We start from the raw sequence: 247208 nt of genomic DNA, 5'->3' as shown, positions 1-247208 counted from the left end.
TGTAGGTCTTCATAGAACCGTTCAACTTCAGCTCCTTCAGCATTACTGGTTGACCCTTTATTTTGAAATTTCCAACAAAATATATGTTTTCCCCAAAGTTAGAGATTTTCTATTAGGCTCTGGATTGGTGATGTGATTGGTGCTTATTAAGGTGCAACACTTAGATGAACATAGCTGTTACTACTAACCTCTGTGAATAGCTCTGTGTGTTTAAGGTTAACAGTGCTGTAGGTAGACTGTGCTTTTATAAAAAATCTGGTTTTGAAAACATAGATTTACGTGGTAACCCAATTTGGAGTTCCAGAAAGGATCCTTTGCTTTATAAAGGCCTTTTATATCCCCTTCCTAACATATTTATAAGATTCTATTTACAAATAATGTTCAGGGCGTATCAGATATGTAAAGCTAGATGTGGTATCTTAGCTGCATTATGGTAACTTTTATCTGAAATACCAAAAGGGCTTTCACAAATACTTGAAAAGAAATTACTTTTAATTTTCATACTAGAGTGAAATATGTGAAAACTCTGAGCATCTGCTCTCAATCCACTTTGTGACTGGGATAACTTGATCTTAAGAGATTCCGCCAGTTTTCTAAGCTTGCATAGCAACTCAGGAGCAGGACTAAAGGATGAACATGAGCCGGTATGACTTTAGCCTGGTGTGGTCTCCACTGGAATCTGCTGAGAAACAGGTCTCTGAATTTTTTGAACATAGAAATTTCTAAGTTACAACTTGACATTACAAAACCAAGGCAGATTTCCAAAGTGACTTTCAAATCAAGCCTTCATTTTCAGGGGTTACTCTCCATAGCTCATTTTAGAATCATGGCTTTTCCCATTAGCAAATTACTATTGTTTCGTTATTTCCTTTCGCAAATGTTAATTCATTGCAGTTGTTGAAATTGGATGGGTGACAGTGGGTGGGAGGAGGAATCTCTAGATGGTTATATTTTAAGCTGACTAGAGACCTAAAATTCAGAAGCTGAGAAATGGTTTCTGAAAGAGCCTTTTTGCTAATCTCTTAACAGCAACTCCTGACTCTTTGTATTTTAGTTTATCGTCAAAGCACTTCCAACAAATCATTGCTTCAGTTAGTCAACATGACCTCACAGCTTTTACAGCTAAGACTTGAGAGTAGCTAAGGGAGGTCCAACTGGTAGTGTCTACCACAAGGCCTTTGCTCCTGATCCAGGACTCTCTTCCACACACACATGTCACCAGGATGGCATGAGTGACAGCTCTACTCCTTTATGCGGCACTTTTACTAAAAAGCCATCTCTCAGGTCACAAAGTTAGAGATGACTGGGAACTTAGAAAACATCTAATCTGCCCCCTTTATTGTATAAGTGTTAGTTGCTCAATCGTGTCCAACGCTTGGCGACCCGGGGACTGTAGTCAGCCAGGCTCCTCTGTCCATGGGATTCTCCAAACAAGAATACTGGAGTGGGTTACCCTGCCCTCCTACAGGGGGTCTTCCCGACCCAAAGATTGGACCCAGGTCTCCCACAGTGCAGGCAGATTCTTTACCATCTAAGCCTTCAGGGAAGCCCACTTCTATGTATACAGGAGGGGAAAAGAACCCCAAAGAACCCAGACCATTAGTCTCAGAAAGCTATATTGCTTGTGCTTGAGTTAGAGAAAAGATAAACTTATCAAAATGTTCCTTCTTTGCTGCTCAAAGTAATTAAGACATAGATAATGGAGAGCAGTTTTAGAGGCCTCCTCTTCCTTCATTCAGCCGTGAGATGGGCAGGGCCAACCAACCTAGGGAAGGGCAGAGAATAAATTAAGAGGGAGCAAATTTTAACCAAAAAAGCAGTCTAACCTGATGGAAACATAGACTTCATTCTCACTTGAGAAGAAAAAATGTTCAGTGGGAATAATCATTTTCAGAATCATGGCCTAAACAAGCAGGATTATTTATCTAAATTAAAGATAATCACTTATTCAGAAACAGTTTTCTCAGGGTTTTCAGAACATCAAGTGTCAAAAACCAGCTTGCAAAGCCACGTTCAGGCTAGGAACTGAGGCCTCCACTGAAGTCCTCCTATGAAAGGGACAGGATCATTCTGTAAATGTGGGGAAATGTGTGTGACAAGAAACTCTGTTGAAGCTAGGCAAAATGGAAAAAACACTGTCAGAAATAACCACGATGTAAAAGGAAGGGCTAAAAATAAGTCATACTCAACACATCCATTCATCTTTTAAGAAGCATTCAAAAGCGACTTACTGTCTGACGCCTAATCTCTCTAGAGAGGAGTGTCACTATCTGGGTCACGGGGAGTCTGCACCCAGAGCTTTGCCTTCCCCACACCCTGTCTGCCTTCTCCCTGGTGTTCACGGGCCCAAGGCTACTGGTCCAGCTTCCTAGCTGCCCATCAGTTTAGCTTTGCCTTGACCCCAGCCTCTCCCAGCAGTAATAACACAGGCCTTAGTGAGCAACGAGGGGCTGTATCACACAGTGGTGTTGTGTGAAGACGAGTTGTTTGAGGACAGGGGTCATGCTCAAGGTGCTTTGCATTGAGGTATCTGGGTGAAAAGGTCCAGAGAGAACACATTTGGGCTCACTCATGACTCACGCTTGGCCCCGGGAAACATTCAGACCTGGGAGTATCCCTACCTTTAAAGTCTTTCTCAGTGCATAAAGGATTGGGCCCATCCCTAGCTTTATTATCATATTTAATTAATTAATGACCTTGCGTGTGCGTGACCTAAATACCAAGTGTACCATGTAGAGATGCACCCTCCTCCATGCAAGGGAGCCAAGATCAACACACAATGTGCAATCAGACCTCCCAGGAAGGTCTCTGTCCTCCCAGATCTCTGTCCTCAAAGCGGGGTAATTTACTAGAAGGTCTATTTGGAGTATGAGAAGTCTGGGAGAAAAGCCTAATGGTAGTGTTTAGGCAAGGTTAGAGTTGAATGTGTTGAGACTAGCCAACATGAGTATCTAGTCCAATTAGCTGGCCTCTCATCATTTTCATTTTCTGAGAAGGGGACAGGGAATTCCTTGCTGCTCACCTACCTCAGGACCTTCAAGCCACCTAGGTGGACTACTAGGAATCTGATTTGTACTAGGGTCCCCAGGTACCTGGTTGAGAAGTCCTACCCATGAGCAAATAGGGTAGACAAATACTGCCTCAAATTCTCAGAAGATGAACTCACCCTTTGGTACACAGAGGTGAACATTCGACTTAGCTGGGAAATGCTTCTTTTAAGCACGAGCATGGACACTTCTACTTTGATATGTGTAGCCTGCTACCTGGGGCACTTTATCCCTGGTATTTAAAGTGGAAAGAACAGGTCAAAGTTTGGAAGGCTCAAGAGAGGAGATTGAATGAATGATTGTAGATCTCTGCAGATACCTAACTCTTCCAATGCTGTGAGCAGTAGGGGAGCATCATTGAGAGAGCAGCTGAGAACACTGCCTGCCGCCCTGCTGGCCAGAACAAGCCACAAAGGCCTCAGCAAGGAGGGTAGGTGGATGGACGGTTGGAGTACCTGTAACGAACTAGACAAGGATATGAGGCCCAAATTACCGAGATGCACGCAAATGTCACAAAAGGAAGAAGCAAGAGCCTGTTCAGACTCAAATGTATGCAAGAATTCAATTTCTCAGACCTGGTGGAAGCAGGAATTCCCTGAGGCATTTGAAGGAAGAGGGTGGAGCTGAGGGATGCGAATGCTCCTGCCCTAATTCTGAGACCTGAAGTTGGGTGTCCTGAGGGTTTGGCACCGGTGCACCCACGTCTGCCCACAGCAGAGGGGAGAGGAGGTGGGGGGGGGGGGAAGGGGGGGCCTCAATGCCAGCTCCACATTAGAATCACCTGGAAGCTTTCTAAATAATGGCCAGGCTCCACATGGAGTGATTCTGATGTAGCTGGTCTGGAGTCCTTGTGCACAAGGTAACTAACAGGCAGCCATTAGCTAAAGGACTTGAAAGGCTAAACATCCATCAGGGATGATCCATAATCACAGAAGCAGCCTCAGTGAAGGTGAGTCTGGAAAAAGAAATCATGGCTAGTCTATTGGCACCCAAAACTTTCCAAGTTAGAGTCACTTACAGCTAATTACCAACTGCTCCCAAGATTGACCTCATACCTTTCTTAAGATGTAATGTCCATGACCCTTTGATGCTCACCCCTCCCTACCAGCTAACTCTTTTCACCTACTCATTTTTTCATGTCTTAGACACATCCCTGGCGTTTGAAACAGCAGGGCCTTATGGTCCTTGCCCCTCCACCATGACCTCTGCCTACCTTTTGTCAATGGAAAACTTTAGTCAAAGAATAAGTTTAATCAGAGAAGCAAGAACTGGGGAAACAAAGGAAGGCTGTCAAAGAAGACTAAACAATAATACTGTAGTCATGAAGCATAGTCAAGGACCTTTAGTTCTTTCTCAGGAGCTAGAGGTAATATTCAGAGCCATGTCCTTATAGATACTAAACTACCAGGTGGAAAGTTAATTACACGATGACCAGACCGTACCCAGGACGTGAGCTGCCACAGTTCCAAGAACTGGCCTCAGAGAAATGGGAACAAATGGACTCTGGAACTGAAGATCGGTGGTGGCGTAGTCACGAAGTCACGTCCAACTCTTGCGACCCCATGGACTATAGCCTGCCAGGCTCCTCCGTCCATGGATTCTCCAGGCTAGAATACCGGAGTGGGTTGCCATTTCCTTCTCCAGGGGATCTTCCTGACCCAGGAAATGAACCCAGGTCTCCTGCATTGCAGGCAGATTTTTTACTGACTGAGCTATGAGGGAAGCCCTGGAACTGAAGATTAACTGTATCTAAAACAACAAAGATGACGCTGGTCAGACCACCGATGACCAATTTGAAGATGACTGTTACAGATGACTGTGCTGTTTCTGCATGTAGTTCTCCATCCCACCCCCACCCCCCCCCCCCCCACCCCCTGCCCACCCAACACACACTTTTGTATATAAAAGCCCTTTCCCTCACTGGTTGTCAGTGCAGGGGAATCGGCCTTTGGACAGGTGTCTGCCACCCCTCTTCTTGTAGTTACTGGCATCTGAAATAAAGCAAACTTTCCTTTCCACCAACTTGGCCTGTTTATTGGCTTTTCAATGGTGAGCAGCTGGACCCCACAAACATAGGTTTTGATAACATATTCACCTCTAACATAAAGTGGCGGAGAAGGCAATGGCACCCCTCTCCAGTCCTCTTGCCTGGAAAATCCCATGGACGGAGGAGCCTGGTGGGCTGCAGTCCATGAGGTCGCTAAGAGTGGGACACGACTGCGACTTCACTTTCACTTTTCCTTTCATGCATTGGAGAAGGAAATGGCAACCCACTCCAGTGTACTTGCCTGGAGAATCCCAGGGACGGGGGAGCCTGGTGGGCTACTGTCTATGGGGGTCACACACAGTCGGACATGACTGAAGCGACTTAGCAGCAGCAGCAAGATAAAGTGGAGCCCTCTCTACTGATTGCTATGCATGTGCGCATGCTCAGTGGTTTCCCTCGTGTCCGACTCTGCGATCCCAGGGACTGTAACCTGCCTGGTTCCTCTGTCCGTGGGATTCTCCAGGCAAGAATACTGGAGTGGGTTGCCATTTCCTTCTCCAATGCATGAAAGGAAAAGTGAAAGTGAAGTCGCAGTCGTGTCCCACTCTTAGCGACCTCATGGACTGCAGCCCACCAGGCTCCTCCGTCCATGGGATTTTCCAGGCAAGAGGACTGGAGAGGGGTGCCATTGCCTTCTCTGCCACTTTATGTTAGAGGTGAAGATCCTTCTCCAGAGGATCTTCCCAACCCATGAATCGGGCCTGCATCTCCTGAGGCTCCTGTGTTGGCAGGCAGATTCTTTACCACTAGTGCCACCTGGGAAGCCCACTGATTGCTGTAGAACTAAACTCCCTTATGATACTTTGCTCACTTATAATTATTTAATTAGTTATTATTATGAGTCCCCACTATACTGTAAACTCCATGGAAATGGGTAATATCTCATTTTCATTCTCAGCTGTTTTCTTAGTATCTGGCACATATGGGACACAGAAGAGACATATATTACTTAACCAGATCAAACTGATACAAAAGGACCTTGCCAATACAGTATTCCCTGTGGATGCCTCTGAAAAAGCCTGATCTTGACCAAGTTTATGCATAGGAGTTGGAGGGTTATCTTCCACCAGCTGATCATGTCCAGTGAAATCAACCTAGCCCACAAGGAAGAAGTAATTCATTTAAACTGAGTTATTGAGCAACAGACCTAAGACATAGGCAGGGAGGATTAGAGATGTTTATTTTCATCTGGTGCAAAGATCTTGACCTAGAGGTCCTTGCCTTACCAGGACCAGCCTGTAGAGCCACCTCAACTCTCAGCTTCCTTCAACACTGTGCTTTACCTGTATCTTGGAACTCGCAGGCACTCTCTGCTGGAGAACTTCACAAAGTATTTACTCTCTTCAAACCTCCAGCTTTCAGCTCGTCCTCCACAGATGAAATTCTCCTCCTACTTTACATGAAAAAGAAAAACGAGCAATAGGGAACAGCTCAACTTACTGCCACTAAACCAGGCACCTCATTCCATCCACACTGATGGTCTCTGCCCCTCCCATTATGTGCTGTGGACAGGGTTAATCCCCCGTCTGGGCACAGGATCCTCAAGGACCTCACTGAATAGACCACTCCCCAGCCCCCATCTTCAGGTTCTTCCTTCATTGTGTCTCTCCCTCCACACTCAATATCATAAAAGCAATGCAAAGCAAAGTTGACTTGAACCCTACTTCCCCCTGCAGCTACCCCCTCTCTCTTTGCTGTGTCACACCAGCCAAACTTCCTGAAAGATGGCGATGCTCATTGTCTTCATTTCCCTGTTACCCGCCCCCCACTCCTCATCACATTCGCATCTGTCTGCTGAGCCCACAGTGAATCCACTGAACCCACCAATGAGGAATAAGCCGCTCAACCTCCTGTGACGCCCCAGTCCCCTCCCCACCCAACTTCTCAGCGTCGTTCAGCACCTGGACTACTCCCTCTGTTCTGAATTGTTTCCTCAGTTCATTTTATGGATGAGGTCATGGATACTCAGAGAAGTTATGTCACTTACCCCACGTCACATGGTACGTTGGTGGCACCTCTAGGACTCAGCCCTAATCCCCTTGACTCTAAGTTCGGTTCCCCCTCCTGCCGTGATACAGCCCCTCCCAGGGTTAAGGTCATCAGGGTGATGGTGAAAATGGGAAATAGACACCAGGCAAAAAAGGGGTAAAGCTGTTTAGAGCAAAGGGTGGGGAATAAGAGAGAAGGAAAGGAAAGAAAAAAGGAGGAAAAAGGAGGCAAAGAATTTGGGTGGGAGAAACCAAAAAGAGAGAGTTCATGCCAAAGATAAATGATATACTGTAAAAGAGCACATCCTACCTAAAGAAGAATTTCTTCTAAAGAAGCTGAGATGCTGTTTGTCACTAATATTCCAATAATATTAACTAAGGTCCTAAAAATTAAAAGTGATCATTGTAGTCATATATTTCTGTTCCTACTTTAAAATGTGGACCTATGATAATTGGAAGTAAGGATAATATGTTGAATTCTCAGAAGCATATGCATGTTTGGTATTGAGAAAGCTATTTTGATAAACAGAGTGTTCCTATGTGTGCTGAATAAAACGATGCACTGATTCTACTAAAATTAAATGGATACCGCTCATTTCACGGATCCAGGGTTTACTTTCTATTGTATTGTATTGTATCCAGCATTTGTGTTGTCATCCCTAGTCAGGGATGTTTCCTCCGGAAAATCACCCCTGCCAAGAACCATTTTCCATGAAGCTCAGCCTTTTTCCTCTCTGTAACTATGATACTCTGGTCTTGCTCCTAAACAACAGGATAGCCACAGGCAGACTCTGGGCTACACCCACATTCAAGAAATATTTAATGAAAGGCTTTCTATTTTCCTGGAGAGACTGTTGCAGGTCACTAATGGCAAAATCAATAGGAAAAAAATTACTCTAATTTGGAAATTTTGGTTTCTCCAACCAGTGATACAGAGAAGACAGGAAATAATCTGCTCAGTTCAAACAGCAATGGTGATTTGCAACCAGGCTAGAAATGTTAAAGAGTTGCCTAGAAGTTAGGGGGACCCTGGAGCTGGTTCCAGACTCAGAAAATTCTGGACCTTTGAGATGAATTGGGAAAAAAAAACAATAAACAAGAGGCTTCATGTCAACTCGTGTACCAGAAAGAGAATATGTGCTGTAGCTAGACTTCCAGAAAAAAAGAGGCCCAGCTGTAGCAAAATTCCCTCTCACCGTCTACAGAGCCCTTGCTCTTGGTAGCAGAGAGGAGTCTGACCTGGTACCTACTGCATGGGGACATATTTTTAATTTATTCTAATTTTAAATTCACCATCTGTCATCTTTTAATAGGTTATGACATGGTAACCAACAACCCTAAAATCTCAGTGGCTTCCCAAACAAGGGGTTTTTGTTTCATTTTGTTTGGTTTTTCTCCTTGCTCACATTATGTATCAGCTGCAAGTTAGCTCCCTGGATTTTCTTTATTCTGGAATTCAGGCTAAAAGGGCAGCCTCTTTCTGTAATATGCTGCCCTCTTGGAGGCAGGAAAGGTGAACAAGCTGGCTAAAGGAAAGACCAATGCCTCCTGGAGCTTTCTTTGGGGACTGGCACCTTTTGCCTCCACTCATGTTCCCTGGCCAAGCTGCTGCCCACGGGGGAGGGCAGGGCTCTCCTCCATGGGGGTTCCAAGTCATGGACAGGGCAGGCAGAGTGTAGGGAGGGAGGTGAACACTCTAGAAGGACACAACCTACTACACACTCGCAGACTCAGCTGATTGTCTGGGTCCTGGAAACAATATTGCATTACTCAAAAATTAGAATAGAGTTCATGGCCCTCTGGGTTCTAGTTCCCCTGCCAAGGATCGAAACTGTGGCCCCTGCATTGGGAGCATGGAGTCTTAATCACTGAACCACCAGGAAAGTCCCTGAATTCATGCCTTTTAACATGTTCTGACCAGTAGTTTTCAAGCTGAGGGCATCACTATTAAGTTATTATTTTAAAACTAGAAATGAGTTAAGGTCAAGCTTGACAGAAGTGTGGAAGAGTGGTTTTTCCCCATCCATCTTTTCCCCATCACTTACAATGTCTGATGTGGTTCCAACATTTTCCAAAATTGGACAAGATGGAAAAATAGGAAAATATCGATAGGATGTTTTCTGTGGGGCTGAGGCTTGGCTACTTTATGTGGAAAACATGGGGGATTTTGAGTGGAAACTGTAAAAGAAAAATCCAATTTTGAATGATTTCTGAGCCAACTTTCCCTACACATATGTTTAGATAAAGCAAAGAGGAAAAGCAAGCCTGAAGATCAGCTGCTTTTTGAAAATTGAGTTTACATTTTTTTTTTTTTTTTAATGAAGATCAGCTTCAGACATCAGTGATTCTGAAATGCAAATCCAACTCCAGGCAAAAGATTTTCAGTAGACAATTTGCCTAGATGATTTCCCTCTGGCATCTTCAGGCATTCAGCGTGTTTACTCTGCCCTCTGCCAGCAGAGAGCCCCCTACAGCACGGTCTGGACCCAAAATCTACAAAATCATCAAAAATGTAGGAAGCATGTAGTCAGGGCTGGGAACTGTGCCAGCTGGAGAACTCTTGATGGTTTCACACAGCCTCTCCCTACGGAGTCAGCGATGCCAGAGTGGGCACAAACAAGTAAATGGGAAGTTGTTCTAGAGTGCTAACTGCAGCAAGGTGGAGCACACAGACAGCTTGTCAGTGCAATGGAGGGGAGCAGAATTCACTCGTGCAAAGTAGGAAAAGAGGGCCTGAGAGAAGGATGTGTAAGGTGAGAAATGATAGGTGATAGGGCTTCCAGCTGCAGATCTTGAGGAGATGGGGTGAAATGGTGAAGGGCCAATGTGCCTCCCCACCCACCTACCATCAATGCTAAGGTTTTGAGCAGCATTTTGGGATCTTAGTTAACTATCTAGCTATTGAACCGGGGTCCCCAGGAGTGAAAGTGCAAGGTCCTAACCACTGGACTGCTGGGGAAGTCCTTGTGCTGAGCTTATGGGTGGTCGTGCCCTGTTACAGTCTTAAAAAGAAATCTCAACTCCAGTTTCAGTGTTTTCAAAAAATCCTTATAAACTTTCATAATTCAGTTTGAAAAATAATTTAACCAAAAAGTTTTTCAAAAAGGTAGTAAGATACCCATGCACCTGCCTACCTAGAACTAACAAATATTAATATTATGTCACATTTTATCTGTGTCACATTTAACTTTATTATCATAAAGTTAAAGTCTTCTATAAATCTTTCCCTCAACACAATTTCTCCTTATTCCTCTCTTCACAGTTAACTGCTGTCATGAATTTTGTGATCACAGTCCTTGTTTTTATGTTTTCTAAATACAGATTAATAAACAACACATTATTTTATGAGTGTGTAAATTTTATGTAAATGATTGACTGGACTATAAATAATCTTCTGCAACTTGAAGATTTCTCAACATTGTGTTTTCAAGGTCACTTTTACATGAATGAAGTCCATCATGTAAATATACCAAAGTTATTTTGGCTATACCACTGCTATGAACATGTAGGTTGGCCTCAATTTTTGGCTCTTACTAGAAGGACTGCAATAAAAGCCTTTGTATGAGGTTTATTTATCTATTTGTTTATGTTTACACATTTCACTAAGGTACTTACCTGAAAATGCAGTTGCTTGGCCATTGAAAACATGTTTTAAATTTTGCTAGAAATGAATATCTCTTATAATAAACTATCAGTTTGTAGCTATTTCCTTTTTGAAGCCTTGGTGAGGATATTTCTTTTCTCCTGATCCTCGGTGATTGTTTGAAAGCCCCATGTTAATTTTATTTAATTTGCAAATTCTATTCAATCTGCAAATTCTCAAATGAAGAAAGAACTCTGCAGATACACTCTGTTAAATAATTGGTTGTGTCCCTTCTCACCTCTGGTCCCTCTGGTTTTTTTGAATTCATTTCTCATATCTGCAGATCAATCACTCTCTCCTCTCCACATTCCATGTGGAAGACTTCACTTCTTTTCTTCATGGAAGAAATAGAAATAATCAGAGGAAAACGACCTGGTAAACCATCTCCAGATTTGCTGATGTCCCATGTTTGTATATCCTACCTGCCTTTACCCCAGTGACACATGGAAAATGTCCCCGTTCCTCTTCAGGCTGGCACCTCCACTTGGAACCTAGCTTCCAGCTCTTGTCTTCAGGTCCATTATTTCTCAAATTCTTCCCTTATGTTTTATAATAAGATTCAGCATACATTTCCTGTAAAGAGCCAGATAGTAAGCATTTTAGGCTTTATGGGCCTAATGTTTTTCCAAAGAAACTTTATTTATAAAGGTAGGCAGACATCTGATCAGGCTGGTAACAATAGCTTATCCATTCCTGTCATTAATAAATTCTCCAGAATAACTGGAGTTTACCCCCCAGCAGTTGATGGTGGTGCTATGATATCACCCATGTTAATAAATGCTCTTTGTACTATGAAACATCCTAATTACTCTACTGAGTTAAAATGCAACGAGAATCTGTGTTGTAAAAAGGAAAGTGCATTTTTAATTTTGTTGATCTCAAGCAAGCTTTCCCCTAACCTTCCCACTGGCTTCCTACCTCAATTTCAAGTCCTCAGGAGGACTTCCTCCTCAGGCCTTCCTACACTCCCATCTCTACCTTCTTATTCAGATGTAACTTTCTTCATAGCACTTGCTGTTGAGTTACAACATTTGTTTTTTATTTATTTTATTTCCCACTTTGCAAGTAAGCTCCTTGAAAGCAATTATTTACCCAGTGCCGAGACTAGTGTCTGGCATATAGTAGGTACTCAGTAAACACTGGCTGAATGAATGAATGATTTCACCCTTGAAGGATTTTATGCATAGCTCCAAGACCAGTTCCTCACACCCCACACATTTTCATCCAGTGTGGCTCAACTGGACTGTGGCAAGATGCTCTGACACTCAGAACTTCCAAAATAGGTGAAAATGTACCTCTCCCAGCATGCAATGCTCTTATTGCCTTCACACATCCATATCCTGCCATCAGCATCATCAGTCCACCCCAACCCATCTCTTTCCACCACCTGCGTGGTACAGAGACGCTTCCCCGTATCTCTGCGTGATTCAGCTTTTACCTGCTGGGCCAGGGACAACAGGGAGGGTGGTTGAAGGTTGTTCAGATTTGCTCTCTTTCTAGAGATGAAGAATTAGAAGACCACAGAATGTGTTTCTCAATCCAATTCCACCATCCTTGTAGTTCATGGAAATTCCTTCTAGATTCTGGCAATAGCTTGATTATTAGTACTAGCTCTAGCCAGTGTAAAAAGTTCATATCCATTTCTGGGTTTTATGAGATTTAGTGGAAAGTTGGGAGAGAAGTGCAGTGGGGGCAGGGGGTTGTCTTCAAACCACATTCTGTTGTCAAATGGAACTTCCTCTCTCCCATTATTTCAAAATGTGTAACCCCGGTCAATGAATACTTTTTTGCCTTCCTCCTCAGGCCTCTTATATCTGGAAACTAGAACACAAAGGTAATGAGTAATTAGGCAGAGTTTATAATTTTCATTATAGTGTTTATTTAGTCATTTCTTGAAAGCTACTTTTGGAAGTGTCAGGTTTACACTAAAAGAAAGTTAAATCTGAAGCTCACTTTTTTATGATTCTAGATATGAATGGAACACATTTGGTGAGAATGTGAAATGACAGGCAGCCCTTTCTATAGAGACAGGCTGTGTTTCTGCCTGCTTGTCCCTCCTCACCCTTACCCCCAGCTATGAATATAGCAGCTCTGCCCTGTAAATACATATGACAATTAGAGATGCGGCTCTTCCAGGCTTCAAAACGTGGCTCTCCAGCCATGAGTGCCTTTCTGCAGCTGGGCGTCCAGCTGAGGGAGGGGGCAGCTCATTGGAGGGGAACAAGTTCTCCTGTTGTAATGGGTTTGGAATGTAGACGTGGGATCTGTCAAAGGAACTTCTGTGTTCTCCATGCTGACAGCTTATGCTCACTCCATGACACGTGCGCTGCAGAAGCATGACCTGAAACTGATGTGTCTTGGCAGAAACAAGCTGGGAGCTTTCATCCTCTTGCTATCTGCCTTTCTCTTTCCTCCCCAATGGTATTGAACTGTTGAAGGGGTGGAGGGGGCATGTAACTGTCAGAAGAGGGTTCCCAGCTTCACCATCAAGCCAGTTTTGTAGCCACTAATTCCAGGAGAAGGCGATTCCCTGATTCTTGGAAGATGATGTTATCTGCATGTGGGAATTTACTGAACATCATAAAAACTCCGGGATGAAATACCTGCAAAATAGGAACTGAAACAATGAGAAAACAAAAGGAACTTTGTAAACACAAGGAAATGTGACCATTTAGATAACAAGTAATACAAAAAAGGAAACAATGACCTGGTTATCCAGTTCAATATACACACTCAATTTTGATGTTGGAAGATAAAGAATCTATTATGATCAGATTTGATTGTCTATCCAATGAAAGTCTACTCTTTTCTGTATACCTCTAACATTTGTTTTGCGGAGTGAGGAGAAATGAAGTTTAGCTTTTGAAAATCCTACCCAAGTCATCCAGCAGTATAGTCATCAATTCTCTCAACAAATATTTAAAGAATACTTACTCTTTGTTAGGTCCTGGGAATGCAATGGTATAGAGGTAAAAGATGATTCCCAAAGGGTCTCTTCTTTATCAAAGGCAGAGACTGATAAAAAACAAGTATGGAAATAAAATATCTGATAAGTTATAAAGTATAAATACATAAGTATATGAAGGAATCCAGTGAAGGACTGAGAAAGGATATGAATGAAGAGAAAGAACATCTTAAGTGGGCATGGACTTTTAAGGTGAGATTCAAAGGATGAGACAGTCCTATGAGAGTAGTCAGGTGAGGTAGAGGAAAGAGCATCCAGGTAAAGGAAAGAGTAGCTTCAAAGGCTCTGTCCTGGAAAGAGCATGATTTGTTCAAGGAATGAAAGAAAAGCAGTGTGGCAGAGTTAGCAAGGCTGAGAGAGGTAAAAAGGGAGTTGAACAGACACCCAAGGGCAGAGTCTCTTTTATATAAAGTTAGCTATTAAACCCTCTCTGCTCACACACATTTTGCATTCATGTTGCTATAGCACATATATGATTCTGCTCTTTGATTACAGTAATTATTCAAAATTCAACTGTGAAGTCCTTGGGGGCAAGACCTTGACTGATTCTGACATGACCATTTCTATGAATCCTACATCATCCAGCAGCTAGTACCTAGCAAATTTGTAAAGCAGGAGAAAATAACAGTGGCTCACGAGGTTGTTGTGAGGATTAAATGAGATAATACATTTAAATAATGATGGTATAACTAGCCTTTATTATACTTTGTTCTACAATTGAATTAATTGGCTTAAAGTCACACAAATAGTAATGGGTACAACACAAGAGATGCAGGTTTGATCCCTGGGTCAGGAAGATCCCCCAGAGAAGGAAATGGCAACCTACTTCAGTATTTTTGTTTGGAAAAGCCCATGGACAGAGGAGCCTGGTGGGCTACAGTCCATGGGGCTGCCAAGATTTGGACATGATTTAGTGACTAAACAACAACAACATATCCAGGACTCAAACCAAGCCCCAAAGCTTAACCATCACATTAATCTGTCTCAGTTAACCGCTTCACCCCTAGGAAGCACTCACAAATTTGTGACTATTATCATCACTTTAACAAAAGGGTGTTGGATCAAAACTGAACAAATGACTTGGCAAAAACTATAGATTATATGTAAAAGCCTTTGTGTTTAGGGATAATTCCATTCATCATTCTATTAGCTTGCTATTTAATCTGCTGTTTTATTTTTCTGTGTGAGTGGGCTGTGACTATATGATTAAAAATCACCAGATCAGGAAAATGAATTTACTGTCTTCAGTAGACGGAAAACCACATCAGATTAACTGCAAGACTAATTCAGCTATGCACAAATTAGATGTTAAGATAGATGAAAAGAATCCAATTTGACCAAGAAAATGATTTTGAGACTGCATAGATCAAACTAAGTTTTTTCCTTTGTGTGAGTGATTCAGTTCAATTCAAACCTTCAAATATACAGTGCAAGGCACTGCAGGGACAACAAAGAAAATAAGCACCATCCCTTGTTGCCAAGGAGTTCATCATCAAGTTTGACGATCTTGAGGGTTGGGGTGGAGGGAGTAAGATGTTACACAAATAACCCTAACATGAGGGAGGCTAAGATTTGTTTCATGAGGTTTCAGTGAATCCTGAGATTCTCAGAAATAGATTGTTTCTCCAATGAGGAAATTACTGAGAGGAGAGTTGTTGAAAGACTGGTGATGGGCAAGTGGGATACTGGTTCTCAAAATGAAGAGGATGAAGCATTTTCCTCCCTACACTTTCTTGGAAATATGATTCTAAGTAAGATTCTAGGATTACTTATTAACAGGATGGTAGAGAGAGCTTATAGGCGTCCCTTGTGGCTCAGTGGTAAAGATACGCCTGCAGTGGAGGAGATGAGGGTTCACTCCCTGGATTGGGAAGATCCTCTGGAAAAGAAACGGCAACCCATTCCAGTATTCTTGCCTGAAGAATCCCATGGACAGAGGAGCCTGGAGGCCTACAAGTCCATGGGGTTGCAAAGAGGTGGACATGACTTAACAACAAGAGAGAACTTATACACAGGAGGAATCTGGTGATTAACAGATATCATTGAAGAGGTAATGCCAAATGAATCTTTTTTTTTTTTCTGATTCTCATGGTTATTAAATTGACACAAGTGAAAAATGTGATACATATAGAGCAGCCAAGTTGCAAGATAGGTCTGGGGACAAAACAGAAGAAAAATGAGGTACATTTAAATAGATGAATTGAACACTTGTATTCAAAAGATGCTAATTAACAGATAGATGTTACTCTGAAGGACACTCTTTAGTGTCTTTTCATAAGTCTCTAACTTTAACATTGTTGTATTCATATTTAATTAAAAAAACTTGGATAAAGATATAGAAGACACATTCATTAATCTGCATGTGACCTGGAGCTGGGAAGAATGGCAAACAAACATTGACAAAATCAGGATCGAAAAAGATCTTCATTAGGTTGAAATGCGGAGAAGGCAGTGGCACCCCACTCCAGTACTCTTGCCTGGAAAATCCCATGGACGGAGGAGCCTGGTAGGCTGCAGTCCATGGGGTCGCTAGGAGTCGGACACGACTGAGTGACTTCACTTTCCCTGTTCACTTTCATGCACTTTCATGCATTGGAGAAGGAAATGGCAACTCACTCCAGTGTTCTTGCTTGGAGAATCCCAGGGACGGAGGAGCCTGGTGGGCTGCTGTCTATGGGGTCACACAGAGTCGGACACGACTGAAGCGACTCAGCAGCAGCAGCAGTGTTGTTTAAAACTGGAAGCAGTGTTTCCTGTTGCCAGATGCTCAAGTACAGGCTCATCCCTCTTTGGGGCCTTGGGCAGGGGTTCAAGCATGTGACAAGTAGCTTCAGGGGCCTCCCTTCCTTCTGTTACAGGATTCACACTTGCTCTACACGGGAAACTTGCCGTTTTCCCCCGATGGCTGACTCCCACTTGGCCATCTCTCCCGGCCCCATTCCTATTCGACTTTAAACAAACATGATCTCCACCATCATAAACACTAGACCTAAGGCAAATTTCTGTGCCTGAAGCATAGATTCTGAAACAAGAGCTCACAAGTAAACAGGATTTTCAAATCACGAGAAATTTTGACTTAGTAATAACTGCCTTTTGTAGCAAGTAGGAGATGTTTGAGATCATCCGTCTCAGAAAGATCTCTACACACTTTAACATACCCTTGATCATCAAAATTCCTTGTGCAATGTGTGATTGCAAAACAGCTAAAGGCTTGCTGGAAACCATCAGTAGATGGCATTTAAAGAGAAGTCGAATTTTCTTCTCACATTTGACGTGGAGCTCAATTCTTCTTAGCCATAAGGCTGCATTTGCCTTCTCTGCTAAATAGCCATTTTTGCTCATCACAGAATCTGAAGCAAGATTACTTTGTGTACGACATGTAATGTAGTTATCTGAGACTTTAATACATTTTCTTTAAAGTACTATTTTTACAGATTGTTCCCGTCATTCTTATGGTCTCAAATTGTTGAGTTTAAAAGTACAGAAAGATTGTAGGAAGACCTTTTGTCATTTAAATTTTCTTCAAAAGCTGCTTACATGAATACTTCACAAGGGTATTCTGTTCTATGTGCTGGGCAGGTGGGAATACTTGCTTGGCTGTTAGGGAAAAAATATAACATTTTTCCTCATGTTACTCTGCCACTGATAGAGCAAGGACAGTACAAAAAATTACCTGTCTCCCTTCCATTCACGCTCTTTGCAGTGAAAGAAAATCCTTTTCTCCTGTGTGTCCCATACTATGAACACTAATAGTTGCATGCTGTGTGCATTTTGCCCATTACTCTACACCCCCACTGCCTGCCTGGTGCTTGGCACTTAGTAGGTCTTGAGTAACATTGATTTATGTTGAGGGAATCCTAAGAGATCAGGTTCTACCCAGAGGATCTTCTCTGACTAATTGAGAAGCTATTTTCATTATTAGTTGCTGTTTTTTAATCGTTGAGTTGTGTCTGACACTTTTGTGACCCCGTGGATTGTAGGCCAACAGCTCTTTCGGTCGACGGAATTTCCCAGGCAAGAAAATGAGGTAGGGTCCCTTTCCCTCTTCCAAGGGATCTTCCCTGCCCAGGGACTGAACCCACGTCTTCTGCATTGGCAGGCGGATTCTTTGCCACTGAGCCACCGGGGAAGCCCATTTTCATTATTAGATTTGTATGAAAACTAGACTCCTCATGAGACTTGAAAGCAAAAAAAGGAATATTTATCCTCTTACATAGGTGGAGTCAGAGAGGCCTGACTTGGAATAAACCTAATAAATAGCATCCCACATGAAGTGCCTTTGTTGGCCATTACTTTGAATCATCTTGGGACTGCTAGATGGGAATCCGAAGCTGCACATGTAGAAAGAGCCTAATAAGACGGATAACAGGGAAGCAGAAAATCTGATTAGACAGACAACCCCGTCTAATCAGAAAATAACCACATAGGCAGAACACAAACATGCTGCTCTCAGCTGTTTGCTGTCGGAAGCCGCTTCCCCTGGAGCTTTTTTTTTTAAAATCTTAATCTCCATCCATTCTCTTTCTCTCCCATTTTCTTTCTCGCTCAGTATCCTGGTTTTAGGTTTCTAAGAGAGTTGGCCTGCGATCGCTGTGATTCTGTTACAAGATGCAAACGCAGTCCTGGCTGCGTGCAGGGCTGAACAAGACATCTGTGTAAATATGTTGGGATTTGTCATCTCATCCTACCCCCCAGCCTACAGCCTTTGATAGGATTAGCTGAAAGACTAGTGCCCAGGTAACTCTGCACTGGCTAAAGCCCGTGCGAGCCCTCGGCGGGTTAATCAGACCATTATAATCAGGCCTGAGAGCTGTGCTCTTCGGAGTGCAACGTGGGGGAGCATTCTCTTTGTGCGAAGTGGGTAGTATAACCAGGGGTGAACGCCACGTCTTTCATCACTGGGTCATTTTCTGAAATAAACCACGTGCAACATGATCCAGAAAAGCTGGGAAACAAGCTGAGCTATGCGTTAGACCATGGCTAGGAATGGGGGGCTTCCCAGGTGGCGCTAGTGGTAAAGAATCCGCCTGCCCATGCAGGAGACTCGAGGGACGCAAGTTCCATCCCTGGGTTGGGAGGATCCCTGGAGGAGGAAATAGCACCCCACTCCAGTATCCTTGCCTGGAAATTCCATGAGTAGAGGAGTCTAGCATGCTACAGTCCATGGGACTGCAAAGAGTCAGACACGACTGAGCGGCTGAGCACTCAGTTCGGAATGAGGAAGTGTTTGCTGTCTAGCAGGTGCAGGGAGCCTCTAGTTGAGGCAAGAGGGGATAGGTTCGCCAGCGCAGGTGGCCCTTCAACCCAGCTCCTTGCTGAGTGCCTCCTGCACTGCCATGGACAGAAGGGCACTGGATTTCTTGGCAGTTGAGTGAACTTGGGTCACAAATAACGTCTCAATGCCTTGTGAGGCATCTCTATAAATGCCCATCAAGTAGGAGAACTGGCACCATTATCTAGATAAATCATAGCCCCAAATATCCGATTGACTGAGAGTCAGCTAAGAGAGATCAAGGGCCTAGTTATCGGAGCAATTGTGTCTTCCCTCAGGATGTATAAAAGTGCCGGCTTGAGGGCCCGTGTTCCAAGCTGCCCATCCAGGTCTGACCTTCTGTGCTACTTAGAGAGCTGACTGTGGCTGCCAGGAGAATGCTGTGATAGAGGGAATGATGACTTTTACAGCTACCATGTACGTACTGACTTCACTCCCTGGGAGAGGATTTGTTGTGACTTTGGCCTCTTGATTGAAATCTTGTTTGCAGGACACATTCTGCTTTATTGGATCTGAAGCTTACACCATTTCAAGGATTTTCCTTAAGAAAAAGAATATAAAATTGGATACAGGAGTTTCTAATAAAGTTAAATACTCCTACTCTGCAGTTTCATTCATAAGGATATACCCAAGAGAAGGTTAGCGTATGTCCATAAAAAGATAGTAAAAAGAATATTCGTAACAGCTTTACTCATGATAGACCCAAACTGGAAACAATCCAAACGCCCATTAACAGCTGAATGCATAAACAGAAGAGATCTAGCCGTACAATGGAATACTACCCAGCAGTAAAAGAATTAGAAATAACTACTGGTACGTGTACCGACATGAATGAATTTGCATACATTCTGCTAAGCAAAAGAAGCCAGACAAGTGATTCCATTTGCAAGCATACCTTGTTTTATCCACTTTGCTTTATTGTGCTTTGCAAATAGTGCATTTTTCACACATTGAAGGTTTGTGGTAACCCCCGGGGTCAAACAAGTCTTTTGGTGCCATTTTTCTAACAGCCTTTGCTCATTTTGTGTCTCTGTGACACTTTAAAAATTCTTGCGATATTTCAAACTTTTTAATTGTTTTATCTGTTATGGTGACAGTAATCTTTGATGTTACTCCTGCTGCTGCTGCTAAGTCACGTCAGTCGTGTCCTACTCTGTGCGACCCCATAGACAGCAGCCCACCAGGCTCCCCCGTCCCTGGGATTCTCCAGGCAAGAACACTGGAGTGGGTTGCCATTTCCTTCTCCAGTGCATGAAAGTGAAAAGTGAAAGTGAAGTTGCCCAGTCCTGTCCGACTCTTCGCGACCCCATGGACTGTAGCCTACCAGGCTCCTCATGGACTGCAGCCTACCAGGCTCCTCCGTCCATGGGATTTCCCAGGAAAAAGTACTGGAGTGGGTTGCCATTGCCTTCTCCAGATGTTACTCCTACTACTTGCAAAAGGCTCAGATGATGGGTAATATTTTTTAGCAATAAAGTATTTTAAAGTAAGGAATGTATACGGTTTTTTTCAGGCATGATGCTGTTGCACATTAAATAGACTGTAGCATAAGTTCAGTGTACTTTTGTGTGTAGTGGGAAAGCAAAAAATTCATGTAACATTTTATTACAATGTTTGCTTTATCACAGTGGTCTGGAACTGAACCCTCAATATCTTCAAAGTCTTTGGATATACGATGTTCTAGAAGAGGTAAAAAATAATTCATACGATGTGCTAGAAGAGGTTGAAAAATAATTCATGGTACTCTGTATTAGAATGGCTATATTATTTAGAATGCTAGAACTCCGGTGGAAGGGTAAAATGGAATAGTCACATTGTAAAATATTTTGACAATTTCTAGTAAAGTTAAACACACACTTCCCACACAACCCAGCAATCCCACTCCTTATTTACCCAAGGGATATGAAACCTCTGCTCACACAAAATTCTCACATGAATGTTTGTTGTTGTTGTTTAGTCGCTAAGTCATGTCTGACTCTTTTTTGACCCCATGGATTGCAGGTCTCCAGGCTCCTCTGTTGGAGAAGGCAATGGCACCCCACTCCAGTACTCTTGCCTGGAAAATCCCATGGACAGAGGAGCCTGGTAGGTTGCAGTCCATGGGGTCGCTGAGGGTCGGACACGACTGACTTAACTTTCACTTTTCATTTTCATGCATTGGAGAAGGAAATGGCAACCCACTCCAGTGTTCTTGCCTGGAGAATCTCAGGGACGGCGGAGCCTGGCGGGCTGCCGTCTATAGGGTCACACAGAGTCGGACACGACTGAAGCGACTTAGCAGCAGCAGCAACAGCAGCAGGCCCCTCTGTGCATGGGATTTCCCAGGCAAGAATACTGGTGTGGATTGCTATTTCCTTCTCCAGGGGATTTTCCTGACTCAGGGATCGAACTCATGTCTCCTGGTTTAGGCAGAAAGACTCTTTACTACTGAGCCACCTGGGAAGCCATATGAACGTTTACGGTGGTTTTATTCATTGTAGCCCCAAACTGCAAACAACCCAAATGTCCCTCACTGGGGAATGGATATACCATGGGACGTGATTCAGCAATAAAAAAAGGAGTGCATTGCCGATACTTGCAACAAGGTGCGTGAAGTTTACATGCTGTATCTTAATGAAAGAAACCACATCCAAAAACAGATTTCTGTGCTCTGTTTCCATTTATGAGATTCTAGAGAAAACAGATTAGTGGCTACAGGAGGCTGAGGATTCAGGGTGAGCTGGTTACAAAGACTAAAGGGAAAGTTTTTGGAGAGAAAAAATGTTCTATGTCTTGGACATTGTGATGGTGTTACATGACTGTTCATTTATCAAAACTCACAGAATTGCAGCCTTGACTTTCTGGGTGTTTATCCTTTAGCAGAAGCTGTATACATCATAGAAACTATGACAGAAACAGCCTTGTGAGGGGGAAAAAATTAATGAATTAGATACATGGAAATATCCACAGGAGATTTAGCCACTAGCATTCACATCAAACTCTTTGCTGTATCTTTCACTCTCTGACTCTGAAGGCTGGCAACAGTAAATAGCTGTATCCTTTCTTTCCAAGAATTCTCCTCATGACTTGGCAGTCTGGACATCTGTTTACTAGATTAGGAAAATCATCCCTGTTGGCTGAGAGAGACTTGACTCTAAGGGAGAGAATTCCTCTTACATGTCAGCTTAGACTAAGTTGAGGGAAGAAGCAGACCAAATATGCAATGGCTCACTACAGTGGAAGTCAGCTAGTGCACAGACAGATGGCTCTTCTGAACAAGAAGGGGTGCTGTAAAAGAAGCTGAGGTGTGTTCCCCCAGTAAAGGGGGAAAATGGATTTTGGTGGCCAGTTAGCAGTCTCCTTTCTCACACAAACCATCCGAAAAAAAAAAAAAAAAAAAAAAAGAAAATTGTTACCTTCAGCTGCTTTGCTTATCAAGGATTTGGCTTACATCTGGGTGGCTATTTACATCTCTACTATTTTTTTAATCAATGGTTTTGATAAAAATAGAAAGGATACAGGCAAAGAAGGTGAAAATGTAAACAGAATGTTCAGTAGTGAGAAATGTTTTATGTAAGGGCTTCAGTGAGGCTGGTGAATTATTTGTGGGCTTAATGATGACATAGCTCTCTTTGTTCTCTACAATCATAATTCATTGATGGGGCTGAAAATTATTGGTCCAGGCTAAATTTTTATTTGATATGATACTTACTAGGTGAGTAAAGAACTAAAAGGTTTAGCAGCTTTTTGAGTTGATCTGAACTTAGATGGCAGAATAGGATGAAATCTTCAGACAGTAAGATGCTAATCAGTGAGATCTTTCTAGGCTTTGCGCAAGATTTGTAAAATGTGAAATGCATTTCAATTTGAGTGGACGTCCTTGGTGGCTCAGACGGTGAAGAATCTGCCTGCAATGCAGGAGACCTCGGTTCAATCCCTGGCTTGGGAAGATTGCTGGGAGAAGGGAATGCAAACCACTCCAGTATTCTTGCCTGGAAAATTGCATGGACAGAGGAACCCGGAGGGCTACAGTCCATGGGGATGCAAAGAGTTGGACAAGCCGGAGAGACTAACGAACACTTTCAGTTTGAGTAAGGGGAAGGTCGTGGCACTGGGGGAAAAGTATCCGAAGGCGTGTTACAGATAGACCTAAACACACAGGCATTAATTTGGAACAGTTCCAACAACAAACAGTGAGACTATTAAGTAAACAGGTATAGTTGCAATGAAAGACCAAGAAAATATAGGCCCTTGTTAGCATGAGCAGTGGAAATGAAACATACAGAATTACCACATCTTTGCATCAAAATATAGAAGTCTATACCAGTGGAAGGTGCTGGCTGCCAACCAGTGAGAAAGACTGTGCTACTGGGGATGTACAGGTAAGAACCAGTAGATAAGCAGGAGAAAAATCATCTAGAATATGTATGTGAAGGTAAACTACAACGAAAGAAAGTAGGACTTTTTAGTCATTATGAGAAAGTGCTTAATAAATACTTATTAAATAAATGCATACATGAATCAATTCTTATAAGGTATGGAACACAGATCTATTAACCAAATACTGGAAGCAGGGATTAAAGAGATTAATTTAGCACACTCACACACAAAAAGAAGTACTTAACATAATAGTAAACCTCTTTCCTTAAGCAGTGGAACATGAAAAAATTAGTGGAAATGTAATAAATAAATCCATGGATAATATAGCACTAATTCCCCAGTGGCTCAGTGGTGAAGAATCTGCCTGCAATGCAGGAGACGTGGGTTCGATCCCTGGGTGGGGAAGATCCTGTGGAGGAGGAAATGGAAACCCACTCCAGTGTTCTTGCCTGGAAAATCCCATGGACAGAGGAGCCGGGAGGGCTACAGTCCATGGGGTCCCAAAAAAGTCAGACAGGATTTAGCAACTAAACAAACAAAGAAAATGGTTAAGGGAAGCAATGGGGTGTTGGAGGGTTATCTTTTGAGACCGCTGCTAAAATGTAATTAAGCTGGGGAAACTTCCCCAAAGTGTGCCTTTCTGCAAATTGTCCTTTGAGGTCACCATCAGAAAAAGATGATAAGACAAGTGGCCCCTGTGCCCACTCTGCTTGTTCCTTTATAAAAGCAAGTACTTAAAGTAAATCTGGACTTGAAAACCAGCGACTGCTTCTCTCAGCATTCCTGGCTTGGGCTACCAGCTCGGAGAAGCAAGGGAGAGTCCTGTAATTGATGACCTCGGAGCTAAAAAGACATCTATGATAACGAAGGGGTGGGGCCAGTCAGGAAATGTCTGTGTGCCCATCTGTGTCACAAGAGAGTCCCAGGAATAATGGTGATGGAAATTCCCCCGCCTGGGGGGGTGGAGGTGGGGTGGCGATTGATTAATGTTCAGAAGATTGAGAGTAAGTGCCCTAGCTATTTTTGGCTGCTGTGTCTTTCTGGAGGAGAGAGCTGAGTGGGGAAGGAAGGAAGGAGGTGGATAAAAGGGAAACAGAAGGCACCAGGAACCCTCCCCCACCCCCAAATCACACCAAGCTTTTGTGCCAGAGAGCTGGTCCCTCGGGACAACGTGTGACTGTTTCTTCAAGCAGAAAAATGCACATGAGCCTCGCAGGAGCCCACACACCCGATGCCAAAGGTTCACAGCCAGGGGAGGTCTGCGTGGCATCCTGGAAGGGCCAGGGCAGGACTGGGAGGATAAAGGAATCAGCCTGCCTCTGTACAGCTCTGGCGACATCCTTTCAAATCCAGTTTCCGTTCGGATATCTCCTCTTTGATCTCTTAGTTGAAAAGTCTGGTCCCCACAATGCACGAATCCCCAGTGTTGGGAGATGCATTCAAATTCCTCTTTACGGCACCTTGTCTCAGGACAAAGGTGTCAACAGTGACCGCCAGCAGGCCGACCCCTGGGTCTTCCTGGCATGAGCAAAGCTGTATCACTTGAACAGAAGCATCACTTGGATGCTATGTCATGTGGATAAATGTGCTTTTCCTCTCCCCCACTCTGGGGCTTATTTCTGCTTGTTCTCTGCCTTTCTCTTTGTGCACCTGTGTGTCTTTTCCTCTCCCACCCCTCTGTCTGCCCTCTCTCTATTGCTCGTTCACGCAGGATATTATTCAGTCTACAAAATGTAGCAACACATTTATTACCCCTGGGTAACTCCACAGACAATCAAGAAAATGCATTTCAGCATGATGAAGTGTCATGAACAATGAATGTATAGCAAAATAAATTACTCTATAAATGAAGAAAAGCATCTCACTAATGCAGAGTCCAAGAATATTTGAAGGTAACAATTTGCTTCAATTAGCAATGATTAAAAAAAAATCAACAAATCAAAACCTGATATTTATAAAGGGTTTCAGACTTCTGGAGGACCATTATTTAGCAAGTGGGTTTGTTGAGACGGAGGCGGGCCATCATCACTGAAATCCTGCTCATCCTTCATGTCCGGGTTAACCCCAGACCTGGGCTGATGCTCTTGAGTTCTCATTATCCAGGTGCATAGCTTTATCTTGCACTTAGCACACCGTTTGGGGATTGCTATTTCATGCACATGCCCCTCTGGCATCTATAGCCTGGTACCTGGTACAAGGTCCCTAAGGTGGTGAATGATTAAAACATGTTTGAGAAATGAATAAATGAATAATTGATACTGACTCCAAAATCTTGACAGATCTTTGCAAGATGGCAGGGTGTAAAACAGTGTGTGGCTTTGTGCCTCCCTGTGATCTGATCGATGCTGGCCGGGCTAAGGGACCTGCAGGATAAACTACCCATCACGGATTGCCTTTAGACAAGTCAACCTCACACAGGGTGGGTCTCAGAACCAAACTTTTACTGTGAGTTCATGATACCATCCTTGTAGCATTGGGTCACCTTCAAGTCTTTGCCTCTCCTTGAGGCCCTCTCTGCTTCCCATGGGGCGCCAGTGGTAAAGAACCCACCTGCCAATGCAGGAGATTCAGGTTCAATCTCTGGGTCGGGAAGATCCCCTGGAGTAGGAAATGGCAACCCACTCCAGTATTCTTGCCTGGGAAATCCCATGGACAGAGGAGCCTGGGAGGTTACAGTCCATGGGGTGGCTAAGAGTCAGACCTGACTGAACACACCCGTATGCATGAGGCCTCTCTGCCCTATTTACAGCTGTACCTGCCCCAACCTACACCAGGATCCTTATACACCTCACCCTGCTCTCCACTTTCTTCTGTAGCTCGTATCTCCTTCTAATATATTAGGTAACTTATTTATTCATTTTGTTTGCTGTTTATTGTTGGTCTTTCCCATTAGAATGTAAAGCCCCACCATGTGCCTGGCACACAGTAGGCATGTAATAAATATGTGTTGAATGAATGAATGAACACTACTGTGTGGCGCTGGCTGAGATATAAACTGGAGCCTAGAGCAATGGTTTTGTATGTACGCCCTTTGGAAACTACAGTTCCACTGAGATGTTTCTGGCTGAGGGAAACTGAAAGGAAGGCTAAGAGGGTAGGGTTTAGGGGATCTGTCCTTCATGCAACCACTTTACTCTTTTACATAGTGAAGTTTTATTAAATATTTCTTTTGAGAAAGGAGTTTTATTGCTTTTAAGAAACCATGTTTGATTTCACTCTTTACCTCCCAAGGGGAAGCAGAGAGCTAAGACTTTTCATCTGCTTGCTCTGGGCTAAGTCAGCTACTAGCTCAAGCTGCCATCTCCTTTTCCCCAGGCAACTAGACTGTGCTGCACCCATCAGCGAGAAGGCAATGGCACCCCACTCCAGCACTCTTGCCTGGAAAATCCCATGGACGGAGGAGCTTGGAAGGCTGTAGTCCATGGGGTCCCTGAGGGTCGGACATGACTGAGCAACTTCACTTTCACTTTTCACTTTCATGCATTGGAGAAGGAAATGGCAACCCACTCCAGTGTTCTTGCCTGGAGAATCCCAGGGACGGGGGAGCCTGGTGAGCTGCCGTCTATGGGGTCACACAGAGTCAGACACGACTAAAGTGACTTAGCAGCAGCAGCAGCAGCACCCATCAGAGCTCCAGTACTGGCAAGACAGAAGTTAGTTCTCTGGGGAGCCCCCTTGGAAAAGCGGGGGTGTTAGATGCATGTGCCAACACCTTCCTTCCCATAGATGAAGCTAGGAGTAATATAAACACACAATGAAATACTATTCAGCCTTTTTTTTTTTTAAAGGAAATTCTGCAATATGTGACAACATGGACAAACCCTGAGGACATTATGCTAAATGAAATAAGCCAGTCAGAAATGACAAATACTGCGGGATTCCACTTATATAATTTTGCTAAAATAGTCAGACTCAGAATCAGAGTCTGAGGCATGGTGGCTTCCGGGTGACTTGGTGAGGGAGAAGCGGGGAGTTACTGGTCAACAGGTGTATGTTTAGTTACGCTAGAAAAGAGAATTCTGGAGGTTAGCTTTATAACATTGTACCTATGGTTAGCAATACTGGATTACACACTTAAACATGTGTTCAGAGAGTAGATCTCATGTTAAGAGTTCTGAACACAATAAATTCTTTTTTGAAAAAGGAACCATGTTTGAAACACTGATTTATAGCAAAATATATCTTTCTCAACCCAGAATACTCACTGGAAGGACTGATGCTAAAGCTCCCGTACTTTGGCCCACTGATGCGAAGAGCCAACTCATTAGAAAAGACCCTGATGCTAGGAAGGATTGAAGGCAGGAGGCGAATGGGATGATAGAGGATGAGATGGTTGGATGGCATCACTGACTCAATTGAGATGAGCTTGAGCAAGCTTCGGAAGATGGTGAAGGACAGGGAAGCCTGGTGCTGTCCATGGGGTTGCAGAGTTGGACACGACTGAGCAGTTGAACAAATATCTCTTTCTGTATTTAAACAAAAATATACCCTGGAAGATCTTTATTATCTATACCCCCAATTCTATGCAAGTAAAATAAGTTCTTAGTTACTGCTTATTAAGGTCTACCACAGGGTTTCTAAGCTTTTTCTACTCAAAATGTGTGGGTTCCTAGACAAGCAGCAGTGGAGTTTTCACGGGAGCTTATGAGAAATTCAGAACCTCAGTGTTTTCAAAGAGGATTTATCAAGTTTTGGCTTTTCAGAAGCTTTGGTAGAATACATATTTCTACTTAGACAGGGAGGAAGCCAAAGAGAAAGTTAACAAATTTAAGGCCTTGTTATAAGCCTTTGACTGTGTGGATCACAATAAACTGTGGAAAATTCCGAGAGAGATGGGAACACCAGACCGCCTGACCTGCCTCTTGAGAAATCTGTATGCAGGTCAGGAAGCAACAGTTAGAACTGGACATGGAACAACAGATTGGTTCCAAATAGGAAAAGGAGTACGTCAAGGCTATATATTGTCACCCTGCTTATTTAACTTATATGCAGAGTACATCATGAGAAACGCTGGACTGGAAGAAACACAAGCTGGAATCAAGATTGCCGGGAGAAATATCAATAACCTCAGATATGAAGATGACACCACCCTTATGGCAGAAAGTGAAGAGGAACTAAAAGCCTCTTGATGAAAGTTAAAGTGGAGAGTGAAAAAGTTGGCTTAAAGCTCAGAAAACGAAGATCATGGCATCTGGTCCCATCACTTCATGGGAAATAGATCGGGAAACAGTGGAAACAGTGACAGACTTTTATTTTTTTTTGGGCTCCAAAATCACTGCAGATGGTGACTGCAGCCATGAAATTAAAAGACGCTTACTCCTTGGAAGAAAAGTTATGACCAACCTAGACAATATGTTCAAAAGCAGAGACATTACTTTGCTGACTAAGGTCCATCTAGTCAAGGCTATGGTTTTTCCTGTGGTCATGTATGGATGTGAGAGTTGGACTGTGAAGAAGGATGAGTGCCGAAGAATTGATGCTTTTGAACTGTGGTGTTGGAGAAGACTCTTGAGAGTCCCTTGGACTGCAAGGAGATGCAACCAGTCCATTCTGAAGGAGATCAGCCCTGGGATTTCTTTGGAAGGAATGATGCTAAAGCTGAAACTCTAGTACTTTGGCCACCTCATGCGAAGATTTGACTCATTGGAAAAGACTCTGATGCTGGGAGGGATTGGGGGCAGGAGGAGAAGGGGACAACAGAGGATGAGATGGCTGGATGGCATCATGGACTCAATGGACGTGGTTCTAAATGAACTCCAGGAGCTGGTGATGGACAGGGAGGCCTGGAGTGCTGCAATTCATGGGGTCGCAAAGAGTCGGACACGAGTGAGCAACTGAACTGAACTATCTTAGCTACAAGTTCTTTGCTTATCACTTCTGTATCTCAACAATATTATATGGCATTAACACAAATAATAATATAATAATAATCATGATAACACTGGTAATTTTTCTTTTTAGTGTATGGGTTTAAAAATTGACTCTGCTGTGGAAGACATGCGACCCCTTTCATGTCACCATTTGTTATTGAACTTAGCGAACTTTTATATACATGCCGTGACTATCTGAATGATTTCTAAATTTCTACATTATGTTTCCTTTTTTAATTGTGCAGCACTAAAAATAGAATCAGTTATAGCTACATCATTAATAAATAATCAATAAAGCTGTCCTTTGTAAAAGAAAAGAAAAAAGAAAGAACAAAATGCAGAACCTCAGGGTACAGTCCAGACCTACCGAGTATCTGCCTTTTAACAAGATCCCCAGGTGGTTCTAAGCCAACCCTAAGGACTGTGTTTCCAAGGCTGCAACTTCTTACTCTTCTTCGATGACATGAGTGTAATGCGCAGCTAGGCTTTTCTTGTGCTGTCTCTCTTCAGGTAGAATTAGTAACACATTGGGCTGCTAACAAAGTTGGGGAGACAGAACAGGTAGGGGGGGAAGGCAGGGCATGTGGAGACCCTGCACTTGAGACAGTTAGACTTGAACAGCTGACTGCATGTCCAAGACTGGCTTGTTTGTCTAAAGAACAGAGAGAGAGTGCAAGTAATTGAAATGTACCATATTCCCTGAACTTCATTTCAGCCAATACTTTCAACCTCTTCCTGTAATAAATCTTCTACCACTGCTGCTAGCAAAGAGGTGAAATGAACGGAATTATGTTTCCGCTCCTTTCTCTGCTCCCTTGCCAAGCAGGATTACTAACACGGGATGACAGATCTTGAAAATAGTCACCAACAACAGAGGGAGAGAAGTAAAAGAGGGAAAGAAGCAGAGGGCCTATGTCATCCAAAAATACGGTAACCAGATTATAGCCCCTGAAAAAGTAAGGTCTGACCGCAGATTAACTTGAAAAGCACACACAACCTAGAAGTCAAACTTTGTTAATCATACTAATTGGAAAAACAAGCTTAGTGAGATAGCTTAGATTTTATCCACTGTATACTTTTAAGCTGAATGCAGCCAAACAGAAATATACTTTACTAATTCTTGAGCAATTGCAAGAGATTTTGCAAAGACCTTTCAGCTCCATTTTATCTTCCCTGTAATTTAGGGCTGTGGTTCTTGATGAACGATTTGTCATCTTCCTATACGATTTTGATCTTAGCATTTAGCAGCCCTGTAGGAAGGGCACTTAAGGTGGTTTAGCTCTGAAACTACCCATTAAGAAATGAATAAAAAGTCAACAACATTATCCACATCATTAGCTTATGTAATAAAAAGTGATTAAATACAGCCAGCTTTCAAATGCATGTAAAATAGATCTAGTTGAAAGTATAAATTTTTATAATGTTTATGTTCTGCTTAGATTGAATTACCTTAAATAACAGAAAATAGCCATCCTACTTCACTGATAACCATCAGTACTGAAGTCATTATTGGATTATGAAAATTTTACAAAAATGATTGGACAGTGCTGTAATTTACATCATCAGTTCTGCTGTACTGCTCATTGGATAACCACCTACCCGCTCCTGCTCCAAAACTGACCAGTTACATCTTCAGCAAACAGGAGCTAGAACATGAGCTTATAGGGTGCTGGAGATGGGACTGGGATGTGTGAAAGAGGGAAGGATACACTTATTATTTGAGAAATAGATACATTTTTGTATTGCTAAAGATTTGGTAACTCACAAGTGAGTGTTTTCCTGATTTGATTTCAGGGACTATGAAAAATGATGGGGAACTCCCCCATTTGTTTCCACACTCCTGGGCGTCTCTGGGTGGAGGTTCTGGAGAGGGAGGACCCAGGGGAATATGGGTTTGAAAACTGCACCTCGCAACACCTCCACATGGTTGCATCACGTCTGATTACTGAAGCCACTTGGAAGGCCACCAAGTCTCAGTTCCCTAATCACCAGGAACTCCTTTGAACAGTCATAAGCCACATTCAGCAACAGTCAGCATCAGTCACACCTCCTCATTCAAAGGTTGTGTCCAGATTTGGGTTTTGTAATGTCATCTATTTGTGACATATTTCACTATGGATTTATATCAAATTTTCACAACCAACATTTTTTAGTCTTTACCCTTACTGATCTCTCAGCAACACCTAAACCATCTATCCTTGCTGATTACCCCTTTCTCTTTGAAACACTCTTTCCTCGGTGTTCACGATAGAGGATTATCCTGGTGTTCCTTCTTTTCCACCCAGTCCTTCTCCCTCTCCTTCTCTTACGGTGGCTCAATGGACTCAATATGAGCACTAAATGTTGGTGTTCTTCAAGTTCATTGTGGTCATTAGTCTATAGGTTCAGACTGATTCTGTTGGCTTCTCATTCTCTTTCTAGTCAATCTCATCCACTCCCTGACTTCAGTGACTGTCTACATGATAATGACCCCCAGGTTATTATCTTCAGCTCAGAGCTAGCTATTAGGCAGCAGTCTTGCTCATACAACTTTCTTCTCAATAGCTCTGGCTGGATTTTGACAAACACCATTAATTCCCTCACAATGGGTTTCTTTTCTGTTCCATTCAAAGGCACCACCATCCAATAAAAGGAAGCCAGAAAACAAGGCATATTCCTTGGTATCTGCCTCTCCCTCACCAGCCACATTCAATCCTCAGCAACCATCCATTTTCAGTCATCACCCACTTATCATTTCATCTCTGAACTCTCTCTCAAGTCTCCACCTATATGATCACTATCCAAGTTATCACTAGTCCAAGTTTTCATCTTCCACCAGTGTTATTTTGATTGAACCCTCTCCAAATCATTCCTCACACTACAGCTAGAGTGATCTTTAAAAATAAAAATCTAATCCTGACTTTTCCTGTTTATGAGTTTCATATTGTTCTTTACCTTAAGGACCATGCATTCTTAACCTTGCCTGCTGCTGCTGCTGCTAAGTCGCTTCAGTCGTGTCTGACTCTGTGCGACCCCAGAGATGGCAGCCCACCAGGCTCCCCCGTCCCTGGGATTCTCCAGGCAAGAACACTGGAGTGGGTTGCCATTTCCTTCTCCAATGCATGAAAGTGAAAAGTGAAAGTGAAGTCGCTCAGTCGTGTCCGACTCTTCATGACCCTATGGACTGCAGCCCACCAGGCTCCTCTGTCCCTGGAATTTTCTAGGCAAGAGTACTAGAGTGTGGTACCATCGCCTTCTCTGTCTAATACATGTCGGTAATGCGTTAATACAATTGTATGCTGTAGCAATTTATTATGTTCAAACAAATACGTCTTCTGAGATCAGGAGGATGAAAGCAAGTGCTTCAGAAAGTGTCTGAATTATCTTGCCTTCTTTTTAATAAATGAAGATTTCAGGCAGTCCCCGAAGTAACTGCTGCCAGTTCATACATGCCGTGTTGATTTCTTTTGTTGAGATATTTCTTTACCAGAATAAGTTTAAAGTTTTTTTCTTTTATTAAATTTTTTTTTTTTGGTTGGGAGGGAGGTGTATTCTTTTCCTATTGTTGTTGTAACGAACTACTACAAACCTGGTGGCTCAAAACAATACAAGTTTATTACAGTTCTGGAGGATAGAATGGATGTCACCATTTAGGGTGCTGATTTCTAAGGAGGTTCTGTGGGGTGCTGAAGTTCCCTTGCTAAGAGGCTCCGTACAGGGTTACGAGGGAATAGAAAAGATTTCAACACTCTCCCACTGCTGATCCAAGGCTAAATATAAGGATTATATTTGACCTCTTTATGCTCCTATGTAAATATGCAAATAGAAGTTTGCAGGGCTAAACCTACTACCACCTGGAGGCCAAAGAAAGCAATAGGAAGATATTGAGTAAGACAAAATCGGGTGCAGTTTAGAAAAATCATTCTGAATCCAGACTACAGTTTTAGTCTCTGAGTTGGCTTAGTTGACGTCAACAGGCACCACATGTCTAGTCTCTCCTAAGGCTGTGAAATGGATTTCCCTTTAATCGCCTTCTCAGTAGTTACGCATTAGTTTCTGATGAGAGGACGCTGTGGCAATTTAACAGGCCAAGGTGAAGCACAAGTCAATATACTCGAAAACTGCAGAGGTCACAGGGGTGGTCCCACAGAGTTTCCAGGGACCTCCCCAGGAGTTCCCATTTCCTGGTCCTCTTCTGTGATCAGACCTATTGCTTCTTGGGCTTCTGCAAACTCCAGCTTTTCTGCTTCAAGTTGAAGTGGTGACTTTTTCTCCAATCCTTCACCTACCTGTCCTTGCAGATCAGCCTTCACTTTCTTGCTTCTCCCTCCTTCAAGTAAGTTGAAAATTCTCATGTTAAGTCCTTTAGGCCTGTAATTGCTGTAGTGTCCTTTAGCCTGACAGACCCAGACTGATACATGATTATTCTTGTGTATCAAACAGTCCATGGCATGGGGAAGATAATTTTAGAAATTCTGTTTATATTTGTTGTAATCTTTCCACATCATGCCATTGTGTGATACCCACAACGGTGAAAGAATAAGTAGACATCTTTTAAATAGATCAATGTGCATGTATTGAGGTGTGTGTTTAACTTTTTCATTCACAGTGGTGTGAAATCTTAAGTTGGAGAATATTGGTAAAATGGCCTTGAAGTCAAGTGAAAGTAGCTCAGTCGTGTCCGACTCTGTGACCCCCATGGGCTACACAGTTCATGGAATTCTCGAGGCCAGAATACTGGAATGGATAGCCTTTCCCTTCTCCAGGGCATCTTCCCACCCCAGGGATCTAACACAGGTCTCTCGCATTGCAGGTGGATTCTTTACCAACTGAGCTACGAGGGAAGACCAAATGGCCTTGGGAGAGAAACAAAACTGCAGGCAGAAGGTTCAATCAGGAAGCTGCTGCAGAATTTATGAGGCTCTTAAGTGAGGTGGTGGCAGGGCAGTCCTGGATGTAAGTGGTATTTAGGGTGTAAAAGAAATAGGAAGCGGTCACTAGCAGATTACCTTTGAGGAGGAAAGAGAAAGACGCTTCAAAGATGACTCCTAGCTTTGCAGCTTAGGGCTTCCCTGGTGGCTCAGTAGTAAAGAAACTGCCTGCAGAGCAGAAGACAAGGGTTTGATTCCTGGGTTGGGAAGATTCCCTGGAGAAGGAAGTGGCAACCCATCCAGTATTCTTGCCTGGGAAATCTCAAGGACAGAGGAGTCTGGCGGGCTACATTCCATGGGGTCACAAAGAGTCGGACACAACTCTTTGAGAGACACAACTGAGGCCACAACTCTGAGCGACTAAAGAACAACAGCAACAACAGGGTTTGCAGCTTAGGCGCTTCCTTTCACAGAGCAAGAGCTGTGGGTTTGTTGGTTTATTTGCTTTTCCTCCCACTCTGCTCAACAATTGAGAAACACAATCCTACTGAAACTGAGTAGGATTCCCCTCAGGAATGTGAAGAATGGTATAATAATAGGAAAACTGTCCCAAAGCATATTGTACAGAAGCTCTAAGTAAAAACACGATTGTGGTCAATTCAGCTAATTGTCCACCCCAAATTTTGAGTTTCCCATTCCACTGTACAGTGCTGTTACTAGGAAATGGTGCCCAGATGGGGCCACGTGACTAATTCTTGCCAAGGGAAAGTGGGTGATGGGGATGTGTGCCACCTCTGGGCCAAAGATGTTTAGGAAGCTGGCAGGCTCCCTCTCTACTCTTCCCCTTCGATCAGCAGAATTTAGACAACATCAAGGCCCTCTGACTTAGTGTTATATGACTGAGAAATAAGACTTCCACTGTGTTAGATTCCAAAATACATATTAGCTCAATTTGTCATAGCTGTTTATAATGTTGTTTTTTTAGTTGCTAAGTTGCATTTGACTCTTTTGCAACCTCATGGATGGTAGCCCTCTGTCCATGGGATTTCCCCAGCAAGAATACTGGAGTGGGTTTGCCATTTTCTTCTCCAGGAGGTCTTTCTGACCCAGGGATCAAACCCAGGTTTCCTGCTTGGCAAGTGAATTCTTTACCACTGATCCACCAGGGAAACCCCTATAGCAGTTTAGTCTACTTTAAATGCTCTAAGTATTATCATAGGAGCCCAAAGCATGAAAGTCAGTAAGTAATAATTGCTGATACAAACCTTAAAAAAAAAAAAACAGATTAGTTACAGGATTTCTTAATGTGGGGTCCATGTATAGAATAAATTTAGTTAGAAAAATAATATTTTTATTTTCAGTAACATTCAACTGAAATTTAGCATTTCTTTTCATTATGAATATAAGTAACAAATTAAGCATTATTAGAAGCTCTCTTGTCACAGATACAAAACACAGATCTTTTCCTATCACATTATAGTTGCTGCAAATATCTCATATTACTATTTATAGTCATCACTAACTCAAAATTACAGTATCTATTAGACCTGCTGCTAAATCTTATAATTTAAAGCATTAATAAAAGCACATGTATTCTATCACAAGTTAAAAAACATTTTTATAAGTGTATTTCAAAATAACAGCTTTTTAATTTGAAGCTTTTAAAAATCGTATTTTAAAAAGTGACCCATAACATGAAAAAAGGTTAAGAATCCCTGAAACATATGTCCTTAATTTAGCAATGAGTATCTAATTTAGAACAATAGAGTTTCTGCTTCCAAACTTTATATTTCTAATCTGAATACTAGCTATCATAAAAAATATAGATAGAATTGTAACAGTTAAGAAAAAATATGGTAGTAATTTATGCATCAGAATATTAATTAAATATTTTAATAAAATAATGTCAGGACAAAACAAACCTGTGCATGTTTGCATATGTGTGGGCATATGCATATGTGGGTCAGGAAGGTCCCCTGGAGGAGGACATGGCAACCCACTCCAGTATTTTTGCCTGGAGAATCCCACTGACAAAGGAGCTTGGCAAGCTACAGTCCATAGGATCACAAAGAGCTGGACACGACTGAAGCGGCTGAGCACACACATGCAAGTAGAGGTCTATAATCTTTTTTATTGAGGACAACCATGGTCATTTATACTTATTAAGACTACTTTTAGAATATTGTTTTCTAATTAATCCCTGTGATCATTTTATAAATAGAAAAATTCTTGTTAAAAATTCTTTATAAATAGAAAAATTTACAATGTTCTTCACTAAACCTTACAAGCAGGTGCTTATATTGAATAATATATGAATTATATATGAGTAAAGATATTCTACTTTATTCATGAGTCATTACAGGGATTGCAATATTAAGAGTTTTAATTTCATCTAAGTTTTATTAGTCCGTCTAAAAATAGTGCTCTTTTTCTAAAACCAGAACTCAAAAGCTTCTTGAACTTTCAGTTTCCAAAGGCAGTGGAACATACTCTGAACCACCTGCCATATAATCTTGTACCATCAAGTCTTTCCATTCATGACTTCTAAGTACCTCAAAATAATCACTTTTAAAAATCACTTTAAATGATATTTAAATCACTTTTGCATAATCAAGAGAACTTCCTTCCAGTAAAGTATTCAATGGCTATTTCCAAAACTGAGAAGCTTGACCATTATTTTCACAAGATAATCCAGTGTGAAAAATTGGGGCTTTCATATAAACAAGTCCTGAGGTTGAGATCCTAGTCCATTACTTAAAAGTTTTGTGACTCTAAATATTTCTTTTTTTTTTCTGAGTTTCAATTTCTTCCTCATGAATTGGAGACACCATCACTTACCCCGTACTGTTTTTGTGACTATTAAATAAGACACTTATCTAAATTTCAACAGATTAATGTCTGTGTAAAAAAAAAAGTTAATTCTAATGCCTTACTGACTTATAAATAGAATTATCACACAGGTTGAACTTTATAATGACTTAGAAAAATATCTGCATAGGAAACTTTTTGTGCCAGGGTAGAACTTTTTAAAACTTGGCTCTGCAAACACACAGCATCCATCATTATAAATATTGACAGTTTAAACATCTCTATTTTTTTTCTCACAGTGAATATATGTATGTATGTAAATTTTCGAGACAATTCTGTTGGATCTGGTGTGTGTGTCTATGTTGGCTTCTGAGGTAACTGCTCATCTAACTAAAGGGAAATGATTTAAAATGCCAATAAAAAGTTTCTGACAGATTTCCCTGGGCATGTAATGACTGATTAAATCTAAAGCAGTGAATTCTATGATTACCTAAGTTAACACACTATCTGTGTATTAACAGCTTGTGGGAGTAGTCCTTTTATTCGTTTTGGATGTTATGAATTGTTGGTGATGGTTTTATTTTTCCTTCTGCAAAGTTGTGGTTAGATTAAGTACTAAAGTGTTCTGCCAAGCACACCTCCCTTTGAAGTGGTTTTATACTTCTAGGGAAATTCATTTGGGGAGTAATTTTAATTGTTTAGATATTCACAAAATTTGCAGACAGCGATTAGATAATAATAGCAGCTAAAATTTGCTGACCTTTTCCTTAGGGAATGGTAACAAATGACTTAAAGACATCATTTCTCCTAAACCACACAATCTTCTCATTAGATAGATGTTATCAGAAAGTAACTTGCCCAAGGTTGGAAAACTTCTAAGTGGCAGAACTAAGATCCAAATCCTAACTAGGGGTCTTCCAAAGCCTATTACTTAATAGCAGTGATTCTATAAAGCTCTTTGATTTCCTAATAAGTGTCTGGATATCTGAACTCAATGATATTTCATGGCATGTTGTAATGCTGAGAATTTCAGAAGCCCAAACCGGGTTAGAACTTTTAAAATGAACATGAAAATATTATAAGCCACTTGATTTCCTAGTGAAAGTGTTTGTTGCTCAGTCATGTCCAACTCTTTGCGACCTCATGTACTGTACCTCCAGGCTGCTCTGTCCATGGAATTCTCCAGGCAAGAATACTGGAGTGAGGTGCCTTTCCCTTCTCCAGGGGATCTTCCCAACCCAGGGATTGAACCCGGTTCTCCTGCATCGCAGGCAGATTCTTTACCGTCTGAACCACCTAACTCTGGGTGATTTCCTAGAAACAGATAGAAATGAAAATGACACATGATCAGATATCAAATTGCCATCAAATATCAAACATGAGAAAATAAAAGACAAGTAGAATATTGCTTCTGAAAGCTCTGGTGAGGAAGTCTGTCAGCATTATTCCCAATGAGGCTGAGCATCTTTGTCTTGATCCCACATCCAGCCACATCCCCTCCCCTGGACTATGGAAAGTCAGTGGGTTAAATTCTAATCTCAAATTCAGTAATAGAGTGTTTTCAATATTCAAGTTAGTTGAGTGAAGGACACACAGCATTTAATTCTGTATCTTCAATACTGACTGTTCTCTGAATGCTAGATTCCCACCTCCAAGTACTTGCTAGATACTCCCATTTGGATGTTCACCACCATTTCGGCTTACTGTACCTAAATTTGAGGACCAGTTATAACCCACAAACTAGCACTTATTCATGAGACCTTCAGGACAGGCATTAGACTGTGGGGCCTGATTGCTTATGTTCCAGACCTGACTGTCACTCATTATCCGTGTGTCTAAATATATCATCTAAGCTCTCTTTCCACTGCTTCAAGTTTCCCATCTGTGCAGTGGAAATAATATTTATTTCATGGGGTTGTTAAGAAGATTAAATGAATTATTATGTGTAAAGCACTTAGACAAGTGCTGGGCACATAGTAAGCACCATGGAAACGTTCGTGGTTATTACTACTCTTATTCTCCATCTTCCAGGCTGAAAACTACTGTCTTTATTTGGGTTGCTACGTGTGGGAACAAGGTGAGAGAAAGGTCAAGGGAGCAGTTAGCCTCCAACTGCTTTTGGTCCTTCTTTTGAAATATTTATCCCATTTTCAAAAGCTGCCATCTTTATTCAGGTTTTCCCGATCCCAATAGTAGTCTTCCTGTTGGAGTTACGTCTCTCCTACAATTCATTCCCTATCCCACCAGATCTGTGTTGATTTAACAGAATTATTCTCCTACTCAAAAAGCTCTGTGTTTAATGCTACAGTATATAATGTAAATTCCTTACTCTGGGACAGAAAATCCTTTTAATCCAGCCCCAAACTATTTTTTTAACCTCATCTCTCTGCCTTGCACGTCAAAGAAACTATAGGCAAACCAGTCCACTCAGTGCTTTGTGCTCTTCTTCACACAACATTTGCGGGGCCTGAATGTCCTCTTCTCACTCTTCAAATCCTACCTGCACTCTTGGGTCAGCTCAAATTTTGTCTTCTCCGAAGACTCTAGACGTGCCATAAGTGCTATGAATTGGAGCAGACATAAAGGGCATCAGAATAAAAAGCCAAAGTTTACTAATCCAGAGTGCACATGTATAGGGGAGGATGATTAAGTAAAAAGCAAAGAAAAGGTATGGTTTTTTTTTTTTAATATTCAGTGAATTACAAAATTTTAAAACTACTCAATTATTTTCATATTTATATAGTGACACAAATAATGACTGAAGTAACTAGCAAAGGGCTTGCTTGCTGTAACCTAAGTATTTTAATAAATGCATCTCATGTATAATTGACTACTTCAAATCACTGTTCAAGATTAAATTAACAGCCCTCTCTATCTCCCTTGCCCATACCACTATAACATGAGTTACTCTCCTAAGAAATCTGACATGCTCAAAAAAAAAAAGAAAAGTCAGTGGAAAAAACAGGAGTTTCAGATTTATAACACTGCTGAATAAGGAATTTCAACAATAACGTTTACTTGCTTATAGCCATAGATGTATGGTTATAAAATATAGACATTACCGAGCAAATATAGTATTTTATTTTATCAAAGGTATTGGTCTTTCCCTCTAGCATCAATGATAGACAGAGCTTCTTACCATTCCTAGCATCTCTGATATGATAAATTAAGCGGAACTGCCCAAATAAACAGAGAAGGCAATGGCAACCCACTCCGGTACTCTTGCCTGGAGAATCCTGGGGGCAGGGGAGCCTGGTGGGCTGCCGTCCATGGGGTTGCTAAGAGTCGGACACGACTGAGAGACTTTACTTTCACTTTTCACTTTCCTGCATTGGAGAAGGAAATGGCAACCCACTCCAGTGTTCTTGCCTGGAGAATCCCGGGGGCAGGGGAGCCTGGTGGGCTGCCATCTATGGGGTCGCACAGAGTCGGACACGACTGAAGTGACTTAACAGCAGCAGCCCAAATAAAGCAGGAATACTGTGAGCAACTTTCAGTTTACTCCTTGAGAATGGGGCCGGTTCCTAATTAAGATTACAAATAGATAATCATGTAATGCAAGTTGATGTCATAAAATTGTTATACTTGAATATTCTTTTGTTCATAGAAAATAAAAGAGTAATTTCAAAACTACCTAGCCGAATTATCAGAAACTGCCAGTTACAGAAGTAGTTCCAAAGACCGAAGACTCAAGAAATCTGGATCTTAATGTGACGTTTGGCAAATCATGTAAGACTCTAAGGATCTGAGTTTTCTCATCTAAAACATAAAGGGCAGGATAGATGGTTTCAATATATTCCAAACACATCAATATTTCTATGCCTTTTTCTTTTCTTCCCTGTACAGCTGTAAACTATTTACGTAAGGTTCTATTACTCACTTTCCATGACCGTAATGTTCAATGAACGTGTCTATTCCCACATACCTCACTTTTCAAAGAACTAGAATAGAAATTTTGAATTTTCTTTTATGATTCCAAAGACATTTTGGATTTTGATAGTGTGTTCCAAATTCTGCATAACATAAAAATTCAATAGGCTCATTTTTTCATACTTTTTTCTGTATTTTACAGTATATTTTTAATAATTCTAAAACTGTAATATATTACTATATTTCCAAAGCCTAATAGTTTACTCTTATTAATTTTGGGCTTTCACAGTATTTCAGAGACAATGTCTCTTTTATTAAGAGACAGGAGACATCAAATAATTGTTTAACAAATGGAAATTAATATGAAATCTGAGACCATATCAGAACTTTTGGCTAAACTCAGCATTCCTGACTACCGCAGGATTTCTTGGTTTGCCTTGCTGGTGAGTGTAAATCGACCGCCTCACACCAAGTCTCATTGGTGCCCCTTCCTTAATGTAACAGTAGCTAGGTGCCCTTCCTAGCTTTCTTTTCTGATTCTAGCCACTATGTGCATTGTGACACACTGATGCTTTTATAGGAACACATAACTTAAAAAGGAAAAAAAATGATGTTTATAACTGTTTGACAATTTGACTAACTGCACTGGAGACTCAATTTCTGTTTTAAAGATAATATAATTAGCTTCACAGACCAAACAATGGCATGTGGATAACAGTGCTAGGAAAATAAAAAAGGCCAAGAAAAGAAGTCATTAACAACACACAGGAATCTTTCATTCTAAACAAAATAGTTTAAATTTCAAACTGGCAGAATTGGTAAGATATTCTTTACAATATCAGAAATCCCAAGTGCTTTGCAAAACTAGAAGTCGCAAATTTGAGGAATTCTCGGTAATCAGATGGTGACACCTAGTGTCCAAATTGTATCACTGCAAGCTTATCATTTTAAATGTCTATCAGCAGAGGGTTGAATAATGGTGAAGTCTCAGGGACAAAATCAGGGTTCTTACCCAAGTGAGATATTCACATTGTGGATCCATTTTAATGTAACATTTTAAATTAGATAAGCATACCTCACATATATAGCTATTTTGCTCTTAGAAGTTGTTTTGTCCACAAGGTGCTTGTATGTGCAGGTAAGCATCTATGTAAAAGGACACTCATTATTACATTAGCTCACCCTGCGCTATGAAACGCAAGAGTACAGTGGAAAGGCCAACAGCTAAAGGCAACCCTGGACATCCAATAGCTTCTTCTGCTGGTTGGAAGCACACCATCAAGGACCAACAATAGAAATCTACTATCAGAAATGACTGTAATGAAATTGATTTTTTACATCTAACATGAAATGTGTTAACTTCAGTGCTTTTCCAATTATCCTTCATAATAATCCTAATATCAGCAAAGTGGCTATATTCTACAGAGTCTTTGTCAATGAAAACAAATTTTAATTGTAAAATGGAAAACAGGATTAGTCTGAGAAGCAGGGCAGGAGTTCTGAGTGTATCTTGTCTTTTTACTTTATTGCCACATTCTAATTTGCTTGCCAGAACCTGTGTCAACTGCTATAAACAAAACTTCCTATAGTTTCAATTTTAATACTATTTGTATCACCATTGTAGATTCTTTGACCAACTTTCAGTTTTTTTCCAATATGCTAAAACAATTTTTTGCCGCTTGGAGACATAATTGTCTTGAGTCAGTGTAGAGTTTTGGGCTTATTTGCATGAAAGTATTAATACACTGTGTGTTGATCTACATTTGATTCTAAGGGAATTATGTGAGTGAAAGTTGCTCAGTCATATCTGACTCTTTGAGACCCCCTTGAGACTATCTCAAGGCCAGAATACTGGAGTGGGTAGCCTTTCCCTTCTCCAGGGGATCTTCCCAACCCAGGGATCAAACCCAGGTCTCCAACCCAGGTCTCCCACCTTGCAGGCAGATTCTTTACCAGCTGAGTGACAAGGGAATTATAAATGGAGAATAAATCTAAGAGCCAAGTGCTCATCCATTTGAGATTAATTGCTTCTTCCAGGTCACTAATTCGTACTCCAGCGTCCCCGTTGAGTTAATTTACCTCCCGTGAGTGACCCCTTGACTCTGCAAAGGTATTTTAATGCACCCAGGCTTAATACAGGATAAATCGCTATTACTATAACAGAGTTACACTGCAATAAATATGGTTTCCCCTTCTCTTTCCCAGCTTGTTTACTCAGTGCCAGAACTAAGTCTTTCTTTTGACCCTACTGGTGATTTAATTCAATTTGAACTGCTCCAAACCCAGTAATTTACAATTAAGATTGTGTGACATTACAGACGGAATTTGTATTATTTAAAATGACTTTAACTAAGGGTAAACGGAGTCACATGCTCAAATTAAAGTGGATCTCAAGCCTTCTATTATTAAATAGGACTGTGGAGAATAAAATTCTTCCACAAAATATTGCTGATTCCAGTATTAAGGATCTAAGTTAGTCACAATTTTAAAATGAATAGGAGAAATAAGCAGTCAGTGAACAGCACCATGAACATTCAAAGGTGAAAACCTGAAACTGAAAAATGATGACGTCTTGGAGGTTTAACCCTGCAAGTGCTGATTTTCCAGGGTGCTCAAAGCTTGTAATCTTTTTCTCTAAGAGTATGTATGTTTAAAAAGTTTAGTTTGTAATTCTATTAAAATTCCTCTACAGTCTCACCATTAAAAATACGTAGTGTTTGACAGCAGTGTTGTCATTCACGTAGAATAATATAGAGGTCTCAGGTAAATTCGATTTTCAAAAAAAAAAAAAGCAAGTAACTTTTTAGTGTAAGTAAGTACCATGCAATATTTGGGAGGTAGGCAGTATATATTCATTAAGTACACTGCCCCTGTTGCACAGAAATTGCAAAATAGATTGAATTAATATGAAACTAATTGGAAGCTCTCTCTGTCCAAGGTTTTTCAGTGAAAATGGACACAAAGTTCCAATTTGATTCCATGAAATCTGAATTACTGTTCTGAACCATTATTAAATCGGTCAGCGTTTGTTTTACATTATCTATTACTGAACATCTGTGTTCAGTAATGCGCTGTGCTGAAACATTCTTCCAGTAACAAAACTCAACCTTTGGTAGGAACTTTTTCATGAAGTTTGTAATAAGCATGACTTTTTACTATTCAAAAACTATTGAAAATTCAATTTACAGCAGAATGGCCTAGATTGTAAGGACAAAACAGTGTTTAAAAAGCTCAGTGCCTATTTTTGTATCATTAAATTGCTGTTTACTTAAAATACAGGAATATTGTTCCTTTAGACTAGAATGGGCAAGAAGTTGTAACTTAATCTTACACAAAACAAAGTTAAAGCGATTAGAGCCTCTTTTTATATAGGACAATAAGATCAAAGCAGAATATAGAATCTCGACCTTATCTGTATGTTTTCATTTTAAGAAACCAAATTTAATGACTATGGCATTTCATGTAAATACACTACAGTAAAATTTTAAGTATGACAAAAATGAAACATTTCATGAAATAATCAAATACGATGAAACAACTGTTAGATCAATTAATAATTAGAGAGAGATAATCTACAAGGTTGACGGAATGTTAGGAACTCTAAAAGAGAATGATTAACTATCCAAGGATTAAGACATTCTTGGAAAATTCTTTAGGCTTTTGGCAAAATTGACCATATTATAAAAAGTATAAAATGTCTAATATAAAGGTGTAAGAAAAGTGAAATGCTTGAAAATTTGGTTCTTCATTCAATCTAGAGATTATAGTTGAAATTATACCTAAATATTTAAAAAGAAAAGCCATACATTTGTTTCAGAGTTTCGCTGAGTTAACTATAAATTGTAATTCCTTCTTTAAAAGTAGATTCAATTTTCAGGGTCTTTTTATGGTATCAGTTATCTTTGAAACAGGTTTTACTAGTATCTTATGAGTGGATTTGGTAGTATTTTTAAAAAACTTTTGAAGTAAAATATGCATACAAAAAAGTGCACTTATCTGTTATGAATTTGTACAATGAAACCACCCATGGAATCTGTACTCAAATTTAAAAAAAAAAGAAAAAAAGAACATCGCCAATACCCCAGAAGTCTCCTTTTCCTTCCTTTCAGTCACTACGCTTCCCCTTACAAGGGAGGGCATCACTCTGACTTCTGGCAGTAGTGTTGCTTTTATACTTCATATTAGTGGAATTATACAGTACACACTGTTTGGTGTCTGGCTTCTTTCATCCTTATTAGTGTCATCACTTTGTTGCAAGTAGTCATAAACCATTCATTTCCTTATTATATAGCATCTCACTTTGTAAGTACACCACAATAGATACATTCCTTTCAGTGCTCCTGGGCATTTGAGCAGTGTCCTACTTCTGGTCATTATATATGGCGCTGGTATAGACTTTTGTGAGTGTCTTTTCGTGAACAGATGCATGCATTTCTGTTGCGTCTATACCTCAGAGAGGAATTGCTAGGTCCCAGGTAAGCTAAGTTAAGCTTTAGAACCAAAAAGTTTTCTGAAGTGTTTATATTACATTTTCCATCAATAATAAGTTGCAATTACACTACATCTTTGCGACTTGGTATCTTAACTTTAGCCATTCTGACGACCTGCAGTGATGTGATGTTGTGGATTTAATTTGCATTTCTGAGGATTAATGAAGGAGAGCACCTTTTCATGTTTATTAGTCACTTGGATTGCTTTCTTTGTAGATGTTTGTCTTTTTTTCTGTTGGTTTTTTTGATGATTTTACATGTTCTTTATATATATTTTGAAAACAAGTCTCTTGTTGGGTATATATTTGGATTGATGAAGATATATATGAGACATACATATATATATGATATATATATCTGATTGATATACATATATATATATATACACACACACAACTTTAATTCTGTTGATTGCCTTAAGGTGATGTCTTTTGATGAACTGAAAAGTTCTTAATCCTAATACAATGTTTTCTTCCCTTGTATGGTCAGTGCTGTGTCACTTAAAAAAAAAAAATCCTTACCTACTGCAAAGTGACAAAGATCTCTTTTCCCCTAAAACTTTGTCTAATCATTCACATTTAGATTTGCAACTCATTTGGAAGTGATTTTTCTATAGTGTACAGTGAAAGCAAAACATACACTTTCCCTATAGAATACCCAATCGACCCAGCAATATGTACTGAAAAGATCATTCTTTTCTTGCTGTACTGCAGTGTCACCTTTATCATAAATCAGGTAACCACTAACATGCAGGTCGATTTCCTGGACTTTCTTTCCTCTTCATTGGTTTGTCCATCCTTGGGTCAGTATCACTGTCTTAATTACTGTAGATTTATAGTAGCAACATTAAGTGATTATAGCTTCCAATAATATGATCAGAAGGCAAATGCTCAAAGACTGAATTTGAATCTTCTGAATAACTAAATTACGACTCTCATATATCCTAGTGACACACACAAAAAAATGGAGGGAAAAAAATACTTATAAAACAGTTTAAAATATTCTGGGTAGTAAGAATGAGATGAGAATGAAGATCATGACTGCATTTTTAGTGTGGTGTTTACTAGGGAACTGGATGCCAACTTTTCAAGTACGGGAAGAAGGCAACAAAAAATATAAAAGAACTGTGTACAAGTAGTAAATCCAAAATGGCATGATATAAATCAAGTGCTCAACAAAGGAAGGGAAAGGAAAGACAGGTTGGAGCAGTTAGCAAAGCCTTAGTAGAGAAAGAATCCTTGAATTTGAACCCAATCAGCTCACTCTTAATGCAGAACATTAGAGACTTCATTTTTTGTTTCCTTTATCTCCTTAATGCGTTAAATCCATGATCATATCCTGCTGTTATTTCTTTAAATGCTTCTTTAATCTCATTGTTTTCAACAGACTTATGGTTTGAATCTTGACTGTACTTCTGAATCATTTGGGAAACTTTTAAAAAATGATGATGCTCAAGCCTCTCCACACTAACAGAACAATCTGTGAGTGTGGGGGTCAAATCATCAGTGTGTTTAAACGCACTCCCACCTGATTCAAATGTACAGCTGAAGTTGAGGACTGCTGAGTTAGAAGGTATATTCAATCAGTGGTTCTCAACTGTGGATAGGATACTGTCATATAAAATAAAGAACACGTTGGTTAAATTTTTTTCAGATAAATATTTGGCTCCTTAGGGGAAACTTGGCCACTTTTAGAGATATTTCTGTCATGACCAGGGGTTGCTGCTGGCATCTAGAGGATGGAGGCCAAGGATGCTGCTGAACATCCTATAACACACATGAACATCTCCTAGAGCAAACAATTATCTGGTTCAAAATGTCAACAGTGCTGAAGCAGATAAATTCTGCTTTGGAACAACAAGAGAACCAGTCCTAAGAGGAGGAAATAGAGCCTGGAACTAAAAGCAGAACTTTGTTCAAACATAAGGACTATATTGATGGTACAAGTGACAGAAGCCCAAGAAATGAGTTTTAAACCTGAAGTTAGAGAACTACTGTGTGAAGTGTAAGATCTGTAATTGAATTTTTGATACATTTCAATAAATTTTCAAAGAAATTCAGAGCATGCAGAGTTCAAGGGGTGAACTTAGAAGTTTATCTATGAAATGTGGCAGCAGTATTAGTTAACGTGAAGTCAAATTCTGCAACTCTTTGATAATTTTAATCGCTTAATAAACTTCTTGATCGTGAGTATGAGACGTGTTTCTATATGTATGCATGTAAGCCGCAGCCAAATTCCAGCACTGGGTCTTCACTCTGGCTTGTGTAATCTGATGCATATTCCTGTTTTTCATTCTATTATAAAAGGACAGAGGTGGGTCAGGTGATCGGAAAGACCCCTTTCAGCATTTATCTTCTATAAATTCTTGTCAAAATGCAAATTTCACAACAAAAACATATTTCCAGTGACAGGTCTAAAATCAATTTCGATGGCTCAGTCTTACTTTAAAAGGTAGCAAACTTCTGTTTAAGACAATAAATTTTACCAATTCTTCCTTTACAGGGCCCTAATCAAACAAATGTGATGAAACTGATACCTGCAGTATTTTCTTATCGCAGTACATAGAAGTTAAACTACTTTCTACTAGGATTAGTAAGAATCCCTTGGATTATATATCCCAAACCTAAATCTGCTTAAAACATTTCAAGGAAAATAAAAATTTTAACTGGCAGTTACTGCTTCTTAAAAGTTTTCTTTTTACAAATCCTGTTACAAATCAAGATGAGAAAAGGAGCCCCACCACTCTTTACCCTACCCAATATAATCCAGTACACAGCCATAGCCATTGATAGGAAGTATGCTTTTCAACCAGTAGACAGCATTTCAAAACTGTTAAAGCAGAGGGTGCAAGGTCAGAAATGCCTGAATAAGCAACATGCACACTGAAATGAGTGGTGAAAGGCAGTGGACCAAATAATTCTTTTTGTGGGAGATGTCCTTTGCATTGTATTTAGTAACATCTATGGCCTGTACTTACTGGATGCCTATAGCACTCACCCACTGCAAGCTGTAACAATCAAGAACTATCTCACCATTGCCAAATTTCCCCTGGGGGCAAAACTGTTGCAATTCGCTGAGAAGACAAATGCTATGCAACCAGGCAACCTATAATTATGCACAGTAAGGAGGAATCTCACATTGCTGAGTGAAGGAAGCCAGAGTGAACATGGTATATATGACTTCATATATATAGTAATAAGCATCAAAACAGAAAACCAACTTATACTGTAGGAAATCAGGATAGTGGTTGCTTGTATGAGGGATAAGTAAGGGGAGGAAGTGCCTGAAAGGCAACAGGATGAGCCTCTGAGGTGCCAAAATGTTCTGTATTGATTTAGGTCCTCCTTACATAGATGAAAATTTATTGAGCATTTATACTTCAAAGTTTTTTTTTCTTTCAAAACACTATGGGAGTCACTACTTTATCTTCTTCATAACGAATGAGAACATTGTAGGTCTTACTCTGTGAATCGTAAGCAATACTCATTCTCAGGCTACATGTTAATTAAGCAAAGAATTTTAAATGAAGTTATAAACTAAAGTTGGTCATCTTCATGTGTTCATTTAAAACACAGGCATTTAATTAAAAAAAAAAACAGAAAAATCCATTTCAAATAATTCATTTTGCAGAAGTTACTGGTTCTCCTGAGATTTATCTCTATTCCTATTGACAAAAGACAAATCCAAGATAATTCTGAGTTTAAAATGTTGTAAAAACAAGTTCTGTCCCCCATGAGGCATTTCTGTAAACTACTGCATTTTCTATCTGTTAAAATTAGAGAAATAGACCTAGCAGCTGAGCCATAGTTTTGTCTGAGAACAAAACACTTATCTGTCTCACCAAGGAGTTAAGAGTTACTTTTTACTATTAGGTAAAGTTGAGATTCAAATTCTTTTATATGTAAACATGTAGCATTATTCTTATTCTTCTTTTTCTGCATATACATTTCAAAGTAATACTCAGACTGGTACCAGGACACTTAACAATAAAGAAAAAAAAAATTTAAAAAGTTAAATCTACACTGAATCCAGAATTCTCAATTGCATTTATTTAAAAAAAGAAAAAAACTTTAAGAACTGTATTTTAAAAAGACTGCAATTAAAAAAAAACACATATGATCATAGCCAAATGTATGATTTATTTTTGGAGAGGTATAATTAAAAGTGAGGTTTTTCCAATTAAGGGGAGAAGCAACGGTATGAGATCATACCCTGGTTACATGTTAATTATCACATTCTGTACAATGTGGATGTGCTCAACATGTATTTAATGATAATATGAGTATCTGAAATTTAAAAATCATAAACCACTCACCAATATTGTAAATCCATAATGTTGAAATAAATACCTACAAGGGAGTAAATTTTAAAAACGGAAGCCTTTGACAATGCTTGTGGATCATCCCAAATGTTACAGACAAGCAGAAGATCAAATTAATTGACCCTACTGCTAGTTTCCACTTAATTTCTTCATAATATGGCTGTCTGGTGTAGCATTAGTGAAGATACTTCCTACAACCACATGGGTACCCCAGAGACTGTGACGAATCACTTTACAGCAGCCAAGATCATCAACACAGAATCCTAAATGTCGATAGCGTTCATCTGTCTCAAAAAGAGTGTTGTTTGTATATGGTCCAAAAAACTGGAAGAAATAAAAAATGATGTCATATATAATGGAGTAATAATTTTTATGTAAACATGAACACAGATCTGTATAAATAATGCAAATATTTAGAAGGTCAACTAAGAAATAAAACGGTCACATGTTAACACCTAACTGTCCTAAAACCTCTCCCCTCAATACCTGTGTATTCTGGTAATGTGAATGATCTAGCAGACTGCATGTTATCTAGAACCAAATGTATAACTTCACATGACCTTTAGAGATGACATGAGTCTTAGGCAATCATCTATGGTTCACCTTTGTAATTTTTAAGACAAGAAAACTATAGCCCAGGGTGTTTTTCATTTCTAGTACTCACTAAATCTTAACTTTGAGAAGAAACAATATATATTTCTATCTTAAGATTAAAATAAAATTTATTACTATTTGTAACTGAAAGACATACACAGAATTTAAAAAGGGATAATAGTGGCTCATTATTTTTTTTTAAAGTATAGCTTTATAAATGTTAATTTCCAAAAAGTTACTTTTTTAAGTATTTCTTTACCATCCAAATTTTCTTAATTCTAAAAATAATTTTCTTCCTTAATGAAATGACTGAATGCTAATTTTAACTAACAGTAAGCACACTAATTCAATTTAATTTGAATAACGTCTATCAGTAAGGATGGAAAAAATAAAATTTGAAATTATTTTTAATAAAAAAGATTTAAAGCGATGGAGAACTTTAACCAGGAGTGAGGTCCAGAGGTCCCTCAAAGTTGTGAATTCAATTGATTCTTATACTTCTGTGCATAAAATTGTAGGGTTTTCAAGAAGTCCTAAATGATTTATATTTACCTAGGCTATAATTATAAAAAAAAAATTTCTACTTCAACTTATAATCTGGCTTTCAAAATGTATTTAATTACTCACTGCCAAACCAGATGATGGGTCAATAAAGTCAGCCCAATAGCCTTCAGCTCGGAGGGCATAGCAAATTTCCTTAGCACCGCTGATGAACTGCACAGAAAAAGACACAAATATACTATGCTCAAGATAGCATCATTACAGATTGTTTTATTTTTCAATAAAATTTTTAAAATAAATAGAACACAAGATTAAAAAAAATTAAAACTAATGATAAATTAGGACCTATGTCTTAAGATTATTTTCACCAGTCCAAACGATTAATGGTTAATATAAAACTTTCATTTTTTTAAAGTCTAAATTGTTCATTTTTTTCTTCTAAATTATTTGTTTTAGGAACTATTTCTAATCACTTTTGTGCTATTTACTCCCAAATTTGTCAAGGATTATCAGCTACAGTTGCTATTTTATATCAGTGTAGAAATTTCAAAATAAGAAAGGGAAAACAAAATATTCATAATGAAAAGATCTGAACCATTCATTTGAATGGAAGTTGTTTAAAAACAGGTACTTATTTGTATGTCCTTCAAAAATACACCTATCCAGTCACATAGTCATGAAATATTTCTGACAAGGCACATGAAAATAAGATAAAAGGACAGACTGGGTATAGGGCTGGACAGCATACTTACTTTTCACTATACGCTTCTCTTTTTCTATGTAGTGTATAAATAATACAGACCATGTACATGCATTACCTATTCAAAATCCTGTGATGTTAACTCCTATGATGCAAAGACTAGCTTTACCAGAACTCTAAGCAGTGAAAAAGACAACAAATATTAGAACCAGATTAGAATGTTAAAAAAAAAGGACAGACTGTAAGTGTTTAAAATCAAGGGCACGATTTCACTTCCAGTCATAATAGAGTAACAGTTACCAAACCTGCCACCTGCTGAAAACTACAAAAAGGACTGAAATACATGACACAACTGTTTTGAGACATTGAACAACAGGCAGACACAAAATTGTAGTCTTCAAGAGAAGGGAAACAAATAAGGTGATCCCCATATATGCTTTAGCCTTCTGTCTGAGGACACTTTCCTGTTGCAGGACAAAGAAGTGGAGCCCAAGCAAAGTGACAGTGTCACTGAGCTGTGGCAGTAGAAAGCAACAGGTCTGGACTGCTGAAGCATCTGGACTTTGTGGGGTAGAGTGCTGGAAAAGAGCGTGATGCACAAAAGGGTTTCAAAGCAGTCTGTAGAACAGTCTTTCCTGGTTTAGTAGCCTCATGCTGAGCTGTGCAGACACAGGGTGAGATTCCTTGAGGTCGAGCAGAGTGCCAGCTGCAAGGCTGCAGCTGAATAGTGTTATCAGGGGTCATGCAGCGCTGGGTAACATGAATTTCAGGCCCACCCCAAGTGATGAGACCTCACTGAGCATCTCTGGCATTCAGCTGGTTCCAAGTCCAAGCTAAAGTTAGGCACATGGGCCATACTCTAAATAAGGGATGAGGAAGTGATAGTCAGAGGGCCATCAAACTGAGTTGCTGCCTGTGTGTATAAATACAGTTTTGCTGAAATGTAGCCATGCCTATTCATTTATATATTGTCTATGGTTTCTTAGGGATTCCCTGGTGGCTCAGATGGTAAAGCGTCTGCCCGCAATGCGGGAGACCCAGGTTTGATCCCTGGGTCAGGAAGATCCCCTGGAGAAGGAAATGGCAACCCACTTCAGTACTCTTGCCTAGAAAATTCCATGGATGGAGGAGCCTGGTGGGCTATAATTCATGGGGCCACGAACAGTTGGACACGACTGAGTGACTTCACTTCACTTTATATGGTTTCTTTAACAAAACAAGGGTAAAACTGAGTAGTTGAGAGCCTATGACCTACAAAACCTAAAAAGCTACCATCTGGCTCCTTAGAAAAAGTTTATTGATCCCTCCTATAGATATACAACCCAAACTAACCTATGTTCTCTAAATACAGGCATATCTCATTTTTTGGACTTCATTGTACTTCACAGATAACGTGTTGTTTTACAAGTTGAAGGCCTGTGGCAACCCTGTGTCCAGCTAGTCTATTGGTGACATTTTTCCAGTAATATTTGCTCACTTCATGTCTCTTTGTCACATTTTTGTAATTCTCTCAGTATTCCAAGCTTTTTCATCTATTATTATATGATGATCTGTAGTCACTGACCTTTACTGATGTTTTACTACTATGACTCACTGAAGGCTAAGATGATGGTTAGCATTTTTTAGCAACAAAGTATTTTAAAATTATGGTATGTATTTTTTAAGACAATGCTATTACACATTTAATAGACTATAGTATAACATATAACTTTTATAAGCACCGGGAAACCAAAATATCCATGTAACTCACTTTATTGCCATATCAGCTTTATTGTGATGGAGCCGAACCAGCAATATCTCCAAGGTATGCCTAAACTTTTTTGTAAACTAATGAAAAAATTTACAAATACTGCATTCTTTAGGTTATCTATGTAATATTTGCACTTACTGCTGTATTTCATTAATCCTTGCAATTCTTAAAAAGCAGGAACACTGAATATGGTCTAGAAAAGTCATTAAAATTATGTATCAATTTAATAAGACATAAACGAAAACTACAAGGTGAACAAAACAATGTATTTAAATGTTTGCAAAGACTAAGAATGCCAAATGATCACAGAAAGAACCAGTTGAAATGTTTATCTTGTTCTGCTCATCAATAGGAAACACTGACATCTGCTGGAAAAAACTAGGATAGATTTAAACCACAAAAGATAAAATATCTACATGTGTGATCCTAAAATAATCACTAACATATCTAAAATAGAAAGAGATGTTTTCTTTTCCATAAAAAATAAAACAGCTTTAGTCACTATAAAATTAAAAATCACATGAAAAAGTATAGTGCCATTTCAAAAACCTGAAAATTTGTTATAGAAAACTGAGTTATATCTATACTGGGGTCAGTATCAAATGAGGCTCAGAATGTTAGATGAATCAGAAAGTAGGACTTACAATGCAATGTACATGTGAGAGCAAACTCTCCAGCATCTAAATGATAGTGATGATAAACTACTCCTGGTCTTAATATATAAACAGAAAATGTTTACTGAGTTATTGTATATTTAAATTTCAACTCATCAAATTCAGATCTTCTAAAAATCAGAGACAATGTCTTATGCCTCTCTATAACTTCTTTGTTAACTAGCATATAACTTGCTCCTGACTTAATTACTACCTGGAATTTATTAGCAAAGCTGTATTTGGGACATTTAAGTCTGAAGTCATTATCATAAAATACTTTGTTAAGTATGTAAACAATATTTTTATAAGTTGTGAGAACCATACATCCAACACTAAAAAAAACAATAAAAAACTCCCAATATTATTCTGCATGTAAATTAGTAAAGAGAATTTTTTCAACTGTAGTTAAGTAAGCTAATCTTAATGTCATACATACAAAGGAATCAAACTCATATAATTTCTGAATATGAGATTTTAAGTTACCACTTATTTCTCAGGTTGATAAAAATGAAAAATAATGCTAATATCCAGGGTAAGAGTAACAGCCTATATAATAGGATGATCTTTTTGGTGGACAAATTGACGTATATATTATAACTTAAAATAAATAAATACACCCCTTGATTTAGCAATTCCCTATTTAGGAATATATAAGTATGCACATAAAAATACATGTACAAATATATTCACTGCCTATAAAAGCAAAAGTTTGATTTTCAACTTATGAAAGACTAAAAATTTTTTTAATAATTTAAAAAATTTATGGTTTGTCCATGTAATCTAATATTATACAGATTTTACAAAGAATGAAATATAATCTATGAGCAATGTGAAGGAAAGGTGTCAAAACATATTTTCTAGTTAAAAGCAAAGGATGGGAAAAATGTAGGTATGTACAACTATTAGATTATTATTGTACTGTACACTGCTACTGTTTACACTTTGAAGAAGGATTAGGTGATTGTCACTTTTTACTTGACATGCTTAAGAGACAGAGGCATGGAGGGAGAGAAAAGGATAAGAGAAGAGACAGGGTGGGTATGAAGAGTTAATTTTACATTTTTGTTGTTTATTGCATTTCCAAACTTCCTAAGACAGACATAAATTAAAAAAAAAAAACTGAGGAAGTACTGGACAGAATATAAATTTTTCAAAGATACTAAAAAAAAAAAAAAAAACCCCTGGCATTTTTATTTTCAGAAAACATGTACATTTTTTAAATACTGACATATATTAGGAGAGAACTAATAATGGTAAGAAAAGACAGCCATCATTTTAAAACAGTATTCACTGGTGTTTAAATAAGATTATAAAATTAAACAGTCAGCAATTGAAAGAATTACCTTTTCCAAGAGCACTTCTCTTTCATTTTCTACCTCCTCACTCCAAACAGTCATATCATTCTTAGTTTTCTGTGTTACAGTCAGAATCATTAGTTTGTTGGTGGCTACTTCTGGAAATAGTGATTCAAAATCTATAAATAATAATAAAATTCCAGGAAAAAAAATTTTTTTTTTTGAAAAAACAGTGCATAAAACACTTTAGAAAAATGATGATTAAGTCAAATCATTATGGTACCAAATTAGGTTTATAAATGCATATTATTTTTTAAAAGGATGAAATAAATTTAGTTTTGGTTTACTTCTGTTCCTTTTGGATGAACCAAAAATATACTGCCAACAATTCCAAAGAGTAAGTTCGGTTACATGTTGTTAGTCTTGGAATTAAAAAAAAAGTTTATTATTAAGATTTTTCTCAGCAATTACCTGGGAGTAGGATGACTTTAGGGAAAAAGTTACTAAAAATTCTACTAGTCCTATCTAATGGTAGCATGAGGTCAGATGTCAGGGGACATTTGCTAGTCTTTTTCTTGGCCAGGCATCATTTCCAGCGAGACATGTTAAAATATTCAGTTACAAAACATTATAATTCCTAAGGAGTACAGTTTTCAACATATTTAAATTAGTGATATAATCTGACACACACTAGTGTCAAAATGAATAAAGCACAACATACCTCTTCGCAGCAACTCTGGACATGTTTGGATTGCGCATTCTACTTTGGCACTTTCAAAGTAAGTTTCTGCACTGTTAATTTCTTGTTCAACAGGTACATCATTACCCTTTAGGGGAATAAGAAATATATATAAACAAAATCTGGAGTTGAAATAAAATATCCTGCCCATTATAAACTTGTTTGTCCTAGAAAGCTTTTTCAATAATCCTAATCTAGCTGGTGATCAGGTAATAATCAGTGTATTCTTACATACTCAAACTTTTCTCTATAATGAATGTAATTTGAGAATTTTTAAAAAAATGTTGAGTTTAAAAAAAAGGAATATATACCTACTGATATTCTAGACTTAATAGAAGTTGGTTAAAAAACTTAAAAATGCCATAATTATGTCTTATAATGTTACCTCTTCTGATATTTTGTTATATCTAATTATCCTTTCTTTTGTTCTGTAAAATGGGCATAAGAACACCAACTTACAAAACAACATGATTAAATATATAATCTCTCCAACAGGAAAAGTCTAGAGGCTCTTATTCAATTGAAATTTAATGGGTGCCTATTATACATCAGCCATTATAACAGGAGCAGACACTACAATGGTAAAAATCCAGTCTTCACTCTTAGGTATATAAGGGTTAGGAGAAGAAAAACAGCATGAATAAATAAATGCAAGCCAATATGAAAAGTGCTACAGAGTTGTGAAGGAAGTCTTCTGGAGGTATAAATGGGGAAGAAACTTGCTTTGTTGGGAGAAATCAGGAAAAGGTTGAAATTACATTTGAGTTACATGTTAACTAATATATGTGTCTGACATACAAAAGAATGGACAGAATACAGATTAAGAATCCCAGAGGGGAAAAAAACAGTCTATCAAGAAATAATAGTGCAAAGGCATGCAATGGTCAAAGAGAAAGGTGTAATTTTCAAAAAATGAAAAGTATGCTATGATTAGAATGTAGAAGGAGTAGGAAATCGTTGGGAGGTGAGAAAAGGATCAAAACTATGGAAATCCATTTATGCCACATTATAAAATTTTTAGTTTTATTTTAAATAAAATATTAATAAATTATCCTTATTTTACATATAAAGAAACAGTCTCAGAAAGGTGAAGTAACTTTCTCAAGGTCACGAAATTAAGTATCAATAAGTAAGAGTTAATCTCTGTATACAGATTTATCCTATCTCCACAGTCCATCCTACTATAATGCCTCTAAAAACAGAGGTAAGATAAGGCAGCGCTGAACTCTAATAGTATTAGTGAGAACTAAACTGACACAAATTTAAGGGCTACTTTCAGAGATGAGAGCAGTGTAATTGTCACTGTACATGGGGGGATGATGAAAAGAGCAGGCAGATTGTCACTGTCATCTTTACTTTGGGACAGTGTGAGGATGACTAAGTCACTTATACTACTGACAACATGGGAATAAAGACAAGTTTTGAGAGAAAAAAGGGCTCATTCAGTACTAGATGTGTACCAGTCCTAATTTTGGTACTTCTGAGACATCCAGATGAAGATATTTGGAATACAAGGAATACAGAACCAGCAACGTCAGAAACAGAAACAGTAAGTTAGGAAATATGAAGACATAGCCTATGGAGAAAGCTGAGGACTGAAGTGACCAGGGAGCAAGTCAAAGGCGAAAATGAAGAGCAGACATTTGGGAAATCTCATATAACTGGTAGACAGAGGAGGCGCCAAGAAGACAGAGAAGGAATTATCTGAGATAAAAAGGGGAGGTCAACTGTGTCCCAGTGTTAGGTTACTGAGACTGTGAGGGGTTATTACTTTTTATAATATCGTTTTGATCAAAATCTTCACCTGAAACTACACAGAAATATGAAAAATGGTAAGGATCAGGGGGTGTGACAAACTTTGAAATGCATGTAACGTCCCATTTGAGTGAGCAAGGATGCAATACTAGTTTTAAAACTCATTTAAAGAATTCACATGTAATACCAGTTCTAAAAAACTCAAAAAAACCTCTCAGGAATTGTTTTTACAAAACCTATTTAAAAATCCTACTTTTTAGTTTACTGTATCTGAAGAATTTTAGAGATCTCAAAATTTTCTTAAGTTTCTAAATGGTTAGAGGAATATAAAACTAGTTGGAATTTGGTCCGTATATAGATTATAACTACTGTTTGTAAAAATGAAAAAAAGAAAATCTAAATTTCTAGTTACAGAAATTAAGTTATTTATGTTTACAATAAATATTTATTAGAAAAGATATTTTAAAGAATCAATTACCTAAGAGACTGCAATGTGAAAAATTATATAGCAAAACTATGTATAGGACAATACCAAGGTTTTAAAAATTATACATGCTTTTTCTGTATATACTGGACTTAGTTTTTTTTTTTTTTCCAATGAAAGTAATATGCTCATAGTTACCAGAAACACAGCTGTAATAATTAGAAAACAGAATGAGTGATATTAACAACATACCTGAAATTCATTCACATATTGTGCCATGACAAACTCATGTCTTTCGCTCGATAAAGGTTCTGCTAGAACATCAGGTAAAGTTTTATGAACTTGGCTTTTCTTCTGTGATGCTGTACCGTTGAGGTGACAGTCAAAACCTATGTTCCCAGGAAGCTGGAATCTCTGATCCTGAGGTCCAAATGGTCCCATAGTTTCATCAGGCCAAACTGTTCGAGAGCCTGAAGAGGAACAACAAAAGGAGCAATTTTCTCCTTACAACTTAAGTGCATTAGACTGAAAGAATGTTGTTCTTCCAATAAGGTTTTTTGTTTTTTTACCTAAACAATAGATCTTTGAAGTTTGCTTTACCGGCTGAATATGTTAGTTGGTTTCATGTTATTTCCGAAACACTAGTTGAAGCAACCAGCTGCCAACTCATAGTTAATTCCGTTATTAGGGAACAGATTCAATAAAGCATTGTAATCTATACTATGTAATTCTTTTTTGTCTGGCTTCACTGTGTGGCTTATGGGATCTCTGTTCCCCGAAAAGGAACTGAACCCAGACCATGGTAGTGAAAGCCTGGAATCCTAACCATTAGATCATCAGGGAACTTCTGTACTATGTAATTCTTAACAGTCATTAGTAAATCTTTACATATGGTGAAAGAAATTCACAGGATAAATGACATTAAAAGAAAAAGCTAAGTCCAAGAACAGTATATGTGACATTTATTTTACATGCTTATAATAATGCTTTAAATACAGAAAAAAAAAATACTTGAAAGTAAAGATACCAGACTTAATAGTGGTTACCCTTGGGGAGTGTGTGTATGTTAATCGCTCAGTCGTGTTCGATTCTTTGTGACCCCATGGACTGTAGCCCACCAGGCCTCCCTGTTCATGGGATTCTTGAGGCAAAAATACTGGAGTGGGTGGCCAGTTCCTTCTCTAGGGTATCTTCCTGACTCAGGGATCGAACTCGGGCCTCCCACACTGCAGTCAGATTCTTTACCATCTGAGCCACCAGGGAACCCTTGGGGAGGGGCATTCAACTGCTGTTACCTGGTGGCACAAAACATTAATGGACTGAAAAAATTCTGTACCAACCAAAGTGACATAATGCCCTGTTTACCAGTCACATGCATGAATATGGATTAAATACTTACAGAAGAATACACATTACTTTATTCCTATAAATTAAAAAAAAAAAATCCTAACGTGAAAAATTGAAAAAGATCCAGAAAAAAGTAGCTCAGAAAATCAAATGAAGAAATACGCAGAGTAGGAATTTTGTTCCAAGAAAGGAAAGGATGGCTGCACACTTTAGTTGGCAATAAAAGTATTTATAAATATTCTGCTAGAACTAAGTGACTAAAAATGGTCATGTCATTACGGCTGCCCCTATGTGACACCCATATCTCTCTTCCATACCTATGACAGACATTACCTATCAATTATGGAACTTTTCCCTGCTGAACCCAGACACTGTCACGTTAATTCTCAACCCAAACACTCTAGCCCAGCACATCTCAAACTATTAAGAATCATCTGAGAACTTCTCAAAGGCAGATTCTGATTTACCAGATCTGAAGTGGGGCTCAAAATTCATTTCTAACCAGTCCCAGATGATGCTGATGCTATATCAGGCCATGCTATACTGGTCTGCAGATCACACTGAGTGATAAGGCTCTAGACAGCCACCAATGACCGACTGGAGTCAGTTCACAAACTAAAACTTATCAGCTGTTCTGAACAACATGGGTTTTATAGATTATTCAGATGTGTCTTCAAATAAATATTCAATATCAATATTGGATATGAGCATATTTTCAAATGTTTACTGGTCATTTAGGCTTTCTCTTACAGAAATAGCCTGTTAAAACTCATTTTTGAAATTTTTGTTTGGTTTCTACTGGCTTGTTTTGTCCTATTGATCTACAAAAATTCTTTATATAGTTCTCCCTAGGTATTCACAGGGCAATGCTTCCTGGACCCTCATGGATATCAAAATCTGCCTATGCTCAAGTCCTTATATACAAAGGGTATAGTTCAACTGACCTTTGAGCAACTCAAGAGTTAGTTGTTCAAACCCTGCAGTCAAAAACCTGAGTATAATTCATAGTCAGCTCTCTGTTTAGTCATTTCCACATGCTCAGAGTCAAGGAACCGAGAACTGTGTAGTACCGTAGTTAGGTATTACTGGAAAAAAACTTGTGTATAAAACGGATATGCACAGCTCAAACCCATGCTGTTCAAGAATGAACTGTATGTGCATATATGTAACCTATGTACATCCTCCTGTATACTTTAAATCATCTCCAGATTACCTATAATATTGAACACAAAGTAAATGATATGTAAATAACTGCTGGCACATGGCAAATTCAAGTTTTGCTATTTGGAACTTTCTGGAATTCCCCACCCTCTCAAGTATTTTCAATCTCTGGTTGGCTGAATCTGAGGATGCAGAACCCATGGACTGGGCGGCCAAGCTGTATATTCATAATACAAACCCTTAACTATTCTGAGTGACAGACCTTTAATTTATGATAGATACATGTTTAGCCTTCAGATCAAGAAAACTGAAGAATAATCAGAGATGGAGTTAGAAAACTGAGGCCAGAAAACTAGGGGAGGCTCCGCATGCCCAAGTGAATTGACATTACACTGTAAGTAATGTACTGAATGAAAAAAGATTCCACGGGCAATCACTTCAGAATACATTAGGTAAAGTTTCTAAGAGCCCTCCCTTAGTATTTTAGTGTGCTTTATAAACCTCTCTTGAGAAACCTATATGCAGGCCAGGAAGCAACAGTTAGAACTGGACATGGAACAGACTGGTTCCAAATAGGAAAAGGGGTACGTCAAGGCTGTATATTGTCACCCTGCTTATTCAACTTCTATGCAGAGTATATCATGAGAAACGCTGGGCTGGAAGAAACACAAGCTGGAATCAAGACTGCTGGGAGAAATATCGATAACCTTAGATATGCAGATGACACCACCCTTATGGCAGAAAGTGAAGAGGAACTAAAAAGCCTCTTGATGAAAGTGAAAGTGGAGAGTGAAAAAGTTGGCTTAAAGCTGAACACTCAGAAAATGAAGATCATGGCATCCGGTCCCATCACTTCATGGGAAATAGATGGGGAAACAGTGGAAACAGTGTCAGACTTTATTTTTTGGGGCTCCAAAATCACTGCAGATGGTGATTGCAGCCATGAAATTAAAAGGCGCTTACTCCTTGGAAGAAAAGTTATGACCAACCTAGATAGCATATTAAAAAGCAGAGACATTACTTTGCCAACTAAGGTCCGTCTAGTCAAGGCTATGGTTTTTCCTATGGTCATGTATGGATGTGAGAGTTGGACTGTGAAGAAGGCTGAGTGCTGAGGAACTGATGCTTTTGAACTGTGGTGTTGGAAAAGACTCTTGAGAGTCCCTTGGACTGCAAGCAGATCCAACCAGTCCATTCTAAAGGAGATCAGCCCTGGGATTTCTTTGGAAGGAATGATGCTAAAGCTGAAACTACAGTACTTTGGCCACCTCATGTGAAGAGTTGACTCATTGGAAAAGACTCTGATGCTGGGAGGGATTGGGGGCAAGAGGAGAAGGGGACGACAGAGGATGAGATGGCTGGATGGCATCACTGACTCGATGGATGTGAGTCTGAGTGAACTCCGGGAGTTGGTGATGGACAGGGAGGCCTGGCGTGCTGTGATTCATGGGGTCGCAAAGAGTAAGACATGGCTGAGCGACTGAACTGAACTGAGAATGATTAATGTGATATAGTGGTATACAAGGTGGATAAGAAAAAGCAGACTTTGATTTAATAAACACTCGTTAGTAAAAAGTGACGGCTGCTGCTGCTAAGTCACTTCAGTTGTGTCCGACTCTGTGTGACCCCATTGATGGCAGCCTGCCAGGCTCTCCCAACCCTGGGATTCTCAAGGCAAGTGGAGTGGGTTGCCATTTCCTTCTCCAATGCATGAAAGTGAAAAGTGAAAGTGAAGTCGCTCAGCCGTGTCCGACGCTCAGCAACCCCATGGACTGCAGCCTTCCAGGTTCCTCCGTCCATGGGATTTTCCAGGCAAGAGTACTGGAGTGGGGTGCCATTGCCTTCTCCAAAGTGATGGCTATATTTAGGAAATTCAGCAAAGAGTGGCAAGTAGTAGTAACATAGTTTAATAGGATCAAAAAAAGATTTGTTTCAGGGAAGACTGTGTGTGTCTGAATATAGATTAGAAAAAAACTGAAGTTCAAGAAAGTAAGTTTTAGAAACCAATATTCATTCTTTTTTTTAAATTATTGTAACTTTCTGGCATAAATATTTATGCAGAGCTCTGATTTTACTTTCAAAGGGATAAACTCAACTTTAGAAGATCAGTAAAACTTCAAGTAGAAATATTACAGGAAACATAACAAATGTTATGAAACAATTTTAAGTAAAGCAAAAATAAGTTTTACTTACAGATATCTGGAGGTGCAGTGGCCACATGAGACTCATCAGAACCTGAAGATCCTGCGGTTGAAAAGGCTCTGGGATTGACAACCCTTTTAACTAAAGAGCAAAATCCTGGGAGATAGGAAACCAGTCTGGCTCTGTTACAGAGCACCTAAGAATGACACAAAACCCAAAATTATTCTGGATATAAATGTTATACTAACACAGACAATCTCGGGCAAATCCTCACATTGCAATGTATCTTTTAAAACCAACATTGATTCTACTGTTATTGAGCACCTGCCATAGAATGAGCATCACACATATTTATAATTTTAAAAATAAACACAAATATTAAAAAAACACACACACAAGTACTAAGTTATTTGGGTAAAAATATATGGCTTTCCTAGCAAGGCCAGAATCAAGAGTGCCATACAGAAAGAACAGGAACTTTGAAAAGTTGTCCTGTGTTCAGCAGCAACACTAAAAAAGTGGCACAGCTAGTAAGATTCTTCTATTTTCAAAATAAAGCACTTTCAAAACCTCTCCTAGGAAAAAAATCCTACTTACTTTCACACTCTTCTTTTCTTGCTATCAGATTGTACTGATTATCTCCTATGCTATCGCTCTCTTGATTTTACGGCAATGTCCACTTTCCTCCAGTTTAGCACACATCTTCATGACACCTTTTCTGCTCCTAGGTTCATTTGCTAGACTCAGGTCAGTTACAATATAAATGTGTGAACATCTTTCATGTATAAACTTAATCAAAATAGCTAAGTCAGAATAACTTAATGCAGGGGTTTGCTAACTATAGCGGACTGTAGCCTCCTGTCTGTTCTGGTGAATACAGTTCTACTGTAACACTGCCACACCCATTTATGTATTGTCTATGGCTGTTTTCTTGTCATAATTGCAGTTATTTCAGAGACTCTAGCCTACAAAGCCTAAAATATTTGCTACCTGGCCCTTTATATTTTAAAACACTGCTGACTCTTAGATTAGTGGAAAACGCGTAAGAACAAATACCATTATCATCTGTGGAATTCTACTAAAAGATTTTAACAATTAAGAGATCCTTGAGGTCATAGGAAAAGTTTCATGGAGGATATACCGGGTTGTGAAGAAACAGAAATTTAGGCACTCATTTCAATGAAGCCCTTTTAGGAAGAAAGGTATGGAGGTCGTTTTCCAAGAGTGACAGGTTCACTGAAGGTGGATGTTAAGTAATGCAGTAAAGAACAGGCTTGAAATTTAACTTATGAGCAACTATAAGAGGCTTTATATTTTGTGATACAGACAGGAAAGGGCCTATTACAAGATAATAAATCAGAATTTTAACCTGTAGGCAGGGAGGAAGAGAGTTAACTGATCAAAATAAAAGATGTTTTAAGGAATGTACAACTACGGGTAGAGGAGAGAAAGGAGTGGGATTAGAGAGGTGGTATGAAAACTAGTTACCGGGAGGCTGAAATAGTCTAGCCAATTGATACTTTGGAATCATTCTTTTTCCCTTTCATATAGTATTCTGAAATCCAACCTGTGTGTTCTTTGATTGGTCTTTCTACCGCTGACAGAATTTCTTACTAATTTTATCTTCCCTTCTCTTACTCCACTTTTCAGTCACATAAAAATACCTACCCAACATTTCCACATTTCTGTCTTTAATACTGCGTAAGATTTCTTCCACTAAAAGCCGTTTTCCTTCTCCTCTTAGGTCGGACAAATTCCAACTCTTTCCTCAACATCCAGATAAATTGAACCTCCTCCAGATGTCTCCAAAATGCAAGGCCTGTTTCCAGAGCATTCTGTCCACCTGAACACTTAAGCATCCTCCCCTGGCCCTACAGTCTCATCATTAGATTATTACTTGATGTATCACATTCAACTACAAGAATACAATCCTGGGTAACTGTTACGTTACCATGTTAGTTTTCCTAACACACAACTCTAATTAAATCACCAAAATTTAAAGAATAAAGTCCAAATTACCAAGTCTATCATTCAAAACTCTTTGCTGGTGGTTTAGTTGCTAAGTCGCGTCCGACTCTTTGTGACCCCACGGACTGTAACCCAACAGGCTCCTCTGTCCGTTGGATTTCCTAAGCAAGAATACTTGAGTGGGTTGCCATTTCTTACTCCAGGGGATCTTCCTGACCCGGGGATGGAACCCGAGTTTCCTGCTTTGCAGGAATATTCTGTACCACTGAGCCACCTGGGAAAGCCCCAAGATTCTTGCTGCTGCTGTTGCTAAGTCGCTCCAGTCGTGTCCAACTCTGTGCGACCCCACAGACGGCTGCCCACCAGGCTCCCCTGTCCCTGGGATTTTCCAGTTAAGAGTACTGGAGTGGGTTGCCACTGCCTTCTCCGAAGACCCTTGTTACTTGATCCTAAATCCACAATCCAACCTTATTTCCCACTCATCTTTTTCACATATCTTACATTCAAGAAGACAGAAATGACTTCTTGATTTCTGAAGGAGGGTGGGGTGGGGGGCTGGGGGTATCTTTGAATATACCCGTTCTGGGTGAGATTTAGATAATCTCACCCATCTTTTAAAATTCAAATGTTTCTCTGATTAAATGAACCCAAACCCCCACTTTCCCCTCTCCACAAAGCTCTGAATCTGTATTGTACCTCTGTGTAACTTTTAAAATTAGTTTCTACTCTTACTGTAATAGTTTTCATGTATGTTTTATGATCCCTATGGCACGATGCGTTTAAGAAATCACTGGACAGTTACCGTGAATAAATACCTCTGGCCTATGAGAATAATCTCTCCTGCTCTCATTTTGTAGTTATTTGTAAGGTTACTTCCTATACTAAAACTGCTACAAAACCTACCCAAACAGAAACCGGCTTAAAAATAGATTCTAAGTATTTACGAAAATAATTTCTTTTAAAATTACCCAAAGGATGCTGGCACTGAATTTATTTCTCAAAAGGAATTTGCATAAATAAATAAAAGTATTGAGAAACATGTTTGTTTTCAGGCTACCGTCAAGGCATATTGACCTAATTTCACACCCCTTGTTTCCCTTGACATTTTTGATTCTCTAAGTACAAGAAACATTATGCCATCGATGCCATTATAATTAAACCCGCCCCTCCATTTCTTAACGAGTTCCCAAAATAATTTATTACTGTACTGCTTCTTAAGAGACTAATTTACTCACATTGGCCATTTCTGGCGGAAAGGGCAGACGAAAATTATCTTCCCTTTTGTAAAGTTATTCCTGGGAAAGGACAAAACAAAACAGGCCGGTGACGGATTAAGCTCTAACAACAGATCACTGGGGTAATGTCCACCATCGTCTACTGGGTGTCCCTTCTTCCGCGACAGGACCAAAGTCCAAGCTGTCCCCGGACCCCAGGAGACCGGGATTCGCCTCCTGCCCCCACAGGGCACAAGTCGCTGCCCACAGGAGGCCTTGCAGTTCTCAGCCCGCCCGGTGTGTCTGCGGAAGACAACTCCGACTAGATCCGGGGGAGGAAAGAGGGGCCGTCCACCAGGATGGAGTCCTGAGGCTCCAAGTAGGTATTTTAACACCGATCAAGGTTCTAAACAAGCTGTGAGCAAAGGTTCCAGCAAGGATGAAGGTTGAGGAAGCGAAAAAGATCCTAACGACAGAGTGACAGGACCGGGGACAGCGACAGGGGCCCTGTGAGTATAGGGGCAACACCCAGAGCTGTGGCCCAAAGATGGGCAGATCTGGAGGGGCTAACGCGGGCGGAAACCGTCCGTACCAGTCGCCGCCGCCACAGCCGCCTCCAGCGGTCCCAGGCCCGTAACTCTTCCCGTCTTCAAAATGGCGGCGCGACGGCAGAGGGAGTAGCGCTGACGCTGGCAGTGACCAGACTGAAGAAGTTGCTTTCGAGCGCATGGATGGGAATGATCCTCGAGCCGATGCTGCGCACGCGCACGGGAGGCCCACGTAGCACCGCCCTTTCATTGGCTAGTCCACCGCCCCCACGTACGAGGAGGAAAGGTGAGGTGTGGCTAAGGACTTGTGGGCTGGAGGTCAAGGCTCCAGAGCTGCGTTCGGCACTCATTTAATTTCGATCATTAACTCACCGATGTATTTGAAAGCCTCCTCTTGCCCCAAGACTTTATTGCTCAAAGGAGGTACGGTTTTCTGTTCTTTGTATCAATTTTTTTTTAAATTTCGAAAATAACTTTTTGAGAATAGAGCACTTTTTCCCTTTATGTGCCAGACTTTTAATAGGCGCAATAAATATATATCCCACGACGTATTTATAAGGAGTATACACTTTAAAATTTTTATTTTTAATTGAAGGATAATTGTTTTACAGTACTGTGTTGATTTCTGCCAAACATCAACATGAATCAGCCATAGGTATAACCGATGTCCCCTCCTTCTTGAACCTCCCTCCCACTTGCCTTCTCATCCCACTTCTCTAGGTTGTTACAAAGCCAAGGTTTGAGATCCCTGAGTCATATAGAAAATTCCCATTGGCTGTCTATTTTACATATGGTAATGTATGTTTCCATGTTACTGTGTCTATCCATCCCTCCCTCTCCTTCCTCCCCACCTCCCCTGAGTTCTGTCCATAAGTCTGTTCTCTGTGTCTGTGTGTCCACTGCTGTCCTGCAAATAATTTCATCAGTACCGTCTTTCTAGATTCCATATATCTGCATTAGTATATGATATTTGTTTTTCTCTTTCTGACTTCACACTGTATAATAGGCTCTGTATAATAGGTTCAACCACCTCCATTAGAACTGAAGAGTATATCATTTTAATTTGTCATTTGTATTTTACAAAGTTAACTGAAGTCCATACTTTATTCATACTGGTATTTTTTGATGGGTCATGTTGGGCAAGTTAGTCTCTTTATGCTTTTAGTATCCTCTCTTCTAAAATGGGAATAATGTAATAATAGTGTGCAACTCATAGTTCATGAATATTAAATCAGTTAATATGTAGCTAACACATCATTGGAAGGACTGATGCTGAGGCTGAAACTCCAGTACTTTGGCCACCTCATGCGAAGAGTTGACTCACTGGAAAAGACCCTGATGCTGGGAGGGGTTGGGGGCAGGAGGAGAAGGTGACGACAGAGGATGAGATGTCTGGATGGCATCACCGACTCAATGCACATGAGTTTGAGTGAACTATGGGAGTTGGTGATGGACAGGGAGGCCTGGCATGCTGTGATTCATGGAGTCGCAAAGAGTCAGACACGACTGAGCGACTGAACTGAACTAAACTGAACTGAACACATGTAGCATGCGTATGCACACACAGACACACACACACCAGTGAGCTGAGCACACACACCCCAGTGAGCTGAGTATTTGAGTTACTTACAACTCATTCTTTTTTCATTCCTGATCATTTCACCTTCAAGTCAGCTTACTAGTCCAGGTTATATAACATGATTTTTGGTTGAATGATGATTATAAGCTTTTTGAGACTGGGAACCATATGCTATTCATCTTTGCCAGGATAGAAAATCACCTGTCAGATGGAGGTGGGAGTGAACAGCAGTATGGCAGGAGGCTGTCAGGAGTAACTTCATAGAGTAGGTGATGCTTGATCAGCATTTTGAAAGATGAGTAGTTGTTTGTATGAATGCCAAGAAAAGACATTACAGGGGTGAGGACCTTCAGTCAAAGGAAGCAGTGTGGACAGAGATACAGAATCCAAAACACTATGGGCAGTTGAGGATATCCACAAATAATCAAATGATTGAGTTGGAGGTAGACAGGGGCCAGATCATAGTCAGTCTTCAGGGAACTATTAAGGTAGATGTAATCCTGGAAGCGACGGATTACTGGGCAAATTTAAGCCATCATGGCATTATCAGATATGTGTCTTGGGAAGATCCTTGGGCTTCAGTATACAGGATAGGTTGGAAGAATGTGGAATTGGACCTGGAGCAAGTGGTTAAGAGACTATTGCTGTGCCCATGAGAAAGAATATGACACCCTGAATTAAGGGCGGGGGCAAAGTTGAGGAATCAGGACTGTGTAGCTGTCCATTGGTTGCAGACAAGGTAAAGGACACATTGAAGATGGTTCCTACATTTTTGACTTAGGATTCTTGGTGACTCGAGTTGCTTTTGCTGAGATTGGGAATCCAGGAATATGAATTTGTGGAATGTATGCTGTGTGGTGGCACTCGTATAGGGATTTTTCCATTCTTTAATTCTCATAACAATCCAGAAAAGGGACATACTATTATCCTCATGTTAAATATGAAGAAATTAAAGCACAAATGGCTTACGTATATTTCTCAAGCTGCCAGGGCTGGATTTAAATCTCAGTCTGTTAGGTTTAAAAATAGTGTTTTCTTTCCCATAGGTGTTGTCTCCTAGGAAGAAAATAGGTTTTAGGGGAATGATAATGAATTTGGCTTGGGATATCTTGAATTCTGAGATGCCAGAGGGGCATTCATATGTAGTTGTTAGTAAGTTATTGGACAGTAGGCCTGTTGCTCAGGAAAGTGGTTTATGTGGGAGACAGAGATTAGAGAGTCATTGACGTATGGGTAGCAGTTAAAGCCATAGGAACTCCTTAACCTGGAGTTCAACAGTGGGCTTTAAGAGAAAAAGGTCTGTGAAACTCCTGAAAATGTATGCAAATTTTTGTATATTTGTAAGCAGATCCATTTCCACCCCCTAGGAAGTCAGCCCATAGCTTCTTCAGATTCTTAAAGTTCATGAGTGAAAGGATCAAGAACCACTAGTGTAGCGTGTAAAAGAAAAAGGGCAAAAGTCAGAAGATTAGGTTATATACATGAAAGGGGCAGTGGAAAAAAAACTAGTAATAGAGACTGAAAATTTTCAGTTAGAGGGTAAAAGGAAATCAAGAGAGAGTGTTCTAGGCATGAAGATAATTGCTCAGGTATATTCAGTTCAATTCAGTCGCTCAGTCGTGTCCGACTCTTTGCAACCCCATGAATTGCAGCACGCCAAGCCTCCCTGTCCATCACCAACTCCTGGAGTTCACTCAGACTCACATCCATTGAGTCAGTGATGCCATCCAGCCATCTCATCCTCTGTCGTCCCCTTCTCCTCTTGCCCCCAATCCCTCCCAGCATCAGTCTTTTCCAATGAGTCAACTCTTCGCGTGAGGTGGCCAAAGTACTGTAGTTTCAGCTTTAGCATCATTCCTTCCAAAGAAATCCCAGGGCTGATCTCCTTCAGAATGGACTGGTTGGATCTCCTTGCAGTCCAAGGGACCCTCAAGAGTCTTCTCCAATACCACAGTTCAAAAGCATCAATTCTTCGGCGCTCAGCTTTCTTCACAGTCCAACTCTCACATCCATACATGACCACAGGAAAAACCATAGCCTTGACTAGACGGACCTTAGTTGGCAAAATAATGTCTCTGCTTTTGAATATGCTATCTAGGTTAATCATAACTTTCCTTCCAAGGAGTAAGCGTCTTTTAATTTCATGGCTGCAATCACCATCTGCAGTGATTTTGGAGCCCCCCAAAATAAAGTCTGACACTGTTTCCACTGTTTCCCATCTATTTCCCACGAAGTGGTGGGACCAGATGCCATGATCTTCATTTTCTGAATTTTGAGCTTTAAGCCACCTTTTTCACTCTCCACTGTCACTTTCATCAAAGGGCTTTTTAGTTCCTCTTCACTTTCTGCCATAAGGGTGGTGTCATCTGCATATCTGAGGTTATTGATATTTCTCCTGGCAATCTTAATTCTACCTTGTGCTTATTCCAGCCCAGTGTTTCTTATGATGTACTCTGCGTAGAAATTAAATAAGCAGGGTGACAATATACAGCTTTGATGTACTCCTTTTCCTATTTGGAACCAGTCTGTTGTTCCATGTCCTTTTCTAACTGTTGCTTCCTGACCTGCATACAAATTTCTCAAGAGGCAGGTCAGGTGGTCTTGTATTCCCATCTCTTTCAGAATTTTCCACAGTTTATTGAGATCCACACAGTCAAAGGCTTTGGTATAGTCAATAAAGCAGAAATAGATGTTTTTCTGGAACTCTCTTGCTTTTTCAACGATCCAGCAGATGTTTGAAATTTGATCTCTGGTTCCTCTACCTTTTCTAAAACCAGCTTGAACATCTGGAAGTTCACGGTTCATGTATTGCTGAAGCTTGGCTTGGATAATTTTGAGCATTACTTTACTAGCGTGAGATGAGTGCAATTGTGCAGTAGTTTGCGCATTCTTTGGCATTGCCTTTCTTTGGGATTGGAATGAAAACTGACCTTTTCCAGTCCTGTGGCCTAGATGCTATAAAAAGTGTTGTTGAGGGCCAAAACCAATCCATTGTATTTGATAACTAAGGCAATGGTGACTTTGCCAGAGGAGTTTGAGTGGAGTAGTGGGTGGAAGGAATGGAATTTTGATAACTGGGTATTCAAGGGATGAAACACAATCTCTTGAGGGAAGAGACTTTTCCTTTTGTTCACTGTAGTCCTGGGAGTTCACTGTATTCCTGACACAGTGAGATGATCAATAATTTGTTGAAAGTTGAACAGATGAAGGAGTGGTGGCCATTAGCCAGCATGTGTGTGTGTGCTAAGTCGCTTCAGTTGTGTCTGACTCTTTCTGACCCTGTGGATTGTAGCCTGCCAGGCTTCTCTGTCCATGGGATTCTCCAGGCAAGAATATTGGAGTGGGTTGCCATGCCTTTCTCCAGGAAATCTTCCAGACCCAGGGATCAAACCAGCATCTCTTACATTGTCTCCTGTATGGCAGGCAGATTCTTTATTTCTGAGCCAGCAGGGAAGCCCCATAGCCAGCATACCCCAGTGATAAAAAATCTGCTGCCATGCGGGAAACTTGGGATCAATCCCTGGGTTGGGAATATCCCCTGGAGAAGGAAATGGGACCCCACCCAAGTATTGCTGCCTTGGGAATCCCATGGACAGAGGAGCATGGTGGGCTATAGTCCACATGGTCACAGAAGAGTTGCACACGGCTTAGTGACTAAACAACAATAACCGAAAGTCACAGCCTCTTTCTGTTCTATTTCCAGGCTCTATCCTACAAGAGCGTTTATGTACCCAACAGCTGGCCTGGGGGAGTAGTAGTGTTTCCATAGCATAAACGAGGAAACTGTGATTCAGAGAGGCTGAGGAAACTGCCTGATGCCACACAGCTACATGCAGTGATGAATATGAGTTTCAAACTTGGATTTTTCTGGCTCCAAAATCTCTGTCTTCCATGACAGTAAAACAAAGGAGGAGAAGAACGAGAGGTGAGTATGTCTCTCAACTGTTATCCCAGTTTTCCCTTATCTATTTGCTTTCTCTCTCTCTCTTGGATTGTTCTTATTCTTCAGAGACAAAGCAGGGCCTTCATACAACTATAATGATTGATCAAAGTACCAGATTATGAGATTATTCAGAGGCCTATATGTAATCCTTGGGGTTTTCTTTCTCATCTCTCTTTCTCAGAGCTGCCTGCATTAATACTTTCTGAAAAACACAGCTTTTTAAAAATTTGCATGGCTTCTACTAATTCTCAATAACAAAGGATACATACTTATGCAAACTGAGAAATATATAGTCATCACTGCATGCTCAACTTGGAAAGACTGTTGTATTGCAGCTAACTCTTTCTGTAAAAACAATAGGATTATAAAAGCAAAGAGACAAGAGGGAATATTTTCTGCTCAGCCATGCATACCTAAAGCACATTAAAAGTAATATTCTGTGTTTTCTTTTTTAGAAAGGTGCATGGAACTATTAGCTGGTTGCAAGAAAATAATGAGTAAAAAAGGATAATTATATAAATTTTAAAATGGTATGAATAAAAGAAAAAATATGTGAACACTTGATTTTTATTCTTTGATTTGGTTATGGAATGCAACTATTGAGAACACATATTTTTAAGTTGCCTGTATCTGCTGCAAAAGCTCTTTAGTGTTTGATACATTAAAACAGGCATAGTTTTGGCCACTTCTAAAAACTCAAGATTTTCCTGGAAACCCCTTGTATGTTCCAGCTATCCATTGCTAGGTGGTGATACGTGGCTGTTATAGAGAAATGCTACAGAGTGAATGTTATTTGTCTCTGGGACATAAGAGAGGAAGAGCCCTCAATTTAATATTTTGTTTTTTAGCTTGAATGTGATTTATACGTGCTGTCACTGGACTTTAATTGTGATATTAAATATAAAAATTTCCGATGTGCTCTTTGTCTCTCTCATCATTACAATGGAGACAATATTACCCTCTTCATAGACGTACATGATATATATGAGATAATCCATGTAAAGATAGTCCATGTGAAGATATGAGATTGTATGATACACACATACATACAGCCCCTGTAAAGAGTTTAGCACAGTGCCTGGCACTTAGCAAGTGTGCAACAAATGTTAGCTGATATCATCTTCCTCATCATCATTGTTTGGCATCATCGTTCGTCATCATCTTTGCACTCCATCCTCATGGGGAGATGAGAGTGTGGTAAGGAGCTGTGGTTCCCATACATGTGCACAGGCTTATCAGGGCTGATGCTGCTGCCTAGGCCCTCCTCTCTATTTGGTACCAGGAAATGGTTTGGTCTAGAAAGGAACAGGCATGGATTTACGTGGGACTCAGGATGTTGGCCTGTTTTGTTCTGAGCTACTTCTTTTTGAGGTGATGGTGGCTGTATTTTAGGACTTAAAGCGTAAAATCAGAGCAGACAATAGGAATGAGAAGATTTAAGGAAAATCTGATTAAACACTGAGTGAGAAGCATCCATAAGTCACATTTTGTAAACTTAGGATTTAGGCTGTGGTGATCTAGCTACATAGATAAAGTGGAAATGCTTCGATTTGAAACGAGGGTATAATGCTACCTGGGAGCTTGTTAAAAAGGCAGAGTCTCTGGCTCCAGCCCAAAATTGTTGCCACAGGATCTGTGTTTTAACAAGATCCATAGTGATTCATATGTATAATAAAGTTCTCTTGAATGAGATCCACCAGGAGATAGAAAAGAGACGGTAGCTTTGGGCCTTGCATAATGTACATACCCCATGTATATATAGAATCAGAATCTATAAGAGGCTAAGGAAACTATGTTTTAACCCTTCAGGGAACTTTTGTTTTTTATGAACACTGGAATTTGAGGACCACAAGTAAAAGATAAAACTGTGCTGGGGAGAAGTGAAATACCCATTGTGAACACTAGCTGCCGCTACTCTACAATTTAAAAACAGCCCCGATCATTAACAGCTAAAAGAATTATAAGAACGTCTAAATTTTCAGTGTATAGGTCTAGGGAAAATGAACTGTAAGTTAAACAGAGTTGGATTTTCCTGTGATTTTATTAAAGACCTCTAGGACATATGAATGACTTACAAAGAGAAGTGGTTGGAGATGTAGAAATTTTGGGTACATGCAAATAAAAGTACATCTAAAGAATAATGTCTCTTTGTACTTGGGGAAGCAAAGTGAGTGTATGTGGTTTAAAAAGCCAAACTGGAGTCCACAGGCAAAGTATATAAGGCAGCTCAGTGACTCATTTAGAGTATCTTTTCCTTTTCCTGACCTTTCGTTACTATGTTAATTTTATGCTGGGTTTGCCAGATATTTAATTTTCATCTGCAGCTTAGGGATTGAAAGGCTTGTGTGTGCTGTTCATGTGAACATTGTCTTCATTTGTGAACGCTGCACCATACTCAGGGACTTGGATTCAAGTTCTGTCTTCGTCAAGTCCGTATAGATCCGCATGATGATGCCTTAACATCTGTGAGCCTTGAAATAGGCATAAAAACGCCCACATAAGGGCTGTCATGAGCAGTACCCAGGTAATACAAAATTTATGAAATGTTTTATAAATTTTAAAGTATTAAATAAATGCAAAATATTATTTGAATGCTTACAACATTGGGCCTCTGCTTTGGCATCGGTCTTTGAACCCCTCACCAAAGCACCTTTTCCATAAAAATGACTCTGGTTCTGCTAAGAGCCTAGTTATTTTCCCCAACTAGATCTTTTAGTTTACTTCATATAGGGTTGACTGATAAAATATAGGACTCTCGGTTACATTTGAGTTTCAGATAAACAGTGCATAATTTGTTAGTATAAGTAGGACTTAGATATTGCATGGCAGTCTGGCAAATTTAACTCAAAGCAAACTAAGGACATCGTTCCATGTTTATATTTCTACACCTGAACCTTCTATTTTGCCTGATATGGAAAAAGTCTGGTTCAAAAAAATGTAGGTCTAAAAATGGTTTCAGAGAGTTATTGCTAACTGAAAGCTCACATCTTCAAAATGTTTATATTTCCTGTCTAGAAATGGCTTGCTTGGGCTTATACTCTAAAGACTGCTTGGAGGGAAATAGGGCCTCTTAATTAATCCTTGAAATTATTTTTCATTTCTGTGATAGTGTGTTACTCTTTTGAGTTTTGATTGTTCATTAGTATCTCTCCTACTGTGTAGTTGTGGGACTAGAAGGAGGGAAAGCCTGAATCGCCAAAATGAAAGCCACTCAGATGTTGACGTTACAAACAATCCTGATGCATTTCTGATACAACATACAACGCTCTCCTGCCAATTATAATCGTGCAGCAAATGATGCTATTAAAATGTATAGACTAGATAGAGAGAGTCCATGGCCCAATGAAGGAGAAGCATAAGAAGGAAAGGGGGGAGTGAGGTATACGCTAAGTGTTGAGAAAGAGTTATCTTGAGGAATTATTTGCAGTTTCAAAGTACTTGAGGATAATATAAAAGATGGGGTTTAACTCAATAAAATAAATTCAAAATTACACTTTCATGGGTATACCCTGGAGTAGAATGAGGAATCACCCTAGGATTCCTGATGTACTGAACAGCCAAATCTAACAGGAAACCCTGGGAAGGTAACTGAAGAAAAATGGCACCTTTAGGCTTAGCTGTGGACAGAGGAGCTTGGTGGGCTGCAGTCCATGGGGTCACAAAAGAGTTGGGCACGACTTTGTTCAGTCGCTAAGACGCGGCTCACTCTTCGTGACCCTGCGAACTGCAGCATGTCCTTCACTATCTGCTGGAGTTTGCTCAAACTCATGTGCATTGAGTTGATGATGACATCCAACTATCTTATCCTCTGTCACCCTGTTCTTCTTTTGCTTTCAGTTTTTCCTGGCGTGGGGGTCTTTTCCAATGAATTGGTCATGACTGAGCAACTAAGCACAGCACAGCACAGCGACTAAATAACAATGGTAATATCAGGCTCCGGACGCTAGGTGGCGATATATAGCAACATGAGGATTTTGGAATCTGTGGGAGAGATGCTGAATTAGTGGGGGAGGCGTTGTGAGATGAGTTTTGGTTTCCTGCTGTTAACACAGAGCTCTTCAATTTATGGTAGACTGTGCCTTCCACTGGGATCTTATGAAACTTCAATAGGGGTAGGGATTGGGTCAGAACCACCACTAGTGATTTCCTTCTTTTTAGTTTCTTCCATTTTAAGAGGTAACTTCACACTTCTGCAAAGCACTTAATTAGTCTCATCTAGCACCCAAACTCGATACCTGTATCCAAATTTAGATACAGATATGGTGAAGTTGTTTACTTGGTATTTGGGGCCATTAGAGGGAGCCAGAGAGGAGAGCGACATTGCACTAGGTGATCAGAGCCACCAGTGAGGGGTAAGGCTGTACTCCTGGACTGCCTGTTCCCGTCACTAAGAACATTTGTTAATCTGCTGACTGATTGCAGTGGGAGTATCCCCTGGACATGCTGAAAGCCCAGTACCTGTCATTTGAGTAGAGCAGGCCCTTCACCAGCCCATGGGAATATCAGTGATTATCCTACTCCGGCATAGGTTCCTGTTTTCTTTACAGTTTGATGATGTTGGGTGGCATCGGTGATGCATGCTTGCTCATTGCTTGAAGAAGCTTTTGTCTTTAGAAAAGTATATAGAATCTTGGATCAGGTAAAGTTTTTTCTCTGTTTAATTTGTGATATTTCTTGAATTCCCAGAAAATCACTTGCATATCAAATGATCATTGAAACCTTTTCTCCATCGTTTTGGGAATTTCCTCTTGTATTTATGCCCCTTTTCCTCCCTAAGTAAAACAGAATGATTTAATTAGAATTTGGGGATGAAATCTACTAAGCCTATATTCTCAACAAAAATGTGGGATTTAAGTTAATTTTCATGCCCCAGTTTGTATCCCTTTTGCCCCCTTTACATGGTCAGTTTTATCTTCAGCTGTCTTCTGACATTACCTACTGTTAGCTAAGCAGATTATGCTTGTTCTCATCTGAGCCTTTCTCACCCTGTTAATACATGCTGGTATGCCCTGTCTCCCTGCTTTTCAGGATTCAGCTCCAAGGCATTTCCTTTAAGACGTTTCTCTGGGTAATTCACACTAATCTGCTGTGAAAGCAGGAAACTAGGAAACTGCACCATAGAATAATACTCAAGGGAGCTCGTGATTGTAACCTAGGCTCAACTACTTTCTGATTGGCTTACACATGCGCATATGCACACACACACACACACACACACACACACACAGAGCTAGCTAGATAACAAGCTTTTTGAATGTGAGGACTACAACCCAATGACATTTAGCGGTGTGGTGTATATTGAATACATATACTCAATAGACGTCCTCCTTTTATCCATTTCTGTGACCCCAAAGCGTGAAACATAGTAGATGTTCAATCAATGTCCATTGAAACAGCTGAAGAATTGGTTTATACTGCTCTGCTGAAATACTAACTCTCTGATAATGTTAGATTGTGATCTCTATTGTGAAAAACTTGGTAATCATCAGCATATACCTTACAAGAGCTAGTTTAAGCCTTCTCTCCTCCATAAGAAATTCCCAAGGCCACTACAATCCTATTTTCTTCTCCTATTTTTAAAGTACTTAATATCTTATCTACTTTCATCATATCTCCATTAATCAAATGCGTAAGGGTAAAATCTGTAGTTGTAGTATTAATACTGGTGTCTACCTGTTAGGGTTGTGATGATTGGATGACTTGATATATTTAAAGTACTTAAAATTTTCCTGGCATTTAATAAGTGATTGGTTGTTGTTGTTTATTATTGCTGTTGATGTAAGATTGCTCCTTGTTTTATGTACATAGAGCTTGTCTTATCACCTAGATTATAAACTTTCAGGGACAGGCATCTGCATTTTAATCTCTTAGAAAATGTAATTGTGCCCCCCTTTCATTCTAATTATTGGTAGTTTGTGTCTTTTTTTCTTTTCCTGAGTAGTCTGACTGGAGGTGTATCGATTTCATTGACTCTTCTCCTAGTAATAGTTTTTGGTCTCATTGTTTTTGTACTGTTTTTCTGTTTTCAATACCATTGATTTCTGCTCTTTATTACTTTCCCCCACTTACTTTGGGTTTAATTTTCCATTCTTTTTCTGGTATTTTTACAGTAGAAACTTAAATAATTGATTTGAGACCTTAGCATTTGCTGTATTTTCTCTTCTAAACTCTGCTTCAGCTGCATTCCATAAATTTTGATTGCTTTAATTATTTGGTTAAATTTTTTTCTGTTTTTCCTTACTACTTTATTCATGAGCTGTGTTGTTTGATTTTCAAATAGTTGGGGATTTCCCATAATATAGCCCCTTTCAATTTCTAGTTTAACTCTTGATAGACCTAGAACATACTCTGTATCTTTTCAATTCTCCTAAGCTTATTGAGACACTTTATGACCCCTGAATAGGGTCTAATTTGGTGAATGTGCAGCATGTGCTTGGAAAGTTTGTGCTTTCTGCTGTTGTTGAGAGAGTGTGTGCATATGTGTGTGTATGCTCAGTCATGTCTGACTCTTTGCGACTCCCTGGACTGTAGCCTGCTAGGCTCCTCTGCCCATGGGATTTCCCAGGCAAGAATACTGGAGTGGGTTGCCGTTTCCTACTCCAGGGGATCTTCCTGACCCAGGGACTGAACCCGTGTGTCTTGTGTCTCCCTCACTGGCAGGTGGATTCCTTACCAATGGGAAGCCTGTTGTTGAATATAGTGTTTTATTTATTTTTTTAGGTCAGGTTAGTTGATAACCTTGTTCAAATTTTCTGTGTTCTCCAGACTTTCTGAATCTTTGTTCTGTTAATTTCTGAGAGATGTCAGTCTCCAACTATAACTAAGATTTGTTTGTCACCTTTCAGATTTACATTTTGTATTTTGAAATTCTGTTAATAGTTATGTACACATTTAGGATTCTTATAGCCTCTTGATGAATTTACCCCTCTATCATTGTGAAATGTCCTTGGTTGTTCATGATAATATTTTTTGTTCTGAAGTATACTTTGTCTCATATTAATATTATCACTCAAGTTTTCTTTGGATTAGTATTAGCATGTTATATGTTTGTCCATCCTTTTTGCTTTTAAGCTATGTGTGCCTTTGATGACACCACCCTTATGGCAGAAAGTGAAGAAGAAATAAAGAGCCTCTCGATGAAAGTGAAAGAAGAGAGTAAAAAAGTTGGCTTAAAACTCAACATTCAGAAAACTAAGATTGTGGCATCTGGTCCCACCATTTCATTGGCAAATAGATGGGGAAACAGTGGAAACAGTGGCTGACTTTATTTTTCTGGGCTCCAAAATCACTGTGGATGGTGACTGCAGGCATGAAATTAAAAGATGCTTACTCCTTGGAAGGAAAGTTATGACCAACCTAGATAGCATATTCAAAAGCAGAGACATTACTTTGCCAACAAAGGTCTGTCTAGTCAAGGCTGTGGTTTTTCCAGTGGTCATGTATGGATGTGAGAGTTGGACTATAAAGAAAGCTTAGTGCAGAAGAATTGATGCTTTTGAACTGTGGTGTTGGAGAAGACTCTTGAGAGTCCCTTGGACTGCAAGGAGATCCAACCAGTCCATCCTAAAGGAGATCAGTCCTGGTTGTTCGTTGGAAGGACTGATGTTGAAGCTGAAACTCCAATACTTTGGCCACCTGATGTGGAGAGCTGACTCATTTGAAAAGACCCTGATGTTGGGAAAGATTGAGGGCAGGAGGAGAAGGGGACGACAGAGAATGAGGTGGTTGGATGGCATCACCGACTCGATGGACATGGGTTTGGGTGGACTCCGGGAGTTGGTGATGGACAGGGAGGCCTGGCGTGCTGAGGTTCATGGGGTTGCAAAGAGTTGGACATAACTGAGCATCTGAACTGAACTGATGCCTTTTATTTAAAGAATTTTGCAGTCATTTGTGGGGGGTCAATATGGCAATCTCTGCTTTTTAATTGGCATGCTTAAACTATAGTAATTATTCATATGGTTGCATTTGAATTTGCTATCGTGCTGTTTATTTTCTATTTGCCCCACCTGTTCTTTGTTCATTTTTCCTTTTGCCCTTCCTTTTATTGAGATTAATTGACTATTTTTTATAATTATATTTTATTTACATTGCTGGATTATACCTCTTTGTTTTGTTTTGTTTTGTATTAGTCTCTTTTGGGTTAACAATATGTACCTTCAACTTCTCACAGTCCGCTTTCAAACGATACTGTACCTTTTCATCTGTAGTATAAGAACCTTACAGCAGTATACTTCTATCTCTCTATCCTTTGTGCTATTGTTGTCATATATTTTACTTCCACAATTGCTGTAAATCCCAAAGTATAATGTTATCAGTTGTGCTTTAAGCAGGCAATTAAATGTATTTTTTATATAATTATTTCATGTTTATAACAATTTTATTTAGAAAAAAATTTTAATTGGAGGATAATTGTTTTGCAGTTTGTGTTGGTTTCTGCCATACAACAATGCGAGTCAATCATAGTTTTACATATATATATATATATATACACACACACACTGCCTCCCTGCTGAGCCTCCTTTCCTCCTCCTGTCCCACCCTTCTAGGTCATCACAGCGCACCAGGCAGAACTCCTTGTGTTATATTGCGGCTTCCCGCTAGTTGCCTATTTTTACGCATGGTAGTGTTTATCTGTCAATGCTACTTTTTCAATTTGCCCCACCCTCTCCTTCCCCCGCTGTGCCCGCAAGTCCATTCTCTATGTCTCTGTCTCCATTTCTTCCCTGTTAATAGGTTCATCAGTAATATTTTTTTAGATTCCATATATATGCTTTAATATGTGCTATTTACTTAGTTTTCTCTTTCTGACTTAACGTCACTGTGTAACAGGCTCTAGGTTCATCTACCTGGCTATAACTAACTCAGGTTAATTCCCTTGTGTGGCTGAATAGTATTCCTTTGTGTATATGTATATGTGCTGCTGCTGCTTTGTCCATTCATCTGTCAGTGAACATCTAGATTGCTCCCATGTCTGGCTTTTGTAAATAGTGCTTCAGTTAACATTGGCGTACATGTGTCTTTCTGAATTGTGGTTTTCTCAGGGTATATGCCCAGTAGTGGGATTGCTGGATCATATGGTAGTTTTATTTCTAGTTTATTAAGGAATCTCCATACTATTCTCCATAGTGGCTGTATCAGTTTATTTTCCTACCAACAGTGCAGTAGGGTTTCTCCACATCCTCTCCAGCATTTAGTGTTTATAGTGTTTTTTGATGATGGCCATTCTGATCAGTGTGAGATGACACCTCATTGTAGTTTTGATTTTTATTTCTCTAATAATCATCAATGTTGACCATCTTTTCATGTGTTTATTGGCCAATCTGTATGTCTTCCTTGCAGAAATGTCTGTTTAGGCCCATCTTTTGACTGGGCTTCTTGTTTTTCTGATACTGAGCTGTATGAACTGCTTATATATATTGGAAGGTAATCCTTTGTCAGTTCCTTCATTTACAATTATTTTCTCCCATTCTGAGAGTTGTCTTTTCAGTTTGTTTATAGTTTCCTTTGCTGCACTGAAGCTTTTAAATTTAATTAGGTCCCATTTGTTTATTTTTGTTTTTATTTCCATTACTCTAAGAGGTGGGTCAAAGAGGATCTTGCCGTGATTTATGTCAAAGAATGTACTTCCTATGTTTTTCTCTAAGATCTTTATAGTTTCTGGCCTTGCATTTAATTCTTTAATCCATTTTCAGTTAATTTTTGCATATGGTGTTAGGAAGTGTTCTAATTTCATTCTTTTACATGGTAGCTGTTCAGCTTTCTCAGCAACCACTTATTGAAGAGACCGTCTTTTCTCCATAGTATATTCTTGCCTCTTTTGTCAAAGATAAGGTGCCCATAGGTGCATAGGTTTATTTCTGGGCTTTTTATCTTGTTTCATTGGTCTATATTTGTTTTTGTGCCAATACCACAAGATGGAATCAAGATTGCTGGGAGAAATATCAATAACCTCAGATATGCAGTAGACACCACCCTTATGGCAGAAAGTGAAAAGGAACTAAAAAGCCTCATGATGAATGTGAAAGAGGAGAGTGAAGAAGTTGGCTTAAAGCTCAACATTCAGAAAACGAAGATCATGGCATCTGATCCCATCAGTCCATGGGAAATAGATGGAGAAACAGTGGAAACAGTGTCAGACTTTATTTTTGGGGGCTCCAAAATCACTGCAGATGGTGATTGCAGCCATGAAATTAAAAGACGCTTACTCCTTCCTTGGAAGAAAAGTTATGACCAACCTAAATAGCATATTCAAAAGCAGAGACATTATTTTGCTGACTAAGGTCCGTCTAGTCAAGGCTATGGTTTTTCCAGTAGTCATGTATGGATGTGAGAGTTGGACTATGAAGAAGGCTGAGCGCCGAAGAATTGATGCTTTTGAACTGTGGTGTTGGAGAAGACTCTTGAGAGTCCCTTGGAGTGCAAGCAGATCCAACCAGTCCATTCTGAAGGAGATCAGCCCTGGGATTTCTTTGGAGGGAATGATGCTAAAGCTGAAACTCCAGTACTTTGGCCACCTCATGCGAAGAGTTGACTCATTAGAAAAGACTTTGATGCTGGGAGGGATTGGGGGCAGGAGGAAAAGGGGACGACCGAGGATAAGATGGCTGGATGGCATCACTGACTTGATGGGTGTGCGTCTGAATGAACTCTGGGAGTTGGTGATGGACAGGGAGGCCTGGTGTGCTGCGATTCATGGGATTGCAAAGAGTTGGACATGACTGAGCATCTAAACTGAACTGTGCCAATATCATACTGTCCCAAAGAGTATAGCTTTGTAGTATAGTCGGAAGTCAGGAAGGTTGATTCCTACAGCTCCATTCTTCTTTCTCAAGATTGCTTTGGCTATTCAGGATCTTTTGTTTCCATACAAATTGTGATTTTTTTTTTTGTTCTAGTTCTGTGAAAAATTAGTAGTTTATTGCATTGGATTTGTATATTGCTTTGGGTAGCATAGTCATTTTCACAATATTGATACTTCCAATCCAAGAACATGGTATCTCTCTCTATCGGTTTGTGTTGTCTTTGATTTCTTTCATCAGTGTCTTGTAGTTTTCTGCATACCAGTCTTTTGTTCCTTTCAGTTCATTTCAGTTCAGTCACTCAGTCATGTCTGACTCTTTGCGACCCCATGAATTGCAGCACGCCAGGCCTCCCTGTCCATCACCAACTCCCAGAGTTCACTCAGACTTGCATCCATCGATTCTGTGATGCCATCTAGCCATCTCATCCTCGGTCGTTCCCTTCTCCTCCTGGCCCCAATCCCTCCCAGCATCAAAGTCTTTTCCAATGAGTCAACTCTTCGCATGAGGTGGCCAAAGTACTGGAGTCTCAGCTTTAGCATCATTCCCTCCAAAGAAATCCCAGGGCTGATCTCCTTCAGAATAGACTGGTTGGATCTCCTTGCAGTCCAAGGGACTCTCAAGAGTCTTCTCCAACACCACAGTTCAAAAGCATCAATTCTTCAGCGCTCAGCTTTCTTCACAGTCCAACTCTCACATCCATACATGACCATTGGATAAACCATAGCCTTGACTAGACGGACCTTTGTTGGCAAAGTAATGTCTCTGCTTTTGAATATGCTATCTAGGTTGGTCATAACTTTTCTTCCAAGGAGTAATTGTCTTTTAATTTCATGGCTGCAGTCACCATCCACAGTGATTTTGGAGCCCAAAAAATAAAGTCTGACACTTTCCACTGTTTCCCCATCTATTTCCCATGAAGTGGTGGGACCAGATGCCGTGATCTTTGTTATCTGAATGTTGAGCTTGAAGCCAACTTTTTCACTCTCCACTTTTACTTTCATCAAGAGGTTTTTGAGTTCCTCTTCACTTTCTGCCATAAGGGTGGTGTCATCTGCATATCTGAGGTGATTGATATTTCTCCCGGCAATCTTGATTCCTGCTTGTGTTTCTGCTTCATGTTTCTCATGATGTACTCTGCACATAAGTTAAATAAGCAGGGTGACAATATACAGTCTTGACGTACTCCTTTTCCTATTTGGAACCGGTCTGTTGTTCCATGTCCAGTTCTAACTGTTGCTTCCTAACCTGCATATAGGTTTCTCTAGGTAGGTATTTTATTTGTTTTGCTGCAGTGGTGAATGGATATTTTTCCTTAATTTCTCTTTCTGATTTTTTATTGTTAGTGTATAGGAATGCAAGGAGTTTCTATGTATTAATTTTATATTCTGTGATTTTACTAAATTCATTGATTAGCTCTGGTAATTTTCTGATAGTATCTTTAGGGTTTTCTATGTATAATATCATGTCATCTGCAAAGAGTGAGAGTTTTACTTTTTTTCCAATCTGGATTCCTTTTATTTCTTTTTCTTCTCTGACTTCTGTGGCTAGGACTTCCAAAGCTATATTGATTAGTACAGGTGAGATTGGGCACCCTTGTCTTGTTCCTGATCTTAGAAGAAATGCTTTCAGTTTTTCACCATTGAGAATAACATTTTGTCATTATGTGGACTTTATTATATTGAGGTAGGTTCCATGTGTACCTACTTTCTGGAGAGCTTTTTTAAAAAATTATAAATGGGTATTAACTTTTATTGAAAGCTTTTGCTGCATCTATTGAGATGATCATGTGGTTTTTATCTTTCAGTTTGTTAATATGATATATTACATTGATTGATTTGCATATACTGATTGCATATGTTGCATCCCTGGGATAAAGCCCACTTGATCGTGAAGTATAATCCTTTTAATGTGTTGTTGGATTCTGTTTGCTACACTTTTGTTGAAGATTTTTGCATCTATGTTCACTAGTGATATTGGCCTGTAGTTTTCTCTTTTTTTGTATTTCTTTGTCGGGTTTTGTTATCAGGGTGATGGTGGCCTCATAGAAGGAGTTTGGGAGTTTACACCCTGCGCAATTTTCTGGATGAATTTGAGCAGGATAAGTGTTAGCTCATTCTATTTTTGGTAGGATTCACCTGTGAAGCCATCTGGCCCTGGGCTTTTGCTTGATGGAAGATTTTTAATCACAGTTTTGATTTCAGTGCTTGGGATTGGTCTGTTCATGTTTTCTGTTTCTTTCTGGTTCAGTCTTAGAATGTTGTACTTTTCTAAGAAATCTGACCATTTCTTCCAGGTTGTCCATTTTATTGGCGTATAGTTGCTTGTAGTAGTCTCTTATGGTCCTTAATCAATTATATTTTTCAGATAGTTTAAAAGTAAGATTTTTTCTTTTACATTCCTCTGCATATTTATCATTTATGGCTTTATTCTATCTTTTATGAAGTTTTAGCTTCCTATCTTGTGTTATTTTAGGTATACCTACAAAGCCTCCTTTACCATTTTTGGAGTGTTGCTCTACTGGTGAATCTGTTGGTGACGAATTCTTCACTTTTATTCATTTAAAATACATATTTATTCATTGTTTTTGAAAGCTATTTTTCCTTGATAAAGAACTATAGGTATACAGTGTTGTTTTTTTTTTTTTAAATTTTCCTTCTTCCACTCTATTTGGCTTCAGAGTCTGGTGTTATTCTTTTCTTTAAAGCCCTGTAGGTAATGTGTCACAGAGTGTCCTATTTTTCCTGCACAATTATAAGATTTTCTTTTTATCATTAGTTTTCCAGCAGTTTGGTTACATTGTGCCTTGACATGCAGTACCCTTCTTAGAATCCTACTTGATGCTGTGTGTGTGTGTGTGTGTGTGTGTTCCATTCAGGCTTAAGGGGAGATGAACTATTTCATCTCTCACAGACCCCTCTGTGACTCACAGGGGTATTTCTGTCTCCTCCTTTCTTGTGGTTGTTGTGTGACCCTTTTCTTCAGATGTATGCACAGATGGGTAGCCAAAGTCTCAAGTGGACCCACTGCAGATCTCTGGACTTCTTTTGTTTGCAGCTACTTTCTCTGAAGTATTATGTTCCACAAGTTCTAACTTTCTTGGTTCACCTGAAGTCTGATCTCTGCGTCTTCAGCTCAGGAAGACTGCTTGACTCTGGGTTGTTGCCTTAAAACTGCATCCGGGAAGTAAGCTGATGAACGTTGCGGTTCCACTGCATGCTTTCTTCCTCTCAGGTCACAGTCTTATACTGCCTCTTCTCCAATGCTTGTAAGTCTTTGCTTCCTAAATTTTGTCTGATTTTTTAATTAGTTTTTAACACAGAGGGTGATTATTGTGGTGAATCCATCCTTTTTAAATCTCCGTTTTGGCTTGAAGACAATAGTGTTTGTGTATATACTGATGGAGTTGGAAGATGATTCTTATTTGTTGACACACTGCTATTAAAGACCAATGAATGCCCCAGAATTTATGATAGAAGAGGATATCCAGAAAATTAATGACGAGACCAGCACATATATGAGTAGTCCAGTAATTCTCAAGCAATGATAAATAAAAGAATCACAAAGATCCTCTGAATTAGGTTGTTCTTTCAACTGTACATCAACTGTGGTGGAAAAATATCATGAAATGTGGAGTCCTTTTCTTCTACAATCTCTACAAAGTCTTAGAATTTTAAAATGTATTGCTTTCCTTATTTTAGATGGAATAACTGAGGTCCAAAAAGTTCATTCATTACCTTTCTCTCTGGCAAACAGTTGGCAGGAAGGGTCAGAAAGTATATCTAATATACCAACTTCCTTAATAATGTGTCCAGTGGTATAGGTAAATGAAAAGCATCTTTAGTCTTCTGACTTCGCTTTAGAAGATTTATACGTTTAACTTCCTAATAGATGAATACTTATTGCCTTTCAATTCTACTTGCTTAAAAACAGCTTCTCTTAGAATTTTACTTTGGCATGTTGTTTTAGTTTTGATTCAGTGCAAAACTTAGTATCTAAATCGCCCTTAAAGAGAGTACTACCTTCTTATGAGCATATTAATGCCATTCAAAATGATGTAAATATGCATACATGTGAATGTGATAGCTTAAACCTCTGTAAAGGATTATAATCTTAACATTTTCTTTTATTTATCTTTGAAAGTATCTTGAATTTTCAAATAAACCTGCTCCTTATTATTATTCATCTTGAGATATTTTTCTAGGAAATAATATGTAAATTCTTTGCTTCTTCAGAAGTTGTTATGGTTTCCCAATGTTATATGGAATGGTATATTGGGAGGATTTTTCTGTTCTGTGGTAGCTTTTGCTATCATGAAAAAATGGTTCAAATCCCCAGTCACAATAAGTTAGTGTTAAATAATATTTAAAATGTTCTTCAAAAGAAAAATCTTAGGATTAATAGAAGAAAATTGTTATATTGGCCAATTGCAATTTTTAACAATGATTCTTAATATATTTCTCTTTGACGTGAATTTCTATATACCAATTATAATGAATCTGCCTCTCTAAATCAAAGGAGTTGTTAAAGTCAAATGATCCAATAAACAGGTTTATTTTAAAAATGAATAAATAAAGAAAGCTTTTTAGCTGCTTAAGATGCAATTGCTCTTTTTACAGAATGTCAAAAAAGTGATCAGTCTTCCTTTGATTAGGCTTATACTTTATCTTTCACATCTCTGGAGACTTTTTTTTGTAAGGAAAGAAAGTTAGAAAGCTCTAAGGGGGCAGTGAGAGATAACAACTAAGGCTTTTCAGAGGATTTGATGATAGAGAAACAGGAATGATTCAGATAGCCATTGCACTCAGAATTCTAGTGTATGGGCTATGCTCCTACAGTCTTTCCATGGTCTTAAAGTGTTGGATTCTGAGCTTCCATATAAAGAAAGGTGAAGATGCAAATGTGTTTGATACAAACAAATGCTTGTAAATAGAAAGAATAGTGAGATTTTCAGTAGCTTTCATACTGAATTCTTTTTCTTTTTTTGACTGTCCACCAGAAAACATGGTCAGATGACACAATCTTTTAATTATATTTAAAGCTTATGTTTTCTTACATATTATAATTCTTCTGTGAAGAGAATACCATAAGCGGAATTGAAAAACGTAGTTCTAGATTTTAACATCTACTTTCAAAATATATTTTATTCACTCCAGAACTACTTCTAAGGAAGCTTTTACATAAAGTTAGTATCAAACATTTTAGCATTGTTATATAGTCCCTCTTCAAATAAACAATCAGGTAATGATTTACCATAAAATATTTTCCTTAGTATCTTTAATACGGTCAACATTGTGCTCCAACTATAGGAACACAAAGAAGGTATGAGTACTTACAAAGTCAAGGGAAAGAGACTTTAAGTGGAAAATATTTTTAGCATTATGTTTTAACTTACCACTCTGGAGGATGAGGATTAATGCTTTTCAGCTACTTGCTTTGACCATACTTTAGTCCTTTTCTAGTCTTGCCTGCCTCTTAACATGACCGATTAGATCAGTAATCAAGATATATTTATACCTTTATATTTTTATGAGTATGTTATTTATTACTCATGGATGAGCCAAGTAGTATACCATGATCACTTTTCTTTTTCCAAACAACATTTTGATCTCCCTGAAGTCAGGTTTTATTGTTTTTATTTTTCTATGATTTTATCTCTTAACTTAGACCAAACTCTTCCCTGATTTTGAAAATATCATCTCAAAATTTTCAGGCCTTTTAGGGTTCTATCACATTCATCTTTTTGAATAAATCTCTCCTGATACCTTTTACCTGCTCTAGTGTTATCCCAGTTGCTCTCTAGCTCTATAGCACAGTGTCATCCTGGGATTTTCCTTCACGGGCCTCCTCTTTCTTATATTATATCCCTTGTTTCCTATGTTTCTTTCTTTTAAATTTACTCTCTTTTATTAGAGGAGTGCATTTTACAGTAGCTTCTTGAGAAGCTTACATGCCAAATAAAATTTTTGATATTTTTGTAAACAAATGGGACCTAATTAAACTTAAAAGCTTTTGTGCAGGCTTTAAAAAAATTTGATAGCATGTTTATTGAGCTATAATCCACATACCATGAAGTTCATCCTTCTAAACTGCAAAATTCAGTGTTTATTAGATGTACACAAAATTGTGCAGCCATCACTAATTTTACAACATTATCATCACCCTGAAAACAAGCCACCTAATGTTAACAGTCACTCTCCATTACTTCTTCCATACAATCCCTGGAAACTATCAATCTACTTTTTATATTTACGAGTTTGCCTATTCTGGACACTTCAAGTAAATTAATCATATAATATAGTCATTTTATGTCTGCCTTCTTTCACCTAGCTTAATATTTTCAGGGTTCATTGATGTTGTAGTATGTATTAGTATTTATTTCTTTTTGTAACTGAATAGTATTCCATTGTATGGATATACCACAACCCTGAATATTCGTTGGAAGGACTGATACTGAAACTGAAGCTCCAGTATTTTGCTCGTCTGAGGCAAACAGACGACTCACTGGAAAAATCTCTCATGCTGGAAAAGATTCAGGGCAGAAAGAGAAGAGGGCATCAGAGGATGAGATGACTAGATGGTATCACTGATGCAGTGAACAGAAACTTGGGCAAACTCGGGGAGATGGTGAGGGACAGGGAGTCTTGGCATGCTGCAGTCCATGGGGTTGCAAAGAGTTGTACACAGCTGGACAACTGAACAACAACCACCACCACTGCATCCCTTCATCAGTTGATAGACTTCTGTGTTTGTACATTTTGGCTATTATGAATACTTCCGCTATAAGCATTCATGTGAAAGTTTTGAATATTTTTGTTTCTTGGGAGTATGAGTGGAATTGCTGAATCAGGGGGTAAGTCTATGTTTGACTTTTTGAGAAACTGCCAAACTATTTTCTAAAGTAGGTGCAATATTTTATGTGTCTGTTATCAATGTGTATGAGGGTTCAAATTTATCCATATCTTTATCAATACTTGTTACTGCCTGTCTTTTATATTATAGCCATCCTAGTATCTATGAACAGGTATCTAATTATGGCTTGACACACATTTCTCTAATGAATAATCATGTCAAGCATCTTTTTATGTGCTTATTGGCCATTTTATATCTTCTTTGGAAAAATGTTTATTCAATTACTTTGTCCATCACATTATTTTATCTTTCTGTTGTTAAGTTGCAAGAGTTCTTCTTATGTTATGGATATAAATCTCGTGTGAGGTGTATAATGTGCAGTTTTCTTTCACTTCTGGAGTTGTCTTTTCCTATTCTTGATAGTGTCTTTTGATGTACAAAAGTTTTTTTAATTGAAGTATAGTTGTCCATGCACCTTGTAACAAGCCTGCAGATCCAGCTGCAGACCCTGAAGTGGACCCTTGTCCTAGTGCTAGCCCTAACGACATGGTCCTGTGAACAGTGTTGTACACTCAGAGACCAAACAGGACCCATTCCACCTGAGTCCCTGGTTAATAGGACCGACAACATGGACCCCACTGTGGAACCAGCAGCAGTGATGTGACCTGGCTCCAACCCCACTGAACTGAAATTCTAGGGGCAATACAATCAGCCCAGGGACCCAACAGAAGAAGGTCTTTATCTACTAAAACCAGCCTATAAAGACTGGAAGAGAGTTTGCTCCTTCAAATGCATAGACGCCAACACTAAGCTACATGGATCATAAGAATCAGGCAAACATGACAGCAACAAAGGAAATACTAAAACTCCAATAACCAGTTCCAAAGAAATGGAAATCTATAAATTATCTGACAAAGAATTTAAAATAATCATCTTAAAGAAGCTTAATAATACGCAAGAGAACACAGATAGACAAATAAAATCAGGGAAGCAGTGAAACAGCAGATTTGAATAACAGCGTAAACCAAATGGAACTGATCAACACCTGGAGAACATTTTTACCCAGCGGCAGCAGAATATACATTCCCCTTAAGCATACATGGAACATTCTCCAGGATATTTCACGTTAGGTTACAAAACAGGTCTTAATGAATTTAAGAAGATTAAAATCATATTACATACCTTTTCTGACCACAGTGGAATAAAACTAGAAATCAGTAACAGATAAAAACTGGAAAATCCACAAATGAAATTAAACAACATATTCCTGGACCACCACCAGTGGGTCAAAGGAAAAAATCAAAAGGGAAATTAGGAAATACCTTGAGACTGATGAAAAATAGCACACTAAAGCCTATGAGATGCAGCAAAATCAGTACTAAGGGAAGTTATTAGTAATAAATGCTTACATTAAAAAATAAATATCTCAAATAAACTACTTTACATCTCAAGGAACTCGCAAAAAAAAAAAAAAAAAAAACTAATCCTGAAATTAGCAGGAAGAAAGAAATGATAAAGACTCAAGCAGAAATAGAATACATAATAGAAAAGCAATATAAAATTATTGAAAATAAGAAAATTTTGTGTTTTAAAGAAAAACAAACTTGATAATTTAGAGAGTAAGGAAAAAAGAAGACAAGTAAAATTGGAAATGAAAGAGGATACATTACAACTGATGTCACAGAAATAAAAATCTGAAGAGACTATTGTGAACACCAACAAACTGAACAACCTAGAAGAAACAGATAAATTCCTGGAAACATACATCTTACCAAGACTGAATCATGAAGAAATGCAAGTCTGAACAGATCAATAATGAGTATGGAGGTTGAGTCAATAGTCAAAAACCTCCCAACCAAGAAAAGCTTAGGACCTGGTGGCTTCACTGGTGAATTCTACCACATATTTGAAGAAGAATTTATGCCTTTTAAAATTCTTCCAGAAAACGAAAGGAAGGGAATAATTACTTTGTGAGACCAGCATTACTCTGCTACCAAAGTCAGATAAAGACATCATTGAAAAACTACAGACTTCTTTCACCAGTGTTTTATAGTTTTCTATATATAGGTCTTTAGTTCCTTTAGGTAAATATATTCCTAAGTATTTTATTCTTTTCGTTGCAATGGTGAATGGAATTGTTTCCTTAATTTCTTTTTCTATTTTCTCATTATTAGTGTATAGAAATGCAAGGAATTTTTGTGTGTTGATTATATATCCTGCAAATTTACTATATTCATTGATTAGCTTTAGTAATTTTCTGGTGAAATCTTTAGGGTTTTCTATGTAGAGGATCATGTCATCTACAAAGAGGACACTAATAGATGGAGAAATATACCATGTTCATGGATTGGAAGAATCAATATAGTGAAAATGAGTATGCTACCCAAAGCAATCTATAGATTCAATGCAATCCCTATCAAGCTACCGGCAGTATTTTTCACAGAGCTAGAACAAATAATTTCACAATTTGTATGGAAATACAAAAAACCTCAAATAGCCAAAGCAATCTTGAGAAAGAAGAATGGAACTGGAGGAATCAACCTGCCTGACTTCAGGCTCTACTACAAAGCCACAGTCATCAGGACAGTATGGTACTGGCAAAAAGACAGAAATATAGATAAATGGAACAAAATAGAAAGCCCAAAGATAAATCCACACACCTATGAACACCTTATCTTCGACAAAGGGGGCAAGAATATACAATAGATTAAAGACAATCTCTTTAACAAGTGGTGCTGGGAAAACTGGTCAACCACTTGTAAAAGAATGAAACTAGAACACTTTCTAACACCATTCACAAAAATAAACTCAAAATGGATTAAAGATATAAACGTAGGATCAGAAACTATAAAACTCCTAGAGGAGAACATAGGCAAAACACTCTCTGACATATATCACAGCAGGATCCTCTATGACCCACCTCCCAGAATATTGGAAATAAAAGCAAAAATAAACAGATGGGACCTAATTAAAATTAAAAGCTTCTGCACAACAAAGGAAACTATAAGCAAGGTAAAAAGACAGCCTTCGGAATGGGAGAAAATAATAGCAAATGAAGCAACTGACAAACAACTAATCTCAAAAATATACAAGCAACTCCTGCAGTTCAATTCCAGAAAAATAAATGACCCAATCCAAAAATGGGCCAAATAACTAAATAGACATTTCTCCAAAGAAGACATACAGATGGCTAACAAACACATGAAAAGATGCTCAACATCACTCATTATCAGAGAAATGCAAATCAAAACTACAATGAGGTACCATTTCACACCAGTCAGAATGGCTGCAGTCCAAAAGTCTACAAGCAGTAAATGCTGGAGAGGGTGTGGAGAAAAGGGCACCCTCTTACACTGTTGGTGGGAATGCAAACTAGTACAGCCGCTATGGAGAACAGTGTGGAGATTCCTAAAAAAACTGGAAATAGAACTGCCTTATGACCCAGCAATCCCACTGCTGGGCATACACACTGAGGAAACCAGAATTGAAAGAGACATGTGTACCCTAATGTTCATTGCAGCACTGTTTATAATAGCCAGGACATGGAAGCAACCTAGATGTCCATCAGCAGACGAATGGATAAGAAAGCTGTGGTACATACACACAGTGGAGTATTACTCAGCCGTTAAAAAGAATACATTTGAATCCATTCTAATGAGGTGGATGAAACTGGAGCTGATTATACAGAGTGAAGTAAGCCAGAAAGAAAAACACCAATACAGTATACTAACGCATATATATGGAATTTAGAAAGATGGTAACAATAACCCTGTATGTGAGACAGCAAATGAGACACAGATGTATAGAGCAGTCTTTTGGACTCTGTGGGAGAGGGAGAGGGTGGGATGATTTGGGAGAATGGCATTGAAACATGTATAGTATCATATAAGAAACAAATTGCCAGTCTAGGTTTGATGCATGATACAGGATGCTTGGGGCTGGTGCACTGGGATGACCCAGAGGGATGGTATGGGGAGGGAGGTGGGCGGGGGGTTCAGGATTGGGAACACATGTACACCCATGGAGGATTCATGTTGATGTATGGCAAAACCAATACAATATTGTAAAGTAGCCTCCAATTAAAATAAATTAATTAAAAAAAAGAAAAACTACAGACTTATACTTCTAATGAATATAGAAAAATCCTCAACTAAATACTACCTAAATGAATTCAAAAGCAAATTAAAAGCTCAAACCTCATGATCAAGTGGAATTTATTTCTAGGATGGAAGAGTATTTCGACTTAAAAAAGTCTCATGATTATATCAATAGATGCAGAAAATGTTTGCTCAAGTTCAGCATCTCTTCATGATTAAAAAAAAACAACTCTCAACAAACAAGGAATAAAAGGAAATCACCTCATCATAAAAAAGGTCATATATGAAAAGCCCACAGCTAACATGGCATTCAATAGTAAATAGCTGAAAGTTTTTCCCCTGAAACTATGAACAAAGCAAGGGTGCCCACTCTCACCACTTCTATTCAACCAAGTACTGGAAGTCATAGCAAGGGCAATCAGTTAAGAAAAATAAACAGCATCTAAATCAGAAAGGTGATGGTAAAGAAGCCAATGGAGGTGGATACAGGTTTGATGGTAAATGCAGGTGGTAAAGAAGCCAATGCAGGGGATATGGGTTTGATCTTTGGTCAGGAAGATCCCTTGGAGAAGGAAATGGCAACCCACGTCAGTATTCTTGCCTGGGAAATCCCATGGACAGAGGAATCTGGTAGGCTACAGTCCATGGAGTCACAAAGAGTTGGACATGACTTAATGACTGAAAGACAACATCAAAATCAGAAAGGAACAAATTATATTGTCCCTGTTTGCAAGTGACATAATCATATATATATCTAAAATTCTAAAGACTGCATTAGAGAGACTGGTAGAACCGATAGACACATTCAATAAAGTGTCAAGAAACAAAATAAACATATAAAAAGAAGTTGAATTTCTATACACTAACAGCAAACTGCTTGAAAAGGAAATTAAGAAAATAGTCCCTTTGCAATACCAACTAGAAGAATAAAATACTTAGGGATAAACTTAATTAGGGAGGTGAAAGACTTATACACTCACTACTATAAAATACTGATGAAAGAAATTTAAAAAGACACAAATAGAAAGATATCCTGTGAGCATGATTTAGAGGACTTAGTATTGTTGAAATGTTCATGCTTTGCAAAGCAATGTACAGATTTAATGCCAATTCTATCAAATCTGAATGACATTTTTTTGCATATATATATATATAACAATTTTAAGATCCATATGGAATCACTTAGGATCCAGAATAGCCAAATCAATCTTGAAGAAGAACAAAGCTGGAGGCATCACACTTCCTGAATTTCAAAATATAATACCAAGTTTCAGTAATTAAACACAGCATGGTACTCCCATAAAGATAGACATATAGATCAGTGGAACAGAGTAGAGAGCCCAGAAATAAATCCATGCATATATGTTCAACTAATTTTCAACAAGGGTGCCAAGTATATACAGTGAGGAAAGGATAGTCTCTTCTACACATTATATTGACTAAATTGGATATTCACATGAAAAAGGATGAAATTAGACGTATCTTACACCATATATAAAAATAAACTCAAAATGAATTAAATATTTGAAAGTAAGATCTGAACCTGTAAAACTAGAAGACAATGCAAGGGGAAAGCTTTATGACATTGGCTTTGGCAATGATTTGTTTGGACATGACACCGAAAACACAGGGAACAAAAGCAGAAAATAGACAGATGGAACTACAAAAGTCTAAGAAGTTTTTGCACAGCAAAGGATACAATCAACAGAGTGAAAAGGCAACTTGTGGGATGGAAGAAAATATTTGCAAACCATATAAAAATTAGGGGTTAACTTCCAAAATGCATAAGGAACTCCTACAACTCAATAGCAAAATAAAACAAAAAACCCGTGCCTGGAAAAGTGGAACCCTGAGATGGAGAGCAGAGCAGGACAAGGAAGAGCACAAAGTGGCAGGAAATGGGCCCATTTAATAAGGGTTTGAAAATTGAGATTGTGTGAAATGGTTCACTCCCCCCCATTCCTCTGACTCGTTCTGTAACACACATGCTCCTTCGCATTTATTCCTTCGCATTTTCAGCCTGTGTGTGTACATGTGTTTGTATGTGAGTATCTTAGATCTTTGTTAGGTTTGTGTCCTAGTCATGAGAAAAGGACAAGGTGGATCATTTTAAGATTTTATGTAAAATGACAGCTAACACTCCTATTTCCAATTGGCACTTAACATTTATGTAATGCTAAAACATCTGGTCTTGTCCATTATTCCAGGGAAGAAGTTAGTCCAGTTGATTGCTTGGCGTCATGTACAGAAAGCAGCTGGCTGGTTAACTGGAGTTTTGATTATGGCTGAATTGGCTGGATGTTGGTGTCATGTAGACTCATGTTATGACTGGATACAGAAATGGAACCATGCCAGTTACAAGGAAAAGTGATAAAAAAAAAATATGTGAAATAAATGTTTGCATGGAATTTCATTGGAAAAGATTTGTTTCTAAGACTGACTCTCATGAACTCTGAGACCTGATACTGTTTATCTCTAGTGTCCCTCCATTCCCATTTTAGCTCCTTGCACCTAGGTGTCCCCGATATCCTCAGGCTACCCATGGTCATTGGCTCCAAAGACACCCCACTCCTAGGATTTTTCCTTTCTCAGCAGGACCCCCAACTTCTCAAATTTGGGGCCTTTGTGTCTCTTTACCTTTTGCCCCTTTCTTTAAATCTTATTTGTCCTGTATTTCAGAGATCTGCTGTCTGTTGCAGGGTAAGCTGGTCTCAGAATCTGGAGGACATTATGCTTAGTGAAAATAAGTCAGACACAGAATGATAAATACTATATCATCTCACTTATATATGGAATTAAAAAAAAATCCAACTCACAGAAGCAGAGACTAGAATGGTGGTTGCCAGAGAGCAGGGGGAATGGGAAGATGTTGGTCAAATGGTCATCTTATAACAACCTTTTGGTTGTAAGATGAGCAAGTTCAGGGGATCTAATATATAGCGTGGTGACTATAATTAATGATACTGTATTGCACAATTGAAATTGTCTGAGAGTAGATGTTAAATGTTCTCACCATACCGACACACACACACACACACACACACACACACACACAAATAAGTTATGTGAGGATGTGAATGTGTTAATTAGCTTGATTGTGGTAATCATCTGACAGTGTTTATGTGTATCAAATCATCACATTAAATATATATATATATAATTTCTATTTGTCAATTGCATCTCAATAAAGATGGGAAAAAGCAATCTAACTTTTCATGAAGATGTTTATTGATGTTATTGTTTTAATATTTATTACTTCTTTTTTTTCATGTGTGGCTGTGGTCTCAAGTGAGATTGAAATTCAGGCTTGTCTGGCAGTGCTTCTCTTGTGCTTGCCAGGAGCGCGTTTGCATGAACACTGAGGAATGTCTTAGGAGGAGGAGATAGGCTGGATGGGTTCTTGGCAAAGAGCCTTGGCTGTCAGGATGGGCTGGTCAGAGTGCACCATGGATTTGGTCACCTGGCGCTGTCCTCCAGGCTTGCTGGAAGCATATGTGAGCTGTGTGGAGAGGACACGTGGTGCAACTAAGATTTGAAGAGAAATTAGAGAGGGAGAAAGAGAAGTTTGTAGAAGTCTCCTGGGATCAAAATGGAAGTGCGAGGTTCTTTGCTGTGATACCATCCCTGGCACAGATCTGGTTTCTGGATGGCTCTGTTAGGGACTGAGGTACTTGCAGGAATGGGGGTAAACCCAGCCAAGGTCACTGCAGGAGGCGGGGGGAATAGGACTCTTTAGGAACAGGTCTGAGAGGACCTCTGAGGACCCAGAAACACTGAACAGAAGTTTTCAGGGGGTGGGTTGGAGCGATGAGAGAGTTGCTGAAGACCTGAGGGCCTGTCTATCATGAGTGGGTATACAAGCCGGGAACATTTAAATTATTCTTTTAAATAGAACTTCATTTAAAGTGTGAGAAAATTCAGGTTATGTCTGTGACACACTTGTGTTTTACCAGAGCGTTTGAGTGCTTTGACCCCGATAAGTACATTGATAATGGCAATTTCAGATCACACCAGTGGTAAAATGGTGAAAGAAAATTACTTTCAGGCAATCCTTTAAGTATTCTTCAAATAATACTTAATAAATTTTCTTCTTATCCTGCTGCTTTTATTTGTTAGCTTAAAACATGAGGGCTTGAAATATCGCTATGCAATTATTGACTGAAGCCTGGCTGCTGCTGGGGAAGAGAAGTGTGTGAAATCCTAACACTTGTGAAATCTAAGTGCTCTTTCTATATTAGCTCACAACTAACCATATTACAACAGGAAGTAGTTTATACAAATGATTGGGCTTCCCTGGTGGCTGAGCAGTTAAGAATCACCTGCCAAGGCAGGAAACTCCAGTTTAATCCCTGGATTGGAAGATCCCCTGGAGAAGGAAATGGCAACCCATTCCAGTATTCTTGCCTAAAAAATCCCATGGAAAGAGGAGCCTGGCAGGCTACAGTCCGTGGTGTCGAACATGATTTTAAAGACTGAGCAACAACAAATATAAATGACTAGGAAAAAACTTCAGTTAGACAGTGGGTTTGCTGATAACTGTTTGTTTAACAAAAATGTTCCCAGTGCCTACTATGTGTCATGCACTCTTCTGGGTTCAGGGTAAACTGGTGAATTCAACAGATTTAAAATCTAGTGCAGGTAAATCAAACTTAACTTCTCTTGTTGTCTAGCTGAAATACCAACTGAAAAATATATTTTTGCAAACTTCTGCCATATTTATAACTGCCCCTCCCAAATTGTCCTTAAGAAGGATTATACTTTATATTATCAAAGACTATGTTCCCGCTCCCAAGATCTGGATATGGGAAGTATATGTCACTGTTTAGTGTGTGCATGTGCATGCATGTGTGTGTCTTATTATTTGTCCTTGTGTCCACCAGAGCCTTATATGGCTAAAGAAAGATTTCAGAAATGCAAACATCAAATACATAGGTTTCATCTGTAGAAAAACTCTGGCTCATTTAAACTACCAAAATTGCAGTCAGCTGCTGGGAGAAAAGTAAAGACAAAGATCCTGTTTACAAGGCAGCTAGAGTTCAGCCATCAGATGGTTTTGGGTTAAGATCTATTTTCTCTTTATGCTGATGTTTCCATAAGACATTTTCTATGAGTTGGTGATGGTCCAGCTGTCATATGTTTTCCTCCTTGTGTTTCTATGGTGTCTTCTTAGTGATACTGTTAATTTTTGGAAATCTGTACTGAAAACTTATTCCTCTGTAGCTCTTCTGCCAGTGTGTAGAATTGCATTCTATAATAGGCAAATTCTGGGGAAGACTGAAGGCCAGAGGAGAAGAGGGCGTCAGGGGTTGAGATGGTTAGATAGCATCACCGACTCAGTGGACATGAGCAAACTCTGGGAGATAGTCAAGGACAGGGAAGCCTGGTGTGCTATAGTCCATGGGGTTGCAAAAGTTGGCCACAGCTTAGCAACTGAATAACAACAACAAATGGGAAAATTTCTGATTTTTTTTGTTTTTTTTTTTGGTGTGTGGTTTTCCCATTGCATCTCAGGGGCTCTTTCTGCCCTTCTCTTACTTCTGCCAGCAAGGAACTGGTATTAAACTTTTACCCCATGAAATTATTAAGTATTTAAGCTTATAAGGGACTTTCCCTCACTACCTTGTCTATGTTTTCCTGAAAGGAGAGTGTGTTAGAATGTTTACTCATTGAAGCTACCCTGCCATGCCTACAATAACTAGGTGATCAGTTGCACCATGTCAAGATAACCTTCTGCTTGATGGGAAGTATGCTCTTGGGTAAAGTCGGTCCCACCACACCAAAGGTGGCGAGGAAAGTTGTGTATTTGCTAAAGGCTCGCGGCATTCCCATGTGTGTGCCTGGACCTGCAGACAGAGCAGCCGATTGTGATGAGCTGCCGTGAGTTCCCCGTGCTTCTTGTGCTTACACATTCAGTGACTGACTCCTCCCACAGAGGCAGGTTTGTGTGTTTGCCTTGACAATGGGTTTAAATCCATTGTCCTCTTTGTCTAAAAATAAGAACCCTTAGGCACTTGCTGCTGTAAGGAACACAGTAGACCCATCTGTGTTATTTTTTTCATATTCCCTCTGTTAAAAATATATTTTCTACCTAACAGTTGTTGTTCAGGCGCTAAGTCATGTCTGACTGTTTGAAACCCTATGGACTGTATCTTGCCAGGCTCCTCTGTCAATGGGATTTTTCCAGGCAAGAATACTGGAGTGGTTTGCCATTTACCTCTCCAGGGGATTTTCCCAGACCAAGGATCAAACCCATGTCTCTTGCATTGGCAAGCCGATTCTTTACCACTGAACCACCTGGGAAGCCCACGAAGAGAGTAAAGCCACTCAGAATATTCAGGCTCATTTATGTATTAGATGTAGAAAAAATTTTCTCTATGTGACTACCATTGTTTGTCCACTGTATATTTATTTGCCTTTTATCATCCTCTCTGGAGCGGAAAGTGAGCATTCTGGATCAAAGCTTGAGATGTACCTGCCCCCTTTTCAAAAAATATATATATTTGAATTATAAGAGAATGTAAAAACCTCCTGCTCATAATTCTTGGCTCCTTTCCTTTAAGAGAAGAGGTAGAGAGCAGGAAAGAAAAAAATACACCAAAGATACACATCTTGGGCTATTCCTCTAACTTCTTTCCCTGGAGTCATTAAAATAAATGTATTTGTTCATTAAAGAAAATCCTATTCATGTATAAAAATCCTGTTTGTCATACTTCTCTTATTTTTCTATAATTCCAAAATGTATTAGATGAAAAATATGTGTTTTTTCTTACATAGTTTGTGATTAATTCAAATAAAACTGCAAAACAGTATGTTATAGCTTCTAACCTTGTGCAGAATTCAGTATCATATGTTCCTCAAGATGCAGAATGAAAATGTTTTACAATCACCACTTCTCTGTTTTGGCTCTCATTTCAGACAGCAGGTATTTATTGTTAGACTTGAATTTGGTTAACAAGTAGAATGCTAATTCTTAACACCTATTTTCACTACAGGTGTTTTCTAGTATTTGTAATGATTTATTTATGTAGTGCTTTATAAAACTTGATGTCTTAACTCCGTATATAGTGAGTGTTAAAACAGGTGCCATTGTCTCCATTTTACAGATGGCAAATTGAAGGCCAAAGGTATTTATGACTTGTTTTAGATTCCACATTAGGTTAGTAGCAGAGCCAAGATGAGAAGTCTTGTTTTTCACAAAGGTTGGTCAATCAAATATATCAGAGGGCAGACCCTAGACTGTGGTTCAAAATTGTGGAAAATACCACTGTCCTCTCTCTTCTGATTTTTCACAAAGATAGGAGTTTATCTTATTCACAATTCCAACCCTAATAATTTGCATAGTACTTGGAATAAAGTAATTATTCAGTACGTATCTCCGAATGGATGAATAAGCAAATCAAGGGAGTACAGAAAGATACTGAATCTTTGAATAAAAATACAGCATGTCTCCTGTCCCATCCCTCATGCTTCTCTCGTTAGGCCCAGAAAAGATTTTGAAGTTTGAAACAATGGAGTTTGACACTGACTTACTATTTAAGTACTTCATATGGTTGTGAGGCAAAAATGATTTCATTTAAAACCCTATGTCTTGACTTTTTACCTTGGAGAATTAAACTAATCTTTTTGGGTCTTGATATCCATCTAGAACTTGGCCATAATCTGAGAATGATTTGTGATCCGACTTTCTGCATGTGGGGTCTGCTTTAGAGGGTTAGGGCTGTATCTTCATTGCATTTCCTTCAGTTTAACATGCTGGGAATCTTCTCAGAATTAGACTCTTCCCTTGAAAAAGCTGCCCCTGGGAAGATGCTGGATGCTTTAGGATATTACTTTTTAAGGCTCCCTGGAAACCAGTTAGTGGGCATTTACCATCAAACTCAAATCCTTGCTCAGCTATGGTAAGTGCCTTTGGCCAAGATGTCTTATTCACAGAAGCTACACTCTATAAGGTTTTTGTCTGGAGTTTTCTCTGTTCCAGTTCTGTTTCTTTAGAATATTTTAGGCAGGCATGGGATATTTTTTTGGAGGTTTTACTTAAATGGTTAGTATGTACTTGAAGGAGGGGAAGCAGCTAAGGTCTGCTGCTGCTTGAGATATCATGGAGATAAGTAGATACTGGGTTACTATTTCCATCATTTCATTCTCCCACTCTGAATGTGTAGGATACTGAGATAAATAAGACCTCTCAAAAATGGAGGACAGTTATCCTCTTTTTTCCCCTACCTCATCTTTCTACTCTAAACAAGTTTTGCAGACTCAATCTTGTTGGCTGGGAGCCCGCGGGGTTTCCTCATCATGTGGCAGACTGTCGTAGCATTTTTATGATAGAAAGTGTTTCTTTTGGTCTGAAACCCAAATATGTGAAATATAGGTCAGGGGTTGGGAATTAATCCCTACTTGTCATGTGAGAAGAAATAATTGGCATGAAATGTAGTCAAGAATGCTTGCCATCCTGGCAGCATTGGGTCATTTTTTTGCTATTGGCTTTGGCTGCTATTCCCAGAAAAATAATGGGCAGGTTCATAATTCTTAGAGTATATCTTTATTAACTCTGTCAACTTGTGGTATGAAGGGAGCCCAAGAGACAGTCAGCCTGGACGTCTCTACTTGTGCCATTTCTATGTGGAGTATGTGACTATACACACCGTGACAAATTAATACAGAAAGAACATTGAGTTTCGCTTATTCCCATGCCAGACCTTCAGAGAAAACTTCCTCATCCTTTGAGAGACTTGAGAACCAAATAGAAGTTCTACATAGAGGTTATTGTTTTCAATAAAGATTTTACTCTTACTCTTACGCAGACAGTCCCTGCTGGAGTATGCACATCCTGCAGGAAAACAATCTCCAAATGGGTTGGGTACCAACCATTGATTTTGGACATTAAGGAATGTTATAAGTAGTGTTTGAAGTCCTACAACTGGCCCACTTATAGGGGATTAGAAATACATTGTATACTTGCAATTAAAGACAGTAGGAAAAACAGATTTACTACTAGTAATTTGACAGGATAGAGGAACAAAACACTTGAGAAGCTTTTGCTTTTCTTGGAAAGTAGGTGCTTATAGCTCGGTTAGAAGCAGGCAAGCCAGTGCCTCCAGGTGTTGTAGAGTGGCTTTGGAAACATTCAAGAGCTTAAGAGTTGGAGGCTCCTTTTTTCCTTTAAGTCTGCCACTTTTATATTAAAATAGTGAACTTGCTAGAAAGAAACCACCTAAAGCAACATTATTTTTTTTCTCACTGTTTCTTTTACACATTCTGTTAAATAGCTCTTCCTTCAGTTCTTAGATGAAATTTTGAGAACTCTAACTTTATAAGGTACTGTCTGATAAGTAATAGTCTTACAGCAACTCTAAAACTTCAAAGAATACAGTTTATTATAATCTAATAATATGAACTTCTTGTCCTCTTTAAGTTTTCTCCCACCCCAAGCAAGGACCCAACCAAGAACTGGAAGTGTGGAAAAAAGGAGGGAGATGGTTGGGGGAAGAGAGAGAGAGAGAGAGAGAGAGAGAGAGAGAGTGTGTGTGTGTGTGTGTGTGTGTGTGTGTGTGCCATTTCTGGCCCCTCCAGAACTGGAGTAGGATGAATCAGGAGAGATCCTACTGATGGATTCAGATTTGACTTCCCAGATATTCAGAGATGACTCTTTCATGGAGTATTTTAGGGTGACCCCCCTCTGGAACTCTCAACTGCAGGTAATTCCTGTGAGTTAAGTGATGCCTCAGGCATGTGATTTTGACACTCTGACCTCTGTTCCTAGACTTCTGGTGACTGCCCATCTCTTGATTCACCTGGATGTTCTAGGTAGTGTTTTCAAGATGGCTGTTGGTTTGCCCCTTCTTGTGTGGCCCACATCTAGTCTACAGAAAGCTTGAGCCTTCTCTTTCTCTCTTCATGGCTTCTTCAGGCCAGTCTAGCCACACCTTCTTATGCCAACGCTTAAACTCCCTTTAACTCTGAGAGATACTTGTCAAACTCTCCAAGAATCCCCTTGAATTTACTCTCACTCTACTTAAAGCAAAAAAGTTGTCTTTCTTCCCTGGAGCAACCATGTATATAACTCAGCAAAGGATTTTTCTCCAGTTCTTCCAACTCAAAGACTTTCATTGGTTGGAGATGCTGACAGAGGTGGTTCTGTAGTCTTAGCAGTTCTGCACTGGGCTCTGCTTATCTCATTATTACGTCATAACTTTGGAGTCTTGGACAAAGCTTATGATAGAATGATCCCATTTATCATTTTGTTGAATGTCGATTTTACTTTAATACATATACTTTGCTATGTAGGTATTAATAATAGTGCTCTAATCATCCATTGTTCAGGTTCTTTATGCTCACAAGTGATATTATGAGATAAATGGAAAGAAATTGGTGAAAGATACTATTTTCTCTGAGATAAATCTGGCAGAGATATATGACAGTTGTTGTTGTTGTTTAGTTGCTAAGTTGTAACTGACTCTTTTGCAATCCCATGAACTTTAGCCCACCAGGCTTCTCTGTCCATGGGATTTTCCAGGCAAGAGTGCTAGAGTGGGTTGACATTCCCTTCTCTGGGATATTCCCAACCCAATCATCTAACCTATGTCTCTTGGGTTGGCAGGCGGAATTTTTACTTCTGAGCCACTAGGGAAGCCCATATATGATAAGGGGAAATGATAATGGCAAAAAATGCTAAAAACCTAGATTAGTGTGATATTGAGGGTACAAAAATGATGGTGAAGAGTGTAGTTTTCCACTAAGAGGCACTGTCAAATGAGGACAGCTTGGTGCTTGTTTCAGGTGGCCCCTAAAGGGGAAGGAAGGAGTAGACATGGTGGGCAACTAAATATGGCCCTTCCCATCCATCCATTGCCAGCCTGGAAAATATATATATTCATAGAGAAAATTATTCCTCAAATTAATCACTTGAATCTTGCCTCCTTGTGCTAGTACTTCTCATAACTCATTCTTTTCCATTATCTTATCACACACCCAGGCTACCGCCAGTGTTACCTAAGAAAATCAGTTATTCTTAAACTATTTATGAAGCACCAGTTAAAGGCAAGGCACTATGCTTGGTGGATTGAAGATATATGTTATGGTATAGCTTATTCTCAAGTTATTTCAGTTGAGGTAAGGGATAAAAGACATGATCACATGAAGGACTGAATAGAATCATAGACCTGTTAGTGGGAGTTTAGGGTGTTTAGGGTGTTTAGGGTGTGCGTGTTATTTTATAGATAAGAAAACTGAGACCCAGGATGGTTAAGTGCCTTTAGTGTCATCTAGTTAAATAATGGCAGAGCTAGAGCCCGACCCCGTGTGTGCCTGTGTGCTGAGCCCCTTCAGCGCTGTCCGACTCTTTGTGACCCTGTGGACTGTAGCTGTCCATAGGGCTCTCCAGGCAAGAGTACTGGAGTGCACTGCCATGCCCTCCTTCAGGGGATCTTTCCACCCCAGGGATTGAACCTTCTGTCTGCTGCATTGGCAGGCAGATTCTTTACCACTAGTGCCACCTGGGAAAACCAGAGCCAAATGAACCCAGTTCTGTTTCTTCTCAGTGCTGCTTCTACAACAGTTTCTCACCTCTCTTAAAAAGAAACTACAATACCTTGCTGCGCTGTTGCAGAGTGGTGCAGATTTGGCCAGCTAATCTGATTAAATAAATGAATGTGCTGAAGCCAGCTCTTGTCAGCTCTCAAGAGCTGATTGTGGGCACCTTTCCAGCTCCAAGTTTTGAAATTGGTCATGGTAGGAGAATTTATGCCACAGAAATTGGCAAACACTATAAATCAAGTGTCTCCCTCTCTTCTGCTGCTGCTGCTGCTGCTGCTAAGTCGCTTCAGTCACGTCCGACTCTGTGCGACCCCACAGACGGCAGGCCACCAGGCTCCCCCGTCCCTGGGATTTTCCAGGCAAGAGTACTGGAGTGGGGTGCCATTGCCTTCTCTGCCCTCTCTTCTAGAGAGAGCCAATTAGTAAACATTTACCAGTGTACTCCTGCTTATAAGTAATAAATATGATAGCTTATTTGTGAAGAGGTTGTCATATGAATGGCTTTTATGGGATTTGGATAAAGAGAAAATGTGAGAAGCTATTTGAGAGTGGAATTATGGAGTGAGTAGTTTTCTGGGATAGCAAATAAAATGGTTTGGTTGGGTGGACGAAATGTTGGATGGGAGTTCCAAATCACAGGTCTTTAGAGACCAGACTGAGTACATGAAGGATTAAATCGGGGCAGGGTTATGAATAAGAGGGAGTTTTGGAGGTTATGGTAAAGTGAAAGGTAAAGGCTTGCTGAAATGTATTTTTTAAAAAGTTTGCTGTATTCTACCTACTTGGAATTTCCCATTACACTAACAGTGTAAATCTAGAAAGCAGTGTGAGTCAAATAAGGCCCTGAGAAGGGACTGTCTTTGCCTTCTTAGAATAGCACTAGTTTCCTTGACATAATGAAGGCAAAGTTGAGCATCCTAACTTATTCCTTCTCTTCCTCTTTACCTTGTTTCTGTGTCTTCATTTGGAAATTTCTATAAGTGATTTTTTTCATGTTGTTTGTGTGTTCAAAAACTCATGCAGTGTTTTCCTTCATTAGTATGGACAATGTAGAATTGAGTTTCTGTTGGTGAAACCATTCTCAGCTTTATCATATTTCAAGGATAATGATACCCCAGAGAGAGAAAGATTCAGTTATATTTCCAAAAGGTATTCATTCATAAATCTGATGAAAAGTCCCACTATAAAAAATAAAGAAATCATATGGTTTAGGGAAGGATCTAGAACATATTGGTTAATTGATTTTCTTTTCAGCATGTCCTCAGGTTAATTTCACATAGCCTTTTAAAGGTGTTTTTATTTTACACTTAACTATAAGGATAACTTCACATTGATTAGCAGACATTTTTTAAAAGTGAGAATTGCCCCCTACAGAGATACCTTTATTCCAACATATCACATTCAAAGGGGTTATAAAAAATGGAAGGTTGGTAAAGTCATTATTATGACTCCTAAGGAAAAGTTTTCTGTATAAAGCAAAGCATAATTCATACATGAAAATGTCCTAATAAGTTCTTAAAATTTCCTAAGTATAATCATACTTCCACAAAGCCCAACAAAAGCTATCAAATAGCTCTTTGCAAATGTTTCACAAGCGTCTCTAATGATAATAGCATCCCTTGTGTCTGAGAAGGACCCCACAGAGGTTTCACCAGTACCCACCCCCATGATAAGCTGGTCAGGAATGGAGCAGGGGTAGGTTGCAGATAGACTGTGGCATTCAGGCACTGGAAAATGAATTGCAATCCAGATGCGAGAATCAAATCTAGGGCTTGGACCTCCTTAGCACAGATGGGCTGATTGACAGATCTTCTAAGAGAGGTTTCAGCTCCTGGCTTGCTTAGTAGCCACTGAAACTCTGCCAAGGATGTGAGAAGAAAGCAGGTGCTTAAAGCATGTTTGCAGAAGAAGTCAGGAAAGGAGAAGGAAGGTGTTGCAAGCTCTCTCACAAGTTTAGGTCCGCTTCCACCTTGACTCTGGACCTCAGCCCTCATGGCCCCAGGCCTCTCTCAGGGTTTCCACTGTAGAGCAGGACAGCACCCAACACATTCTGTGTTGCAGACCAGGAAGGTGCAGAAAATGCCATGCCAGTGGGCCAAGTTTCACCAAAGGACTTGTGGAGGTTAGAACTATTGGGATTTCCCTCAGAGAAGGAGGATTGCTTCTCAAGGGGCATTCCAAAATGGCCTCCACTTTTGAGACTCTGGAAAGTTTGGTTGGAAGTCTTTTGGGAAGTACTATATGCTCGATACCAGGGGTCCCCAATCCCTGGGCTACCCACCAGTATTGGTCTGTGGCATATTAGGAACCAGGCTGCACAGTGGGCGGTGGGTACCTGGCTAGTGAGTGAAGCTTCATCTGTGTTTACAGCTGCTCCCCATCACTCTTATTACCACCTGAGCTCTGCTTCCTGTCAGATTCTGCATTATATAATTATTTCATTATAAATCCAATGAAATAGTAACAGAAAAGTGTGTTTGAATCATCCCCAAACCATCCCAACCACCCCCATCCCCATCTGTGGAAAAATTGTCTTCCATGAAACTAGTCCCTGCTGCTAAAATGGGTTGGGGACCACTGCTGTATACAATAGCCAGCCAAATAAAAGACATGTACCCAGAGGCCCAGTTATGCCCATATAGCTAAGAAGAGGACTTACAGCACCATGAGTTTCTTGGTAGGAATGCACCAAAATAAAATCATTTGGAACTGAGATGTATACTTGCCCACAAAACCAAAAGTCCAACTTTCTTTTGTGTTGCCAGCATTACCCTCCCACAAAAAACAAATGTCAGCCTTTTGCTTCCCCTTCTCAGATTCCTTTCATGTAGTATTTTTACTCGTGGGATTTATCCTGTTGCAAGGTGTGACTAGGTGGTAGCTTTTGTTCCTCTGGTTTTGGTGCTTGGTGCCCCGAAGTGCACACCATCAACGTCCCCTTCCTCCTGTCCTTCTGATCACTCAGTGGGCTCCTCCTGCCTTCTGTCTCCCAGGCTTTGCATTTTGCTGTCTGGCTCCTTTTTCCCCAGCACTATAGAACGCTGCTATGCCTGTGATCCATGATGAACAGGACAGAAGTACCAGGGAATTCGCAACCCCCGGGAGCAGTCCTCAGATGATGATCTCAGGTTGTTGTTGTTCAGTTGTGTCCAACTCTTTGTGACCCAGTGGAGTACGCCAGGCTTCCCTGCCCTTCACCATCTCATGGAGTTTGTGAAAGACAGGGAAGCCTGGCGTAAAGTTGGGGGTAAATATCGTAGCTCCCTTGCCCCTTCAAAGTGTCATAATTTGAACGTGTATGTTTTGCAATGGCTCCTAGAGTTTCCTCACTGAGATATAGCTCAAGTCACCTCCAGTGGTAGTTGGATTGATAAGGCATCCTTCTTTGTCCCCCTTCCTTACTTTCATAGTACTATTCCCAGCATTTCCCAAAAAAAGCTATTTGTACTTAAATCCTTGATTTAGGGTATTTTCCTGGGAGAACGCAATCTTCGGCATACCTGTAAACATTAAGGGGCTCTATCTCTACCTGTTTACTCTCGCTTTCTTTTTAAAGCCTCTTGTCAAATCATGTAGATTCTATTTCTCTGGAAGGATGGGCAATGGTTCAGAGATTTTTATGAAGTTATATAAATACAGAAATAATATATACTCATGCTAAATATTCCATGATTCAAAATCATTCCACCAAATCCAAAGAAAGAATGTTGAATAATGAGGATAACAAAAAAGAGTAGTGTGATTGAGGTCTAAAGGATAGCAAAGGATACCAATAATTTTTTAAGGAATAATAACAGCAAACCATTTATTGAACATTTATGTGCTAGTGATGATGCTAAACTATGTATACATGTGGGATATACACCCCCGTACGCACATCTTAAATTTATCTCCATAATAAACCTATGAGATATGTGTGTGCCTTCAAATCCTCAAGAGTTGATACTCTGTAACCACTACAGTTTCTAGTAATTGGGAAATTTTTTCTTTGTAGCTCACTCTCCTGTTATGTCCACTGGCAGAAATCTGCTTTTACTTTTATCTTAACATTAATATCCAACAGTGAGATTTCTAGATAGTCTGTTTAAAGAAAATATCTTTATTCCCAACTGTGTTTATATCTTTAAAAAAGCCATTTTCCCCCCAAGAGATGTTGACAGAATTAACGTCAGAAGAGTTCTTTTTTTTTTTTTTTCTAAATGGATGTGGTTTTTAAATTTGATGCATTTTAAAACTTCAAAGGCTTTACTAAAGCTCTCACATGTTGTCCTTAAGACGCATGGTAGGAATGTCAATTTCCATGGCAGTCTTGAAGCACTTCTGTTGTTTTTTTGTTTGTCTCCCTTTGAAGTATAAATTTATAAAACTAATCTCTCTTTGGGTTTGAAACTATGTTCATGAAAGACAGAAATTGTTTGAAGAGAAAATCATATAGTGAGTCAAAATTTTAAATTGGATAGTATTGAAAGTTTTGAATTTTTGCTCAATACAGGCCAAATTAAAATGTTTCTTACTCCTAGGGAACATTATATAGGATAAGACTGATTTCTGCTTTGATGAAGGGCTAAACCAAAGATGTTAGAAAAATGCAGGAATTCATAGTATATTCAGTGGTGAATTATATTTGTCAATTTCTAGAGTCCGATGAATGTTTTCAAATATACCCTATAAGCCTCAAGACAGAGAATTTTTATTATTGCTATCCTCTTTTTAAATAAATGGCATCAGGAAAGATCAATTAAACAAGAAGGTGGAGAATAAAAGGTAAACTTAGAAAAAGATGACTCTCAACTTTGATTTGTCAAGCAAATCCAAATGAAGTCAAAATCAAGACATTTTCTTCCTTTCCTGTCAGATGTCATTGAAACACTTTTTGGTACAGAAATATTTAGTATTATCCTTAGTTCACTTTTAAGCTTCCCATTTTCTAGATAACTGGTGAGAGTATGGGGAAATGGACCCTCTTGTTTACTTCTGGTGAGAATGTTAATTGGCCTAGTATCTGCAAAAAGCTCCCCAAATATAATAATTTCCAACTCAGAAATCCCACCTCTAGGAATTTATTCATCTGAAATTCTTATATAAGTTGCAGAAGATAAGCCAAGGAATAGTACTATAGTATTGTTTATAGTATGAAAAATTGTTTATAACCTAAATAAAAGCCACTGATGTGCTGGTTGAGAAAACTATGACACGTTGATAGAGTAGCAAACTATGTAGATTAAAAAAAAGTACTAAGAGAAAATGTCTGATATATCCCTTTTGATTTTTAAAAAGTATGTGGTTGAATACATTTTATAAAATGTTTTAAAGGATGTAGCATTATTATTTCATAGTCACAGTTTGGGGAAAGAGTTGAGCATGATTCTTTGGAACTATGTCTCAAAAGTTGAGCTTGGTTCAGGGACCATCTATATAGTGAACTCTGTCATGTCTCCTTCATGTTAGATGTCTTAAAAGCCATTCATATTGTCCTAAGATAACAGCAGTTTTGCAGTCAGGATGTGAGGAGAAAGAACTGCCTGAGAAATTAGTTTTAAAAAACCAATGGGAAATGAATTTATTTCTACAGGCTATTTTTAATTTTGGCAAGTTGACTAAATTCAGTGCTTTGGTTTATCTATCTGGAAAATGGGAAGCTTAAAAATGGACTAAGAATAATACTAAATGCTTCTGTATGTAAATGTTGAGCCATATTTAGTTATCTCTTCATTTCCTTCTTTGTTTTTTTAAAATCTGGATATCTTCAAAGATTAAGTAGTGAAGAAAAGTTTCTTCTTTTTGAGCATCCTATCACAGCTGTAGAGTATGCTTCCTTAGTGAAGGGTAGAAAAATGACACAGAACAGTTTTCCTACTGCAGCTATTCTTTTTTTTTTTTTTTATCAGCTTCCTCTCTCTTTCTCTCTCTCATGCTCTGTTATTCCACAGGCTTCTATTTCCTTACACCAATGGCTCATCTTAGACCTGTACTTCCTTTTGACTCAGTCATACTGTAATAGAACTGAGTCTTGGGCAGCCCTTAGTACACAGCTGTTGGTGCTCAGCATTACTCCTTACTGCTGTTACTAGGCAATGTTTACTGAGACCACTAATGGTCCTGCTCAGCCATTGATGGTGCTGCAGCCCCTCTCCCAGGTGAGCAGCTGTCAGTTCAGTTCAGTTCAATCACTCAGTCATATCAGACTCTTTGCGACCCCATGGACTGCAGCACACCAGGCTTCCCTGTCCACCACCAACTCCTGGAGCTTACTCAAACTCATGTCTATCGAGTTGGTGATGCCATCCAACCATCTCATCCTCTGTCTGCTTCTCCTCCTGCCTTCAATCTATCCCAGCACAGGGTCTTTTCAAAAGAGTCAGTTCTTCGCATCAGGTGGCCAAAGTATTGGAGCTTCAGCTTCAGCCTCGGTCCTTCCAATGAATATTCAGGGCTGATTTCCTTTAGGATGGACTGGTTGGATCTCCTTGCAGTCCAAGGGACTCTCAAGAGTCTTCTCCAACACCACAGTTTGAAAGCATGAATTTTTGGTGCTCAGCTTTCTTTATAGTCCAACTCTCACACCCATACATGACTACTGGAAAACTATAGCCTTGACTAGATGGACCTTTGTTGGCAAGGTAATGTCTCTGCTTTTTAATATGCTGTCTACATTGGTCATAACTTTTCTTCCAAGGAGCAAGCATTTTTAAATTTCATGGCTGTAGTCACCATCTGCAGTGATTTTGGAGCCCCCCCAAAATAGTCAGTCACTGTTTCCACTGTTTCCCCATCTGTTTGCCATGAAGTGATGGGACTGGTTAGTGGTCCTACACAGCCATTGGGTGGTGCTGCAGTGGGCCCCTCCCTCAAGCAAACAACTGTCAATGAGCGGCTGTTAGTGGGCCCATTCAAAGTCATCGGTGTGGTGGTCCTCAGGTGGAGAGTGAGGTAAGAGGTGGATTCTGGCCTTCTCTCAGGGGCCCACCAGCTCACCTGGGCTTGGGCCAGTGGGTGAGCTGGGTGCCCAGAGAACAGGTTGGGGGCTGTGTCCTGCAGGGTTTCAGAACTCTCGCCAAGGCTGCTGGGCCAAGGGCTTGAGGAAGGTGAACTTCTTCCATATCTCTGCTCCTGTGATCTCATGGCAGTGGGCATCTGCCTGGGTCACAGTCTTTGAGAGCTGGTCCCTGGTAGCCTGGGGAGCCTGAGGGCCAGGAGGGTCCTGGGCACTTGGCTCATTCAGGGACGACAGCTGGAAGAATCTGGGGACCTGGCCCTGAGAGTTCCACCACCTGAGATCTGCCTCCCCTTAGCTGGGACTGGACCTCAGAGGGTGACAGATGAGCGTTGGGACCTGGTCCTTTCTTGTCAGAGCAGAGAATAGCATTTGGTGGAGTTTATAGGAGCCTGAGACCTGACCTCAAGAACAAAGGATCTGACACTAAAAAGTTGCAACAACTACCTGTACCTCTGCCTCACCTTTCCTACAAAAGAGCTTTGCTGAAAGCTTTCAGGGAGTTTGGGGTTTTTAAAAGCTTGAGCCACCCACCTCTTTGCATGGCCCCCAATAAACCTTTGTTTGTTCCACACTCCCACAGTTTGGTATTGGGATGTGAGAGTTGGATTATAAAGAAAGCTGAGTGCTGAAGAATTGATGCTTTTGAACTGTGGTGTTGGAGAAGACTCTTGAGAGTCCCTTGGACTACAAGGAGATCCAACCAGTCCATTCTAAAGGATATCAGTCCTGGGTGTTCATTGGTAGGACTGATGTTGAAGTTGAAACTCCAATACTTTGGACCTGATGCAAAGAGCTGACTCATTTGAAAAGACTCTGATGCTGGGAAAGATTGAGGGCAAGAGAAGGGGATGGCAGAGGATGAGGTTGGATGGCATCACAAACTCAATGGACATGGGTTTGGGTGGACTCCAGGAGTTGGTGATGGACAGGGAGGCCTGGCTTATGGGGTTGCAAAGAGTCGGACACGACTGAGTGACTGAACTGAACTGACTAACCTCACTGTGCGTTGGGCACATATTGTGTTTCAGTAACAATATTTGATAAAGCCCTTGCTGTTTGGATATATTCCAGATCAGAAGGATGTTGCTATTTTCTCATGGTGAACTGTTTTATGATTCTTGCTTTTCTATTCAGTGGTGAAACTAGTGACACAGTGGTATTTTTTTTCTAATGTTAGACTTTTTCATTTCTTATTATATCTCTTCGTTTCTTTAAGAAAAATTTATAGGCCACAAGTACAGTGGTCATTCATTTTTAAGGTACCTCTGATGTCTGAATAGATGATCTTACATCATGCATACATTACAGTACATACATATTGAAGGCTGAGTTTGAGAATAAATCACAAGTACTAGGAACAAATGTACTTTTCTGATTTCTTTTATTTCAAGATGTTTTGAGGAGAAAAAAGGGCTGTGACATTTGCACTACACATATATCAGTGCACGGGCTGTTATGTGTCACTTCTGTTTATTGTGGTCAATGGAGCTATAGGTCAAGGAAGTCACCTATAGGCAAGAACAGCATTAGAATATTCATGGTTCAGCACTTGGTATCACTTGGCGTGACACAAAGCTGCTAATGCAGGTGTTTAAAGGACTTTGCAAGCTCTCGGAAGGTCAAGGTCAGTACCATTTAAACATAATTAATGACCATTAATTAGTTTTATTTAATTTACCTTTTATATTCTTGCAACTGTAGAGTAAGATAATAAATAATTTTAAACAAGCCTGTAAGAAAGAGTGAATTCAAATTAATTAAATTAACAAGACTATTCAGAATCATTGGGAATGGAAATCTCTAGAAAGTTTCTTTGAGCATCTAGATCAAAGCTGTCCAGTGGAGGTAAGCCACCAATATAATTGAAAATTTTCTAGTTATCACACTAAAAAATGAAAGGTAACAGTTGGCATTGATTTTCAGATTATGTTTTATTTTACTCAGTATAATAAAAATATTAGCATTTCAGCACATAATCATTTTAAAAATTACTGAGATTCAAAAGATTCTCCTTTTGTACTAAAACTTTTGAAATCTAATGTGCGTTTTACACTTATAGCACATATCATATTCAGACTGGTCATATTTCAAGTATTCAACAGCCATTTGTCTAGAGGGTACCATATTGGATAGTACAGGTCTAGATTTTTAGAGTTGAAGCTAGAACATTAGTTCATTTTTATTTTATCATAGCTAGTATGTTATTATAATTAGAGAAATTAATGTTTAAAATGACAGCTAAGTCTAAGGACATACAGTGAACTACCACTTAATAAAGAAAATGTAATGGATATGTTGCTGATTCATTGCCAAGGGGTAAAGAAAAATGCAAGCTGCTAGTGCCTTCTATTATGCAACAAATAAAACTCTAACCCACAAATCTAAAGGGAAAAGTAAAACTAATGAGCTTTGGTTGGAATGAGACCAATGGCAGAACCAGTTTGACCACACAAGCATTTCCTGCAGTCTCTTGGAGAGATGGATATCAGGGCCATACTGTGGGCCTGAGGGCAGGATGCCAAAGGGTAAAGACCAATATCTTCCAATGTCAATTTTTTTACATTGCCCATCTGTTAGATTCTTAATGAAGCTTGGTGAATTGACAAGCATACTGCCTGGTGGGATGTACATACAGTAGGACTGTTATAGTATCATATTCTGGTTAATAGGGGGATATCTTGCATTTATACAGTATTTAGTTTTTCAAAGGGTATTGTCATTTATTTCCACAAATTTTTAAGACAGGCTTTACTAATCATGGCATACCAAGCAAACTAAGGCCAGAAAATTTCATAAATGATTATTGATTGAGCAGTTAATAAGCAAAGAATTATGTTGGCCTTCAGGTCTGTGTGTGTTCAGTTGTGGCCTTCAGGAGGTCATGGTAATTGTTACTTGAGAACTTAGATGTACAAGGCTATATATATATATATATATATATATATACCTTGAAAATAAATCATTGTAATCATTTGATTTCAAGGTAGTATATTCAGATCTGCTCCAGGAAAATGCCCAAATCTTGCTGTTTAGCCAAATCTATCTGCTTCTTTATCCGGGTAACCTGGGTTAGACCATGCAGGAGCCTCGAGGAATTCTTCCCTCAGACTAACATAGAGCCAACTAAGCCACTCTTCTTATTCTTCTTACATCTTCCATTAGCTTTCCCACAGAGAGATAATAATTATTCTCCTCATTCTCCGCTCAGAGATTTACTTGCTCCTCCATACTCTTGGACACACATTTGAGCTCTACTTGCTGGAAATGAAATTGCCTATACATGTGTTGAGAATGACGGTAACAATGGTGGTGGAAAAGAGAGTAAGATCTTGAAATCCCCCTAGGTGCCAGTGTGAGGTAGGGCAGAGTATGTCACTATAAGATTCCCAGTCTTGTATCTTTCTTCAAGTTAGTTGACTTAGCACTCAATGCTAGTAAATGAGAGACACTGCTCCCTCTTTCAAGAGAGATGAGTGGACATTTTTGTGAGATCCTTACTCCAGTCCTTGGAGTTACTCTTATTTACTTTAACCAATACAATTGTCATTTTTACCTATTCAGCTATTTAAAAGTGTGTCATTTTTATTGTCCCCAGAAACTACTGAAAGTTGTTATGTAATTACTTTCTTTATTAGTAAATTCATTCTAAAGTCATTTTATACAGTTGCTAGTAATTCAGTTCTTATTTACTCTTTCAGTTATACATAGCTATTGTTGAACCAAATTTATAAGCACAGACTATATATTTTAAAGTTTTATTGAAGTATGGTTGACCTACAGTGTTGTTAGGACTATATGTATTTTGTGCCGAAGCTATTGCAACAAGTTTTACCAGATAATACAGTTATGAGTAGTGTGAAAATGCCTGAAACTTGCTTTCCCATCTTTTATAGTTTTATACTACAAGAATTTATATACTTTTCAGACCAATTCTTTGTCCTTATGTAATATATGAAAATCTTTCCTTTTATATGAAAAAAAAAAAAAAAGGTGGATTTCCCCCCCGATTCTGCTTGGTACAAGATAGAGGATCTTATTCTGGGGCCTGAGCAGTTTCTGGAGCAGAATATTTCTCTTCAGATTTCCCCACTTTTCTAGTTATTGGAGATAGTCAGGAATTCCGATACCAATCCTGGTCCTAAGGAGACCTTATCACCAAAGAAGTTTGGCTTTTAAGGGAAGGAAAATAATGTTAACTCTCTCTCAGGAGTTAACAAACTTTGGGCGAGGTTGTTTTTCATTTTTATTTTCAAGGTGAGAGAGAGTTCACATGGTTGAGATATGAAAGAGAAGGTCCATTAGAGAAGGGGAGTTGGTTTTATTATCTTTATTTTCAGTAGCCAAATGAGGATGGTGGGGAGACTAAGATAATAGACAATTTCTTGATCAAAATCCAAGGGATAAAAGAGAAGAAGAAGAAGAGAAAAGATGATGGAAGCGATAGCAGAATTCCATAGTCTAAGTTAGATAAAAGACATGGTTACAGTTAAGGGCGGGTTTAGGGGAAGTTTTTTGTTTTGTTTTGTTTTTAAGTGGGGAAAATATAGAACCTCTCTTCTTTGGAGAATTGACAGTTTTGAACTCTGGACTCGTGTTAGAATCACCTGAGAGCTTTTAAAAACACCTCATGTCAGGGCCTCAGATAAATTTATCTGAGTCTCTGAGAAATGAGACCTAGGCATGGCCTTTTTCAAAAGCTCCAAAAGTTCTAATGTGCAGCCAGGGTTGAGAAGCAACAAGAGGCATATTGCACTAGGGTGGTATTTTCCCACTCTAGACAAGTAGGTTTTGAATGTGAAGACAGGATTACTGTTTTTGAAAAACTCTCAAGGTTTATCCAGTGGATAGCCAGTTCTGAAAATCATTGCATCAAAACCCCAACGTTCAATGTCATTTCTTGCCCTATATTCCTTATCTTAGTGGATGGCATCACTGTACAACCTTATGCCTAAGTTTACACTTGCCAGTTTTATCTTATATTACAAAATTTGTTTACAGGACATTAAGTATACATGCTAAAATAGAAAATGAATTCAGTTTTCTTGATGTTAGAAAACCATCGGTTTTAGTCAGTTTACAAATTCAATTAGTTATTCCTCTTAATATTTGTTTCATTCTCTTTTCTCCATTCTATCATGGCCTCAGATCAAGCTACCATATCAACTAATGCACTAATTTCTATACTCACCTGCTAGTCTCTAGTCGCATTTCATGTTCTCCTGACTACTCTCTCCCGATGCATCGGACTCACTTCTGCCAAATTGGCTAATCCCAAATGAAAGTATGATCATATTGATTTCCTACTCAAATTCTTTTAATGACTCAAAAGTAAAATTTGTGTGTGGCATGAAAAGCCATCATGATGTTGTCCCAGTATTCTTTTGTTTTATTCCTGCTACAGTCCCTTTTTATACCTAAGAAATACTGAGCTACTTGGTGGCACCCTGAACTGGCTCTTACCTCTCTGCCTCCATGTGGTACCCTGCCTCCGTTAGTGGCCCGTCACACTGCTTATGCTTCAGGTGTTAGCTCAGTCCCTTCTCTCTGAAACCCTCCAGCAGTTGGGCAGTGGGCACTTCCTCTGTTACTGCCACTGTCATTCTAGAACAACTTACATTGAGACCTTTTCTTTATTCTAATTGCTAATTACATATGTCTCTAACCTCACTTGACTGTATGCTTCTTGAGGGTATGGAAGAAAGAGGCTTTGAGCCATAGGCTTGAATCTGTAGATGAACTCATTAACTTATTACATAATTTGAGCTGTCAAGAGAAAACCAGTGTTATAACTAATAACAGAATCGCCACGGAACACTTGGTATTAAACTAACATAAGGTTAGTGAGGTCATTATGAGTGATAAATCTAATTTCCTATGACAAAATACATTTTAACTTGTTTCACCACTATATTACCATTCTTAATTCTTCAACAGTGAAAAATCTTGTGACTAAATGAGTATGCATGTTTTAATCTCAAAAGTGCTTCCCTGTTTCAGCTTCACTTAGTCTACAGACCTCACCCATGGTCCCATAGTTATTCATTTCAAAGTGGACTTGATAGTGTCTGAAAGCCTCTTGACTGACCCATTAATTCATTTATTTAACACAATGTTATTGAATATGGAACATGTATAGAACAATTACGCTAAGGGTGAAGGATACAGAGATTGAAAACAAAAAACAAAAAACACCACCAAAAACAGTTTTTCCCTTTGGGGATTAGAAAGCATGGGTTTTATATATGTTTATTTTAATCCTCCTAACAGTCCTGAGGAGCAAATATTACATCTCCATTTTATAAATGAGGACGTTCCAGAATATTTATCATCCCAAAGGGATTGAAAGAGTCAGATACAACTCAGTGACAACTCAGTGACTAACACTTTCACTTTTGTCATCTCAAAAGCAGCTTAAAACCCTGGTGCTTTCCCGTTTTGGAGATCTACTTGTGATTTACAACTGTGTTTCTTAAACTTTAATGTAAACACAAATCACCCCCAGGATCATGGTAAAATATAGATTTTGGTTTAGTAGGTCCAGGGTGGGATCGCAGATTCTACATATCTAGCAAACTCTGAAGTGCTGTGCAGTTGGTCTGTGAACTGTGCTTTGAACAGCAAAGTTCAGAACATCATGTGTAGAGTTCCTTTGTGTCAAACACTGTTCCTTTATTTATTGAGTCTTATGGAAGCCAAGTACTAAGTTCTTACATCCTTATGCTTCCTCAGCCTTCTGGGCCCAGTCAGCATATTTACCCATCACGAGGACTTCCCTGCTGGCTCAGACGGTAAAGCGTCTGCCTACAATGTGGGAGACCTCGGTTCAGTCCCTTGGTCGGGAAGATCCCCTGGAGAAGGAAATGGTAACCCACTCCAGTATTCTTGCCTGGGAAATCCCATGGATGGAGGAGCCTGGTGGGCTACAGTTCATGGGGTTGCAAAGAGTCGGACACCACTGAGCGACTTCACTCACTCACTCACTCACTCACTCAATCTTCTTTAACTATTCTACCCCACAACCATCTGGTCCCATTACAAATTCTACTATGCTTATCAGTAGTTGTTTTCTCATATCTGGTTTGTTTCTTAATCTACCTGGTAAGCTCTTTAAGGGCAAGAACCACATCTTGTTCATGTATTAGCTCCTCCACACTGCTAGTATCCTGCTGCACACTAGATACCAATGAATAATATGAGCTTGTGTTTACAGAGGAGTCTAATGTGTCCCTTGGACTGTATTCCTTTTTTTAACACACATTTTCTCATTTAATCTTTCACAGACTGTAACATTCTTCCTGTTTTGCAGGTATACAAACTGAAACCCAGATAGTTTATTACTTAAATAAATAAACATGTTTACCTAGTGGTCATGGCAAGATTTGAACTTGGCTTTTATTCTGCAGTCTATATCCTTTCCTTTCTGACACCAAGCTACTTCTTATTACAGTGGACGCTTAATTATACTCAACTGACAGACTATTCTTGTGAATTAATTATCATTTGAAGCGAAATTGAATTAGAGACTTTATTTTTACTTTGTTTTACCCATTTTTATGGTGGGAATCTCTGCAATAGGAAGCAGGAGAATTTCAGGAAAGGATTCTGATCTAACTAGACTCCCAGTTATTTTCTGGTCAGACCAGTTTCTTGCACTGGGGCAGGTTTCAGGCTGGCAATGTCATGAACTTTATGAAGCCCAATGAAAGGCTGGTGGCTCTGACAAGGCTACTGTCTAGTTCTTACCACCACTTCTTCATTTACTTCACCTCTGGATTCCTATCTTTGGAAGCCAAAGAAGACTATTGTGATTAGATATTTATTCTACTGATACACCAGTTGAAATGGAAGTAGTTGTTTTGTAATTCAACATGCTTTTGTGACATTGGTCCTGTTTTATGTCAATTTTACCCGCCCAAGGGCATGTCTAGCTAGACTGAAATACAGTCTATGTCTGCTGATGAGTATTTGTCCATTATTTTAAAGTAAAATATAGAAATGGATCATTTAAATACAATTTTAGAAGGGAAAAAATTCTGCTTTGTCTTTCTAGCTTTGTTTTCCTGGGGGTTAATAAATAGTATTTTGGGTATATGAACAATGTTTCACCTTCCTGTAGTTCTTCTTCTAACATCTATTCCTGTAGGCCTCATATTATGTGCCTTCTTCAGTGAAAGCAAATTGTTAAGAATTTTTATGCCCAATGGAAGCTTTTCTATACAAAAATAGTCAAACTTTGTTAGATCTTTTCTGATAAATCTTATTATCCCCAAACCAGAATGTTTCTTAAAATAGCTGTTGTTCTGGAAGAATCCTATAGAATGAAGCTTGTCCCAATGGTGGCAATCAAGGATAGTGTTTCTGAGCCTGGGCTCTGGAGAAGAAAGACTGGGTTCATAGTTTATTATCTGCATAGACTTGGAGGGTTCACTTAAATATCCCAAGCTGTTTTGCCATCATCAGCAAAATGGTTATGATAGTAGTTCTTATGAGGATGAAATTAGATAACTCATATAAAGCACTTAGCATTTAGCAGAAACTCAATAAATTTTAACTTTTATTATTTCACTTTTCTCTTGACTCACTTCCAGAATGAAAATTCTAGAAGAGTATAGGTATTGCAGTACGTATTGCTTTGCTTAATTGTTAGTTTGTTAAAAGAGATTATTTGGAAAAAATGCTTAATATTTTGGAACGAGGTTCTGATTCGTGAACATATATGCATTTTCTTTTTCAGTTTTGGTATCTGTTTTCAATACGAGTCATTGTGGTTTGGTTATACTTTTCTCTCATGAGCAGTTATTTAATTGTGGCCACAGAACCAACTTTATTGCATTCTGACTTTTGGAATATTTTAGGATTTAATGTTCTCACTGGGGAGAGGATTGTGAACTATTTAAGTCCTTTTTTTTTTTTTTTTAGGTTTCCATCCACAGATAGGTATAGTTAAAATAAACTAAGAATACACTAGCATGCAGGGGCTAGAATAATGACATTATGCTTAAACTATTGATAATAGTGTTTTATACTTTTCTTCTGAATAGATTTGGAGTGTTTTATGCTACACTGTATTTGCTTGGAAGCTTAATAAATAATCTCCTCAAGAAATTTATATCTTTTCAGCATATTTTTTTTTCTTAGACCCAAGATTACATATATAGCACTTAAGTTAAACTCTATTCTCTTTATGTGCATACTTAGACATTGAAGCATAGACCATTTATTCTTATAGGTCAGGACCCTGTAAAAATTAATGAGATGTGTCAGAATGGTGCCTTTGGGGATGACAAAACTGGTGATGCTGTTCCAGATGGAAGACAAGGCAAGTTCTACCAGTTGAGGGCATTACCCACCTGGTTCAGTAAGAAAAGCTTCTTAGTTCTGGAGAGCTCTTGCAATGATCTATCCGTAAGAGCAAATGCACTACATTTAAAATTATAAGCTGGTAATAGATAAAAATGCAAGATTATGTTAAAATATTTTACACCATTTCTGCTTTGTTCTAAGCCCCATTCCTAGGTGGATTCTATATCAAACAACAAAATTTAAATATAGAGAATAAGTAATTTGATTTACCAAAGGATTTTTTGTTCACTAAAATATTTTATATCAAATCATTTAAATTGACTCACAAAATCAAGCGCTTACAGGGGTCAGGGATCTATAACAGAGTAAAGTGGACTGGATGGACATCTAGAGAGTTCAATCCACTGACTAGAACTTAAATTCATTCATCCAGATCTTTAGCTGGTGTGGTAAAAATAACAGTGCCTGCAAATATGAGTTTTCTTCTGGGCTCTTCCACTTATTGGTTCTATTATCTTGGATATAAATATATTTACCAACAAAATAGGGGCTTGACGTGAATAACCTCTAAGGTGAGTTCCAACTTTGAGTGGTGGAAGTTTGTGGATACCAATCACTTTAGCATTTTATCACCTAATGTTCTGAGTCATGCAGAAGAGAAACAAGAAGCTAAATGCAGGCTCCTGTAAAGGCTAGATTGGAGAGTACTGAAAGACTCTCTACCTCTCTCTAATTAAGGTCTTATGAACCATTCTCTTAGAATTGTTCCCCAACCCCTTTGTCTCCCAAACCCCCCCAAAACAGGCTAAGAGTAATAAAGTGAGGAGGCCCTGCATGGAGAATTTAAGTACAAAGTCTGTAAAATTTGAATAGAGGCAGGTAGAAGAAAAAGCCAGAAAATGAAATTACACTGTCCTTGAAGAATGATTTTTTATTACCCCGAGTGGAGTGTCAGTCACCCAACTAATGTTGGGCTCCCATTAAGCTCTTAAATTAGCCTGAGTGGGGGCAATATTTTCCAATATTAAAGCATTTGAACCTTCTCCTCCCATTCACACACACACATACTAATCAGGAGTCTTAACAGTATAAAAATAGAATCTGGTCTACCTACTATAAGGACAAATCATTAAGTGTGAAGATAGCTTAAAGATTTGTTGGGAAGGGTGAATCTGCTTCCAAGAGTGATTTCAAAAGCTCTAGGCTGCTGAGAGGTGTACCCCTTCTTGGTTAGGAAGCTCCCCACCAGCCTAGCTGCCTGCTTCAGAACTTTACCACTTGTGGCAATTTAGCATCAACAAATTGCCAAATCCGAGAGCTACGTCAGCAACTGCCAGCTCCAGAACATGGTTTCATTGCCATGGTTCCTACCAGCCTTGCACTTGACCTCTTTCTCCATAGAGCTCAATGTGAAACAAAGTGTGTGCCCTTGCATTCGATGGGCAGAACCTAGATCTCACCCAGAACCCTGGCTACAAGGGAGTCTGGGAAATGTAGGTTTTAGTTTTTGAACAGTTAATGTTGTTAGATGGTAGCTGGAATGGGTTGCATGAGTCATCCATCATCCAGTAAATCATGTTGCTTTCAGCCTGTTGCCTCAGAAGGATACGGGAAACTTAACAGCACAGACAGGGCAGGAGGGAGCTGGGACTTCATGTGTTTAGCCAGTCAGTAGGCTTAAAGCCAGCCTTAGAAGTTGTCTAAAATTTTAGCATAGTAAGACCAAGACAAGAAGACATATGATACAGTTTCTCTGAAAGTCTGGAGGAAATTATAGCCTATTAAAGCTTGGCCAAAGTCCTTGCTGCCCAGTATGGAAGGCAGTTATAATGGAAAGATGGGGAAAGAGAAGGAGTGAGACAGAGGGGAGTAGAAGGCAGATGTCCAAACTTTTTTTTCCCTCTACCGTTTGAACCATCCAGATAAATAAGAGGAAGCCTAAGGATATAAGGGAGTTTTAATTAGGAATCTGGCAGTCAGTTCCCTGGCAGGCTCCTCTGTCACCCACTATACTCAGTGGGGCAGTATGGATAGAGTGACTGCTGGAGTTAAGTGTTTCTAAAACACTGAGTTTCTGAGACCCCAAGTGGAGAGGATGTGGAATGTAGGTTAGTTGAGCATCAGTAGACATGCCACATTGACCAGAGTTATAGAGAGGTGTGAGCCTTCAGCAGAGCTGAGGGCTGACAATCCAGGTCATAGTGGAAAATGTGGAGACAGAAGGGTCCAGGTCAGATGCGCCCTCCTCCACTAATTTTTCTCTAACCACTTCTCCTTCCCATCATCACTTGGCACTTCGTGGAGAACTAATTCTGTAGCCCATTGTTCATTCTTCTATAATGCTACCTCATATGATACTGTGTTTGTTTGCATATCTATCTTTCTCAGTAGATAGTAAACTCTCCAAGAGGTAGGGCTTTTAATATCTGTATCCCTACTTCTCTGCATATTTCCTTTCAGTTGGGGCTCAACTGACATTTTTTAATACCTTAATGGCATATTCTTTATCCTATATGTAGTTATACTTAGCCTATTTGTGCCACCATTCCGATTGGGTAATATTTTCAAGGGGAGGATATGAAATGTGATTATGAATCTTGTAATATAGGTGAAGAACCAGGAAATAGAGTGTAGAAGGGGAAAGAATAGGAGTTTGGAGGGGCAAGAAAAAATAAAAGAGAAGAACTAAATACATAGGGGAGGTGTGATTATTTTTTTCTTTTCTAACTACCTCAAACACTTTTAAAAGTGAGAAATGAAATTATCTTTCTTGTCTTTAAGTTATGTAAATTATATAATTAATACATAAATGCATTTTAATTGTACAATTTAAACCCTGTTCAAAAAACTGAAGTCCTTTTTGTCTTTGTGGTAGGCTAAATAATGGCTTCCCCAGAGAGGTCCGTGTTCTGATCCTGGGTTCTGTGGATAGTCTCATTTCGTGGCTAAAGGAACTTGGTTGAAAACCTTGGGATGGGGAGATAATCTTGGGCTGTCCAGATGGGCCCAAGCTAATGACAGGAGTCCTTATGGGAGGGAGGCAAGAGGAAAAAGTTAATAGTAGATGTGATGATAGAAGCAAGAGATTGGATTTATTCAAGGAAGGGGCCACAAGTCAAGGAATGCAGGTGGGCTTCTAAAAGCTAAACAAGGCAAGGAAATAGATTCTTCCCCCAGAATCCCCAGAAAGAATCAGCCCTGCCAGCACCTTGACTTTAGTCTAGTGAGATGGATTTTGAATCTCTGACCTCTAGAACTGTAAGATAATGAATTCACTTGTTTTTTAAGCCATTATGTTGGCGGTATTTCATTACAGTAGCAATAGCAAAGGAATCTGGCCTGTTAGTCTCACTCTCTCTACCAGCAGTAACCAGTGTTATCAATATAATGTGTATCCTTTCAGACCTTCTTTTACATATGTATCTGTATCTGTATCTATATAAAGCTGTGCTTGTGTAAATAGCATGGGTTTGAGTGCTATTAAAATTTCACTGACTATATTATTCTGCTGTTTTCTTTTTTTTACTTACCACTGTGTCTTGGAACTCTTTTTTAATCACTATATATTAGTGTACTTCCCTTTTTTCAACTACTCTTTGATTTTTCCATTCTTATGTTTCATAGTTTACATTACCACTTCACTAAATTATTTTATACAGTAAAATGTTGAAATTTAACCTTTCTGGCATAAAGAAAGGGAACGTTGCTGGTTGAAAAGCATAATCAAGTTCTTGCTTCAGGATATTAAAAAACACTCAAATTTAGCTATATGTGATCATCATTGGAAATACTTTATTTCTCCCAAGTGAATGATTATAGCTGAATGTGCCTTGGAGAAAGTAATGTTAACAAATCCTGTCTAATCCAATATTCTTATTTGTGAATTTTTTCTTTTTAAGCTTTAGGGTTTTTTGAACAACCATGTGTTTCATTCTTAAATAGATTATAGCTTTAACAGATTAAAGAATGATAGTAAAAAATAATCCCACCTTGCAAAGTAGTCTTTTTTAATGCAGACTTCTCAGAGCAGGTTATAACATATAATGAGATGTCACAGCCTGGTGAGACATGCAAAGCAGGTTTAAAAAACTGCCAATACTGCATAGTATCTTTAATACTGAGGATGGTAACTATGTGGAAGAAGAAATCCACTTGCTGCCATTCTGTTTAAATGTCTGGAAGTATGTAGTTATCAGAGCACCAATAAATGTCTCCTGGAGGTCAAATTCTTCTTCTTCTTTTTTTTTTTTTGTTAAATAAAAGCACTATGGTTTTATAGAATCTCTGTGGAAACTGAATGCACTTTGCTACCCAAGATCTGCTCAAAGCACTTGCTGTCAATCAGTAGAAAAGGTTTGGCTAGCACCTTGGTGTTAAATATAAATGTAGTCTAAACGTTTAATGGATTAAAACTGTGCTATTTAATTGGAAATGGAATTTCCCACCCTCCTAGCTTAGGTAGTTAGGATTCTGTGGGTTTGCTTTTCATTCCAACTTGGTTTATGGGTCTAATAAAGAAAGGCAGCTATGGGTTCAGAAAGCAAGGGTGTCGAATTGAGGAGACAGCACTCCTTTTGATGGAAAGAGAGGGGAAAAAACACTGTGTTAACTCCAACTTGTTAAAATTTACTAAGTCTCTAGTTCATTAGCCATTTTCCCTCTTCTTCATACCAGAAGAGTAGATAAAAGGTAAGCAGCAACAATAAGAGGCATTATATGCAGAGGTGCTCACAATATGACAAGGTCTTCTTTTAATAGCAAACAGTGTAAACTCTCTAGGAGGTAGACAGTATGAAGTGCAACAAAAACTGTAATTATGCTCTCAGCAGGAAACCTGTATTTAGAGTGACAGTAAGAGTGTCTCTAAAAACCTGTTAGGTTAAGGCTGCTAGTCTTAATTATATGTATTAAGAGTTTGTGTCTTCACTTTTTTCCTTTTAAAATTCAAAGAAGAAACCTAATTATAACTTGGACTCTAGTAAATTGGGCCATATTTAAACAATGAACATTTGGCAACCTCATCATGCACCATGATGGGTCCTATTGGTGCAGCTGCTATGCCAGCCAAATTGGCTCCCCCAAATAATTTGTTTTTGCTGCCTCCATGACAGAGGAAAAACAAACAAAAGCTAAACAAGGGAAATAATGAAATGATGCTTTTTCTTTTTTTTTCCCTTCAGTCAGTGACACCCAAGCTGATCATTCCTTGGGTAGATTCTTAGCTACAGAATTACAGGTTGTTTGTATGTTGTTAACAAGTATTTTAGCTAGGCCATGGTTGGATAAATCTTGGTTTGAGTTTTGCCTGTGTTTTGGTCCCAGAGACCCTAGAAGGTTACAGCTGCTTCTGGTTGACTTCTGTTAAATTATATGAGGCTCAAAACTTTAGGTTCTGCCTGGTATGCAGCAAAAGATGTTATAGCCCAAGCAAATTTAAAATAGTCTGCACAAAATAATGATGACTGAATGATTTGATCATGCATCATTTCATTTGTTTCTCTTTATGGTCCCAGTCTGAAATAGAGCTCAGAGCTAATATGTTTTCCTCTCTTTGGAGTGTATAATCTATCTAAATTGAATGTCTATCATCTGCCTTTAAATAATCACCAATGTAAAATCAGAGTTATTCTAAAAGAATTTAAATAAATGCTTAAAAATTTGGAAACAATTTTCATATTTATTGGTAGCTGCACTGAAGTTTGTATCTTCAGCAACCCCAGTTTCCATTTTATTGAAATACCAATTTCGTCTTCATTAAAGTAATGAGTAACATGAATCATTGAGACAGTTTTCTATATTTTATCAAAATAAATTATATGTCAAAAAATGGAACAAGGTTTACAGAGGAGGTATGAATATTAGTGAATGTTACTAAGAACAAACATTAGGTAGTGAGCAATAATCTTTCTTATCATCCATCACTAAAGTGTGATCCGTTCAAGCAAAACCTAGTTTGAGTATCATTATAAGACCAGTTTACATGACCGTAGAGATGGTAGCAAAAATATAAGAGAACAGGGTCTCATCTCATTGCATTAAACATGACTTTTAAAAATGTCACTAAAAGGAGTTAGAATCTTTGAGTATATAGTAGCCACACAAAGTAGTAGATTACCTTAATTATTCCAAAAGTGGGCTATGAAATGGTGAAAGTATATCAGATCTGGATAGCAGGTTTCCCTCTTTTTTTTTTAATATTTATTTTTATGTTATTTATTTATTTTTTTTTTTAATTTTAAAATCTTTAATTCTTACATGCATTCCCAAACATGAACCCTCTTTTTATATAAGCAAAATGGTAGAAAAGCTAATATCTGGAAAACTTTAATTTGGATAGTAATATCAAGAAAATTTTAGAAGTGAAATTCAATGCATTTGTTTTCCACTTCTGGTGTATATCCATTCTGGAATGAGCTGAATGATCAACCATTCTGTGTAATCTTAAAGAATATGTTACCATATACTTTCAGAGTTAAAAGGAAACCTGAATGACTATCTCATCAATTTCCTATCCTTCAAGGAAAGTCACATGTAAGTTGGTTCATACCAGTGAGATATTACCCAATTTTGAACTTTCTCTAGCAAAACCCTTCCTTCTCAAATACCTAACTTTTAGTGAGTTTAGTGAACCTCACAATCAGGAAAACTTTCATGAATGACTTCTATTTCAGTCAGGCCCATTTTTTGGTTCTGTCCTCTATAGTAATGAATGATAGAAGGTCCAAGTATGTTTGAGATTCTTGGCTTTCTTTTGACCATTTTAACACCTACCTTGATTTTGGAGATGTTTTTTCTTTCTCTTTCCTTTTTTTCTTTCTCTTATTTTGTCATATGGGTTTATATTTTTCTTTAAGTTAAATACATTAATTTTGGTTGGAGACTATTAGGACAGCATTTGAGATAAGTTGAAACCTACTAGAATGTTTTATATTTGACCTTGAGATTCATTGTTTTATATATAGTAATATTTTGGGTTCTTGAAAGTTACCAGTAATATTATATTTTATCTAATATTTATTATAGATACATAATATGTATATAGTTATGATAGCTTTATACTATCATGTAAGTAGAATATATTTTATCAATATAAGTAAAAATAGGTTGATATTTATCCAAAAAGGACTATCTGAACTAAATATCTTTATAGATTCATATTTCAAGTGATTAATGGCAGAGATATTGATCTTTAATATGTAAATAGGTTATATCTTACAATAGTAAATAAATAATCAATAAATTTTTATTTCATCTATTTTTTATTCAGGCCCAGTACTCTTGCCTGGAAAATCCCATGGATGGAGGAGCCTGGTAGGCTGCAGTCCATGGTTTGCTAAGAGTCAGACACGATTGAGCAACTTCCCTTTCACTTTTCACTTTCATGCATTGGAGAAGGAAATGGCAACCCACTCCTGTGTTCCTGCCTGGAGAATCCCAGGGACAGGGGAGCCTGGTGGCTGCTGTCTATAGGGTCGCACAGAGTCTGATACAACGGAAGTGACTTAGCAGCAGCAGCGGCAGAATGTAAATATAGCGAGGAATTTAATCTTAAAAAATTGTAAGTCATCTAGTTGAGGTAAAATATTTTAATGTCATATGAGGGGATGAAATTTCTTTAAAAATTGTTATATTGTGTACTACATCAAATAAGATTTTATTTTATTATTTTTTTAATAAAGGGATGACATTTTGCCATAAAATGGAATTGTTTGAATTGGTTCTTTGGTTTAAAGTAAGAGGTAATACTCTTATTTTTTTCCCCCTCTTTACTGTAAGAAGCAATATCTGATGTTTTACCTGTTTTATCTTGCTGTAAAAAGATTCAATATCTATCCAATTTGTTAATTTTTTGAAGCCTGCATTATGACAGCCCATTCATTTGAGTCTCACTCTATAGCTTAAGCAATCAATTCAATTTGCATGGAAAGGGCATAAGGACAAAGAAGGGTTGTGAAAATTCTCACTGAAGGAAGAATAGTAAAGCTGGAATCATCATTTGTCCTGATTTATCTCAGTCTCCTTTAATATGGGAATATTAATGCATTCTCTGTTCACTCCAAAATTATGTTTTAAGCTTAAATTCAAATCTAGGTTTAGGAGGATTTTTAATTTTAAAGCACAGGCCTGTCTTTTCCATCTCAGACATCATGTTTATTAGAAATCTAGGCCATGCCATTTGAATAGAGGAATTTCTTAACTCCAAAATTTATGAGATGTCTGTCTAATAGGAGAAAAATATGGGACTTTCTTTCCTTAAGACATGTTTTTATTGGGACAGCCTGTTTGCCATTGCTGCTTAAAACTGATCCCTAAAGAATAAAACCTCAATGAATCATTGGATTGCTTGCCTTGGAGCAAGGCCAGGAGCGGTTCGTTTTCAAGATAAACAGCACCGGGGCTGAAAGAATGGCACAGGTTTCTCAGATGGGGTGTTCTCACTCCCCTTCCGGCATGTACTGTATGACAGGGTCTTTCTTACAGATCAGGCTTCAGAGAAAGCCAGTGTGAAATAACTTTATTTCATATTCTTATTTCCTGGCTGTTTTATCCAAATGTTTTTTGAATAGTCCAGAGAACATAGCTTTGAGTTCATTGACACTCACTAGTTGAAGCCTGTTTTCATGTTCATCTCCACATTTTAAGCAGGGGCCCTGATATCTGTTTTTGTTGATTTTTATATCGTGACTCCTAGCATAGATCCTTACTCTGACCAGGTGCTCAGTACATATTGATTGAATGCATGTTGAATGAATGAATTCAGGGTCACATCAATTGAAACTTGATTAGTCTAGGATGCTGTAAATGCAGTCAAATTATACCATACTGGAACTTTTGGTCTTTATAATTGGCCATGTTTATGAGCACCGAAGAATTGATGCTTTTTTTTAAAAATTTTTATTTTTACTTTATTGTACTTTACAATACTGTACTGGTTTTGCCATACATTGACATGACTCCACCACGGGTGTACATGCGTTCCCAAACATGAACCCCCCTCCCACCTCCCTCCCCATAACATCTCTCTGGGTCATCCCCATGCACCAGCCCCAAGCATGCTGTATCCTGCGTCAGACATAGACTGGTGATTCGATTCTTACATGATAGTATACATGTTACAATGCCATTCTCCCAAATCATCCCACCCTCTCCCTCTCCCTCTGGGTCCAAAAGTCCGTTATACACAGCTGCGTCTTTTTTGCTGTCTTGCATACAGGGTCGTCATTGCCATCTTCCTAAATTCCATATATATGTGTTAGTATACTGTATTGGTGTTTTTCTTTCTGGCTTACTTCACTCTGTATAATCGGCTCCAGTTTCATCCATCTCATCAGAACTGATTCAAATGAATTCTTTTTAACGGCTGAGTAATACTCCATTGTGTATATGTACCACAGCTTTCTTATCCATTCATCTGCTGATGGACATCTAGGTTGTTTCCATGTCCTGGCTATTATAAACAGTGCTGTGATGAACATTGGGGTACATGTGTCTCTTTCAATTCTGGTTTCCTCGGTGTGTATGCCTAGCAGTGGGATTGCTGGGTCATAAGGTAGTTCTATTTGCAATTTTTAAGGAATCTCCACACTGTTCTCCATAGTGGCTGTACTAGTTTGCATTCCCACCAACAGTGTAGGAGGGTTCCCTTTTCTCCACACCCTCTCCAGCATTTATTGCTTGTAGATTTTTGGATCGCAGCCATTCTGACTGGTGTGAAGTGGTACCTCATTGTGGTCTTGATTTGCATTTCTCTAATAATGAGTGATGTTGAGCATCTTTTCATGATGCTTTTGAACTGTGGTGTTGGAGAAGACTCTTGAGAGTCCCTTGGACTGCAAGGAGATCCAACCAGTCCATTCTGAAGGAGATCAGCCTTGGGATTTCTATGGAAGGAATGATGCTAAAGCTGAAACTCCAGTACTTTGGCCACCTCATGCAAAGAGTTGACTCATTGGAAAAGACTCTGATGCTGGGAGGGATTGGGGGCAGGAGGGGAAGGGGACGACAGAGGATGAGATGGCTGGATGGCATCACTGACTCAATGGACGTGAGTCTGAGTAAACTCCGGGAATTGGTGATGGACAGGGAGGCCTGGCGTGCTGCGATTCATGGGGTCGCAAAGAGTCGGACACGACTGAGCGACTGAACTGAACTGAACTGAACTGATGCTTTCTGAATAACTGTACTGTGCAGTTGACTCATTCTTGTTCATATGTTGTCATTCATCCAAAATATACTTATTGATTGCTTTGTTGGTGATTAGCATTATGCTAGCAGTTAAGATACAGCGATGAGATATATCAGGCCTCTGGGATATATCAGTATGCATGAGGCATTTTGCCTTTTCTCCTTGGTCTTGCCATTCTGTATTTGGTTTAAGTAAGCAGAAAATATTTACAAAATAAGGTAAATAATGTGGAGACTGAAATGGTCAGAGTAGGGAAAAATTGCACATTGCTAAGGGATAAAACGGAGAAGACAATGGCAACCCACTCTAGTACTCTTGCCTGGAAAATCCCATGGATGGAGGAGCCTGGCAGGTTGTAGTCCGTGGGGTCGCTAAGAGTCGGACACGATTGAGCAACTTTGCTTTCACTTTTCACTTTCCTTTATTGGAGAAGGAAATGGCCACCCACTCCAGTGTTCTTGCCTGGAGAATCCCAGGGGAGCCTGGTGGGCTGCCGTCTATCGGGTCGCACAGAGTCGGACACGACTGAAGTGACTTAGCAGCAGCAGCAGCAGCAGCAAGGGATAAAAGAGGCTTTATAGAGAGAGCTGGAAATCAAAGATACATAGGATTTCAGAAGGTTAAATTGGTGACAGAGAGCTTCACACTTCTGCTTGAGTAATGTGCCTCTGTGTGTGGTGTGTGTGTGTGTGTGTGTGTGTGTGTGTGTGTGTGTGTGTGTACATTTGAACACTTGACTGGAGAGAAGAGGGATGGGGAAAAAAGAGAGAAATATGTTCCGAGACAAATGAATTGGTTACTTATGTTAGCACTCTCTCTTGCTCTATTCCTATATCTGTAGGGATTGGAGACCCATGGGGTGAGTGCTTTCATTTTTGCATTCTCCATGGTCCTTTGTCAGAATGTGCTTATGGTCTGGTTTCTGGAACTTACAGTGGCAAACTTGTTTGGGTTGAGAGTGCGACTGACTGGTGTATAATAATGCATTGTTTGGGAGATCGAGGTTAAAGACAGTATTTCTGCTTGCTCGGCTCACCAAAATTCACTATTAATCAAAACCTAGTTCAGTTTTTCTGAGTAAGGATGTTAAACTTGGGGATTATTTGTGGACATTTTCTTAGAGCACAGAAGTATCTTTTTAAAGCATTGAGCAAAAACTAACAGAAGATAATGTTTGTGATTTTAAAAGTTAATACAGTAACAAGCAAACACCATACATTCCCTGAACTTTCAGATGAATAAAGTTTATTTGTTCACTTTATTTTTTAAAATCAATTTTATTAATGTGTATTCATGGATCACTTGTTTTAGGAATCTTGTTGACCTTTTCTTTGTTATTCAAAACTGTAGCTTGTTTTTATGCTCAGGTGTTCTCCCAATATTCAGGATTCTAGAACTGATGTATATAGTGAGTTGTTCCGGGTCAAGCATTTGGAAAAAAGATGATTGTTAGACTAGGTGCAGTCCATATATCTTACGGAATTATATGAAATCTTGCATTCATGTGGTCCATCCCCATTAATGGTTTATGGATTCTATATGTGTGGATTTGCCTACTCAGTAAAAATATTGTAACCCCCAAATCAATACTCACAGTGCTTTTGCAGTTGTTAGCAGACATGCGCAGAGCAGAACAAATTTGAGGTTGCCCAACACGCACTCCCAGCTAAGGTCCGCCGAGGCTCTGCTGCCTTGTTTCAGTGCTCGAACTATTAATGTGGCTTTCCCACAATCTGTTTGGTGCCACATTTTTGTGCTTTCCATGGGTGATTTTTCCTGTTTGAAATGACCCCTAAAGTGTTGTCTAGAGTTCCTATGAGCAAGAAGGCTGTGCTGTGTCTTATGAAGAAAATATATGTGCAGATAAGCTTCATTCTGGCATGAGTTATAGTGCTCTGGCTGTGACTTCATTGCTAATGAATCAACAATATGTATTAAATAAGGTGTCTTTAAACAGAAGCACACAGAAAGCAGGTTATGTATTGATTGGTTGGTGAAGATGTGTCCAGAGGCTCAAAGACACCTAACGCTGCCTTTCCCTTAGTAATAGTTTGAAGAAGTGAAGTTGCTCACTTCTGTAGGTAGGCTACTGTAGCCTACCAGGCTCCTCCGTCCATGGGATTTTCCAGGCAAGAGTACTGGAATGGGTTGCCATTTCCTTCTTCAGATGATCTTCCCGACCCAGGGATCAAACCCAGGTCTCCTGCATTGTAGGCAGACACTTTACTGTCTGAGCCACCAGGGAGATCCCATAGTAATAGTTTAGTACTTGCTAATTCAGTGTTCCTGGTGACTGTATAGCACATAACTCCGGTGAATAACAAATATTGAGGTACATATGTCTTTCTGGAGCAGAGGACCATAATACTCATCAGATTCTCCATGGGGACTATGACCCCCTCGAAGCCAGAGAGTCTTTGTTTCTCTTCAGGAGTTCTTCCCATTCTACTGTTTCTGGACTACTAGGCCTGCTATGTAGAAACTGGAGCTCGTGTGCTGATACTGAAGTGTTAAAGAAGGAGAGCAACACAGAGATCTGGAAACACGAGACTCACATCTCCACCTTGCCACTTACTGAGTAATCTCACCATTACTGGATTTTGTAGTCAGATGGAGGTGGTTTGAATCCTAATTTTTCAGTTTACTAGTTATGTGATCCTGGGCAAAAATGTTTAATCTCTTTGAGTTTCAGTTTTCTTCTCTGTCAAGTGGATACAATAATACCTATTATTGTATTGGAGGGTTAAAGTTTAGAGGATGAGTTTAAAGAACCATGTCCAGTCCCTAGGAACAGTCAAAACCATTATTATAAATGTCATTATGCTATACACTCATTAGATTATTGTTAGTTTTTCTCATTTTCTCCTTCCTACTTGAGAATGGTATGAGATCCATGTTCTTTTTTTTTGTTCAACTTGGTTTTATTTATTTATTTATTATTGGGCTTCTGTGGTGGCTCAGATGGTAAAGAATCTATCTGCAATGCAGGAGACCTGAGTTTGATCCCTAGGCCATGAATATTCCCTGGAGAAGGAAACGGCAACCCACTCCACTATTCTTGCCTGCAAAATTCCCTGGACAGAAGAGCCTGAGGGCCTACAGTCCATGGGGTTGCAAAGAGTCAGACATGACTGAGCAGCAGAGCACGCATTATCATCTTGGGGCTGTGTTGGGTCTTTGTTGCTTTTGTGAGGGGTGTCTCTAGTGGTGGGTGAGCAGAGGCTGCTCTCCAGCTACAGTACGTGGCCTTCCCATTGTGGTGGCTTCTCTTTTTGAGGAGCACAGCCTCTAGACCTGTGGGCCTCATATTTGTAGAATGTGGGCTCAGTAGTTGTGGCACATGGGCTTAGCTGCCCCATGGCATGTGGGATCTTTCCAGACAAGGGAATTAAATCCATGTCTCCTGCATCGATAGGCAGATTCTTACTCACTGCACCACTAGGGAAGTTCTCATCCATTTTCTAATACCTGGATGAATTAGTAAATTAACTCTAGAATTGTCTGTTTCCTGCAGTAACTAGTGGAGAAAGCAGGACTTTCTCTCAGGGCCCTGGTTTGCTTCCTGTTGATTTCTCTGGTCCAGAGTTCCACTGCAGTGATGATGGATCCCCATCTCCTGGTCAGGATCCCCAGCTCCTGACCAGGAGTGGAGGGCCCATGCTTCAGTGATCTCCTAGGTGCCTATCTGCCAAAGGGAAGATGGGATGACTAGCATTTCAGAGACTATGAATGACATCTTAATGCCCTCTTCACATCCACCTGAAGGGGAATCTTAGGATTTCACTTTCCTAATTTGAGAACCTTAATCTCCATTTCTCCTCAAGAATGTCTGAGGCTAATCACTTCCCTTAGCATTTCAGAATTCTCCTGATTTATCTTAAGTATGTAAGACAATGAAAGTATGGTGTTCTACATAATAGAATGAGGTGTTCTACATAAATCGATTTTCCAGGTGAAACTGGTCCCTTGCTGTAATAATTTTGCTTTAATAATTTCATATAAATGATCATAAGATGTATTACACAGTTTTTTGATGTCTTGTAGTGAAAGTGAAATTCGCACAGTGTGTCCAACTCTTCGCAACCCCATGGACTATGCAGTCCGTGAAATTCTCTAGGCCAGAATACTGGAGAGGGCAGCCCTTCCCTTCTCCAGGGGATCTTCCCAACCAAGGGATTGAACCCAGGTCTCCTGCATTGCAGGCAGATTCTTTACCAGCTGAGTCACCAGGGAAGCCCAAAAGTGAAAGTGTGAAAGTGAAGTTGCTCAGTCATGTCGGACTCTTTGTGACCCTGTGGGCTGTAGCCTGCCAGGCTCCTCTGTCCATGGGGTTTTCCAGGAAAGAATACTGGAGTGGTTTGCCATTTCCTTCTCCAGGGGATCTTCCTGGCCCAGGGATCGAACCTGGGTCTCACACAGTGCAGGCAGACTCTTTACCTTCTGAGCCACTAGGGAAGCCCTTTTAGTATCTTATATGTGCTTAAATCCTGGAGAAGAAAATGGTAACCCACTCCAGTATTCTTGTGCTTAAATAAAGTAGAAATTCAAATTTTTCTTGATTACTTATGAGTCAACTGCTATACTATGTTATAGAACATAGCAACTCCCTCAGAGGCTGTTAATGCTAGTAGATGAATCATGTACATATATTAATAACCCCAGTTTTCTTTGTTTTTAAAAAAATTGTTAGATTTTTGTTACTAGGTGACCTAAGTGGGTGAGGAATGCCAATGTAGTTCACATTCTATGAATGAGTTATGGTATAAATGATAAAGTAAGTTCTGATTATTCACTTGCCAATGTAATCCCAACCATTTTCATCCATATTTGCTTACTAAGTATATTGACATTATCATATTATTTATGAATATAAAGTACTGTAGCATTATGGTAATACATTTGATATTTATATTTAATATGTTAATATAACATAGTTGAGGGCTTTCCAGGTGGCACTGGTGATAAAGAATCTGCCTACAAATGCAGGAGATGCAGGAGACATGGGTTTAATCCCCTGGGTCAAGAAGATCCCCTGGAGGAGGGCATGGCAGCCCACTCCAGTATTCTTGCTTGAAGCATCCCATGGACAGAGGAGCCTGGTGGGCTACTCTTCGTAGGGTTGCAGAGACAGACATGACTGAAGTGACTTAGCATGCATGCATGCATAGTATATTTGAATGGATGAAAATATACATAAGACTTTACTACATATTTCCCCCTCTTTCCTATGAATTCTTGCCCCAGATTAGCCAATGGAATAGGCCGAAGCTATTTTGCAACCCAGGAAAAAGCTGTACTGAGGAGTTTTGACACCCTGAGTTGGTGTCCATATTTTACTCTGAATTGATGCTTTAGTCACAATTATGTTTTCTCAGAGTGCAGTGTTTATATACCAGTTCCTTCTATTTCTAAGCCTCTGAAGTTGACTCTTAGGCACCAGCATCTTCTGTTTAGAGATGACATTATACCCAAGGGCTCATAGAATGACCTCACTCCTTTTAGCTCTGGCAAAATTAACCTTCTGTCTGCAACATAATCTCACTCGATTAAAATAACAATAACAGCCAGAATGTAAATAACAACAACAGCAAGCTTTACTCTCCAGTATGTCTCTTTTACTTTGGATGGAAATGACCCAACCCAAAGCTCCCATTTGACTTACTTTGGCACTAGCTGAGTGAAGCTGGGCCTGGCAGGCAAGCTTCCAGTTTCTCTCTGTCCACAACAGTCAAAATGGCCGTGACTGCATCATTTGAAAACTACACAGTCAGTGAAATAGAGACAAAGAAATGTGGTTGCTGTGAAATAAAATGACTCACAAAAGGAGAGATCAAATGTGAGAGAAGGTGCATTTAATGTAAAAAAAAAAAACACAACTGGGTGTCATTCTATTTCAAAGCAACCTAAGTGGAGAGTGCAAATATAATGCATGATAATGAAGGTGCCCAATTTTGGAAAGTGGTTTTTAAATTGCTGCAGCAGAATGCTATCTGAAGTCTCTTAGGAAAAAGCAAAATCTCATCAGGGACCTTTTCAAGCATCATTTTCTTCTGTTTTAAATGATCTCACGTGAACTGGCTGCTAGTTGACTTGGCATAACATTCTATTATTCATTACTTTTGACCGCTTGCAGAAGGAACAAAAGGCCCGTTATTAGCGATTTGCCAATTGTTGGGAGACTTAATCTTGGTACTTACAGAGCTCTTTTCCTCATGTTTATTTTGTTGTATGAAGTTGTATGATCTAAGCGTATTCATGGCCTCCTTATGCTCAGCTCAGATAATCTCTTTTCAAGTGATTAGTTTGGAAGAAGTGATTGACTCTGGATTCCAGGCCTCTGAGCATATTGAAGATGCCTTTTCTCCTCATGCAGGAGATTCTGGTTTGAGGGGTTAAGAAGACTTTTCCTTTTATTTGCGTACAGATTACTTTCTTCCATTGGGTGCAAACACAACCTTCTAAGTATACAATGAAGAAGACTGCATTATTAATGAGGCTATTTGTGACCTACTGAGCACCTCACTGCTTGCTGGACATGCTGTGTCATATTTGGTTCATGCTATGGAACTGCTTTTCAAAAGTCCCCAAATTTCCCTCTAAGGGGTTGTAGGCCTATTGGGTAAGTAGAAGGCAAGTAACATAAGGCATAATTTTCTACATGAGTGCAGAGGAGGAAGAAATCTGGTTCATGGCACAATAGGATAAGTTCAGAAAGAAATGCCACGTTAAAGAGAATAATTTTGACATGAGGAAATTGTAAGGGACTGTAGGATGGGGTTTATAGATGGCATAAAGAACATGAGTAAAGTAGCAGAAAAATAGAACATACTTTTCCAGAAGCCTACATATCAGAAGCAACCAAATACAAAGTATCCTAAAGGATTTTTATTGATTTTCTTTATAATTATGCGCATTGCCATTGTTCATATGATGGTGGGGTTTGTAGATTAGGAAGAACTTTTGACCTGATGAGTTCTTATAGTTCGTATGCAGTGGCTTTGATCCTAATATACTACCATAGTAATGTCATAGCCATATTTCATGGTACATGCTAGTTGTTATTGTGCTTGGTCGTTTGTCTGATTTCTAACAACCTTTTGAAACACTGAATTATGATTATGCATATCCTTCCTTATTTACATATTGTGTATAATGAAAAGATTGATAGACTACACACAGAATATTTTGGATTTGAATCAAGTCTTTTAGTTTAAATCATGTTATTTTGGACTTCAGATTTCTATATTCTAGAGGTATCAGTATTTCTGAACAGATTGGAGATGAAAAAAAGTCTTCCACTTTAAAAAAACACAGGCTGAGTTGTAAAAGAAAACAACACAAGAAAAACCAGAATGTTATCCTTTATGGCTGTATTTGAGAATATTTGTAGGGTAATGCAGTAGGTACTCAGATAAGGCGATTACACCCCACTCCAGTACTCTTGTGTGGAAAATCCCATGGACGGAGGAGCCTGGTAGGCTGCAGTCCATGGGGTCGCAAAGAGTTGGACATGACTGAGCGACTTCTCTTTCACTTTTCACTTTCGTGCATTGGAGAAGGAAATGGCAACCCACTCCAGTGTTCTTGCCTGGAGAATCCCAGGGATGGGGGAGCCTGGTGGGCTGCCGTCTATGGGGTCGCACAGAGTCGGACATGACTGAAGTGACTTAGCAGCAGCAGCAATAGGTACTTGGGTATCAGGATTAGATTACATTTGCAATGAAAAATAAAACACATAAAAATTAACTTCAGAAAGGGAAGTTTATAAGGAATGTATAAGAAACAGCAGGTCTTTCAGCTGTCTTTCCTCTGGGCTTGAATGTTTTCAAGACTAGCTTGTAGAGTGAAATGAGTTTTATGTGAATTTGAACAACTCAGCATTGTTTGAGTTTAAATGATCTGTTTTTCTTTTTATTGAAGAGAGGGAGAGGGGGAGGAGAGGAGGGAGAGGGGAAGGGATGGGGGGACTGAGGTCCTAGTTTATCACTGTCTAATATGGAGCTTCCATTTTGGACAATTTCATGCCAATCTCCATCTGTCTCTTTCCAGCTCTCTGGCTTTGAGCAGGCTTCTGAAATTCCTTACAACTCTATTTCCTCATCTGCAAAATGGAGACAAGATGCCTGTGTGATAGGGTTGTTGTGACATATTATCACATATGTACTAATATACTAAAGTGCATAACTCTGTGTCCAGTATATATTACCTGTTCACTGTAGGTATTCATTACATTCATCACATCACATTTTTGAGCAAGACATTTTGACTTATGCCTCTTACTGATCCTTATCACAGTCCTCTGAATATTATTATGACTCTCAATTTACAGATACAGATCTTGAAACTTAAGGAGCTAAAGTGGTCTTTACAAGTTTAAACAACTCTAAGGGTAATAGCCAGGAGTTCAACTTAGATCTGACAGTTTCCAGCCTTTTGCATTAAATTCAATCATTCCCTCCCCCAAACCTCTTCTCTTCTCTCCAACTCCTTTCCTTCTTTCTGTAGTTCTGCCATCTTCAAGGGAGAGTCTTTTTCTTAAATGTTCCTAATGATAACATACATATCAAATGGAATGAAATAATATTTTAATCCAAGTAAATTGAAATAAATATGTCATTATATCTCCAAATACCATTAATTCCCTTCAAAAGTATATCCCAATCTTTATTTCATATACTCAACTAATGCATATTGAATGTAGAGATATGAGGAAACATAAATAAATAATAAAATTGTCTGAATACTCAGTATTCAAAGACAACAGGAAACATTTAGTACATGTCTTCAATTTATACCTATCCATATACTATCTTTTCATCTCATAGCTGTATCACACTACAGTTTAAATTATAATGGGCTGTTTTTACTTAATGATCATTAAAAAATATATTTTGAAATTGAAAAATGTACATCTCCATCATCATGCTGTCAGCTACATAGCATTCCACTGTATAAAAGTACATGATTAAAGTGGATTAAAGATCTAAATGTAAGACTAGAAACTATAAAACTCCTAGAGGAGAACATAGGCAAAACACTCTCCGACGTAAATCACAGCAGGATCCTCTATGATCCACCTCCCAGAATTCTGGAAATAAAAGCAAAAATAAACAAATAGGATCTAATTAAAATTAAAAGCTTCTGCACAACAAAGGAAAATATAAGCAAGGTGAAAAGACAGCCTTCTGAATGGGAGAAAATAATAGCAAATGAAGCAACTGACAAACAACTAATCTCAAAAATATACAAGCAACTTATGAAGCTCAATTCCAGAAAAATAAACGACCCAATCAAAAAATGGGCCAAAGAACTAAATAGACATTTCTCCAAAGAAGACATACGGATGGCTAACAAACACATGAAAAGATGTTCAACATCACTCATTATTAGAGAAATGCAAATCAAAACCACAATGAGGTACTACTTCACACCAGTCAGAATGGCTGCGATCCAAAAATCTACAAGCAATAAATGCTGGAGAGGGTGTGGAGAAAAGGGAACCCTCCTACACTGTTGGTGGGAATGCAAACTAGTACAGCCACTATGGAGAACAGTGTGGAGATTCCTTTAAAAATTGCAAATAGAACTACCTTATGACCCAGCAATCCCACTGCTGGGCATACACACCGAGGAAACCAGAACTGAAAGAGACACATGTACCCCAGTGTTCATCACAGCACTGTTTATAATAGCCAGGACATGGAAACAACCTAGATGTCCATCAGCAGATGAATGGATAAGAAAGCTGTGGTACATATACACAATGGAGTATTACTCAGCCATTAAAAAGAATTCATTTGAATCAGTTCTGATGAGATGGATGAAACTGGAGCTGATTATACAGAGTGAAGTAAACCAGAAAGAAAAACACCAATACAGTATACTAACACATATATATGGAATTTAGGAAGATGGCAATGACGACCCTGTATGCAAGACAGCAAAAAAGACGCAGCTGTGTATAACGGACTTTTGGACTCAGAGGGAGAGGGAGAGGGTGGGATGATTTGGGAGAATGGCATTGTAACATGTATACTATCATGTAAGAATCGAATCACCAGTCTATGTCTGACGCAGGATACAGCATGCTTGGGGCTGGTGCACGGTGATGACCCAGAGAGATGTTATGGGGAGGGGAGGTGGGAGGGGGGTTCATGTTTGGGAATGCATGTAAGAATTAAAGATTTTAAAATTAAAAAAAGTAAATAAAATAAAGAGAGAGAAAAAAGAAGATAACATAGAAGGAATGAATTCAAGAAAAAACAGTATAATTATGGACTTTGAATAATTCTAATGTTTTAACACTTTTTTTCACACTTTCAACATAGTTTGGTGTTGTTCCTCAGGTATTATAATAACGTCATAATTTTATGTATATTAATCCTTCAAGAAATGACTGGACATAGAATGCTTGTCAGTATACTAAGTAAATGGTCAACAAGTGTATTTTCAACATCTTGGCAACAAACAAGACAAACATAAAAATCCGTCGTTGTTTAAGGCAAAGTTTATGGAATCTTGTCTATTCTATTACATGTTCTCACAGAGCAAAGTACTTCCTAGTAATGTAAGTGTGCTATAATGTTTGAACATTCAGTGTTCTTTTGCAGGTAACTCTGTGACTTAGAGTGTTTATGAATGAAATGAAATGAAATATATCCTGTGTGAATTTCTTCTATTTTGAAATGAAATAAAATAAAATAAAATAAAATAAAATAAAATAATCCTTGTACTGGATACTTCTGTTTTTTTTTTTTTTCTTCTAATTTTCTACTTCTATAAACTGTAGACTCTTGAATATACATTTCTGTGCTCTTGGCCAATTACATCCTTAGGATAATTCTCTACAAGTGGAACATATGGGTTGATGTTTATACACTTCTCTGACTCTTAATGTGTATTGCCAAATTCCATCCCTTAGAGAAAGGACCAATTTATACTCCTTCCAGCAATGTATGAGAATGCCCATTTCTACACTCTCACACTAATGGTTATCATGCCTTTTAATCTTTGAGAACTCCATTAGACAAAAAAATGTGACTTTATTGCTTTTTTTTGCATTCCAGCGTCTGTCCATTCTATAATAATCACATTTCTAAGACTACTATCTAAACAAATTGTAAACTTCATTAGGTCAAAGACAAAGTCTCCATATACTTAAATATTTATATCCACCATCCTTTTAAAGTAGAATAAATCCCTAAAGAGGCATTTGAGACACTACTTGGCAGAAAACCATGGATTAACAGCATATAACCTTATTAAGAACATCCTTGAATTTTATTTTAAACCTCAAGCTCATTGTTCTCAGAGCTCATTTGCTAAGGTAACCTTGTCCTGAGAATGACAAACCTCCCCCTAGGCAGGATCTCAAAAGAGGAAAGAAGGTTATGGAGCTAAACCTTAGCATCACCTGACTTTTGTGTCCAGGTGGGACTTCAGTCTCCTTCAGTCTTTGTCTTGCTGTGGTCAGTGACAAAGTAGCCAGGGATATAATACTGATATCTCCTTAAGCCTCAGTGGTGAAGGAGGTTAAGCTGTGAATATGGGCTTCCCAGGTAGCTTAGGGGTAAAACATTCACCTGCCAAAGAAGGAGATGTGGGTTTGATCCCTGGGGTGGGAAGATCCCCTGGAGTGGAAATGGGCAACCCACTCCAGTATTTTTGCCTGGGAAATTCCATGGACAGAGGAGCTTGGCAGGCTACCGTCATGGGTTTGCAGAGTTGAACATGATTGAGCATGCATACAGGCATGCAAAATATGCTAGATAGGTTTATTTTGGGGAAATACTAAACAGAATTGATTGGCCTTTCATGATGTGTGTCTCCATTCAACAAGAATTGCTAGACAAAACAGAGCTACTGCTTTGTTTTGAACAAAATTCTTATATTTCCCCATGTGAATAAAAGCACAGGAGTAGTATTGTCTTTTCATATATGCTAGTTCAGTTTGGTGAATGATTATGCTGTGCAATCGGATTATACCATTTACACACACACACCTCACTAGATGCCAAAAAAATAATGGACAGGTACCACTAAGAGGGTAACATCTTTAGTATTCTTAAACAATCGCCTTAATTTGTAAACTGAGCAAGTTTAAGCTTGTTTTTGCTTAAACATGGTATTTCCACTTAATTTTACCCTTCCTCCATATTATTTATAACATCATATAATTTCAAATTTCATACCAAAAATCAATTTCTCCTTGAATCATCGGCACTTTATTTATTAAGAGACACATTGTATAAAGGGACTTCCTTGGAATAGGAACTTTCATTTAGCTAAGTGTGAGGAAGCAAGGATAGTCATCTCAAATCTGTGATTATAGCTGGGAATCTCACATGATCTAAGGCCGTTCCTTGACTAAACCAGATACCTTTTAATGATTGGTCAGACCAGGTTCAAGAGAAAGGTACTTCTCTTTATTAAAAGAAAATTTGACTGCTTCTCTGTTGGGTACATCATGGAAGCCATAATAAAGTTTCCTTTGTGCACTGCTCACAGGGTACTGGAAATTGACATTCCACGGTGCTTCTCATACTTTAAAGGTTGAAAGCACAGTGAAATTCAGTCAACAATCTTTGGTACCGTGTTCTGGAAATGAGGTAGCTAAAGTCTATGAATTACCCAAAAAGAATCAGAATGTGAGTACAATGATAGATGCTAGTGGGTTTTTTCCATATATATATATATATATATATATATATATATATATATATATATATATATGAAGGCACTCTTTTCCATATATATATATAAAGGCACTTCTTTCCAGTGCCCCCTATTTGTGTTCAAAATGAACTGAAAGAGCTCTACAGCATGTTCACTATGATGGAGTCAAGAATTATAAAATGCATAGAATTTATGAAGGGACAAAGTATCACAAAACTGTGGCGTCATGCCCCAGATAATCTGAGAAAGGAACGGAAGGAATAATATAAGCCTATATTTACATGAGCCACAGGAGACTCGGGTTCAGTCCCTGGGTCGGGAAGATCCTCTGGAGAAGGAAATGGCAACCCGCTCCAGTATTCTTGCTGGGATAACCCCATGGACAGAGGAGTCTGGTGGGCTACATACAGTCCACTGGGTCACAAAGAGTTGGACATGACTAAGGCAACCAAGACATTCATGCTTATATGTTGCTTATTATGTGCCAGATACTGTTTTTAGTGCTTTATAGGTATTAATTCTTTCAACCCTCCAGACAGCCCCGTGAAGTATTTTATTTTATCCAATAGATCAGTAAGACACAGAGGTTAAATATCTTAACATAGGTCATAGAGCTAGTAAATGGCAGAACTATCATATGGATTTTCTTCTGATTTAAGATGGTACGCCTAGATGGCCAGGTGAAGACGGAGCACTGCCAAGCAAGCCCCAAGGAAATGTGCAGCCTCCACAGGATGTTTTATTACTGGCTTCTGAGGAAGTGGTAAGTGTACAAACATCATCCTACATTTGAATGCTTTCTGAAGAACTAATGTGACAGCTTGACATTTAGGGGAGAAACTCTGTTGGTTTGGAAGGTCTGAGTCTACTGGTAAATACCTGTGAAACCTGGGTTAAAATGTGTCATTTTTCTGGGACTCAGTTTCATCTATGTAAAACAAAGGGATGGATGATATGCAAAAAGAGATTCTATTATTCTTTGGTGAGACAGGCACTTAAACACATTGTTGTGGTATGGTGGGAAGTCTTTATGTCTACAGAATCTCACAGAGGACATAGCAGTGGTAGTGTTCTCTGCCATGAAGTGGATTCAGTGAGAGGGCTTGATTGTATTCTGAGATACTTCAGCATCCTTGCCTTCTCTAAATTCTTCACCTATGAAACAGGCTTAACTAGAGAGGAAAGTGGCAATTTTAGGTCAGAACAGAGTGGAGCAAGCCCTTTTGTTTTTCTTGGGGATAAGCTTCAGCGATAGGGGGAGGGTATTGATACTGGCAGCAGACACATATTCTTATCTGAAATTCAGATCAAATGATTCCACCCTTGAGAGCATTCCCCGACAATGGTCTTTCCAGCATCATGAATCTGTGAACAGAGGCCAGTAGTTAATTTCAATCAACCAGCTTTGCTGGTATTGCTGCTCCCATTTTAGATTTACAAAGCCATTCCTGATGAAGACAATAAAAGCCTCTTGTGTTGCGTTATGCTCTGACACTTTATCAAAGCACACAGACAGAGGGCTGTTCTTAACCGTATATAAAGTGGAGCAAGCTCACAAATCATGCTTTGATTTTGCACTGTGGAAACAGCAAGGTTAAAAGGTAAATCTGTGGTGTAACAATATTGATTAATTGATGTAAGAAAGGTCAGGTTAATCTTTATCTTGCTTGAAAGACTCTGGTTCTACATGGCAGGTCTGTTGAAATGGTTCCTGTGTAAAGAGATTAAAAAGAAATGGTGCCCTAATGCAAAGACAATGGAAGAAATCCCATCAAGCAATCATTCAGAAAAGTGAAAGGAGTAAAACAGGGACTGGAAGGGAGATGTTATTTCAATTTCTGTGTATTTTGAATAGGCTTTCTTGGGAATACTTTCACCGAGTAAGCAATTGTAAGAGAAGTAAAGGCAGATGTTAGATAGCAGCCTTACTCCTGCCCCCAAGAAGACAGAAAGAGAGCTTCATGCTCCTCTCTCCAGCACAGCTGAAATCTGCTGAAGCAGAAGACCTAGCTTGTCTGACCTTCAGGTCCTGCCCAGGTTAAAAACTGTTGCATAATGTGTCTCACAAGAAGGCTTCCGTATCCCATGGCGTGATGGGGAGAGGATGGGGAAAAGGGAATTACTCCCTCCTCACCTGGAGATACACAGACAACTAAGCACAGCTTGCCCAACCTCACTTCTGACCCAAAAGCAAGAATGAGGTTTCAGAGCTAAAGGTTAGGGTTCAGAGAAAACAAAGACAAATGAGGAAGGACCGTGGCTAAACCTCTGTAAGTATGGAGGGGGAGAAGAAGTCTAGGGACCACGAGAATAGGATGCGGATGCTGAATTAGTGGAAAGAAGGGCCAAGGGTTGTTAGTGGGAGAGGATGGAAATGGGAGTGAATGCTGGAAGTTTTTTCTCATCATGATCAAAGCAAAAGTGATGGTCAGTATGTGTCTGAACCTGAATAGGCTAGCCTATGGTGTAGTTTCAAGCCATACCCAGAAACCTCAGAGGCTTAGTATAAGTTTAGATTTGGCTCTGGGTGATGCTTCTGCTTCTCACAGCTTCAGCATTTGGAACATTACCACAGCAATGGAGAGATGCCTGAGAGCTTTTTTTTTTTTTTTCCAGTTTTATTGAAAAATAATTGACATACATCACTATATGTTGAAGGCAAACAGCATGATGGTTTGATTTACATATATTGTGAAATGACCACAGTCGTTTCAGCTGACATCCATTCTCACACATGAGATGTTTGTAAGGACAGGTCTGGAAGGGGTTTATATCATCTTTCTTATATCCTTATACAGTCACAGAACCTTCCGCTAACTGCACGGAAGATTGGGAAATATGCCATTAAAAGGTTACTTTTCTAGGTTTACCTTTGAACACTAGGGATTTAGGTTTTCATAAAGAAAAGTTTCCAACATCTGCATTGTTAAATATTGGAAGAAGCTACCATGGGATGTTTAGAAAATTTTATTGCCATTCTCTCTGATACCCAAGGTAGGAGATATGACTCATTTTTCTTTAAGTTCTATTCTTTGTATAATTTTATGCTTCTGTAACTCTATAGGTTTTTAATATGCAAAGGAAAATATGAAAGGTAAGCTAGATATTTGGAATTATTTTTTATCAAACCCATTTAATTATCCTTTTACTCACTGACTTGCTACTTGCAAGTTGGTAGGAAAACTTCTGTGTTAAGAAAGCACAGACACAGGAAGAAGGATGGAATCAGAAATTAAATGTTCTTTATTCACAAATTATGCATTTTGTGTCTTAAGGCTAGCATTTCTAATAACAAACACTTAAAGGTATAAATCATAATTTGGTACAAATCTGTATGTAAAATAAAAGATCTAACCTTAGCATCATAGTCACTGGACTTCAGAAAGGTTGTATGACATATTTTGCATTTTTTGTGTTATTTGCTTCAATATATGTTAATAGATGATAATTATATGCTTTTCATTTGGACAACCCTTATCCAAAGACGATTTAATATTCACACATCTAATGGGTTGCACACGGCTATTGATCATTTGGATCAGAGTTCAATTTGAACTGCTGCTGGTTAGATTAGAAATTGTAATCATGGTAAAAGATAAATTACAAGGTCTCTGAAGATCAGTTCTGTTTTCAGAATTAGATGCACTTTTAGATTTGAAACATCAAGTAGAAGAGGTTAAGGAAGATCTCTGATGGTGTCATTATGTGGATTTTCTAAGGAATATATCCAGAGATCCTTAGTACCTGTCCCCCATAGTAGCAGGAATGTGAAATTTATAGAGAATGACACTTTACTACAATAAAGATGGTGAAAAAGATCCATAAATTATTTGTGAATTAGGAAAGGATGTTTATTTTGTAGATATAAATTTTGATGCAATAAATCAAATACAATGCTCTACTTATTAAAGTTATGCAGTTTTTAACATACAGAGATTTGGTTTTGAATAGAGGACATCTAAATGAGTAATTTAGGTGAAGCAGGCCTTGATTTCAGTATTAAAAGGATTTTGTTTTTGCTTTAAATTATTTTTTTGTCTAATTATAAAAGAAATATATTCTTACTGTAGAAAATTTGGAAAATATAGAAATCTCTAAGAAACAAAGAACATTCACTATCCCACAACTGCAGTGTGTTGCTGTTCACATCTTGAGATACCTTGTTTCAGTTCTCTTAGAATTTTTAATAAAATATTTCAAATATATCAGAAATAAAGAAAATGTTATAACAAAGCTACAGATATCTCTACCACCTAGATTTAAATATGTTACCTTTTTGCTGTATTTACTTCAGATCCGTCTTGTTGACAAATACTTACAGCTATAGATATATGTACTCCACTTCTTTTTCTTCTCTCCTTTTTCCAGCATTAACTTATTATTGTGATATTTCCACTTTATAATTTTACTATGTATCAGCCATAAACAGACTTCCCCGGTGGCTCAGACAGTAAAGCGTCTGCCTACAATGTGGGAGACGCGGTTCAGTCCCTGCGTCGGGAAGATCCCCTGGAGAAGGCAATGGCACCCCACTCCAGTACTCTTGCCTGGAAAATCCCATGGACAGAGGAGCCTGGTAGGCTACAGTCCATGGGGTCGCAAAGAGCTGGACACAACTGAGCGACTTCACTTAGCACTGATCCAGAAACAATATATAAAATAGTTTTAATGTTTAAAAACTATGTGCATTATCATGATCGTCATCATCATCGTCACAGTGAACACTTATTATTGAGTGATTACTGTCTTTCAGGCACTGTCCTAGAGCATATTATACACACTAACCTTAGAATGTGGGTGCTGTTATTGGCATTGTATAAGCAAGGAAGCTGAGTTATAGACAGACTAACTAACTTGCTAAAGTTCATACCTCTACTCTTTTCTAACTTGCTTTTTTCATGCCACACTGTGTTTTTAGATTGACCCATGTTGATACATATGGCCCGAGTTCATTCATTTTAATTGCTGTATAGTACTTGATTATATGACTGTCATGGTTTATTCTTCTACTGATTGAACTGTGAATACCCTTTGTAGGTGTCCCTTCTGCATATCTATGAGAGTTTCTTTAGGGGAGTTACATAGAAGTTATACACATTTTAGGTTCTACATGATTATGGAAATTTTTTTATGTTGGTCTTATAACCATCTCTTTGTTTTGCTAAATTTTGTTATTCTCGTTGACTGTATTTTTCCTATGCTGACAGTTATATTTTCTGTGAGTAGTGACAGTTTTTTCTTCTGTTGCAATTTAATGCATTTCTTTCCTTCCTTCCTTCCTCCCCACTCCCCCCCCCCGCCCCCTTCCTCCCTTTTGTCCTTCTTCCCTTCCCTTGTTACTTCCTTCCTTTGCTTTATTCCTTTCCTTTTTCTCTTAATAGGCCAGGGGACCTAGAGATGTGGAGAAAGGGTGGTGACAGAGATAATGCTTCTCTGTTTCCTAATTGTAAGGAGAATGCTTTATTAAGTGTGTGTGTGTTGCTGATTTGCAGTAAGTACCCCTTAGACCGAGGAAGCTTCCTCTATATTTAGTTTGCTAAGAGGTTGTTTAGATTTTACTGAATGCTTCTCAGTACCTTTTGAGAAGATTATATGGCCTTTCTCTTTTAATCTGTTAATGTGAAAATGATGTTAATACAGTTATAAATTTTAATAATCTGTGTATTCCTGGAACAGTGTTTAGTCATGATATATTACTTTTCATGATATTGTTGACACTGTTTTCTAACATTCCATTTAGGATTTTTACATCTGTATTAAAAGTGAGATTTGTCTATGATTTTCCTTTTATGAATTATCTTATACATTGTTGATACCAAGGTTTCTAGCTGTATAGTATTGAGTTGGGAACTTTGCTTATTTTTTTCTATTTCTTTGGAACAATTTGCATAATATTAGAATTATATGTTCCTTGAAGTTGTGGTAAAACTTGCCTGTAAAACTACTGTAGTAAGGTTTTGGAGGAGATAATAATGGAGATTTTAAATTATTAATTCTATTTATTATATGATTATAGAATTATTGAGTTTTTCTATTATTGAGTTTGCCATAGTAAATTATATAGTTTTCTAGTTAGTTTTCTATTTTGTCTGTGTTTTCCATTTTATTGGCAGGACATTTTTCATAGTACCTCCTTTTTGATTTGAGAAAGCTTTGCTGTCATTTTCCTCTCTTTTTACTTCTAACATTGGTATGTCTTTTTTCTTCATTCTTAATTAACTTTGCCAAAGGATTGTCTGTTTTATTATTATTAGATACAGCAATCCTTTAAGAACCTCTTTGTAGGATTAAAAAAACCTCTTTAGATATGGTGAGCAGAAGGTTGACTTTAGCCTCCAAAAGAGTCATAGCCTCTGTCCATTCATATTCCTGAGGAAGTGAGTTCAGAAACTCTGAACCCTTGGAGGGAAGGAGAGTCTTGATACTACAGACATTTCAGGGTGGCAGATCTCCCAATCCACACGCCCTCTGCAGTATGATCTCCCCCAGAGAAGGGATACTCTCCCATCAAGAAGTAGAGCTCATTTCTTGGCTCCTTGAACCTGGATGAGTTCTGTGAACGCTTTAACCAATAGGATATGGTAGAAGTATCCTTGCATTTAGTTCCAGGTGTACCTTTTAATTGTCCTAGCAGTTTCTTTCTGGCTTCTTGGAAGCTAGTGAAGGGGTAAGAAATGTGAAACCACCGTGCTATGAAAACTAAAAAACACAGAAAAAAGATCAAGAACAGCAAGGTGCTAGGCCTGTTGAATGAAAAGCCATCATGGGTGTTCAGCCCAGGCAAACTTTTAGATGTCTCCAGCCCTAATTCTGTATGACTACAAAGCATGCGAGACTCTAAGAAAGAACTACCCACGGCAGCCCATTCCATTATAGAAATGTGAGTGATAATAATGTGTTCTTTTAAGCTTCTTAATTCATGGATTGTTTGTTATACAGTCATAGATACCTAGAACAAATAGCAATTGTGAGAACTTTGTCTTTCTCCAAAGAAAACTCCCATCTTTAACAGGATAAATAAGCATATGATAAAGAGAGACACACAAATCGTTGAGATTATTGCATATCAGCTCTGAGGTAATGCTAGTCTCTAGAGGACCCAGAATGCCACTGTGGAACCTTTCTCAAAGTGGGACCATATGGACATTGGCTGACAAATGGAGTGTTGACTCAAGTCCACCTCAGTGAGTGGGCCCAGTGAGTCTGAAATTACTGCATGCATGTTTTATGAGTTTCTTTTGTATCAGAAGTCAATGTGTATTATTTAAAACTGATAAATCAACTAAAATAGATGTGAATATATTAACGGTACTATAAAAATGTCTTATTTAAAGGTGTAAAGAAAGTAATAACTAAGATCAAAGGGAAAATAGGGCAGTTGCAAGGAAATAGAATGATAGGAATTTCTTCATCATTTGCAATAGGAAGTAAATAATATTAAAGAAAGAGAAGATTAAGCTAGTTATATGTTACTGGATTAAAAATAGAGGCTAGTATTCACATAGTGCTTCCCTTGCTCTGTTATACATGCTTTGTAAAAATTAACTCATTTAATCTTTACAGCAGTCCTGTGCTGTAGGTATTATTGCTTGTCCTCATTTTACAGATGAAGAAACTGAGTCAGAGAGAGGCTAATTATAATGAGCTCAAAGTCACACAGAAAGGATACAGATAGTTGTAATGGTAGCCGTTACAAGAAGCCGAAGCAGACTACAGCTCTCAAATCAGGCTGTTAGTTTCTGGGTGCCACGATGCTGGCAGTCCAGACAAGCTCATCTGGAGACTCCCGAGGCTGCCTAGTTTCCAGGCTCACTCTTCCTTCCCTGATCGCTTGAAGCCAGACATGCGCGTAGTGTGTGCTTGCACGCTAAGCTCCTTCAGTCATGTCGAGCTCTTTGCTACCCCACGAACTGCAGCCTGCCAGACTCCTCTGTCCATGGGATTCTTCAGGCAAGAGTACTGGAGAGGATTGCCATGCCCTCCTCTAGGGAATCTTCCAGACCCAGCGATCAAACCCGGGTCTCTTATGTCTCCTGTGCTGTCAAGTGGGTTTTTTACTGCTAGTGCCAGCTGGGAATCCCCATATTTCATAGACTTCTGTTCATTTCTTATGGAAGGACATGTGCCTCTCTCTGCATTTTCAGACTGCTCTGTTTTGAAGGATGGAGAATCTGTTAGTGCTGAGGAGTAGGAGTCCTGATGTCCATTTTGGGAAGAGGAGACTGGAAAAACAACTCCTTTGGTGTGTGGGTCAGCAGAACAAGGCAATGGTGATATCAAACGATATTGAATTTGTAGCCATACATTCATCATGCCCCTGTGAGGAATTTTTCTCTTTCCTTTCAGAGTTTAAAAATACTTTATAGTTATAGTGAAGTAAATTCTTTGATCCCTGTCCCTGACATTAAATCAGTAAAAAATAATATGTTCAGGTGCTGATCCATGAGTTGATCTTTTAAATATCTGTCTAATTGAAGTAAGAAAGATATTAACCCTGGGGAAAATATCATGGGCAACAAACATTCTTGGCTTTGCAGCTCACAGGATGAGTTGGTACCAGTTAGAGCTTTTTTTTTTTTTTTTCTTTCAAGATTGTTTAATCTAATGGAAGCCTAAGGAACCTAGTGATTCAGTGTGCTTTGTCAACACATTAACTCAGCCAGTAGAATTAATTTCAAGTTCATTTTTGCATGGATCATTTATAGTATTAATGTGTGAGTTTCCGCAGCAACTGCTGATTTTTTTCCTTTTTGCACAAAGTAAGTGAATTTTGCCAGTTAATTGTTTTTATGCTTCTCTCTTTTTTCCCTAAAGCAATGGCAGTTTTTTGTCATCAGTTGGTGGACTAGATCAGGTGTTCTTCTATGATTTTTTAAAGACCTCTGTGCACACAGCTGCTTTGGCAAGTCAGGAATCAAACTGACAGCCCGTTGGAAAGGCATATCCTGTCACAAGTCTAAAGAGAAACAGAGTGACAGTTCCCAGGCTCACGTGCAAGGCCTGCCTCTCAGTCTTCAGCTGGCTAGGATCTTGGCGGATGCAGGGCTCCAGTGCCAGACAGCAGAGGGCCTGAAGTAACAGAATGAGGCCCAGCGAGGTAATTGGCACTGACAGCCTGTTTGCCTGTCCAAAGGCGTCTCTGCAACCCGCAGCCACGTTTGATTCAGCCCGTGAGAGTCTGAGCACACATACACATTTTGCTCTCTCTCTCTGCTAATTTTATTATTCTTACTTTGTATTTTTGGCATAAATTTCTTAATCTACTCTTCCTCTTGGTGTATAATTTGAAGAGTGGTATGGAAATCATTTTTCCCCTGTCTTGTGGCAGGAAACATACCTAGAAATCCAAATTCAATTAGGTCTGAAGAAGTGAAAGTCTTACTTGGTATCTTTGAGGGATCTTTCACAGTTCATATGTTCAGCTGCTGTTGTTGGTGTGGTGTTGTGCTCAGTTGCTTCAGTCATGTGTGACTCTTTGAGATCCTATGGACTGTAGCCCACCAGGCTCCTCTGTCCGTGGAATTCTCCAGGCAAGAACACTGGAGTGGGTTGCCATGCCCTCCTCTAGGGGATCTTCCTAATCCACGGATCAAACTTGCATCTCTAGCATCTCCTGCATTGGCAGGCAGGTTCTTTACCACTGATGTCCCTGCTGCTAAATGAGAAGGGCAGACTTCATACTTTGGTTCAGGTTCTCAAACTTTGGGGACATATAATCTACTCAAAAGTGAAGATACCAGATCTCAAAAATAAAGGGTCAGTTAGTCAGTTTGGTTGCTGCGACCTCATGGACTGCAGCACGCCAGGCCTCCCTGTCTATCACCAACTCCTGGAGTTTACTCAAACTCATGTCCATTGAGTCAGTGATGCCATCCAACCATCTCATCCCCTGTCTTCCCCTTCTCCTTCCACCTTCAATCTTTCCCAGCATCAGAGTCTTTTCAAATGTCAGTTCTTCACATGAGGTGGCCAAAGTATTGGAGTTTCATCTTCAACATCAGTCCTTCCAATGAATATTCAGGACTAATTTCCTTTAGGATGGACTGGTTGGATCCCCTTGCAGTCCAAGGGACTCTCAAGAGTCCTCTCCAACACCACAGTTCAAAAGCATCAGTTCTTTGGTACTCAGCTTTCGTTATGGTCTAATTCTCACATCCATACATGACTACTGGAAAAACCATAACCTTGACTAGACAGACTGTTGTTGGTAAAGTAATGTCTCTGCTTTTTAATATGCTGTCTAGGTTGGTCATAGCTTTTCTTCCAAGGAGCAAGCGTCTTTTAATTTCATGGCTACAGTCACCATCTGCAGTGATTTTGGAGCCCCCCAAAATAAAGTTTCTCACTGTTTCCATTGTTTCCCCATCTATTTCCCATGAAGTGATGGGACCAGATGCCAGGATCTTAGTTTTCTGAATGTTGAGTTTTAAGCCAACTTTTTCACTCTCCTCTTTCACTCTCATCAAAGTGGTCTTTAGTTCTTCTTCACTTTGTGCCATAAGGGTGGTGTCATCTGCATATCTTAGGTTATTGATATTTCTCCCAGCAATCTTGATTCCAGCTTGTGCTTCATCCAGCCCAGCGTTTCTCATGATGTACTCTGCATATAAGTTAAGCAAGCAGGGTTACAATATACAGCCTTGACATACTCCTTTTCCTATTTGGAACCAGTCTGTTGTTCCATGTCCAGCTGGAACTGTTGCTTCCTCACCTGCATGCAGATTTCTCAAGAGGCAGGTCAGGTGGTCTGGTATTTCCATCTCTTTCAGAATTTTCCACAGTTTGTTGTGATCCACACAGTCAAAGGCTTTGGCATAGTCAATAAAGCAGAAATAGATGTTTTTCAGGAACTCTCTTGCTTTTTTGATGATCCAGCGGATGTTGGCAATTTGATCTCTGGTTCCTCTGCCTTTTCTAAAACCAGGTTTATGTATTGTTGAAGCCTGGCTTGGAGAATTTTGAGTATTACTTTATTAGCGTAGTTTGACATATAATCTATATTTGACATATAATCTACTCAAAGGTGAAAATACCAGATCTCAAAAATAAAGGATAAGAATGGTCTTTCAGAGGGCATAGTCTGGGTAAAGAACAGTGCTGTTTATACCAGTTGCCAGGGGCATGTCACACAAGATTGATTCTCCTAATACTCCCTCCAATCCCTGCTCTGTTGAGGTAGTTTAGAATTCAGTACATTTCTAGAATGATGTATTAGTCCATTCTTACCACTATAACAAAAACCACAGACTGGGTAACTTATAAACAACAGAAAGTCATTGCTCACATTTCTGGCATTGGGAAGTCCAAGATCAAGGCTCTGGCAGATTTGGTGTCTGGCCAAGGCCTGCTTCTAATTTAGATGGTTATCTTTTTAATGTAACATCACATGGGAGAGGGAGAAGGATCTCTCTGGGGTTTCTTTTATAAGGACACTGATTTCTTTCATGAGGGCTCTGTTTTGTACCTTATACCATCGCTTTGTGGGTTAGGATTTCAACATACGAATTTTGGGGTGAAATAAGCTTTCAGTCCATTGCAACAGGTTTCTTGGATCACCCAGATTTGTTTTGGTAATTTTACCCATCAAAATAAATGATTAGTCAGAATTCAGGACCGGATCTTAAAGTCAGGAATATGGAGCCCCAAGGAAGATTGGAATTCGATATTTTAAAAAGGGAAGGAGCCGAGAGTAGTGAAAATCAGTTTCCTAATTCTGTTGAGGACAAAATTTATGCCAGAGAAAAGAGGCTATTGGCCAGAATCATGGCTGCTGACCTTTAGAACAGCAAAGGAAGGTTTGGAGTATCGACTTGGCAATTAGAGGTCTGCCCAAAGAGGGCCATGTAGACTTTTTATTGTCCAAAGCTGGAACTCTTGTAGCAATGTATTCAATCTCCATTTCCTTTACTGCTTCCTTGCTACAGCAAATGTGTTTGGTTTAGTAGCCAGATGGCCATGACCAGTAGGAGAGTCAGCCCTTTCCAGTCCTCAAGGGGTAAATCTTGGTAAGTCTGATTCTGTCACGTTAAGTCCAGCCACCTTCTTGGTGATAAGCTTCAGAATGAGATGTGCAATGTAATTTCAACCTGTGAGTGTACTTCAGTTGGCAGGACTTGAAAGATTTTTTTTTTTTTTATCCTTAGAATAGATACAGAAGAAAGTTCAGTTACTTATTGTCTCTGGTTGAAGCTGGGTAAAGAGGTGATGCTGAATCTTCTGAATGTCCTGTCATTATGAGAGGAGGTAGCCAGAGGACCAGGCAGCATGTTGGAGACGGCAGAGGACACAAACAGAAAGAAGCCAACACCTGAAGATATTGCTGAAGAGCCAAATAACCAGCTCCTTAACTAGGCTAACCTCCAAGACTATTGTGACATCAGATAAAAAATTTCCTGACCTTTACTTGGATTTTCTTTACCTTTTAGTCAAAACTGGCGCAGTGTCATTGTAGGTAAATTATATGTTCCATTATTAGAATCCAGTCAGAAGCTAACATATGTAATCACTGCTCTGTTGTCTTGCTAATTAATCCACTAGACGCTGGTCTAGAGATATTCCCTCATTTATGGATTCATTCCATAAATGGTTATTGAGCCTTTGCCCTGGGCCAAGCACTGGGAATGAAGCCACGAACCAAATCAATATTGTTTCTACTTTCGTGGAATTTATAATCGAGCAGAGAGTAGAGATGCTGAATGTGTGTAGTTGGAACAAATGTCTTGCGGCTTCGCTGATGCCTTTACCTGAAGCATCAGCATCTACCTTTGCAGGATGTGTTTGCTTAGTCACATCTGCAGGCTATGGTAACCTGGTCCCCTTGTGATCAGACTGCCGTGGTTACGGGGCTTCCCAGCTACAGCTGTGGAGTTATAAGAGGAGACTGGCCAGCAAGCACTTCAAGGATGTGCACTGTCTCCTAGCCATTTTAGCGATCGTATTCTATTTTTGCTTTTCAGATTGGTACATTGGTAATAAAAAATGAAAATTAGAATGTATTAATATAAATATATACTACGTAGTTCCCATAAATAGGAGGTAAATACAGGAACATTTTCCTCTAATTATTTCTGTTTAGTATTTGGGAGAGATGGTGAGCTATATTTTAAGGAGATGGTATCCTTCATTAGTCAGAATTTTCTTGCTGATGTTTTCCCACTCATGGCCCCTTTTCTTCCACTCTGCAAATATTTATTCTTTTCTGTGCCTCAGGGATTCAGTGAATACGCCAGTGAATAGACTTTTCTTTTCTTTTTTTTTTTTATTTCATCCTTGAAAAGCTTTGTTGTAAGTTAAGAGTAGAGGCTTGGGAGACAAACAGCAGGTCCTGAATATTGGCTGTGCCACTTATTAATTGTGAGGCCTTGAGTACGTTGCAAGATCTGTTTGACTTCAGACTCTTTGTATACATAATTATCAATAATTATAGTACACATCACATAGATGTTAATGGGGATTAAATGAGATAATGCAGGTAAATCATCTAGCTGCATGTCTGGTTCAGAGTATTGCTCAGTAAATCATAACCACACTCAGAGATTAGGCATGTGCATCAGCAGCTCTAACACAAGCTAGCAGGCAGGAAGGCTGTAAGAGCTAGAGGGAAAATGCTGCATGGACTCAGAGGAAGGAGTCTCTGGGAAGAGGAATCTGACCTGGGTTATCGCAGCGCTGCCTTAATATTTGGCCTAAAATTTCTGTTTTAATTAACTTTCAGTTAGAACATCCTCTAGCCTTTCAGGGGGCAGACTCCATCTCGATGGTAGGCTTCCCTGGTGACTCAGTAGGTAAGGAATCTGCCTGTAATGCAATGTTCGGTCCCTGGGTTGGGAAGATCCCCTGGAGAAGGAAATGGCAACTGTAAGAAACGCTGCAGGAAGAAGGAGCCACCCCTATGGACCGTTGATCAGGGCCTTTTATTGGGCGGTCGCTCTCGGGCAGAACTCCCGGGGGCAGAACTCCTGGGGGCGGGTAAGCAAGGGAGCAAGGTTGGGGGGGGGGGCGGGTCTGCGAGGCAAAGGGAGTCTACAGGGTAAAGGGAGTCTGCAGGGGTAAAGGAGTCTGGGGGGGGGGGGGGGGGGAAGGAGTCTGCGGGGGTAAAGGGAGTCTGCGGAGTCTGTGAGGGTGGGGAAGGGTTTTATAGTCCGGGCTGGGCCTCCCATATAAGGAAGAAAACGCGGGCTCAGCGGTGATTGGTGTCCAAGGGCTCCATGTCAGTTCCTGATTGGACGGCTAGGGCTTCGTGTCGGCTCCTGATTGGTCGGCTTGGTTGCCGGCCCGTCTCCGGGGCTTGTCTGCAGCTCCCTCTGCCGGGACATGTCCCTTCATGCCCGAGCATGCCCAGGCGTGCCTCAACACGCCTGACCTTGCCCTGACCTCTCATCCTGACCTCGCCCTGAACCTTTCATCCTGACCTCGCCCTGACCTTTCATCCTGACCTTGCCCTGACCTTACAGCAACCCACTCCAGTATTCTTGCCTCGAGAATGCCACAGACAGAGGAGCCTATTGGGCTACAGTTCATGGGGTTGCACAGAGTCAGACATGACTTAGCGACTAAACCACCACCACCACCACCACTGCTCATAGCATGACTGAATCCAAGCATTCATTCCTTGAAAGCAGGAGCAGAGATGGGAATAAAGCAGGGGTGTCTATCCCCACTGCTCGAAAAATAGCACTTTTTTGTCACAGAGATTACTCTAAGATCTTGAATATTGGCTGTGCCACTTATCACTTGTGAGACTTTGAGTAAGTTGCGGTAGTGCCAGATCAAAACCCTGTGATTCCAGAGAGCAGATGTTTTTGTTTCCCTGACTTTAATTCACTGATATTAAAAAAAAAAGACAGTTGGACTACACAACCTACAGAGGAGAATCAGTGATAAGAGCTGAATGTTCATAATATACACAGTGCTTTGAATAGAGGGAACACTCAAAAGTCATCATTTAAGTATTTATAATTATATATCCTATAATTTTTACTTATTAGTTTGCCATTGCTCCCATAGCAAATTACCAAAAACTTAATGGCCTTAACTCAGATTTATTATCCTGTATTTCTAAAGCTCAGAAGTCCAACATTGTTTTCCCCAGGCTAAAATCACTGTGTTGACAGCCTTCTGTCTTTCTTTCTGGAGATTCTATAGGTGGATCTGTTTTCTGCTCATTCAAGTTATTGAGAACTCAGTCCCTTGTGGTTGTGGGAGTGAAACCCTTTGTCCTGTTGGCTGTCAGTTGAGGGCTGTTCCCAACTTCCACAGGCCACCCGTATTTCCGGGCTCTTGGCTCCCTTCCTCTGTCTTCAAAGCCAGCAGTGGTGGGTTAAGTTCTTTCCCTGCTTGGAATCTCTCTTCCACTTTATCTCTAAATTAGTATAGAACATTTCTCTGTTTGTGAGTACTAATGAGATTAGATTGAAACCACCCAGAGAAACCAGGTTGTTCTCTCTGTCTCAAGGTTTGGTACCCTTAATGATACTTAAAAGATCCCTTTGTCACAAAGATAACATTCATAGGTTTTGAATGATTATTAGGGAGTGCATGTCTTTGGTGGGGGATGTTATTCTGACTCCTACAGGTACCTTTTACATTCAGGAAAGCACATTATGACCAGGTCTTTTAATTTTGTATCTTGGAGTTCTCGTTCTCTGTTTCATTTTCTATCCCCAACTCGTCCAACATGGTAACAGCATGTCTTGATACATACAGCAGTCTTTTTTTTTTTTTTTTAGTTTTTTATTTTTTAAATTTTAAAATCTTTAATTCTTACATGCATTCCCAAACATGAACCCCCCTCCCACCTCCCCTCCCCATAACATCTTTCTGGGTCATCCCCATGCACCAGCCCCAAGCATGCTGCATCCTGTGTCAGACATAGACTGGCGATTCAATTCACATGATAGTATACATGTTAGAATGTCATTCTCCCAAATCATCCCACCCTCTCCCTCTCCGTCTGAGTCCAAAAGTCCGTTATACACATCTGTGTCTCTTTCCCTGTCTTGTATACAGGGTCGTCATTGCCATCTTCCTAAATTCCATATATATGTGTTAGTATACTGTATTGGTGTTTTTCTTTCTGGCTTACTTCACTCTGTATAATCGGCTCCAGTTTCATCCATCTCATCAGAACTGATTCAAATGAATTCTTTTTAACGGCTGAGTAATACTCCATTGTGTATATGTACCACAGCTTTCTTATCCATTCATCTGCTGATGGACATCTAGGTTGTTTCCATGTCCTGGCTATTATAAACAGTGCTGCGATATACAAGCAACTTATGCAGCTCAACTCCAGAAAAATAAACGACCCAATCAAAAAATGGGCCAAAGAACTAAATAGACATTTCTCCAAAGAAGACATACGGATGGCTAACAAACACATGAAAAGATGCTCAACATCACTCATTATTAGAGAAATGCAAATCAAAACCACAATGAGGTACCACTTCACACCAGTCAGAATGGCTGCGATCCAAAAATCTGCAAGCAATAAATGCTGGAGAGGGTGTGGAGAAAAGGGAACCCTCCTACACTGTTGGTGGGAATGCAAACTAGTACAGCCACTATGGAGAACAGTGTGGAAATTCCTTAAAAAATTGCAAATAGAACTACCTTATGACCCAGCAATCCCACTTCTGGGCATACACACCGAGGAAACCAGAATTGAAAGAGATACATGTACCCCATACAGCAGTCTTGATAGCCACTCCTTTTTTCACGCATGGATACTTTCTATATTGTAATTTTTCTCTCCTCTTCCTTCAGACCAATGTTTTTCAGTTGTCAATCTGTTATTGCAATCATCTTTCTTATATCTCTCATATTTAGCTCTTGTCCCTACTTTTCTACCACTTTGTTATCATCCAGTTTTCCCCTCTTCTCATCAAAATATGACTTCTGCATCCTAGGTTCTAAGAGAGAATGATTACTTTAAGACTTTGTAGAAATGGGTTAAAATAAAGAGGAGAAGTGCAATAATTTGAGAAAATTTGTTTGCCAGCAATATGTTTTATTAAGTTTTCATTTAATCTGTAATGGATTTTTAATTATAAAATTATTGGCTACTCTAACAGTTGATGTAATATTAAAAGTATAATAAAATAAGTAATAACAAATCCTTAAGCCCAGATAATCCTCCAGCTGGTTAATGGAACTTAGTAGTTTGTATAGCCTGTGTATCTTTCCATCCATTTCTCTATGCTCATATGACTATATACATAAATAGAATCTTTTCATTTTCATTTGCTGTAATGGGTTGAATTGTATCCCTTCAAAATCCATATGCTGAAGTCCTAACCCACCATGCCTCAGAATGTGGCCTTATCTGGAAATAGAGTCATTGCAGATGTAATTAGCTGAGGTCATTAGAGAGAACCCAAATCCATTCTGACTGGTGTCCTCATAAAAGGGGAACTTTAAACACAGAACCAAACATACAGGGAGAAAGCTATGTGATGGTGAAGGCAGAGCAGGGTGATGCTCTCACAAGCTGAGGAAACCTCCAGGAAGGAACCAGAAGCTAGGGAAGAGGCCTGGAACAGATTCTCTCTCACCTAGTTCTCAGAAGGAACCAACCCCGCCAACACCATGGTCTTGGACTTCCAGCCTCCAGAGCAGTGAGGCAATACATTTCTGCTTCACTACTCTGGTGCATGGTTACCGCAGCCCTAGCAAACTAATAGATCATATGCTACCTGTTATTTTGTGATGTGCTTTGTTCACTTTACATGTCGTGAACCTCTCTTTAAGTAGTATATTTTAAAACAAGAGTATTTTCACGTTCTGGACAGGAATGTGGAATGTAGGCCTGGAGTTGCTCAAGTCTCCTTGCCTCAGGTCAGGATTGGATCTGAGAAGCAGCAGAAGTCATGGGATAGTTTTCTTTGTGGGAAGTGGACCAACATGGATGCTGGCATAGCAGGTGGGGACTCAGAGTAGCCCCTGGCTGTCTTACTCATGCAGTTCCTTCATGCACCAGCAGAATTAGACTCAAAAAAAAAAAAAAAAAAGAAAGAAAGAAAGAAAGAAAGAAAGAAACTTCCCTCATATTCAATGTGCAGATCTGACACCACAATATAAGGACTCGCTGAACAGGTAGGTTCCTGTTAAGTTTTTAGGAAAAACAATATCAAACAAATAACCAAACACATGCAAAGACTTCTACCTCAAGTAAAGGGATTCCCTGGCAGCTCAGGGAAAAGAATCCACCTGCCAATGCAGGAGACGTGGATTCAATCCCTGAGTCAGGTAGATCCCCTGGAGAAGGAGATCCAGTATTTTTGCCTGGGAAATCTCATGGACAGAGCAGCCTGGTGGGCTACAGTCCATGGGGTTATAGAGAGTCAGAAATGACTGAGCATCTAAACAACAACAGCAACCCCAAGTAAAACCAGCCTGTTGGACTCTAATGGTGAAGATGCAGTCGTCCCTATAACTGAGAGATTCTTGATAGGGGGGAACTAAAAGCTCATGCAGGTAAGTGGCTGAGGGATTTATCCTCATGAGTGTTTTTAAGATGGGTGTGGGTGTGCAGGAAGTGGAGTGGGGATGGTTTGTACTCCCTGGGGATATGGTAATGGCTATAGCCAGTGTCTACTAATCATAATTCCATGGTGTCGAAATAATAATCAAATTTTGAGTTAATTCTAGTTCACAGCAAATAGGACACTGCTCTCAGAGCATTTTATATGCCTTCTAGGTCCAGTCTTCCAAAGTTTTAAAAGTGTGTATGGCAAGTAGCATGCCAGGAATTCTCTACATATTCATGCCATTCTTGGAGTGATTTATCCATGAAATGAAACAGCAATGGAATACTAGTCAGATATTGCTTCCTTTTAAGGTCATTGGTCCATAGCAAAGCACACTTTGTATGGAGATTGAAATAGGAAGGTTTATTTAGGGAGAAGACATTATGCTTATTTTGCTAGTCTATCAGGTAATGTTTTGTTTTGCCCCAAAATGGTAGGAATTTGGTTCTACTGAGTTATCAGCAAAATATGAGAATAGAGTCTAAGAATATTCTCAACTTGAGTTATATTTCTTAAGTTGATGTTTAATTATTTTGACATTTATGCCAACTCTGTTTCCAATTAAATTTTATGTTTATTTTATCTTTCAGACTTTTCTAAATTGCAAGTATAACTTTAATCTATAATAATCACTTCATTAACAGAAAGGGTCCACTACTTGTCAATGTTTTGTTTAAGATATTTCAGGATATATTTTACATAGTAGCATACAACTCCTGTGATAATACATACTTGGCCACATGGGCAGAATAAAATGAGATTAGATGATTATACTTAAATCAACTATAGGCCCAAACCAAACAAACTTTATTTCTTTTTTTTAATTTCCTTGGGGTCTTGTATGTGGGAGATAATTTTTTGTATGGGACCTTCAGACTGATGTTTGAGACTTCTGAAGTATAGATCTGGTTTCCTATAGGGAAAGAGAGAAGGGTGATTACCTTGTAAGAATAGTTCCAAGGAGCTAAGAGAACACAGGTGTATCTATGCCTGAGCCAAGTGAAATCTTTTCCAGCCTAAAGATTTTCAAACTTTTATGTTGATTTTCTTTCCTATATCATCAACCTACAATGATGGGAAAACAGATAGGTAATGATTTGGGGAGAAACACATTCACAAGGAACCTGTTGAACTAGTTTGCATGGTGCTTAGAAATTGATGGTGGCACATGAGCCACCAGTGCTACTTTGGGCTGATTAAAAATTTGCCAAACCCTGGAAGAAAAAAAGATTATTTCAATAGATAACTATCAATATGAAGGCAGGTATATGAATCTAGTGGTGTGAAAAAAACTTTTAAGGAAAGGAATTCTATTTTGCCTTAGAAGATAATGAGAGAACTCAATGGTATGAATCTGTAGTCAGAGAATTTGAGACTCACATTATCTATACTTCCATTTCCCAGAATATTTTATTCCCTTTACTTATTTTGTAAAAATAGAATGAAGATAGAATAAGTGCAAATGCCAAAGAGGAAGGATACTTGGATTTCATCTTTTCCAAGATTGCTTACTAATGCTTTTCTGTTTTCTGTTTTATATTAAAATGCATTAATTTTCTAAAATAATATTTGGGAGAATGTACCATCTTAATAAATAATAACATTCTCTTTATAGTCCATGCATATATTGTTAATATAGACTAATAGCTGCATAATATATATAAAATATATAATAGAAGTTAATCTTTGTTTTGTTTCATAGTTTGATACAGATGAATGTAGGGCTCTGGTCCATTTGGTCATTCAAGAAGTCAAACTCCTTCTCTTAAGTGGCTCGACTGTCTTCTAGGACTTTGTTTTCCTCTGCATTCAGCTACACATGTGGGGGAAGTAAGAGAAGGTGGAGAAAACTTATCCACTCTCAACTGTATTGCCCCAGAGGTGATGCATGTCACTTCTACCTGTATTTCATTGGCTGGAACTCTGACTAGTGATGCTATCTAACTATGGAAGGGTCGGGTGGTGTGGGGAGGGGCACTGGGAAATGTAGTCTGGTGGTGGGGCCAGAAGAAGAAAATTCTCTGCCAGAATATGTAATGATTTTCAAATAAATATAAAGAAATAAAATAGATTTGATGCTAAAAGCTGTGTAAGAGATATTTATATCTGTACAGTGCTTATTGTTATGAATACCAAGTTTCTCTATGCTGTAAAGTCATTCACTTATTTATTCAACAAATATGTATTGAGTGCCCTCTGTGTGCCACTTTGCTAGACACTGGTAGTATGGTGGTGAGCCAGATAGTTATAGTCCCTGACTCCATCAAGTTATCAGTTTAGTGGTGAAGACATATATGCTAATTAATGTGTCACTTCAAAATATCCAGATGCAATTTTGCAGTACTTCTGGGTAGTACAAGGCCACGTAAAGAATGTTTATTGAGTTTCCCTTCAAAACTGTCTTTGTTATATCTCATAATTATTTTTTAGTTAATTAATATGTCTTTATCCATCAAGTATAATAATTTTCAGGGTATCTAGTGGATGATTGTCATTACTTAGAGATAGTTGGTAGAAGTGGAGAGTTGTCTTTATTCAGAGTTGGGTTTGAGCCAGTTCTAACATTTTATAACCCTTGATAAGTGCTTTTAAATGAAAGTCCTTTTATTCCATTCCTTTCATACTTTTACCATGAAGATATTTTACAAAATTACCTGTTTTGCAACTTGCGCCACTCCTCCAACAGAACTGACTCGAGAGGTGAGTAACTTGAATTACTGGAACAGCCTAGTAGAGGTTTTGGCAGAGAGCTGGTGAGAACAAAGTCTGTCTGGGAATGGGCTGATTGGCCTCTCACCCCAGGACAGCCTGTCAGAAACCTCATGTGGCTGATCTGCTCCAGCCACAACCAGCCACAACCAGCCACAGCCAGCCACAATCTCCTTAGGTGAGACCTTCTCAAGGATGCCCCAGCATGAGAAGGGACTCAGTACTTTTTTTTAACAGACTGTGATTATACTACTTTTTACTGATTTCACCATCAGAACAGGAACGGCTGTATTAGGCCAGTTAGAAACACACGTTTGGGAATGTCCTAGTGGTTCAAGTATTTGGTGCCTTTTATTTTTAGAGGCACACAGATACGAGAAGGCATCCTTATGTAACTGTGCCATAGAGGAAAATTGCCATTTCTCACAGACTCTTCCTGAATGTATCCTGGCTCCCCAGGGCTGACGGGGTGGGAGGTGGGAGTTGTGGCAGCTGTAATCTTGAGTTCAAAATTAGTAGAAGAGCTACAGGTCTCATTTGAGGCTACTTGATCTCCCTGGAGGCCCCAGCAGCCTGGGGGCAAAATTGAAATCTATGGACATTGCTAGAGAATGTTCTCTCCAGGACCAAAAGAAAATCTAAATTAACAGCAATTCTTTTAGAAGAAAAATAATTCCAAGGGTGTTTGATCTTTCCCTGTGCACAATTGTAATCACCATGAAATACAAAAATATTGAATGTTAATATTTCGGTAACTTTAAACTTTGCTGATGTTCACAGCTGACACTGAGTTCAAGCAAGATAACCAAACCTTAGAAAAAAGAAGGCTTATGCACAAATAACCTCATCATGATGCCGACCTCCCTTTTTTCCAGAGAAGAAGTCAGAAATGATTGAAACTCTACAGTCTATTAACATTTCATCATGAGCTTTCCTCTCTGACATATGGGAAATATCATTTATGAGTAGATGCCAGTCCATAAGGAATGAGATAAACTGTCTGTAGAGTATTAAAGGGATAAGATTATGTCTGGTATTAATTGACTTATTTTTTGAGATACATCTCATCTCCAGAGGAATAATTTCTTTCTGTAGCTTCTAGAGTTGCAGCTTACTTTTATTATGTTTTGGGTATATTGGTATACACACACATACGACATACACACACAGAAATGGAAAATTCAGCACCTGGTGTTTGAAAAATGTTTCTGGTGAAACATTTAAATTTCTTAACTATTTCTTAGGTATTTGGGGGAAAATTAATCACATGATAAATTTTTTCATACTGAAATAGTATAATGGTTGCCAACTTGCAACTACTTCTGTCATAAATTAAGTGATAAAACTTTTCCACTGGAATTTTTGTCTTGCCAGAAAGGATTCCCCAATTTCTTACTTGTGAAGAGCAGCTCTTTTTTGAAATCTAAAGTAAAATTCAGAGTCAAACCCTGTGAGAATGAAGAGATTAAATGTTATTTGGAATAAATATAGTTGCTGTTCTTGTTAAAACATATAATATTAAAACATATATTTGTCCAATATTTCTGGGCCTCTAAAATTGAATTTTTCTCAGACTATATATTATCAGCAGCAACAACAATTGGGACATAAAAGAGAGAACATGGAGGGGGCAAACAGGTGGCTTGTTATTCTTTGTGTTCTTAACTTTTCCTTAGCAGAATCAACTACTCTGACTTCTTGAGTGATTTCTCTTTTATTGAAGGCACCATTACATGAGTTTAAGCTTAGTTGGAAAATTGTATTAAGATGCTTTTTAAGAATTGCTTGATGTAGCTATTCTTCTTAGTAGATAAGTATTATGCATGGTTCTTTAGGAGATAATTCATAGAAAAATAGTTGTTATGTTTCTACAGTGTCTGATGGTAGGTATGTGAAGTGTGTGTGTGTGTATGTGTTTATTGCATGTGTGAGCAGTTTCCATGGGCTAAGACCCAGAAGTGGAACATATAATTTTTATTGATGTTTAATGTCTGCCAGGTGGATGACCAAATTCCAAATTATGAACTTTTATCTGTAAGTTAAAAACACTTGTCAAGGATTGTAGAGCTTTTTCTCAAATGCTCCAATATGTAGACTTTCTGCTTAGCAGGTTAGTCATGTGAAAATGTAGTCAGGAACGTCATCTATCATAAACTGCTGGTGGGTCTGAATATAAAACTTGTCTCTCCATCTGGCACTCTCTTACCTTCAGATTCAGGTGGGGCTATCCAATTTCAACCAGCTTCCTGAAGGCTGTAGGGCCTGGATTTAGATCTGAATGCTATGATTTTTCCAGTGGTCATGTATGGATGTGAGAGTTGGACTGTGAAGAAAGCTGAGTGCCGAAGAATTGATGCTTTTGAACTGTGGTGTTGGAGAAGATTCTTGTGAGTCCCTTGGACTGCAAGGAGATCCAACCAGTCCATTCTAAAGGAGATCAGTCCTGGGTGTTCTTTGGAAGGACTGATGCTAAAGCTGAAACTCCAATACTTTGGCCACCTCATGTGAAGAGTTGACTCATTGGAAAAGACTCTGATGCTGGGAGAGGTTGGGGGCAGGAGGAGAAGGGGATGACCGAGGATGAGATGGCTGGATGGCATCACCAACTCGATGGACATGAGTTTGGGTGAACTCCAGGAGTTGATGATGGACAGGGAGGCCTGGCATGCTGCAATTCATGGGATCACAAAGAGTCGGACATGACTGAGTGACTGAACTGAACTGAACTTGATTTTAAGAACTGCATCAACATTTTTTATTATTTGTGTATTTTTAAAAACTTTCTTATTTATGTTTTATCACTTAATAGCTTCTAATCTTTTTACAAATCATGGATAATGATAACCTACTGTATAGGATTTTATCAGGAGAAAATAATAAAAGGGAGGCAGATTACTTTCTCATAAAGTCTATAAGAGATGCTAGGAGTTATTTTTGTTTCAAAATTTAAAATCACATGTTCCACTCACCCTGTTCTTCAGCTTGTTTATCCACTGAATAGAGTTATATTGAGTCTCTACTAAGTGTCAGATCCTGGGCAGGTAGTAGGGTAGCGTGGTCACACCTGGAGGTCCTACCTGAAGCTAATTGCTCAATAAGAAATCTGACTTTAAAGAAATACATTAATATCTGTATAATCATGTCTGGTGATACAAGCTGAGGTGGAAGACTACTCATTTCTAAAAGAAGGTATAATGGAGATTGAATTTAGATTATAGGTCAAGAAGGGCCTGCTCGAGGGATTGATAGCCTCTTGATGTTGGATTATAAGGAAGAGCTGGGTAGGTGGAGGGGGTCACTATGTCTTCCCAACAGAGGGAGTAGCATGGGCTGTTACTGTGGGCTGGGAAATAAGGCTAGTGTGCTGAAGGAGTTGAGTGATGGCCAGTGTGCCTGCAGGGTAAAGATCTGGGGGTAGGGGTGTGATGAATGATGAAGGATAATGCTAGAAAGGCAGGCATAGGCTAGACCTTACAAAGATTTGTGTTTTATTGCAGATTTGGTTCGAGGCTATTAAAGTGTTGGGAGCAGGTGAAAGGCATGAACTGATTTATGTTTTAAAGAGTATAAACCCAGAGTAATAAGCCATATTATTAGCCATGCCTATGATATCTCTTGGTAAGTCTTCTAAAAATGAACTCATCATAAACATTCAACAGTTTGCAAAAGCAAAAGGAAGGAAAAATTCACTGTGAATTCCATCATTCAGAGAAAGTCATTCTTAATAATTAGGTAAACTTTCACATGGTATGTATACCTGCCTACCAATTTTATATTCAGATTATCAGACTATATTCTTCTTTGCCCCACTGGCCTTAATAAACACTCAAAAACATACTATGATCCTCTTTCCATGTCAGCAGTGATGTACATCAATATGCTTGATGGATGCTTTGTTGTCCATTGTAGTCAGTTACACTAACTGGCTTAATCAATTCCTTATTGACAACTTTTAGCTGTTTCCGATATTTTGCTAACATACTGATGTGATGGGCATCTTTGTACATAGATATATTTCTTATATGTGATTATCTCATTAAAGCAAATGTTGAAAAGGGAATATTCTGAATTAATGAATCTGTACATTTTACGTTTTCGTGCATATCGCCAACAGTTTGGAATTTAGAGGATCACATGACGAAGAATCAAAATTTTTTTCTAAACAAATAGCCAGGTGTCTTATTCACTGCAAAAGCAGGCTGGGATTTTAAAGCAACATAAACACCAGTTTTACTCTTTGAACTCTTTGTAAGGCTGATTTCTCTCATTTCTTTGTTTTATCTGTATGCATGTCAGTTTTTCTTCCTGGACCATAAACTTTTAGTGATAGAAATGTTTGTCTTGGGCCATATGAAGCTTCTGTTTCAGCTGGGCTATTTACTAGCTGCAGAACCAAAGACAGTGGGCTATTACACTGGTGGTAATTTAGCTTTAAAATACTCTAGCATGGACCATAATATGTGAGAGTGAGTGAGTCTAAATTAGTTTTAATTCATGCCTAGTTAATATTTGAAGTAAATTAATCCAGAGTACACATCAGAAGGCTTCTCAGTTAGCATTTGAAAGACTAATCAGGACTTCACTTTCTGAAGCCCATGGGTGTAAACCTTCAACTACTGCTCTCTCAGTCTACATAAGCAGGTTAAGAACTGCTAGAAATTTTATTTCATTGATGAAATGTGCAATGTGCCAGATATGTGGGTTAGTTAGAAATATTTTGCAGGCCCCTGACACCTCCACCCTTGCTGCTAAATAAGAGGCACCCTGCTCTGATTCTTTTTCTGTGTCTTCTGTTCAAACCTGGTGCACTTGATCCAAACAGAAGCTCAGCTGAATTCTTCTTCTGGGTGATTGTGTCAAGTGCCTCTTTCTTTGGTGGGTGTGAGTTGCATGGAGCCATAGGACCAAGCTTCCAAGGACATGTTTACAGTGTTTTCTGTAGCCACTTGGTAAGGGCTTCCCAGGTAAAGGTTCTCAGTGGTAAAGAATCTGCCTGCCAAAGCAGGAGACTCATGTTTGCTCCCTGGGTTGGGAAGATTCCCTGGCAGAGAAAGCAGCAACCTACTCCAGTTTTCCTGCCTGAGAAATCCCATGGACAGAGGATCCTGGAGGGCTACAGTCTCTGGGGTCACAAAGGAGTTGGACACAACTTAGCGACTTAGCAACAACAAGCCACTTGGTAATAATTGTTAGGAAGTGTTGCTGAGTTTGGTCTGAAATTTGCTTTCTTTGTACATTCAGTAAGTGACCTGGAACAAGATTTTGCGGGAGAAGTCCTGCTGTCTTCCAGATATCCATCAAAGGGAATTTGCTAGATGTGTGGGTTGGTTCACCTTACTAGGCATGCCTTGGATGTCCCTTCCCCCCCCCCCCACCTCTTTTTTACAAAAATATTCAGCCAAGGAACTTTGAGTGACTCCTAACTGCTGAGTCCCCTTGAGCAACCTCTGGGCTGAATGGAAGTTGGTCACAGACTTTCCCCGTGCCCATACCTTTCTGAAAATAAAAAGTTCATACCAAAAAATAATGGTAAATATTACTATAGTGTTTCATGGGGAGATGAGACTGTCAGATTACAAGCAAAGCTTCGAACCTGCCTTTAGATTTCTTTGTTCCCTCTCCCCAGTATCATTTCTCCTCCCTGACCTTTTAAGTTTTCCATATACTGTTTTTCTTTCCATTTTCCCACTTTTATAAAGCCTCTAAAATCTCATTTGTTTAGGTCCACACACTTGCAGCAAAACGAGATTGGTCATCTATGGCCCCTGGAACTATAGAGCTCTCCTTGTTATAAACGAGGAGGGCTGGATCCATTCCCTTTATAAACTCCCTAGCAAGAAGTTTCAGAAGGACTATGCAGTTTTGATTCCAGGCATGTTTTCCCCAGAATCCTGCTTCGGGGCTTTTTGGCCCTCCACAGGTCGTTCATGTTGTCTCCACCCATCTTGGGGCAGCTGATGTCTTTTAAGGGCTTCCCAGGTGGCACAGTGGTAAAGAATTGTAGGCTACAGTCCATGGGGTGGCGAAGAGTCAGACACTACTGAGCCCATATGCACGCAGTGTGTTTTAAACAGTGTTGAAACCAAACATGGCAAATACTGCAGGGGTGTGTCCCAAGGAGAGGACGTTTTCCCCAGAGCACACTGGAGTCTGTGTTACAGTTCCTTCGGAACGGTGTCAGCAAACCGTACTGAGTGTGAAAAAGACGTTTTAGATGGTGTTTACAGGGCCCGTGGATGCACTTCTTGTTTTAGAAGCATGAGGCAGATCTTTTCATCAGCACATGGAGACTGTGCTGCTTTAGGCCTGCCCCCAGTGCGAGTCTGTAAGGAACATACCCAGCTCTGAATGTTCTCTCCTTGAGAACTGTAGTATGCTTTCAACACTTTAACCCCTCAAGCCTCAGGCACTGTTCACAGAAATGTCTTATGAAGTATATTAAGGTTTGCACTTTGATTATAATTGCTGCTGTTCATGACCACTTAGGTTATTTTTGATCCTCTTAACACCCTGCAAGGTGGGTATTATGTAACATGGAGAGGGAATATGGTCTAGTGGTTAAGGGGATAGGGTAATAGCAGAATGAGGACATTCTGCTACTTGCCAGCTCTGTATCATTTGGTGATTATAAACTCCTTTAGATCTTTGCTTATCTGGAAAGTGGGTATAATAAAAATACTTACCTTATAGCATGTTAGTGAAATACAAATGAGATAACATACATAAACTGGCAGGTGCATAGTTCAGTTGGATTTATCTTTCCTTTTCCCTTGCCTTTTGCTTCTCATCTTCCCTCAGCTATTTGTAAGTGCTGGCTTGAAACTCAGTATTCAAAACACTAAGATCATGGCATCCAGTCCCATAACGTCATGGCAAATAGATAGGGGAAAAGTGGAAACAGTGACAGATTTTCTTTTCCTGAGCTCCAGAATCACTGTGGATGATGACTGCAGCCATGAAATTAAAAGACGCTTGCTTCTTGGAAGGAGAGCTATGATAACCTAGACAGCATATTAAAAAGCAGAGATATCACTTTGCCAACAAAAGTTCGTATAGTCAAAGCTGTGGTTTTTCCAGTAGTCCTGTATGGATGTGGGAGTTGGACCATAAAGAAGGCTGAGCACCAAAGAATTGATGCTTTCAAACTGTGGTGCTGGAGAAGATGCTTGGGAGTCCTTTGGACAGTAAGGAGATCAAACCAGTCAGCCCTAAAGGAAATTAATTCTGAATATTCATTGGAAGGACTGATGCTGAAGCTCTAATATTTTGACCACCTGATGCAAAGAGTTGACTCACTGGAAAATACCCTGAAGCTGGGAAAAATTGAAGGCAAAAAGAGAATGGAGTGGCAGAGGATGAGATGGTTTAGAGTCCACTGACTCAATGGACATGAATTTGAGCAAACTCTGGGAGGTGGTGGAGGACAGAGGGGCCTGGCATGCCATAGTCCTTGGGATTTCAAAGAGTTGGACATGACTTATCAACTGGAAAACAACATGTAATTCAGTACATGTTGGTTATCATCCTCATCCTCATCCAAGATTATAGAGTTTGGAAGTGGGATGGCTGGGACTCAAAGCCAGACTTAACCTTCCGAGCTTCTGAATGATCATGTTTTATAACAAAGATAACAGGTAACCAGAGTTAACATTCTACATTGAGCTCTAAAAATACTTGCTAGGTATTATTCTAAGCACTATACATATTAACATCTTTTATAGTCATGCCAACCCTATGAATTTTGTACAGTTAGTACCGTTATCCACATATGAGGATGGAGAAACTGAAAAGTTAAGTGAATTGCACAAGATTCCTGCTGACAGTGGTGAGCCTGCCATTGGACCCAAGAGTACAGGCTGTTAACTATTCAGTGCTCTCAATCACTGTGTGCATATGACCTGACACCGTTTTTCAGAAGTCTTTCCTAAGTATTTTTGGCTTCAGTTAGCATATTGAGGGTTACGGTGTGATAGCCTGAGCCAAGTAGGCATGCCAGCAAAGCTGGCTGGGAGGGTATACCAGGATTCTCTCATAAACAGAAAGAATTTATCCTCCTGTTGAAAGAGGGAATGCTGAGAAATTCCAGCACTGGGCTCTAAACATGGAGCCCAAGTTTAGTCCAGAGGTGGTGACTGTCAGGGAAGGAAAATTTTGAGTAAAGTTATTGAGTCAAGTAATCAGATTGCTCCCTGACTCAGCTTCATGGATGATGCCTGACTGGATGCCATAATAAAGAATGATGCTAATAGTTTTTATTTATCACAGCTCCATATGAATTATCTGTCATGACAATCATTTGAGGTAAATATTATGTTTATATTTTTCAGATGAAAAATTGAAGTACAGAGATGTTTTAAAAGTACAAAGACATTTGAAAAATGTGACTATGACCATCCCAGTGCTGGTAATGATGGGGTGAAGGTGTAAATATCAACAGGTAGACTCCAGGGCCTGCCCCACTTCTGTGGAAGTGATCCTGGCACAGTGAAGCCATACGAACTGGCAAAGGCTTCGGATCAGCCATACCACAGAGGATGCTGCTTTTCCTAGCAGGGGCCCTAGGGAATTTTCTGAAAGAACCAGGACTTGACACTGATGTAGGGAAGTTTTGTATCTCTGAGGTCTTATCAGTGAGATAGATAACTAAACAGGGCTGAATAAAGTGATCGCATTGGTCCTCTTCTATCCCAAGATGGTGTGGCTTGAGGAAACACTCACTGGAGAAGAATGATTGAATCAGCCTGAAAGGAAGGTCGCTTTTGTCCTATTGAGAAGGCCAGGCCATCACAAAGTGAAGCACTTTAAAGAAGGCATGTTTTGTAATTTGCTCTAGTTTGAATGAGAACAGTTTTCTGAGTAAAAAATTCATAATGGAGGTTCTGCTATCTTTTGTAAGTGGGAAATGGTAATAATTGGGTGATGTGGCTGGATGGTTATGTTTCTTTTCTCTAGGCCTTCATTCTTACTTAAGCGAGGATGGTTTTTAATTATTTAAGATAATGTCAGACCAAGTCGGCTAGCCCTAGTATGTTAGAAAAGCTTGCATCATTTGCTCCTTGTACTTTCACGTCAAAAAAACCTTTACCCACAGATGTTTTAAATAATATAGTTTAGCTCCAAGACCTATATACAGTGTTTTCTTTATGCTAAATTAGTTTGCTTAAGAAAGGCCTCTGAGATAGATAAAGTGAAAAGCATTGCTCCCAAGAATCCAACCAACACAACCATTTAAAACCTAATAAAATTGTATTTGCATAAGAGAATGAATAGTATCTCATTATTCTAGTGAAAGTATAGTTTGTGTTTTATTTCATTTAGGTTCGCCTTTCTATGAGTCATAAATAAGAAATGCCAAGTAATAAATACACTGTACAAAATGCATTTTAATAATCCTAAAGGGTTTCATTACTGTGACTGTAATCTGGAAATGTAAATTATGGCTGATACTCGAGCCGTCATTTATCGACTTCAGAGGTTCTGGTTTTGCTGCTAAAATGCTATAGGATTATGCTGTTTACAGAATAAATTAACTTGGTATGGCTAAATTGAAGTTCCTTGTATTTGAATATCTAAAAGATAATATCAAAGTCTTCAAGGAATATATCATGATATCTAATGTTGTATGGTCTTAATTTTAAAAAAAAATGAAAACAATCCATACTTCAAGGTAATAAGTTGAAAATTTACCCAAGAGAAACCAAGCAGCTGTTTTCAATAACTCAGGTAAATTCCAGTCATGGGAAAACCTCTGTTACTGCCCAAGCTGTTGGAAGTCTTGTGTGTTCAAAGGCCTTGGGACTAGCAAAAAAACTCCTTATACAATCTTTTTCCAACCCATTGTTCTTATTTGTTTTCTGTTCTCTGTATTTACCTTCGATAGCAATGAGTCAGGGATTTTGAATATTTAGTGCTCCAGAAATAAATTATATAGCCTTGTGTATTTGTATTAATGCCTTGCTGTTGATCTGTAATGCCCTTTCTAAAACTCCATGCAGCCACATCCTCCTTTAAGTCCTGGACCAAAGGCTACCATTTCCACGCAGTGCTTTAACTCAGAGGCTGACACACTATGAAAGTCCTTTCTAAGCGGTTTACTTTCATTCACATGTAACAGGTGTCACATCAATCCTTGTTTATGATTTAGGAGATTTTATTTTTGATTTATGATTTGTTTTCGATCACACAATTCCGATCTTTCAAACTAGACTGTAATCTCTCTGAGGATGAGGATCTTGTCTTAAATTTATATGTATGATCCAGATTGCTTAGCAAGCGCTTGACATGCATTTGGGATTCAATAAATACTTGAGTAATTGAACATTGAATATATAATTGAGTGGATTTCTAACAAACTGGTCTAGTTCAGCAGATCATTTTTTCACACTTGAGCAACTTCTGGTTTTGCTGCTGTAAATGTCTTAGGTTTCTGCCAGCTATTAATGAAATAACTAAACATGGGGAATGGATGTTGTTCTTTTGAAAGGACATCATATAGTTCTCTTAGAACTTGCTTAGTAATGTCTGTGACTTATGTTTTCAGTGTATGTTTCACTCCTATCATAAGAAGGTTATGAATGTATGTGTGTGTATTTTTTTCCAGGGCAAATTAGTAAATTTAATTATTCCTTATCCTCATCCCACAGTATTTTGCTTCAACCCAAGAAGACTAGAGCTTCATTTTTCCCTCTTAGGAGGAGACAAACAGGGATTACTATAAATACACAGCTACATCCTTGGATCACGGTGGTCAGTGCTTTTTCTGATGGTGCTGCCCTTCTCTCCTAGAATGCTGCTCATGATCCACATTGATCCAAGTCCACCATTTCGTCTATGAAGCAGCTCAAAAGTTACCTCTGCCTCAATGCCTTACCTGACCAATTCCTCTCCAAATTGTTTACCTGTTTACACAGAGTTCCTTCACTGTGTATAAACATCATACATACTATATCATTTCAGCATTCATAAACTTACTTATTCATACAGCAGATATTTACTACATCCAAGCACGGTACTAGGTAATGTGAAGTAGAAAAGATGTTTTAGATACATCATGTCTTCAAGAAATGTGTAGCATTTAGAAGGAAAGATAGTAGTATTAGTGAGTACCACAGGTAGTAGTAACTACCACAAAAAGATACAGATGGAACAGTAAAGAAGCTCAGAGGAAAGAGAACCTATTTTAAGGTGAGGCTTCTTGGATTAGGTTGTCACTTGAATGGGACACCAATGGGCAGGTAGAGTTTGAACATCTGTTTAGCTTATTGCTTTGTGCTATTTCCATTAGAGGCTAAATAGCATATCTACATGAATAGCATCAGCTTCCTCACTCAAGACTTCAGTGAGGAAGGAATTAGCAAGGCTTTGCATTGCTGTCAAATGAAATATACTGCACAGCGTATGTCTGAGAAATGAAGATGATACCAGCAGTCACATAGGGAAGAAGGCGGCAGGTTTTATATCACATGTTTAGAAAGCATCTTTCGACTCCTCCACCTCCTCCCCTCCATTTAGCTGTTTCCCTCCTCAGCCTGGAAGCGTGAGGTACCTTCTCCAGAAATGCTCCCCTCCGTTATGAGAGCTTTACTGGTTCTAACCTCCCACACCTGCATCCACTGAGAGCTTTGCCCTGCTGCTTCCCCATCTCCCCTTCTCATGAAGCATTGATCTCCTTTCAATGTTCCCACCCACTGCTGCTACTGCTGTTAAGTCGCTTCAGTCGTGTCCGACTCTGTGCAACCCCATAGACGGCAGCCCACCAGGCTCCCCCGTCCCTGGGATTCTCCAGGCAAGAACGCAGGAGTGGATTGCCATTTCCTTCTCCAATGCATGAAAGTGAAAAGTGAAAGGGAAGTCGTTCAGTCGTGTCGGACTCTTTGCGACCCTGTGGACTGCAGCCTACTAGGTTCCTCCGTCCACAGGATTTTCCAGGCAAGAGTGCTGGAGTGGGGTGCCATTGCCTTCTCCGTTCCACCCACTACTTAATGCTAAACAAAAGCCATTATTATGAGTCAGGATTTACTGCACTCGGTGGTTATCAGCTTCTGCCCTTCTTCAAATTCAGTGAGAGAGTATAAATAACAAAATTTTGGTTATACTATAATTATGTGTGCATATTTCATCTCTCAGTTGCACTGTAACTCCCTCAGGGGGTGGGCCGCATCTTCTGATTCTCTGACTGCCTCTCTTCTTTCTTTCCTGGCACCTGGTATGGTGTTGTCTGCATAGTAGGCTATACAGACACGGAAGCAAAGCTTCCTCCCTCACCGGGCAGGACCCTGGGCTCAGGCACCACTCTGCCAGGTGAAGCAGAAGATGCAACTAACTGATGTTTCTGCCATTGACATAATAGCTGACACCTTAGTCCTCAGGCATAGAGTTTGCTTCCGTTGACACAAGAGACTTCAAAGCAGAAGATTTTTGTAGTGTCTTGGAGTATGGAACAAGGCTTGAGTGTGATTCAGCCCTCTGCACCCCTGGGCATTATCATGAAGGAGCTGAAGATTAAGGAAAGTGAGATCAGAAAACATTCCTCTCTGTCCCTAAGATGCCGATGCCATTCAGTGTTAGCCACAACTGATATTTATTATGGCAGTTTGACCCTTCCTGATCCAAAAAGAAAGCACTGTGACAAGTCCTATTCATTAATTCCCATGGTAGATGCTGACATGTGACATGCAAATAGTTCCACCATCGCTGTCAGAATTCATTTCCATATGTTACATTTTATGGACATAATAAATGTACATATGGTTCGTTTCCCTCTTTATGGTCTAATTGCTATAAATAGCCTAGAGCTCTTAACTGTATTGAACCATCATGTATTACAAGATTGTTTATTCCTGTCTTCTGAAGAAACACATGGAATTAAAAAAAATTCTGGAAATGAGAGTCCAGCGTTTGATGAAATAAATACTGTAAATATATCGGAGGCATAACATTAGCAGCATATTAAAAACATAGATTTTGGTCTCTAGCCACATAGGGAAAAGAAAATGTTTGCCAGTTGATGTTCATTCCTGGATTATAAAGCATTTGGATGTTAAAGGAAAAATTAAAACCATTGAAACTAGGTCTACCACCCAGAATTAGAGGAAACTACAGGAAATAGTCTTTAAAAATGGTTTGTTTTTTCACTTTTTAAAGAATGCAGATATGGGAGGGCTGCAGGCAGCTCTAGGTCTTCAGCTCCCAGCAACAAACAAGTAAACAAACAAAAGAAAAGTCAGCAAGGGGACAGTGGTTTGAGGGTTAGAATTATTTAGGAGTCTGGCATTTAAAAGTAACAAATAAGCAAAAACATGCCCTAGTTATGAATAGTTCAAAGTCTGACCTAGCTGTGTGTCAGGCACATCTTAGATGCATAGCAGTGCAATAGAGCCAAAGCTTCTTGGTGGTCACTAAGCACAGGGCCACCAAACACTAGACATGGTGTGATTCACAAAGCTAATTCTTGGCAAAGTGACAGCTAATATTTTCCTTCTAACTGTTAACCAGGTGCTCTGTTGGCCTTTTTTCTCTAACATCTGTTTCAGTATTTCTGGTATCTGGAAGCCATTTTTAGAACAGTCATTTTTGGAATAAAATTTGTGACTTTTGGGAAGTTTTGCTTCATTGTTAGTAAATTTTACCTGCCTATAAAAACTCAAATATTGTCTTTTTGCCCGTAAAAGCATTGTAGTATGTTTTCTCCCTCATTTGCACAATTGCCATTGAGATATTTGTGTTGGAAGTAATGACGGGATTGAGGTATCGTTAGGTAGACATGGGCTTGGGGACTGAGGAATACTGATCCATTCAGCTCTCCCCCTGGGTTTGGACTCTTTGGAGATAAACATACAGGAAAGCAAAACACAGAACTGCTTTATTATTAGCTTGCCTTTTTGCCAAAACACCATTGAAACCCCTGATAATTTGGTCCAAAGGGATAAGGGGAACCTTCTGGTTTCCCAAGTCCTGAACCCAAGTCTTGCAACTGGTGAACACGAGATAGAGGAGATAAGGGCCCCAGAGGGTGAGCAAAGAGGGAGAATTGCATTGGGGGGCTGCTGGGGAGCAGGGTAGCGTTGGTTGTTTTTATCACTTGTACTGCTGGGAGACCACCCAGACTGCTATAGAAATAGTGTTTTGCTGGGAAGTGTTATGTCCCTGTCTTTATTCCTTCTCTTCCCTCTGCCTGGAATGCCACTTCTCACCTTTCTTTACCTGCCCAGTATGGGCATGTGCTTTAAGACCATGCTCAGGCATCATCATCTCTCCTTGGACTGAAGTAATTGTCTCTTTCTCCATCTCCAATATTAGCCTTTTTTTTTTTTTTTTTTTTGCTAAAAGTTCAGAAATTTGTACATTATATAAAATTTATTTACCATCGTGTTTGTAGATATACTTTAAGTTTCTTGAAAGTAGGGACTATATTTTATGCATCTGTGTCTGTCTAGCATGGTATTTGGCACCCAGGAAGACTTTAATACATATTTAAGTGATCTAGTTGGTACATGAGGTAAGCAATGAAAATACTCAAATCTGCAGTCTCTCATACCTTTTCCACATACCATTGTCCAGTTGGTTCCCTAAATTTATGGTCCCTAAATGTAGATTATTTATATTTACTTTCCTCTTATTTTATCATTCAAGATCTTTAAAAAGAATTCTGTCATTATTCCTTTAGTTATGATATAAGGAAGCTGAAAAGGCATGCCTTCTTGCCTGGATATACGCTGTTGCTATAGAAATATTGATTAGTGCAGGGTCAGGAAAGGACAGAGGCTAGTTATTTCTGTGGGGGAAGCTCTCCTCATGTTAGTGTGAATCTATTTATGAACGCTCTCTGGGTTCTCTTTCCTGTGCTATCTCTTTATTCATATGTACAACTTTATTTATAAGGATTCCATTCATTCTTTTATTAATTCATTCAATAACAATTTATTAAAAATCTACTAAGTGCCAGGTACTATGCTAGGCCCTAGGGTTACAGCAAGGAGAAAAAACAAATCACTGCATTCATGGCGTTTTATTCTAGGAGCAGGGGGATAGGAAGTTAATGCGTGTATTAAATAAGAAAAATCAAGCAAGGTAATTGGAATAATAAAGGAGGGATGGTGTGAAAGTGCTCGTTTATATAGGGCTGTCAGGGAAAACTTCTAAGTAAAGATATGAATGAAATGATGAACCAGCTCGTTCTGAGTTCTCTCCAGTCTTCATTTTCTCCATGAAGACCCTTGGAAGGTAGTGTGTTGGTTTATTTAAGGACTTACAAAGAGACTTTGAGAGTTTGTAAAAATCCAGACAGGCCATATCTGGGATCTTCTTCATTTATCACTTACCAGCTTTATCAAAGAAGAAGTAAAATGAGTGGTTGGTGTGTGCTTATGGGGCCTGTGCTGGCTCTCTTGGTTTTCTCTGGGGCTCTGTGTAGCTGGTGGCTCTTCCACTCATTACCTGGTCCCCAGGCTGAAATATTCATCTTCAGTCCATTCCTTTTCATGATCTCTCCCATCCAATCAGTTGCAAAACTAGCCACTGAAGTTTTCCATCTGTCCCCTGTTACGACTTCTATAGCATCAGCCTTTATCATTTCTCACGTGGCGCACCATTTCCTAACTGGCCCTCTATATCATGATAAGACTGACTTACCTGAAATGAAGTCTGACTCTCTCACTCTTCTACTGAAAACCCATCAATTGTTCCCCACTGGACAGGACACCGTCAAGTAGCTTTCATATTTCCTTCCAGGATGTTATCCAGCCTCATGGATGATCTTACCTAACTTGGGCTTATCACATTCAGAACACTGAACAGCTTGTAACTCCCAGTACCTGCGTACCTGCTTTTTTTGTCCCCCACCTCCATAACTTTGCTTAATGTTGTCCTTTGACTGGAATATCATCCGGTGACTTCCGTGGCTGTGAGAATTAAATGAGATAATATGTAGAGCACATTAGAGAGAGCTGACACATTATCCATGCTCAGTGGTTAAAAGGCAGATCCTGAAGCCAAATTATAATACCTGCATTTAGAGTATTACAGAAGTCACTTAACACCTTTGTCTTAGTGTCCTCTTCTGTCACAAGGAGATAATAATAGTGTCTGTCTTATAGCTTGTTACAAAGATTAAATGATATGTAAAATGTTTAGAGTAATGCTCAAGAGCAGTTAGTTCTCAAATAGTACGTATTAGTTACTATTATGATTCATCTTGGAGATTTGCCTCAGGTATTGTCATTTCTGCCTATCACTTTTTAAGCTGAATTACTACTGCCTCTTCTTCATTGCTTACATAGCTCCCACTTCATTCATTCATTTATTCTTTCACTCATCCTATAAAACTTTCTAGAGCTCCTACCAGATGTCATGGCTTCCTGGGAGAAGTGAAGATACAAATAAGACTACCTTCAAAAAAAAAAAAATCCCAGTTTAGCAGAGAAGACGAACCCACTGATGTGATACAAGCAATGTGACAACTATGGTAGTGGAAAGCATGTCCGTAAGTGTACACAGTACAAGACGTGATGACTACAAATGGGAACGAAAGTCCCACCATTGCGTTATCTTGCCTGTCTTCTAGTCTGACAGTGGGAATTAGGGAAAGGTCCTTCATTTTCTGTTTGGCTGTGCTTTCCCACACAGCTCTTTTGGATTCAACTTTCCTTTTAGTTTTACCAGTTGTCGTCACCTTTCCTTTTCTCTTCAGGTTTATGCTGTGTACTGAGGGCTAACAAACTCAACCTCTGTATGGGGGCCAGTAAAGTACTGGAAGTGAGGGAAGCAGATTTTGTGGGGACAGTGGGGTGTGATCATGCCCCTTGTGAACCCCCTTCAGCTAGCTGTTACCATAAGGAAAGGCAGGCAGATAATCCTATATTTTAAAATAGCCCAGAAGTCTAGATTTTTATATGGAAACTCCTAGATCTTAAAATGATATTTATTTGTTAAAACTGAAAATAGTATATTGGTCAAACAAAACAAGTTTATGAGCTGGAGATTGTCTTTAGGGTTTTGAGTTGTAAGTTCAGATGAATTTTTTTTTCTCTGTCCAATTTTTATTTCAAAAAATTTTGAACCTACCAAAAAAGTTGAAAGATGTGTATAATGAACATGCATTATACGAATACCTATATCTGTATTTAACAGCTGTCCGCATTTAAATCTTTTTCTCTTCCTTGGATATCTGTTTTTTTACTGGCGTTTTTGCTTGTTTTTTAATTTATTTTTTATTGGTGGATAATAGAAATAGATTAGCTTGTGAGAATTTACTTATGAGGCAGGGAGCTCAAACCCAGTGCTCTGTGGATAGTCACTTGTAATGAACCATTTGAAATACATTGCAGACATTCTAACACTTCACACCTAAATAGTACAGGATACATCTCTCAAGAATAAGATTTTTTTTTACTTAATTACAACATATTAACATTAACATTCATTTAGTTATACGGTTAGTATGTAATTGTTATCGCATATGCTTTCTTAACATGAACAGTCATCTTTCTCCTTCTCAACCGGTGTGTTTCCTTGACCAGGTGTACCCTTCTATTGCCACTAAGGTAAAAATATTCATCCCTCAGAATTTAAGGGGAATTACTGAGTCTTGATTTCATGATCTACCCCTATTTTTAAATCCATTTTAAATATACCAGTGTGTACATGTGGATCCCTAACTCTCTTCCTCCCCCTTCTTCTCCCTTGGAAACCGTTAAGTTCTACCTTTGTTTTAAAAAAGCTAATGTTTAATACAATGCAGTGCTACGTTTCCTCCTAGCATCAACCTGTGCATTCCCTTTTTCCATGCCTCATGCTATATATGTAGATTTATGGGCATTGGATGTTGTATATATTACTCTGGATCCTCTTCCCAATTGTTTCCTCCAGAGAATCATTAGCTTCCTTGTCCATGATTAGTTTTTCTTTTAGTGACCTTTCTTTTCTTCCACAGTATTTGGTTTTAATTAATCTGAGCTTTTTTTCCCCTTGTACTTTTCAGATTTCACTGTAAAGCTTTCTTGAACAGGTCCATTAAAATATTTTGCTTGTTTACATGCTTGCTTTTCTTTGTTTAAATGTCAACGTCTTAAGGAAAGAAATACAGCCCAGATGAATGTTTCAAAGGACACATGGTGAAGAGAAACCCCTAGGCTAATTTAATTGTGTCAGTACTGATTAGGGTGGGAATATTTGAGAAGGTCTAAATGGCCATAAAAATGTTTTTATCAATGTGCAAATGGAAATGTGTCCATTGTAGAAGAGGAGGCTTGACTCATTACTTGCTATATCCCCAGATGTATTGGATGAAATGCCCAAATAATATCTTTCCCAGAACTGTTAAAATTGTATGTCTATTGATGCTTGAATAGCAGACTCTTCAGTTTGATTATAGAATAATACCAATGCTATCAGAAAGTGCCTTGCTCATTTGGGTTGTTATCTTGATGATCACATATAGAGTTAAATGAAAAAGAATTAGAAGTTGACTGGTATCAGCTAATGCTTGTGAAAGCACTGGTACTATATCTCATACATGGTAAGTACTCCATAACTATTAGCTTTTTCCGCTCCAAATAGAAATCTTTTTATTTCTTTGGCAATGCAGTAATAATTAATATTCATAATGAAGACTGAGGAGCTGCCTGATTCTTCAGAATCATTAAAAAGGTTTAATTATATTTTATTATGTGTATTTCATTGTAATTAAAAAAATCTTCGTGGCTATGCTCTGTGGCATATAGGATCTAGCTCCCTGACCAGGAACAAATCTGTGTCCTCTCTATTGGCAACACAGAGTCTTAACCAGTGGACCTCCAGGGAAGTCCCAACATTATAATTTTTGAAGACTAGAAATACTTGTCCAGGGAATTTTCTAATGTGTATTACCTTCATTATTTGATCCATAAAAATGTGCCTTTCCCTATCCTATATGGTCAAAGTCCTAATTATCATCATCATCATCATCCTAGCTTTTATGATATGGTGTTTGCAGTTCTCAAGCATTGTTCTCAGGCATTGTTTACACATGAAAGGTCATGTGTAAATATCTCACAATATTCATACTAGCCTTTCAAGATAAACAAGAGGCGCAAATTCTCTGAGGCTTGGTTTTCTTTCTTGTTCAATGGAAATATGCATACTTAAGTGTACATTAAGGTAACCTGCTTGTGGTACCTGCCAGCCCTTTGATTATTTTTTTTATATCACTGATTGTGTTTGTTTCCTGTAAGTACTGTAACAAATTGCCATAGACCAGATGACTTAAAATAATGTAACTTTATTCTCTGATGATTCTGGAGGCCAGAATTCTGAAATCACCGTGTTGGTAGGTAGGTTCCTTCCAGAAGCTCCAAGGGAGACTCTATTCCTTGCCTCTTCCAGTGTCTAGTCACTGTTGGTATTCCTTGATTTACAGCTGCATCACTCCAGTCTCTCCGTCTGTAGCCACATTGCTTTCTCCTCCTCTGTGTGCATCTTCTGTGTGTCTCTTATAGGGACAGTTACCATTGGATTTGGCCCAGCCATGTAATCTAGGGTGATCTCTTCATGTGGAGATCCTTAACTTAGTTATATGTACAAAGACCTGTTTTTTGCAAACAAGATTACATTCAGAGCTTACAGGGATTAGGAAATGGACAGACATATTCATGGGCCATTTTTCAGCCCGTCATATAGACCTTAGAGGATTTGCATTGACATTATATACTATAACAGATTTCTGACTCGTAGTCTGTGCTCAGCAAATTTTGGGCTATCCTCTTTAACAGTCTCTCTCCATTTCACAGCTGGGCCCTTAATTTTTCTGACTTTATGCTTGTTTAATTTCTTTTGTATGTATAAATGATTTTCCAAAGTTATAAGTCAATGGAACGAGACCCTTGTTTTAATTTTTCAGTCCAGTGCTCTTTCTAGTAACCATACCAGTAACACAATTTACCCTATACACAAAATGGGACTCAACAATAAGAAAACAAATGACCTGTTCAAAGAATGGGCCAAAGACCTTAACAAATACCTCATCAAAAAAGATACACAGATAGCAAATGAGTATATGAAGAGATCTTCCACGCCATATGCCTTTAGGTAAATGGCAATTAAAACAAGAATGAGCTGTCATTATATACTAATCAGAATGGCCAAAATTTGAAATACTGACAGCATCAAATGCTGATGAGGATGTGAAGCAACAGAAACTCTTACATATTGCTGGTGGGAATGCAAAATGATACAACACTTTGGAAGACAGTTTGATGGTTTCTTATAAAATTAAACACATTTTTGCCATACAACCCAGCATTTAGGCTTCTTGGTATTTACCAAAAGAAATTAAAAATGTATGTCTACACAGAGACTGCACACAAATGTTTGTAGCAGCTTTGCTCATAATTGATCAACTTCTGAAGCAACCCAGGTATCCTTCAGTTGGTAAATGCATAAATAAGCTGTGGTACACCCAGGCAGTGGAACATTATTCAGCATTAAAAAGACTTGAACTATCAAGTCCTGAAAAGATGTGGAAGAATTTTAAATGCATGTGCTCAGTCCCTCAGTCATGTCCAGCTCTTTGAGACTCTATGTATATTATTACATAAAAGAGGCAAGTCTGAAAAGGCTACATACTATATGATTCAAAGTATATGACATTCTGGAAAATAAAATCAATGGAAAAAAATTTGAAAAAGGAAAACCAGTGGTAGCCAGGGGCAGGGGAGGAGGAAGATGAAGAGGTAGGGCGCAGAGGATTTTTAGAGCTGTGAAAATACTCTGTATAAAGTATAGTGGTGGATACATGTCATTATACATTTATATAGTGTATAGAATGTACAACACCAAGAATAGGTCATGATATAAACTAGTGACTGTGGGTGATTATGTTATGTCAGTGTAGGTTCAGCCTTGGTAAACAGTGTACCATTCTGGTGAGTGAGGGTGGTAAATGGGGGAGACTACACATGTGTGGATACAGGGGATATGTGTGAGATCTCTGTACCTTCCCCCCAGTTTTTTCATAAACCTGAAAATTCTCAAGGAAAAGAAAATGCAGAAAGGCAAAATGGTTGTCTGAGGAGGCCTTACAAATAGCTGTGAAAAATAGAGAAGCTAAAGGCAAAGGAGAAAAGGAAAGATATACCCATTTGAATGAAGAGTTTCAAAGAATAGCAAGGAGAGATAAGAAAGCCTTCCTCAGTGATCAGTGCAAAGAAATAGAGGAAAACAGTAGAGTGGGAAAGACTAGAGATCTCTTCAAGAAAATTAGAGATGCCAAGGTAACATTTCATGTAAAGATGGGCTCAATAAAGGACAGAAATGGTATGGACCTAACAGAAGCAGAAAATATTAAGGAGAGGTGCCAAGAATACACAGAAGAACTGTACAAAAAGATCTTCATGACCCAGATAATCATGATGGTGTGATCACTCACCTAGAGCCAGACATCCTGGAATGTGAAGTCAAGTGGACTTATGAAGCATCACTATGAACAAAGCTAGTGGAAGAGATGGAATTCCAGCTGAGCTATTTCAATTCCTGAAAGATGATGCTGTTAAAGTGCTGCACTCAATATGCCAGAAAATCTGGAAAACTCAACAGTAGTCACAGGACTGGAAAAGGTCATTTTTCATTCCAATCCCAAGGAACGACAGTGCCAAAGAATGCTTAAACTACCGCACAATTGCACTCATCTCACATGCTAGTAAAGTAATGCTCAAAATTCTCCAAGCCAGGCCTCAACAGTACGTGAACCATGAACTTTCAGATGTTCAAGCTGGTTTTAGCGAGATTGTGTGGGGAGGGAGGTGGGAGGGGGGTCCAGGATTGGGAACACATGTACACCTGGGGTGGATTCATGTTGATGAATGGCAAAGCCAATACAGTATTGTAAAGTAAAATAAAATAATAATAAAAAAGAAAAGGAAGAGGAACCAGAGGTGAAATTGCCAACATCTGTTGGATCATCAAAAATGCAAGAGAGTTCCAGAAATACATCTGCTTCTGCTTTATTGAATATACCAAAGTGTTTGACTGTGTGGATCACATCAAACTGTGGAAAACACTTAAAGAGATGGGAATACCAGACCACCTGACCTGCCTCCTGAGAAATCTGTATGCAGGTCAAGAAGCAACAGTTAGACCTGGACATGGAACAACAGACTGATTCCAAATCGGGAGAAGAGTACGTCAAGGCTGTATATTGTCATCCTACTTATTTAACTTATATGCAGAGTACATCATGAGAAACACTGGACAGGATGAAGCACAAGCTGGAATCGAGATTGCCAGGAGAACTATCAATAACCTCAGATATGCAGATGACACCACCCTTATGGCAGAAAGCAAAGAAGAACTAAAGAACCTCTTGATGAAAGTGAAAGAGGAGAATGAAAAAGTTGTCTTAAAACTCAACATTCTGAAAACTAAGATCAGGGCATCTGGTCCCATCACTCCATGGCAAATGGATGGGAAAACAATGGAAACAGTGAGAGATTTTATTTTGTGGGGCTCCAAAATCACTGCAGATGGTGACTGAAGCCATGAAATTAAAAGGCGCTTGCTGCTTGGAAGAAAAGTTGTGACCAACCTAGATGACATATTAAAAAGCAGAGACATTACTTTGCCAACAAAGGTCTGTCTAGTCAAAGCTTTGGTTTTCCCAGTAGTCATGTATGGATTTGAGAGTTGGACTAGAAGAAAAGCTGAGCAGTGAAGAATTGATGCTTTTGAACTGTTGTGTTGGGAAAGACTCTTGAGAGTTCCTAGGACTGCGAGGAGATCCAACCAGTTCATCCTAAAGGAAATCAGTCCTGAATATTCATTGGAAGGATTGATGGTGAAGCTGAAACTCCAATACTTTGGCCACCTGATGTGAAGAACTGACTCACTGGAAAAGACTCTGATGCTTGGAAAGTTTGAAGGCAGGAGGAGAAGGGGACGACAGGATGAGATGGTTGGATGGCATCACCAACTCAATGGATATGAGTTTGAGTAAGCTCCAGGAGTTGATGTTGGACAGGAAAACCTGGTATACTTCAGTCCATGGGGTTGCAAAGAGTCAGACATAACTGAGCAACTTAAGTGAACTGAACTGAACTGAAAATTCTCTAGACAAATGAAGTCTTCAATAATGGGACATTGTATATATACTGAAAGTATTTGCTCATAGAGATTATGTATAAGGCTATCCATGTTTGCCTATGGAACAAATGAACAACTGTATGTGAACAACTGGATAGGTGCAGGGATATTGGCCAAGAATAGCCAGAGTGCTTGGGTTCAAGTCTTGGTTCTCTCACTCACTAGAATATGACCTTGCACAATTTATTTTACTTTTCTATTTCTCAGTTTCTTCATCCATAAAATGGGAATGATAATAATAGCAGCAGACTTCTGATCAGTAAATGGATTATATGCATATGTTAGAATAGTGTCTGTTTTGGGAAAGCTTAATGGCTAACTTCTATTATGATTATTGTCATCATTACTATTATTATTCTTCTTGTTATATGGCTATGTAATAGGAAATAAGCTGGTCTTTCAAAGTTTTCTATGACTTGGTGAGGACCTTGCAAGGTATAATTTTAAAGCAGGATGATTCAGTTGAGAAAAGATTGAGAAACTCAAGAAACAAAGCCAGTGAGGGCTAAAAAAGGAAATCTGGGAATAAAAATGGTACTTCATGTTTCTTTAAAGAGCTTAGTAACTGAGCTTGTTTTTACTGCTAAATAATAAACTGTCAAATTTAGCAACTGGCTGCTTGCCCTGATCAAGGATTTGGAAAAGTGGGGGAAAGACAGCTAGTTGTTAAATAAAGCTATTTTCAAAAGGTTTATTTTTCTCTTACATACAGACATATGTGCTTCTTACCTGTCAGAAGCTCTGAGGTGATCCCCTTTCTTTTGATTCAGTGTAGAAATCAAACCAAAATGTTGGTATAACAGAGTGAAAGGATGTCTGCTTCCCAATAGTGCTAAAATGGAAGTGGTAATAAGGCCACAGAATTCAAAGAATCTGAAGCATTTAGCCAACTTAGGAGGACGTGGTGAGAGGCTAATTCAGGATTTCCTTGCAGGGGAACCTTGAGTAACAGGAGTTATTTCATTGGCAAGAATCATATTTATCTGAAGCCTCTTCAAAAGCAGCTTGGAAGCATGGATAGCCGGGCTGTGAAGAAGCTTTCAGGACATGGAAGGGACGCCGATTGCTCTGTGTGCTCTTAGAAAGGTTTGTGACTTCCAGACTCTTGTCTGGGCTAGACAGCTTGTCCTGAGACTCAAAAACAGCCAGGCTCATACTCTGTTCTATTCTGAAAGCCAAAAAAAGCTCTGAAAATATAGGAAGGTTTTTCATAACTGACTTGGGAGTAGAACCTGACCTTAACTGACAAGGTTATCAACCATCCTTACTTAGTGAGTGCATTAGTTTGCCAGGACTGCCATAACTATGGTAACAAGGTACCATAAGCTTTAACAACAGAAAACTTTTCCCTCACAATTCTGGAGGCTAGAAGTCTAAGACAAAGTTGCTGGAAGGGTTGGTTTCTTCTGAGATTTCTCTTGGCTAGCAGTTAGTTGTGTCTTCCCTTTGTGCCTTTCCGTGTCCTAATTTCCTATTCCTATATACACCTAAATCAAATCCCTTATGATTATACAGTGGAAATGAGAAATAGATTTAAGGGCCTAAATCTGATAGATAGAGTGCCTGATGAACTATGGAATGAGGTTCGTGACATTGTACAGGAGACAGGGATCAAGACCATCCCCATGGAAAAGAAATGCAAAAAGGCAAAATGGCTATCTGAGGAAGCCTTACAGATAGCTGTGAAAAGAAGAGAAGTGAAAAGCCAAGGAGAAAAGGAAAGATAAAGCATCTGAATGCAGAGTTCCAAAGAATAGCAGGAAGAAATAAGAAAGCCTTCTTCAGAGATCAATGCAAATAAATAGAGGAAAACAACAGAATGGGAAAGACTAGAGATCTCTTCAAGAAAATTAGAGATACCAAGGGAACATTTCATGCAAAGATGGGCTCAATAAAGGACAGAAATGGTATGGACCTAACAGAAGCAGAAGATATTAAGAAGAGGTGCCAAGAATGCACAGAAGAACTGTACAAAAGGATCTTCACGACCAAGATAGTCACGAAGCTGTGATCACTCATCTAGAGCCAGACATCCTGGAATGTGAAGTCAAGTGGGCCTTAGAAAGCATCACTACGAACAAAGCTAGTGGAGGTGATGGAATTCCAGTTGAGCTATTTCAAATCCTCAAAGATGATGCTGCGAAAGTGCTGCACTCAATATGCCAGCAAATTTGGAAAACTCAGCAGTGTCCACAGGACTAGAAAGGTCAGTTTTCATTCCAATCCCAAAGAAAGGCAATGCCTAAGAATGCTCAAACTACCACACAATTGCACTCATCTCACATGTTAGTAAAGTAATGCTTAAAATTCTCCAAGCTAGGCTTCAGCAATACGTGAACCGTGAACTTCCTGATGTTCAAGCTGTTTTTAGAAAAGGCAGAGGAACCAGAGATCAAATTGCCAACATCCGCTGGATCATGGAAAAAGCAAGAGTTCCAGAAAAACATCTATTTCTCCTTTATTGACTGTGCCAAAGTCTTTGACTGTGTGGATCACAATAAACTGTGGAAAATTCTGAAAGAGATGGGAATACCAGACCACCTGACCTGCCTCTTGGGAAATCCGTATGCAGGTCAGGAAGCAACAGATAGAACTGGACATGGAACAATAGACTGGTTCCAAATAGGAAAAGGAGGATATCAAGGCTGTATATTGTCACCCTGCTTATTTAACTTCTATGCAGAGTACATCATGAGAAACGCTGGACTGGAAGAAACACCAGCTGGAATCAAGATTGCTGGGAGAAATATCAGTAACCTCAGATATTCAGATGACACCACCCTTATGGGAGAAAGTGAAGAGGAGCTAAAAAGCCTTTTGCTGAAAGTGAAAGAGGAGAGTGAAAAAGTTGGCTTAAAGTTCAACATTCAGAAAACAAAGATCATGGCATCTGGTCCCATCACTCCATGGGAAATAGATGGAGAAACAGTGGAAACAGTGTCAGACTTTATTTTTCTGGGCTCCAAAATCACTGCAGATGGTGACTGCAGCCATGAAATTGAAAGATGCTTACTCCTTGGAAGAAAAGTTATGACCAGCCTAGATAGCATATTCAAAAGCAGAGACATTACTTTGCCGACTAAGGTCTGTCTAGTCAAGGCTATGGTTTTTCCAATAGTCATGTATGGATGTGAGAGTTGGACTGTGAAGAAGGCTGAGCACTGAAGAATTGATGCTTTTGAACTGTGGTGTTGGAGAAGACTCTTGAGAGTCCCTTGGACTGCAAGGAGATCCAACCAGTCCATTCTGAAGGAGATCAACCCTGGGATTTCTTTGGAAGGAATGATGCTAAACTGAAACTCCAGTACTTTGGCCACCTCATGCGAAGAGTTGACTCACTGGAAAAGACTCTGATGCTGGGAGGGATTGGGGGCAGAAGAAGGGGATGACTGAGGATGAGAGGTTGGATGGCATCACTGACTTGATGGATGCGAGTCTGAGTGAACTCCGGGAGTTGGTGATGGACAGGGAGGCCTGGCATGCTACGATTTATGGGGTCGCAAAGAGTTGAACAGAACTGAATGACTGAAGTGAACTAAATAGGGACACCAGTCATATTGGATTAAGACCCACCCTAATGACCCCATTTTCAATTAATTACCTTTCTAAAGACTCTTACCTCCAAACACAGTCATATTCTGAGGTACTGGGTGTTAGGACTTCAACATATGAATTTTGAGGGGACACACTGAGCCCATAAAAATAGAATATCAAAGTTTCTTGAAGAGATATTACTATATTTGATTATGGAGTGCTGACCCCATTGGTGGTGTGGTGTTTTATGATATATGTACTCTGTCACCTTCTAACATTACCTGAATTCAGAACTTCAAAACAGAATTTGCCACAAGGGTTTCTGAAAAAGGGTTTTTAACCTTTGTAGCCAAGATTTCAACTGAGGCCAGGTTTCCGCTGCTTGCCACAGTGCTTGGCTATAAAATGAGGGGATGAAGTCACAAGTCTTTAGGGTCCTCCCAACCTCTATCATTTCACTGAATGTATGACAATGAGAAGGGATGGTTTTTAAATAAATCTTCTAGACCAGTTCTTCTAATTGTGCTTGTCTCACTGGATGATTCTCAAGGCAGGGCTGTATCTTATAGCCATAGAAAAAGGCTTGGGCTAGTTAGACAGGGGCTATTCTGGAGTCCTGAGTGCCTGGGACATTTTCCAGAAGTATAGGGTTGGTATGAAGAGGGCTTTCTTGCTTTGTTAGGAGGGGAGTGACTGGAGGAGGGCTAGATGTGGTCTTACACATAGAACAAACATGGACAGCTGGACAGGGCTTCATTTTAGGGCTTGTACAAGGCAGACGAAAGAAATCCCACTGGACAAGAAATAGGTTCATTTGTAAAGCTTATGGGGTGTGGAGTGCTTCTTTCCCCCTTTCATTCTTGCTGATTGAGAGCCTCAGGAGATGAGGGGCATAAATTCTCTGCTGTTTTCAGGTCAATAGAGAATTCAAAATATTACATAAAAAAGCTCTTAGCATTCATTTTAGCAAACTTTGAAGACCTGGTTAATGCCATGTGAGGTCTGAAGTTTTTCTATTTTTGAGTGAAAATGCTTTGCCTTTCAAAATAGTAATTGTGGATATGGGGTATTAGACTTTTAAACTATGTTTTGATACCAAATATCTCATTAAAAATAAAATCCAAGAAGGAATACCTAAGAGAATGGTGCTGACTTGTGTTTGATGTCTTGTTGCAAACTGAGATAAAAGGCATGTTTCCCCCAGTTTTTAAAGGATTTCTGTTTTGCAAGAGTTCTGGTAGCTTTGTTGTATTAGAAATTTTTAGGTACTCTGCAAACACATGGTCAGATAGCTTACAGGAAGATCACGTTGGAAGGGTTTGGAGTCTTGGAATAAAATTTGATGCTGTTCAGACTCATGTCTTGTCTTTTCTGGGTTTGAGTTTCCCTGGTCATTGGCAGCACCTTGCGATTGAAAGCAGGATGACCAGATCTCCAGAATTAAGGCTGAAGGCCGTGGAGGGTCAGAAGAAGTAAGCTTATCTGGTCTTAGGAGTGGGCATGTCCACTTGAGCTGGATGAAAATGAGGAACACAGCTTCAGAGTTTGTTGCAGATGATGACCAGAGCTTGATTGAGGTCAGTTTGCTTGGAACCAGCCCAGAAGCAAGGTAGAGGGTGTGTGTGAATAAGGACATGAGTGAGTCCCTGAAGAATGGTCAGTGCAGAGGAACCTGCCATGCATATACCACATCAGCTCTTAAGAATCTACCCTGTTTCTAGTAAGAAAATTATTATTGGATCACACCTCTCTATACTCTATTTCTCAGAGTCATCAGTCCAGCAAGAGGCCTGGTCACCATACCTTTGTGGTCAGGCCAGTTCTCCATGCTTCTTTTTTGTTACGGCAGCACCATGACAGTAAGGCTGAGATGAAGCGAACCTTTGGCAAGTATGAGTCATGTTCAGAGGTGACCTCAGGTATCCTCAGGCCTTCATGTCTGACCTCATGGATGCTTCCAGCAAATACCTGCCCTTCCAAGTACTGCTGTGTTCAGACTGAGCTTTATCATTCCTCAAAGGGTAACGAAATTCAAACATTTATGGAAGGGCAGTGGTTCATGGAGCTTCTATCCTGCTTTTCTGCTGTCCCTTTTCATACCACACTGTGTCTGAAGTTGGCTTGATTCACCCATGTACCGAAGAGGGCACTTAATGGACTGTGGGTATTTACATCATGCTGAATCCCAGGGGAGTTTCAGTTCTCTACTCAGTAACTCCAGAGGTAGCATTTGGTATCCCTGTTGGTGAAGCCAAAGTCTGTGATGCTGAACAGCCACAGTACAATTAAGCTATCAAGATATACCTATGAAAACTAACATTAGAGTGCCTTGTGGGATCAATAGGAGATACACTGCAAAACTCAGCAGTGGCCACAGGACTGGAAAAGGTCAGTTTTCATTCCAATCCCAAAGAAAGGCAATGCCAAAGAATGCTCAAACTACCGCACAATTGCACTCATCTCACACGCTAGTAAAGTAATGTTCAAAATTCTCCAAGCCAGGCTTCAGCAGTATGTGAATCATGAACTTCCAGATGTTCAAGCTGGTTTTAGAAAAGGCAGAGGAACCAGAGATCAAATTACCAACATCTGCTGGGTCGTTGAAAAAGCAAGAGAGTTCCAGAAAAACATCTATTTCTGCCTTATTGACTATGCCAAAGTCTTTGACTGTGTGGCTCACAATCAACTGTGGAAAATTCTGAAAGAGATGGGAATACCAGACCATCTGACCTGCCTCTTGAGAAACCTATGTGCAGGTCAGGAAGCAACAGTTAGAACTGGACATGGAACAACAGACTGGTTCCAAATAGGAAAAGGAGGATATCAAGGCTGTATATTGTCACCCTGCTTATTTAACTTATATGCAGAGTACATCATGAGAAACGCTGTGCTGGAAGAAACACAAGCTGGGATCAAGATTGCTGGGAGAAATATCAATAACTTCAGATACACAGATGACACCACCCTTATGGCAGAAAGTGAAGAGGAACTCAAAAGCCTCTTGATGAAAGTGAAAGAGGAGAGGGAAAAAGTTGGCTTAAAGTTCAACATTCAGAAAACAAAGATCATGGCATCTGGTCCCATCATGGGAAGTAGATGGGGAAACAGTGGAAGTAGTGTTAGACTTAATTTTCTGGGCTCCAAAATCACTGCAGATGGTGACTGCAGCCATGAAATTGAAAGATGCTTACTCCTTGGAAGGAAAGTTATGACCAACCTAGATAGCATATTGAAAAGCAGAAACATTACTTTGCCAACAAAGGTCCATCTAGTCAAGGCTATGGTTTTTCCTGTAGTCATGTATGGATGTGAGAGTTGGACTGTGAAGAAGGCTGAATGCCGAAGAATTGATGCTTTTGAACTGTGGTGTTGGAGGAGACTCTTGAGAGTCCCTTGGACTGCAAGGAGATCCAACCAGTCCATTCTAAAGGAGATCAGTCCTGGGTGTTCATTGAAAGGACTGATGCTAAAGCTGAAACTCTAATACTTTGACCACCTCATGCAAAGAGTTGACTCATTGAAAAGAGTCACTCTTATGCTGGGAGTGATTGGGGGCAGGAGGAGAAGGGGACGACCGAGGATGAGATGGCCGGATGGCATCACTGACTCGATGGATGTGAGTCTGAGTGAACTCCGGGAGTTGATGATGGACAGGGAGGCCTGGCGTGCTGCAATCATGGGGTCGCAAAGAGTGAGACACTACTGAGCGACTGAACTGAACTGAACTGTGCATGTGTGCTAAATTGCTTTAGTTGTGTCTGACTCTTTGCGACCCTGGACTGTGTGTAGCCTGCCAGGCTTCTCTGTCCATGGGATTCTCCAGGCACGAATACTGGAGTGGATTGTCATGCCCTCCTGCAGGGGGTTTCTTGATCAGGGCTCAAAGCTGCATCTCTCATGTCTCCTGCATTGGCAGGTGGGTTCTTTGCCACTAGCGCCACCTGGGAAGCCAAGAGACACATGAGTGGCAGACAGTAGATGATAGAGGTTTCAGAGGAAAAGAGAGGGTGGAGAGCTGGAGTTGACAAGGGAGGCAGTAGGTAAGTGCCAAGTTCTGAGTTGAGAATGGAAAGTGTGTCTGAGTCAGGTAGGAGCTGCTTTTGATGGACAGAACACTATGGGCCATGGTGGGAAGTTGGACTGAATAGTCCTTATTGCAGACCTGTGATCTATCAGTCAGATTGTGAAAGTCTGATATGTAGTCAGTCCCCCTTCAGACCCAGTGAATTGCTATTGGTTTATGTTTTGAACTATTTTCAAGCAATTTTCCTTCTCCAGAATTCTTGTAATCAGAAACATATCAGCAGCAGGTCTGGGCCTTAACTACCTCCTCTGGCCTCTGAATCAGTCCAGATTCCTGCCTGCAGAGCAGAATTGAGCCCACTGACTCTTGTGTTGTTTGCACAATTTCTGCTATAGCCTCTAATCCATGCCATGCCCTGAGGGCTGCCTTTGGAAGGCAACCATCTTTAGGGGCAGGAAGGCCTGCTCCCACCTCCGAAAGCCCTGAGGGAAAGAGCGGGGGAGAGGAAAATTTGTTGTAATTTCATTCTTTCTTATAGCACTCTTTGCATGCAATAACTTTTTTGATGACAGATTATTTGCCTTAAAAAAGGACATTTTTTAAGTTATCTAAGTGGGTAATTGGGTTTATTAGAAGGAATTTGTAGTTTAGAGTGATATATACATTAACACTTTATCTGATCCCCAATGTCTAATTGTGTCAGGACAGTGATGTCTGCTTGTGAAGAACAACTTTGTAGTTTCCCTTGGGAAGAAATGTATCCCCCAGATGGGCGAATTCAACTGAGTTATCTTATCTTTTTAATTTTAGAGTAAACACCTTTGGCTCCTGTGTCCTAAAAGACTTCTTTCAAGTGTACCATACATCTAAATAGTCTCTTGAATTCATTGTTTATTCAGCTGAAAATCAAAATGTTATTGGCAACTGAATGAATTCCAGACTAATGAAACAAGATATTTCTTTACTGGGGGAAGCTTTATCTAATTGAAGTATGCACCAAGATCCTCATACTTAGAGGAATAGTATACAGAATGCTCTGGATCACATGTACAGAGAGAATAGGGGAACTTTCCTGTAAGGTCAGAAATCCTGGTCACACTGTGTTTCTAGCCACTTTAAAAGAGTTACTCACTGCTGCTTCCTGCTGTTGCTCAGCGTCCTCTGTAGCTTTTTCTCTGAAGTAACTACACAGCTAGAGTTTGTGCCTGAGCTGTGTTGGTGAAACAAAAATCAATGTTTAGTGTAGAAGCTTCTTCTGGGCCAATTCAGAAGCCAACTAGCTATTCCTTCTGAGTCATGTTAGAGGATGGGTGCAGCAATGCTTCCCTGGATTAGTCTGGATACAACGGACTGGTCTACCTCCAGCGGAATGAGGAATTTTCCTATGCCTGTAAGCCATATTTCTAAGAAGGTTGAAGTACAGACTTGACTCTATGTGCATTTACCCCTCCAATATCATGTTTCAGAAACAGTGTCTGGTCAGCAGCTTTTGTGCTTTGGGTCTCAGTGGCCTCCCTCTCCAGAGTGAACCTCAGGGCTAAGAATTCCAGCCACACTCATGCTGTCAGTCTTGATCTTCGTGACCCACAGGCCTCGTGCCATTCCCACCAGCTTCAGAAACACTGGGAAACAGTAGCCTGCCTACCTAATAGTCCTGCCTTGTCACTTTGGGTTTTTTACTTCTTGTTCACAGGTTACTGGTCAAAGTAAGTCACAAAACTGATCCCAGAGTTTTAAATGAAATGCATTAGCTCTTCAGCAATGGAGCTGCCACACTCATGGGCAGTACTTTGCCTTCTCTCTTTAGTTTCCTCTCGCATACTGCCAAGTCCTGCTTCTAAACTGTCTTAACTTTCTGCACGTTCTCCGAGCTGGCCTTCATTCTCTGACTCTAGAGGTATCTCAAGTCTGCTTGACTACAGTGAGTGAGGGAAACTTCTCTGGAGTGTTTCTCAGCATCTTCACCCATTTTTCACTCTTGCTTTCAAATCTCAGGAAAAAGGCATTCTTCTCCTTTGTCACTACTCTCCTAGATCTCATGGCCTCCTGCTTCCCCTGGAATCTTGCTCTGCTGGTTATTCCCTTTATGCTGCAATATGTTCTTCAGAGGCATCTCTAGACATCTCCCTCCATTTGGCAAACAAGTTCAAGTTGCCATTAAGTAAAAAAAAAAAAAAAAATCCCACAAGCTGAGAAAACATGCAGTCAAAATAACAAACACCTCCTCCCCTGCAAGACCCTTTGACCCTGATACCACCTCTTTACTTTTCTTTGCTGACAAATAGTCTATACCTACCACACACTTCTTGGAATCTGGTTTGCAACCTCAACTATGCTCAAACTATGTTCTTATTGGTCACCAGCATCTCATAGTCTCTAACTCATAAGATAAAATCTTAGTCCTTAGCTTCTTGACGCTTTCTGCAGTATGAGACATCTTGGCCATCCACTTTGAGATGGGCTGAATGTGTGCTTCCAAAATTCAAATATTGAAGCCCTAATCCCAGTGCAACGATATTTGGACATGGAACCTTTGGGAAGTAATTAGGTGATGAGGATGGAGCCCTCATGAATGGGATCAGTGCCTTCATAACAAGAGACATGATAAAGATGATCTCTCCTTCCATGAGGTGAGAACACAAGAAGGCAGCCATCTGCAAACTAGGAAGGAAGGTCTCACCAAGAACCCATCCATTCCAGTACCCTGATCTTAGACTTCCAGCCTCTAGAACTGTGAAAAAGCAATGTTTGTTGTTTAAGCCACTATTCTATAGTATTTTATTATAGCAGCACAATTAAACTAAGACACACACCTCAAAACTTCAGTTGAACTTTGTGATGCCAAGTGTTTCTATGCATCTCTGATTCTTTATTACTACTTTCAAGACTTGCCCTTCGGTCCTCTTCCTGCTTTCTAAATAAAGGTCTCCTTCTTCTTAGTTATCACTTCTCTCCCTAGCAATAGTCTTTCTCCAAGTGACTGCCATCTGGTCACTTGAATTAAAATAACACTCCTTGGAAAATACCTCCAAACCCTAAATCACAGCAATGACCTGTCTTAGATCTGCATTTTCAGTTGTTTGCTGTATATTTTCACCTGAAAGATGATTCATTGATTCAAACTCAAACTAAAGGTGATCAAAGTTGAACTTACTTTTTTTCTCTTTATTGTTATTTTAGTTCATTCTTTCATCACCAGTGATAAAGAATACAATACCTTCTTAACTGGCTGCTCTGATTCATAATTTATACGTGTCTGGATAAATTTCATAATGGCCGGTTATTTTTCAAGCTTTGGCCCTGTTTAAAAACTTTCAGTATCAGCTCTTGCCTACTGAATTAAACCTAGCCAGAACCTTGCCTTATGGTGCTTTGCAGTGTGGATACACCACACCTTTCAGACTTATTCTTCTAAAACTCTCTACAAATTGCCTGTGCTACAGATGAAACTAGCGACTGGTGGTTCCATGAATGTGCTTTGTACATTCTTGCCTCCATTTCAATAAACTGACATGCAAAAACGGTAAATAATAGATTACTCTAAAAATGGATACTAGTGGATTCACCTTAATGAGTTGAATTCATGAACCCAGAGATGACATCTGTCCCTAAACTGTCTCTGAATATAGCTAAGAAGAAAGTTGAGTAGGGAGGTATATATTTGTTATTCAAAGTTATTTGTCTTTGATCATTACCATTTTTTAATATATGTCTTCTCTCCCTAAAGAAGACTGTAAGTTCCTTGTGGACACTGCATGACTTACTCTTGTTCACATCTTCTAAGATATGAAGAGCACATAATACATATTCCACATGTATTTGTTGAAGGGGAATATATGGATGGTTAAAAAAATGGATAACATGCAACCATCTTTTGAGATAAAATATCTATTATTAATATTTATCATGCAAGTCTGGTTTCCCATTCCCAAAGGAAAGCTTTATAGTAAACATCTTAAATCCTAGACAAATGGAAATTAAGCTGCTCTCAAATTTATCTGGAGATTATAAGGCGTTTTGTGATGTTTCCCGTTTTATCTTCCAGCTTAATTTTCATCTGGATAGCAATGGCTCTAGCATGTTGTAGATGCCAGCTGGGGAAACTTTGCCATTTATAGCATGAGTCATTAAGCTTTTTCACAAATTTTCCAAGATTTTTTGAGGCTGGTGATAGCTGCAAGGGTAATGCACATTCTCTATGCCAAAAGATGTGAATTAATGAAGTAAAGGAAACATTTATCTCATAAATACCAAGGGAAGTTTTGCCAAATCTCTTCAGGTTGTCTCTTTTCTCTTGACATTTACTTGGAAAGAGTGTATCCTGGTAATGAGAATTGCATGTAATGGACGGAGGAGCCTGGTAGGCTGCAGTCCATGGGGTCACTAGGAGTCGGACAGGACTGAGTGACTTCACTTTCACTTTTCACTTTTATGCATTGGAGAAGGAAATGGCAACCCACTCAGTGTTCTTGCCTAGAGAATCCCAGGGACAGGGGAGCCTGGTGGGCTGCCATCTATGGGGTCGCCCAGAGTCGGACACGACTGAAGTGACTTAGTACCAGCAGCAGCAGCAGAGAGACCTCTATGAACTGATGCGGACCTTACATGGCCATTGTGAGGTGTTTGAGGGATAGTGGAAGTTGAGATAGTCTTTGAGATACATCCAGAATATATAGGAAAATGTGATCAGTGAAAAATGTGCAACCTCTCAACTAGGTCTTCATGTCCAATGCAAAGTCATACGATATGTGTGTGTAGTTATCTATATGTGAAATGGTAATTAAAATGCTGAAAATAAGCATTCTAGAGAAAAGCCTATCCTGGTAAAAACTGACAAAGGCTGATATCTTTAAAGTAAAATTCCTGGGTAGCTAAGGATATGATGTCACTCTGGGTCCTTGTTTTTATTCTCCTAGTGAAAAAGAAGAGAGTTTCAGTGATTTGTGTACTCTAGTCTAGGTGGTTTTGTGTCCATATTAGATAATAGACTTTACTGGGGGTCCACATAAAGATTTCCCCTTGTTTCCTCTGCCTTCAACTCAGCACATGCATGGCAAATTGGAAATGCTTTTTGCTCTTATTGGCTAGGCCCTGAAGTCCCTTATTCAATTCAGCAAATTGATCTCTGGCCTAAAGGGCAAGTGGAACTCTCAGCAGTTTTGTTTTGTGGTCTTTATGGTACCATGACTCCCGGGTAGCTAGAACACACTCTTCCATCTTCTCTGGGATTTGATTTTACTTTTATCTGTTTTTCTTACCCGGTTGGAGATATTCCCTTATCCGCCCTTTTACTGTTACTGTTCTTTCTTTTGCTTCCTTTGTTTTCAACTGTACAATTCTAGATGCCTGGAAGTTAATGTGGCTTGTTAAATATTCTCTGCACAGAGCCTGGAGAAAAGTACTATAAATGTCAGGCAAATAATGATAAGGAATCAAGTTCCGCTCTGTGCTTTTGCCTCTTTCTGGTAATAAGTTATGTAATAATGGACTAAATGATCAATTGGCAGCCTGGTGGGGTGAATGTGCTTCTCTGAGTGCTTCGTGAACACCCTGGAAGTGACTTAGGTATGGGGGAGAATAAAAACAGTAATTCATGTCAACTCTTATCTGCTTGAGCATTCATGTCCCAGGAAATTTCAGTAGAAAAATCTAATTTCTCATCCTCAGTTGTGTTTCATTTGCATTCAGAGAGGGATACTTTTCTGGTATCACTGCACAGGGAGGGAGTTCAGAGCTCAGAGTTTATGTTTTTTCATTTCCCATTTATAGTGAGTGCTCACTAAGTTCATGACACTGCCTGGAGGGAAAGTGGAATTAAGAGTAAAAGCAGGTTGGCTGGTGTCTCTCAAAGCTGCTTCTACAGCCCCAAATCACCAGAAGTGTCCTTTACCTGGAACCCACCTAAGGAACCCTCTCAAATAGCTAATATCCTGATCTTCTAACCTATGTATATAAAAGAGAAAAGCCCATTGTCATTAGAGAATGTGAACTATTGATATAAATGATAGCATTGATAATCCTAAAGATATCATAAAATACACTTTCTTCCCATAAATTGTTTACAGTTTTGTGGAGAATGTTTTGCTCATTTAAAAGCAGTGTCACAGTCTATAACAAATTTCAGAGAATAAGCACAGAAAGACTAGGGAAAGTACGGTCTGCATGGGCTGCAACTATCAGAGGAAAGTTTCATGGACATGGCAGACCTGAGCTTGGCCTTGAAATAAAGAAGACCTGTGGCTATACTGTGCCAGTGGGGGATAGTGGAAAGAGGAAGGGTTTGGGGAATAGTTGGGCCTGGTTTGGATTCTGCTTGACTACTTACCAGCTGTATGACCTCATGCTAGCTGCTAAACCTGTCTACATCTAAGTTGTCTCCTGAGAAAGTTGTGCAGAGCTGCCTAACAGGCCCTGTGTAAGTCGTACATGTAATTGGTTGGAAGACTATGGAAGCGAGCCCGTTAGGCAACTGAAAGTGTAGAGTGAAGGCGTAGGGCACAGGGAAGTGAGGCTGCCGATTGGCTAGTGCAGAAGGTAACCTGGAGAGGAGTGCAAAATAAGGTTAGATTACCGGAGAAAACAGAGGATGTAGGTTACACGTTATTCTAGTTAACTAGAATTCAGTTAGCTGGAGCATGCAGTTCTCTTGTGTGAGGGAATTTATTGTGTAAATGGGCATGCTCTTCATTGTGCTTCCGGTCTCAGCTTGGATATTTATCTTCTGAGTCCTGCCTGTGCTCCTATTACACTGCATTGCAATTGATTTTCCCATGACTGTCTCCCACTCTAGATGGGTGTGTTTCTTGAAGAGGGCTCAGACTGTGCCTATCTTATTCACTGTTGTATCTGAGCACTTAGCATAGGATCTGGCTATTTATTAAGCACAAAGTAGGTGCTTGATGAATATAGATGGATGAGAGGAAGAGAAAGAAAAGGGAGGGAGACAGAAAGAAGAGATAACTAATCAATAAGCTGGAAATGAAGAGAGTCTGGTAGATGAAAATGATGACTAAGCTGGCTGGTAAACAGGGAATGAGAATTGACCTCTCACAGAATCCTGACTTTGGGTTTTGTTTTGAATGGACCGGGAATTTAACTTTGAAATGCCTGAGAGTCACTTTACAACTACAGGCAAGTGCATTTTCCTTAAAAGCCCTGCTCCTCTCTTTTCTACGGCTGTTTTCAATTGCTTCAGTGCAACTGCAAAAAGAAAGGATGCCAGCCATTCCAATAGTCATTTCTTTAAACAAGCAAGCAACCAGGGAGGACCTCTTTAAGAAATATCTGTTTTATGACACCCATCAATTATACCATTTTATTACTGATTCTAAAATGTATTTTTCATGTTTTAATATCTCTGCAATCAGGATGCATTTTATACTCCATGGTATATGATAGTTATAAATGGCTCTGGTTTTTATTTCTTGGTCATAAATTAAATAACTGGGCATCTTTTAATCAATATCTTAGATAAAGTGAAGAAACTAAGATCTCAGCTAGCTGAGGTGTTTTCTGAAGGTTGACCTATAATTTAGTAACAGAGTTAGGAGGAGAACCCTGATCTTCCTCCTCCCAGTGGCTGATGGCTCTGTGCTCCTGATTATGCTTACTTCTCTCCTCTCATCTCATATATCAAAATTGCATATGCATCATGGTAAAATTGCTTTGCATTCTCAGCTGCAAGAAGCCAACTCTGTTCCAGAATTGCAAAATGATCACTTAGGATACCTGAAGAGTATAGAGTTATAATGGTCAGTGCAAGATGCAGGCACATTCACTGTTGATCCGAGTTCTGTGAAAGGTAAGCAGAAGATGTTTGCTACCAAATTGATTCAGAGAGACTCAGAATGTGAATGAGTCCTGTGAATGGAGGGGATGCAGCAGAGACACCATGGCAACCGCATTTCCATCATTGTTCTCCTGCCTCTTCTCAGCCCCAAGGGCCTGTATAATGAGACCTTGACTTGCCTGGACTGGATTCAATAGTAACGTATTTTATTGTTCAGTGACTGTTTGGATTTTAAAGCCGAAGTGCCCTGGATGGCCTTGCCTGACAATCTGGAAGCCTGAGGGAAGTCAGTTTCTTTATATTATGCATGATTTGAGAGTCCCACAGTCAGTCATCCCTGCTCCAAATAATAAATGGGCAGATAGATACAAGTCTCTGTCGGGAAGGGGAGATTTGGAACCCAGAGGTTTTGTTCACGCTGTTCACCATGAATAGCTTGCTGCAGAACACTCACTGAGTTACATTTAGCAGTTTCCTACCCCTGCAATGTTGTCTTGGTCTCACACAGGATAGTTTATTTCTCATTCTAGAATTTTCCACACTCAAAGAACATTGGCTCTTGTGTACCTAATGTTTTCTGTCTGTGCTACTTTGTGGAATTTATTATTTAAATATGTTGGATGAAGTAAAAAAAAAAATTCTAGAATTTGCTTGGAATTGGTCATTAGGTTGCTGGGATATTTCCATTGGGCTCATATACAACTCTTGGCTCATAGGGACTTGAAAATATCACAATAGTTGTTTCTATATGTTATACCATGAGAGCAGTCTATAAATCTTTCTCTCTGACTGTGTTTTCACCACTGGAATTCCCTAATTCTCTGGAGAATTTAGTAATTCTCCCAGGATTAGACTTTATGGTTCTATAAAAGTTAAATTATCCATTAAGCAATCAACTGGTTTCAAAAAAAAAAAAAAAAGACGAATTAGGGGTAGGATTTGGAGACATTTAAATAAATGAATAAAATATTGATGCCTAAGTTAAAGATAAAACTTCTGACAGTCATTATGGCTTGCACATTTTACTGAATAGTTCAGTTCAGTTCAGTTCAGTTTCTCAGTCATGTCCAACTCTGCAACCCCATGGACTGCAGCACGCCAGGCTTCCCTGCCCATCACCAAATCCTAGAGCTTACTCAGACTCGTGTCTGTTTTTTTGTTTTTTTTTAGACTCATGTCTGTTGAGTCGGTGATGGCATCCAACCATCTCATCCTCTGTCATCCCTTTCTCCTCCTGCCTTCAATCCTTCTCGGTGTCAGGGACTTTTCCAATGAGTCAGTTCTTCGCATCAGGTGGCCAAAATATTGGAATTTCAGCTTCAACATCAGTCTTTCCAATGAATATTCAGGACTGATTTCTTTTAGGATTGACTGGTTGGATCTCCTTGTAGTCCAAGAGTCTCTCAAGAGTCTTCTCCAACACCACAGTTCAAAAACATAAATTCTTCTGCGCTCAGCTTTCTTTCTAGTCCAACTCTCAAATCCATACATCCATATATGACTCAAATCCATACTGGAAAAACCATAGCTTTGACTAGATGGACCTTTGTTGGCAAAGTAATGTCTCTGCGTTTTAATATGCTGTCTAGGTTGGTCATAGCTTTTCTTCCAAGGAGCAAGCATCATTATGGCTTGCACATGTTTACTGAATAATTACTTCTCCTAAATAATTATAATAATGAACGTTTGAACACTTCTGTGTGTAAGACATAAGTATTGGGACTTATTCTCTGAGTCAGAATTTAGAGAACCTGAGTAACTGAGTGTTTGGCTATAGAAATTATAGTAGATTCCCACTGATTTTTTTTTTCTGTCTAGGTTTGATCTTGTCCCATCTCACCCCCAGAAATCTTATCAAATTCTCTTCTCATTCAGTTCAGTTCAGTAGCTCAGTTGTGTCCAACTCTTTGTGACCCCATGAATCGCAGCACGCCAGGCCTCCCTGTCCATCACCAGCTCCCGGAGTTCACCCAGACTCATGTGCATTGAGTTGGTGATGCCATCCAACCATCCCACCCTCTGTCATCCCCTACTCCTCCTGCCCCCAGTCGCTCCCAGCATCAGGGTCTTTTCCAATCAGTCAATCTTTGCATCAGGTGGCCAAAGTACTGGAGTTTCAGCTTCAGCATCAGTCCTTCCAATGAACACCCAGGACTGGTCTCCTTTAGGATGGACTGGTTGGATCTCCTTGCAGTCCAAGGAACCCATAAGAGTCTTCTCCAGCACCGTAGTTCAAAAGCATCAATTCTTCGGTGCTCAGCTCTCTTCACAGTCCAACTCTTACATCCATTCATGACCACTGGAAAAACCATAGCCTTGACAAGACAGACCTTAGTCGGCAAAATAATGTCTCTGCTTTTGAATATGCTATCTAGGTTGGTCATAACTTTTCTTCCAAGGAGTAAGCGTCTTTTAATTTCATGGCTGCAGTGATTTTGGAGCCCCCCAAAATAAAGTCTGACACTGTTTTCACTGTTTCCCCATCTATTTCCCATGAAGTGATGGGACCAAATGCCATGATCTTCGTTTTCTGAATGTTGAGCTTTAAGCCAACTTTTTCACTCTCCTCTTTCACTCTCATCAAGAGGCTTTTTAGTACTTCTTCACTTTCTGCCATAAGGGTGGTGTCATCTGCATATCTGAGGTTGTTGATATTTCTCCCAGCAATCTTGATTCCAGCTTGTGCTTCTTCCAGCCCAGCGTTTGTCATAATGTACTCTGCATATAAGTTAAATAAGCAAGGTGACAATATACAGCCTCGATATCCTCCTTTTCCTATTTGAAACCAGTCTGTTGTTTCATGTCCAGTTCTAACTGTTGCTTCCTGACCTGCATATAGGTTTCTCAAGAGGCAGGTCAGGTGGTCTGTATTCCCATCTCTTTCAGAATTTTCCACAGTTGATTGTGATCCACACAGTCAAAGGCTTTGGCATAGTCAATAAAGGAGAAATAGATGTTTTTCTGGAACTCTCTTGCTTTTCCATGATCCAGCGGATGTTGGCAATTTGATCTCTGGTTCCTCTGCCTTTTCTAAAACCAGCTTGAACATCTGGAAGTTCACTGTTCACATACTGCTGAAGCCTGGCTTGGAGAATTTTGAGCATTACTTTACTAGCATGTGAGATGAGTGCAATTGTGCAGTAGTTTGAGCATTCTTAGGCATTGCCTTTCTTTGGGATTGGAATGAAAACTGACCTTTTCCAGTCCTGTGGCCACTGCTGAGTTTTCCAAATTTGCTGGCATATTGAGTCCAGCACTTTCACAGCATCATCTTTCTGGATTTGAAATAGTTCCACTGGAATCCATCACCTCCACTAGCTTTGTTTGTAGTGATACTTTCTAAGGCCCACTTGACTTCACATTCCAGGATGTCTGGCTCTAGATGAGTGATCACGGCTTCGTGATTATCTTGGTCACGAAGATCTTTTTTGTACAGTTCTTCTGTGTATTCTTACTACCTCTTAATATCTTCTGCTTCTGTTAGGTCCATACCATTTCTGTCCTTTACCGAGCCCATCTTTTCATGAGGGTAAAGTGTCTGCCTGCAGTGTGGGAGACCCAGGTTCGATCCTTGGTTTGGAAAGAACCCCTGGAGAAGGAAATGGCAACCCACTCCAGTGTTCTTGCCTGGAGAATCCCATGGATGGAGGATCTCACGGGGTCGCAAAAAGTCAACACAACTGAGTGACTTCACTTTCACTTTCACAGATGAAAGCACCTTGCCTGATACAATTAACTGAAAACAGCAATAAGTGAAACTGAAAACTCTTCTCATTAGAATGGACAAAATCAAAATTTGACATGATTGTCTTTTTCTAGCCACAGTCCAGAGGTTGGTAGAAGACTCAGGTAGGTCTATTAGAGTCCTTCCCTTAGGAAATTTGGTCTTTTTGGCATGACTGCAATTGCAACATGTAGGCTAGGTGTCTTCTGGCCACCTTATTTTCCCCTTGTGGTTATCTGAAGGAGAGAGACTGAGCTGGAGATGAATAAAGGATGTGTACAAAGCGGAGCAGAGAGGACGGGTAGAAGGCATTTCTGAAGGTGTCAGAGGCCTTGTCCCGAAGCATAGCTTACTTTTTATCCTTGTAGTCTCATGGTGATTTCCGTCTTGTTTTTTTCTCATTTAATTTTGAGTGGGTTTCTTTTATCAGTAACCAGATAAACAGTAACCAGTAAACATCTATCATAAATATAGATGTTTAGTATGAATTGATATCATTTAAGACTGTCTGATGGAGAAGGCAATGGCAACCCATTCCAGTACTCTTGCCTGGAAAATCCCATGGACAGAGGAGCCTGGTGGGCTGCAGTCCATGGGGTCGCGAAGAGTCAGACACGACTGAGTGACTTCCCTCTCACTTTTCACTTTCCTGCATTGGAGAAGGAAATGGCAACCCACTCCAGTGTTCTTGCCTAGAGAATCCCAGGGACAGGGGAGCCTGGTGGGCTGCCGTCTCTGGGGTCGCACCGAGTCAGACATGACTGAAGCGACTTAGCAGCAGCAGCAGCAACAAGACTGTCTGATAGAATAACCGGAGTCCAAACTCAGTTTTGAAGTTTTCTCTAATTAGTTTAGAAAAGCTTTGAGAAGTGGACTGCCTCATTAAATGAAGAAAAAGGACAACTGATTTTACCTTCTGTATGTGTCCTACTTTTACTATATTGGATTCTCCACTTAAAAACTTGTATTGGGCACTCATGGCTTGAAAACCATAGAATGGAACAGTAAAACTTAAAATCCTTTGTGCCCTTACATCCCCTGGCCTTGAGGATTGTGTGGTCTAGATGAGAGAGAAAATGCATAGAGAATTTCTTCAGTATACTACCAAATCATCAACTGTATAAATACAAATTAAACTGAGCAAACTAATTGCATAAATGCCAAGGGGTGTCAAAGTAATGAGCAGGTTCAAGGGAATGATCACTAAGGTCGGTTTCAGCTACAGAATGCCATGAGGTTACGTACGACTGATAATTAGATAAGGCAGCACTCAGCAGTAACCCTCAGCCTTGGGGAGCTTGAGGAAATCGGGCCAAAGACAAGCCAAGAATTGAACAAAACTTAAGAACTGGGAGCGCATGCTCTTTTGGGCTGCAGTAGACAAGGGGACTCTGGAGGAGGATTTGGAATTTGCCCGAGACAGAGGAAGGCAAGAGAGGAAAGACAGGCTGTCCTCTTTAGGAGGCTTCAACTACGCAAGAGGAGGCAGTTATATCATACCATCTCTACAATGTTGTGACTGTTTCCCAAGTTTACCAAGATTAGATTCTTTTGATCTGAGTTTCAAGTTAGCATATTGTGGATGTTTTGTGTATCTTATTTCCTGTCATCATTTGGAATATTCCTTCTGAAGGTCCTTTTGTTAATCAAATATCATATAGAGAGAGTCCTTGACATCATTGTGTATTAAGAGATTTTGATGTGAGCTGTATCAGCATAGGGCTCAAGGGCTTCCCAGGTGGCTCAGTGGTAAAGAATCTGCCTGCAAATGCAGTAGACACAGGAGACGTGGGTTTGATCCCTGGGTCAGGAAGATCCTCTAGAGGAAGAAATGGCAACCCACTCCAGTATTCTTGCCTGAGAATTCCATGGACAGAGGAGCCTGGCAGGCTATAGTCCATGGAGTTGTGAAGAGTTGAACACAGGGGATCTTCCTGACCCAGGGATCAAACCCATGTCTCCTCCTTTTCCACTGAGATTGGTAAATTCTTTACCACTGAGCCATGTGGGAAGCCCATGGGCATTATCAGACTCACTGATTTAGAGGTGCTTGTTTATCATTTTTGTTCCCTGAACTGTCAGCTCCTTGACCACAAGGAATATAGCCATTAAAAGAAAAATCTTATTCTTCCCTGTTTTTAGCACAATTGTTGTTGTTGTTGTTTAGTTGCTAAGTCTTGTCTGACTCTTTGCTATCCCATGGACTATAGCCCACCAGGCACCTCTGTCCATGAGATTCCCAGGCAAGAATACTGAAGTGGGTTGCCATTTCCTTTTCCAGGGGTTCTTCCCAACCCAGGGATTGAAGCTTGTCTCCTTTTTCTCCTACCTTGGCAGAAGGATTCCTTACTGGTGAGCCACCAGGGAAGCCCTTTTAGCACAATAGCTGAGCACTCATTAGCACTGCTCGATAGCTGAAGTCAGAAATTTGGTTTTAAGCATTGACCCTATGAACTTGGGTATGGACCATTGAGCCAGGTAAATGTCATTGTCTATTAAATGAGGTAATAATAGTACATCCCTTGTGTGGTTCCTAGGTGTAAAAATGATAAAGTAAAGCACTTAGCACAGTGCCTGGCACACAGTAAGCTCTTGATAAATGGTTGCTATTTATTTTATTTAGTAATAAATAATAAATAAACAGGTGAATACATGAATGATTTCAGAGCATCCTATGAGATAGGTCTTATAATAAATATTTTGACTCAGAAGAAGATATTAATCAGAAAGTTTTTAAAACAGCACTATAATTAAAGGCTATAAGATTGGTTTCATCCTCTACCCAACAGAAGATTTCATATTTTCACCAGTGTTCTCAGAAAGGATGGGAAGAGGGCTCCACATCATGAATTCACTTAGATTTGTGTGTAGCTGGAAACACGGACATGCCTAAGGCCGTATGGCTTACAATGTGGAGTTGGATCTTACTGCTGCTGGAAGCACCCCTGAAGTCCAGAGATATCCCCAGCTCTCCTCTGGATGTAGTGACAAGCACATCTGCAGATGCGAGATGGTACCAGCGGTGGAAGGAGGCTGAGCTGTCAGGCAAATAATGATAAGTCTTTTGTCATTTACACTCTCATTCATTTGGAGGGTGAGGGAGGGAGAATTGTCCTTTGTGCTAAAGCTGCGATGTCAAGGCAGTGTGTGAGCCAGTCTGTGGATCTGATCACTAACCTTCCTTAGCTCTTGCAACGTAAAGTGAGGACCTCCTTTGATAGTGGAACTCTTCTCTTTTTTCGAGCTTCATTTGCAGCAGCAATGGAACTAAGAATAAATTCCATCTCTGAGGCCGAGAAAAGATAATTTAATAAAAGAGAAAATCGGAACAGCCATGTAGCTGCAGCTAGTCAAACTTACCATAATAATTAGAGAAGGCAGTGGCACCCCGCTCCAGTACTCTTCTTGCCTGGAAAATCCCATGGACAGAGGAGCCTGGTGGGCTGCAGTCCATGGGGTCTTGGGAGGGGGTGGGGAGGTGGGTAGAAGGGAAAATAAGAAAACCAGAAAGCAGTTTGGTTAACCTGTTAGTTTGTTAGGGCTGCCTTAACAAAGTAACACAAAGCAAGTGGCTTAAAGCAATAGAAATATTGTTTTACAGTTATGGAAGCTAGAAGCCTGAAATCAAGGTGTCTGAGGGCAAGGAGAAATAAGGGAGCTCATATGCTTCCCTGATAGCTAAGTTGGTAAAGAATCCACCTGCAATGCAGAAGACCCTGGTTTAATTCCTGGGCTGGGAAGATCCGCTGGAGAAGGGACAGGCTACTCAACTCAAGTATTCTTGGGCCTCCCTTGTGGCTCAGCTGGTAAAGAATCCACCTGTAATGCAGGAGACCTGGGTTCGATCTCTGGGTTGGGAAGATCCCCTGGAGAAGGGAAAGGGTACCTACTCCAGTTTTCTGGCTTGGAGAATTCCATGGACTCTTTGGTCCTTGGAGTCGCAAAAGGTCAGACACAACTGAGCGACTTTCACTTTCACGCTCAAAAGACCCAAATTTCATGAGGGTTTCAGGAAAGCATTTTTAAAGCCAAGATGAGGGAAAGAGTGTGTGATCAGCCCACACACAGTTCTCGGATTGGTTGATGGTGAAATAACAGGATGATGTCACAGGTGTTACCATTATCAATTGTTAGGCCCCAGTAGGTCTGGGGGCTAATTGCTCATGATCATTAAATAGTTAACTCCTATTTGATGGGAGTTTTAGCATCTGTAAAATAATTCAAGAGATGTCTTTCAGATCCTGTTATCTAGGTACCTCAGGAAGGAATCAGAGATTCTGTGACTGCTATATGGCTGATTTACTGTTTAAATTCTTCCCAGTTCTCCTGGCCTAACTGCTATTTTTGTTACTACATTTTCACATCCTTTCACTCATTAATTCTTAAGCTAGATGTTTTGTGACTCAGGGGAGGCCTGGGAGACTACAGTTTTTCTACAAAGAATAAGCAGGCAGAGGATGTCGGGGGAGGGGTCTGTTCCAGGAAGGTCCCATAAGGTACTGCTTGGTTATATTATCTGTGTCCAAATTTCCCCTTTTTGTTAGGATATCAATCATACTGGATCAGGATCCACCCTCAAGTCCTCATATTAAATTGGTTGCCTCTATAAAGATGCTCTTTCTAAATAAAGTCATACTCTACGGTACTAGGGGTTAGAACTTTAACATATCTTTTGGGGGGACATAATTCAATCCATAACAGTTAATAAAAGAAAGCTTAAGTCATCACATATTTTGAAAGGGTCATGCTTACTGCATTAAGTATACTTTATTTAAACTCAGGAATTTTTTTAAGTGTTGCAGAATGACCAGCTATAAAAGAGGTCAGCCTGAACTCTGGAATACGAGGATGTGAAGGAAGGAAAGGACCTCAGCAGAGAAACGCAAGTGTTTGTCTTAACAGCAGGGAGGACAGGAAGGATATTGCTAACACTTTCTTCAGGGCCTTGGTGCCAGCACAGAGGGACCATCTGGGTGCTTCACAGCTGCTCTGACCACACAGACTGCCTTCCAGAACCAGGATGTTGGGAGCTGCTGGGCTTCTCTGCGGGAGCAGCTGAGCCCTGCTGGACTCTGCCCCACGACCTCCCACACTTCACATTTCAGTCTTTTCCATGCGGCCGTGCAGGATAGTGGATGCTGAGGGGGCTCTGTCCCTGTTGGAGGATCATCCTGTATGCAGATATACCACTCCCATTGGATGGTTATGAGAGTTCATGAGCTAGTGCATGTAAAGCCATTAGTACAGTCTCTCCCAAATAGAAATGTTCAACCACAATTTAAGGTGAATTTTTAAGTGGAATCAACTATGAGAATAATCAAGCTAGACTGAATTTTAAAAATCAAAGTTTTTTTTTAAGTCAACACTTGGGAGAAATGATCAAAACAATGGTGTTTAAGAATGGCTGTTTAGGGTAGGCTAAGAGGTCTTCTGTCCCAAGTTAAGTTCTGATTTTTTGAAAACTAGAAATAATTGCATAACTATGACTCATTCCCTGTGTTGCAAATATGAAGACTTGCAAAATAAATGTAGGGAGGTGATTTAAGGAAACGGATGTTGATTGATATTGAATTTTTAAACTGAAAGTGACCATCATTGATTTCATTAAGTACAGTAAATTTAATGAGGAGGAAAATAGTATTTCCCATTTTACAGAGAAGTGTGGACAATGAAAACTTCTCAGCAACAAAAATTACAATCAGAATGATTTATTCTTAGCCATTATATTAAAGTATTTGTCATACTATGGTGTCTGTATTTAGGTTTGTTAAGGTTTTATGGATTAAGAGTTTTTGTTTGTTTTGTTTTTAGAAAGAATGTGTTGAATCTTTAGAATTATTTAGAGATAAAAATAATTTTGTAATACTTAAACTAATATTATATATATTTAATTTATTTAAAATGCTGTCTTACCTCCATATACATTGATTATTAAAAACTGTCAGTAAGATACAGGAAATGAGAAATGAAGACAGAAAGAGCAGAACAAGAAAGATAAATATAGGGAGTGGGCTCAGGGAAATTCTCTCATTTTAAGCTTCCTGGATAAATGCTCTACAATTTCCTGGCCCCAGGGAATGAATGTGCTTTTATCTCTGCAGTTCCATGTTTTCTGTAATATGACTTATCATTTGTCCAGTAGATGATAAAGCATTGCTTCTCTGGTCTACAGCACTGAGGCTCTTGTCTTCCTCCCACCCTTGGAATTCTGCCTAAAGATCACTGCATACAGTGCCTCTGATATGGAGGCTAACTCCATGTTGATAGTTGCCTGGTATTTTATCAGAGGATGGAAACTTTTCAGTAACTTTTTCTCCCGCACTTCAAAGAACCAAGTTGAGATAAAAAATTTAACTTCTGAGACTGTAACTGAAGAAAGAGTTCTTTTCTCTCTCTAGCTGATTTCAATGCTGCTTGCTTATCAACAAATGTGTGCTTGGCAGTGTCAAGGCAGAGGTTTGGATTATGCCCCAAAGGCTTCTGGAAGGCAGTGTAAATGTGGGGCTTCTTGGTAGTCTTAAGTCTTTAAAGCCAATTCCTTTCTTTGCCCCTTTTCCTAGAATTCCTGTCCTGACCTTACTTTCAATTCTTGCATCTGTTACACTTTAAATTCCAGTCAGCATGGCAGACCACGATTCTTCTGCCATGCCTTGGCTTGCAGTGTTGACCATTGCAGTGGGCTCCTCAAGTCTAAGGCCTTGCCATGTTAGCTTTGTATTTAAGGTGTACACTTGTGGCTTCCCTGGTGGCTCAGAGGTTAAAGTGCCTGCCTGAAATGCGGGAGACCCAGGTTCGATCCCTGGGTCGGGAAGATCCCCTGGAGAAGGCAATGGCACCCCACTCCAGTACTCTTGCGTGGAGAATCCCATGGACAGAGGAGCCTGGTAGGCTCCCCAGTCCATGGGGTCACAAAGAGTCGGACACGACTGAGCAACTTCACTTTCACTTTCTTTCCTTTCCTGCCGCTTGGGGGGCAGCCTACAACCGATGCCTCAGTGAGAGGAATGACTGAAGTTGATGAACCAGTTATACTATTTTATTTTTGCCTCTTGTTGACTCTATTTACTTTTTTCCTGAGACAATCCTTCCCCTTGAGTGAAAACTTAAGCAGTCCCTTGATTTTTCTGGTCACTCTTGGTGACCAGACATGAAACACAACACTCAGATAAGTAAGTATAATAATTACCAAATAATTATCAAAACTCCCAACTCGATTTTAAGTTGAGGTGACTCTTCTTTCTCTGATTTGGGATTGTGTAGGTTGCAGGTGGAAAGCGTGTGACTGAGGAATGGTAGTGTGTGCAGCTGTTTTTCAAAACACTTCTACTCTTCCTGCTCCATATTCCTGTGGAGGCTGGGTCCTGCGGGAGGTGAGAAGGAAGAGGGAGCATTGTTGACCAGCGTGCACTTCTGTGTGGGGTGCCCGAGTGCCATCAGCTTGGCAGGTGTTTATAGTGGACTCTGATTCTTATGAATCCCTGACGGTTCTTCAGACCCCCTCCCCCACCAGCCATTGAGTATCTCTTGTCTGTGGCTCTGGGGGAGGGTCAGTGTAACCCTTCTCAGGCTGGACTCTAGCTCCTTCATCAGGCAGTTAGTGGTAGCTCCAGAATTTTTCTGTTACACTCTTCCCTTACATTCTTTCATACCATTCTTCCTTTTGTTTACATATTATATAAATGGAATTAGAAAAAAAAATGTTCAGCATAAACTATATCAGAGCTTGGGCACTAGCCAGAATTTTCTCAGTATATTTATTTGTCTTGAGTTCTCATAGGAACAGATGGTGTCATTGCCCTAAAGACTCTAGACTCAAGTACGTGGAGAGTACACACTGTCACCAGTGACTCTTACAATGCTTTTGATTCAGTTACAGGTTAGTGTTGATTAAAACACAGCCCACTCCTCAATGAATTGTGCCATTTAAGGCAGTTGAAAACTTTAACCACAAAAAACAAACAAAAACAAACATCAGCCAGTGTCCATGAGAACATAGTCTTTAGTAACTCCTAACTCTTAGCGATTGGGCTTCCCCGGTGGCTCAGTGGTAAAGAATCTGCCTGCCAATGCAAGAGCTGCAGGTTTGATCCCTGGATCAGGAAGATCCCCTGGAGTAGGAAAAGGCAACCTACTCCAGTATCCTTGCCTGGAAAATTCCATGGACAGAGGAGCCTGGCGAGCTATAGTCCATGGGGTTGCAAAGAGTTGGACACAACTGAGTGACTGAACACAAATCTTAGTGATAATCAGCCTGTGATGAGGTATCATCAATTCCATTTGATAGACAATGAAATCAGGTTCAGAAAAGCTAATGACTTGGGTGAGGTCATTGAGCAGTATTGTGGGACAGAACCAGAATTCATGGATTTTTTTGACTTCAAATTCCATAGCATTTATACTGTACTGCCCAGTGTCTTGAAATATACTGAAATAATAGAAACTTCTAAGATGCAAATCTGATCAATAACTCCAAACATTCCGGTAAAGATGCAGAGGACAGTAGGCTAAGAAAATGCCTTTGGATGGGAGGCTTAAGTAGTGTGGCCGTGTGAAGGTCACCAGTTCATTCCTCTTGGCTGAGTAGGTAGAGGAGGACCATTCTTTGGTTAAAGAGCTGAGATCCCTGCTCAAACCTCTAAGGAAGCTCTCATTAACTTTTTGCAAATGAAAGTAGAGAACATGGTAGGAAGTGGCATTGTCATTGGGAAGCTGTGAAAAAGCAGTGACTGTAGTGTGTTGGGTGTAGAAGGAAATAGATGTAGCAAGAAAGAACTTCTCTTAGGGAATTTTCAAAATAAAACAGGAAAATATATGCAAAGGGAGATTGGTCTCTGTTTTTTTTTTTTAAGATTTTTATAAGGCTTAAATATGTTTATAAGCCAGGAAGGAAGGCAACTAAAATGTTTTTTGGCCATGCTGTGTGGCTTGTGGGATCTTAATTCCCTGACTAGAAATCGAACCTGGGCCCATAGCAGTGAAAATGCCTACTCTTAACCCGTGAACTCCCACCTAAAATGTATTTAGCCAGGAAGGAAGGTCATGACATAAAGGATACAGACAATAGGGCTGGCCACGAAAATAAGAGAAAAAGCTTTTAGTTGAGTCAAGTGTAGAAAGGCAGGCAAGTGAGAAAAATAGGGTGAGATGAAGAAGTTGAAAAAATTTTAAGTTCTCTATATAATTAAGGTGACCACAAAATTTGCAATCCATACCAGGTGACTTTGAGCATAAAAGGGGTACCCAACATCTGGAAGAGATGTTGGGGTAACAAGCATATGCCAAGGCTAGAAAAATGTATGGTCACCCTCTGATGGCTTCAGTCTTAACAAAATTAAGGCATCTCCTGTCTTCTGTTCCCCAAACATCCCTTTCTCTGTGGCATTTACCTCATATTTGTTTGATATTTATTGTTCTATTTATTCTTTAAAATATTTTTCAAAAACTTTATATACCATATATATTCATATATATTCAAAGCACTTAACAAAAACTTTTTTTGGTAACATAGCCTACTGGATCTTTTGAACATGGATCCTCAATAAAAATAAATTTACTTGTTATAAATTGTATATATATATATATATACTATTGAATTGATGTATCATATCTGTTTATTCCAAAAAAGAAATGTTTAAAAGTGAGATAATGATGTATTAACATACAAGATTTTAAAACTGTATATTCATCAATGACAAAATCATTTTGTTTCACCTGAAAATATGTAACATACATGAAGGCAATGTTTACAATGTTAGATATCAATACCTCAGATAGGCTTGATAATTTTTTTGGCCTGACTTTGAGTCAGAACCCATTGTGTCATCATGATATAAGTGACTTATCTGGGCCCCATAAACAGCAGCACATTATAATTCAGTAAAAGCCAGTGGTTGAGTGTAGTTGGACACCCCACTGTCATCTTCAGTCCCTCTTCTTTGAATATTTTGTGAGCCATGTGTGGTGGGGTCTGTGTGTACTGGATCATGTGTGGTGGGTCACTGCTGGATCTGGATTAGCATGGTCCTCCTGACAAGCATAAGTCCGAAAGAAATAGGAATTTTAATGTCTTTCCTAGCAAGCTGCCTTGCTCATATTTGGGGGTGCAGGTCTGGACTTTGATGTCATATTGACATTGATTCCAGTTTTTACTCTTAACACTTAAAATGTATGTGATCTTGGACAAGTTAGTTTATCCCCTGCAACCCAGCTGATTATTTGCTGTAAAATGTTGATAATAACACTTGATTCAGTTTTGTGTGTTTGTTTGTTGGTCAGTCAACTAAAACAGTGGCCATGAATGAAATCCAGCCAGGAGCCTAATACAAGATGGTTACTCATTGACTCCCGGGCTGCCTCTCTCCTTCTCTGCTTCTCTTCTCCCATCTTATTTTCTGGCCCAAAATGATCACACCACTCCCATGCTTTCCTATGTTTGAAGAATGAAAGAAAACAAGAAATTTGGTATATCTGACCAGCTATTTTGAGTCCTTAAACTGATTCTCTTAGAATGGCAATTAGCAGACCTCTGTTCTGTGTTAGAAAATGAGCAAGGGAGCCTCTCAGATTCATACATGCCACATATTTCTCCCAGGACTCATCAGCTAGAAAAAACCCTTGAGGTCTCATTCATAGCAAAAGCTAAAATTTCTCTGGTTTTGCTGGCCTTCCTCATCTGTTGACAGAGGATTTTCAGCTCCCTGCCTGCCCACCCGCTCGTATTTCCAGGACCCTCTGTGGGGTATCTTACATGGGCTCCCAGCAGTTTCACCCTGGTCACACCCAGTAACACTGGGCAGTTTTGTCCTCCAGTTGCTGTTCTGTGTATGGTGCCTCCCTGAAACAGCTCTGCATGTCCTCTGCTGGCCTTGGGGGTCCCCTTTCTCCACACTCCTTCACTGGCCATTCCAGTCCCTCCCTGTGCTCTGCTCTGCACAGTTAGCAGGTGGGCTGATTCACCAAGAACACGTGAGGCTCCGTCACACCAAATCTACCAGTTTGGTGTCAGAAGGATGTGGAGGGGTAGGAGGTGAGGAAGGTGATGTATTTTTCACCCCTTTGCCTAATATTCTGGTAGGGTAGGATCACAGTAGATGTATTATACAAATTAGTATAAGTAATTAATTAGCACTTATAGCTCCATCTTGCTTTCTTGGAGGTATACATGTATCCAGAAGGCTAGAGCAGGGACAGGTCTGAAATGTGTTTGCCAGGATGTACCCAGGGTACCTCCTCCATTTTGATAACTAAGCGTTTGTAACAGGATCAGCTCATCTTCACCCTTTCCCTTAGCATAAGCTTCCTACAAGTAGACTTTTCAGCCTCCATCCAGAAAACCACTGGGCCATCAAATTATATCACTATATCCATTTGTGCCTAAACCCTACAAGGGAGTGTGGCTTGAGTTCTGGTTCTAAGGGATTCTTGACATCAAGGTGAGAAACTTGGGTGAGTACTGTCTTTCTAGTTCTCCAGAAAGAAACAGTATCAGCTTCATTCTCATTTTTCCCTTCAGTCTTGTAATTATAACCATCCTCAGCCTAACGTCTACCATTTTAGTGCTTCTGACAAGCTGGATGCTGTGTGAAAGTTGCTCAGTTATATCCGACTCTTTGTGACCCCATGCTGTACAATCTATGGAATTCTGCAGGTCAGAATGCTGGAGTAGGTAGCCTTTCCCTTCTTCAGGGGATCTTCCCAACCCAGGGATTGAACCCTGGTCTTCCGCACTGCAGGCAGATTCTTTATCAGCTGAGCCACCAGGGACGCCCACACAGCACTGCTGTACGCAGCACTATTTAACTAGAGGGAATGTGATTTGCATTCTTACATAAGACTTGCTCTGGCAGCCCTGAAACACGGCAGGGGAGCAGAGACCAAGTCCAGGATGAGTTTCTAGTATGTCAGGTTCACCCTGTAGCCTCAGCCTTTATTAAAACCTACTATACAAGTGAGAGGAGATATGTACTGAGGAACTAGAGGCATAGACAACAGTTCTACATGAGGTATAGACTGGAGAAACTATAGCATAGCTTATATAGATTTGAGCCACCAAAAGCATTTAGGAGAGGAGACTGAAAATATCCTTTTGGCTCCAAATGATGAAGCCTTTAGTTTCACTATTACTTGTACAGATTTGTTCTACATAATTCATTTAAAGGGCGAAAGTAACTTATTTTTGCTGCATTGTGCATTTTAATGAAATGCCCTGGAAGCATCAGCATCTCCTTATCTTTCCCTCCCTTGGAAAAAGCAATATATAATGAATACTCTGACACTGAAATGAGTAATTAATATGTGGCTTATTTAGTCAAGTATGAATCAGCATTTTGATGATGTCTTGTGAGGCTAGGATTATAACTGGCAGGATTTCTGCCTTAAGGTTGATAATTCTGAATTCTAGAAAGAACAAATGCATTAAATAGTACTGTGAATTTGTCTTATAAAGCATGCAGCCTTCCAAGGGACAAGTATAACTTATAGAAGGGACAAATTGATAAAAAGTAGTTAAATATATACTATATATATGTAGATCATTATAAATTTAACAACTCTTAAATTATTCAAAACAATAATTTAAAATTATTAAAATTAAGAATTCTCTTCTGTGATATGTTATCTATAAGATTAGTAGATTCTTCAGCATTCATCCACCATTTCTCATTGACCTTTTCATAATTCAAAGTGCTGGTTGACTTTACAGTTACTTGATATGTTAGGATTTGTGCAGTGCAGAAGAGACAGTTTGATCCCTGGGTTGGGAAGATCTCCCAGAGAAGGAAATGGCAATCTACTCTAGTATTCTTGCCTGGGAAATCCCATAGACAGAGGAGCCTTGGGGGCTAGTCCATGGGGTTGCAAAAAGTCAGACATGAACTTAGTGACTAAACAGCAACAGTGCAGTTTGTAGAGAAAGCTGCCTCAGCCACACCTAGTTTGGAATCCATGTCTCTTTCATGGACATAGCTTTTTCTCATCCTCAGAAACACGTTTAATTTTTGAACCATTGTGTGGTTCTTCAGTCTAACTTATCTTCTTATTTCTCCATCAGATTATTTACCTCTCTGTTTAGAAACTCTGCTGCAACTTCCTCAGAGTTCTTCCTGATCAATCCTATGTGACCCTAATGTCTGCTCAGAAGGATTTATCAAGTGTGTTTTTGGAACATAACTCTTCTAGGAAGCTCTGGGTAAGAGTTGTCATAAATAAAGAACTGAGGGAAATGTCAGCTCTGTTATACCCCTCTGGGAGACTCTGCACGTAAGTTTCTGCTGTAAGAAGTATATCTTGATTAACTTATCTGATCACATTTACATCCTTAGGAGCTGTGATTCTATGGACTGGGCTCCAGGATATAGCAGTGATAAATTGATGTTAGGGTTAAGTTTGCTGATATCAGTTTCAGAGTATTGAGTCATTTCTTTCCAACTTGGTATAAAGTCCTTCAGTTTTGCTGTCCCATCTCCCTGAGCACCCACATGTACACTGCTCCAAGTGGGCTATTAATTCACATCGACTGAATGAAAAATAGAAAAGTCTTGTGATAGATCTGAAAATTGCCATTCCTATTTGGATCTGAAAAGACTCCTCCTATCTTTATTAATAGGCTCTAGTGACTCCGTCTTAGGCTGACCCCTCCTGTTCCTTCTTTAATTCTCTAGTCGCCACCTTAGTTACAAATGCTGCTGAACACACTCAGCTTCAAAGCCTTGTCACGGGCCTTTCATTTTAGCTCCTCTTGCTACAGTCTGGCCTTTTCCGGTTGTACAAGTCACAGCTGGTAATGATGGGGACCAGATGATGCCCTCACGGCACATGAAAAGTTTTTACCAGGATGTGGTTTGATGGTTTTGCTTGGGTATTTGTTGTTGTTATTTTTTCCTTTGGAATGTGAGTTGTGGCCAAGAATTATTTCCCTGATTACATTTTTGCTATCCCTCTGCATTTGGAGAGTTGGAAAAGATACAGAGAAATGTAAGGAACACGCCTGTGAACTCCTCAAGCTAACAGACTCGTGTAGGGTGACTTGTAGCTGTGACCTTTGTGTCATGCTGACATCTTGGTCTTACCACTTTTACCAAGGCATCGTTATTCTAGATCATTAAAATCACGAATGTTTATATACATAATTCATTTAAAATTACAGGAGGAATGCCCACCCTCACACTCGTGTTCACCTGACAATGTGGTAGAGTTTGCATGAATTTATGATCACTGACTGCAGTGCACTGTGTACCACATATAGGCTATCACTGTTTAAAATATTTATTGTGTTTTTCTCATAGTAAGAATTGTTGCACATTCATTGTAGAGAATTTGAACAATATAGAAAGGACAAGGAAGAAACTAAAAATCATCCATGACCGCAGCATCATATCCATCTCACTCTTTACTTCAAGGTTGTGAAACAGCAATGGGATATGTAAAACTGACACTCCGGTAGTTAATTTCCTAAACTAGACATCATAGCTAGACAGTCTGTTAGTAATATTTGCCAGAAACTCAGCTCCCGGTAACGATTTCATACTCAGTGGTTCTAGACCTTGCAGCTACCTAGTCCTGAGACGGAGATGTCTTTTTGCTTCTCTCTTCAGGTTATCTTCCGTCCACAGACTTGGAACTGTGCATCTCTCCCGAATGTATATCTCAGTCTTGGCCACTCCCTGGAATCTAACTCATGGACCAAACTACCATCTTAACATCTCCATTTAAGTAAGTCTAACAGGCCTCTCAAACTTAACAAGGTCAGCACTGAACCCCTGGTATTCCTCTCTCCAGATTTTTCCCAGGCAATTTTCCACATCTTACTAAGGATGATACTAAGGAGCATCACATCCACCCAGGGGCTCGAGTCAGAGTCTAAGAGGTTGTTCCTGATTGCTCTCCTTCCTTCCCGCTTCCTCTCACCTCGCTTGCAGAAGTCTGGAAAGAGGAAGATTTGGGGTGATGCCAGATTTCTCTGGGCCAGGCCATTACTGAAGACTGTAATTTATAGGGGTCAGTTCTCCCTATGCTAGAGGCAGATGGGACCCTGTCAGCTCCCAGGCTGGGGGTAGGCAGGACTTTGGCAGAACACGTGTTTTCCATATTGGAAAAAAAGGCAAAACCCTTATGGATGACCCAGCAATTTGTAGCTGACTTCAACAACTGCTGTTTTTGGCAGCAAAAATCAACCCCATGGCCTGGGATTTTCAAATGGGGGCCTTCTGAGTAGCTGCCAATAGAGAGTATTCAGCAAGCTGAGCAAAAACCAAAGTTCCCTGTGAACCAAGAAACTGGAGAACCTGGGTCGACAGAGGTATGAACCCAGAATGGTACGTTATCTTCTTGGGTGGTAGATGAATCCATTTCCCCTCCTCTTCCGTAAGGCTCTTCCTGGAATGAGCTGTTGGGTGGGGGTGGAGCACTGATTAAAAAGTGGAAAGAAGGGAAGGTAGGGAGATGTGGGTGCAGGACTCCTTCAGAAGGACTATTGCTCAGGGAGTGTGGTTTGGGTTTGTACAGACTGGGGGACATCTAGCATCTCTGATCCTTATGCCAGAAGTAAATGAGAGTAAAGGTCAGAAGTGCCCACGAGTCACTGTGATCATCAAAAATGTCTCTGCATAGTTCTATGGATCTGGAGCCATCGCAGCTTCCATGAAGTCTCTTGAGATAATCTATTAGGAAAGGCTTCCCTGGTGGCTCAGATGGTAAAGAATCCATCTACAATGCTGGAGACCTGGGTTCAATCCCTGGGTGGGGAAAATTCCCTGGAGAAGCACATGGCAACCCACTCTAGTATTCTTGCCTGGAAAATCCCCATGGGCAGAGGAGCCTGGCGGGGTTGCAAAGAGTTGGACACGACTGGTCGACTAAGCACAGCACAACACATTAGGAAGCAAAGAAATCTTAAGAGAGATGTGAAGGAGAGGTGTGTGTGTGTGTTTGTGTGTATGTGTGTGTGTGTGTGTGTGTATGAGATTGGTTGATAACTGATTGGTGAGAGAGCACTTTTTACCATCTAGGGTGGTCAGATGTAGGATATGGAGACTCTTGGAATCAAGAGCAACCTTTGCTTCAGATCCTCAAGGATCCTGGGACAGGGCACAGTGTCCATCACCAGAATCCTAGGGGAGAACCCCTGCAACCTTAGCTGCCAGGGAGTTGTGGGGCCCAGGCAAGATTAGATTTCTTTTGCCATGTGCATCTAAAATCCTATTGGAGTAGGATTCTGTTACAAACACTGAAATAGCCAGTGTGTGTGGCACACAGGAACATCTGTGATGTCATTTTCTCTGTGTTACATTCCACCGGCCTGAGTAATACTACCTAAAAAACATATGTTCTGGTTCTCTGCAGCCTGTGCTTAAGACCAGGAATCACTTTGCTGTTCACATGGGTACAGGGATAATCTTAGACTCAAACTTGTCTTGAGTATTTGATTTTATAAATACTCCAACATGCAGCATCCCCTTAGGCTGGTTATTTTACTCCTCTGAACCAGTTTTCCAATCTGTAAAATAGGGCTTTTGATACTTTATGACATGGTAGCAAAGAACGGATAAAATGATTATGTAAATTATCTGATACAGATTTTGTTACTCTCTAAACCTTAATTCCCAAACTAGCCAAATAGTTCTGGAAGAAGGAAACTACTTTTGACTCAATGCCCTTGTACAGTTTTATAAAACTCAATCTTTGCATGCTTTCCAGGTTTCTTCTTGACCTTCTCGTAATTTTGTACAGTCATCACTACACTGCTCACGAGAATGACTCTTACCCTCATCCAGGTAAGTTACATGCCACACTACAGTTTAACCTGGAGCAGCAGATAGTATGGGGATGTGAGCAGAAGGGATTCTCTAATTTTTTTTTTTTTACAGCCAAATAAAGGAGGCAGTATATATGTTAATCTGGGCATCTGATGCCAATTTTATTCTAGTAAATTAGTTGAAACCAAGAAGGGAAAAATATGTACTCTGCACTGATTCAGGCAGCAGCCAGCACCTGTGCTCATCATTGCATGACTAAGCATTTGTTTGCTGTCATGTAACATAATCTTGCTGCCAGATACTTTTAAAGATCTGTGAAAAACTCCGATAATTGGAGAGATTCCTTACGAGGCATGCTGAAGTTACAGAAGTCAAGGATGTCACTAACAATATAAACATTAAGATGATAAAAATGAGGTTTGGATCCAGGGAGTCAGATGGCAAAATGGAACAGGCTCTTAAGGGTGCCTCCTTTTGGTGCTGTTCTCTCTTCACTCTGTCCTTTCTTGTTTTGACAGCCTCATCTCTTTCCCTCAATCCCTTTCTCTTTAGTTTCTTTCTTTTCTTTAAGCAACACAGCCCCTATACTGTCCCCCATCCCCTGATGTGTCTTGAACACTACTAATATTTCTGTATCACAAAATGGGTATTAAAAGTATCTTTGTAATACAGTTTATATGGAACATGAACCTAAAAAAATAATTACAGGAATTGCTGAAGCAAAAAAATGCACTAAAGTCCCAATGTTCTCATTTACTAATTAACCCAGACAAAGGCGCACTTCCCAAAACTGCTTTCATTTCATGTAAGAGTGCTAAAATTAATGAACTATTCAACCAGTTTACCTCAGCTGGAGTCTCAAAAATGTGGTACCTAATTCTTAAGAGAAGTAGTTTTATTTATTTTTTTAATAAAGCAGAAAAACTGGAAAATGAGCCTGTGTCTTCTGCCTCTTTTCCAGTATCTTTTGTCTTGGCTCCAAGGTTAAATATACTCATCACAGACACAGGCACAGGCATAGATGACCTCACAGGGGCTGAAAAAGAAATTAGAAACAGCAAGATCGGTAAAAGCAACAACAACAACAACAACAATGGATCATTGCTAAGGTTTGTGTCATATTTGAGCAAAGTAATAATAGTTGAGCATTCATTGGATACTCACTTTATATGTGTGAGCCCCTGTGCTGAGTGCTTTTCAGGCATTATTTATCTATTTTTCATGTAGCTGTAAAAGGTAAATAATGATAAAAGCAAATACCCAAGTTCAGTTCAGTTCAGTTCAATCGCTCAGTCGTGTCCGACTCTTTGCGACCCCATGAATCGCAGCACACCAGGCCTCCCTGTTCATCACCATCTCCCGGAGTTCACTCAGACTCATGTCCATCGAGTCCATGATGCCATTCAGCCATCTCATCCTTAGTCGTCCCTTTCTCCTCCTGCCCCCAATCCCTCTTTTCCAATGAGTCAACTCTTCACATGAGGTGGTCAAAGTACTGGAGTTTCAGCTTCAGCATCATTTCCTGCAAAGAAATCCCAGGGCTGATCTCCTTCAGAATAGACTGGTTGGATCTCCTTGCAGTCCAAGGGACTCTCAAGAGTCTTCTCCAACACCACAGTTCAAAAGCATCAATTCTTTGGCGCTCAGCCTTCTTCAGCCTTCACAGTCCAACTCTCACATCCATACATGACCACAGGAAAAACCATAGCCTTGACTAGACGGACCTTAGTCAGCAAAGTAATGTCCCTGCTTTTGAATATGCTATCTAGGTTGGTCATAACTTTTCTTCCGAGGAGTAAGCGTCTTTTAATTTCATGGCTGCAGTCACCATCTGCGGTGATTGTTAGGTAGAGTTCTAAGCACTTTGTAAATATCAACTCAAGTAATCTTTGTAACAATTATGTGAGATATGTACTGTTAATATTCCTGTTTTATATGTAAGGCAGTTGAGGCACAGAGAATTTCAGCAACTTGTCCGAGATCATAGTTAATTATTACTGGATCTAGAATTTGAACCCAGGAAGGGTAGATATCAAACAGTGTGATGACCACTAAGTGATAGTGTTTATAGCCTAATTTCTCTGAAGTTAAAAGGGTGATTGGTGTTTTATACCTAAAGTTTTTGTATACTTGGTACCCAAAGTTTATGTCTTCTCAGTTGCCAAGATTAAAATTGTTGAAGAGAGAAAGAAGTCTAAGGTGACCACAGCCAGGGCAGGAGTTGGGGGTAATATGTGGTGAAGACGGATGAATATGTGCCCTGTGAAAGCAAAAAAGGTACGAGAAAACAAAAAACATGCGCCCTACTTAAGTATGCCCTTTGTATGACTAGACAGTTTCTTCAGCCTTGGCCCCTGAAAGATTCATTCTGAGCTGCTTGGTAGCTGCACGGTGTCCAAACAGCCGTCATCTTTTATCTAGACTGTACGCCCAACTGCTATTCTTGTCCTTCTAGCATTCTTTCTCCACCCTGAGAGCCAAGAGGGAGCTTTTAAGAGTGTAAATTATGAGGATTCCCTGTTGGAAATCATCCAAAACCTTCCATCTCACTGAGAATAAAATGCAGACTTCTCACCCTGGAGTTTAGGGCTCTGTATAACCTGCTCTTTGCCTAACTAGGTGGGATATTTTAGTTTTGAAAAGGACATTACAAAATGGGTATACATTACTTAGCTAAAAATGTTCTCCTTAATATAATAATCTGTGCTCTCAGACATGATGGGGAAATTTGCATTCATATGCTTAGTACTTTTCAAAGATTTAACTGAAAAAGAAAATCACACTTTTTTTTCTCAAATAGTTTTTTTACTTCCAACGTTTGCCCTGTGCACTGCCCTGTAGTTGGAAAACTCACAGTTGTAAAATCATAATTTGGTTTCAATGTACTACGCCAAAAATACATAAATGTCCTCCTTTAAACGAAGTGATGCACCCTACATATTGGGCTTCCCAGGTGGTGCTCTGGTTTTTCCAGCAGTCATGTATGGATGTGAGAGTTGGACCATAAGGAAGGCTGAGCGCCAAAAAATTGAAACTTTTGAACTGTGGTGCTGGAGAAGACTCTTGAGAGTCCCTTGAACTGCAAGGAGATCAAACAAGTCAACTGTAAAGGAAATCAACCCTGAACATTTATTGGAAGAACTGATGCTGAAGCTGAAGTGCCAATACTTTGGCCACCTGATGTGAAGAGCTGATTCATTGGAAAAGACCCTGATGCTGGGAAAGTAGATGGCAGGAGGATAAGAGGGTGACAGAGAATGAGATGGTTGGATGGCATCACCAACTAAATGGACATGAGTTTGAGCAAACTTCAGTATGTGAACTGAGAACTTCCAAATGTTCAATCTGGGTTTAGAAAAGTCAGAGGAACCAAAGATCAAATTGCCAAAATCTCAATGATCCACTGGTAATTCCAGAAAGGAAAAAAAAACCTACTTCTGTTTCATTGACTACTCAAAAGCCTTTAACTGTATGGATCACAATGAACTGGAAAATTCTTAAAGAAAAGGGGATACCAGACCACCTTACCTGTTTCCTGAGAAACCTGTATGCAGATCAAGAAGCAACAGTTAGAACTGGACATGGAACAATGGACTGGTTCAAAACTGGGAAAGGAGTACTTTAAGACTGTATATTGCCACCCTGCTTACTTAACTTATGTGCAGAGTACATCATGTGAAATGCTGGTCTGCATGAATCACTAGCTGGAATCAAGATTGCAGGGAGAAATATCAATAATCTCAGATATACAGATGAAACCACCGGATTGGCAGAGAGTGAAGAGGAACTGAAGAGCCTCTTGATGAAAGAGGAGAATGAAAAAGCTGACTTAAAACTCAACACTGGCCCCATCACTTCATGGCAAATAGATGGGAAAAAAGTGGAAACAGTGACAGATTTTCTTTCTGGGGGCTCCAAAATCACTGCAGACTTTGACTGCAGCCATGAAATTAGAAGACACTTGCTCCTTGGAAGAAAAGCTATGAGATATCTAGACAGTGTACTAAAAAGCAGAGACATTGCTTTGCTGACAAAGGTCCTTATAGTCAAAGCTGTGGTTTTTCCAGTAGTCATGTACAGATATAAGAGTTGGACCATAAAGAAGGCTGAGCACCAAAGAATTGATACTTTCGAACTGTGGTGCTGGGAAAGACTCTTGAGAGTCCCTTGGATGCAAGAAAATCAAACCAATCGATCAATATTCAACCTTTCATTAGAAAGACTGATGCTAAAGTTGAAGCTCCAATACTTTGGCCACCTGATGGGAAGAGCGGAGTCATTGGAAAAGACCTTGATGCTGGGAGAGATTGAGGGCAGGAGGAGAAGGAGTGAAGAGAGAATGAGGTGGTTGGATGGCATCACCAAAGTTAATGGACGTGAGTTTGAGCAAACTCCGGAAGACAGTGAAGGGCAGGGAACCCTCAGTCCATGGAGTCACGATGAGTCAGACACGATTTAGCGGTGGAACAACAACGACGAAACAGGACTAGCAGGAACTCTGTGGGGAGCAGGTTGACTGGTAGGGGTGAGAAGAAAGCATGATCAGGGACGTTTAACAGGAAGTATTGCTCTAGATGATCAGCTGATTCTCAGAATGACCTGTTAAAGCGCATGTACTTAAGTACTCTTTCAAACTAAGCCAGAGTTTAGGGACATAAAGGGAAGAGAGAAGCCTGACCAAAGACTTGTCAAGCCATAGTTCAGAGGGTAATGGACAATCGCAAGCCCTTGGTCAAAGGAAATCGTCAGAAAAGCTTAATGTATTTTGGTGGAGACACTGTGGACTGGGCTCTGCTTTCTGCTTTCTGTGAGAAATACGTAAAATGAGAAGCTGGCTTCTGTGTCTACCCTTTGGGAAATAATTGTACTTTATAGACTTAGTTGGGAGAATGTGTGAGTTTTCCCTGGCTTTTTTGCAAAAGAAGTCTTAACTCAGAAGACCAGCTAGAAGAACAAATGGACTTTGTCTGAGAGAAGCTAATGGTATTGCTGTATTCTTAAAGTCTGAAAAAGGGTAGAAATGTGTTAATCTTTAGGGAAGGAATAGCATGTTGGAGATCCTCAGAGATTGGGGTCTACAAAGAACTCATAAAGGTGCTTCATAGAGGACAAATGAGTTTTCAGCACTTATCAAGTTCAGAAAGCTCTTGTGCCAAATCAACACAGCAGTACCACTTAGGTATGAACTTTGCTGTACCCTTTTGCTTTCCTTGAACTCCTAGATGTCATAAATCAGTGAACATAATATATAAGGAAGGGGAGAAACCTGGCTACTGAAAGGTTTTAAATTAAATGTAAAGTTGACTCCAAAGAGCCAAACAGGAATGGCAATGGCTTGGAGCAAGGAAAGGCTGTATGCCAAAGTTTGGGAATATTCAACCCACAAGGTAGATTACCTAATTGTGTGAGTGTCGCTTATCTAAAAATGCTGTCAAGTGAAGGATAAAATTTCAACATATGTGTTAAAAGTATTAAAAGTCATTGTCAAAAGTAATATGTCCTTTAATCACTGCTGAGGCCTTCTTGCCTGCATACTTGTTCCTGTAATGGAAACAGTGATTCCATTGGAGAAACAATGATTTTGTTTGGAGAATATTTTTGTTAACAATTGGTTAATATATAGTTCAGACTGTTTAGAAAACTGTTGAGAAGCATGAAAGCCAAAGTAATCAAATGGCTGAGTCATCTGTTAGGATCCTCAAACCTTTTTAAATGCCTTTGGCTGGAGTCTCAATTAATAGAGTCTGATGTGATGAGTAATTGTATCAAGTCTCCTTCCATGACACCAAGTACTCCTAGGATTGTATCTCATAGAAGCTTCTTGTAGTTCCTCTCTATAATATTTTGAAATCTTAATATTGATTTCTTCTTGAGGGGCTCCCCTGAGATATCACAGTTAGCTCGTCCAATGCCAACACCCAGCTCACTTGAGGACAATCGATGAACTGTTCTGGTCCTGATCAAATCACTTGTTGTTTCTGTGATTATGCAGCCTCCCAGAATGGGAGCAATCAGGCAGACAATTATCAGGACGTTGACATTAGTCTCATCAGTTACCTGCTGTGACCACCAACATTCTGTATATTAATAAGGAAAAAATAGCCCGCTGATTGTCATTTAAATTACATGAGGATATATTTGTCTTTTGTATCTCCAAGGCATTTAAATGCAATGTAAGATCAAAATTCATTAAAGAAGGAGAAGAGATGTTCCAGCAAACATTTCCCAAGAGGCTGACTATAACACTTGCATGGTGGAGAACATAAGTACATTTTGTGCTAGTCATTTTCAATATGGAACACAATTTAATCCATCCAGTATTTACTGAGCACTTACTATGTGCAAAGTATTGTGTTAGGCCCTGCAGAAAAGAAAAAAAGAAACTTGGGGATCACAAATTTCTAGAGTCAATCATTGAAATCAACATGTAAATAAATATAATCCAAGGCAGACTGTAATATAATGCACAATAAGAACCACAGAAACTTCCAGCCTGAAAAGACCACATTCAGTTCAGTTCAGTTCAGTCGCTCAGTCGTGTCCGACTCTTTGCGACCCCATGAATCGCAGCACGCCAGGCCTCCCTGTCCATCACCAATTCCCGGAGTTTACTCAGACTCACGTCCATTGAGTCAGTGATGCCATCCAGCCATCTCATCCTCTGTTGTCCCCTTCCCCTCCTGCCCCCAATCCCTCCCAGCATCAGAGTCTTTTCCAATGAGTCAACTCTTTGCATGAGGTGGCCAGAGTACTGGAGTTTCAGCTTTAGCATCATTCCTTCCGTAGAAATCCCAAGGCTGATCTCCTTTAGAATGGACTGGTTGGATCTCCTTGCCATCCAAGGGATTCTCAAGAGTCTTCTCCAACACCACATTATGTTGGTGCAATTAGGAAAGTCCTTGTGGAGAGGCAAAATCTCTGGGTAAGCTTTTTAAAATATAAAAATTGGCAGGAAGGAATTACAAGTAGCAATACGTGCAACAGCAAAGGCATGAAATGGTTGTGGCAGCTGCTGAAAGTACTCCTACCACATCCTACAGGAGCATAGTTTTCCAGCGCACATTGGTGGCGTCTCACTTCCAGCTCTGCCTGGCTGTGGGTAGGAATGTCCTAAAGAAAAGGGAGCTGCAGCTTTGAGCTTGTGTAAGACGGTTGCAGTTTAGGTGAAAGCTGCATATGACATTCATGAAGCAAAGAGCAACATGACCAAAAATGGAGGAAAGTGGGAAAGATTTGTGTAGGCGACAGTACATACAATGGGTTGGCAGAAGCAGGAATCATTAAAAGTAGATTTGGAAAAGAGAAGTGATAGGTTTTAGCAAGGAAATGATATGTCTAGTCCAGTATTTTTTAACAGGTGTCACTTCCCCTGTTCCAGGAGATCACTGGGGATCCTCTGCATCATTCACACGAGAAGATGGTAGGTTGGAGCTTGGAACAATGTTTGGAGGACTTTGCCTCCCCTTGGAAGCTAAAGCCCTGGCCGATCTGAAGAAAGCCAAAGCCATTCCCAGTTTTACTTTGCTATTAGGAGATAGAAAAAACCTTTAAGATGGCCTTTGAGGCTCCAGCAGTCAGGTTTCTGCTGACCTCCACACCTCCATCCCACCTGCTTCCTTCTCTGTTCAGCTTCCCCCTTTCATACTCTCCCCTCATGTTCTTTGTTTGGCCACACTGGCCTTGATTTAGTTCCTTACACCAATCAGAAGCCTTTGTGTTATTTCTTCTGCCCAGAAGGCTCTTCCCCTTCACTTCTCTCTTTGACCTAATTAACCAACCTCTGTCTTACAAACTGATGCTCATATAAGACCTTCTAGCGCTAGCTTTCTCATACCCCCTACACTAAATGTCCTATTAATTTCACAAAACACCCTGTGCCTCTCTGTCATAGGAGAAAATCTCAGTCTGTACTTATTCGTTTATTTATTTGACTGTTTTATTGTCATTCTCTTCTAACCAAGAGGAAAGAAAGCATGTCTCTGCTCACCATTACATCTCCTGCACTATCACAGTGCCTGCCAGAGTTAACAAGTATCTCTTGGATTTATGTGAGGTTGAATGAACGAGTTGGTAAATGAATAACAAGAAATCCACTCACAAATTTGGTCAAGTTTGGTACCTATGTTCTCATTATTATCAAGTTGAAAAATACTAATTACTTGTTTTATTTAAGAGCTTCCTGTCTTTCTTCAGCCAGTTAGCTTATTTTTAGAACTACTATTCATGAGTTGGAAAACCAATTCTATAGCTACCCTTATCTTTTATTCCTCTGAGCCTTGCTTGTTTTAAAAATGAAGAGAGGAAAGTAAACACTCCAATTTTGTGGTTCAGTTCACATTTCAATTTTTCTCTTCTTTCTTTTATTCTGAACATTGTAAATGGTTTGAAAAACCAAGCTTTTGCATTTATATTGCTCTTTTCATCTACAGATTTATAAGAGCTTTAAAAACATGTGTTAATACTTACAGTAGCATTCCAAACTAAAAAAATAAAGCCACATTAAATCTCCTTTAAGATATAGATGCTGTTAATAGGCTCACAATATGGCAGCAACAATTTCAAATACGAATTAGGGGTTTTGATTAAACCCTCTAAACTGACTAATGGTGAGTTCCTCCTAGAGGCATCCATCATTCTAAATCCACCAATAATGACGTCTCTTCAAAGAGTATATGGACTTAGAAAGCTCTAGCTTGAAAACTCAAGGATTTAAAACATTTGCAAATGAAAAAAGGCAAGATAACATTTACTCTATTTCTGACTTCTCCAGAAATGTTACTGGATTTTTAGCCTGACATTTTCCCCTACTATATGCAAATAAAGCTATAAATTTTCCTTCAAGCACAAGTTTTTGTTGTACTCTGTGGATTTTGATATACCATATTTCAGTTATGTTTTCACTTCCAAACATTTTCTAATTTTCATTGGAATTTCTTTTTTTGACCCATGGGTTCTTTACAAATGTATTACTTAGTTTCCAAACGTTTAACCATCTTCTAGTTGATTTTTAATGTTGTTATAGATTTCAGTCTTGATTCCACTGTAAGAAGAGAACATTGTCTGTATGACTTCAGCCTTTTGAAGTTTAATACTAGCTGCATGGTTTATACGTATATTTAAAAAATATGTTCTATGGGCATTAGAATGAATGTTCTTAAATGTTATTGTACATACGTGAATTAGATAAAGTTTATTAGTTGTGCTAATCCACATATTTTATATCCTTCCTGATTTATTCTAACCTATTTTAACAATTACTGGGAAATGCTTAATAAAACCTCTAACCACACTTGGGAATTTGCCAAATTTTGTTAATTCTTCCAGTTTTTACTTAACATATTTTGTTATGCTATTAGTGCAGACATGTTAAGAATTATATCTTCTGGGAAAATTGGCACTTTCAACATCATAAAATGTCTCTATTTGTTTATTTTTGCTTTTATTTCGAGAATTCTGGGAGGTGGATCATAGAGGATCCTGCTGTGATTTATGTCGGAGAGTGTTTTGCCTATGTTCTCCTCTAGGAGTTTTATAGTTTCTGGTCTTACATTTAGATCTTTAATCCATTTTGAGTTTATTTTTGTGTGTGGTGTTAGATGGGGAGGGAGGTGGGAGGGGGGTTCATGTTTGGGAACACATGTAAGAATTAAAGATTTTAAAATTAAAAAATAAAAAATAAAAATAAATAAATCACATCTTGAAATAAAAAATGTCTCTATTAGTTTTCTTTAGCCTCTTTTGTTTTTGTGATTTTAACATAGCTATATTAGGGTGTCTTTTTTTGTGGAGGAGTAGCTTTATGTTGTTTTTTTTTTTTAATTTCCATCCTTTACTTTCAATTTGTCTCCTTACATTAAATGTGTTTCTTCTAAGCAGCATGTAGTTTTTTGTTATCTGTTCTTACAGTCTTCGCCTTTTAATTAGAAGATGTGGTCTGCTTACATTTAATGTATTTGTTGATATATTTGAATCTTCTCTTCATCCCACCTAATATTTGTTGCTGGTTTCTCCTTTCTAGTTATCTTTTGGGTGAATGTGACAGAATCTTTCATTTTCCCACTTCTTTGTCTCTGTCGGCTTGTTAGCACAATCTTTCATCATCCATTTAGTGGTTACACTAGAGACTATAATATACATCCTTAACTTTTCTTGTGTCATCTGCAGTTTAATCATTTTAAACTTCCTAACAATGTAAATATATTAAAACACTTTAACTCCATTTAAGTCCTTCCTTCTGTTTATGCTATTCATGATGTGCATTTCAATTCTATATATATTTTAAATCTAGCCTGTCATTTTTTACTGTATTATAAAATTAATATTAACTTAGATTTTCCTCACATATACACTTTTCAGTGTCTTTGTTTCTTGCAATTCCATATCTCCAACTGAGATAAACATTTTCCTACTTTAAGGACCTTCCCTAGTATTTCTTTTGCTATAGGTCCTCTGGTGGTGGAAAATATTTTTTGATAGAAAATATATTTATTTTGCTTTTACTTTTCTTCTATGCATTTTAAAAACTTTTCATTTTGAAATAATTATAAATTCACAAGAAGTTGCCAAAATAGCAGAGATTCCATATAACCTTTATCTAGTTTCCTCCCATGGTTATATTTTGTATAATTGTGATAAGCAGAATTTTAGCAATGTCTCCTCAAGATTCCCATCTCCTGATTATTTGAACACTAACCCAGGTACTGCTGTGAAGGAAATATGCCAATGCCATAAGTTTATGGATCTTAAAATAAGGACATTTATCCTGGACTGTCCAGTTTGACATAATCTAATCACTTGAGCCCTTGAACACAGAGAAGATTTCTCCAATTGAAGTCAGATGTGGTGGAAAGAAGAAAACAGAGGATAAATGAAAGCAGAGAGAAAGGTCAGAGAGATTTGGAGAGTGAGAAGTACTTGACCTGCAACTGCTGGCTTTGACGATGAAGAAAGGAGTCCATGAGCCAAGCAATACAGGTAATCTCTGGAAATTAATAATGACCCCTGCCAATACCCAGTAGGGAGGCAGAGGTTTTCATCTTACAACCACAAGGAACTGAATTCTCCCAGTTACCTGAATGAGCTTGAAAGTGGAGTTAACCCAAAACTTCTTGAAGGAATGCACCCTGCCAGCACTATGATTTAGGCTCCATGAAACTAGGAGTAAAAAATCAGTTGAGCCACACTGTGCCCAGACTTGTGACCCAGAACTGTGTGATAATAAATTTCATTGCTTAAGGCCACTACATTTGTGAAATTTTTTTACTGAAAAAATAAATAAGAACAGTATCTAATGAAAAGTATTAAATTTAGTAAATTGATGCTGATGTGCGTGGAGTTCTGTGACATCTCATCACACGTGTAGATCCATGGAACCACCAATGCAATGAAGATATAGAAGTATCCTGTCACTTCTAAGATCTTCCTCATGTTATGACCTCTCTATAGTCACACCCCTACCTCCCATGCATTCCTAATCCCTGGCAACTACTACTATCTTCCTCACCTCTATACGTTTTAAAGTTTTGGTCACTTCTTGTTTCAGTCCATTTCTCTCTGTTCAGATTGGGGAACTTCTATTGTTTTATTTTCAAGCTCACTGATTCTTTTCTGTCATTTCCATTCTGCTATTGAGCTCATCTAGTGCTTTTTTTAGTTTAGTTACTGATTCTTCTTAATGTCTTCTATTTCTTTGCCAAGGTATTATATTTTTTCATTTGTTTCAAGCATGTTTGTAATTACTTATTGAAGCATACTTATGATGGCGGCTTTACAATCCTAGTGAGATAATTCCAGCATCTGTGTCATCTTGGTGTTGGTGTCTGTTGATTGCCATTTCTCATTCAAATTGAGTTTTTCTGGTTCTGATTATGCCAAGTGATTTTTAAGTATAACTGTATGTTTTGAGTATTATGTTGTGAGACCCTGGATCTTAGTTAAATGTGTGTTTTGGCTGACCTCATTTAACACTGAGCTGGTGGGGAAAGAGGGGTGCTACCTCATCACTGTCAAGTGGGAGTGGAGGTCCAATTCCCCATCTAACCTCTTTGGACACTCTGGCAGGGGAAGGATTCTTCATTCCTGCAGGACAGGGCTGGAAGTTCTGACTCTGTATTAGGTTTTCATGATATCACGCTGGCTGGGGAAGGCAAAGATTCTTTATTACTGCTTACTGTTGGTCTCCATTGAGCAGTGGGTGACACCAGAGAGAGAGAGGTTGGCCTCATTACAATTAGTGGTAGTAGAATTCCTGATTTTCTGCTAGGCCTCCTTTGGCACCAGCCCATTGAGAAGTGTACTGACTGGTGTGGGGGTGTGCAGGTCTTCTACCTCACTTGGTTTCTACTGACACCACAGTGGAAGGGAACTTGTAACCAACTGATGGGAATGAAGGGCCCTGCTTACCACTTGGCCTTCTCAGAATCAGAACGGTGGAAGTTGGAGACTCCTAGTTATAGCCACATGAGGTGAAAATCTAGGCTCCCCAATTATCCTGTGTTGGTGGGTTGGGGTTGGGGTTAAGTTTTCTTGTAGTCTTTAGTTTGAGTAAGGTAATTACTGCATAAACGTTTTCTGTATTACTAGTCATTTGCTGGTCTTTTTACTAGAAAGGGCAGGAATTTTTTGAGACTTCGTTGCGTGTGCCTATTGGTGCTCTAAGTTGCTTCTTTAGATTGTTTGTTTGATTTTTTTTTTCCTTCTGTGAATTAGTTATTGATTCAAAGTTTGAATTATTTTATCACAGATTGCCAGAAATGGAAGATAAAAAACTTTGCCGTGTCAGGAAGGCTATGTAAAGATTTTTGAAGATGTGAACTATCTTATTTATCTCAAAGCCAAAATTTTCCTAGGATCAAATGCTCCATATTTTACATTCATATCCATTGATAAAATATTTTTCTTTTAAATACACAAGTCATTAGGATGTGTTCATAATAAATATTTGTTCACTTAATTCTATTATTTAAATGTGTAATGCTCTTTAAAATAGCATTTTTATTGATATATATCAGACATCATGAGGGAAATAAAGCAATCTGGCAACAAAAACCTTCTTCGTCAGTATTTAGAGCCAAATAAAATTATTCTTTTTTCATTTAATATTTATAAAAAAATGTTCTAGTATCTTGTAAGTGACAGTGGAGAGCATATGAGGGCAGAAAGATATAGCATCTTTCTGCCTAAAAATCCTTTTGGCTAAATAGTCTCAAGTATATTTTTCAGGTATTTGTTTGTGCTTGCTTTTCAGGTAGGGAAAGTTCTGGAATAGGTACCTAATCCTAGCATTTTCTAAATAACTTAGTCATCTAGGATTTGTTAAAAAAAAAGAGACAGTTCATAATTACCTCAGAGATTTTTGCTCTTCTACGTGCCAGATTCAAAGTGCTCTCCTCCTCTAAAATTCTAAAGTCATCCCCATACAGAGTCCCAATTCTCAGTGAAATGAATTACCTTATGTTGTCACACCTTTACAGATTAGTGATTAGAGGTGTGAGCTTTGGAGTCAGACAGAAATTGTCTTAAACCTGAGCTCTACCACTTAGTAGATACTGAACAGCTTCTTTTGCCTTCTAAAACTTATTTCTTCATCTAAAATAGGCAATAAATGTTATAATAATATATATGAATATACTATATATATGAATATCTGTAGAGCTGATTGGATACACCTGTTTGGTTCACCCCTTTAAGATGGGAAGTGGGGCTGGTGTTCAGTGTTGCCTAGTATTTTCAATAGTTTGAGGAAGAGACCTTCTTAGAAGAAGGCTGAGGAACTAATGAGTGAATATCTGATTATTACTTAATATCTTTAGTAGAAAATGAAGGGCAGTCTCTCTGATAACTGTTCCTTTGAGTTCTGAATCTTTTATTACTTACCTTTTGGAAGAATTGTGTCTGGTAGGGAGAAGGTATTTCTGCCTTACCTTTGGATTAAAAAATCCATGTAAAACCTCCCAGTTGCTTTACACAACCAATATTTATATTTTCACTAGATCTGCATTTTTTAAACTATTCCTATTGGTATGTCAATAGATTTTAAAGAGAATACTCAAGTTTTAGCCTTGTTTTACCTGAGTTAAATATAAAAGCAACTTTATTGAGATATACTTTCATACCTTTTTGAAATGTGAAGTTCAATGAGTTTTAACAAATGTATACACTTTTATTGGAGAAGGACAACCTGGCAACCCACTCCAGTATTCTTGCCTGGAGAATCCCATGGACAGAGGAGCCTGGTGGGCTACAATCCGTGGGGTCACACAGAGTTGGACACAGCTGAAGTGACTTAGCACACAACACACATACACTTTTACAACCACCACCACTATCTATCTATCTATCTATCTATCTATCTATATTACATCTCTATAAGCCTCCCCACAAATTTGTAATTTTGCAGTTAATAGCCACCCTGGTCTCCACAACCTCTAGTTCCAGGTAGCCATTGATCTCTTTGTCTCAGTATAGATGTGGTTTTTTTTTTTCCCTTTCCTACAATTTTATATAAATGATAGCTCATTTGTACTCTTTTATGTCTGGCTTATTTCACTCCATGCACCAGTTTTAAGATTCATACATATCATGGTGCAAATCTGTAGTTTATGCTTCCCTCCTCTCTTTTTTGTTACGTAGTATTCCATTATGTGAATGTACTATATAATGTGTTTATCCATTTACCTGTTGAAGTATAGGACTTTTCCAACTTGGAAATATTATGAATAAATCTATAATGCTGTGAACATTTGTTTATGACTTCTTTTGCTGTTGCATTTTCCCCGCTGACAGTTACATAAATTTTATACATGGAGGAAACACTTCAAAGAAAAGCGAGAGCAATTATACATGATATAGTTACAGCTTTCTTGTTTTCGTTATTTAATTTTTTTTCTCTGTTTCTGAAGATGGTGTGATGTTATCCTTTAGGTGCTGGAAATGTGGCAGCATGCAGTTTGCCGGGTAGTCACTGTGTTATATCAGCTACCCAGGACCCAAGGGAGTGGCTGCATATTTGGGAGTTGTTTCTGCTCCTTTTTCACACTTCTCTCTCCTCTGTGACATGGTTGGTAATGTCATGCCTGAGAGGATGTAGGTATGTGGAGGATATTCAGTACTTCCTTGAAGATTTTAATGTTTTCCACTGGGAGATTTTTTTCAGCTTCATGCTATGTTCCCTTAGTCATTAGCCTCAGCACTGAAGATACTAGGAAAAGGGCCAAGAAACACCAGCTTTAACACAGTCAAGTCGCACATTTTAAGCATTCCTTGATTTTACCTTCACCTGTGAAATATGTGAGATCAGCCTATAGTCTACATAAGAAATGACTTAATTCCAAGAATCAGGATGAATGGTATACTTGCTCTCCAGATTATGGTGACATTCCAACCTTTCTCAGACTTGGGGTTTTTCTTCATCTAGTTCCTTTGTACTTTTCCAGTCACTTGAATTCTTTTATTTAGGTTCTGACTATCGTGAATATCACCCCGAAATGCCTTCTTACTCAATAATTCAGACCTCAAATACAACAGTATTCTTGGAAAGCATTCAAATCTTCAGTAACATGAAGCCTGAGAATCTAAGACTAGTAGATACAGCATCATGCGGACCTTCAACCCTGCTTATTGTGAACGATCTAGAGCAGTCAAAGGAGAAGTATATCCCACTGAGGTAGTAATTACTGAGCTCAACAGCCTATTGTTACGATATTAAATTAAGGCCAAATAAGATATCTAACCAAACTGCCTCTTAAAAGTAGTGACTCACAGGCTAATTGATGTGAGAATCAAATAAATATTATGGAACTCCTTTAGGGGGAAGGAATTCTTTTGGATTTAAGTTTCATTTAATGGAATTCACTGAACCTCTTCAAAACTTTCCATAAATTGTCCAATAAAAGGCATGAAGTTTTGAAAGAGTTTAAATCATCTTTTAAAAGGGGATGAAGAAACTCTTTCCCTCCCACCACATGAAAGAGGAAGAGAGTGCTGTAAATTCCCCTGTAATTTTAGTTATGGGGGCCTGAATTTGGAGGAGAATGTCTAGTTAAAAGAGCACAGGCTGGCACAGAGCTGCCCAAGGCATACAAGAAAGTGGGCTTTCAAGAGACCTTACCAGGGACAGTTGAGTGGAGGGATGTTGCTCTGATGCATTAAACAAAATGTACCAGAGTAACTGTTCATTCAGTGAGCCTATGGTTTTGTTTTCCTCATCAGAGTGTACTGGTTTTGTGATTTCATTTTTTCTAATTTGCTCTCCAGGTTTTATTTTTAAGCAGCTTATAGGTTGCTGTCTGCTATACATTGGTATCTTAATAGGTCTAGAATTTTTACAATTTTTGTGTGCAATACACAACCCTCAGTTAAAGCTACAAGTCATATGAAATGATAAGACAATGAAAAAAATAGACAACAGGAAAAGACCCTCATGGCCTCAAATAATCGAGCAGTCAGACATAGTGATTAAAATAACTATCCTTTCAAGGAGTTCGAAGACCAGATTGTGGATTTGGGGAGAGCCTAGTAACTCTTACAATTCTAAGAATTTTAAGAATTGTAAAATTGGAAGATGTATTCGAAATTGAGAACTCAACATGTGAGAGTAACAGCAGATTAGATTCAGCTGAAGAAAAAAAAATAGTAACTGGAGGATAGGCCAGAATAAAATATCTAGGATGAGACTCAGAGAAACAAAAGAATGTGTGAAAAAGAAGAGGCAGGCAAAGACGTAGAGCAGACACTAAGAAGAGCTCACATGCATGTCGTTAGAATTCCAGAAATTGAGAATAGTGTAGAAGCAATACTGAAGTAATGTCTCAGAATTTTCTAAAACTAATTAAAAACATCAATCCTTAGCTTCAGGTTCTACATATTGTATCCCTAGGCATTATCTGGTTTCCTGAGTGACCATCAAAGGGTCAGATAATACAGTTTACTAGTGCTGGAGAATCAGTTGCTCATGAATAAAACTTAGAACAGTAAGAAATGGAAAGTATCTAAGAAGATAAATTCCCCCTCTGTTCTTTCTTCCATTGAACAGTTCTAGGTGTGATTGATTCATTCTTAAAACAGAAGGTATAATGCCAGAAACTTAACTCAGCTGCTGAGCAGCCTATTATGTTTCTTGGTAGCTTGATGAAATATGATAACATATTTCATTTCATTTCTTGTATATTTTCTTGCCTCATTTTCCTTTTTCCACATCCATACTGCCTTAGGCATACACTTCTCAAAGTAAAGCATGCATTTCCTAAACACAGTGTTGATGGAAAAATACCAGTTATAAAGGAATATATATTGTAAGGTTCCATTTATGTAACACTCAGATACAGGCAAAATTAAATTATGATGTTAGGAATCAGTGATTCTAACTGATAATGATAGATAGTGATTACTTTTGAGAAAGATGAAAGAATAAAGACAAGACATATGGGCCAATAGGGAAACTTTTCTGTGGTGTCTACAATTTCCTATTTATTTGGCCAGAATAGTATGTACATTAGTGTTTAATTTATGAAAATTTGAGTGATTCATTTATTTTTGTATTCTTTTACATGAATATATCATGATTTACAATAAAAATTTAAATGCCACAGTAAAGATAGTTTTATGTCTTTCAAAATACATAAATGACAATTTTTGATTCCTTGTAGTTTCCATGTTTTACTTTATTTTTGCTTATGATTTTAATGTAAAGGCAAAGGAAGCAACAAACACATCTTTGTTAAGACTTCTGTTCAACAACCTATATATATCATTTCTGACTCTCACGGTGTTTTGTTTGATCAGTGTTATCACCATTGTATAAGTGAAGAAAGTGAGACTCAAAAAAAGTTAAATGATTTCCTCGGAGCATTCTACAGTACAAGGAGGGATCTGAGGAAGCCATGGAAAAGTGAACCTGCAAATATACACTTAAATGAGCCAGAAAGCAATAGCAATATGTTCCTCCAGTTCACTACTTGTGCCTTATTACCTAAATGTGTGATATTTTAACAATAAATTATGTGCAGTTTTTATCTGTAGAAGTTCAATTTGGATCTGTTTTTAAAAATATTTTCCATGTTTCCATAATCTCAAGCTTTCCTCTGCCTTCTTGAATATATGGAATGCACTTATAATAAATATTTGACCTTTAACTATTTTCCTGGTGACTTTTCTGGTGGCTCAGCTAGCAAAGAATCTGCCTGCAATGTGGGAAAACTGGGTTCAGTCCCTGGGTTGGGAAGATCCCCTGGAGAAGGGAACGGCTGCCCACTCTAGAATTCTGGCCTGGAGAATTTCACGGACTATACAGTCCATGGAGTCACAAAGAGTCAGACATGACTGAGCGACTTTCACTTTAACTACAAAATCTGTCATTTATGTTATTCCTTCATCAGTTTCAATTGACTGGTCTTTTTCCTCGTTGTGGTGCTGTTTTCTTGCTGCTTTTTCATGCCTGGTAATATTTTCCAGGACGTCACACATAGTAAGTGTTTCTTTTTGGGAACTGGATCTTTCTGTATTCCTACAAATAACCTTGAATTTCATTCTAGGACACAGATAGATTGTTGAGAAGCATTTGGTCCTTCCAAGGCACTGATTCTTGCTTTTAACCTTTGTTAGGTAAAACCAAGGTAGCCTTTAATCTAATTTTGTGCAACAACTGAGATAAAACCCTTCTGAGTTTTCACCATGGATTACAAAATTTTCTTATTCTGACTGGTGGGAATATAAACTGGAATGCAAATAAGTCCCATCCCGGGGTGTACTTTGGTGATTTCCCTCCTCCTTCTGGATGCTTCTCTCCCTGGCCTAGGTACTTTCCTTATATGCATGCACTGATCAATATTTAGTTCAAGGCTCAAGAGGGACCCTCTCCAGATGTCTGGAGCTAGGTCTCTGTAACTTCTTTTTTCCTCGTACTCTTCTCTGTGAATTACAGTGTCTTGGTCTCTCTGGACTCCCAACGTTGTCCTCTAAACTAAGGGTGACTGTTTGGGTCTCCTCTGCCTCCACTGCAGCCTGGAAACTCTTTTCAGGCAGTATGTTAGGGTATTTATAGGGCTACTTTTATTTCCCCCTTCACAGAGATAATCACATTGTGCATCCTGAGGTCCGATGTCTGAAAACTGTTGTTTATATATTTTGTTTCTTGTTTGTTTGTTTTAGGCTGGCATATAAAGCCAGTCCTTGTTATTTCATTTTGACTGAAACCAGACTTCTTTTTTTTTTCAGTTTTTATTTTTAAAAAATTTTTATTTTTACTTCACAATACTGTTTTGGTTTTGCCATACATTGACATGAATCCACCACGGGTGTACTTGCGTTCCCAAACATGAACCCCCCCTCCCACCTCCCTCCCCATAACATCTCTCTGGGTCATCCCCGTGCACCAGCCCCAAGCATCCTGTATCCTGCATAGGACATAGACTGGTGATTCGTTTCTTACATGATAGTATACATGTTTCAATGCCATTCTCCCATATCATCCCACCGTCTCCCTCTCCCTCAGAGTCCAAAAGTCTGCTCTACACATCTGTGTCTCTTTTGCTGTCTCGCATACAGGGTCATCATTGCCATCTTTCTAAATTCCATATACATGTGTTAGTATACTGTATTGGTGTTTTTCTTTCTGGCTTACTTCACTCTGTATAATCAGCTCCAGTTTCATCCATCTCATTAGAACTGATTCAAATGTATTCTTTTCAATGGCTGAGTAAAACCGGACTTCTAATGTGTTTATTTTGATTGTACCTTGTTCTGTGTTCTACAAGGGAAATAAATGTGTCTTGTTACATGAATTGGAGTCATCTCTCCACCTATTAACTAATGGCAAGTATTCTAAGTGAAGTTGCAGTATGCTTTGTAGGTGTCGAAGTCTGCATTGACCTGTGACACACATTTTCTATCTACTAAGAGTGGAGAGTCCCATTCCTTTTTCCTCATCAGCTCCTCCAAAATATTTATATATTGCTGTTGTGTGGTTATGTTCAGTTGCATCCTACTTTTTGTGGCCACCCCCTCCCCAGACTGTAGCCTGCCAGGCTCCTCTGTCCATAGGATTTTCCAGGCAAGAATACTGAAGTGGGTTGCCATTTCCTTCTCCGGGGGATCTTCCTGAGTCAGGGGTCAAACCCACTTCTCTGTGTCTCTTACACTGGCAGGCAGGTTCTTACCACTGTGCTTCCACCTTGGAAGCCCATTGCTGTTGGGCAAATACGCCGAACTTGAACATCATTTGATTGTTAGTGACCATATGATCCATCTAAACCATTATATGAGTCCTGATTCTAGCCATAAAATAAGCAAAATTGATAATGTGTTGGGGAATACACTAGAAGCTCTTACGAACATTATTTATCAAAATTTCATGACAACTCTAATAGGCAGCATTATCCTTATTTTGTTATCACTGATATTTATGCCAAATCCCCAAGTAGATAATAAATACTCCAAATCCAGCAGTTATTTCAATTCTTGGTGTCTAGTTAGTGCCACGTAAACAGATTATCAGTAAGCTTTCCCTTACCTTGATTTTTGATATTAAATGATTTCAAAATCTCCTCAAGGAGAATCTAAGGTAAAAATCATACAGGAAAAGTTAAGTGTGCATTCATGCTATGCTATATGGATCCTATTTACATGATTCCCTGCTGCTGCTTGGCAGGAAAGCTAGTTCCAGGAAAGAGTTAATCCTTCCTTCAAGACAGAGTTTATTCTCTCAACCTTTTTTCCCCTCTTTTCACTGCAGAACCAGGCCTATTAATTATCATTTTTGAATCAACGTTATGCAAGATAAAGCAGTTCCGACTTGCACACTGATGAAGTTTGGCACACTGAGTGCAAATTTCCAGGACACTGTTTAAGCGCAGCGCACCTGCCTGTACCTTCACCAGAACCCATACATTGCTAGGTGCACTTTAGCAGACTTTGCAGGGCTGAGAGCCAGAGCTGGAATGCCTCAAACCCCAAACAGGCCTCTTCGCATGTGGAATTCCCGGCATGCAGACTTACAGGTGTTACAGTATAGACACAGCTTGTCCTTAAGTGAGGCTAATAAATGAGCCCAAATTTCCATTTTTGTTTCTCTTCCCCTGGCTTCCGTTGCTTTCAACCATGTCCTTCTTTGCCCAGTGCTTTTTCAGTTGCTTTCCACTAATCCTTCCGTGCCCAGTGCCTTTTCCTGCCCTTCACCTACCACAACTCTTAGCTCAGCTGGGCTACAGCAAGTGAGGTGGAATCATTGTGGGGAAAAACCTAGCTTCTGTTCACTTGTTACCTGGTTAATGACTCATCTTTACCAGGGGACACATTGATTTAGCCCAATTAAAGAGGATGTTTCTTAAGGAGGCCAAGAGGCAGCCTAAAATCTTTCCCACATCCCACTCTACCGAAGTAGTTGCCAAGTCTATTCTTCCTGCATGGGAGGCCAGTGTTTGTCTTATTTGCAGTCTCGAAAGTACGATCTATTATCTCACAGGCATTTCCTTTCTGGATCACAGTTTAAAATTAATAAGCATTTACTGTGGGCTTATTATGTGCTTGGCATTGAGTAAGAAGTTTCACAAGTTTCTTTATATGTCACTAAGCCTCAAAGGCAACTTTGTGAAGTAAATATTTTAATCCTCACTTTATAGATAAGAAAACTGACAGTCAAAGAGGTTAAGTGACTGTTGAAGTCCTCCCAGTAAGTAAGCCGTAGAGCTAAGACTCTAACCTCCATCTGGTTCTTCCCACTGCACACAGTTTGGGAGCAAAATTAATTAATATGAAGATTCATAGGCCATGTGCATTAAGCTGCCCACTTATGCTCAGCAGGACTCTTATAAGATCATTAAATTTATAAAGTGCAGGATTATACATGCAGCTTGCAATCAGATACCTACGGGAATCAAACTACTTAGCTCATAGTGCTTTGATCTTAGCCAAGTAAAGGTCTTTCCTGAATCCATGGTGCAAATTGTGAGGCATTCTCCCTAGAGGTACCTAAGAAGAGAGAAAGAACATTGAGAAGCTTTAAAACATAGATAGTTGGGGAGACTATTTGGTGATGCAGCACAAAGATTTATTAAAGTATAGGTTGAGTTTGGTGAAAATATTACAACAGAATGACTTAGTGGTTGTTCATAAATGCATTCAGCTTCCTTATTTTTGCTGCACGGAGAAATCTTGGTACCATTTTAACCTCAAGTTCCTTTTGCCTTTTTGTATTCATTATTTTGGGAGTTGATGCCTAATAGAGATAAAGATAAGAAAAAGAAAAGAGGGACACATTGCATATATTTGCAAGCATTTTAGCGGTTTAATCTATTCGGCAGTGTATTCCTTGCTCAAGGAAATTCCTGTAGGGATATCTGTAAAGCAAAATATTTTAGGAAATTGTTAAATTTACTGAGAAGTTCTTGTTATATTTTTCTTAAGTTGAGGTAGGAAGGTAGAGAGATTGACAAGTATTTTCCCTGCTTTATCTTGTCCAGAAACTTATAGAGGTAGTATGGTATAGAACAATTCAAAAAAATCAAAGGTGAATCTCAAAAAGAGGATGCTATTCCCACCTTCCTATCCCATCCTCTTCTGACTGTCAACCTCACTCCTTTCCCCCAGAGGTCACCTTTGTTAATAGTGTGTGACATTCCAGGCATCATTTTTCCTGGCAACTCATAAGCCACACACACACACTCACACACACACACAAACACACCTGGCACAACATATGTCATTCAGTCAGACCTCATTATTCATTAATCAGATTTCAATACAGTGTTGATTCATTC

At 39.4% G+C, this 247208-nt stretch overlaps 1 protein-coding gene, 2 long non-coding RNA genes and 1 other non-coding gene across 7 annotated transcripts; 2 read left to right on the top strand and 2 right to left on the bottom strand.

Annotated features, from left to right (window-relative positions):
• Positions 1–1558: 1558 nt before the first annotated feature.
• LOC132659216 (uncharacterized) lies at positions 1559–20034 on the bottom strand. Of its 2 annotated transcripts, XR_009599344.1 has the most exons (5): positions 12164–20034; positions 11148–11298; positions 10964–11059; positions 6378–6484; positions 1559–1765 (listed from the first exon to the last, which is right to left on the bottom strand). It is a non-coding gene; the product is annotated as an uncharacterized LOC132659216 (long non-coding RNA). The 2 variants fall into 2 exon arrangements; XR_009599343.1 differs by having other exon boundaries at positions 6378–11298.
• A 29294-nt stretch (positions 20035–49328) lies between these two features.
• Positions 49329–66429, bottom strand: MMADHC (metabolism of cobalamin associated D). The gene is made up of 8 exons (XM_012137855.3): positions 66366–66429; positions 65795–65854; positions 62643–62787; positions 58194–58411; positions 55745–55850; positions 55072–55202; positions 50752–50838; positions 49329–49854 (listed from the first exon to the last, which is right to left on the bottom strand). The coding sequence occupies exons 2-8, from the start codon at positions 65801–65803 to the stop codon at positions 49660–49662; spliced, it is 891 nt and encodes a 296-aa protein (XP_011993245.2). The 5' UTR covers positions 65804–65854; positions 66366–66429; the 3' UTR covers positions 49329–49659.
• Positions 66430–66576: 147 nt separating this feature from the next.
• Positions 66577–234167, top strand: LOC121818714 (uncharacterized). Of its 3 annotated transcripts, XR_009599342.1 has the most exons (9): positions 66577–66744; positions 71604–71825; positions 144950–145053; positions 220755–220892; positions 222298–222415; positions 224399–224475; positions 225419–225566; positions 226616–226734; positions 231836–234167. It is a non-coding gene; the product is annotated as an uncharacterized LOC121818714 (long non-coding RNA). The 3 variants fall into 3 exon arrangements; XR_009599341.1 differs by lacking the exon at positions 220755–220892 and having other exon boundaries at positions 66577–66607; XR_009599340.1 differs by lacking the exon at positions 220755–220892.
• On the top strand, positions 214446–214517 carry TRNAF-GAA (transfer RNA phenylalanine (anticodon GAA)). Its single transcript has one exon. It is a non-coding gene; the product is annotated as a tRNA-Phe (tRNA).
• Positions 234168–247208: the final 13041 nt, after the last annotated feature.

Source organism: Ovis aries, chromosome 2 (genome assembly GCF_016772045.2).
Source record: "Ovis aries strain OAR_USU_Benz2616 breed Rambouillet chromosome 2, ARS-UI_Ramb_v3.0, whole genome shotgun sequence".
NCBI classification, from domain to species: Eukaryota; Metazoa; Chordata; class Mammalia; order Artiodactyla; family Bovidae; genus Ovis; species Ovis aries.
Note: the sequence above shows the minus strand (reverse complement) of the source record. Positions and strands in the feature narration are given on the sequence as shown.

Bases quoted from the DNA above. Each gene is read 5' to 3' on its own strand.
- MMADHC (XM_012137855.3), bottom strand. The intron at 58,412-62,642 runs GTAAGTAAAACT...GTTCCTCTTCAG, and splicing joins CACTGCACCTCCAGATATCT to GCTCTCGAACAGTTTGGCCT. The intron at 50,839-55,071 runs GTAATTCTTTCA...TTTTCTGTGCAG, and splicing joins GAGAAGTGCTCTTGGAAAAG to TTCATCAGCGGTGCTAAGGA.